The following is a 280102-nucleotide window of genomic DNA, read 5'->3' as shown; positions in this document are numbered from 1 at the left end:
TAAGCTGGCACAAAGTAGTTTTGCAGCTGTATGTAAATATTTTTGTAGCTCTGAAGAAGGATAAACCTGGAAGCTTAACAATATCTGCAGTCTCATTTATGTACCAACAAGAGACTCAACTACACAGTGAGTTGTTACTTTTATTCCTTCCATGGCACACATTCCACCAAGAACTTTCCATTAACATTTGTACTGAAACTACATGAGTATATTGGGTCGTTTTCTTGCCCATCATATTCCAAAATTATGAGAAAGAAAGAAAGAGTCAGATGGCAAAATGATTAAAGCTCTGGACTGTTATGTAAGGATTGCCATTCAGATGCCTGTCCACATCTTAAATTTAAGCATTCCACAGCTTGCTTAAATGCATTTGCTTGAATAGTGGGGGAGGGTTCATTGGAAAAGAACACAGCTAATTTTCTTACTTACAGTTGTCCCATCTGACATCATACCCATCTTTGGTAACAGCATTGTCAATGTTAAGTCCTGTCATTTTTCATTCCTTATAAAAATATTTCCTGACATTTGTGAATGAATTTCAGAAGATTCCTATTTTCTTGTAAGGAACAAAAAAATGAAGATTATGGTTTAACATTCCATCAAGGATGAGACATGCTTGCTTATCTTGTTTTGCTGCTTGTGGCATAATTATTCTAATTCAGCCTCAAAAACAGTGATTAACGTAATTTATTTTATTTTAAAATTTAATGTTATGTTGAGTGTTGAATTCTAAATGCCCTACATTTCTGGTTATTTGTTTTCTAGGAAGTGGCTGCATCCGTAGCTGTCAGTTTGAAGGGACATATAAGCTGTACCTAAAAATAGCTGTAAGCGTACAATATAACATTAGATTGGTCATGGGTATGCTTGTACAAACCACTGCAGCCAAGACAAAATTGTTAACACCATTGAATTTTATTTATGTAAATGTTCAGATATAATACATATGTGGTACATAAAGTGAGATTAAGCTGAAACAATTCTGCCACTACTATTAAAGTTCTACAACCACTGTAAAAGTTAAAGTCCACTAACTGAATCAAGAAAAAGTTCAGAAACAACAAAATACTTTCAGAGTCTGGACTACAAGTCAACTCTGAAAAATTTACAGGTGCTGAGAAAGCAAAATGTAAAATTATGTTCCATTTTAAATATACGACTGAATTACTGCACAAACCAATGTAGCTCCTTCGTCAATTGTAGTCCCAAAATGAAAGTCACACTCCAGCCTCTGGTCACATTTATATAGCTGTGAGATGGATCTCCCATAATGACAGTTGTTAGTCTTAAACTATACACCAGTAAAATTTTCCATATTCTGTATGCATATATCTAGAACAAAACAAATTACATATGCAGTTTCAAACATTTGAGCTGCTTAGAAAGAGTTGTTGCAGCAGATTATATGGTGAATAGTTTATAATTACCAAGAAACTAATCACTGTGGTCAGCCAGAGTGGCCGAGCAGTTCTAGGCGCTACAGTCTGGAACCGCACGACCGCGGTCGCAGATTCGAATCCTGCCTCGGACATGGATGTGTGTGATGTCCTTAGGTTAGTTATGTTTAAGTAGTTCTAAGTTCTAGGGGACAGATGACCACTGCAGTTAAGTCCCATAGTGCTCAGAGCCATTTGAACCATTTAAACACTATGATTGCATACTTTCATTAATTAATAATTTACTATAAAAGTGTCACATCATCCTTATGTAAAAGGAATTGCTCTTTCCACAAGTGCAGTGAGTTTTGCCCTAGCTTGGATACAGTTTGAGTTATTGTCAACTTTGATAATAAACAAATAGGCTGGAATGAAACTAATAAATGACATGCTACTCATTATGCTTCGGTTTCATAACCCACCTGCCTGCTGAGTCAGCAAGTTCAAACTAGTTTCAACTAGCTCTAAATAGTTCTGACAAGTTGAAATTTGCTCCAACAAGCAAAATCGATTAGTCAGCAAGTTGTGACTTGTCAGGACAAGTCCTGTTTTGACAAACATCTGCCTTGAAGGAATCATCATATTTCACTGAGCTGACTCATATGCACATGTACTCCCAACACTTACTCATTCAAGGAACAGGAGACATAATCATGAATGCAAGTATGGTCCTCAGAACAAGCACATTCAAGGAACTGGTGGTTCAATTTCAGATACAGAAGTCACCTTTTCATAAGCTACATAACAAATAAAAATGGTTACACTGACAGGCTTACATAGCAATAACTAAAATTTCATGGTGGAAATTAACTATTGGTGCCTGATGTGTGAGCGTGTCATAAGTCAAGCTACCTCAGGTGTTAATACAGCTAGCACTGTCCCAGAAGGTGCGATAAGATATATACTTGGCAAGGCTGACGGACACCAACTTATGTGTCCGTTCTCTTAACCTCCAACATTTTGTGTTGGTCAGCTTGTAGTATTGGCATTTCAAGTTCCTCTTCAGTTGATATTATTTCACTATCATGTTCATTATTGCCTGCTGCTTTTAAAGCTCGCAAGAAGACTAATCACTCTACCAATTCATTTGAATTATTCCAGTGAACAAAATCGATATGTGCTGATGGTTCAGCGGAGACTGTATTCCAAGAGTGAACATCAAGTGCATTTTCATTCTCTCCTATACCGATCCACCTCTTTTATTTAATGAAGACTTAATGTTATGGCTATATTTATAGCCTCTGTTGTAATTTGGTAGTTTACAGGGGACAGAGTTCTGTTTACAAAAATTGATAGGTTCAAGAACTTTACCATAATTTTGAAGATCTTGTGTTATAAAACTGTTTATTGGGTTTGGTTGTAAATAATAATTCATACAATCCTCTCATTCCTGGATATGTTACACTGTGAATTATTAAATCTTCTTCTTCTCCTTCTCCTCCTCCTCCTCCTCATCACCACCACCACCACCACCACCACCACCACCGCCACCATTCATAAATACATTTTTTCCTAGGCTTTATCTTCTTCATCTTGGTTGGTCTTCTTCTCCTTTCAAAATAGCTGCTCTTCTTGAATCAGTCCCTTTAGTATGAAGTGCATTGAAGTACCTTTTTCAGTACAGACTGAGCCTTAGATTGCCTTTTGTGCCGCAACGACACTTTTATGCAGATATTTAGTTGAGATTTCAGCACCTTACTTTTAAGACTTAATCTTTCAACCAAGGAACTGAGATGCATGTTGACAACAGAAGCTTAAGCTGAGAATCTGAGTCTGAACTGCTTACAAGCAAACATCTCAATTTATGACAATACAGAAACTGCTCACATGTATCAGACAATGTCAAATACAAATATCATTACCAAATTTAATAGGATATTCATTATTTAAATCATCATCTTTGCTTATAATTAGAAAACTGCATTTTCACCAATGTCCATTTAAATGTTTTGAGAAGTGCATTAACATTCATATCAGGATTAACATGATTGCTGATTACAAGCCTCAAAATATGTTCATCTTATTTGTAAAGAATAATTACATTAGTGTTGTCTCTAATTAACTGTTATGGAATTTTGCTGTATGTTTGACATAGATAAAAGCTGTCTTCACCATAATGCCAGCTCATAGAGTTTTCTATGTCAGCTGACGTAAATGCTGCCAGGTTGCCACGGAAGTATTTCTTAATATAACCTTGCTAATCACAAGCAATGTCATTGAAAAAAGAAAATTGAAAACAGTAGCACTTTATCAGGCGATATTACATCCTCTTTACTTGAAAATGTGAAATATCCAGTATCATTCAAGTTTTCAAATATCTGTCCTAGAAATTTATAGTTATATTGCTGAAGCTCTAACAATTTGACGACTAAGAGTGTGTGAAGTGTATGTGCAAACTTCCCACTTCTCTTATACGAGTCGACTTACTTGGTGTACACAGCCGATCTTCTTCTCTGAATAGCCAGCTTCTGGAATCTCTGTAAACTACTTTGAAGAATGATGCTAGTTACAGGAACTCTAAAGACTCTCTCTCTACTTGCGAAATAATTAGGTACTCGAAGAATACTTTTCAACAACTATCGGTGTATCTGAGCTTCATAATGAACAAAATTCACACTTCGCATTCAAACATTTGACTTCTTGTAAGTCACTCATATCATCTCACATTAGAAACAGATTTAAGTACATTTAGAAAAGAGTTGGCTTAACAACCACAACTCTATTACAAACAAATTGTAAAATACGTCTTGCCTCCAGCAGGTCCAAAATATGAGTTGCTTAAAAGTCTTCCTCAACTCACTGTTCTTTGTCACTAACGATAGTCACAATTACAAAACAGCACAGAATAACCCAGAAGTTCCATAGTTCTTCCTTGCTCTTTCATTACGACTTCCATGGATCGACCAACAAATACCGTTCGACCGCCATGTCTACAGTCTTCTCACAACAAACTTCAAAACCTGCCCACACAAACAAGTGATGCGCAGTAAGTAGGATTCTATCTTCCCTCTCTCACATCTAAAATATCATGTGTTCGAGATGGTGGAAGGCCGAGTGGTTCTAGAATTTACGCAGAAATTCTCGAAACACTACAAAGCGACACACACACACACACACACACACACACACTTAAATTTGGGATCATTTTCATGAAGGGAAAGATTAATAATCAGATCTGTATTTCCACAGTTATAAGAACCAGGTACAATACATCTAATTGTATGTGGAAACACATTGCCATGTTTTCAGTTCTGTTTTTTTTTTTTTAACATCTATTTCATCAAATCATTGATACATGATGGGGTTTATTTGTACGTTCTGCTTCTACAACTACATTTACATCTGTCCTCTGCAAACAACTGTGAAATGCATGGCAGAGGGTACATCCCATTGTACCACTTATTAGGCTTTCTTCCTATTCCATTTGCACGTGGAGGGCAGTAATCTCATCTTGTCTTTGACATCTGTGGGAGCAATAGGTAGTGGGCTGTAGGGTATTTTAGAGACAACATTTAAAGTCAGTTCATGAACCTTTGTAGGTAGGCTTTTTCAGAATCATTTATATACCTCTTCAGAATTCTGCTAGTACAGTTTATTCACCATCTCTGTGACCCTCTCTCCCATGGGTCACACACACCTGTGACCATTCGTGCTGCCTGTCACTGTATAAGTTTAATATCTTCTGTTAGTCCTATATGGTAAAGGTCCCACACACTTGAGCAGTATTGTAGAATTGGTGACACTAGTAATTTTTATGCAATCTCCTTTTGAGATTGATTGGATTTCCCCAGCATTCTACCAACAAACTGAAGTCTGCCACCTGCTTAACCCTTGACTGAGTCTGCGTGATCATTTCATATCCCTAGAAACTGGTACACCCAGGTGTTTGTATGAGTTTGCTGATTACAACAGTGACTCATTTGTAATATAGTCACAGGGTACCTAATGTTTTCTCATTCTGTGAGCACATTTCCACATTTCTGAACATTTAAAGGAAGTTACAAAACTTTATGTCACTTTGAAATCTTATCAAGATTTGACTGAATATTTATTCTTTCATGCTGTTTTTGATTATAGATAACTGCATCATTTGCAAAAAGTCTGATGTTCGTATTAAAATTGTCAAGGTAATTAATATATAACATGAATAGCAAATGCCCCAAGACGCTTCCCTGAGGTGCTCCTGAAGTTAGATCTGCATCTGACAATGACTCTCCATCCAAGATAACACACTTTGCCCACCCTACCAAAAAATCCTCAATCCTATCACAAATTTTGCTTATACTGCATACGATCATACTTTTGATAATAAGTGTAGAGGTTGTACTAAGTTAAATGCTTCTCAGAAGTTGAGAAATGGTTCATTACAGTAAAACTGATCCAATATCATAAATGATTTTAGGCATGTAATACAGTGTAGTTGTTGTTGTGGTCTTCAGTCCTGAGACTGGTTTGATGCAGCTCTCCATGCTACTCTATCCTGTGCAAGCTTTATCATCTCCCATTACCTACTGCAGCCTACATCCTACTGAATCTGCTTAGTGTATTCATCTCTTGGTTTCCCTCTATGATTTTTGCCCTCCACACTGCCCTCCAATACTAAATTGGTGATCCATTGATGCCTCAGAACATGTCCTACCAACCGATCCCTTCTTCTAGTCAAGTTGTGCCACAAACTTCTCTTCTCCCCAATCCTATTCAATACCTCCTGATTTTGTAGCACCACATTTTGAAAGCTTCTATTCTCTTTTTGTCCAAACTATTTATCGTCCATGTTTCACTTCCATACATGGCTACACTCCATACAAATACTTTCAGAAACGACTTCCTGACACTTAAATCTGTACTCGATGTTAACTGCACTGTTAACAGTGCAGTATAGCATTGTAATATAATACATTAAAATAACAGTACAATCTAAAATATAGTACAATACATAACAAAAGTAATTTTAGATGTATGAGGGCTATCTAGACAATAACAGATGTTTTGGTTTATTGCAGGGCTGGGCGGGGCTAAGCTGTCATCTTGGTACCATAACATTCCTACATGCAGTGCACATCCAGCGGTGGTAGTATGTGTTCTGTGTCTCTGCAGCTTTGGTTTCTGTGATGTTTTAAAATGTGTGCTGCAATAGAAAATCCTGCCACTTGTGAGGTGCATTCTGCAATTAGGGTTTTTCTTGGCAAAAAACTGCAAACCAACTGAAATTTATCACAACCTTTGTGATGTGTACGGAAAAGAAATAGTGAGTGAAAGCCGACTGAGGCAGTGGTGCATGGATTTTAAAAATGGCCATACCAGTGTTCAAGAAGGAGAAAACAGTGGTAGGCCTAGCCTTGTGACTGAAAAAATGGTGATGTAAATCAATGTCAAAATGCATGAAAATGTTCATTTCACAATTACGGGACCTTTGCAACGTTTTCCCCAAATTTCACTTAGTTTGATGGGTGAAATTGTGGCAGAGAAGATCTGTTACCACAAATTTTGTGCCTTGTAGGTGGGTTCCCAAAATCCTAATGGAAAACCACAAAAAGCAGATTCTGGCTGCAGCAGTGACTTTGGCGAAGATTACAACATACATGGTAACAAAGTTATCAATCGTGTCGTAACTGGCCATGAGACTCAGGTGAAGAATGTGAATTGTGAAACAAAAAAGCAGTCAATAAAATGGAGACACACACATTCTCCCAAGAAACGAGGGAAGTTAGAGCAAACATTGTTAGCAAGGAAGATCATGGCTACTGTGTCTTGGGGCTCTAAGGGAGTGATTCTCATTGATTTTCTTGAACATAACATAATAATTAACTCAGAGGGATACTGTCAGACACCAAGAAAGTTAAGGTGGGCGATACAAAACAAGTTTCGGGGAAAATGCACAAAAGTCATTTTTTCCTGACAAACACATGTATACACGGAGCCAGCCATACCTGAGAGCTCCTACGCAGTTTTGGAAGTGAGGTGTTTGATCATCTGCCATGTTGTTGTTCTGGTTTTCAGTACAGAGATTGGTTTGATGCAGCTCTCCATGCTACCCTATACTGTGCAAGCTTCTTCATCTTGATGTACCTACTGCAACCTACATCCTTCCGAATCTGCTTAGTACATTCATCTCTTAGTCTCCCTCTACGATTTTTAACCTCCTCGCTGCCCTCCAATACTAACTTCATGATCCTTGATGCCTCAGAACATGTCCTACCACCGGTCCCTTCTTCTTGTCAAGTTGTGCCACAAACTCCTCTTCTCCCCAATTCTATTCAATACTTCCTCATTAGTTATGTGATCTACCAATCTAATCTTCTGCATTCTTCTGTAGCAACAGATTTCGAAAGCTTCTATCCTCTTCTTGTCCAAACTACTTATCGTCCATATTTCACTTCCATACATGGCTACACTCCTACATGTCTACACTCCACACAACTACTTTAAGAAAAGACTTCCCGACACTTAAATCTATACTCGATGTTAACAAATTTCTCTTCTTCAGAAATGCTTTCCTCGCCATTGCCAATTTGCACTTATATCGTCTCTACTTTGACCATAATCAGTTATTTTGACCCCCAAATAGCAAAACTCATCTAATACTTCTAGTGTCTCATTTCCTAATCTGATTCCCTCAGCATCACCCAACTTAATTCGACTACATTCCATTATCCTCGTTTTGCTTTTGTTGATGTTCATCTTATATCCTCCATTCAAGACACTATCCATTCCGTTCAACTGCTCTTCCAAGTCCTTTGCTGTCTCTGACAGAATTACAATGTCATCAGCGAACCTCAAAGTTTTTATATCTTCTCCAGTGATTTTAATTCCTACTCCAAATTTTTCTTTTGTTTCCTTGACTGCTTGCTCAATATACAGATTGAATAACGTCGGGGCGGTAGGCTACAACCCTGTTTCACTCCCTTCCCAACCACTGCTTCCCATTCATGCCCCTCAACTTTGATAACTGCATATGGCTTCTGTGCAAATTGTAAATAGCCTTTTGTTCCCTGTATTTTACCCTTGCCACCTTCAGAATTTGAAAGAGAGTATTTCAGTCAACATTGTCAAAAGCTTTCTCTAAGTCTACAAATGCTAGAAATGTAGGTTTGCCTTTCCTTAATCTATATTCTAAGATACGTCATAGGGTCAGTATTGCCTCGCGTGTTCCAACATTTCTGTGGAATCCAAACTGATTTTCCCCAAGGTCAGCTTCTACCAGTTTTTTCATTTGTCTATAAAGAATCTGTGTTAGTATTTTGCAACTGTGACTTATTACACTGATAGTTTGGTAATTTTCACACATTTCAACACCTGCTTTCTTTGGGATTGGACTTATTATATTGTCCATGAAGTCTGAGGGTATTCCGCATGTCTCATACATCTTGCTCACCAGATGGTAGAGTTTTGTCAGGGCTGGCTCTCCAAAGGCTATCAGTAGTTCTAATGGAATGTTGAGTACTCCCGGGGCCTTATTTCAACTTAGATCTTCAGTGCTCTGTCAAACTCTTCACGCAGTATCGTATCTCCCATTTCCGAATCTATCTTACCCCCAGTGATATAAGCCTGTACATCCTTACATTTGTCCTCTTGCCATCTTTGCGTAGCCATTTGGCACTTCCTGCCGATCTCATTTTTGAGACGTTTGTATTCCTTTTTACCTGCTTCATTTACTGCATTTTTATATTTTCTCCTTTCATCAATTAAATTCAATATCTCTTGTGTTACCCAAGGATTTCTACTAGCCCTTGTCTTTTTACCTACTTGATCCTCTGCTGCCTTCACTATTTCATCTCTCACAGCTACCCATTCTTCTTCTGCCCTATTTCTTTCCCCCGTTTTTGTCAGTCATTCCCTAATGCTCTCTCTGAAACTCTGTACAACCTCTGGTACTTTCAGTTTATCCACACCTCATATCCAAAATTCCTATCTTTTTGCAGTTTCTTCAGTTTTAGTCTATAGTTCATAACCATTAAATTGTAGTCAAGAGTCCACATCTGCCCCTGGAAATGTCTTACAATTTAAAATCTGGTTCCTAAATCTCTGGCTGACCATTATATAATCTATCTGAAATCTTCCACTGTCTCCAGGCCTCTTCCATGTGTACAACCTTCCCAGTCCCCCATGACTATTAAATTTTCGTCTCTCCTCACTATCTGAATTATTTCTTTTATCTCATAATAGATTTCTTTAATCTCTTCGTCATCTGCAGAGCTAGTATTCATATAAACTTGTACTACTGTGGTAGACGTGTGCTTCGTGTCGATCTTGGCTACAATACTGCATTCACTATACTGTTCATAGTAGCTTACCCATGCTCCTATTTTTTTATTCATTATTAAATCTACTCCTGCATACCCCTATTTGATTTTGTATTTATAACCCTGTATTCGCCTGACCAAAAGTCTTGTTCCTTTTGCCACTGAACATCACTAATTCCCACTACATCTAACTTTAACCTATCCATTTCCTTTTTTAAATTTTCTAACCTATCTGCCCGATTAATGAATCTTGACATTCCATGCTCCAATCTGTAGAATGCCAATTTTGTTTCTCTGGATAACGACGTCCTCCTGAGTAGTCCCCATCCAGAGAACCAAATGGGGGACTATTTTACCTAAGAGGACACCATCTTCATTTAACCACACAGTAAAGCTGCAAGCCCTCAGGAAAAATTATGGCTGTAGTTTCCCCTTGCTTTCAGCCGTTCACAGTACCAGCACAGCAAGGCCGTTTTGGGTAATGTTACAAGGCCAGATCAGTCAATCATCCAGACTGTTGCCCTTGCAACTACTGAAAAGTCTGCTGCCCCTCTTCAGGAACATACGTTTGTCTGGCCTCCCAATAGATACCCCTTCCTTGTGGTTACACCTGTGGTATGGCTATCTATATCGCTGAGGCACGCAAGCCTCCCCACCAATGGGAAGGTCCTTGGTTCATGGGGGCATAGAGCACAGATTTGGCACCAAGCAACTTCCACCTCTTCCCAGCAATGAAGACATGTCTCGCTACACACTGCTTTGATATTGATGCTGAACTGCAGGCTGATATGAACCAGTGGTTGAAATCACAGGCAGCAGATCTCTTAGAAATAATAGCGAAAAACTTGTGCTATGGTATGATAAGTGCCTCAGTTTGGATGGCAATTGTGCAGAAAAATAACATACATAATAAAATTTGATTTTCCCTTATTGTTCATTTTTTATTTTGAAACATCTGTTACTTCCCGGATAACCCTCATACAACAGAAAGAGGGAAATAATTAAACAATGGAAAGGCCAGCTTGGGATGTCATCAATACCATGAAAAGGATAGATTGCTACTCTTCAGAGAAATGCGTGCACCTCACACACACACACACACACACACACACACACACACACACACACACAACACACTCTCTCTCTCTCTCTCTCTCTCTCTCTCTCTCTACCCCTACTGCTACCTCCTGCCAGACTGCAGTAGGGATTCGTTGAATGGGAACAACAATCTGGAGCAAGACGGGGAAAGGGGAAGGATAGCAGGGTACTGGTAGAGAAGAGGAATCAGTGTTGCCTGGTGGAGTATGTGGGCTCTAGATATACAGTACAGGGCTGCAACATCAGAAGGCTATGAGGGAGGGAGAGCAGGAGGAAAAAACAGGGAGTGGAAAGGAGAGGAGCAGAGAAGGAGAAAGGATCGGTGGATGCATTGGCAGAGAGCAGCTCACAATAAGGGAGAGGGGAGGTGAATTGTTAGAATGGGGTGGGGACAGTAGGTTACCATAGGTTGAAGCCAGGATGAGTTTGGGAGTGGAGAATGTGCTATAAGGATAACTCACATCTATGTAGTTCAGGAAAACTGGTTGTGAAGGGGAGGATCCAGATGGCCCAGTTTGTGAAGCAGCCATTGAAATCAAGTATGTTTCATACAGTTGCATGTTGTGCCAGAGGATGGTCCGCTTTGCTCTCGAACACAGTTTGGCAGTGGCCAGTCACCCTCATGGTTGATAGTCATACCAATATAAAAAGATGAACAATCATTGCAGCAGATCTGGGCCCTCTGGATTCTCCCCTCTACCACCAGCTTTTCTGAGCTACATAGATGGGAATTATCCTTACAGCACTTTTGAAATCATCCTGGCATTAACCTATGCTAACCTACTGTCCCCACACTCTCCACCCCACTGTCCCCACCCCTGTGTTCTGCCACCTCCTGACAATTCACTTCCCCTCACCCTTATTGCAGCGGTGTACCGTAGGTCTCTAGAAGAGCGTAGCGTTCCAAAGGATTGGAAAAGGGCACAGGTCATCCCCGTTTTCAAGAAAGGACGTCGAACACATGTGCAGAACTATAGACCTATATCTCTAACGTCGATCAGTTGTAGAATTTTGGAACACGTATTATGTTCGAGTATAATGGCTTTTCTGGAGACTAGAAAAGTACTCTGTAGGAATCAGCATGGGTCTCGAAAAAGATGGTTCTGTGAAACCCAGCACGCGCTATTCGTCCACGAGACTCAGAGGGCCATAGACATGGGTTCACAGGTAGATGCCATGTTTCTTGACTTCCGCAAGGCGTTCGATACAGTTCCCCACAGTCGTTTAATGAACAAAGTAAGAGCATATGGACGATCAGACCAATTGTGTGATTGGATTGAAGAGTTCCTAGATAACAGAACGCAGCACATCATTCTCAATGGAGAGAAGTCTTCCGAAGTAAGAGTGATTTCAGGTGTGCCACAGGGGAGTGGCATAGGACTGTTGCTATTCACAATATACATAAATGACCTTGTGGATGACATCGGAAGTTCACTGAGGCTTTTTGCGGATGATGCTGTGGTATATCGAGAGGTTGTAACAATGGAAAATTGTACTGAAATGCAGGAGGATCTGCAGCGAATTGATGGATGGTGCAGGGAATGGCAATTGAATCTCAATGTAGACAAATGTAATGTGCTGCAAAGACATAGAAAGATAGATCCTTTATCATTTAGCTACAAAATAGCAGGTCAGTAACCGGAAGCAGTTGATTCCACAAATTATCAGGGAGTACGCATTAGGAGTGATTTAAAATGGAATGATCATATAAAGTTGATCGTTGGTAAAGCAGATGCCAGACTGAGATTTATTGGAAGAATCCTAAGGAAATGCAATCTGAAAACAAAGGAAGTAGGTTACAGTACGCTTGTTCGCCCACTACTTGAATACTGCTCAGCAGTATGGGATCCGTACCAGATAGGATTGATTGAAGAGATAGAGAAGATCCAACGGAGAGCAGCGCGCTTTGTTACAGGATCATTTAGTAATCACGGAAGCGTTACAGAGATGATAGATAAACTCCAGTGGAAGACTCTGCAACGGAGACGCTCAGTAGCTCGGTACGGGCTTTTGTTGAAGTTTCGAGAACATACCTTCACCAAGGAGTCAAGCAGTATATTGCTCCCTCCTACGTATATCTCGCGAAGAGACCATGAGGATAAAATCAGAGAGATTAGAGCCCACACAGAAGCGTACCGACAATCCTTCTTTCCATGAACAATACGAGACTGGAATAGAAGGGAGAACCGATAGAGGTACTCAAGATACCCTCCGCCACACACCGTCAGGTGGCTAGTGGAGTATGGATGTAGATCTAGATGTAGATATTGTGTGCTGCTCTCTGCAGGCACATCCACAGTTTTTTTGTTCTTCTCTGCTCCTCTCTTCAACTCCGTTGTCCCCCCCCCACCCTTCCTCCACAGCCTCCTGATGAATGATACTGCACCACCAGCCCTGTGCTGCCGCATCTAGTCCCAGCATGCTCCACCAGGCAATGCTGATTCCTCTTCCACACCCGTACCCTGTTATCCATCCCCCTTCCCGCCCTGCCCTGGACTGTTGCTCCCATTCAACGCATTCCTGTTCTCAGAGGTAGTGGTTGTGTGTGTGTGAGATGCACACTCTTGTGTGAATGAGCGTGTGTCTCTCTTTTCTGAAGAAGGCTTTGACCAAAAGCTTATTTGCAAAAATCTGTACATCATGCCTGTCTGCGACTAAATGTGTCATGTTTACAATGAGCAGCCATCTGTCCTTTTAATAATAGAGGTAAATCATTTAAATTATGTTAAAAGTTATTCACTTACAGCGTAATACCATCTAGCTTATAAATCTGTTTTTAGAGCCACATTGAATTTTTGTGTTTCTGTTATTGTCTTGATGTGATGGTGAAGTTTACTCCAAAGATTTTTTCCAGTTTGCAGCGTTCCATTTTGTGTGTTTGTTTTCTAACTGTGAAAGTGCAATTTTTGCCTTGTGTCATATTTGTGGTCAGCTTGATTTGTACATCTTAAGTTGTTTTTAGTCTCTGAAATTTTCTTTATGTTGGTAACTACCTTAAGAATGTGTAGGAATGGTAATGGTAGCATCCGGAGTGCTTTAAAAATGGGTTTGCAAGACTTTCTGGTTTTTGTATTTTCAGTTGTCCGTACAATCCTCTTTTGTGCTGTGAAACACCTTTTGGTTATTGGCGAGTTGCGCCAAAAAATTATACCATATCACAGCAGTGATTCTCCTTGAACGTAATATACATTTTTTAATGTTTCTTCTGTTGTACATCTCGCTAGTAGTTTCACGCTATACCATATAGTGCTTAGCTTTTTGCTGACATAATTCATCTGCGTGCCCCACCTCATGTTTTCCTGAATACAAATTTACAATGTATAATTGTTCATTAAATAGACTTATAGTGGGGGTTAATGGATGGTTATTTTGTGTGGTATGAATGTGCATTGCGACAGTTTTCACTGTAACAGCAAGATTGTTAGTGGGCAAATATCCAGCAATGTGTGACATGTAATTTTGTATTTCATTTTGTAGTTCTGGAACAGTTTTGCCTTATATCAATACATTTGTGTCGTCCATAAATTATTGATATTTCTGGAAGTTTCTGGATGACTCTAGTCCATTGATGATAATTATCAATAATAAAACTGTGTCAAAAAAAGAGCCTTGGGGCACACTGTGTGTGTGTGTGTGTGTGTGTGTGTGTGTGTGAGAGAGAGAGAGAGAGAGAGAGAGAGAGAGAGAGAGAGAGAGAGAGGAAGAATACATGTTTTCATCCTTATGCATGGTTTCCATAACACTATGTGCTCCCTGCTCCTGCTTTTCAGGTATGTCATCACCCACTGGTGTGCCAGCCCCCTAATTTCTACACAGTCCAAGTTTTGAAACAGTAAGGTGTAGTCTGTGACATCAAAGGCTTGTGTGAGGTCCAGATATATTGCTGATGCTTGTTCCTTGTGGTCTACTGCATAAGGTTCATTAACAAAATCAAAGCTGGAAGTTTCTGTTGATTTATGTTTTCTGAATGCATGTCGGGAATTTCATACAAAATTATTTTTCTCTATGAAGATAATAAGTCTGCTGGGTAAAATACCGTCTCCAATATTTGGTCAGTAGTATTTTTCATTTGTCTTTCCTGCCTTCTTGAACACAGGTCTTACTACCTTCAACATTTTCAGTTTTTCTGGAAAAATAGCAATACACAATGGGGAGTTGCAAAGATGAGGTGGGAGCTTAGTCAATACTGTTGCCATGTTTACATAATCAGGGTCATTGTCTAAGCCTGAAGAGAATTTTTATTTCAATTCCTTTATAATATTTGCATTTCCTTTTCTCCTGGTTGATACAAAAGAATGTTATTTCATTTAAATATATTTTTTGCTCATTTCTGTTTTCAGAAGTTTTTTTTTTTTTTTTTTTTTTTTTTTTTTTTCTATCAGACTGCTTGCAGTTCCTTTTGAAACACACACGACACAATCAGCTACTCTGCATGATAAGAGTGAATTTGTCTCCATTTCCAAGCAGATTAATATTTTTCCTGTGTTTTGCCAATGTCTCTACTGACACCTCATTTTATTTGTGTCTTTTTTCATGTAGTTCTCACTTGTTGGTTTTTTTTCCTGATAATTTTATTTAAGATATGTTTGTATCTGTTAAAATAAGCATCAAATTCTGGAGTTGTTTTGGTTTGCTTGGCTATCTATCTATTTATTAGGTAAATCTATTTCCCTTTAGTGAAATTTATGTGCCCAGAGAGATCCAACTACTTTTTGTATTATTTTTCATGATTCTCGGTTTTGAGTGGGAAGTATAGTGCAAAATAATGCTGGAAGGTATGTAAGAATTTATCAAACATTTCATTCGTGTTGGTACAGCTGTGTATTTCCTCCTGTGTCTCTTTAGTTAAGTAATAAATAAATATATTTATGTTTTGTACACTGAAGTTCCTAGCAGGTGTAATACAATTTTGTCAGTAATAGGATTGATTGGAACTGAAGCACATGCTTCTTGAGTCACATCTTCAAACACACTAAGGTTCTGCCTTGCCACAACTAACGTATAATAGCATTCTCTAGATTCTAGTACATCACTTGTAAAAAGAAGTCTGTTTTTGGAGTGATTAGACTGTGGGTCATGCCATATTCAGTCTACCGGTGAGGTTGACTTGTATTTCACCTGAATGGACACGTGACAACTATGATTCACATGAGAGTGAAAGCATAACTGTAGTCACTTCCCCAACCTATCTCATTTGGTGAGACGAATTTCTTGTGTTCGTGCCTCAAATGTGACTAGCTAAAGAAATTTTAGAGTGGCATGGAACCTTACATCAAATGGACTAACCAAACTTGATGTGAAACGAGTAGATTCGTTGTAATTAAGCCAACAGGTAAGAAACTGAAGACAATTTTTCTCCACTTATGATCATAATTTCTTATGGGGTCAGACTCACAATCGTCGATGAAGAAACAATACGGCGTAACTGACAAATTGCCGATTTTTCGTTTTTCAGTCAGATGATGTCGTTGACCGTACGCGCATCTGCTCTTAACGTCATAATGCCGAATTTTTAATTATTTGCCATGGAAAAATTATCTAAAACAATACCGTGTATGTGACAGCAAATAAATAGTTCGCAATACCGTGGAACTGTAGAGAATTAAATACCGCGTATCTACAGTCTATGGATACTGTAAACAATACCGCGTAAATACAAAAGCGCGCGCAGCCACAGCACATTGTTACTGCCTTATTACGTATTTAACAGTGCTCGAAAGTGGTTCCATATTTGTAGCTTCATTCGTGATAATGGACAGGGATATAGATGACGATCTTTTTACTGAAGAAGAAATTGTTTCTCAGCTTATGAAAGCGGAGAATCTTTCCTAAGAGTGACTGGCAGCGGTAAGAAAATTGTTTTATTATTCACCTTTGAATGTTAGTAGCACCGCGAATGTCTTATTGTGATATAAATCAGAACGCCCCCCACTTCACTCGTTCTGTGCTTTATTCATTTCTGCCAAAGATTTCTAGACTGTCCACTTTCTTGTAGGATCTACCGTAAATGCAGAACAAACAACAGGCGAGAAAAGTCGTAACGCAGAAGTTACATTTACCTAAGAATCATTAATTTCGTATATGTGATTCTAATGACGCAGGTTAATTTTCTTGGGATTATTGTTATAGTATTACTGATGCCGTCGGTCTCATGAATACATGAATTTGAGCTTCATCTTTGTCTAAAAATATTTTTCCATCTAGAAACTTCAGTGGCTGTATCCAACAATGCTCAAAATGAAACCACAGTCACAGTTTCCACTAGAGACGACAGTACTCACACTCATTGCTATGCGATGGTGCTTATTGTTTGCCAAACACACTGGATAAATTATCGGAAGATCACGGGAGCAATAATGACGCTGACAGTGAAGGCCAAGAATTTTATGGTGACGTAAGCAGTGACAGGAAAAGGAAGTCAACCACGTCCCGAAGAATGGAAGAGCCTGGTGGTGGCCGAGCGGTTATGGGCGCTACAGTCTGGAACCGCGCGACCGCTACGGTCGCAGGCTCGAATCCTGCGTCGGGCATGGATGTGTGTGATGTCCTTAGGTTAGTTAGGTTTAAGTTGTTCTAAGTTCTAGGGGACTGATGACCTCAGAAGTTAAGTCCCATAGTGCTCAGAGCCATTTGAACCATTATTGAAGAATGGAAGAAAATTGCCAATAAAATTCTGAGAATGCGTGGACAGGCGTATATTGGATAAAAAAGAAGTCGAATTGGTAAAATCACTCATGATGCTCCAAGAGAGGCACAAACATTTGGTCTAATATGTACTTCAGAGATGTGCCAGAAATCCGTTCAAAGAAAGTGTCATCAGTTTTCTGCTGATGATAGGCAGGCAGTAGTTAACACATTTTGGGAAACGATGTCATGGGATCAGAGGAAGGTTTACGTTATCAACCTTGTGGACGTAATTCCAACCAAACGTCCAGGGAAGAAACTAGCGAATCCAAGAGAAAAGGGACGCTGATTTACCATTTGAAAAATGAGCTGGGGAAACATAAAGTATGTAAAAAGATACTCTTGGGATCTGTCCGATGTTGGCTGTATAATTCCACACATGGGGTGAGTCCTGATACAGAATCGTCACGACCTTGAATCAAACAGACGAAGAAGAAAGATGAGAGAACCTTCATGAAAGAATTTCTGGACTCTCTTCCGAAACTTCCGTCGCGTTACTGCAGGAAATCCTCTTCGAAGTTGTACCTTGAGCCTATTCTACAATCCAAACAACAGCTGTATAGACTCTTATGTGGAAAAATGTCATGTGGAGAAGGTTCCACCATTAAGCCGGGCTTCCTTTAACTTGATTTTAGAAGATGGTAATATTAGCCTATTTTACCCCAACAAAGACCAGTGCGACTTGTGTTGTAGTTACACGCTTGGTAACTTGAGTGCAGATGTGTGGAAGTAACACACAGAACGGAAAGAGGAGGCAAGGATCCAAAAAGATGCTGACAAGAAAGAAGCTCAGCAAAAGCTCTGCTCAGTGTACACCATGGAGTTACAGGCCATGAAAGTAGCTCCACTTTTAAGTGTAAGTGCAGTTTATTACAAAACGAAGTTGGCTGTTCATAACTTTACAATGTATAATTTAGAAAGTCGTGTTGCAGTATGTTATTGGTTCGATGAAACGCAAGGTTATTTGGTTGCATTATGTTTTGCCTCATGCATCGTGGACACCCTATCCAGAACGATTAAGGAAAATCCATTTCAAGTCATTCTGTATTCTGACGGCTGCACATATCAGAACAGAAATGTGATATTATCAAATGCTCTTTGAAGATTAGCAATTGATATTGGAGTATTGATTACACAAAAGTTTTACTAGAAAGGCCATACTCAGATGGAATATGACTCAGTTCACAGTCCATTGAGTGCAAGCTTAAAGGACGTAAAGTTACACTTCCTAGTCAATACGCTATGATATCTAAAGACGCGAGAAAAAAGCCACAGCCATACGAAGTCCATTACCTAGATTATTGCTTTTTCATCAACTACGCAGAGAAGAGTTTTTTGGCTGTACGACTCAATAAGGCCTGGAAGAGCTGTAAAAAATGAGCCTACAGATACCGATCTGAGGGCGCTACAGAACCGCCCAAATGGTATTATTTACTACAAGTGCTCCTTCAACGAGGTGTGGCAAGAATAACCGAGGCGTCCGAAGAAAATTCTTGGATATGTTTGCTTCTCGAAACTATACAAGGAAAGACTGAAAATCAAGAAATCCAAATGCGATCATTTACAACAACTTAAATCTGTTCTTCCTAAAGATTGTCATAGTTATTATGACAACATTCCTTATGAATGAAACTTACCGCGGAGGTAACATGTGACGAGTATCAGTGCAATGTAATTCTCTGTTGCTGCTTTGAGTGACGTTTAGGATTTTTCTTGAAGAAACGTGCACACATTATCGGAACTATGTAAACAGTATATTTGTTTAAAATGTTTCTATGAAATCTTTCAACAAAAAATGATTAATGCTCCAAAACGTGTTCTTACTGCCTTTTCCAGCACCAAATACCAATGTAAATGTGGCAAGTCGTGCCGGGAGACTGACAAACAAATATCGCGTAAGTAACAGATCATGGCATAAATAACAATTCCGCGTATGTGCCGTAATTACGCTTTCTAAAGCGCATTTTTTTGTTTCATATTTTTATTCGATCCAATATTTCCTTGCAGTGCTACGATGCAAATTTAGCGCCACTGTGAAATGTATTAGGCATTTTAGACAGTTTTTTGTTTCTCGTGTATAATTCTTATTTTGCTACTTACGCGGTAGTGTTTCGTCTTCGACGATATATAGATTTGAATCAATGAAGAAGATAGTGTAAAAAAAAAATGGATAAACAGTGATCTTTCATTACGAGACCAACTATCATTACAGAACTGGGTGGATATAGTTTTCCCATGAAATTCGATACTGTTTCCGAAGTTTCGCGTTATTGCATCCTTTATGGATTACTGGTGACATCAGCTACTGTTAACACGGTTGCAACCAGCGCAGCGAGTGGGCCAGGTCTGGCGGCCTCTGCCCTGTCCCAGCCAAGTCTCGTTCAACCAGCCTGCCCGCTTCGATCATTCGTATTCGGGAAACCTGTGCCCGAGCGCGGTGGGCCGGAGCTAGTATGATCAGGCAAACTGGCTAATTTGTAAACCCGGAAACCCCTGTGTAGGACCACATAAGGAAAAATGTCCTTGTCTCTAGTTGACGGAAAAAAAAGTTCTCTCTAAACAATCTATCAATGAGAGCACTTACTAATATTGACTTGGAGTATTAAGCTACAAAGCCAGAAGTACCACATTTTCAGGGTGTGTTTATTCCAGATATTTTACCCAAACATCCAAATGCAAAATGAACCTGGTTCACTTTGGTATCTTACAAGAGGGTTGTTGTTGTTGTTGTTGTGGTCTTCAGTCCTGAGACTGGTTTGATGCAGCTCTCCATGCTACCCTATCCTGTGCAAGCTTCTTCATCTCCCAGTACTTACTGCAACCCACATCCTTCTGAATCTGCTTAGTGTATTCATCTCTTGGTCCCCCTCTACGATTTTTACCCTCCACGCTGCCCTCCAATGCTAAATTTGTGATCCCTTGATGCCTCAGAATATGTCCTACTAACCGGTTCCTTCTTTTTGTCAAGTTGTGCCACATACTCCTCTTCTCCCCAATTCTATTCAATACTTCATCATTAGTTATGTGGTCTACCCATCTAATCTTCAGCATTCTTCTGTAGCACCACATTTCGAAAGCTTCTATTCTCTTCTTGTCCAAACTATTTATCGTCCATGTTTCACTTCCATACATGGCTACACTCCATACAAATACTTTCAGAAACGACTTCCTGACACTTAAATCTATACCCGATGTTAACAAATTTCTCTTCTTCAGAAACGCTTTCCTTGCCATTGCCAGTCTACATTTTATATCTTCTCTACTTCGACCATCATCAGTTGTTTTGCTCCCGAAATAGCAAAACTCCTTTACTACTTTAAGTGTCTCATTTCCTAATCTAATTCCCTCAGCATCACCCGACTTAATTCGACCACATTCCATTATCCTCGTTTTGCTTTTGTTGATGTTCATCTTATATCCTCCTTTTAAGACACTGGCCATTCCATCCAACTGCTCTTCCAAGTCCTTTGCTGTCTCTGATAGAATTACAATGTCATCGGCGAACCTCAAAGTTTTTATTTCTTGTCCATGGATTTTAATAGGTACTCTGAATTTTTCTTTTGTTTCCTTTACTGCTTGCTCAACATACAGATTGAATAACATCAGGGAGAGGCTACAACCCTGTCTCACTCCCTTCCCAATCACTGCTTCCCTTTCTTGTCCCTCGACTCTTATAACTGCCACCTAGTTTCTGTACTAGTTGTAAATAGCCTTTCGCTCCCTGTATTTTACCTCTGCCACCTTCAGAATTTGAAAAAGTGTTCCAGTCAACATTATCAAAAGCTTTCTCTAAATCTACAAATGCTAGAAACGTAGGTTTGCCTTTCTTCTAAGATAAGTCGTAGGGTCAGTATGAGAGGGTAATGTTGCGTATTACGAGGGTGGTTTGAAAGGTTCTCGGAATCACCACGAGAGGTCAGTGCTAGCGCAACGAGTTGTTCACGTGATATTCATTTTGATTGGACTACGTGCCACGTCAGGGCTCTTGGAAGAGAGCCGTGGCGGTGACTTGGCTCTGTTGTTGTTCCCTTGTAGTGATTTGCGAAGATATAAAAAATCAAGATTCTAGCAATAATTAAGTACTTCTTAAAGGAAGATATGAAAGCGAAGGACATTCATGCCTATTTCCAGAATACACTGGGGGACTCTGCTCCTTCATAGGAAACTGCAGTTAAGTGGACAAATGAATTTAAATTTGGTCGGGAGAGTTTAGAAGATGATCCGCGCAGTGATCGGCCAAGATTTGTCACTACTCCAGAAAGCATTGCAAAAGTGCACAAAATGGTCATGGAGTATCGCCAATTGCTAAGTGCGTGAAATTGTTCACGCTTGCCAGATGTCATCTGAAAGGGTATACCACATTTTAACTAAGAATTAGTAACGAAAAAAATTATCTGCAACATGGGTGCTGCGACTTGACGCTGGATCAAAAACATGTGCCGTCGCCATGGCAAAATTACTCGAATGTGAATCGTTGCCACACCCGCTTTATTCACCTAATATGGCTCCGCCAGACTTCCCTCTCCTCCCAGAACTGAAAATTTTTCTTGGTGGACGAAGATTCACTCCAAACGAAGAACTGATAGCCAGAGTTGACAACTATTTTGCAGGCCTGGAGGAAACTCATTTTCGAGATGGGATCAAGGCACTGGAACACCATTGGACCAAGTGCAGTAATCTACAATGAGACTATACTGAAAAATAAAAAAAATGTTTCAGAGATGTAAGTACTTTTTTCTATTCCGTTCTGGGAACTTTTCAAACCACCCTCGTACTTTGTTAGATTCGGCATCTTACCACATCCTCCAGAAATAGTCAGGCGTTTTAAAAACTATACAATGACGTACAACTACAACATATTTTCAAGTCGTCTAATTGTCCGAGGCGTGGTCACCTTTGTTTAGTTTTTGGGTAAAATATCTCTCATAATTGGTATTTCTGGATTTTTAGCGTAATATTCTAAGTCAATATTCGTAAGCGCTCGTGTGGGAAGGTTGTTTAGGGAGAACTTTTTTTTTTCTCCAAATACAGACCAAACCTGTTTTCCTTTTACGATCTTACATAGGGGGCTGCAAATTGGCCCGTTTGCCTACGAGACTGAATACTGTAACTCCCAAATTCTCCAAAAATAAACGAAAAATATATCTATTCAAAAAAGCAGATAAAAATTCACGTGACACCTTACTGAGAGAGAAGCCCCACCACTTCCAAATTAACAGTATAAGTTCGACCAGATGTGGCTTGAATTCAAAAAAATATCGACAGCCAAACAGGTCAGAACACTTGTAGAAACAACGAAAAATCCCTATGATTGACGATATTTTACAGAAGCTCAAAATTAAGCACGGACTTCAATGCGAGATGCTTGTAATAGTTTCCACAACAAAATGTTGTCTCGAAAACTGACAGAAAATCCAAAGAGATTCTGATCGTATGTAAAGCATGCAAGCGGCATGGGTGACCAATCGCTTTGTAGATCGTACGTATGTGGGTAAATTGCAGCAACCGATCGATGGCCGCATGGTAATCCCAGGCAGTCTGACGGATTGCTTTCAATACCGGGTATAATTGATATCAAGTGTGGTTGTGCAGTTTTGCTTCGTTTCATTTTGCCCACGTTGAGCAAGAAATTTACGTTAGAATTTATAGAGGGACCACGAACTACTCTGAGAAGTGAAGTTGAAGCTGCAGATACCATTGGTATTTAGAAGACGTATAAAATACACCCTCCGATTTTGCAGTGATTAGCATTTTGGAGCTCGTGCTGTAGTAGTAGAACTGATGAGATGTTCATATGGTCTGATTAAAATTATTTGATAGTTGACACTTCATGTGTTGTATGTGTCTTCTTCCAGTCAGAGCGCTCAATGTCACACTTGAAGGGCGTGGGTTCAAATATTGCCAGGTGTAAATATTTTTTTTTCTTTTTTAAATATTGAGCGAGATGACTATTATTATTTTCAGTGAATTGGTTTCTCTATAATTTTTATTTTTAATCTTTTGTTGCATCATTTTCATTATTGTGTTGACTTTTATTTGCTCTTATTTTTCTTCCTGTTATCCTTTTTGTAATTCTTATTACTATGTTATTCTAAATGAAACTTTAAGACTTTCTGATTTATTAACAGCTATCAACGTTTTTCTTAATTGTAATGTAGCTATGTAATTTTTATTTCAGATATCATGTATGGTCATTGTCTCTGTAAACGCTACTTGTGCTCTGATTGTCTTGCTATTAATATGTATTATGTAAATAGATGATACTGCTTCCTGCTTCATAGTGAAACATGGACGTTGAACACCTTTAATCATGAGAAACAAGTTGTCCTTAATGATTTTTCACACCTTGCAGAGAAAAGTCAGCTCTAACGTTTTTCGGGAAACGCTACCTAATAAATAGTACGTTTCACACATATTATGAGTATATGTGTAGCATAATTGGTTGCGTCGTAATATGATGATCATGTATGCTATGGGCGTCAGTTCAGATCTCCTTGTCATCTATATTTTTTCAGTTTGAATACCGAGATCATTTAAATATGAAATTCATCAAATATAGTTCATAAACTCATACTTAACCGTCATTTTTCAAGAAAAATTCACGTCTTCTAGTTTCTAATTACTTACTGCATGCACAATTCTGATTTCATTGCAAATATAAATTCTTAAGTATCGATATTCTGTAAGAGATTGTTAAAGATTGCTGAAGTTAAGAAAACATTACACAATCTCTTTGAGAAAAGTGAAATTATTTGATTTCGGAATGTTCAAATGTGTGTGAAATCTTAAGGGGCTTAACCGCGAAGGTCATCAGTCGCTAAGCTTACACACTACTTATCCTAAATTATCCCAAGGACAAACACACACACCCATGACCGAGGGAGGACTCGAACCCCGCCGGGACCAGCCAGACAGCCCATGACTGCAGTGCCTAGACCGCTCGGCTAATCCCGCACGGCAAATTATTTGAGTATGATCATTATTTTGTAGGACAGATGTGCTCTCACACGAGCCAGAGTGATAAGCGTGCTAGAAACATGGAGAACAATAATTATCATGTCATTGAGCACACTGTACAAATTGCTGCATTTTTACAGTAGTCGCCGAACCACTGCTATCTGAACCAAATAGAGTTGATCTAGGGCAGAGTTGAGGAATCTATCACAAGAAATAATAGGACATTTAAGCTGCCAAATGTGCTGGAAGTAATGCACAAAGCTTTATGACACATTACAGACGGATGATGGCGAAATGCAGAATAGCACGTCGTAAAAGAGGAGGAGGAAATGTGGATTTTTCGGTGGCTTGGGATTGTGTTTCTGATTGCCTCGTTATAAACGTGGCAGTATCAAAATGCATTCCTCAGAGTCCAATATGGAAGGACTTCAGGAGATTTCCAGATGGCTGACTGTAATACCAGCAGTGGCTTCAGTATTTAACTCCATGGGAAATCAGCAGTGCGCTTTTACGCCATACATATCTCATGAGGAAATAATTACTCTTGTTAACATCACAAATTTTCATCACTCATGTTTTTAATTACAATACCGTGTTAGCTAAAATCGAGGGCGTGTTATGTTTTCCGTCAGGTCACCTAAGAAGCGTATCGCCCGAGTTTTGCCATATATACTTTTTTTCGATTTAAAAATTAAATGACGTTCAAGACTGTATTGTTCTCTGCTCGCCTCATTTTACGCCTTTTCTGCAAATTATACATCACTGCAGACTCAAGACAGTTTGGCTTCTGCTCCACATGAAACTAAATTCAATGAGGTTCCAGCGAATGCGGAAGAATACATTGTGTAATGTTTACACGAGTTTTATTCTTATGATGAATGGGGTATAGTCGCATTACAGTGGACTGTATCTTATGATTTTGTGTTATTTATGAAATAGTTATACACATTATTAAAGTTTTTGACTTCTAAACAGAACGACATACGTACCTGCTGTAATGTTAAGAGGACATTTTAATTTAAATGTTCGGTGCAAATATGTTACCCAGTTGAACTAAAGTCCCTTGTCATTACATACACTGAAGAGCCAAAGAAACTTGTACACCTGCCTAATATCGTGTAGGGCCCCCGCGAGAACACAGATGAGCCGCAAGACGACCTGGCATGGACTCGACTAATGTCTGAAGTAGTGCTGGAGGGAACTGATACCACGAATCCAGCAGTGCTGTCCATAAATCCGTAAGAGTGTGAGGGGATGGAGATCTCTTCTGAACAGGCATCCCAGATATGCTCAATAATGTTCGTCTCGGGGAGTTTGGTGGCCAGTGGAAGCGTTTAAACTCAGAAGAGTGTCCTTGGAGCCACTCTGTAGAAATTCTGGATGAGTGGGGTGTCGCATTGTCCTGTTGGACTTTGAATGGATGCAGGTGGTCAGGCAGGATGCTTACGTACAAGTCACCTGTCAGAGTCGTATCTAGACATATCAGGGATCTTGTCTCACTCCATCTGCACACTCCCCTCTACATCAGGGCCTACAGAGACCCCAACAGCTTGAACAGTTCCCTGCTGACGTGCAGTGTCCATGGATTCATGAGGTTGTCTTCATACCCATACACCTCCACCCACTCGATTCCATTTGAAACGGTACTCGTTCAGCCAGGCAACATATTTACATTCACCAACAGTCCAGTGTTGGCGTTGACAGGTCCAGGCGATGCATAAAGCTTTGTGCCATGCAGTCATAAAGGGTACATTAATAGGCCTTTGGATCCGAAAGCTCATATAGATGATGTTTCGTTGAATGGTTCACACGCTGACACTTATTGATTACCCAGTATTGAAATCCGCAGCAATTTGCAGAAGGGTTGCACTTCTGTCACAGTGAACGATTCTCTTCAGACGTCATTCGTCCCATTCTTGCAGCATCTTTTTCTGGTCACAGTGATGTCAGAGATTTGATGTTTTACCGGATTCCTGATATTCATGGTACAATCAGGAATTCGGATGTGTGAAAATCCCCACTTCATCGCTACCTCAGAGATGCTGTCTCTCATCACTCGTGTGCTGACTATAACACCACGTTCAAACTCACTTAAATCTTGATAACCCGCCATTGTAGCAGCAGTAAACGATCTGAAAACTGTGCCAGACACTTGTTGTCTTACGTAGGTGCTGCCGACCGCAGCCTTTTTCTGTCTGTTTGCATATCTCTATATTTGAATGCGCATACCTATACCAGTTTATTTGACGCTTCAGAGTGTAATCTAATTCTCCCTCATACAATCTACAACAAGAGTTGTTGTAATTAGTAGTGCTGCTACTGACAACATCTCTTTAGAAACATTGAGTAAATTGCGTAGGTCTAAAGACTGCAATTAAACAATAAGCCTAATGAATAAAATAGGATCTGACGACTAATGTACATGAAACGAATTGTATTGGTTTACACAACCCATTTACCATCAGTGGAGATGTAATCATCATCATCATCTTGGACAGTTTCCAGCCACTGGCTGGGTCTGTCGGGAACACAAGCCTCTCCATCGTGTTCTGTCTTTCCACCATTCCCCCTCTTCCACCTTCGTCCAGTTCTCTCCTCTTCTCGTCACACATTCCTTCACTCCCTTCACCCATCTATCTCTTGGTCTTCCTCTGGGCCTCTTCCCCTCCAGTTGCAGATCAAACATCCTCTTAGGAATTCTTCCCTCATCCATTCTCTTCATGTGTCCATACCACTGCAGTCTTGATTTTTCTATCCTGTCCTGTACTGGTTCCTCCTTTAGTCTTTCCCTCACATACTCATTTCGCAATCTGTCTCGTCTTGTTACACCCAACCTGCTCCTCTGGAACTTCATTTCGCTAGCCTGTATTCTACTTTTGTCGCTTTTGTGCATTACCCATGTCTCACTTCCGTATGCCAATATGGGGACAAAGTAGGTTCGGTATATAATTCCCTTGGATTTCTGTGGCACCTCCTTGCTCCAAATAAGCCCCCTAATGCATTTGTAGAACTGCCCTGCTTTTCTGCACCTTTCATTTATTTCCATTGCGTTTCCCCCCTTACTTTCAATCACGCTTCCCAGGTACTTGAAGTTCTCTACCACTTGTAGTTTTTCCCCTCCACAAGTTATATCCACATTTGGCCTATTCGTCTTCCTTGTTGTGACAATTATTTTACTTTTCTTTGCAGAGAAATGCATTCCATATTGTGCTGCCGTTGCCTCCCATCCATCTAACTGCTCTTGCACCTCCTTCTCGCAATTTCCCCATAACATCAGGTCATCGGCAAAAAGCACTGCTTTCATTTTATGATCTCCAATTGCATCTGACACTTGCTGTAGGATTTCATCCATAACAATAATAAACAATAAAGGCGAAAGTGCACTTCCCTGTCGCAGCCCATTTTCCAGCTTGAACCATGCAGTACATTCCCTCCCCACTTTCACACAACTCTCACTTCCCTCATACATTTTTCTGACTTTTCGTGTTATCTCTTCATCTATCCCTTTTGCGTTCAGCACATCCCAGAGCTTGTCCCTACAGATACTGTCATACGCCTTCTCAATATCTAAAAAGGCCATGATTAAGTCCTTCCCGTACTCATAGACATTCTGCAAATTAACCTGCAGTTTCCAAGAAATTTTAATAACTTATAATTCTAGTCTATTGTAAAATTATGTTTTGCAAGTATTAGTAGGATACAGAAATCCACTGCAACAGCTGCTACAGATAACAGTTCATTTTCCATTTCAGAACTTCTGGACATAGAGACATGCATAATAATGTGATTCTTGAGTTTCTCCCGGCGTATGTGATAATCAAAATATCCACAGGTGTTCAAATCAAATGGCTCTGAGCACTATGGGACTTAACATCTATGGTCATCAGTCCCCTAGAACTTAGGACTACTTAAACCTAACTAACCTAAGGACAGCACACAACACCCACTCATCACGAGACAGAGAAAATCCCTGACCCCGCCGGGAATCGAACCCGGGAACCAGGGCGTGGGAAGCGAGAACACTACCGCACGACCACGAGCTGCGGACTATCTATGGGTGTACTGCCGGTCTACAGTGTCCAACGGGCACAATATTTCGGCGATCATACATGTCTCCATCATCAGGTGAACTGACGGACTGAGCTCCTGTGAACGTGCCGGCACGGAGGTCCGTACGCTGTGGCTGCTCTGGAGGAACTGGGTTCGGTCGCGGCGGCGGCCAATTTAAATACCCTCCGCTAATGCGCGCATCGGAAGACAACGCACACTGATCTGTATTTGCACGCAGAAAACTGCCACCACCCTTCACAGAGGAATGGGGTACTTAAAATTCTAGTACATAGGGCGCGCACTATCTCTGACACAGAGAGTCTACCCCAGGAATTGGAACATCTGAGAACTGTATTTCGAAAAAATGGGTACTCAGAGTGGCAGATTCAACGTGCTCTCCGCCCAACCACTACAGCACAACGTGTGGAGATGGATGAAATCACGATGGAGGAGGTAGGTACTGCGTTTATTACACATACAGGCGCACTCTCGGGGAAAATCGCCCGCATTTTGAAGAAACATCGGGTCGGAACTGTGTTTTGTCCTCCGAATAAAACTCGTGCACTGGTGGGGAGCGCCAAAGATGACCTCGGTTTGAGGAAGGCCCGCGGGTACCAGATTCCGTGTCAATGTGGCAAGTCGTATATTGGTCAGACGATGCGTACCGTCGAGGATCGATGCCGTGAACACCAGAGGCACACTCGACTGATGTATCCGAGCAAGTCGGCGGTCGCTGAACATTGTTTGTCGGAAAATCACGCTGTGGAGTATGAACGCACGAGGATTCTGGTACAGACGTCGAGATACTGGGACAGCGTTGTTAGAGAGGCCATCGAAATTCGCACCAATGACGACCTCATAAACCGTGACTGTGGCTATAATCTTAGCAAGGCTTGGGAACCAGCGATTGGGTTAATCAAGAGTAAATCGAGCAAACGTATAGTTGTGACGACCACGGCGGACAGAGCCATCATACTGACGTCACCTCAGACGCCGTCGCAATTTGTTCCATCGCGCGACCGTGGCGCGGGGCGCGGACGGCGGTGTGAGCGCGCCGCGGGCGGAGGGTATTTAAATCGGCCGCCGCCGCGACCGAACCCAGTTCCTCCTGAGCAGCCACAGCGTACGGACATCCGTGCCAGCACATTCACAGGAGCTCAGTCCGTCAGTTCACCTGATGATGGCGACATGTATGATCGCCGAAATATTGTGCCCGTTGGACACTGTAGACCGGCAGTACACCCGTGGATATTTTGATTATTCATAATAATGATTGCAAATTGGTTGTCAAATCTCGTGTGTGGGGTGATGTGGGGAGCGATCAATCACAAGCGATATCATATCGCATATCATTGTGAACCGTCACTCGTATGTGAGGCCATAAGATATAAGATAAACTGTCGCGAACTCCTTACGGAAAAAAGTGCAACCATTTCATAGTTAAAGCAGTGCTAGCGCTCCAAGTGGCAAGCCTGTAGTAACAGAAGAATGGCATAGTGCAAACGGAGAACTTGCTATCTTTAATGCTTTTACTTCCACATTTCCTAGTCACTAAACGTGGTGTTGAATTTTCCAGTACGAATACGAAAATGTAATTAAAATAATATGTCAATTTCTAATACGGTTTACAATAGCAGAGTCGTAAACGTATTGTTGAAAATCGCGTAAGACAAGACGTGAAATGTAGGCAGACATGTTTAAGTTCAAAAAGAATTAATTATGATTATATCCGTGTGCTTGGCGAGTACTTTCTGATGCTTTGCGCCAATTGTAGTTAGTTTCATTGTAATACATTAAAGCTACACACGTAGTTTACATTCTTGGAGATTAATTGCTACTTTTCTTTATAAATGCCCTTACCGCCTTGTCCTTGCCTTTATGCCTTCCACGTACCTGTCATGTCTATATTTCCTGTTTCCTAGGAATCAGAATGTATCTATCTCTTCAAGAATCTCTTTCCCAGATGTAACACCTAGTCCTGCAGCAAGTTCACCTGTGGGCCTTTTTTCTTATTTATGTGCATATCTTATGAAACTACAGCTAGCACATATTCCATTACATTTAGTACAAAACCCAATCTGTTCACTTTAGGCTACTTCTGCTGCTTCATGAATTAATTGTATTGTGCTAACTCTCTGTCCCTGATAAGCCATAATAGTCCTTTATCTACCCTCATTCCCTTTTACAAAGTCCAAAATAAAAATCAGTGGTGACAGTGAACATCCTTGTGTTAAACCTTTCCTGTATTGGTTATGACTTCTTATACTAATCTGTGAGTACATACTATTAAAAGTCACTTTGAAGAAAGAGTGTAACTTAGTTATCCATCTCTCTCTGTTATCGATACCACACTGCCTATAAATGGAAGAACAGTTTATTTCATTCTACACTGTAAAACACATTTCCATTGTCACGAAAATAACATATATCTACATGGTGGTAAAACTATATCTGGAGCGCCTCCCCCACCCCCTTCTGTCTGTCTCTAATAAAATTGAATTTTGGTACACATTCTATGTTATAATTGTCACCCTTGTAACTGAAAATCATTAAGAGCTCTCAATGTCAGGAGCAATGGTTTCGATGAAATCACCATGATCTTCTATTTTGTGGTCTCAAATAAAACATGATCATCATTCTGTCCTTAAAACTGTCTAGGCATATGTCTATAGAAACCAGACACACAACATACTCATAAATGCAGAGATCTATGTGAGATCTATGAATTTAAAGATTATTGTAGAGATGGGCAAACTCGTTCATCCTTTGAAACTAGTTCACTGGTGATCGTTCTTTTTTGGGAACCGTTCATTTTTACTCGTTCATCGTTCATTTGTGCATGGTATATAGTTCTTATGAAAAATTGAATATTACTGTCATAGGTGACTGAAAGATGGAAGGCGCGAAGAGGGGGCACTTGCCTCCCTCCTGGAGCACAGAGTTTTTATTCATTACAGATTTCTCACACTCTTGTAGAAGTTATTTCCGTGATTTTGCAAAACCTCTCGTTAAGCCAACTGTAGCGTTATGTGGCTGGTCGCAGTGAAACAATACAAGGTGGCGCACGAAAAACCGGCCCCGAGTAGAGTGCTCGCCAATTACGCACGATTTGTTGACTGCTACGAGCAGAATAGATAAACATCTAATAAATAGGCAGAAAAGAAATAACGAATAAGCTAATGCAAACAACTACTTCGAAACAATAGATGACAATTGGTGGGCGACAGTGAGCAGTCTAGTATTCGGGGCCGATTTTTCGGGCGCACCCTGTGCCACTGAAATAATGCTGTAGAAGTTATCATATTCTTTTAACAAAACATGCGGCTAGTCACTCGATTTTATGGACCGCGGGCTTCATTCGTTTGTAAGTCGGTCTGCTTTCCACTACAGTGAACATGCTGTTTTACCTTGGATAAAAAAAAGACAGGAAATTGCCACTCGTGTGTGACGTGCCGACTTCCTTTGCATGTATAATAACAAAAAGACATGCCTTTTTTTAAGTATGTCTTCTGCTGTTTATCGAAATAATGAAGTAAGCTGATATGCCCTTTTGTTACCTGAAAAGATGTATATATTACATACAACGTAATTTTTATGTAACTTATGTAATTATAAAATAAATTTTAATTACCGGTCGTGGACGGTGAATAGAATACGAAAAGAACCAGGTTTGAAACAGACCTAGAATGGGCATGTGCAGCGAACGAAACGAACAACAACGCGATACTGAACCAACTAGGAGCACTCGGCAGTGGAACTGTGACGAGTGGCCACGCGAGGAAGGACGAGACCCAGACAGAGACGGGAACGGGATCGAGGCTGCAACGAGACCGGCCGACTTGCCACTGCGGGAACGAGATCGACCCTTTCCCGTTCCCGGGAACTACAAATAGAAAGCCGCGATCGAAGTGAACAATGAAAGACCGTTCGTTAGAATTCATTCCTCGCTCCTTCCGTTCATCTTGGCGAACCGTTTCTTTATACCCGTTAGTTTGCGAACGACCCATCTCTAGATTATTGCAACCATCGTTAGTAACATTACCAGATGCCAAGTTCGTTTTGTTTGCCGATGGCATACAAACATTGCAATAAATAGCAAATCAAGCGTAGTCTTAGAAAGATCAGCTAATAAAATATTTGTGGACATTAGTCATTGGTTCCTAGCCAATTCTTTGTCACTAAACTTTGAAAAAACACACTACATGCAGTTCAGAACTTGTAAGGGGTGTCCCACGAGTATATGACTAACATACGATGACAAGAAGATAGAAGAAGTGGACAGTGTTAAATTCTTGGGATTACAGCTTGATAATAAATTCAACTGGGAGGAGCACACCACAGAACTACTGAAGCGTCTTAACAAATCTATGTGTGCAATGCGAATTTTGTCAGACATAGAGGATATAAAAATGAAAAAGCTGGCATAGTATGCTTACTTTCATTCCATAATTTCATTTGGGATTATTTTTTGGGGTAATTCATCAAGCCAAGCTAAAAGTTTTCCGGGCACAAAAACGTGCAGTAAGAGTTATATGTGGTGTGAACTCAAGAACATCCTGCAGAAGCCTGTTTAGGGAACTAGGGATACTAACTACTGCTTCCCAATATATTTATTCCTTAATGAAATTTGTCATTAAAATATATCACTTTTTCAAACCAACAGCTCAATTCATGGAATCGATACTAGAAATAAGAATTATGTTCACAAGGATTTAAAGTCACTTAGTCTTGTACAAAAAGGTGTGCATTATTCAGGAACACACATTTTCAATAACTTGCCAGCAGCCATAAAAAGCTTAACAACCAATTAAACTCAGTTTAAGAGAAGCCTAAAGGATTTATTGGTGGCCAACTCCTTCTACTCCATTGATGAATTTCTCAGTAAAACCAACTGATTTGTATATATATAAGTACAATATAACTTCTGTGCAATTTCAGTGCAGTAATGTGTTCATTGTTTTTTTTTTGTGTGTGTGTGTGTGTGTGTGTGTGTGTGTGTGTGTGTGTGTGTGTGTGTGTGTGTGTGTGTGTGTACAATCTAACTTCTGCACGATTTCAGTGCAGTAATGTGTTCATTGTAAATAAGTATTATAGTAGTTGTATTACATGTTTATTACCTTATAAATAAATAAAAATATTTTTATTTTAAATTCAGTGTATTAGTATTTGTAAAATGACTTTCATATAGTGTTCATTAAAAAATGACGATCATTCCACTTGGGACCTGTGGAATAGTGCATTAGCTTATTTGTTTTAGTTGTAAATATTTGTCATGTATTGTTGTTTTTTTGACATGTTCCACATCCTGGAGGACCTCCTCACTACGGATCAATTGGAATGAAAGTAAATCTAATCTAATAAATAGATTTTTTCGGCCACTGAGCTGTATTTGTCTTTGACAGAAGTTAAAAACTACTCAGATGCAATTAATAACAGACATTTTATGCAGTCATACCAGTGCTTCATATTTCAAGTAATTTATATGATATAAAATTGTTGTAATATGTGTAAATGATGTTCTTCAACTGATGTCATTCATTATATTTCAGAGAAATTTAATACAGACCACATGTCATCTACTACAGTATTTAAAACCTTAGCATCTATTTACATTCATTTTTACAAAATTTGCTTACTTCAGTCTTATAATCATTAGCACTAAAATGATAGGTAAAGGATATCTGGGTGCAAATAAATGACTACAGTAACTGGCGGAACAAACATATTTGATTTCTCTTCCAAATAATAATGGATGTCCTAAACGTGTGAACTGCAAGTATTTCATGTTCTTTCTCATGTTTTGTAATAGTTTGTCATTACTGAATTTGAGAATGAAACAGAGCCTTAATCTTACAAGGTACTTTACAATCAGAAACTCAGTTTTTTCACAACAGCCTTGAGGAGAACCTTCAACTTTCATTAACTTCTTACAGTCACAGTGCCACATTGATGATCATGAGCATACCTCTCAAAGTTGCTAGTCAGTGCAGTTTCACATTTTAGCAAGAGAATGAACAGCTCTTCACTGCAAATGGTTAAACTACCATAATTACTATCATCTTTGTAGTTTCTGAAATAGATGTATAATTTATTACAAATATCTAACACATTGTTACCATCAGTTATAAAGGCGGAACATGTTTCACGTTTATGAAACGACAATATTCTTCTCACAACATAGCCACAAACATGTCTCAAACTGTTTTCTTCTCCCAGGTCTACTACTTTGGCTACGAGAGACAGTACTGAGATGCTGGGTTTCACATAAATGTGGCACAAAGGAGATTTAATACTTTGGACAGTTTAACATCTGAAATTGCTTTCCTCCAATCTGCCCTTCACAACTGCTAATGGGCATGTCACCAACTTACCCGGTGCAGCAATACTAAACAAAACATGAATTGTTTTGGGAAAGGATTGCTGTAGAACCCTTCTTTATGTCTGATAGATGGAAAAAAGTTCTCCAACCCTTCTTGACTTACCTTCTTCATTAACAGATATTTATCACATCCTGCTATGAAGTAATCTACCATCAACTGCTGTGAAGAGACAGTCATTTGCAATTCTATTTTGGATTTGATTCTTCCAGCACAATCTTTACCACTGCTGTCTACAAATTTCCATGGTTAAATGCAAGATTTCATTCTCAATGAACTGTTAAACACTCATAATGACTTGTGATACCATTTTTCAGAGATACAGGTCTTCTGAAACTGTAGCTGTTAAAAGTACCAAACAGAGAATTAATTTTTTTGAAAAATCTGCAGTGCCATAAGCAGTTGCAGGCATAAGACTACAAGATACTGCGTTTACTATCACTCATACAGCAACACTTTCCAGGAAGCTGTACCAAAGCCACCACTTCCCATTTTATGTAAAATATTGTACATGAATAAATTATTTCCGACTCTATTGAAGAGGTGATGAGTGTCAAAAAGAAATAAATCTTTTTTTTTCCTCATACATCACAAATGATCTCTTCTCACATGAACACAAACATTTCCTCCACTCAATGAAATCTGACACTTTGTCAGTTACACAACTTTTAGCACTAGTACCAACCTCTCTCAACTATTGAAAAAAATATTTTATTGGATACATCAGCAGGCTCACAATCGTTTTAAAAAAATATGACAATGGCTGCCCAAATATTGAAAACAAACCATGTATCATTACTTCTGGAACAGTGGTGCCAATTTTTTGGCGTTCAAGTGTCACCAAAATTTTCAAACACAGTGACATCTGACGAAACATCATATGATAAATACCATGTTACCATTTGTCCATACACAGATTGATAAATTTTGTCTTCAGAACAGTGCTTCATGTACTCTTTTATCAAATGATTTTTTTTCATTAATGCCATATTTTAGTTTTATACTAGTTTCATCTTAGAAGGAAGATTAAGGAAAGGCAAACCTACGTTTCTAGCATTTGTAGACTTAGAGAAAGCTTTTGACAATGTTGATTGGAATACTTTCTTTCAAATTCTGAAGGTGGCAGGGGTAAAATACAGGGAGCGAAAGGCTATTTACAATTTCTACAGAAACCAGATGGCAGTTATAAGAGTTGAGGGGTATGAAAGAGAAGCAGTGGTTGGGAAGGGAGTGAGACATGGTTGTAGCCTCTCCCAGGTGTTATAAAATCTGTATATTGAGCATGCAGTAAAGGAAACAAAAGAAAAGTTCGGAGTAAGTATTAAAATCCATGGAGAAGAAATAAAAACTTTGAGGTTCGCCGATGACATTCTAATTGTGTCAGAGAAAGCAAAGGACTTGGAAGAGCAGTTGAACGGAATGGACAGTGTCTTGAAAGGAGGGTATAAAATGAACATCAACAAAAGCAAAACTAGGATAATGGAATGTAGTCGAATTAAGTCGGGTGGTGCTGAAGGAATTAGATTAGGAAATGAGACACTTAAAGTAGTAAAGGAGTTTTGCTATTTGGGGAGCAAAATAACTGATGATGGTCAAAGTAGAGACGATATAAACTGTAGAATGGCAATGGCAAGGAAAGCATTTCTGAAGAAGAAAAATTTGTTAACATTGAGTATAGATTTAAATGTCAGGAAGTCATTTCTGAAAGTATTTGTATGGAGTGTAGCCATGTATGGAAGTGAAACACAGACGATAAATAGTTTAGACAAGAAGAGAATAGAAGCTTTCGAAATGTGGTGCTGCAGACGAATGCTGAAGATTAGATGGGTAGATCACACAACTAATGAGGAGGTATTGAATAGAATTGGGGAGGAGTATGTGGCACAACTTGACTAGAAGAAGGGATCGCTTGGTAGGACATGTTCTGAGACATCGAGGGATCACCACTTTAGTATTGGAGGGCAGCGTGGAGGGTAAAAATCGTAGAGGGAGACATGAAGAAGCTTGCACAGGATAGAGTATCATGGAGAGCTGCATCAAACCAGTCTCAGGACTGAAGACCACAACAACAACAACAAACTAGTTTTTTAATAAATATACATATTGCTGTAAAGTTCTAATTGATGGACGTTGCAAATACTCTGATGAATATTTATATGCATGGGTACTGTGAATATAACATATATTCAAAGTAAACACATTTATTTTATCATCAAATCAAATGCCACATTTCCTCTTCATAGATATTCTAACTTGGCTCAAAACAGGATGTAAATCTTTCTTTGTAAAATACTGACACCGTTTGGTCTTAAGTACCTCCCTGTCTTTAGCCATATTTTCTGCATTCAGCTTTCTTCTTGTAATTCTTGGTGGTATGTGAACCTTTAAAACTGTCCTCACCTCTTATGCAAATGAACAATTCTGGCAGCTGTATATTTCAATTGCTTCTTCAGGTGATCAGTTGTTCCATTTAATTTAATTATCTCTTTCTTGCAGGACTCAAAGGCACCTGAATCAACTAGTGCAGCCTGTGTATTGGAGTCTGCATTGAGGGCACTTTCTGTTGCATTCAATTCAGCCCTATCAGTCACAACTACAGAGCACTTTTTTTGCCTTTTTTGTGGCTGGGGTTTATTTGGACAGTAAAACAGTGTTGGTACTGCATTTCACACTAATTTCTTCTGTCTGCCTTCATGAACTGGCATGCCTCATAATGGAGAGCACAAATCATAATATTCGTGTACAGGTACTGTATATGTTCTTTATAAGGTCGGCCGTTTTCATATTTATAAGCCATTTCTTACTCATCCTGGGCATTGAAAATGAATGGTTAATCTATGAAAACAGGCATGCATTTTGGATGGCAAAACATTTTTACACTATCCGTAAAATATTTTCTCTTCATTTATATCTTCATAAAGTAGCCTAATGCAGACCGGAACGTTTCCCTGCTTTCATGAGCTGCTTATGACATGCTAATGTTAACAATTTCTTGGCTGTTTATACACGACCATAGTAATTACTTGCAACTACGCATTTCATTACTCACTCTAGTAGGTAACCATAATAATATACTGGTATGTACACCGACGAGTTAAAGAAACTAGTACACCTGCCTAATATTGTGTAGGGCCCTCCCGAGCACGTAGAAATGCCGTAACACGGCATAGTATGGACTCCACTAAAGTCTGAAGCATTGCTGGAGGGAACTGACACCATGAATCCTGCAGGGCTATCCATAAGTCCGTAACAGGACGACGGAGTTGAGATCTCTTCTGAAGAGCGCGTTGCCAGGCATCCCAGATATGCTCAACACTGTTCATGTCTGACCAGCAGAAGTGTTGTACACAGAAGAATGTTCCTGCGGCCATTCTGCAGCAATTCTGGACGTGCAGGGAGTCACATTCTCCTGCTGGAATTGCCCAAGTCCGTCGGAATGCAGAATGGACAGGAATAGATGCAGGTAATCAGACAGGGTACTTTAATACGTGTCACCTGTTAGTGTCGTGTCTAGGCGTATCAGGAGTCCCATATCACTCAAACTGCACATGCCCCATACCACTACAGAGCCTCCACCAGCTTGAACAGTCCCTTGCTGACATGCAGGGTAGCCCGCATCTCGTGGTCGTGCGGTAGCGTTCTCGCTTCCCACGCCCGGGTTCCCGGGTTCGATTCCCGGCGGGGTCAGGGATTTTCTCTGCCTCGTGATGGCTGGGTGTTGTGTGGTGTCTTTAGGTTAGTTAGGTTTAAGTAGTTCTAAGTTCTAGGGGACTTATGACAACAGCAGTTGAGTCCCATAGTGCTCAGAGCCATTTGAACCATTTGAACATGCAGGGTACATGGATTCATGAGATTGTCTCCATACCCATACTCGCCCATTTGCTCAAAACCATTTCAAACAGGACTAGTCCGATCAGGCAACATGTTTCCAATCATTAGCAGTCCATTGTCGGTGTTGATGGGCCCAGGTGAGGTGTAAAGGTTTGTGTCGTGCAGTCATCAAGTGTGCACGGGTGGCTTTTGGCTCTGAAAGCCCATATTGATGACGTTTCGTTCCCATGCTGACACTTGTCGATGGCCCAGCATTGAAATCTGCAGCAATTTGCAGAGGGTTTACACTTTCGTCACGTTGAACAATTCTCTTCAGTCATCGTTGGGCCCATTCTTGCAGGATCTTTTTCTGGACCCAATAACGTCGGGGATTTGATGTTTTAATGGTCGTACGGGAAAATATCGACGTCATCATTACCTAGGAGACGCTGTGTCTCATTGCTTGTGCATTGACTATAACACCACATTCAAACTTATTTAAATCTTGATAACCTACCATTGTAACAGAGTAAACGATCTAACAACTGCGCAACGCATCGCAAATTTCACGGAACTTCATGCTCCGGTGCGTTCTAGTGTGGGCGAATGACGCCTTTCCTACTTCTCCCTTGGGATGTATTACGTGGTCTTCTCGTTTGGGATCTTCATCTTGGTTGCGTGGCTACTGTGAGGTCTTCTTTGCTCGTGTTGCGGCGTTCCGTTACTGGCCATCTTGTGGTCGGGCGCCAGCGGACCTGATGGCCCATGTCGCGGATGAGAGCGTTCTCCGACGTCCGCATAAAGACGTTGCGCGGCTTGCCGGAATCTATCTTTTAGCAGCGGGATTCCTGCTATTCTGTGGAGTTCTCCTGTGCCGAGATCTCGTGATAGGTGAAGCGCTAATCTAAGTGCCTTGTTTTGGACCGTCTGTAGTTTTATAATAGACGAGTCAGCCGAACAACTGCGCCAGACACTTGTTGTCTTATATAGGTACTGCCAACGCAGCGCCGTGTTCTGCCTGTTTTGTATTATCTGTATTTGAATATGCATGCGTATACAAGTTTGTTTGGCGCTTCAGTGTATATTTTTTTGTAACTAAAGTATGAAACTAAGGCCAGGTTCGCACACACATCTAAAATGTCGCCACAGATTGTGGCATACTGCAGTTCCATATGTGAACACCCAGTGTTTGCTGGTGCAGTTTAAGAGACACAACTATTGTCACGCCACATAAAGTTCAACTTGGTTATACTCTGTTGCGCCACTTTGCTACCACCACTGCTTCGTGGCAGCAGTACTGTCACAGTTATTGCGCAGTGGTTGCTGCTGTACACCATCCGATTTCAGCATGTTTTTATTTCATTTCTGAAAAAAGTGAAAGCAGTGGTCGGCAGGTACACTTTCACTGCTTCTAGAACTACAAAAACAGCAAGCAACCTATGTTTGATTTTTGCCAGCAGTGTGTGTGTGTGTGTGTGTGTGTGTGTGTGTGTGTGTGTGTGTAGTTGCGCATGCAATATTTGCAAACCAATGACATACTCCACGAAGGAATAAATAAATAAACTTAATATATGTTTATATATATAAACTTAATATACAGGGTGGTCCATTGATAATGACGGGGCCAAATATCTCACGAAATAAGCATCAAACGAAAAAACTACAAAGAACGAAACTCGTCTAGCTTGCAGGGGGAAACCATATAGCGCTATGGTTGGCCCGCTAGATGGCGCCGCCATAGGCCAAACGGATATCAACTACGTTTTTTTAAAATACGAACCCCCAATTTTTTATTACATATTCGTGTAGTACGTAAAGAAATATGAATGTTGTCGTTGGACCACTTTTTTCGCTTTGTGATAGATGGCGCTGCAATTGTCACAATCGTATAAGTACGTGGTATCAGGTAACATTCCGCCAGTGCGGACAGTATTTGCTTCGTGATACATTACCCGTGTTAAAATGGACCGTTTACCAATTGGGAAAAGGTCGAATCGTGTTGATGTATGGCTGTTGTCAGTTAAATGCCCAACGGTCGTGTGCTATGTATGCTGCTCGGCATCCTGGACGACATCATCTAAGTGTCCGGACCGTTCGCCTAATAGTTACGTTATTTAAGGAAACAGGAAGTGTTCAGCCACATGTGAAACGTCAGCCACGACCTGCAACAAATGATGATGCCCAAGTAGGTGTTTTAGCTGCTGTCGCGGCTAATCCGCTCATCAGTAGCAGACAAATTGCGCGCGAATCGGGAATCTCAAAAACGTCGGTGTTGAGAATGCTACATCAACATCGATTGCACCTGTATCATATTTCTATGCACCAAGAATTGAACGTCGTGTACAGTTCAGGCACTGGGCACAAGAGAAATTACGGGACAATCACAGATTTTTTGCACGCGTTCTATTTAGCGACGAAGCGTCATTCGCCAACAGCGGTTACGTAAACCGGCATAATATGCGCTATTGGGCAACGAAAAATCCACGATGGGTGCGGTAAGTGGAACATCAGCGACCTTGGCGGTTTGATGTATGGTGCAGCATTATGGGAGGAAGGATAATTGGCTTCCATTTTATCAATGGCAATCTAAATGGTGCAATGTATACTGATTTCCTACGTCATGTTCTACCAATGTTACTACAAGATGTTTCACTGCATGACAGAATGGCGATGTACTTCCAACATGATGGATGTCCGGCACATAGCTCGCGTGCGATTGAAGCGGTATTGAATAGCATATTTCATGACATGTGGATTGGTCGTCGAAGCACCATACCATGGCCGGCACGTTCACCGGATCTGACGTCCCCTATTTCTTTCTGTGGGGAAAGTTGAAGGATATTTGCTATCGCGATCCACCGACGACGCCTAACAACATGCATCAGCGCATTGTCAACGCATGTGAGATCATTGCGAACTACTCGCTGTTGAGAGGAATGTCACTACACGTATTGCCAAGTACATTGAGGTTGACGGACATAATTTTGAGCATTTATTGCATTAATGTGGTACTTACAGGTAATCACACTGTAACAGCATGCGTTCTCAGAAATGGTAAGTTCACAAAGGTACATGTATCACATTGAAACAACCGAAATAAAATGTTCAAACGTACCTATGTTCTGTATTTTAATTTAAAAAACCTACCTGTTACCAACTGTTCGTCTAAAATTGTGAGCCATATGTTTGTGACTATTACAGTGCCATCTATCACAAAGCGAGAAAAGTGGTCCAACTAAAACATCCATATTTCTTTACGTACTACACGAATATGTAATAAAAAATGGGGGTTCCGAATTTAAAAAACGTAGTTGATATCCGTTTGACCTATGGCAGCGCCATCTAGCGGGCCAACCATAGCGCCATCTGGTTTCCCCCTTCAAGCTAAACAACTTACGTTCTTCGTAGTTTTTTCGTTTGACGCTTATTTCGTGAGATATTTGGCCCGGTCACGATCAAAGGACCACCCTGTATAAGCAAGTCGTACAAACTTCGTAATTTTTGAGACCAAGCATTATATAAATTGTGATTATATGCAGGAAAAAGCTGTAGAGTATGATTTGTTGGTTGTTACACTAAATATTAGTTATTCGAAATGCTTACAACAACGAATACAAATAAGATTCTAAAATCTTGGAAGAGTGACATGTCTGCAGGTGATATTTACATGCCAGCTGTTGGTTAGTTTTCCTCTGCAGACAGCATTTTCGTCTCCGAGTGTTATTTATTTTATAAATGTGTTTGTTTCCCTTGATTTATCCCTGTGCGAACTCAGTTTTCAGATCCAGCATTTGGGTTTCTTCTTACTTGTATTTAACTCTTGTCACAGCTGTAAGGCCATAACCTGCACTGTAACATTCACACCCACCCTTATGATTTCAATTGACACCATATTGAAAGCTGTGCAACTATGTAGAATTTGTGGCGTCCTATGTGAATGGTTAGCTCACGATGCCACTACAGAAGCCACAAGCTATGGCGCCATATTAGATGTGTGTCTGTGAACCCACCTTAATTAGGCCCCATTGAAAAAGTTGTCGATTCCTCACCTGCAGTCGGGAAAACGCCCAGACGTTTTTATACAATAGTAACGTTATGAATTTGTGGTTAAGATTTTGTGATTCTCATTAAGATCCGAAATTTTGAATACACTACAAGTGAACGAACGAGGCTAATCCGGAAAGTAAGGTTACAAGAATTTTTTGAAGTACAAAAAATGCATTTATTTTAATAAAATTTACATGTCTCACAGTATAGGTCTTGCATTATTTTTCCACATAATCGCCATTTACCTCAATACATTTCGTCATTTGTGGGACGAGTTTTTTGATTCCTGTGTTATTGACATCTTCTGCCACCTTTGTCACCCAGTGCCTCACTTCTATTTTCAACTCGTCATCGTCGGAAGAGCTATTTCCACGAGGTGTTCCTTCAAATTAGTGAACAGATGATAGTCACTAGGTGCGAGATCGGGGCTGTTAGAGGGGTGTCTTAAAACATCCCAAAGAAACGAAGTCAACAACGCTTATGTTGCATAAGCAGTGTACGGACGCGCGTTGTCATGAAGGAGAGAGATTCCCATAGTGAGCGGGCATCTCACGACGTTTCTTTTGTGTGGCTTTGAAAAGTTTCATCGTAGTCTCAGAATATCTTGCAGCATTTATTGTTTCACCTCTTTCCAAAAAATCAACGAGCAGATCCCCTTTTCTGTACCGAAACACAGACACCCTAATTTTCCTTACTGTTTGTTGAGTTTTGAATTTTTTGACTGAAGGAGAATGCATATGGCGCCACTGCACTGATTGTTGTTTGCTCTCTGGAGTATGGTGTTAAGCTCCAATCTCATCTCCTGTCCTCGCTTTTAGTCTCAAAATGCTCATGAAATTCTCGAGCGGCACTGACTGTTCATTTTGTGTGCTTTGGTAAGCACCTTGGGCACCCATCGCACCTGCAGCTTCCGATAATTTAGTCGATCAGTTACGTTGTTACGAACAACATTTCGTGACATATTTGGATAAACTGCATGTTGGTCATCAATTGTCGAACGGCGATTAGAGAGAAGATGTTCTTCAGTTTTCTGCACCACGTCGTCAGTCACAACAGACGTCCTTCTGCTCCTGTTTTTCGTCGTGAATTTCCATCACTCCAAAATTGAAATTTCTTACCGGTAGGCATTTCGTCACATGCTGCCTTGACATTACGTCCCCTCCATAAACTGAAACAATGTCACGATGAATCGCAGTGACGTTCATGCCTTTAGCATTTAGGTAGCGAATTACAGCGCGAACTTCGGACTTGGAGGAAGCCGGAATGAGAACGCGCATTTCTAACAGTCACCACAACATTAATCGACGAGCAGTTAATTGTTAGGAATGCTCGTTCCTTCTGCTGGCTACCCACAACACGGCAATGGTACCAACTTCTCCCATGGACATTCTATGTTAAAGCCACATGCTTTGTAGTCGTAGATTCCAGATAACCCTCGTAAATCATAAACATTTTCTCGCATGCCCAAAAGTATAACTAGCTATCCTGAAGTGAGCCTTTGTCATTTGTAACATTGTTAACTTGTATCTCGTCAGCCTTTGGAAATCGAAAAAGGGATATTTCCAGATTATATTTTTGATCAGCGCTACAATTTATAGATCCTCAATAAGCTACAAAGTATGACTGCATTTTGAATTCTCTTGTCCCCTCCATACACTCATACACAATCGTTTCACAGTATACTATGTTTATATAGGCTAGCCGTTTCGCAGCGCTGTTGTAGCGAAGTTGCAGAAAATCTCTGGGATATTCGTCACTAATATGTTAAGCCGGGTTCACACATGCAACAAAACTTTCGCCACAGCTAGTGGCACAATGCAGTTGAATGTGTGAACTCCCAGTTTTTAGTGGCGCAACTCAAGTGACGCAACTTTTGTCACACCACAAAAAGTACAGCTTGGTTGTACTTTGGTGCGCCACATCCCTACCACCCCTACTCCCTGATGGCAGTATTTCGTAAAACGAACATTCTGTCGCACTTATTGCAGAGTAATTGCTGAAAAAAGTGAGAACAATGGTCGGCAGGTACACTTCCACAGCTTCTAGAACTACAAGAACAGTATTCTACATTTGATTCTTTGCAGAAATATGTGTGTGTGTGTGTGTGTGTGTGTGTGTGAGAGAGAGAGAGAGAGAGAGAGAGAGAGAGAGAGAGAGAGAATGCGATTGTGTGTGTGTTTGTGTGAGTGTGGAGGGGCAATAATTATAAATCAATGACAGTCTTAAAAGACAGTCTTAAAAAATTTTTGAATGAATAAATAAATAAACTTAATCTATGTAACCAAAAAAGCCATTCACACAAACCTCATAATTTGTCAGACCAAGCTTTGTATAAATTGTGGATTATGTGTGGGACATAGCTCCAGAGTGTGATTTGGCAGCTGTTAAACAAATCATTAGTTACCCAGGATGCCTATATCAACGAAAACAATAAGATTCTAAAACATAGGAAGAGTGGCATGTCTGCAGATGATACTGACATGCCAGCTGCTGGATAGTTTGCCGTTGCAGACAGTATTTTCATCCCTGAATGCTATTTCTTTTATAAACGAGTTTGTTTCCCCTCATTTATCCCTGTGTCAAATCTATTTTTAAATCCAACGCTTATGTTTCGTCTTCTTTGTATTTGACTCTTGTCACAGTTCACAGGCTATAACTTGCACTGTAACTTTCATACCAGCCCGTATTACTTCAATTGATGCCTTATTGAAAGTTGTGTATCCTGCGTGAACGGTAGCTCACGATGCCATTACAGCAAGCCACAAGCTGTAGCGCCATAGTAGATGCGTGTGTGGCGCTGTAGAAATATAAATTACTGTTGATGACAATGCTGGCAAAAAATCCAAAAATATTCTGGTCATATGTAAAGTACACTAACGGAAAGACATACTCAACACCTTCACTACATGATAACAATGGTGATGTTACTGATGACAGTGCCACTAAAGCAGAGTTACTAAATACACCCATAGAAGACGAAGTAAATATTCCAGAATTAGAATCAAGAACAGCTGCCAACATGAATAACTTAGAAGTAGATATCCTCTGAGTAGTGAAGTAACTTAAATTACTTAATAAAAGCAAGTCTTCTGGCTCAGAATATATACCAATAAAGTTCCTTTCAATGCATGCTGATGCAATAGCTACATCACATACAACCACTCACTTGACGAAAGATACATACCCAAAGACTGGAAAGTTGCACAGGTCCCACCAATATTCAAGAAAGACAATAGGAGTAATCCCCTAAATTTCAGGTCCATATCATTAACATCAGCATGCAGCAGTATTTTGGAACATATATATTGTTTGAGCATTATGAATTACCTTGAATAGAGTGGTCTATTGACACATAGTCAACATGGATTTAGAAAACATCGTCCTTGTGAAGCACAACCAGCTCTTTACCCACAAAAAAGTGGTGAGTCATATGGACAAGGGATTTCAAATTGATTCCATATTTATAGATTTCCAGAAGGTTTTTGACACGATATCTCACAAGTGGATTGTAATTGAAACGAGTCCTTATGGAATATCATCTTCGTTATGTGACTGGATTTGTGATTTCCTGTCAAAGAAGTCACAGTTCATAGTAACTGACAGAGAGTCATCGAGTAAAACAGAAGTGATTTCTGGTATTCCAAAAGTTAGTGCTACAGACCCTCTGCTGTTCCTTATCTATATAAACTATTTAGGAGACAATTTGAGCAGCCGCCTTAGGTTGTTTGCAGATGAAGCTGCTGTTTATAGTCTAGTAAAGTAATCAGAAGATCAAAACAAATTGCACAACAATTTAGAAAAGATATATGTCTGGTGCAAATATTGAAAATTTACTCTGAATAATGAAAAGTGTGAGGTCATCCGCATGAGTCCGTTAAATTTCGGTTACACGAAAAATCAGTCTAATCTAAAGGCTATAAATTCAATTAAATACCTAGAAATTATAATTAGTAATAACTTAAACTGGAAAGAGCACAGAGAAAATATTCTGGGGAAGGCGAACCAAAGACTGCATTATACTGGCAGGACACTTATATCTACTTAAGAGACTGCCTACCTTACGCTTGTCTGTCCCCTTCTGGAGTACTGCATGATGTGTGATCCTTACCAGACAGTGTTAACAGAGTACATCGAGAAAGTTCAAAGAATAGCAGCACATTTTTTTAAATCGAGAAATAGTGGAGACATGACACAGGATTTGGAGTTGGCATCGGTAAAAACAAAGGCGTTTCTCGTTGTGGCGGGATCTTTTCACGAAATTTCAATCACCAAATTTCTCCTCCAATTGTGAAAATATTTTGTTGACGCCGACCTACATAGGGTAGAAACGACCACGATAATAAACTAAGAGAAAGCAGAGTTTGTATGGAAAAATATAGGTGTTCATTTCTTCCTTGCTGTTCAAGGGTGGAATGACAGAGAATTATTGTAAGGGTGGTTCGATGAACGGTCTGCTAGGAATTTAGGTGTGATTTTCAGAGTATCCATGTAGACATAGATGTAGATGTAATGTTCCTGAACTCTAGATAAATTGGCAAGTCTTCTAAAACATACTGCGGTTATCCTAGTGGATGCCTTCGAACATAGTGTAACGTTTAGCCTCTCAACTAAAAACTTGGCTATACCTGCTGTATTTAACCACACATTAAATATGTCTCGCCATAAATAAGAAATTGCCTCACTCAGCTTATTTACCAAGAATTCCATACCGAATATTGCATCAAGAAACAATAACATCTGCTTCTATAATCAGATAGGCGATCAGGAAACTCTGGCCAGAGTTAATTTAAAACAAGGATGTGATGAACCCCATGACATTAATTTCACCTTGTTGAGGGAAACAGACATCAGCATCAAGAAAAACTACAAAGATGATGCAGAAGAAAACAAAAATTCAGTGTCAAACTGGACATTCGTTACAACAAAACTCCCAAACCATGTGAGATGATAAGTAATGTATGGGCTTTGTTGCGTTTAAGACAGAAAATAAAACAGGGTCAGGTATTGGTTTTGAGGGAGATGTAATTGAAAAAGAACCTTAAAGACAGGAGAATCTCCATTAGACAGTCAGAATGTAAAACAACCTATGCATTGACTGTAACGTTTCTGGAGGTTCATTTAATAATGCTGCTCCTGCACACAGATTACATCAATTCTGGCCTGCAGTTCCAACTGGATATAACATGGTGGAATCACTAAATTTGCCCATGTACATGCTGGTTGTGGTAAGATACGTTCCACAGTTAAGTATATCAAGTAGAGATCGAGATGGAAATCTTGTCATCATCGATGGTGAAGAAATAAGTGTGTGATTACACTTAAAGGAAAATAATGGACAGGCAGCATGCTATGTCCCAAAAGAAAGTAATGGAGACAAAGAAGAACAAGAAACTGAAAAAGAATATTCATTCTTCACAATAGGTATACACTGTCGTTATTAGGATACACAGTACCATAAATAATAACACAATTCTCTCTGAACTTTAACTCAACAGCAAAGAGGAGGAAGAAGAACATGTTGATGAATTACATACTAAGTGTATGAGAAAAATTTCGATGACGACTCTATTACTGGCTTCGAATATTATAAATGTAAACCATTGGTCAACCAGTTTTCACTCACAACGATTCTATACCATTGTGATATACAAAATGAAACCATTTACCTACTGACATTCGTTAGTTGTCTGTATATTGAAGGAAGACTTCTTGATGAATCAGGAGAGCAGGTAGCTAATGACACTGACATAAACAAAAATTGCGCGCATCTCATCTTTTTGGAAATTCAGTATCCATTGAATGATCAAACTATTAATCATGTGCACAATCCAGGAATGAAAGTATATAGGCACACTGTACATCTCTTAGGCCAAGTGATGTAATTGAATTGCAGAATATTAAAAAACTAAAAACCCGCCTCGATTGCGAAAAACGCACCTAGTGTTAAGTGTTAACCCAGGTTTCGGTGTAGATAACTACACTTTCTTCAGAACAACAATAAAACTCACAAGTGCCTAAGAAGACCTTTCTCAATGATTAAAAGAACACCATTTATAAACAAAAAAGAAAAGGAAAACACAAACAGCACATATGTACAAAGTCAGAACCACAACTTAAAAAAATGATTATCACAGCGTCGGCTAGAGGGCACAGTGGTCGGCGTTTTTCGCCTGCTCTTGTAGTGCCAATCTAGGAAAACGCACCTATGTTATGGCATCATAGCTACCGATACCACAATTTTAATACTTGTACAAAGTTACATTGGCATTTAGGGTAACTGTAGACCAGTCTTAAAAATCATAATACTTTTCCTACACCGAACTCTCTTGGTACATTTAGATCACTCCAGGAGGAAATCACGTGTTTATAAGAAGTAAAACCAACAGTGTTAAATCAGTATCGCTGATTTACTATGAAATATCAAGATATTTGTATAGCTGTGGCATTGTTCAACTAAAATCACTGTTGCTAGATGCTCTCTTCACAGCTAATGTACTTAAAGGGTAATCACAAGCATGAGAGATTATAAGAAAGTGGAAAGACAACTGAATGCTATTTAGAAACAATAGAGGCAATAAAACTGTTACTTTTTGGTACAAAATAATCCAAATAATGGAGCAGCAACCATTTGAAACAAAAGTAATAAGTTGTGCAAAGATACCCGGACTGGTAAAAACCTACCCTGATTGACTGTACCATTACATCCAGAAACATAGCCAAAAAGATGTGAATGAGCGCCATCAGTTCCCCAGTGGGTCTGCTGATTAGAATAAGAACTACACAATGATTCATGTTTCTATAACACTTGTGTCAACTGCGACATAGAAGAAGATGAAACATTACTTCCCTATACATGGGCATAATTTTCTATGTAATGATAAAGATGGAACTATAAAGAAGTTGGTGAACCATCATTACAGATCCTACATACTTGAGGAGTATGCTACAATGATCAAAAAGACATCAAGTAAATTCTCAGTGGAACTTGTTGACAATGTTGCTATATTAGCATTTAAAAATTGATGCCCTGTCCATTTTAAAAAGTCTTGCCTCTTTGAATCAAGTGTGGAAAAATTTCCTAAGGAACATAAAATTTCTTTTTCCCATTTTAAATTGATTGGTTTTGAGTATTATGCAACTTATACTGGGCAAGTGAAAACAGAGCAGTTCATTGATGGTGCTGCCACAGAAATATTTCTGCTCCTTTACAACTTCATAAAGGAACCTGATCTTCCCAATGAGTTACCATATTCTGGAAAATGGGTGCTCATCAATGCCAAAAATCTAAAAGATACTTTGAAAGTGAAAAGGTATATTCCTTCTCAGTATATGGAATTTTGTGAGTAGTTGCAAGAATGGCCAATAGCTCAGGGAACACACTCTGATAATGACGATGATTAAGAAGATTAACTTGTTTATTGTGTTTTGCTTTGGCATTGTTGTAGGAAGTGCAGGTGCAGTTACAGCTCAAAATGTGAATTAAAATGTAATAGTCTCCTTTGAGTTTGCAGTTCACCATTTTTACTAGTTTTGTAATAAAATCTACATGAGTTAGAAATATAGCTGTTATTTATTTTAACAATTAATTGTCCATTGGGAAAATGTCATGTGTCAGCTTTTTCTAAATTTGCTTCTATGCTAAACCATAAATTACACAAAACAAAAATACACACTGCTACATAATACGTGAAGACATTGAAATATTAGTAAATATACAAATGGTTTATGCTGTAGGAAGTTTTTGCCTTCTCCTGTAAAATTTTGCTATTGAGACTCATGACATTTTTGAAATTACCAATTAAATTTTAGGATAGGTTGGAAGGTGATACTTCTGGTAGTGAGTTGGCGAAGCCAATGAATGTGAATGCTAAATAGAGCTTTTGGTAACAGAGTGACCTGTAGCATTGTCTAACATTTATGTTCATGCTATAGACGGGTATTCTGTCAGTTAAACGAAGTTTTGGACAAAAACTAAAATTGCAACATACATTCACTAAATCTGTATCATATCATGGACATGTTTCAGGTGAGTATTTTGATGAATATCACATGAACTATGAAAAATGCAAGGGAGGGGGGATAACATGACTTTTTCCTTCAAGGAAATTTATTAAAGCGCATAAATGTACTGTAGATGGAAATATTTATGTATTTTGGAATTTATAATAAGGGGCAAGGTTTGAGAAGTTAGCTTTTAATTTCTTTGAGATCTATGTGTGAGCATCTGTAAATGAATTTCTGGCTGAAAATAATTCCGATTCATTTCTAATCCAAACTCCTCTATGATGTTTTGTGTGTGTACATGTACTTTAAGGGTGGATGTTATGGACTTTAGTCCAAAAAATGATTTCTCAAAAATATTATTTTCTTAATCTACCAAATTTATTCTATGTTGTGTATGAGTTTTATCGTGATAGCAGCTTTAGAAATGCCTTTAAATTGTTAAACTGATTAACTCTGCACTGGCGGCCACTCCTACCTTTTCCGACATTTTGAAACTGCTTGCTTCAGAGGAATTTTTGTCAGTGTGAAGGCTATTTTCTTTCGATATCTTTGGCTGACATCTATATCTCAGGCTGACATCTATATCTGTGCTTGAAAACTTTCTTGCTTGTGGTTTATTTATGTTTTGACAATACTAACACATAGTAGCAGGTGGAAGGTTGAATTCGCAAACCTTGTCGTGGAAGTCAAGATTTATCCATAATGGGTGGTGTAAAAACTGTGTTTAGGAAATGGAGGTTTCATAGAAATCGCTTTACCAACAAAAAAGAGGAAGCAGCTCGAAATGAAGAAAATCGTCTCTCAGCTTCAGCATCGAAACTTGGGACAGGGGAATTGTACAGGTGCTTGAATGATATTGCTATGGATTCCACTGGAATCAGACTTGTTGATTTAGAGCATCTCTGCCAGGCTATAAAGTTGTCATGTCCATGTGTTAGCTGTAAAAATAAGGAATGCATGATTGTTATTGAAGAAAGAAGAGTGAGAATAGCTTCTGATTTTAAATTAATTTGTAACTATGAATTTTCATTTTCCTCCTCTAAAAAAACTGACACTGGTACTTATGAAAGCAATTTTAGGTTACCATATGCTCGGAGATGCCTTGGACAGGGCGGGGAAGGAGGTAATGTGTGATTTTCTGAACATGGCTCCACCTTGTACAAGATTCTCAAAAATAAGTAAAGAAATGTCTCATGCTGTATGTGATACTGCCAAAGTTTCTATGAAGAAAGTAGTGGAGGAACTGGTAGAAGAAAACAAAAAGAATTAGTTCCTGGGGTAGATATTCATAACAAGGAATCTCCTACAAATGTTACTGACCTGTGAGTGTCTGAAGATGGGACCTGCATGAAAAGGGGTCACACATCTCTGTATGGAGTTGCATCTGCTATTGGTATTGACTCAGGTAAAATTCTAGATGTAGAAATTATGTCTAAATACAGCCACCAGTGTGCAACAAGGTAAATGTCTAATAATGAAGACAGTGAGAAACAGTAGCAAGAAAACCATGCAGTAGCATGCTCTAAAAATTATGGAGGCTGCTGCAGTTGTGAGGATGTTCTCCAGATCTGAGAACCAGTATGATGTTAGATATACCAAATACCTTAGTGATGAAAACTCCTCTTCGTTCAAAGCTGTAACATATAAAAATCCGTACAATACAACAACAGTAAAGTTGGAATATTTTGGCCACGTCCAAAAGAGGCTTGGTGGTAGGTTTCGTCGCTTGCTGAAAGAGAAGAAGGCTGAAGTACTTGAGGATGGAAAACCAGTAGGAGGAAAAGGCAGTCTTACTCTGAAAAGAATTGATTCTCTTCAGTTATTTTATGGGAGAGCTATCAGGAAAAACACACATAGTTTAGAGGCTATGAGGCATGCTGTGTGGGCAATTTTTTCCCACAAATCATCCACTGACCAAACACGAATGCACAAACCGTTTCCGAAAGACGATTGGTTAAGTTCAACAACGGAAATGAGATGTATTCATATAAACACTCATTGCCAGAACCTATTATGAACGTAATTAAGCCCACATTCGATTTCTTGCAAACCCTGATTTATTGAGGAAGTGTCTTCACAGAAAGACACAAAATGCAAATGAAAGCCTCAGTAATTTAATTTGGATTATACGCTCAAAAAGGACATTCTGTGGACTTGAAGTACTCAAAATAGGTGTCTATGATGCAGTTTTATGTTACAATAACGGAAATAATGGCAGAATTGAAGGGCTGAAGAGTGTTGATATAGATCCTGGTGTGTTGACAACAAAAACATATTACACAATCGACGAAGCAGGGTCAAGAAAGTTAGCAGATCAGTGTCTTACCAGCAAATACAGGCCAGGCAAATTCGAAGGGGACAGAAGAAAAACCTGGAGGATGAGAAGTATCAGTATGGAGGATTTTAAATTTGAGGTAAGCTTATTGCATATATAAGTAGAAGAAGAAAATCTTTGAACCTCATTTTCTCTGTTTTACATTTTTTACATTATTGGAAGTGTTTCTCGAAAAATATATGCGCTAATCCTATGAAATTTTCAGGAAGTGTTCGCAACGTGTTACTGTCTCCTTGGAACTAAAAAATACGATATCCTGCAATTAGATTCTGATTTTTAGATGATTGTATGTGGAAAAATAGTTAATTTTGGATGTGAAAAATTTAAGACTCTGTTAATGATGCAATCTGTACCATAAATTAATAACTGTAGTTCAGTGGTCTTAAAAACTTCTCAGGACACTACAATAATTTTTTCAGTGAATTGCATGATTACAATTTGAGTTCTGCCTTCTTATAAAAAAGACAATAAAATATTAAAAATTAAAATTTCTGGAAAAATATTAATCCTGAACATTTTATTATATTTTTCCGTTAAAACACGGCTCTTTTGTTTTACACATGCAAAGTTTTAGATTTTTACTTTAATAAATATGGCTGTAATGATTTTTTATATAAATGTTTACATTTTCCGTTACATGCCCCCTTAAAATCCGAGGTAACTGGTGGCAGTGTACTGTGAAAAAAAAGCACCTTGCAGACATTTATTTAAGAAACATGGAAGATTCACATTACCTTTGCAATACATATATTCACTTATGAAGTATTTTATTAATAACCCATACCAACTCAAAAATAATGGAGAAGTTCATAGCTACAACACTAGAAGAAAGGATATCTTCACTATTCTGGTGTAAATCTGACCTCGGCACAGAAATGGGTGAATTATTCTGCCATAAAAATCTGAAGTCATTTTCAAAATAGAGCTAAAAGTCTGACAGGTAGCCAGCCAACATTTAAAAATAAATTAAAATAATTTCTGAATGACCCCTCCTTCTATTCAATAGATGAATTTTTAGTTATGAAACAATAACTGAAAAAAATTATATTGTATATCGAAAACGTATGTAAAATGACACATTTCACATCATTATCAAATGCCACATTTCTAATCTATGGAACAAGTATTAATATAATGTAATGTAATGTGTTATATTCTGTAATGATGCCTTGCAGATGCAACTTGAACAATTGTGGCACTGTAATTTTCACAGGTTAGATGCTATCTGACACCACCATCATCAAAATAGCGGACTTAAATGATTTTTCGAATGCAAAATGAGTAACCATTACAATAATTATAGTTATTCTCAAGACAACACATTTGTTGACGTCATGAACATACTCTCAAACTATCACCTGTATGCGTATGACTTCGAGCTACTCCACAAATCTCTCTGCCAAAACCTATAATAAAAAAATAATAATGACTCAAAACTTATGTCTGTATTCTGTTTGCACACATACGCCACAAGCCACAGCTCAACTACATCAGAGCAAGTATATAAAACGCAAATACGCACATCAAAAAAAGTTTTGCATCAGCCCAGTTCACAGAACACCTGAAGATAGACGTTGACTGTGGATATTGTTTCACAGACACAGTCCCTTTGACTGTTCAGAGATGTCACTAAACCCACCCAAAGATGTAAGCAACGCTGCATGAGCAGCGCCTATTAGACAGAGGGTGTGCGACAGCTGATCAGTTACAATCATTCCACCAGGAAGGAGGTACACGGCTCATGTTGTCTGTAGTTCAACCATGACTAGACGGTTAATACCGCGTTTCGGTCGCGTCCACATTGTTACTTTGTGTCAGAAGGGCTCTCAACAAGGGAAGTGTCCAGGCGCCTTGGAGTGAACAAAAGCGATATAGTTAGGATATTGAGATACAGAGAGACAGGAACTGTCGATGACATGCATTGCTCAGGCCGCCCAAGACCTACTACTGCAGTGGATACCTACGGATTATGGCTCAGAGGAACCCTGACAGCAACGCCGCCATATTGAATAATGCTTTTCGTGCAGCCACAGGACGTCGTGTTACGACTCAAACTGTGCACAACAGGCCGCATGGTGCGCAACTTCACTCCCGACGTCCATGGCGACGTAAATCTTTGCAATCACGGCACCATGCAGTGTGGTACAGAGGGGTCCAACAACATGCTAAATGGACCGCTCGGCATTGTGGAGGACTTCTCATTGGGTTAGTGGCCGTTATTAAACATGAATAAAATATATTAATGTGACAGTGATGGCTAACTACCACCTACTACCGAATCAAAAGCTATATTGTAAATAACTTGTATTTATTGTAAATTATCTGACGATAGAAATTAGATCATATTGAACAAATCATTAATGAAAACAAATTAAACAAATTATACACTGTTCTTAGATATACTACACTGGTAAGATTGGCTCTCAGCTCTTAATGTTAAGTTGATGTTAAGTTAGATTTAATTATACCCCAGGAAAGCAAATGGTTAAATGATCTCACTGCATTCCTATAATCTCTTTTGCGTCTGAAATAATACGTGCTTCGGACACCACCACCAAGAAACAAACCAAACAACATGCAAAAAGACAAATAACCAATAACGAATCGTAAGTGAAACTGCACGGATGCTCAGTGGATAGCAAGAACACGAGCCAACAACTATTTCTGAACTTCACTGCCGCTGCTGCAAGTTTTACAATACCGTCTACCAGCATGCTGGCTCTGTCAATACTGCTGTGGCGACGACTGCAGCTGCGAAGTCGCTGAATTAAGATAAGTCTCTCAAATATCTTGAGCAGAATAAACTACTCAGAAACTACTATTACCACAAGCCCTATATTTCCTCTAAATGGTATACACTCTTTCAAGACTGGCTCAACCACCTTTAAGGTGCAGCCCAGTGTATCTTGTACTAACGTGCAATACCAGTATGATCGCTCTGTGCACTGGTTGACTACGTTCAATGGTGTCTGCCAGCCTATAAGGCGGAATCAACTGCAATTATACTAGTAGTCAATGCAATGCCTGTCGTGGACGCTGATGTCCTACTGTAGCTGCAGACTCTAGATCATACACAGCACAGTATTCAGAATCTAAATCCCTATCTCAGAGCAACCGAACTTTGTGACTGTCCGCTTTCACGGTACCAGATGCTCTCCTCTCTCAGCCTTGCTCTGTACGATCTCTTGCGACAATCTTGCCGCCAAACTTTAATCAGCCAATCCCGATGCTGCCAAGGCCTCCCACATCTCCCTCGAGGAGTGATACAATTTCCCCACCAATCCAAAAATTTCTCTGTTCGAACAGTGGGCGTTGACCCTCAGCGTTTCCCGCACTTTCTTATGAACTGCCGAATCAGAGCTCAGCCCATTTGCCCCTAAAACAGCGCGCGACCGGGCGGCGCCAGCGCGTACGTTGGACGCTCTGTGTCTGCTCGACATTTCCCCTCTCTCTCACACCTGGCACCCGGCGGTGTTCCTTTTTGATACTTGCCGGTCAGTGGCCCAATCCCCTGGGACCCCCGGCCCCTGCACAATGCTCTTCCGGCGCTCGCCAGCCTTCGCCTCCCCGATTGAGCCCGTCCACTACTCGCCTCCAATGGCAAATATACTTTGCTTACACCTACAGCATGCAACTAAATATTATCATTACCAAAGCCCATATTATTTCAGACATGTGTTTAATCATCACGTATCTCTCTTTCTAATCCACCTAATAAGACTAATTACCCATTATGTGGGTTTATTTACTTCAAACATGCAGAATAATCTGCGAAATGAATGTCACCAATGAAAGCCACCTTTCATAACACCTTCCTTCCTGGAAATTTTATACAAGCAGGATGATTCTCATAGTGTTATCATGCACAGTGTAAAATTCTCATTTACCCGAGCAAAGAAATATTAAGAACCCATCTCATTCCTAATCTCATTCATTCATCCATTCAATCATGAGTACTGCCTCAGATTTTAATATTTGCCATGAGAACATTTGCATTTAATGTCGCCTCTCTTTCTTTCACAATATCGACTTACGACTTGCCTCAAACACTGTCTCATGTCCTTACAAAAATGTTCAAGAAAAAGCAAGGAAACAATGTTTATGAAATTTAACTCCTTATGAAACAGCAGATCTTAGCATCAGACTTAAGGTCCTTTCCTACGTAAGTAAATTTTTTCTAGAGTGGCGACCTACATTTAATTATTTTAAACAAGTAATTACATTATCATTTGAGTTAACTTTAAGAAAACATGTTATTGTTTCTGGGCGTTTGTCTGTTCTCATGTTTTCGTTGAAATTCAAACATACAATACTTTTTAATATGTTCTGAACAGGCCCAGTACCTGTATCATGTGTAGACATGTGAAATACAAGATAAATAGCAATTTAATACTTCGTGGCCGCTCTACTATCATGAAACACACATATCGTTAAAACATATCATTGAATCACACAAAAATAAACATATAAAACATACATAGACACTGCATAATGAAACATTAAGACACAAAACATAATAGAAATGTACATCTATAATAATATGAAAGCAAAAGATAAAATACAAAATACAATAAGACATAAATATGTTATTTCATGGATAAATTATTGTCGTTTTTATGATGTCCTTTGCTGATTCTGAAGAAGTTTTAGAACACACATCAGTTGAATTTAGTTACAGAAAGATGTTGATATTCACCGACTTAACCATGTTGTTTTCACTGGCACTATCAGAATACTTTACACTTGTAGATTAATGCATTTGTGGCGTTGTTGAAAGGTGCTGATGGACCCCCAGACCCACGGCTCGATGGTGGCTCAGCAACAATGGTAATCATTCAGGAATCTCCTCTGACGTACAATAGGCGTCTTAAATTAGCTGCAGGACTGCCAGAACTATGGCTGGTACAAGAGGTGTAAGATGACGATTTAATTAGTAGTGCACAGATGTTGTGCTGTGTACTGACAGGGCTTTAGGAACCTATACTCTTCTTCAGTGACTAAGGACTTGTGTCACTGTTTCCTATTTCATTCTTCATGTTCTTCCAATCTCAGATGTGTACCTAGTCTTCTTTCTTCATGTTACGTTTCATCAGCTATTGTTTTTGGAAGGGGAAATTTTGTGACAGTTAGGATGGCTTTGGATGCATCCACACGAGCTGTGTTTACTGTTGCCTCTCAGTCAGTGTTCATCCACTACAACCTCGTTGTCTGCAGCGAGAGAATGGGCAGTCAACCTTGAGCCACCCTCCTCTCCACTGGGCCATTCATGCTTTGGACCCCCAACTATGACGGACAGCTGTTGTGTCGCTTCTCCTAGAAGTCTTTTTTCCAGCATTATGCTGCATACAACGAAAACGTTTATTATTCAACATCACAAATGTGGCAGATACTATTGTTTAAATTGTCAACAACAGTACAACTACAGACTTAGGTAGCTGTGTTATTAAGATTATGGATTACAGGATTATTATCACATTATTGTACAAACATCAAAAAAGTTTTGCATCATCTGGGTTCCAAGAGTTGCGGAACCTGCACAGAAAATTGGATTAGAGATCAACATAAACATCATTTCCACACTTTTTGTTGCTCATGGAAACCACACATGGCATGTTGTACCAGCATACAGCGACACTTTCAGAGGTGGTGATCCAGATTGCTGTGCACACCGGTGCTTCTAATATCCAGAAGCGCGTCTTCTTGCATTGATGCTTGCCTGTATTCGTCGTGGCATACTATCCACAAGTTCATCAATGCACTGTTGGTCCGGATTGTCCCACCCTTCTACGGCGATTTGGCGTAGATCCCTCAAAGTGGTTGGTGGGTCACATCGACCATAAACACATCGTTTCAATCTATCCCAGGCATGTTCGATAGGGTTCATGTCTGGAGAACATGCTGGCCACTCTGGTCGAGCGATGTCGTTATCCTGAAGGATTTCATTCACACGATGTGCATGATGGTGCTGCAAATGGTTGTCCATGAAGAAAAATGCCTCGGAAATATGCTGCCGATACGGTTGCACTATCGGTCGGAGGATGGCATTCTTGTATCGTACAGCTGTTATGGCTCCTCCATGACCACCAACAGTGTAAGTATTGGCCCCACATAATGCCACCCCAAAACGTGGGGAACCTCCACCTTGCTGCACTCGCTGAACCATGTGTCTAAGGCGTTCAGGCTGATTGGGTTGCCTCCAAACACGTCTCCGACTATTGTCTGGTTGAAGGCATATCCGACACTCATCAGTGAACAGAAAGTGATGCCAATTGAAAGGTGGCTTTCATTGGTGACGTTCATTTTGCAGATTATTCTGCATGTTTGAAGTAAATAAACCCACATAATGGTTAATTAGTCTTATTAGGTGGATTAGAAAGAGAGATATGTGATGATTAAACACATGTCTGAAATAATATGGGCTTTGGTAATGATAATATTAAGTTGCATGCTGTAGGTGTAAGCAAAGTAAATTTGTCATTGGAGGCGAGTAGTGGACGGGCTCAACCGGGGAGGCGAAGGCTGCCGAGCGCCGTAAGAGCATTGTGCAGGGCCAGGGGTCCCAGGGGATGGGGCCACTGACTGGCAAGTATCAAAAAGGAACACAGTCAGATCATTTACCATTTGCTTATCCAGGGGCATAATTAAATCTAACTTCGCATCAACTTAGCATTAAGAGCGAGAGCCAATCTTACCAGTGTAGTATATCTAAGAACAGTGTACAATTTGTTTAATTTGTTTTCATTAATTATTTGTTAAATGTGATCTAATTTCTATCGTGAGATAATTTACAATAAATACAAGTTATTTACAATATCGCTTTTGATTCAGTAGTAGGTGGTAGTTAGCCATCACTGTCACATTAATATATTTTATTCGTGTTTAATAACGGCCACTACCCCGAGTAGAAGACCTCCACATGGCTTTACCCTGCCAGGATCGATATTAAAACTGGTAATTAAGAAAAACAGAAAGAGAGGCAAACCAAATAACGAGAAGAAATGACTCAGTGGAAAATTTTCAGTAATTGTGATCCAACATTTGGTTGTTTCACGAGATTTGTATTTATATGTGCATTGTATTTTATTGTGTTGCTTATGTTTTATTTTCTTTTGTGGGGAGTGTTGTGTATAATTGTGCTGTAGTAAATAGGAGTGTATTTGTTTGCACGTGACTTTGAAGGCAGGTTCAGATTATCAGATTATAGGATACGTAGTTATGTCAGGTTGTACAGTAAACTTTGTGTGTGAATTAAAGTTAGTGTGATAGTTCATTGTATGTCAGAGAACAGATTTAGTCGTGTGTAGTACATCTATGTTATGTACAAAATCAGTGGGGTTGTAGTAAGGGTAATTTGATGCTTGCAAGGGCAAGAACACATAAAATGGCAGACGATGTGAGTTGGGAAAGAAATGAAATGATGACAGAGAATTGGGGCAACACTGATAGTTTACACGAATTACGTGAAATCAACGACGAAAGAGAGAGCAGTTTCGGCAGCGTGAGAGCCGGTGCAGTGGAATTTAGTGAAGCAACAACGTTCGATCAGTCAGCTCGTGGCCAATTAGCCAATCAGGAGATAAGGGAACAATACGTAGAGCCGGTTATTGGGTTATTGTAGTGCATGAGTACGGAGAAATTTCTCCTAGAGGGCGGAGGATACCGACAGAAAATTTCAGTGAGGTTCAAAGATATAGTTCAGGACATAATGGTCCGGTCCAACGCAAATGTATCGTGACGAATTTTGTGCAAGTCTAGAAAGAGTAAGACAAGACAGGAGACGAAGACCCGCGAGTTATGACGGAGGGCAACCCAGTAAGAAACAAGATCTAGGCGTAGGTGTGGCGAGCATTTTGGACTATCTAGAACGTTCATCACAGGATGTGAAGACAGTCCGTACAGAAACACAGGCGACGAGAGGACGCCTATCACAAGAAGTGAAGACAGTTCGTAAAGAAGTGCAGGCGATACGGAGAGAAACATCTGAAGTTAAGGACGAAGTCAGAGCCATGCGAATAAAACTACGACGTGAAATAGCGGAAGCAAAGTGGACGGCAAAAGAAGCAAAGATAATTGCGAAAGGCGCGAAAAGAATAGCTAAAGAGACGAAAGAAGGAACAGAAAGAACGACAAAAGTGGGGTAGGTAGTTATAACTAGATTACAAACGAGAGTGAAGAAAATTGAGGAAACTGTAACCAGTAAAAATACGGAATCGGAAAACGGATCGTTTTCGGCAGAATTCTCTGAATTTAAGAAAAATATCGAGAATGAGTTGAAATTACTAACAGCTGACGTTATGTCGAAAGCAAGATTGGGCAATGTAGACACTGAAACCGTTCAAAGAGTGCAAATGACGTCGACAGTAGGAACAAACGCCGGGGTCAGCCGTGCAGAAAGAATTTCTGAGGACCGAGTCGTACATACGATGGAAATCGACACGCGATCGCACAATGTAAAAAGAGAAGGGGGAAGTAATGGTCTAAGTTATCACGAAAATCAAACGATTAGTTCATCTCAGGACACGAACAGGATTATCAACTCGCAGTACAGTAACGGATCGTTCGGGACAAACAATTGTAGCCCGCTGCGACGTACTGCAACGGTGTTAACGGATTCAAGAAACGTACAAGAAATGAGAGGAAATGTCGAGTTCGAAAATACGCGCGAAGAAGCAATGAACAACAGTAACTATCTGGTGACGAGGCAAAATAGATACGGAGAAGGGTCATTTGAGTACAAGCACTTTCTTTCTGTAAGAAAATTTCAACATTTCAAAGACGACAGCTATGTCTTGCATCCAAAAACTTTCATTGGTGAATTCGACTTAACTTTACCACCACAATGGCCACTGATCTACAAGGTAGATTTTGTATGTCTGCACATCGAAGGTGCTTCTGCAGAAAGTATGCGGGGCATCGCGAGAGACTGTTCATCATATAAAGAATTTAGAGATGCTTTCATGAACCGATATTGGTCTCGTGAAACGCAGGACAGAATAAAGCAAGAAATCTTAATGACAAGGGACTTCGAAAATTCTGGCTTCAGAAGCGTTGTGAAATTTTTCGATAATATGTTAAAAAGGAACCAGTATGTCGATGACCCGTGTAGTCCGGGGGAGATCATCAGAGTTTGTTACATGAAGTTGCCGTTGTCTTACCAACAGACATTGCCAGGACGATGTGGGAATGACGTGGAGACTTTTAAAAGCATTGTACGGGAATTGGAATTTGCATTTAGAGAGCAGCAAGCTGGGGAGAAAAGAACAGCAAAGGAGGCACAAAAAGAGAGAAGAAATGAAAACATAAATAATAATCAAAGCCAAAATTGGCCAGCCAGTGCAGGAAATAGGCAAAACAACTTTGGAAGAAACAGAAACGGAGATAGTCAAAATCAGGACTGGAGGAATAATAATAGATGGAGAAATCAAGAGCCACAGAACTGTGGGTAGCAGCAACAAAAATAATTTCCCATCACAAAACTTCAACAGAGAGGATAGGCCGCAAGTCAAGCAGAATTGGAGATCACAGGCACACCAGAATGCATATGAACTGGAAGCAATCAAAAGTGGTAAAGCACTAGGTGTGCATCATGTCAGTCATCTCAAGCAGTTAGAGGGTAGTTTTGGATGACAAGACACTGGGACAAATGTACATATAGAGTAATTAAATGTAAGTAAAATAAGACGTTATGTGTACATTTCTTTAAAATAATATGGTATAGAATAATATTGCTGAGGGGAATTCTTAATAAACATTTTGAATTGAGTGATAATTTAACATAACATTTACTGGAATTGTAGCGTAACATATGTAAACCAGTTAAATTTCAGGTACTGTGTAATGTTTTCCAAGATTGTAACTCTTAGAGTATTGTTTGTCATGTGGTGAATCGAGGTAGTGGGGTGAGTGTTAATTGTGGTTGGTGTGCATTACGTCTCACCGTAGTTGTGGGTTTGATTTGTGTCTGTAGAGACAGTATTAGGAGGCCTGTCTTACCGCTGTGTAATGACGCACCAGTTTGAGAATGTTCGTTTGATTTATGTTACTGTCCTTAGAGACGTAGGTGGCCAGTTTCTAACAGGAGTGAAGAAACGCACCATTTTCGAGGGTATTTTGAGTGTGTTGTTGCGTCCACAGAGACGTGTGGTGATCTGTCTAGTACGGAATGTCTGGACGCACCGAATTCGAGGCTTTAATGTAGCGATGTGGGTTGTTGCGCACGGTGGTTTATTTGTATTTGTCTGGTATGTTCCATGTGTGCTCGTGTGAATGCCAACAAGGTTGAAAGAGTAGGTTATCGAGATAATCACAAGACAAACATTCTCAAGGATGCGCAAGGCTGGAGAACTTGTTTACAAACGTGTAACAACTGTAAACATGAATACTAAAAATTTAATGCAATTTTTCAGGAATCAGTGTTATTAAAATTTAATACTCTACAAAAAGCATAAATATGTACAAAAAATCTAAGGAATATTGGGTCTGAAGAAAATAAGCAAAGGAAAGGTATCAGGAAGAAAAACAGAGATGTCGGTAATTGATAACTATAACTAATCTGGGAAAGAATCTGTTTTTTATTTTAATCATAGGAAATGTGGGGTATCCAACGTTGATAGCAAGAACAGAACGAAAGATAACTTCCCTTCCTTTTTCCTTAGTCCTAGTTGGCCAACAATTCCCCAACACATCCTAGAAACCTTATATTATGACTGCATGATGAAGTATTGAAGTAGAAACTACAAGTCATTTATACAGTATCTATAGTAGAAAGTGAAACATTGTAGTAAGAATTGGTGGTGGTATATATTCTAACGAAATGTTTTCTTTCCCTACAGCAAAACGAAAAAAGGAGATTGATGTTATTTTGTTTAAATTGACAGATATTGATATTATTGACAAGTGTAAATGTATGTAAAATATGTAATTTATGTCTAGAGTAGAGAGAGTTAACTTTGCAAAGGATCCTATAAAATATAATGTTTTACTTTGTATAAAACTAAAAAGGATGGAAATTGTTGTAAACAGATGGATGTGGATGTTTGGTCTCAGAGGACTGGCACGCAGAAGAGGGAGAGTGTTTGCCGTAAGTGGAGTACCAGCTGCAGTGGGACGACAGTGAGGAGAAATCACTGTCACTTTCCGTGGCTGAAGTAGATAGCCAGCTGGCGGGCTGAGGGCACATGGAAGGCACCCCTTCCACTGGAGCACTCCAGCTGACCGTGAAATGTCTGGCGTGGCGAGAAGTAGGACCTTCTCCTTGTAAAAGACTCTTAACATTGCCACTTTAAGCGTCTATTGTGGGTTTCCTTGATTGAAGCACAACATTATGTATGCTTATTGGAGCTAATACTCAGTACCATATTGAAGACTTCAAGACACATTGAAAAGATATGAAACACTTCTGAATGTCCTTTGGTTCAGTATATGTCTCTACAGTCAAATTAAAGTTAGAAGAAATTTGAACGGCCCTTTGTAATCCTGAAAAATACTCAGCAAATGGACACACCACATCTATTCACACTGACCATTTTGTTTTTGATAGCCCATGGAGGGTTGATCTAATATTTTTTTATAATTTTCCACCATTGGAGAGTACAATGAAAAAATTGTATGTTTTCGAAGCATTTCCGAAAAAGTGACTACATCTGCACAACTCTACTCAGCATGGAAAGCTGCAAAGAGTTAAAGAATAAGTACTACAAGGAAAAATTTACATAGTATTTTCTTTTAATGTAAGCTTTTGAGTTATCTGCATATAGCACCTGTTGTCATAACCCTAGATACACCTCTCTAAAAGCTGTAAGCCATAATGTTTCATTTGACTGCAAATCATGTTATTGATCGAATGACTAGTCTGCTGCTCATAGTCAACAAAGTCAAGAACACCCTGTCTAGTTCTTTATTGACGTAGCACTTTGTAAAAACATTTTGCTCTATTTGGGCTTCATTGGGAGTTGCATATTCTGTAACAGAAAACTATTTGTTACATTTTACCTCTATTAAAATAAATAGTTTGGCGAAGAAAGTCTCTGCTATCCAATAAATTCGTTCTGAACACCATGTCATAGATAATGAGATATGCACTTGCTCCTGTGAATGGCCATTGCTCTTGTGAGTGGTATTGTCTCAATACACACAGGTGCTCTGGTACGAGTGGTGCAGTGGAGACACTGTGCGTATGGAGAGGACGGCTCTTCAGGATGACACAAATGTAAAAGAAGTAAATACCACCATGTGTCGAGGGATTCAGGCCTGAAACTAGTAATGTTATAATGAACTCATTTCAAGAAAACTTGTGGCTGGTTTCAGTATTTCCTATAGTGTAATGCACACTACGTGTGCTGCGGTACGAAAGCGATCGCTGTGTAGGGTGTGATAATTTACTGTTTTACATGTTTTCAAAGAGCTACTGCACTGAACGGTATTTGTTTAAATATACACGTTGTAATTAATTGCGCACTATCTCGGCATTCTGCGTCCCCAAAATGCAGTTTCAGGGTGGAAATGACGTCTATAGGCTGGGCGAATGCGAACACACACACACACACACACACACACACAGACACACACACGCATACAGGTGTGATCGTCCGGCCTAGTACGGCCTTCACAAGTTGATTTACATTTCTCTGAGGCACGTTTCTACCGTAATTTTTACAAGTCAAATATAAAGTTATTGTGTGTGTAAGGGGACCTGATAGGGTGGGAGATAAGATCGTTTAAGCAAAAATTAGATCTGGTGCATATTTTGTTGTTAAATAAAAATGATTAACTGAATGTCCGTGTAACTTGTTAGGTTACTAGGATATGGTGATTGTCTGATTCATATTTTTACGTGTGTCTTCCTGAAAAAAAGTAGTTAAACATTTAAAGCTATGCATTTTACGTGTGTTTCCTGAAAAACGATGAAATAGTAGCGAAATCCATATTTATGTATGTTGTCTTAAAAAATCATGAAACGAATATTTGCGAAAATTAAAAAGTGTTGGAAAATAGCAACGAGCCCGTATTTACGTGGATTTTCTTAAAAATGTGCAGGAGAAAAAGAAAATAGCAAAGCAATATCCGACTCCATAAAAAAATGGCGAAAATTAGCCACGAAACCGTAAATAGCGTTATACGTTGCAGAAAACAGCGTGGGTTCGCATGTGCCGAACATTTGCAAAAACTAAGCCAAAACCGTTGAGTGCTATAATGCGCCAGAAATTTGCATCAGCTGAGTCAAGTCCACGTTAAGAATGACAATGTTAGGGGCATTAGGGAGGGATGGGAGGGGGGTGGTGGTGGTGAGGAAATGACCAGTATCAGCACAGTGGGTGTCATTCTTTTGGGTCATAAATTACCATGATTAAAAAATGATATTTATCACTGTACACTAAAAGCATCGAAGACCTGAGTATACATGAGCCCACTAGGTCATCAAGTTGCCCATTAATTATGATCATCATCTAGACAGGTATTGACCATTAATTATGGATTAATATACGAAACATGTGCCCTAATGAAGGGCCATTAAATTAGGCTAGTGCAAATGGGCAGTTCGTTTAGTTAAGGAGGAGAATTGGTGCGCACATTTCTTCTACCATAATATATCTGGGAAAAGTCATCCAAGCGACCTTAAGAAAAGTGACCCCATAACACAAGCAGTAGGAAAAGCAGGTGCCAGACTGAAATTCATACAAAGAATCTTAAGAAATGTAGCTCATCAACCAATGAAATGGCTTATAAGGAGATTGTTTGGACGATCCTTGAGTATTGTTCATCGATATGTCATCCTTACCAGGTAGGACTGATAGAAGAGAGAGAGAGAGAGAGAGAAGATATAACAAAGACTGGCGCGTTTCGTCACGGTATTGTTTAGTCGGTGCAAGAGCGTTACTACCGAGATGTTCAACAAATTTCATTGGCAGACGTTACAGGAGAAGTGTTGTGCATCACAGAAAGGTTTACTGTCGAAATTTTGAGAGAGCACTTTTCAGGAAGAGTCGGACAACATTTTACTTTCCCTTCCCCCCCCCCCCCCTCCCCCCTCCTCCCTAGATGTGTTTTGAGTAATGACCACACAATAAAATTCCAGAAATTAGAGCCAGCAAATAGGCTTATCAATAATCATTCTTAGGCTAGTTAAGTAGCTTCTGCTGCACAGCACCCGATCCTTAGCAGGTATAACAACAATATTTGCTTTTCTGTGTAATCAGGTGTTTGGGTTAGCACACACTTCGTGTTATTGATGTTGATCGTCACCGTCACGTATTCTGTTTTGCATCATAACAAATATCGTTGTTGCATGATGTTTTATATTATATTGCTGATTACGAAGTCACACATAGCACAAAGGAACGATCGCTGGCGACAGGACTGTCTTTGCGTGTACCATACAAAGTGTCCATTTGGTTACGTGTATTTATCAAGTATTAATGAACATAATTTATATCAGACCTGCTGTTTATGTGAAGTCATCAACAGATAACGTAATCCCGTAATATTAAAGGTTTCATATGCCATCTGAACTTTATTCACTGCGTTTTTGTTTTGTCACCTGATGAATCTGTTGGTTGTAATTTATGTTCGTTGTTTGTTATTTGCACGTTGTTCGTCCTTGTGTTGTTTTCCTTTATACAAGAAATATCATGGTTGTAGGTGACATTTTATGGGCATTCTTTGTATTAACTGCGTAATGGCTTGACACTCTTTGTACAAAATTAAAAACAATATCACACCTCCACAAATCCTATTAAGTTGAGAGTGATGTGTAGCTTTTTTTTATTTGGAAGTGAACATTGTTTATGCATAAGATGTGTGCCCCACAGATCTAATGAGCAATAGATAGGCCATGTTACTATGATTCTCAGCCTTGTGTCCAAAAGCTTAGGGGTCATGCCAAGGAGCAAGGTAATACTTCGCAGCCAATGCTCTATGTAAAAGACTTCTGCTTAAGCGACAACTTGTTGTGGTCAGACTTCCCTGAAAGCCACAGAAGATAGATAGTTGCAGATCACAAATACAGTGCTTTTCTCTGAAAGCTGACTTGCAGCTGAGAAGGGAAACTCCCAATTGCACCTCCATCAGATTTAGTGGTAAGATGGCCTAGTGAATAGCCCATTAAAAACTCAACACAGATCAAGCATGAAAACAGCAAGAAGGTTTATGAACTGTGAAAAAAAGCAAAATAGAAACAGTGAACGGTCCAAGAACGAGAAGTGCAGCCTAAATCAGCAACGGCATCGTGGGTAGATGGTCATGATGTTGCACCTCCAAGGGTGCGAGCCATGTTCCAAACTTCGTCGTGCCATTAATTTTTTTCCGAACATTATGAACTGTCCCAGTCATTCAAATGCTTGTTCACATTCGGTAGCCTTGGAAGTTGTCATATTATACATTGGTTATAGAGCATGAGTCATGTAGTAAGAATATGTTACCATTGCAAGTAAATGTGATGAATAGTGAGAGGAGGCGAGATACCACAAAGACATCTCACAGAAATGAAAACAACAAATAAACGAGTATGAACCATGTTACAACAAAGGAATTCAAGAGTCCAGACTTCTAAAACTTAATGCAACTTCAAAAACGTTAAAAACATAGTTTTCGACAGATCACAGAGAAACTGTGTGACATGAAACTGTGTGTTCATTTGTTGCTGATTATGTGACATACTGTCATGTTTTCATCATTTCATTGGGAGTGATCACATTCACACTCACACGAACACCTACAATGGGCAAGGAGGCATATCTCACTCATGTACCAGGTGTTCAAATTATGTGCCTCAGTAAGAGATTCCTGTCATATGATTTATTTGCTGTCACTAATGCCGTGTATGACACACCAGATGTCTTTTTCGGTGGTGGTTTCGGTTGACTTGTCGCCTTGTCATTGAAACATTTGCAATTGCCATTCGAAAGCCAATTCTTTTCGGCTGCTAATAGAGTAGTTGTGCAGAAAGAACTGTCATTATAGGTCCATACCTTACACTTTGATGTTGCAAATGGACGTTATACCACGACACAGACACACATTTGAATAAAGTTAACATAAGAAAAAAGGGTATTAGTAAGGGTTCAACAGAGCTCCCCCACCTGACAGTAAAATACACTAACCACTTAACAACAACACCATTTCTCTTCCTGGTTGCTCTACATTGCACTTCATGTTCATGGACCGTTCACTGTTTCTATTTTGCTTTTCTTCCCAGTCCAGTCCACCTTCTTCCAGTTCTCATGCTTGATCTGTGTTCAGTGTTTAATGGGCTGTCAACTGGGCCCTCTTACCGCTAAATGTGAGGGAGGTGCGATGTGGAGTTTCCCTTTAAGGGACTCCACTGGGTTCTAAAGGACCTATGATGTTTGTGCAGAGCACTTATAGGTCTATCCACTAATAATACTACTAATAATAATAATTTTATTCTCATTCGGCCATTACAGCAATAGACAATGTCATATACATACTAAAATGCAATTAATAGTTTAAAAGAAACAACAGGTTTCTTGTTAACATTGTAGTATTATATTACAGTTGATAAATTCTCTTATATCATAGAATGGGTGGAGGACTAGCCATCACGAATTGTTTGTTTGAATAATTGTTCAGGTAATTCTTGAACAAATTGAGGAAGATTATTAAATAATTTGTACCCCATGATTTCATAGCTGTTGAGTCACTTTGACAATCTGTGGTAAAGAATATAGAGGCACATATTCCTTCTTGTATTGTGGCTGTGTACATTTTCTCTGGTTTTTGTTTCTGGTAATTTCTTCTTCGTATAAATTAGAACACAGTATACGTACAAGTTTTTAACAGTCATGATTTTTTGTTCATAGAACAATAGTTTACAGTGTGCCTTATATGTAGAGCCAGTAATTATCCTAATAGCTTTTTTTGCGGTATTAATATGTAAAGTACACAGCTAGAGTTCCCCCACAAAATAATTCCATATGTTATTATACTTTGAAGAAATGAAAAATAGGATATTCTAACATATTTTTCAGGAACACAATCCATTAGTCACCTTAACAGGTAAATAGCTCTTGACAACTTACCACTAATATATTGTACAATTTGACCCCAAGATAAATTATCATCTATGTATCCCCCCCAAAAATTTGACATAACTTGGGTCATCTGACAGGAGCTTATCTCTAAGACTAAAAACCGTCTGCTGTGTTTTGTTTTCATTCAGCAGGAATCCATTTGCCTTGAACCAATAGGATGCTTGGTCAATTGACTTTTCTGCACAAGTTTTAAGGTTATTGAAATCATCACTAGCATGAAGAAATTTTGTATCATCTGCATACAACACAGTGGTGGACTTGATAAATGATGGCAGATCATTTATCATTATTAGGAACAAAAAGGGCCTAGTACAGATCCCTGTGGAACACCTACCTTGACTTGTTCCATACTCGACATTTCTTTCCTGCACAAACAACTTGCTTTCGATTCTGAAGATATGATTTTATTAATTTAAGGCTGTTATGTCTAATGCCATAGAATTCCAGTTTTTCTAGGAGTGGCTTATGCTTTACACAATCGAAAGCTTTGCTTAGATCACAAAATGTGAGTTGAGCATAGCCCTTATCGTCAAACACTTGACGAAAGTAGTTGACTACAAAGTCTATAGCATCCACAGTAGACAACTTTTTCCTAAAACCATATTGGGATTCACTAATTATTCCTAATTTTTCAAAATAAACAGATAGCTGTTGGTAAATTACACATTCCAGTATTTTAGAAAAAGCTGGGACTATGGAGATTGTAACTGGAAGGTGAGTCTATATCTCCCTTTTTATATATTGGAACTACCCTAGCCACTTTGAGTTCTTTGGAAAAATGTCCATCAAATATACATTTATTTATACAGAATGTTAAGGGGTACACAATATAGTCTACTATTTTCTTTAGTATATTACAGGATATGTCATATATATCTACACTGTCTGAAGATTTCAACAGTTTTACAATGCTTAGGACAAGACGAGGTGAGACCTCGCAGAACATAAACGTGCCTGTGTCTGTTGGTGTTCTGCAAAAAATTTTAGAAAGTAACTCTGATGAACTGATATCAGGTTTGATTATAGTATTTCCTACATCTTCAACAGATTTAATAAAGAAATCATTGAATTTTTGGGGACTTATATTCATATTTTTGCTTCTTACATCTTTAGCAACACCATTTTAATTTCCATACAGCTTTGCACTTATTTGTGGAATTATCAATGGTATTGAAATTATGTGCTTTTTTGGCTTCCACAATGGCTTTGTTATACTCATTCCTGCATTTTATATAGGCAAATCTGGCATGTTCTGTTTTCTGATTGCTACATATATTGTGCAACACCATAACTTGGTTTTCCATATTTGATAATCGTTTAGTGTACCATGGATTTTGTCTGTTTGTAGCCCTGTTTGTAAGGCCTTTGTCAGTTAAATTGCATTTCTTTATGGGGAAGTTGTCATTAAATTATGTCAGAAATGTTTTAAAAGATCTCTCAAATAATAGTTTCCCTGACAAATCAGCACTAAGACTATAACTTTTGTCACCATGACATTGGTTGAACCAGTCTCTCTCAGCAAGGGACTTACAGAGCTGAACAATTATCTCATCTGTGACAGGTCTGGTGATTACAACTTTTGGGGCAGGCTTAGGAATATTACTCTTATCAATACAGAAACAATAGTTTAAAGATACAGAGTCTTAATCTGAAAATGGAAACTCTGTAACAAAACATGATTCTTCTGTAGTTTTAAAGTTGACAAAAATATTGTCAAGAGATGCTTTATCTCTTGTGGGCCTGTTATTGATTGAGTGCAAATTGCACTGTCTTTGAAGGTTTTTCAACTCAGTCACAGTACATTTATGTGTTGTTATATCAAAATCTGCATTCAGATCTCCACCATAATGCAGCCATCTGGTCCCTGTTAGTACATCTAACAGCATGTCCAATGTTTCTAGAAGTACATTGATGATACCCTTAGGTGACCTGTGAAGGGATACTATTACTAACTCATAGTTATCAAGTTTGACAAATACACTCTCAGTAACCCAATGTTCACTCAGACAGAAAATATCAAATTTGTTATCTAGTCCAAAACTGTTTACAATAAACACACCGGTGTGTCAGACCTACCATACTTGCTCCGGACACTGCGAGAGGGCTGTACAAGCAATGATCACACACACGGCACAGCGGACACACCAGGAACCGCGGTGTTGGCCGTCGAATGGCGCTATGCGCAGCATTTGTGCACCGCCGCCGTCAGTGTCAGCCAGTTTGCTGTGGCATACGGAGCTCCATCGCAGTCTTTAACACTGGTAGCATGCCGCGACAGCGTGGACGTGAACCGTATGTGCAGTTGACGGACTTTGAGCGAGGGCGTATAGTGGGCATGCGGGAGGCCGGGTGGACGTACCGCCGAATTGCTCAACACGTGGGGCGTGAGGTCTCCACAGTACATCGATGTTGTCGCCAGTGGTCGGTGGAAGGTGCACGTGCCCGTCGACCTGGGACCGGACTGCAGCGACGCACGGATGCACGCCAAGACAGTAGGATCCTACACAGTGCCGTAGGGGACCGCACCGCCACTTCCCAGCAAATTAGGGACACTGTTGCTCCTGGGGTATCGGCGAGGACCATTCGCAACCGTCTCCATGAAGCTGGGCTACGGTCCCGCACACCGTTAGGCCGTCTTCCGCTCACGCCCCAACATCGTGCAGCCCGCCTCCAGTGGTGTCGCGACAGGCGTGAATGGAGGGACGAATGGAGACGTGTCGTCTTCAGCGATGAGAGTCGCTTCTGCCTTGGTGCCAATGATGGTCGTATGCGTGTTTGGCGCCGTGCAGGTGAGCGCCACAATCAGGACTGCATACGACCGAGGCACACAGGGCCAACACCCGGCATCATGGTGTGGGGAGCGATCTCCTACACTGGCCGTACACCACTGGTGATCGTCGAGGGAACACTGAATAGTGCACGGTACATCCAAACCGTCATCGAACCCATCGTTCTACCATTCCTAGACCGACAAGGGAACTTGCTGTTCCAACAGGACAATGCACGTCCGCATGTATCCCGTGCCACCCAACGTGCTCTAGAAGGTGTAAGTCAACTACCCTGGCCAGCAAGATCTCCGGATCTGTCCCCCATTGAGCATGTTTGGGACTGGATGAAGCGTCGTCTCACACGGTCTGCACGTCCAGCACGAACACTGGTCCAACTGAGGCGCCAGGTGGAAATGGCATGGCAAGCCGTTCCACAGGACTACATCCAGCATCTCTACGATCGTCTCCATGGGAGAATAGCAGCCTGCATTGCTGCGAAAGGTGGATATACACTGTACTAGTGCCGACATTGTGCATGCTCTGTTGCCTGTGTCTATGTGCCTGTGGTTCTGTCAGTGTGATCATGTGATGTATCCGACCCCAGGAATGTGTCAATAAAGTTTCCCCTTCCTGGGACAATGAATTCACGGTGTTCTTATTTCAATTTCCAGGAGTGTATTTTAACACCTTTTATCACATTTTTTGCACATAGCATACAATTCACTGATGGTAATTTACCGATATTCTCGGGGAGATTTGCCACTACATCCATATGCGCCGCCATCTTCATCAAACCAATGGACCTGCTGTTAAGCTACAACCTTCTTGGCGACTCAAGAATGCAGAGAAACACCTGAATATGCTCATAGTTATTTCTCAGGTGAGTCCAGTGGAAGCCTACCGCTGACACCGAGGCTGGAAATGGCATGTAAACACCACCTGAATTCATTTGCAATGCGCTGGCCACCATCCAGGGACTTTCTGAAGTGAGATCGAAAAGGTTGGCACCCTGGACCAACACCTACGTGATGGAGTTACCCAATGTCGATCATACAATGTGTGACTTTGCAAACTGAGTCCATGAAAGGAAAGGCTATAAAGCGAGACATTCAGAACCCTGAAGTCCAAGATTGGGGAAGGAATAACAAAACTGCCGAACAGGTGCTTTCTGAGTCACTTAGAAGGCAGTCTAGCATCATAGCATTCAAGTTATGGCTTTCATGTTCATTCTGAGACTTGTCCTGGAGATCTTATGCGAGATTCTCGTGTGACGCCATGTTGGGCGATTCACATGCAGTTTCGCTGTTTTTGCCTTTGCATTCTGGATCTATGTGAGCCTCTTTTCTACGCAGATTTCAATCATCCGGAGGTCCATCGTCATTTTTGACACCCTCAGTTTCCATTTCATGTTGGAGGGTCTTTCTGTTGATCTGATATTTGTACAGCTATATAAACATTTAACTGGGTTCCCACTGTGTGATCCCTACCTTCTCATATAACTTGGACGCCAACTGTATAGCCTAATTACTGCAGGCACTAGACACTGCTTGTCCACTGGAAGCTGGAGAGTGCCTGCTCTGGCTAATACAATAAAGCTGCATTGACAATGTTCCTGGGTGCATTATGTGTTCCCACCTCTCACCATATGAAGGTATGTCCAGAATTGTCAAACATGATGTTTTGGTCATCCAGGTGTTATGATGTAGGGAGGCATAACGTTATATAGAGTTACTGACCTCCAAATCTTTGACACGGTACACTCACTGGTCAACATTATTTTGATACTGTACTCCTTCCTCAAGCTCATCTCTTCAGTTCTGCATTTGGCCCTGACTTCATTTTCATATATTACAATGCACGACCGCATCAAAAAGCACAGGTTGAGGACCTCTTGGAATGAGGGAATATTTGAAGAATGGCCTGCCTGTCCACCAACTTAAATCCCTTCAAACACAAGTGGGATGCATTGGAAACATATTTCAACCCACCCACATGCACCAACGACCATTCAGCAATTGTCAACCATGCTGGTAGAAGAATGGAACGCCCTACCACAAGAACTCTTTACCAATCGTGTGGCCAGCATGGGAACACGTTCTAGAGCATGTGTTGTCATCTGTGGTGATCACTCACCCTATTAAGGAACATGTCGTGCCTTTTGTAATGTCCAGGGGACCATCATGAAGCATGGTGACTTCAGAATAATTATTGTCTTTGAATAAAAGTTTTATTTCTGTTCGTATCATTACATATTTCTTTCACTTAGTGTATTGTAGTGTTACAGTTCTTTCTATGTATGGTCCAAGTTTCATTGTACGGTGTTACTAGGCAGTGACACATCATGTGTAAGCTATTTTTAATCTTAAGTTTTGCACACCAGTGTATTCATCATATTTAGTGTCCAGCATTTTACCACATCATTTCCAATTCCATTTTAGAGTAGGAAAAAGATGTGAGTGAATTACATACGAAAGCATGTGGTTCCACGCCTTGGAATTAATTGAAAGATTTATATCATCAGCGTGGGATTTGAGATTTCAGCACAAAGACATTTTTGAATGGAATAGATGGATTGTCCAGCAGCAAGATCTGTAATTCGATCTTAAACTCTGCCACATTACTCTTAAGAGATTAAATTTTTGATTGCATGTGTGTCCTTTTTATTCTGATATTAAGCCCATGAAGTCTTTATGGATATGGTTGTGCACTGATACTATATTCATGCTTTGCATTTTTTGAGCAAGAGAAATATTAATAATAATGACAGACCTTAAAAAAGATAATGTGTTCTGACAAATGTCACAATTTCAGTTTTTGCAGAAGTCTCTGTAGAATTTAAAACTAATGCCAGATAGAATCATTATAACACACTTCTACTTCCTAATGGCATCAAACATGTACACAGAGTTTTGCAAAAATTAATAAATAAACAGTAAACCTCTATTTTAAATTACCTGTAGGAGAACTCAAGCATAGTACAAATATAACTGAATGACGGATTCAGGTTTCACATGCATGGTTTTGATCTGCCAATTGTCCTAAAAACTTAACGCTTTCTGTTTCTTATATTTCACTGAAATGTGCATTTTTCACCTAAAACGTGGTTGTCGGCCGGCTGCCACAGTATGTAAATCTATGCCAATCGTGACATAGGATAAATGACATGACCACATTGCTAATACTCTTAAGTCCAGATATCTCCACAATCTGGCTACAATGTAGGCTGCAAAATTATTTTGGATGAAGTATTGTCTTCTGTTCGAGTTGTTATCCTACATCTACACCTGTGGGCTAGTGGTAAACAGTGCCTCATCTGAATTCAGTGTCTCACTCTCAAAACTGCCTATTGTGTAATTGTTTGTAGCGCCTTTCGTCTGAATGCTGAAGTCCTGAGTGTGATGGTAGCACACCTCCAACGCATTCCACATTTAGACACACAGGTAACAACAGTTCCGTCCAATAACATTTCTATGTCAGATTTCTTGGCAGACTGTTTCTCTTTGAACGCTGCACATGTCAAACTTCTCCAGGACAAGCCTGCAGGTACCCACAGTGGCTGTCACAAAAGAGCTGTGCGCCCTATCCCTGTTTCGAAACCGTCAGCTACTGCTCATTACTTTGGAGAGCACAAAATGTCTTACCGTTGTTGAGCGATGCTCTGCACGAAATGTCTATGATTTCCATTTCACGCGCGATGACAATTCAAGCAGACGACCGGTTTTTGTATGATGAGTCTGACATTACGCTGATATGCAAGACGTGAGTATGGCTCAAACTTAATTTTATTGTTTGTAAACCAATCAGAGTACCTCACCACATTGTTTACTGTTATTATTAGTGCTTTATATCTCGTTTATTTTCCTTTTAGAAGCGATTCTTCATGTAATTTTTTGTCAAGCTGCGTGAATACCTTGCACTGCATGCTCTGTAGCAACTCAGGCACACTGATCATTTTTAGGTCCATATATAGATTCATGGAGAACTTAATGCGGATCGAAAGTGATATTTAAGGCACTGAGTTAGATTTAAACCAACACAGTAGCCCAGTTTTGAAGCTACCAAGAGTGTAAATAAGTTACTAACGCCAGAGTCAGTAAATGTCTACATGGGTGCCTCAAGCTATTACACACTTAAGAACTATATTTGCTTAATAACTACTCCCCTGACAGATGGATCCTATGTGACAAACAAAACTCAACATCATGTCGTTGACGGTCGAGTCGAAGTTCTTCAGAGATGTTTGTATAATGAAGAAATTTAATATTCACAAGCAAAAATCTTTGACCATTAACACATCTTACTTGAGTCGACCCTGGGAGAAGAATTAATGTGGAAAAGTTTACTTCAGAATTTGTTAAAGAACTGCTAGCAATTTCTAGCTCCATTAAATAAAACGGAAAACTGGAACATAGAGTGCCCTGGTCTGCACTGCAATTAGAACCAAGAACTCCCTTCTCCCTTGCATCAGAAGACATGTGTGAAAGTAGTGAGCTACTGCTGGGAACTGGTCTCTCTTATCGTAATATTGGTCACGGAGCTTCAAACACAATGTAAACACAAGGATAGTTGAGTCTTACAAGAAGTATGGCATTCCTGGAAGTCAAACATTAAATTTTGTGGCTTAGTGTCTCATATTACATGAGGATTATGTGGCATGAGTCATCGAATTTATAAAGAAATGTCAGAGGCTACATATACTTAAGAAATTCAATTAAATTTATTGCAGAATTCCACGTTTTGGAAACTTTATGGCGTGGAAGGGTGCTGTTAATGCCAATGTTAGGTAATTTCACTGCAGGACTAGAAAAGCCACTGATATTACTTTCCACTAGAATCGTGCATGAGCAGATTTGGACATCCAGCACAGGAAAATGTCTCGCACTAGATTGGATGTCCAGAACCAATCATGCACGATTTCACCTTTGAAAATTCTGTCTTCTTGTGTTTGTAAAGTACATGAATAGAAAGTGTCATGGCGAAAAATGGGCTTTGACGTCAACAATGAAAATAAACAGTTTGTATATAGTTAAGATGTTTCTAAATCTCATGATAGGAAATTGATTCTAATATGTAGCAAATCCTTTCAATCACTGATTAGAAACATAGAATAATTTGTGGTAATGGTATATGTTCCTGAGGTACTGTAACTGATGTTATGGTCTTTATTAGGTTTACATTGCTACATAACTATCAACACTGTAGATGTATTATGATTTCTGTAGGATCATAATTATTTTTGTTTTAGTCATAGAGTGTACATATTACAGTGAAGTGGAAAGAGATATTTTATTTATGCCTCTAGAGATATGAAGCTGATCTGAAATAAAATATAATGTAAACATAATAGTGTTCTGGTAGACATAATGAGCGAATGGTGACTAGTTATGCCCAATAGCACAAAATGTAGTTTCAAAATTAAGGAATTAGAAAGCTGTACGTACTGTATGTTATCTACAAGAGCCCTGAGTCACAGAGTAAAGAATAAGAACAAAACAGAACTGTTGAAATAAGACCATTACTTCATGATATCCCTTTATAATATCATGAATGGCAGCCAGGATTTCAAATAAAAATTTAGGAATTGTGTTTTAGTATTGAAGTAAGCATACTGTAGTGATGATAGGAGTGTCTCGTAACTATCAAGGATGAACACAGCAGTCAGTCACATATTAGTCTGTGTTTTATAGCAGATCTTGGTAAATTTCAACAACAGTTCAGTCATCATCAGCACGTATAGTAGCAAGTCATATTGACCCAGAAAATTTGTATAAGCACATGCTGTTAAAACGGCCTTAGACTTTCTGTAGCTCAATCCACACTCAACTGAGCTATGGACAGTTGTATAAACAAATATTGTTAAAATAAACTTAAACTGTCTGTAGTTCGATTGAGTGTGAATTGAGCTTTTAAAATCGTTTTAAAAACATGTGATTAAACAAGTTTTCTGGGACTATACGACTCACTACTAAACATATTAATGATGGCTATACTTGAGCTGAAATCTAACTTGTCCTGCAAAAAAAACACAGATTGATACATAATTGATACCTGTGTTTATCCCTAGTCATAATCATTTCACACTCGCTGAACACAATAATTCCAAATGGAGTCCAATCTCTATAAGTGTGTCTTATGTTGCTAGATACCTTGGCGTTACTTGTAACTAACTATGAGGTGGTATGTCATCTCCCATACATTTACTATTGGTGTGTGAAGGCGATGGTGATCCACTAATATTTTTAGAAAAATATGAGATATTATTAAACTTTTTTCATAGTCCTCAGTGGAGAAAGTATAATATAGCGACTGTTGGCGACATAAATGCTGCATTTGATGTAACAAAAGATACACACAATGTATACGACTTTAGAGATGTTAAGACAATTTTATTTTAATTTCACTTGCTATAGACCTACAAGAGAGATTGCATGTCTTGTCAATATACTGACAAATGTAAACAGAGATTTAAAATGTTTTTATGTAGCTGTATTTGCTTTCTCAGGTCATGATTCAGTGTGGCTAGTAGGCCTACTATGAAATCTAAAGAGCTCAAAGATTCTAAAATGTATTGTTCATACTATTGACTCTTTGATTAAATAAGTTCTTAGTTCTTACGACAAGAAGAATGCTGCTCAGGCTACTTTTTGGGATCTTAGCAAGACTGTTGATCGTGTAGAGCATGATTCGTTTCTTAAGAAATTACTTTATTATGGAATCATTAAAACAAAGTCGGTAATATTTTTGAATCATTTCTTAATAACCATAAACAAAATTGTGTGTACTGAAAAGGAGAGATCGCAGACACCTGAAATTAAGTGTGGTGTGCCATATTGCTCAGGTTTGCGTCCTCTGTTTCTTATTCTAATGATAAATGTTTTGCAATTATATATATATATATATATATATATATATATATATATATATATATATATATATTCATTCCACTCTCCATGCTGATGATATCACTTTTTTCAATGTCAGCTAAGGCTGACAACCTTCAGACTATGATTAAAGACATCCTGTCACAAGTTTCAATTTTGTTTTGAGTTAAAGGATTTTTGATCAATGAGAGTAAACCTCAACAAACTATACTTAGTTTAAGAGATCTGCCATGTTATCGTATTGATAGTAAATTGTCTTGAGATCCACACATTAAATACGTTAATAGAGTATTGTATTTGTCAAGACATTTGAAAAATCGTGTACCCTTTATTTATGTAAGATCAGCCTGTTTTGGCTTTTTTTCGCAGTATTATATCATGTCAGCTTATTACAGACTCAGAAAAACTTGCCCACTGCATTGTTTATAGGCCTAAAATATTAACTATAATAAACTTGCACATTTTTACTGTTCTATTATATACAAATAACAACTTGTCAGAATATTGGTGTAGACAGGATTTATACTCTCAAGGTACTAAAAATAACAGGCATGTTGAGATACCTTACTATAGACGATCTAAATAATTGAACATCCATGAAGTGGTGGGTATAAAAGTGTTCAACAAACCTCCTCTAGAATGGGTGGAAGCTCCATTCGGCTTGTTTATGCACAGACTGTACAGTTGATTACCCATCAATCCTTTCTACTCCATCAATCCTTTCTACTCAGTGAATGAGTTTTCTGACTGTGAAAATACGACGGTCCAGTGGTGGTTCTTTGGGGGGGGGGTGTCCTGTAATGTATTTTGTGTCATTAATGTAACATATCTTGTTCAAATTACTTTTGCTTAAATATTATACTTTATTGACAATTTGTTGTAACTTATTACAATGTTAGCTCATAGAAACTAATCTTTGTTCTGTGTATACTGTATATTTATGTACATTTGTAACTTGACATTGTCTGTTGTTCTAATAGTTGACTGAAAATAAAATTTATTTATTATTTTACTTGTGGGAATGTATTTGCAAGTTTTCATTGCTTGTGGAAACCCAGCTTTAGTTCTCTTGTTGTAACATACGCTGTACAAGTGTACAAATTTGATGTAATGAGATATCCCTCAAAACACATCAATCAAAATAGCTTGATCAGTGTTTTTCACTTTTGCTGTTCAACATGCACAGAACATATCATATGGATAACAATAAGACCAACTTCAATAGTAGCAGAAGGGTCAACATCATTAGCAGCAACAGAACAATCAATAGCAACAGCAGGAGAACCTCAGTATCTGAAGCAGAACAAGTCTTCTGTTGCCTGACATGTTAAGTTGGCGACAATATGGCAGATGGCTAGTTCCTGAAATTATTTTGCTGTGTGTTTTGAAATTATTTTTAAAGTTTTTAATAGTTACCATTATCTGACTAGCATTGTAAACACAATTACATAATTATTGTGGTGCTTTTGTGGCTGTAAACAGAAATAATAAATGTCTTTTTGTATGGAACACTAAGGAAAAAGGCATTTAGCCCCATGACAAGATAAACCACAATATTTTTATATAGATATGGCCGGAAATTTGCAGATAAATTAAGAAGACGCATCATAAAAGCCACATGTTGGGTTACACCAGGTGCCTCAATGTGTGTAATACTAAGAGACTGTAAATATGTTATCCCAGAATTTGACAAAGAATGACCAGGAGGAACGTATGACATTAACCATTCTCATGAAGTGCAAGCGATAAACTCAACTAATGAAGTGCTAAAACTCTTAGCTAATACAGACATCAAGCTACTAGCCATCCCACCCAGGAATGACCTAGCTCCTGACTCCTGTGCAAACATAATGATACAGAAAACTAACCAGGAACTTGAAAGATTCATTATGTCTACACAAATATTTCTTTTCTAAGACTCCAAAACTTTGAAAGATTTATCTTTACAAATCACGGGATGCATCTAAATGATTTAGGAAAACAACATTTCTGTAATTTAATTGAAGAGTGCATAGTCATTTCCTGTTTTTGATAATGAATCTTCCATTTGATATTATAGGTTATCTGTCTTGAGCTGACTGCAATGTAATTAAAAGGAATTATACCAGACACATTTCACTTTTATTTAAAAATCATCTTCTGTGGTATTCTGTAAATTGGACACAAAGAATATCCAATATTTCCAAAAAAGGCATAAAATAGCACAACAAACTAACAACTGAATTCAGAAATACTTCCCAAAAACAATAGGAAAAACTGATCTGTCTCAGAAATGAGGAATATACCAACTGAAATGCAATAGATGTGATGGAAAATACATAGGTCAAACCAGGAGAACACTTGACACCAGATACAAAGCACATATAAGAGCATGGAAGTATAGGACAGATCATTCAACTTTTGCAGAACACTTACACCAGCACCAACATAAAATTACAACCAGAGACACAGACATGGAAATGATAAGGATAAACAAGAAAACTACCACATCCAAAAAACCATAACAGAAAAGAAACAACTCATAAATGATCAGATCAACTTGGCAAACCACACACTCTTTAACTCATTGACCACTTAATATAACATTAAAAGTACAAATATAACAACAAGCTCCATTTACCACTACCATTTTGCTCCCAGGCCCGTCCCATAAGCATTGTCCAGGCCATTCCTGTCGTTCCTCCCCCCGCTCCCCCATCCCTCGAAAAAAAAATCCACCACCCCTCTCAAGCCTCTACCTACATACAAAACAATTCCACTAACTCTCTCTCTTTCTCTCTCTCTCTCTCTCTCTCTCTCTCTCTCTCTCACACACACACACACACACACACACACACACACACACACACACACACACACAAATCGTTTCACAGGTTGGCAACCCTCGCAATGTGAAAGAAAACAAATGAATAGGCATAAACACGGTGGCAGTGATGAATGAAAAACAGTTAAGAAAGTCAATTATAAATAGTGCAGAGCAGGATATATCGCAAAATGCCAAAAACTGCAGATGTGAAATGAAGCCTGTCGACACTAACCACTGCTAGCAGGAGGGGAAGGTGCAGACTATGTAAAGAAACACTAAGTATCTTGCAGACCAACTTAATAAAGAAAACGCTATTTTTAACCTAAATGGATAAAAAATGTACAAATGTGTGTATCCAATTTACAGAATACCACAGAAGGTGTTTTGTAAATAAAAGAGAAATGCATCTGGTGTAATTATTTTTAATCACTGTGCAGTCACCTGATGACAGATAACCTATAATATCAAATGGAAGATTCATTACTAACAAAAAAGAAATGGTTCATGAATGTAACTCCTTCTTCACAAATTCTGTTGAAACCCTTACTAATCACTTAAAGAATAACCCTATGCTGACCTCTCTTTCGAGCAACCCTATTGATTCACTGTTCTTATCACCAACCTCAGAAGCAGAAATCGAAAATACAACTAAATAGGCCAGCTGGAGTGGCCGAGCGGTTCTAGGCGCAACAGTTTCGAACCGCGCGACCGCTACGGTCGCAGGTTCGATTCCTGCCTTGGGCATGGATGTGTGTGATGTCCTTAGGTTAGTTAGGTTTAAGTAGTTCTAAGTTCTCTAGGGGACTGATGACCACAGCAGTTAAGTCCCATAGTGCTCAGAGCCATTTGAACCATTTTTTTTACAACTAAATAGAGAAATCTAACTGGGAACTTGAAAGAGTTGCTAAACTCTACACAAATATCTCTTTTCTAAGACTCCACAACCTTGAAAGATTTATCTTTACAAATCACGGGATGGATCTAAATGATTTAGTTGTTTTCTGATGTTGAAATATAATAAATAAGCCTCTATCACATAACATTAATTCTTCATTTTTGGAAGGCATATTGCCTAAATTACTTACCATAAAAAAAATTATACCGATGCACAGAAAAGATTCTAACAAGTTCCCAATAATTATCGGCCAATAGCAGTGTTCTCTGTGTTTAGTAAAACATTTGAGTATGTAGTTACTGAAAGACTAAAATCATTTCTGAATATGTTCTCTATCCTTTCTCCAGCTCAATATGGATTCCAGGAGGGAAAACAACAATACATGTTGTTTATAAATTTCTAGATACAACTCTCACCCTGGTAGATAAGAAACAGCCAGCTGTATGGTTGTTCCTTGATCTTACAAAGTTCTTCGATACTCTAAACCACAGAATATTATTACAAAAACTATATAACTATGGTATACAGGGCACTTCCTACGATTGGTTTGCAAGCTACCTACTAAATAGAAAACAATATGTGCAGTTGTGTGAGGTCACTCCTTCAGGAAAACCCACATTTTCATGTTCTGATATGCAAACCGTAACACATGATGACCCTCAAGGATAAGTTTTAGGTCCAATTCTATTTCTCCTGTTCATTAATGATTTTCCTCTTCACCTACGACTTGCAATACCTTCCTTTTGGCCGATGGCACCAACATTCTGATATCTGACTCAGATGAGCATATCGAAGTTGCAGTCAATCAATGTACACCTTCACTGGATTCATGGCTTACAGCTAATAGGCTACTTCTTAATGCAAAAAAGACTGTAGGCCTAACATTTCATACAGTCCAGAACAGAAATCCCCCCATCCCAACTATACGAATAGGTGGAAATAGCACTGAACAGGAAAATGTAACTAAATCCGGTGGAATATTTAGCTCTGAAACTCTAAGCAGGAAAAGGCACACTGACAGCTCAGCTACCAAGCTAAGTAAAAAAGTTTTATGCTTCGATCCGTCAGGAAGTATAAAAATCCTAGCATCAGTGTACCATGCTCTTTTGCACTCAACCCTAACATATAGCCTCATATTCTGGGGCCACAGTCCTGAGTCCGCTAAAATATTTAAGCTCCAAAGAAAGCTGTCAGGATAATGTAATTTAAAAAGCAGAGAGAATTGTGTAAACAGCTATTTAGAAAAGTAGGCATTCTTCCACTACCATGCCAGTACAATATTGGAGATAATAAGTTTTACCAACCTACATATTGGCAGTCTGAAGCAGAATCTGGACTATCACCAGCATGACACTAGAGGGAAATACTTGCTGACACAATTTCCTCATTCCACCAAATTATTTGCTGATAGGGTAAAATGCATGGGGATTGCACTTTATAATCATCCACCACCAAACATAAAAAAGAACAATCTAGCACATTTTAAAAGAAGGCTAAAACCGACATTATTAAAAGACTCTTTTTGCAACTCCTCCTGAAATTATAATTATAATAAGGTCTAGTTGACCTTGATTTTTGAACAGCTTGTGAGTATACTAACACTAGATGTTGCAATATTTAACTATCATACATTTGTGTAAGTCTAGGTGTATTTAATTTGGAATTATGCATTTTTAAATGTTTAACTACTGTAATAAATTGTCCCATGTCATGTAGTACTCTCTGTATACAAATTATTCGATGGATCTATAGAGAATGACTGAATGAATGAATCAGGAGTAGCAGCAGCAGAATCAACATCTGCTACAGCAGGAGATCCAGTATCAGCAGCACCACAGCCAATAGCAGTATCATCATCAACTGCAGAAACAACACCAATAGCAGCAAGAGTATCTGCAGAAGAAATGGAGACAGCTACTGTGAAAAAAGCAGTGTGAAATATTGTAAGCAGAAGGAAAAAGTGTCATCTAAATGATGTTTAGTCGGAAACAGAACAAAGAAGAAGCTCAAAAGATAAACAGGGATAAGGCCTTGCCTGCGGTAAATGGTTCGTTAGAAGTAAGTAAATGTAGTGCCAACAGTGACAAAGTAGAACAATCTCCCCCCCCCCCATTTAAACTAATACACCAGAATGTTAAATTTCTGACCAGTAAATTACAATAATTAATGTCGGATTCTGATGTACATGACAGCACTGGTTAGGAAAACAGCATATAGATCATACAGATACAGTGAATGTTCCTGTTTTTCTCCAGCAAAGGTCGATCTACAGATCTCATTGTAAACATAAAAGGAAAACTACATTTGAAAAGTGTGTATCAAAAAATGGGCAAGTCAAAGACATCTTTATTTGAAAGGGGTGCAGTCGATTTCCATCCCCATCCTTCCCTAAATCGATGGGACCGATGATCTCGCTGTTTGGTCCTCTACCACGAAACCAACCAGCATTATATAGCTGAGAAAGGAAAAAAATTGAAATGACGGCTACTGGAACGGAACTTACTGATATGCACTTAGTTACTGCAACGTAATACAGACCCCCTGATGGTAATTCTGAAGAATTCGTGTTTAATCTGTTTCTTTCCATTGTTGTGTACACACAACATGAAGATCTCAGTAATTTATTTTTTTCACAAAGTGTTAGACTAATTGTCAAATATAACAAAACATTAACAGAGAACTTTTGAATACCTTTTGACACATGTGTGTTGAGTTTTGTATAAGTTCAATTGGACTGCGTGTTGTGAAGTTAAACTTCACGTTGTGTGTACGCCACTCTGGGACCAAATAGGTTAAATTTAAAAGGTGATTAAGTATTTTAGAATAAGAAAAACAAAAATAACATGTAGTGGATGTAACAGATTTTTCTGAAACCCTCAAACTGCAGAAATGAATTACTGTGCATGAAAAACAGGTTCAGTTTAATCCAGAGTAAATACACCAGCAAGGGTCTCTAGGGAAATAGTATTAAATCATTACACAAATGCTTTTATCAAATGCTCCCCTTAAAACAGTAGGCATAAAATGTGCGCTATAGTGATCAGGAGACTCTATTGTTAACGAGAGAACCATGTTCAGAAAATTTCATATCCCACTGATTTCACCCCTCCTTTCCACATGTACATTTCTAAATCATGTAAAGGTTGTTTAAGTCACACCATTGCCCAAAATGGGGGCTACAAACAACATTAAGAATAAGAGGCATTTGGCACAGATTCTAAAATATCTTTGGAAAGCTCTTTTATAACAGGCGTCAAGATTTTATGAATAAAAGCTGGTCATCAAATTATCAGAACGTCTTCAGTCAATAATGACCCACAACCACAGGTCTCTACAAGGAATCACTTGCTGTCCTAAGATCTGTAGATCGGGAGAAAACTGTTAGTGGCATATTTTTTGACCTTTCTAAAACAATTTACATCATAGATCATGTTACTCTACTGAATAAATTAGAAAGAAAGGGAATGTGGGGTATTTGAAATGAATGGATTACAAAAAACGTTATTTCCCACAAGACACAACCACTGGAAACATCGTAAGAACAGAGACAGACTTATCAGACAAAGCTTTATCTAATACGACGTGCCAAAAGAGTCTTAGCCCATCACGCCTTTCATGTGATGCTCAATGTCGGTTTTTCCCCCTTGTTTTTGAAAGAGGAATTTTATTTGCCCATTCGATAGAGTGGTCTCAAATTAGTCTGGTGCGATATTTGTTTTATCGATATTTATTAACAGGCACAAAAAATGAAGAGTGAGTACTAATACCGCAGCGACAGCACCGTCCTAGTCCATACTGACTGCTACCGCCAAGCAGTAGTGCTTGTCAGTCAATGCTGCAGAACCAGTTACTCTTCGTGTTTTACTGCCCCTGTTAATAGGAATTTATAAAATAAATATGGCACTGAACTAGTTTGACACTGCTCTTTAGACTGCGCACGTGAAATTCCGCTTCATAAATAATTTTCTTTGTAATCGGGAACAAACCAACGCTTTTCCTCGACACTGGACGTCGCATTAAAGACGTGATGAGCAATATGTGTAGGGTTGACTCCTGCTACCACAGCAAGAATATAATTGCAAATATCTACTGAAACATTAGAGAAAATGCACCTGACATATCTTACGGGGAACATCCGGTATATACAATTCATTACATGTACTGAACACAAGGTGTAACGGAAAAGCAGTACTGCAGGCATATCGTGCACGTTTTTGTCCTTGGGGAACACATCCATTATTCAAATTACATTCGTAACTCAAAATTCATCCGTCCAAATCAAATGTGAAGTAGGCAAAGTCGCATCATTCTGTTGTGCCCTGTGCTAGAAATCCCCACTATGCCAGAATATTCTTTCGTAGACAATGTTTATGAACAATACAGCTTTATGTGTTGTCATAGCACCAGTAGGCACTAACTATAACAACACTCTCATCTACCTATCCATAACTCCTGTTATTAAAAAAGAATCGTCTGCATTGGTACACATTTACAGCCATCTACAAAACAAACAGCCAAGTTCGTAAGGAAATTAAGCCTATTCAAAAATGAGCTGGAGCTATTTCTGATGGACCACTGTTTTTTCTCTATAAATAAATTCCTCTACAAAGGAGGGGGATTTCTGTAATGTAAAATCATTTCATACGTTCTCAAATATTGTATAAATTTTGTCATATAGACTTGTGTAAAGTAATCAGATCGTAAGTGCATTATTATTATTGCTCAGTACTTACGTAATTTTTAATTTTCTATTATATATTATCTTGCTCGTTACCTAAATAAATTGTTAAAGTAACAAAATTTTAAAAATGCTATTCAAATATCATCTAATAACTGATGAGACCTATGTGATTAAGGTTGTCAAGGAGCAATTTTTCTGCTCGTCGTGGTTATATTATGTTGTTCAAAGATTGGTAGTGTCTCGTTATAGAATCTTTGTATGGCTCATATATTCAAACTGGAAGTTGCGGTTTCAATGTTTGAGACTGCTAAAGTAATTAGTTTGGTGGCTGATTTGAAGAAGATTTTCAGCTTGGAATAACAGCGCATACAGAACTGTTTCTCACAAGAACGTACGTGATATATTTCTGCTGTGGAGTGCTGGAATTGAATAGTTCATATGGGAGGGGATTGAAGTTTCAGTTAAATTTCGGACTGTTTACTTAATACGCAGTTTTTGTTGTGGCGATTGAAGAGTTAAATTTTTTTGTTTCAGTGTCACATTTATTAAAGGGGACGGCATATGGTTGATCAGCAAAGGGCTTCATAAATGAAGAATTTTTTGTCTTATTTGTTTGTAAACAAACCTTTGAAGTTTGGTTTGTGCTCCATTACGCTATTGAAAATTTAATGTAGTGGATGTTTATTATTGAGCTGTAGAGTGCACCTCTTCCTATTCCTTAGATCGTAAACACAAATGCATCAGAATTTCGCTGTTTTCGCTTACGTACAAGTACAGTAGTATCTTACTAATTTGGTCAGGAAATAGAAGGCCTACTTCCTTTTTTCCCCTAAGTAGTGAAAGTTGTTGCTTCCCGTGGACATATAATAACGTAGTTAGTTGCAAAAGGGAGTCAGAAATGCCACCGTGTTTAAAAAGAGGTCGGAAGATAGTGGTGAAATGCAAGTGCCCATTGTAGGGAATTGGGGAACTGCTGTGATTAATAGTATATTAGGATAAATGTGGTCAGTTACGTTGTTTGTTGGATAATCTACTTGCGTTTCCATAATTTTGTTCCAGTTACCACCTCCTGTGAAGATGGTGCTGAATCGAAGATCATTGGAAAGATCCTTCTCTCCTATGAGTAAAGTGAAGAGGAAGTCAGTTCATACGCGAAAGTCTGTGCAGTATTCTCCGGGTTCAGCAAGAAAGTTAAAGGAGAACGCTAAACGCCAGTCAAATGTGAAAGTAGTTGTGAGAGTGCGCCCTACAAATGAAAAAGAGTCTGGAGAAAATTACAGGTTTGTTTCTCTTTTGTGACTATCGTACTTTACTAAGTAAATAGTACATGCAAGCATAAAATATTGTATTACATTCAGCAAATATAAAGTAAGAGGAATGGTTTATTTTATGAGTTCTTCACTCAGGAGGAGGATTGAAGACTGGAACCTTTGATCTAAATTGTACATATTTAAAAGGGAATAAGGGTTGTTGTTGTCATCGTTGTTGTGGTCTTCAGTCCTGAGACTGGTTTGATGCAGCTCTCCATGCTACTCTATCCTGTGCAAGCATCATCATCTCCCACCTACCTACTGCAACCTACGTCCTTCTGAATCTGCTTAGTGTATTCATCTCTTGGTCTCCCTCTACGATTTTTTACCCTCCACGCTGCCCTCCAGTACTAAATTGGTGGTCCCTTGATGCCTCAGAACATGCACTATCAACCGATCCCTGCTGTCAAGTTGTGCCACAAACTCCTCTTCTCCCCAATTTTATTCAATACTTCATCATTAGTTATGTGATCTACCCATCTAATATTCAGCATTCTTCTGTAGCACCACATTTTAAAATCTTCTATTCACTTTTTGTCCAAACTATTTATCATTCATGTTTCACTTCCTTACATGGCTACACTCCATGCAAATACTTTCAGAAACGACTTCCTGACACTTAAATCTATACTCGATGTTAACAAATTTCTCTTCTTCAGAAATGCTTTCCTTGCCATTGCCAATCTACATTTTATATCTTGTGTACTCACCTTCAGATTTGAAAGAGAGTGTTCCAGTCAACATTTTCAAAAGGTTTCTCTAAGTCTACAAATGCTAGGAATGTAGGTTTGCCTTTCCGTAATCTTTCTTCTAAGATAAGTTGTAGGGTTAATATTGCCTCACGTGTTCCAATATTTCTACGGAATCCAAACTGATCTTCCCCGAGGCCACCTTCTACCAGTTTTTCCATTTGTCTGTAAAGAATTCGTGTTAGTATTTTGCAGCTGTGACTTATTAACCTGATAGTTAGGTAATTTTCACATCTGTCAACACCTGCTTTCTTTGGGATTGGAATTATTATATTCTTCTTGAAGTCTGATGGTATTTCGCCTGTCTCGTACATCTTGCTCACCAGATGGTAGAGTTTCGTCAGTACTGGCTCTCCCTAGGCTGTCAGTAGTTCTAATGGAATGTTGTCTACTCCCGGGGCCTTGTTTCGACTCAGGTCTTTCAGTGCTCCATCAAACTCTTCACGCAGTATCGTATCTCCCATTTCATCTTCATGTACATCCTCTACCATTTCCAAAATTATAGTCCTCAAGTACATCGCCCTTCTACAGACCCTCTATATACTCCTTCCACCTTTCTGCTTTCCTTTCTTTGCTTGGAACTGTGTTTCCATCTGAGCTCTTGATATTCATACAAGTGGCTCTCTTTTCTCCAAAGGTCTCTTTAATTTTCCTGTAGGCAGTATCTATCTTACGCCTTGTGAGATAAGCCTCTACATCCTTACATTTGTCCTCTAGCCATCCCTGCTTAGCCATTTTGCACTTCCTGTTGATCTCATTTTTGAGACGTTTGTATTCCTTTTTGCCTGCTTCATTTACTGCATTTTTGTATTTTCTCCTTTCATCAATTAAATTCAGTATCTCTTCTGTTACCCAAGGATTTCTATTAGCCCTCATCTTTTTACCTACTTGATCCTCTGCTGCCTTCGCTACTTCATCCCTCAAAGCTACCCATTCTTCTTCTACTGTATTTCTTTCCCCCGTTCCTGTCAATTATTCCCTTTTACTCTTTCTGAAACTGTGTACAATAAGGGTAGCTCTGAGATAGTGTGCTGATATTGTGTTTGTAATTAAAGTAGCTGTGACAAGATTACTCATGGATTTGGCAAAACAGAATTGTGATAAATTCCTTCACTCCTTCTGCAATAATATTTGGTTAATGTTTTGACCGTGATGTACCATGTGTATCTGAATTATTTTAAAAATATTTAACAGTACTATAGCAGTCAACAATTGAAATATTGAAAATGCTAACGATTTCTGTACATGTTTCTCGTCAAACATTTTGAAGAATGAATTGGAGTGTAACTCCAAAACTGTTGAAGTTATTGAGTTGACTGTCATGAGCTGCCAATTTATGTAGTCTGTATCAACACTTTTGTAAGATTAACTAGCTGAGAAACCCGGCCTTGCCAGGCTCAGAATATGTGGCATGGGAGAAGCCGTGAGTAGCATTAGAGATAAGAGATGTATAAAGATGTAGACCTTATTAAGTATAATATGAATGCAGTTATCCTGTTAGCAATTTGGTTGCAGTGCATCGCAGTGGGTGAGTGTGATGGGCAAAAATCCATCAAATATAGGACAATAAGTAGGCCCTACTGTTAGGTAAGTCTAAATAATATATCACTTCTCAACTTTGCAGAATATGTGAAAATATTTGTATCTTTTTCGTTCATGATGCACGTTTCACCCATACTGTTGGGTGTGGAAGGAAGTGATTGTGCTTAGCAGATATATGGGTATAATGTACTAATTGGTACTCTGACTTTACTGTATTAGTGAATATATTCGATTAAGCATGCCTCGCACTGTTCCAGCCATACTGGCATTAACATTACATTATGCAGATGTATTTAACTCTGGGTAGCACCATGGTGCCAATGTTTGTTTAGTAATATTGTCTTAACAAAGTAGTGTTTAAATGATGCTAAATCATCCACAGTAACTAATAAGAGTATGATACGGTTTATACTTGCAAAGAATAATGCAAGAGAAGAAGTGAAGTGATTGACGAAAATGCAGTAAAGTATGTAAAGATTATACTTGGAAGAATAAGTGAAATATGTATCTGCAATCACTGTAGTGTACCGTTCAGTTATTGATTTGTTAGTTTTTATCCTTGACTATATCTGGTATTTTTTCTTGGCCTGTGTTGATTGCCAGTAAAATTTAATTGATGAAAACATGCCGAGAGATTAAAAACTGATCTATTTGCTATTATATGTTGTTATTAAAGTCTGAATGTCGAACCTAACCAAACTCCCTTACTAACAGCATGAGACCAAAGGCTATCTACCACCCCACCAACAAGTGGTTGATTGTGGGGTTGGGGTCATGGAGAAAAGTCTGTCAGTACGTACACATATTGGCCTATTATATTTTAGATCTAGATATAATCTTGCAAACGTTTTCCTCATACAAGGGCTTCTGCCTTGTTGTTTTAAGTAGTTCCTATTGTGAGAAGAAAAACTGCATCAATCTCGGCCAACCTCAGATGTTTATAATCATTCCCAGACTTAACTATCACACAGTGTAGGGCTCTGCCTGTACTTTGAACTGAGATAAACTATTTCACCAGGAAGGTCGGGACGCATGCTTTTTTTGTAGTGTCTGGTACACCAAAACTTTAAGTTAATAAATGGTGCTGGTAAGCAAAATTTAGTTGAAGTCATACTGAACAATTGATTTACCATCACTGGCATCTAATATAAATTATCTGCAATTCCTGTAACAGTATTGTGACACATGAATGAGCATACAGTGCCCAGGGATAAACGAGATGGAGGCATTATAGTAACAAATTAATTTTCTAAGTAATTGCTGTGGTGACCTGTAGAAAGTGCACTAAAGTAGATATGTGTACTCTAGGCAGTATGAGTAAGAACACTGATATCATTGATGAATATTGTGTTATGTTCTTTTAGCTTGAATACATGTGCCTTCATTGTGGATCAGCAGTATTATAGAACTACAGAACTACTTGGAAAGGGAGAAGGTCTCGTAAACTTTGGTTTTATTTTAAATTACTCATGTTTTGCTGGATACTGGTGGAATGATAATGTATGCAAACAATTCTCGACAATATAATTGCTTAGATTTGAGAATTATTGAATTAGGACATGGTGTGGTTGCCTTAATCAATAGTGCCAGTTCTGACTTCATCCTTGAAAAGGACAACTAGAGTAGCAAATGCAAAGCTTACATTCTTCCCTAGGGACTAGCTCCTTCATTGTTGTATCTTTATCCATACCTTGAAATCTTCTAACAAAAATGCAAATGTTCATAGAAATCATTCTCATTCAATTTCTGGTACGGGTAGCTTTTATTATTGAAGTGTCTACCAGGTTTTAGTGTATAGTGTTGACCTAATTCAATTAATAGTAAGCCTAATACCTCAACTTGTTTTTGAAGGAAAGTAATATTATGGTTTGCTGTTAAACCCCCGTAGCTCTTTCATAGTATGTCCTTCATTTTCTTAGGAATTCATCCTTTCTCAGTCTTGAAATGTAAACCACTGTTTGTGAACATAAATCAGAAATATGAAAGCATTTTTTGTTTTAGAAATGAAACAAAATGGATGTTTTGAAGTTTTATGATAATCTCAGTATAGCAAGCAATTATTATTTCTTAAAATTTGTACAACATATGATCTTGCATTGAAAGAGTATTTTTTTGTTTACTATATGGGTGCATATCATACAATGAAACAAATTTAAACAGAATAAGGTCCAAACATCATTCTGATCTGTTATGGACTGAACCTTCAGATACTTTCTGTCATCAACCATTTTATATAGATTCCTGGTTAAAGGCCTCCTCCAGCCAATAATGTTTATACTTGTACCTGTTTTCCGTTCACCTCTCCCCTACTTTCCATTGACATTGTCTCCCTTTGTACCTTTATTATTTTCTATTAGTACATATGTTGTAAATATTATGGTTTTGACTTTGAGTAACAGTCAGATTGTTTGGAATGATGTATGTGGTTGTAATTAAATGTTGCTGACTGGATAGTCTTGAGTGTCAGTGTTTGTACTCAAGTTGTCACTGTCATTTGTAATCCTGAATTGTGGGATATGGTAGTCATAAAATTAGATAATTCCTCAGATTTCAGTATTGAACTGTGTTGTTAATGACTTGTTCCTAGTGCCATATGCAGGAAGGTTTTTACAATTTGTAAATAAATTTAGTGCTATGGATAAAGGCTAAAACCATAAATATTTTGCCATGCTGATTCTACAGTACTTTTTTATTTATCTTCTATGGTTACTAATGTAACTTTTACAATTAAATGTAAAAATTTGGGAACTTAAATAACTTTCCTTCTTTGTTGTATACTTTTTTTTACGGCAAGTAAATGGCACTCTTTTAGTGCAGTGAAAGTAGGACATTTGTCTCTTGGTATACAGTCTTTGTTATTGTATTATTTCATTTGCAAAATCTTTCATCTTACAGATCCATCATCCAGATAGTCGATGACAAGATGCTTGTTTTTGACCCTAAAATTGACGAACCTTCATTCTTTTACCATGGTGTCAAACAAAACTGCAGGGATCTGTTAAAGAAACAAAATAAAGACACTACCTACATTTTTGATAAAGTCTTTGGTTTCACATCAACAAATACAGAAGTATTTGAAGGCAGCACGAAAGAAATGATAAAGACTTTGTTGAGTGGTTATAATTGCTCAGGTATGAATATGTGAAAGTTTCCACAGTTAAGGTAGCATTACTGCTCTTATCAACTTGTGGAATGTTTCTTGCAAAGCTTGAATATTGAAGAAGTATTTTTAGTAACCCACTCTTGAACGTATCTTAAAGGATTAGTTAAAATTGTATATTCATTGTAAAAATTTCATGAAACAATATCTTGGTCCTTTAGAAAGTGTTAAATGTAATACTAATCCATACGTGTATGTTGCAGTTTTGTTACATATACATTTTTAGTATTATAAGTTATGCCACAGATTAATTTGTATTTATTATGTTTCGACAGATGGTATGTAACTGCTGGAAAAGTCATAAATCCTCTGGTGAATATTGTTCTAATACACTCTCTTTAGTTACAAAGGAGCTTAAATTTTGTCTGTATCAGCTATTTGACATGCACTGCTGGATAATTATTTCATCTGGACTGTTCCATGCTTGTGTGGTCTTCAGCAATACACATACATGGCTGTCGTGCATTTTTTTTTTAATGTCATTTACCTTCCTCCATTGAATCATCACCACTGCCACTTTCTTTCAGAATCCAGCAGACACGGTACAGAGACCAGTAGTAAGCTTTTCATTCCACACTAATCAAATACGTAGCACCCTATTAGTCTACCACTTGCTCACATTGTTACTCATTTGCTGTGTTCTTTTGCTGCCTGTCCACTTATCTTGAATTGACCCAAATGCAGGAAATCGTAAACTGCTGATTTAACTTCATTATTAATTTGCACAATTTTTCAGTGTGCTGTTTATACATTATTTTAGTGTTACTAAAATTTTCAGGCCTGCTTGTAAACTTATTGTATCAACTTCTTCCTTTTGTTGTTAAACTTTATCTGTACCAGAGGCAAGCAATGAGTTCCTCCTACAGTGTTGTCAGGGAAATGAATGTGGTGCAAGGTATGTTCCATTATCACATTCTCCTTTGTTTTCCTTGTTTCCAGATCTGAGAATGCCCTCTCTGGTGGATAATAGTTTTGGTGATATCTTGACTCCATGTCTGGTTCCTCGTTCAGTCCCAGATTATGGACTTTTGGAAACAACTGTGCAATTTCTGTGTGTGTTACTTTTCATCCAGTTTTAGCAATTTTCACTGAAACACCGTCTGCACGAACCTGTGCTTTCTTCATATATTGAGTAACTTACACATTATCTACCATCATTGATATTGTATATGATTCATTTTTTGAACTGTACAAATATTCAAAGGAATCTTAGAGTTCTTGTACAATTTTCTGTGTTATTGTGCCGTCTGACACTGCAACTGATGAAATGTGACGTCTACCCAACATATGTGTTTTGTTTTTTGTGTGCTCATGTTACTTTTTCATTGTATCTTCTTACTCTCTTTCTAAGAAATATAGAATTAGACCTTAATTCAATGTATTGTATCATGTTCTTATTGTTTGCTTGAAATTCTTATCTTTTCATTAACAGTTGCTTAGTTCCAGTCTTTTCTTTGTTCCTGCTACATACACTCATGGCCATTAGAACTGCGACACTGGAAAGGATAGTAAATAATGAAAAATGTTGCTTACTGTTCATATGTACTATAGCAGGAAGGCTGCAAGATGAATTTGTAGATGATTTGGTGCAATAAGTTGTATGAAATGTAGTACAGAGCTAGCTCCTCTGGCGACAGCAACAATGGCTCAGCCTGGCTAGGCATAATCTAATTCATCTAGAATAACACATAGTTATGTCAATTCACACTGCATCAGCTCTTTGTCAGAGTCCAATCATAGTGGCTGCCAAACGGTCTTGCCAGCCTCTCAGCAGCGTGTGACTACATGTTTTAAATGAGTGAGAGGTTTGAAGAATGTAGTGGCTAGGGTTACTGTCAAACATCCGCACTGTTTTAGGTCAGGGGAGCATGGGCAGTGTGTGGTTGTGCATTATCTTGGTGAAATACACTGTCGTGGAGATCTTTGAAGATAGGGTGCAGCCAGTGGGCTTACTTAAATCATAAGAATTTAACGGCTGCTGCCCAAATTATGTTTTATGTAAACCAGGGGTGATTGTACTATGTACGCAATGTCTGCCCTTACAACATGTCATGGCGGTGGTGGCAATTGAAATCTGGAAAAGTTAATTATCCTTGGAACCACCACACATGGTTATGTCCATCTTGATGCTGAACACAGAATCAAGACTTGTCTGAAAAGACAATGTGGTACCACTTCTGTGTGTAGTGCTGTCATTGGTCACACCACTGCTACAACATGGGTCACTGTGCTGACTGCCCCTGATGCTTCGGACATAATCACACTGTCCATATGCATATTGTTATTGTTGAAAACAAGCAGATTTCCTGTTTTGATGTATTTGATATGGCTGTATGATCCTGCATGGTTGAGTGGAATACATTATCGGTACACTACGAGGGTTAGTCGTGCAGACACACTGAAATTCTAGATACTGTTGTGTATGGCTTCCTGAACTTGTTGATTCCATATTTGCGAGACTGTTATGGGATCCTGACCAATGTGAACAGCCATATTGCAGATTGATAAACTACAGTGTTGATATGCTGTGTTTGTGTTGCTGCCATCTCTGCTACCTGCTGTGTCAGGAACTTGAATGGACCCACAGTTATGCTTTGCCTGTCATAAGAGGTGACTAAAAGGAATCTTGTACCTAGTGAACCTTTTACATTGACGAGTTGATCATTATTAGGACACCCATCCCTCTTAACTCATTTTACAGTCTTTCCCTTAGTTTTTTCGCTTAACTACTTAGTCATCTTTTAGGTTTTGCTACCACTTCTCTAAATGTCACACAAGTGTGGGCCATTAGGGGAAGGTGCATAATCTATCCATCATACACTGTGATCTTCTGCACCAACTATTAGGGTGGATTTATGTTTTCACCTGAAATCTAGTGCGGTAACCAATCCTCCATTTTTGGATGGTTGGAGGGGGTGGCATTATTTACCCTTATGGTCGTAGCCCCCTGATGATGCAGGGATCACACTGGTGGTACTGAGCGTCCTCAAATGTGCCAAAGAGTAGGTGCCTGTACACTCTAGAGCCCCAGGATTCTGGGCGTTATCTACTATGCCAGATAGCCTTTGCTGTGATGGGATTTTGCCTTTGGTTTTACTGTGTATGTCTTCGTACACAATGGTGAGAGAGGTGGGCTACAGAGTGGTATGGCAACTGTTGTCATAAGAAAGCTGGATGGGAGCAGAAATGATTAGCAAAAGAGTTAACATAGTAAACAGAAGATTTACTTAACTTGTATTTCTCCAGGCATATGAAGACTCGTTACACATAATGCAACAAGAAATAGTACAGCTCTCAATGGCAACAAGGAAGTGTTCTCTGAAAGTGTTTCTCTGAACTAAAGGAATGGTGTCGGGACCATGACTAGACAACCATCTGCGTAACATGGCTTAACGAGGCGGTCGCAGGGGTGAGTCTGCTGCCACGAACCAGCCTCTATCGTGGCAGCAGAGGGCGCTTGTGGTATAGAGCTGCTGGCGTAATGGGTGCACACCATTGTATCTGCCAATTCCGCAAGACCGCTATGAGCATATCACGGAAATTTGAAATTTTGTTGCCAACTTTGATGCCTGTGGGGTGGTATTGATATACAATACCACAGGTTTATCTGCAGTCTGCCTTTTTTTTTAAGATACTATATTTTTTGCTTAATTTAAACCCATATACCTCCTTATTTATAGATCAGTTCTTGTAAATCACATTTCTAATATCCTGCCCAGAAGAGACTGTCTATTTCTATTTCTGTATCTGTTTTTGCTCTGCATTGCAGTCCTACAGCAAATTAAAATTTGAAAGTTTGTTAGAACCATTACATCCTATACAGTTTCTTTGTTGTTTGAAGAAATGTCTACCATTTTATTTTTGTGCTTTTTTTTCTCAGGCTACATTCTTTTTTTCCCCAGCATAAAGGATTTACAACAAAGTAATAGCTCTGCATGGCAATTTCCTCCAACATAGGAGCTCCCTTATTTTTGATATCGAACTGAAGAATCTTTACTTAATTTATGGTCTTCTGCTTCAGATTACACATTGTAATGTTGCTGTGTAGGATTTGTGATTATTAAATAGTGTCTGTACTTCTTCATAGAGATTTCCTACCTGCTGAACAGAATGTGAGCATATCGGTGCATATCCTGAACTGTTTCCCATGGAATACCTTTTATTTCTAAACCAGTGTTGTTTTTTGTCAGTTTCTAACAGTATGGGTGATATTGTTGCAATTTGATTTTAATTATCAATTATACTAACTTATAGTTCAATCCCAGGCTCTACAATCTGTCACTAGGTAAAAAGTAATTGATGCAGTTGAGGTCTGTGTTGTTCCCTGTTTCTTTAAATGTGATTGAGCAAGGTTCAGACACAGAAGTAGTTGGGAGCGCCCTGTGACCTGATGCCGTTGCCAGAATTCTGTCAATGCTTACTCCCAATGTTTTTTTCCCTGTGTTTGACTGCTGATGTTTGCAAACTCTCTCATAGCATTAAGGCATCAAACTAATCTGTCCTACCAAATCCTATAAAGTTTAGCAAGATACGTGAGTTGAGCTGAATCTCGCAAAAGTGAGCCAAACCTCAAATCTCTCAACTTATTCCAGTATCAAATAAGTTCAGTAAGTTGTTAAGTTTCCAATCCTGTCGTTCCCTAGTATTATCTGCGATTCTATAAACTTATTTGTTTCACTTTGACATTGTTTTCATTAGGATGTTATTTTACCATATTTATTGGTAGTAAGTACATACCACTTGAAGTGTTAGTTTACGTGCTCAACATGCCTTTAGTTTCTTTGCAGGGGCTAATCACTGCTTTCTCTTTCTGAATCCACAGTGTTTGTTTATGGTGCCACAGGAGCTGGGAAAACATATACAATGCTTGGAAGTGCAGACAGTCCAGGAATTACTTACCTTACTATGGTTGAGCTTTATTCTGAGATGGAGAACTTGAAGGATGAGAAAACTTTCGATCTGTGTGTTTCTTATTTGGAGGTAAGCATAATGTAAAGTGATAGTATTGTATGTAGAGAAAAAATGTTATGTCAAATGAAGTCATTGCAATTGGTAAAACCAACTAAAATTTTGTGCAACTGTTAAGAAATGAAAAGCAAAACTGCGCTGTCTTATCTTATGGAGTACTGTTAAGACCTTGTATCTCCCATTGTAATTAGTCTTCCTGCATTGATGATCTTTTTAAAAAAAAAATGTTGTCAGATGGTGTCAATTGAGCTTTATACACTGAGTGTAGGGACTAGAATTTCTACTGTAATTCTGAATTAGCATGTAATGTTTTATTCCCCTAAATGGAATTGGGGGTTATACAAGAGCGTTCTATGATCAAATTATACATCAAAAGTGCGTGACAAACCTCATGTAAAGTAAGATATGCAGTATGTACCAGAAAAAAATTATTTTTTTATTTCTGTCTTTTACAGCATAAGAGTACCACTTAGTAGTAAGCTTATCGTGGATAATAAGTGCTACAATATGTTTTTATCATCTTGATTGTGACTATATCATGTATTTTGAATTTGCAGCTTGTATGTTGGAAATTAGCCTTGGAGAAGTATAGTGTTCATAGTGATCTTGACATTTTCTTAATAAGTAAAAACATTAAAAGTAATTTAGCGTGTTGTCCTGTATAATGTCACTTTTGCTGTTAATTACAATGCTATGAAAAGAAAGATTGCTATTCATCATACAGACGAGGTGTTGAGTCACAGATAGGAACATGAAAAGACTGTTATACGTTTTAGCTTCTTGCCAGAAGGCTCTTTTCCTCCAGTAAAATAAACTCTGTTTCTGTCTGTCTGGCTACTGTTGCTGGATGGAGTCATGACTGTACCTGAGGGGAGCATCAATCCCGTGTTGATAGTGGGGATTGTGGGGAGGAGGGATGGCATTTGGGGTGGGGAAAGGTGTAATGCTACTTATGGGAGTGTTGAGGGACATGGTTGTGACTGGGTAGGGCTGCTAGGTGCAGTCTGGAGGTTTCAGGGAGGGGAACTTCTTTAGTTTCCCGCTCTCTTCCTCATCTCCCGTCACCCATCTCCCTGCCAGACTGCACCTAGCAGCCATATGCTGTGTGTTTGGAGTTGTGCCTGTGTGTTTTCTACTTCAGAAGAAGGCTTTTTGGCCGAAAGCTTAAATGAATAACCGTCTTTACATTGTGTCTGTCTGCAAATCAACATCTCCTCTATATGGTGAGTAGCAATGTATCATTTTCATAATATTGTTGTTGTTCCATCCTGGACTTTCCATTGTTTGTTATTAATTATCTTTGACAAATTTATTGCAGGTATACAATGAAAATGTTAGAGATCTCTTGCAGCCTTCTGGTCCCCTCCATGTGCGAGAAGACAGTAGAGCAGGAGTTTCTGTTGCAGGCCTCAGAATGGAGACAATTGACAGTGCAGACAAATTACTTGCAATGTTAGCACAAGGAAACAAAAACAGGACACAACATCCAACTGATGCAAATTCAGAGTCGTCGCGATCACATGCTGTATTTCAGGTAATGGAGTTTGCTAAAAAAAAGTGTTTTGAATTTTTTTTTTAAATCATGATACAGCTTTTTGCATATCTCCCTGTTTCTCTTTTTATCTAGCTTTGAGTGCAAAAATTTAAAATTGTGCACTTCACAAAATTAAAACTACAGTAACAAGAAATTAAGAGTTTTCAGTTTTAATGATTCTGCACTTGCCTTGATTGCCTTTTTTTTAAAGAGCTTCTCATGAGATGCATTTTGGGTTACCTCATCTGTGGTGTAAGAGTACATTGTCAGATCAAATAGAGAAATGTAAATTACAATGAAGCAGTGAAGCTGAGTAATATACCTTTAACATCGTTAAACAGTATCTTGTTACCTGTCATTTCATTACATCAGTGTCTATCTGGTTCAGGCAGCAAAACATGTTATAAGGTAAATAATCTTTGCCACTAGCCAGTGTTAGTGACAGCAAAATACATGTGACAACAGGCATATCTGTAACATGGCAACACTTATTACAAGCACATGCACTATTTAACTTAAATTATATACTTTCAAGTGTCACTTGGGGCTAAGTCTGGTGAATAGGGTGGATGAGGAACCAATTCAAAGCCCAATACTAAAGAAATGCAGTCAGTCTGCAAAGGAGATTGCTTACAAAACACACTTACAAACCACCTACAGTATTATTCAAGTGTATGGGATGCCAGCCAAATAGGACTAATGTGAGATGGTGGCATTGATGGTCACAGGTTTTTGACCTCTGAGAAAGTGCCAGAGATATGTTGAAGAAATGTAAATGGCAGACACTTGAAGATAGATGCAAATCATCCCGAGAAATCCTACTTTCAAATTTTCAAGATCTCGTTTCAAGTGATGAATATGTACTAAAGGGGCGTTTATATAAGTGTGGTAAAACAGCAAGATAAAATTTTGTAAACAACTCGTCATACTTCTCAAAAAAGTCTGCTTTGAGAGATATATGCTTGGTCCCACAATCCTCCATCTTTTCGTCCCATCAGAAAAATAGTTTCTGTCATTCTCTGGAGGGACAAAAAAAAAAAAAAAACTTGTTGACTGCAATTATCACTTCCTCATTCCTCATTTGATGAAAATTTCTTCGCAGCAAGCCAAAGTTTCAAGTGTCATTTGGGGCTAAGTTTGGTGAATAGGGTGGATGAGGAACCAATTCAAAGCCCAATTCCTGCACTTTTACCATTGTTGTTGCTTGTATAAGGGATTGTACACCATCTTTGTGAAAAAGAACTTTTTTGTATGCCAACCTTAAGTTTTTTCCAGCCAACGCAAGTTTCAAACTATCAAACAATGAAGCATAGTAGGACCCACTAATGGTTTTGTGTTTTTCCATGTAATCTAAAAGGATTATTCCTTGGGAATCCCAAAAAAGTGGCAGTCACTAGCTGACTAAATGGTCTACGCCTTCTTCGGTGCATTTCACAAGCCATTATCCATTTTTTTCGACTGCTGTTTTGACTCTGACGTGTAATGATGGACCCAGGTTTCATCAGCAGTTACAAATCGGCACATCAAGTTCTGCAGATTGAGATTAAACATTGGCAGACATTGTGCTGAAAGTTGTACCAGATGTGCTTTTGGTTGACTGAGCAGTTGGGGCATCCACCTCGCACAAAGCTTCTTCATAGCAATTCTCCTTGAGAGATATTATGTGCTCGCTCAGTGGAAGTGCCTGCAGTCTCATGAATTTTTATTCGGTGACCTTACACTACCATATCATGGATTTTGGCAATGGTGTCCTTTGTGTTGACTCAAGTGGATACGCAAAACACACTTAGTCTTCGGTGCTTCTCCAACCATGTTTAAATTCATTAATCCAAAAGTAAATGGTCTTCAGTGATTGTGCAGAGTCTGCATGAACTTCATCCAGCGCTGTTTCTTTGTGCGGCAATCCAGTTCTTCAAATGAAAATGTTTAATAACAACATGAAACTTTATTTCTCCATTTTCAATCTGTTGACCTACTGATGAATTCAGGTGACTGTCAGCAATGAACTGTACACTGTTTAAATTCTTTATACAATTCTTGGGATAACCAAGCTTACCAGCCATGGAGACACTAAAAAATGTTCCATTCTTTCACGGAAATTTGCAAACTTATCAAACCATCCTCGAACAGTCCCCAGTGAATCACATCTGTGGGGATTGTGAGAAAATTGGATAATTTACATTGTGCACAGAGGCAATGGAAAGAGTCATTCTCCCTGTGCTCCATACATGTGTGGAACAGGAAGCTGTAACTTGTAAAGTGCAAAGTACCCTCTACCATGCACTTCAGTGGTTTGCAGAGTATGGATGTAATGTCAATTCCTTCAAGGGACCTTTTGGTCCTCTGGGATAGTGATCTTAGACTCTGCTGTTTACCTCAGACAACTATGGTTACTTATTATTTTCTCAAGTAAATTTACCTTTTTTGTTTTTTGCAATTTCCGGTGTATGCTTTCCAAACGTTTATGGGAGTAAATTTGTTGCCAGTAGACACACACAAATTTTAATAGTGTAGAAATACAAAGTTAGACAAAGTGTTATGAACACCTGCTCAATGTGGGGTAGGACCACCTGAGGCTGTTACAAGGGAATCAATCCTCCCAAGGGTTGAAACATAAAGGCTAGACTGGGGTCACTGAGACTTTTATTCCTTATAAAAAAAAAGGTGAGGCTTTTATTCCTGATTAAAAAAAAGTGCATACTTCTTCAAAAATGCTGGAATATGGTGAATGGACCTTTATTATTTTTCCAGTACACTCCCCACTGCTTGGGTAGTTGCGTATGGAGTCCTGGAAAGACATACTATTTATACTTCACATTAATCAGAACATTCTTAGAAATTTGTATTTATGGAGGTGCAGATGTTATCATAGAAGATGCAGTATGAAGCACAAAGAACATGGCCTGTGCCTCTCCTCCGTATGAAAAGTCAGTTAAAATATTTTCATAGACCTTTCCCATTATCTTTCTTTTCAATGACAGAAGGGAACCACTGAAAACAAAGATAAGCCCACCAAAAGCGTTAACCGTTTTCTGCCTAGTGTGACATATGTCACATAACATTCTACCATTGTTTTCTCTTATTGGCAACAATGCATGCGTTTGAAATGCCTGTTGTTGTATGTCTCTCAGTTAAGGAAGCTCTATTGCTGATATTGAAGCAGGCTTCTGCCAGCAGAAAGCAGGAAGAGAAGAGTGTCTGGTTGGCATTTACTGAATTCTTTTTCTGAATAAGATTACGTCTCGGAATAAGAAGTGAGTTATATTTTCTGAAGCAATACACTGTACAATTTTTAAAACTTTTGCTTAATTGTAATGTTAAAGGTGCTGATATATATATATTATAGGTTAGCCGCAAAATGCAATTCATTATTATGGTTCCAAATCCAGTTTTTAATTGTGTGTTGCACATATATGCAGCACAGTCAATATAAAGTTTCTTTCTGTCTTGGAGGCCTGTCTGTGCATACAATACTGGTTATTCTAGAGAAGAAGAAGCAATGGATGTATTTATTGAGCCTCCTGAAGCTAATGTAGAGTTGAATGAAGATTCTGATGAAGAAAATGGTGTGGAAAGATCGATAATCTTTGACCGTGGCAACTTTATGCTGGTGCAGAAGCACTATTGACCAACAAAAACTGATTAGGTGGTAAACATCAGACTGACTGCTCTAATGATGATAAACCAGGAAATATCATTTCACATGAAACAGAAAAGCTACAGATTTCAAAAACTGTAATAAGAGATTGGAGAAGAGAGGATCAGCAAAGTGATAACACGTTATTTCCTGATAGTGATCATAGTAAATACAGAAGCTTATCTCCAGTTCAGTGCTTTGAACTGTTTTGGAATGATGAAATAATTAAATTTCTCAGTACTGCATCTACAAAATACACTTCTTTCAAGAATTGCTCAGATTCCAAAATAACATATGAAGAGAGAAAACATTTTCTAGAAATTCTAATTCTCTTGGACTATAATCCTATATCTGGTGGAAGACGTTACTGGGATTAGGGGTTAGACATGAGAAATGAAGTGGTGCGCAACATGATGAGAAGAGACAGATATGAAACAATTGAGATTCATTCACTCAGGTGGTAACACAAATCAGTGTAAACAATAAAATGTGGAAACTTCTTACATTAACAGAAATGTTAAGAAGTGTTTTCTCTCCACTTTAAACCTGAGCAATATTTGGATTATCATTGCATGATAATGTATTTTGGCAGGCATGGATGCAAACAATTTCTGAAAGGTAGAGCCAGTAGATTTGGCATATAATGCATAGTGCCTAAACACAAACATATGTTATCTAGTGGATTTTCAAATACAGCAAGGAACTGATCCACAGAGGAATGAAGTGTAAAAGAAACTGTTTGGAAATTATGCTGCATCTCTGGTTCAAATGGTTGATTCACTTACTGATAAAAGTAAAAATCGGGCCTACAGGTTTTATTTTGAGTCTGTTTACATTGCCAATACTGTTGGTTCACCTGAAAAAACGAGATTATGGTGCAACTGGCACTGTTAATGAGATTCGCCTGCCTAAAGAATGTCAACTTATAACCCTTAAGACAATGTCTAATAGGAATGAGGAAATATTGATTGCAAGAGCAGCAAGGAAAGTGGAATGATTATTAGCAGATGACGAGATAATTCTGCAGTAACAATTGCTTCAACCAGCTGTGGGATCAGTCCAGTGAGTTCTGTGAGCCAATATACAAGCCAAGACAAGAATGCTTGTACTGCGACCACGTGTTATTGGAGAATACAAGAAAAATAAGGGTGCAGGCAGAACTGACTGAATAGAAAAAAATATAGTGTTGTATAGCATCAGGGGAAAGAATTGATGGTGTCTGATTTGTATATGGCTACTAGATGTGTCTGTATATAATGTGTGGCTCATCTACAGAAAGACAGCTATGAATATGCCACAACTGTAATTTCGGTGCTACAATGGTGAAATGTTATTTGACTTTCAATGCAACAGTCCCTACAGGTCCTTGTTGACCTGCAGGTAATCCATATAAGATCCAGTGGAAAAAAAATAGTCTGGTAGCTACGGTACCGCACAAAAAGAGGCTGCACTTCAGAAAACTGTAAAGAAATTCTAAGAACAATGTGCTGCAAATGTGATGTTGGTTTGTGCAAAGTGTTTTGTACCACATCACAGAAAATTAATACTGGTGCCTAAACATAATGTAAATGGCATACATTGCTTTATTTTATTTACTGCCATGTATTTCACTTAAAATGTATGATCTACCTAGTGTGACATATGTTACACCTTCTTTTTCTTAAATTATTAATTGCTTTTTTTGTTTAGCTTGTTGCAGTACTTTTCAGTAATGACAATGACAAATAAATCTCTGATTTGTAAAATTCAGAAGTGAAAATTAATTCAGGCAGAAATGGGTTAAAATACCTCTTATCATTCTTCATAGGTGGAAGAAGGAATGCTGGATTACCTAATTTCTCTAATATTCTTGTTTTGTCCAGTCCTTGATAGTTTACTTTGGAACTGTGTAGTTAAAAGAATGTAGTGGAAGCATGTTAAGGATAAAGTAGCCATATTAAGGCTGCACATAGTCAAGTTAAATGGTGTTCACATCTACCATTTTCTATATGATTTACTACATTACTTGAACCATAGATTGGCTCCTCAAGTCTAAAATTTTGCATTGATAGCCATTTTCCCTAATACACTAGTCTGCAACAGAAAACTGTAGTTTCTTGGTATTAAAGGACACAGTTGCAGGACAGCTTTAAAGCCCAATCTACAAAATGTAGATGTTGATAATTGTTGTGTACCATTGATTAATGATAACGGTAAGCTTTCTATAAGGGAAAGCACAGAAAGCTTCCTGTGTCAGATACTCCATAACTGGTGTGCTATATAATGTTTCGGGATCGCTTGGTGGTGATCCGAAGAGCACTTTCTGAAAGCTTCTGTGTTAATCATAACCAAAGTGTGTGTCTAATAGCTTTTACTTCAAAGAAGAATAATACGTGTGTGTGTGTGTGTGTGTGTGTGTGTGTGTGTGTGTGTGGGGGGGGGGGGGGGGTGACACTGATTGTTGATCACTGAGAACAGTTGCCTGAGCTGACAGATATGGGGAGGGGTATTATGAAGCAGGTCTTTCGACAGATGACTAAGTGGCCCCACAACAAGACCAAAGGCTTCTTACGGGTAGAGCATACAAGAGATATATAAAGAAGGAAGAGGGGAAAATGTAGATAGAGGGGAGACAGGATTCTGAGATTTATACATCCACCTGCCTAGTTCAAAGAAACTTAGACTGGAAAGGAATATCCAAATGGCATGCATAGTGAAGCAGTTTCTGTCATTTGTGTTGTGGTGCATAGCATCTTCAACTGGATGGTCAAGCTGAAATTGGTCACAGTTTAGCAAATGTCATTCATGAGTGTTGACTGTTGGTTACCTGTCAGTCAAACAATTCATGTTGCACAGTAATTGAAGCATGGCTGATACATAACAAAGTTGCTCACATGTTGCTGTGCCTCTCTTAGGGCAGGAAACGAATGTGACTGGAATGGGGGGGGGGGGGGGTGAGTGTACAGATTTTGCACCTTGGTTCTCCACTAGGGAACAACTCGTGGGTTGCAGGATTGGAATAGGGAGGGACAAGGATATTTTGTGGGTTGTATGGGTGGCAGAACATTACTTTGGGTGATGTGGGTAGGGTGGGTGGGTGGGTAGATATCCTTCATCTCAGAGCACACCGAGAGGCAAAGTCCTGGTAAAGGGCATGGTTAAGCTTTTTGAGACGAGGGTAATACTTGGTGATTGGAGGAGTGCTGATCGGTGGCTAGTTAACAAGTGTTCTGTTTATGGATGAGTTGGATAGGCTACTGTGTCAGTAGAGGCTGTGGTAAGGCCATCGGTATATTTCAACTACTGCTCACCACAGCAGATGCTGTTTCTGTGGGTGGCAAGGCTTCCCTCACCATGAGTTAAGATAGTTAAAATGTAATCTCTGAATCTGAACAAGACAGTGTTTAAGGTATTAACTTGATATGAAGGATTCTTTTAGATGGCCCATAAATAAATTGGCATAGGATATCATGCAAGTACCCATGGCAATACCAGGGATTTTTTTGTAGATTACATCTTCAAAAGCAAAGTAATTGTGGATTAGACTGGTTGGCCAGGAGTGTTAAAAAAGACGTGATGGGCTTGGTGTCAGGACACTGGGAAGACCAAATACATGGGAGATGTCTGTGTAAAATAACGCATCTACAGTCTGACGACTAGGACTGTGGAAAAGTGGTGAAGGTTGTGAGGTGTCTTGAATGTATGATGGGAGGTTATGGTCAATAGTTTGGTCAACAAAGTTAGAGATTTGTTCTGTTGACCCATAGAGAGATGTGAGGTTGGTGTCAGTGGTAAGCTCTTTATTGGCTTGAAAGCAGTTCAAACAGTTGAAAGGCAAGTGTTTCCATAGTAGTGAGAATTCAGGAAGTTACGGTCACAGAGTACAAGGATTTTGTGATAGAAGCAGAGACTGTCAAGAAATGGTTTGCGCTAGGATAATGTGATTATGAAGGACCATATTGTTGAGGATGAGGGACTAATGGAATTGGGAAAGGTGAAGGTTTTTGCTGTTGGATGGGTGACAGCCCAAGGTGCCAGTTAAAGATAGGCTCTTTAGACGGAATACTGTGTGCCACACAAGATAAATACTTCCTTACTTTAAATATACAGCTAATCTTACCATCTGCAAGTAAAACTTCATGCTAAATTTCTTTGAACATTAAATACTTTAACCCATTAAGTAATAGTGTCCTATTTTGAGGACAGAGCACATATTACTTATAAATACACAATAAATTATTAATTTGCAATTATTACTGTTCTACATCATATGTTGATGCTTTTTATAACAAATGTATGCTTACAGGAAATTAAAAGCAGTAAATCCTACTATTAATTGATTATTGAATACTAAGGCACACTTTTCGTTATTACAGGTATTTACTTTATCGACAATTTAATAATATTTGAAATATGTGGCAAAGATCTTTTTGCGATTATTTATAGTCAACAATGTGTCTTTTAAACTACTTGCATTGTTAGCTCAATTGGAGCTATATTCAGTGTTTTCCATTGTTATAAAATTTGGTGTACTCTAAATAGGACACTGGGACTTGGTGTTATCATTTCAGTTATTTGTATTGCTGCATGTTTGAATATGAAACTCTGCTACTGCTGATGTATTTTCTTTTTAGAACATGGTAAATTTACCAGATTTTGTTGCTGTGGTAAGTAACGACCCTGAGGCAAGCCTATTAGATTTGGCTATAAGTTGTGGTCTCTTTGTGGAGCAAGTGGCTACTGTTTCAAATTTGATTTATACTGTAGAAAGGATCCAGAAGATACTGCAAGGGATGAACTACTATTGGGATCAAGAGTAGTCCTAAACATGATGGAATGCATTGAAAAACGTGAGAATCATTGTGTGTACTTTGACAATTTCTTCATTAGTAGAGATCTTCTGAATCGTCTGAGAAATTTGGGTTTTCGAGCAACTGGGACTGTCGGAGAGAATAGAGTTGGTGACTGTCCACTACTGAGAAGCAACGAACTGAAAGACAGTTCGAAGAAACTATGACTACCAGTTCGACAGGAATGGTGAAGTCTTATTTGTTCGATGGCACAACAACAGATGTGTTACAATTGGTACAAATTTTGACCAAGTTGAACCTTTGGGAGCAGCTACGCGGTATAGTAGACAAGCAAGTAAGAAGACACAAGTGCAACAACCTGCCGTTTTGAACTCGTATAACGCGTACATGGGAGGTGTTGACCACCATGACTGGTTAGTTGGAAAATATGCGACGGTAATTAGAGGGAAAAAATGGTACTGAGTCCTATTACACATTTGCTGGAAATGGCCCTCGTAAATGCCTGACTCTTCTACAGACTAGTACATGGGATAAATGCACAGGATTTACTGGATTTCAGACGTGCTGTTACAGTTACATACCTGAAATTGGACACTGGAAGACTGAATATTGGACGTCCAATGGAATACCCACCAAGTCAGTTGAGAGTGATACCAGACATCAGGTTTGATGGAATTGGTCATATGATTGAGTAAAGAAGCACGCAAAGAAGATGTATAAGAGTTAAATGCAACGGGGAAACCAAAAACATATATGTGTTAAATGCGGTGTAACACTGTGTGTGAAGTGTTTTGTACCATTTCACAAGAAATAAATAGTTAAGACTTGAAGACAGTTTAGTATAGTATATGGTACTGTTAGATCCCAGTGTCCTATTTAGAGGACGGCCATTATATCAGCATGTATAAATATTCTTTTGCTATTTTTGTACTTATTGTGGTTCATGCACTATGTACATTATAATCAAGGAATAAAAAATTCAATTTTAAAAAAAAATTAATTCTGGACTTAATGGGTTAAACAAAATATCGGTTTGCACAAAGGTTGTGACGGCACACTCCATCTATGACTTTAAACTAAAAAGTTTATGAATAAAGATACTCTTGTGTGTCTGTTTTCTTCTTAATCTGATGGAAAAGTGTGGAAGTAAAATTACTTGTGTATTAATTAAGGTGGACTGATAAATAATGTTTTCTTGTATTTGCAGGTTCACATTCGAATGACTCATAGACTTAGCAGTCAGATTAGTTTGGTGAAACTGTCAATGGTGGACTTAGCAGGCTCTGAAAGAGGTAGTGCGACTGGTTGCACTGGAGCACGCTTTACAGAAGGAGCTAATATTAACAAATCTCTCCTAGCTCTAGGTAATAATTATCAATTGTTTGTACAAAACTTTACAGTAGTTAATATTTCGGGTAGCTAGGTTGCTTTTCTTGTCGTTTCCTTGTTTACTATAACATAAAATGAAATATTGGTTTTGTTTATCTTGAACCAAAGGTGCCGATCAAATAAAAAAATCGCACATTGTGTAAAATGCTAACAGATATTTGAGAAAAGTTGTTTAATCAAAAAATTATGACCATCACCATATTTTGGAAGTTAGATCTATAACAGCAATAGTAAGTGGAAAAAATCATCTTTCTCCCGAAGGAAAGAAGGAAGCCATTTATTGATGAGATTGTGGACAAAGTCAAGATTATAACCTGACACTGAGGACTATGGTTGAGTGAGGCTTATTGGCTGTTTCTGTGCTATCAGTGTTATCTGTCGAAAGTGGCAATGACTGGGCAACAAGCACTGCACTTTCATGGATCATCCAAGAATTTGGAGCTTGTATGACTTGCATGATAGAAATCAAACAATGTAGGAAACTATAGATTTTTACTTTTTGTAAAGAAGACACTTCAAGTTGCAGACAGGAACAATTAAGACACTCACATATAGCCTTCAGCCACAGGCTCCATCAGTAAACATGCACACACGACCACCGCCACTTTCATCTCTGGCCCAATATGCTGGAGCTGCCAGTTTTGTGTGTGTGTGTGTGTGTGTGTGTGTGTGTGTGTGTGTGTGTGTGTGTGTGTGTGTCTCTCTCTCTCTCTCTCTCTCTCTCTCTCTCTCTCTCTACTGACAAAGACTGTGGCCGAAAGCTATATGTGTGTGTCCTTTAATCGTGCCTGTCTGCAACTTGACTTGTCTTGTTTATGGTAAGTAGCAATATATCTTTCCCTACATTGTTGCATGATAAAAAAGTTGACAATGTGTCAGAACTGATAACAGAAGAAAATAAGAGGAGAGCCAGAAATGATTAGAAAGAATGCTGTCATTAGATATTAATTCCAAAGGGGATTTTGCAGCAAATGTTATGTACTTTCTTGCTGTTTGGCATTGAGAAAGTCACTGATAAGATACTTCATTATGTTTGAGCTCAGAATATGTTCTAAGATTCTACAAGGATTTTAGACTGTAGTTTTGTGCATCACTTCTACTACCCTTCTTGTAAACGGGTGCAACCTGTGCTTTTTTCCAAGAACTGGGCATGGTGTTTTGTTTAAGGGATCTATAATAGATTATAGTTAGAAGAGGGACTAACTCTGCCACAAATTTGGTGTAGAATCTGATAGGGATTCCATCAGGCCCTGAAGTTTGTTCATTTTCAATGACTTCAGCTGTTTCTCAGCACCACTTACACCAATACTTACTTCATTCATCTTTCCAGTGGTATGAGGATTACATTGTGGCAATTCTTGTGGGGCTTTTTTTGTAAATGAGCATTTGAAAACAATTAAGCATTTCAGCTTTTTCTTTGCTGCCCTTTATTTCACTTCCCATCTTGTTCGCTAGGAGCTGGCACTAACTTGGTATCAGATCAGAATTTCTTTGGGTATTGTGAAATATTATTTGACATTATTCTGCTATGCTAGTCATTGAAGGCATCACACATTGCTCTCTTGACAGCCAACATGTTTCATTCAGTACCTCACTATGTATAGCATGCTTTGTTTTACACCTATTATGCAGTAATATCTGTTTCTTTAGAAGTTTCTTTTCAGTGACTGTATACTATGTAGGGTCCCTCCCGTTATGAACTGTCCTACTGGGTACATGTCTATCCAGTGCATGGTCAACTGTTCTTTTAAACTTGGGCTGTAGTTCCTCTACATGTCCTGTGCTGAAAGTTTCAAGTTGCTCATTGAGATATGACACTTATTTTTTTTTTATTTTATTTTATCGAGTTTATGTGTGTTGTATTTACAATTTCTCTCTGGCACTGCTTGTTTGTGGCATTGACTTCTTTTTGCCTATGGTATCCCCTTATTTAAGTGCAGATTACTTATCTGCAGACTGAACAGGGTTGGTGTGGAAATGTGTGGATGCTGAAAACAATAGAATATCACATGTCATTTGCTCTTTCTTTACTCTCTTCAAAGAAAACTGAGAGATTGTGAAGTGAAATTAGATTTTATGCCACACTCCTTTGTTCTGTAAAGTCACTGATGCACTTCATCAGTGTTAGGCTGTGAAAGATAATGCTACGCAAAAATTTGACTTGATTAGTGAACATATTTAGAATTTGTAGAAATTGAATTCTGTATTGTAATGAAATAGACAACAGGATGGGGAAAAACTTGCAGATATTAAAGCTGGCACTAGCTCACCAATATAAACAAATTTATTGTGATTATGCTGGGTGATATCAAATGTCATTTTAAGAAAACTGATACCTGTTGTTGGCTGCCCTATGCAGTTCTCTAACCTTACCTGTTTAAGTTGTTTCTTGCAATGAGAGCAAGAAGACAGTTATAAATATCAATGTAGAATAATACCTGGATGTTTGAAGAGCACCAGGACAACGAAGGAGGAGATTTGTAGGTTATGTAGCAAAGGACCTAAATTTTTTTTAAAAATTACTTTTAGTTAATGTAGGCAAATGTGACAAAATACTTTTAAGTTAGCAGCAGAGGACTGAAGTGTCGAGACAACATGTAATTCCACCTTTCATGCAACGACACATATTCGGCACAATAGGCTATAGGATAGACCAAAGTAACACATCAGGCAATCACCATCGACAGTTGCACCGAACATTGTATTTGATACCTTTAAACAAGAGAACTTGACAAATAAAACGGTCACGTATTAAAAACTACCACACCTCTAAAAATTACAACATGAAATTAATTAAAATATCGATCTACTATAATTGAAGGAATTCTAGTACCACCATCAATAGAATCCATTTCAGGCTATTAAACACACAGTAACAAAAGGTCTCTCAATAACTGGTAAGAATTTAGGAAACTACTGATTTCAAAAATTATACACACTATTAGTTCAAACAGAAATGTAACAGTAATGTTACAACAATTCAAAATTCAAGCTTTCGCAACCAACGGTTGCTTCATCAGGAAAGAGGGTATATATATAATTTTAGAGGGAAACATTCCACAGTATTTAACAAGAGCTAGCAAACTGCTTTCAATGGTGGTTAAACCTTGAGAGTAGGGATCTAAAATGGAATGTCTCAGCATTCCAGGCCCTTGCAAATGTTAATGATCACACTACATACACCTTAAAATATTACGTATTAAACCAATTAAAATCAACACATTGAAGGCCAGACTCAGTAGGAGTAGCGACGGCCGCCCAAGAAAATAGTCAACCGCGCAGAACCCTGTAGTGGATTCCAACCACAATTTACAGGACAAGCAAGGCCTAACCATCTCGCTTGTTCGACGAAGCCAGCCACTGCAGATCCCAATGCCTGGAGACTTGAAGTAAGCGGAAAAAACACCAACGGTTTCCCAGTAACGTCTCTTCCCATGGCGCCGTCATCCGGGTAATAGCCCCATTTAGACTTCAGCTGCTTCTTGGCTGACACCGGATGTTAGCTGTCCACCATAGTTCCCAAAATGCCATTATTGCTCAGTGCCCAAAAGCAAAATCACTCACTTTTTCTCAGCTTTTCCTCCTGCTCCAATTGGCCCGGTAGGTGGTGCCAGCACGTGCTATGCGTACACTGCCGGAAAGATAACCCCCTACCGGCGATGGAAATATCACTGATCAAGCCACACGGCTCAAGGACTAGCTTAGCATCTAATTGCAATAGTAATAATAATAAGAATAATAATATAGGTTTGAGAAAAATATGCATTATCTGATTGAACTATGTTATCAGAGACAATTTGAAATAGCCTTATTTTCTGCATTTAAACATCGAAAATATAACAAATTTTCGATTACTGATGTTGTACATAATCTGGCAAAGTCCAGTTTGGAAAGATAATGTGCATAAGAACGTGTTTTCAAAATAAAACATGCATAAATGCAATGATGTATCAAATATGCTCAGTGCTCTGGTATCAAACTAGGTAAGGCAATAGAATGGTACGTGTAAGATACATACCACATAATACAACGTAGGACTCGGCTGTGGAACCTAGCATCGTACAACAAAGCAACACACACATTTGCCAGCTAAAACCCAAAAGTCAGTATAAGGCAGACACTTTTAATGTGGCAGTTTTAGGTGGTGGATATTTTGAGCTGTTGTTGCATCAAATACTGGTGAAGGTCAGTCCTGCACTCTCGGCCTCAGAAAGCAATTGTGTGGTAACCATTACTGGACACTTTGTGTTCTGTGTTGCTCGTTGTTCTGTTATTTTGAAATGAGTAAAGGGATTAATCCTGGTCCATCATGTCATCATGTAGCTAGTTTATGACCCTCACAGCATCTGAACGGTTCAGGTATTCCAGTGACCGTCATTTTTTGCTTTCGCAGCACACATGTGCAGGCTGCTGCTCTTTGAGAGGGTCGTGGAACTTTTCTCTACACCCTTCCACTTCCCACTGGAGATATTAATTCTCATTTACAATTCTGGCTGATTGCTAGTTCATAGTGGCTGCACGCAGCACTGTGACAGGAAAACAAACATGTTAAAGTATCTTGACCATGCTGAAATTCTTCCACTAACATGTGAATGGTTATTTTTGGTTCTACTTATACACTAATTGCCCTGTTGGTTACATATGTAGTGTTGTCTTGTATGGATGACAGGGCTATGAATTCCCATGAAAAGGTGAAATTAATTTTCTGCAGGTTTTGTAATTATTGAATTTGCTAGCAAAAGAAAAATGTCGAGAAACACCTTAAAAATGGAGGAGCACTTTGTTCACTGGGGAGGTGGATGCTGTTACTTCTCAACAGAAACAGTCATTTGTTAAAAGCTTAAATACAACCAAAAGGAGAAAGCAAACAGACTATTTTGGAATAATGCTGTTCGTCCTTGCAAAAGGAAACAGTGCAGTAAAAAGCTCCCCAACTACCACTTAAGTCAATTTGAAAGTGCTAAGGCTTTGTCTTCAGCCACATTATGTGACAATCTTTTAAATTTGTACATCTACCCATTTACAAACAAAAACCATTTAATCTGAATTTTGCCAAAAATAGTTGTGAATTTTGCCAGTAGTTTATGCTCAGTTTTCATGTCCCTACTAATACCTATCCAAATTATGTCCACTAAAAGCATTAGAAACTGGAGCGCAAGGTATCTCGGCAAGCCAGTTTGTTTAGTAAGCATACTATTGAAATTTATTTCTAGCCTCAAGGGTTCTATAATTTACTAAGTGGCTGTTAACTGTATCCCTAGGAAAATATGCAGGGTGAAGCAAAATTAGCACACTCGGTCTTCGCAGCATGACTCCTCACATGCCAGCGATAAATCTCTCCCAACATTTCATCTGGTGAGTCCATCTGGCAGAAAAGGGACGTTAAAGAGTGGCAATCTGGCAACACTGTAACCACATGTATGGTGACCACCACTGTCAGCATGTATGGGTTGTACTGTGCAGTTGGTGCAGTGTATAAAGCTTTGGGTTAGCATGCAGGAGGTCGAGGGTTCGATCCTGCGTTGGAGCACATTTTTTTTTTTATTTGCTAATTTCATTCTGACATTTTATTCTGTAATATACTGCATTTCTTAGGTCACACGTATCCTAAATTTACAACATTTTGTAATGCTGAACGTAACAAATATGTGGTTAGACAAAAATAAAAAATATACAGTTGAAACAAATGACCTGTCATAGGACAGAATAACTACAAAAACCATATCAGTTTCGAAATACTAAAGATGACAGCACAGTACACTTGTCATTTATACTACATGTAATTTGAGCACTCAGATGTCCCACATTAGCATTCAGTGGCAATAATGTCCACATTAATGACCGCATGACCTTCACAACAGAATACGGTCCTCAGAACAACAGATGCTCAGTGACCTCCTTCCACGTCCAAACATTGCGCAACTCGCTGGATCATACAGCTCTGGTCCCTTCGCACCGAAGGTGCATCCACAGTAACAAGAACAATATGAACACTCTCTACCAATTGTTCCACATTTGTCGACGGAGTAGAGTAAATGTGCTCCTTCAGGTGTCCACACAGGAAGAAATCAAAGGGATTTAGGTCAGGTGAAAGCGGTGGCCATAAACTGGACCTCCGCGTCTGGGCCATTTCCCTGCAAATGTTCTGTCCAAATACTGTCACATATTAATTCCAGAGTGTGGAGGTGCACCAGCACGTTGGAACCATATCCTGTGCCAAAGATGTAGTGGAAAATCTTCCAGCGCATCACCAGATAGAGAGGAATGCATTATACCTTCGTGCAGTCAACCGGTCAGGCAACATGTAGGGCTCAACCACCTGTCACCCAATATTCCGGCCCAGACATTGATACCAAAGCGAACTCGATATTCACAGTCGTGGGTGATGTGTGGGTTAACCTCACACCAATGTGGGCATTGTGCATATTGAAGACACCCGCATGAGTGAATGCTGGTTCATCTGACCAAATTACGGTGTTCACAAAGTCATTGTTGGCTTCCTGTTGTTGTTGTTGGAACCATTCAGAGAATTGCATTCTTTGATGGTGATGTGCAGGATGCAGGTGTCGCGTGAAAGTGTAATGATAGTGGTGCAGCCCATGCTCATGCAGCATGTTAATGACCGTGCTTTGCAAGACATGCAGCTGCCTTGCTATGCTATGTGTACTCCGCTGAGGTTCTTGGAGTATGACCTCCAGAATAGCTTCCTCAGTAGCTGGGGTACAGAGAGTCCTTGGATGACCTCTGTCACACGATGGTGGAAGGAGACAACCTGACTCCTGAAGGCGCACTCCAGTCAACGAGGATATCTATCAGCGTATTTATGAGTGGCAACACCAGCCTGGTTATCAGATGCACCAAGCACCAGAAGCATATCCACATAGACATCGTTTTTCTTTGTCGTATGTGTGCCATACTGATTTAGAGATTTACGAGAAAATTCAATACGTGTATGCTTGTACATTGGAGTCTTGTCAAGGGCGCGTTACTTTGCTCGCAACTAGTCCCTGTCTGGTGGATAGTGCATACAGTATAAACACGTCACTCCTGGGCACTGTTCCACCTAATGCACATTACCCTTCTGACAGATTCATCCCGACACCACTAATTGTGAAAAGTTTGGTTTCAAATTACCGTTTCCCTAATGGTAATAGAAGTGATGTTCCACAATCATATCAGTATAATATAATAATAATAATAATAATAATAATAATAATAATAATAATAATAATAATAATAATAATAATAATAATAATAATAATAATACAGGATCAAACAATAAACACCAGATATTACAGGAAGCATATTATTAAAGATCCCAATACCACAACAGATAAATGCAGACTTTGCAAACAACAAATAGAAACAGTAGATCACATCACAAGCGGATGTACAATACTAGCAAATACAGAATACCCCAGAAGACATGACAATGTAGCAAAAATAATACATCAACAACTTGCCATAAAACATAAACTAATAAAACACGTTCCCACATACAACTACACACCACAAAATGTACTGGAGAATGATGAATACAAATTATACTGGAACAGAACGATTATAACAGATAAAACACCACCACATAACAAACCTGACATCATACTCACCAATAAAAAGAAGAAATTAACACAACTAATTGAAATATCCATACCCAACACAACAAATATACAGAAGAAAACAGGAGAAAAAATTGAAAAATACATCCAACTGGCTGAGGAAGTCAAGGACATGTGGCATCAGGATAAAGTCGACATTATCCCAATTATACTATCAACTACAGGAGTCATACCTCACAATATTCACCAGTACATCAATGCAATACAGCTACATCCAAACATATATATACAACTACAAAAATCTGTAATTATTGATACATGTTCAATTACCCGAAAGTTCCTAAATGCAATATAACATATACCATACAGTTACAAGGAAGTCGCGCTTGACCGAGGTCCGCGTCACGTTCCATTTTTAACCAGACTTAAGTCTGAGAAAAAAAAGTCAATAATAATAATAATAATAATAATAATAATGCATTGAGATACATACTAAGCAGCATGCAGTTACCAGACTCAGTGTTGTTGAAAGGCGTAATTAGTGGGACCATAGTGATCAACACATACAAACATACCAGAGTTTGGGCATTATTCGCAAAGCACGTTGCTAGTCCTACTAGTAATGTAAGGCCCTAACGAAATGTAATGGACCTGAACTAGGCAAGAATAATAGTTGGTACTAATTTATGGGACTATTGGAGGAAGGTACAAAGAAAACGGGTGTCGCATGTAGTAGATGAAGTGGCGTGAATAAATTCAGGCCCACGACGTGGAAAGGGTTTCTTCCAAAGCTGACTAGTCGTCCATTGCTACGATTGTAGTATGTAAGTGCAAATGTTTCCTAGAGGACCCACTGCAATCGCTGTTGAAAATTAAGATGCCAGCTACCGTACCACCTGGGCTACATTTACCAAATAAAAAAAACGTACGCCTGAACCCAGGATCAAACCCTCGACCTCCTGCATGCTAACCCAAAACTTTATGCGCTGCACCAATCGCACAGTACAATTGATATATGCTGACAGAGGTAGTCACCATACATGTGGTTACAGTGTTGCCAGATTGTCACTCTTTAACACCCTTTTTGTACTGGATATACTTGCCAGACAAAATATTGGGAAAGACATTTTTTTATCGCTGGGATGCGAGGTGTTGCGCTGCGAAGCCTGAGTGTTGTTGTACCTGGTACCTGAGATGCAGAGTGTGTGTTATTCAAATACACTGACTGAAAAATCACAAAACCAGAAAATAGTAGATGTAGAGTAATGAAATTGCGGGAATACATTTGCCGAGGTAACATATTTAAGTCATTAACAATGTATGACCACAAGTCAGTGTAAGTGTGAGATAAGCCATTGAAATATAAAATGTTGATACTTAATAACCGGTGTAACTGCCAGAATGTTGAATGCAAGCACGCAAATGTGCATGCATTGCATTGTATTGCATGGGTGCTGTGTTAGTTTGTGGGATGGAGTTCCGTGCCTGTTGCACTTGATTGGTCAGTAGAGAGCAAGTTAATGCTGTTTGTGGATGATGCTGGATTGTCCTCCGAAGATGTCCCATATGTGCTCGACTGGAGACATCTTGTGATTGAGCAGGTTACAACAGTGGTATGGGAGTGAGTGTTATCCTGTTGGAAAACACCCCCTGGAATGCTGTTCGTGAGTAGCAGTGCAATATGTTGAATCAACAGATTGACATACAAATTTGCAGTCGGGGTGCATGGGATAACCACGAGAGTGGTCCTTTTGGCATGGGAAGTCACACTGTAGACCGTAACTGTAGGTGCACTGGGTCTAGCACACAGACAGATAGGTTGGTTGCAGGCTCAAACTGACTTCCTTCTAATCAACACATGGCCATAACTGGTTGACACAACAGACCTCAACCCTGCCCTCCAATGAGCTCTTGCTTTGACACCACTGAAGTCGCAGATGGCGGTGGTTTGGGGTCAGTGGAATGAACACTATAGGGGGGTCTGGCTCTGAGCTGTCCTGGAAGTATCAGATTTGTAACAATTCATTTTGTAGCTGTGGTGTCAACTGCTGCTCAGATCACTGCTGCAGATATGGTATGATGTGCCAGTCATACGCTGAACACAGTGGACTTCTCAGTAGTGCCGTGTGGCCGTCTGGAGTCAAGTCTTATTGAAACCGTACATTCACATGACCTCTGCTGCCAGCAGTCATGCACAGTGGCTACATTCCTGCCAGGTCTTTCTGCAGTATAGCAGAAGGAACATTGAGCTTCTCGTAGCTCTATTACATGACCTCCTTCAAATGCAGTGAGGTGTTAACGGCCCTTAAAGAAATTCTCGACTAACGTCGACACACCACATCCAGTCTCAAAGGTAACTAAAACTCATGATCGTTACAGCGTGTATGTAAAGCAAATGTGATTTGCATCCTGACAGTGGCACTACTAGTGCTGCTCATATGCAACCTGCATGGGATTTGTGCCAGGGCACATGGGTACTGCAGGAAACGAAGAGGCAGATGTAGCAACCAAGAAGGTGTCTTGTGTTCCTCGATTAGTTCCATGTGCCATCCCCTTGCGTGCTATCATCTCACAATTGCGGTGCAGAGTCATTCGTCAATGGGATGATAAGAGGCTGGAAGTGACATCAGCAGCAAACTCTCTAATGGTGATTTTCCAGAAACATTTTCTTTACTTCCTCCGCACTGTCATCAGTACCGTATTTACTCGAATCTAAGCCGCACTTTTTTTCCGGTTTTTGTAATCCAAAAAACCGCCTGCGGCTTAGAATCGAGTGCAAAGTAAGCGGAAGTTCTGAAAAATGTTGGTAGGTGCCGCCACAACTAACTCCTGCCGTCGACTATATGTAGCGCAGGCAGAAAGATAAATACTAGAGCCAAAACCTCTGCGTCAGTAAATAAATTTAAAAAAAGGTGGAAGACGAGTTTTTTTTCTCCGCCCCGAGTTTCGACCATTGCATTTTCAGACATTATCCAACGAAGTAAATACAAATGCCGTATTGTTCATCTTCGAATGTGGCAGCATTTCAATGTACTACGAAAATCCGACTGGCAAAACTGTTTGGGATGTTTGTCAATATGGCCAACTCTACGTTCTGAATTTTTTTCCTACATGTGAAGAGATGGTCGCAAATAGGAACTTTTATGAATTGTTAATCACATGCAGTATTCTCTTCACCATAAGAATAATACGAATATAAACATTTTGCCATGTATTCTTTCATGTTTGCTGCTACCTCATTTAAATTCTGTCTGCCTAATAAACTACGAAACTAGAGTGAGACAACAGCAAACGTGGAAGAATATACATATATGTTTATATTCATATTATTCTTATGTCTCGTAGTGATACAGTCAGAAATGAAGCACGGCAATTGACTAGATTTTTAAATCTAAGACGACTCTAATTTCTGTGCAGAATGTAATGTACGAAAGAGGCGTCTGCAAAGATTTTCAAACGGAGAAAAATTTTCGCTAAACTCTCGTTCAGAACATCTTCTATCATAAGCAATCTATTATTTGGTTCTTGCTGATCATTATCAAAGAAAGCAGCAAAGAAAACAAAGAGCAGTCTCTTGCCATTGTTTCGCTGATGAGACGATTCCCTTTTTTTCTTTAAAAAAAAAAAGCGGCGGTAGCGCGCACAAAAGCAAGCCATGGCGCGAGCGGCGGCAGGTCATAGACACTCATTATCAGAATGCGACCAACAATGCATGACACAGTAAAATAATGCATTTTCAGCTTAGAGTGACGTAAACACCTATAACAAAGAGAACGGCACTTATCAGATCAAAGAAAAATAAGCAATCAATTCAAACCAGACGAAGCACATGAAAAAGGAAGGGTACCCGTATAAATACGGACGGAGCGCCTGACGCATAGCAATGGCTACCTGGTAAAGCTTAACTGCTAAGCTTACGACTCGAACCAAACTACTGAAGCTGTACCGTCATTCATTCAACCTAAATTGTGTCTCATATTACTATGGACCAACTTTGTTTCGATTTGGAGGTGCGGCCTAAAACTTTTCTCTCCCCTTGAATTTCGAGTCTCAAATTTCAGGTGCGGCTTAGAATCGGGAAAATTTTTTTTTCCTTGATTTCGAGTCTCATTTTTCGGGTGCGGCTTACATTCGAGTGCGGCTTAGATTCGAGTAAATACGGTAATTGATGTGCTAGGGCGTCCAGGGCAGTCGTTGTCTTGAGCGTCTTCTTGACCCTCTTTGAAATGTTTGTACCAGTTGTAAACACTTGTCTTATTCATAAGACTCGCCAAAAGCTGCAGTCAACATTTTCAATGTGATGCTGCACTTTATTCCACTTTACAAGCAAAATTAAATGCAGGTTCTTTGATCCATCTTTCAAAAGTAAAAAAATTAGCTGAGCACTCAAACACATGTAACGTTTTCAACTGTCAACAATAAATTGAGTATTCAAAACAGCTGGAAACTTAAACGTACATCAGGATCATAGGTACCAACAAGATTTTTAAAAAAAAAAAAAAAAAAAAAGAAAAAAGAAAAAGAAAAATGGAAATTGAATTTAGAAAGCTTGTGAAATAAAAAAATTCCCATTGCTTTTTGATCACACCTTGTATAAAATTAGAAATCCCACTGTCACCATAATCTGAATTGCAAGAGTTACTTTGTTTAAAAAATAATAATAAAGAGCTTAACATTTTGCATCACATTTATTATTCCTTCTAAATTAAATATAACTTCAGAGAAATAGAAAACAGTCCTTTGTAGTTAAGTGTTCGTTCTTTGATAAAAAAAAAAGTTGCTCTTGTATTAAGCATACTAGCAAATGTAATATATTTACTTTGTCTTTTCCCAGGCAACTGCATTACAAATCTGGCTGATGGCTTGAAGCATATTCCGTACCGTGATTCAAAGCTAACACGCCTGCTAAAAGATTCACTTGGAGGCAATTGTTACACTGTAATGATAGCGAATATATCACCATCAAGCAAATCGTATGAAGATACTCAGAATACTTTAAAATATGCTACAAGAGCCATGAAAATAAAGTCCACAGTGAGTAAATTAAAATCTCTCTCTCTCTCTCTCTCTCTCTCTCTCTCTCTCTCTCTCTCGCTCTTTTAAAATTGTGGATTACAGCATTGTGGAACTTCACACACTCATTTATGAGGCAGATTAGTTAGCTTGTTTATAGTGCTACTGTGAACTGTCAAGAAAAATTAGTCATTGGTTCTTGCCTGTGAACTTTGTAAGAAAAATTATAGTTAATACACTAAAACTTGCTCAAATTGGCACATGTATAATTTGGAAATCTGCCCAAACCATACAAGTATTTCAGTCCAGACGCATTCAGTGCAATTTTATATACTGATTTTTTTGTATGAAGTGGAACGTGCCTGATGCAGAAACAGAAAGTAAATCTTAGAACATACTTAACAAGTCATTGTACGAGGGTCACTCCAAAAGAAATGCACACTATTTTTGTAAAAATGCAGTTTTCATTCTACATATGTGAAAGTTTTACAGCGTGTAGATACATCCTTCCCACTTCTTTTCAAACTTAGTTCAACCTGTTCCTGTGAGTGGCGCTGTCACAGCATGTCTTCAAGATGGTTGCTACACTCGACGTTCATCAGAAGCAACGTGCTGTCATAGAATTCCTGTGCTGTGAAAATGAGACAGTGGGAAACATCCACAAGAGGTTGAAAAATGTGTATGGAGCTGCTGCTGTCGATCGCAGTACAGTTAGTCGGTGGGCAAGCAGGTTACGTGACGAAAGTGGGCTCCAACATGTTGGTCCAGAATTTTACCATGCGGGTATACAGGTGCTGGTTCCAAGATGACGTAAGGCAGTTGAGAGGGATGGAAATTATGTAGAGGAATGAAAATATTGTTCCTAAAGGATGTATCTACACACCGTAAAACTTTCAGACATGTAGAATAAAAGATGGATTTTAAAAAAAATAGTGTGCATTTCTTTTGGAATGACCCTCGTATAATGCGGAAAAGAGCCTATACACTACTACTCTATTACAGTTCATTAATTATTCACGACTCTACAAAGACATTACTTTTAACACCTCTGTTAAGCAGCACAAAACCCAGAAAAGAGGTCCATCGCAGTACGGCCCTGCTGTGTGGATCTAAAACCGCGCTGCTCTGTGCAACAACAATTAAGTTAGGCGCAGTGTCGGTACACTACATCAGAGAAAACGGTTTGTTCGTCAGCACTCTGTCGGCTTTCTAGTGTTCCTCATTATTGACACACGCCGGCTCATACAGGAACATTGTTGCGTGTTTACCAACACTGCTGCAACGTGCACAGTGAAAGAGGTGGGTATTGTTCCATTAAACAATGGTTCTACCCGGCAAGGTAATTATTTTCTGCCAGTTTTAGTTGACTAGTGGCACTTTAAGAGATACAACAACATGATGTCGAACAAACGGTATGTGTCGTTAACATTTAACAAGAAGATTAATGTAATAGAGGCGAGTGCGAAATTATGTTGCATTTCAAATGCGGTCACACACAGATTTGAGACTTTAAGAAACAAAGGTAATGTCCATTATAATTATCCGGGCTGTTATGCCGTGGTCGGTTGATGAATTCTGTGTCGATTCCCAATGTTTCGTCTCCGATGCGGGAGACATCTTCAAGGGGGTCCGTTGCTCAATGGAAGGTCCAACACACCCACTGGCTCGCTACTGACTGCCGCTAAATTCCGTGTCCGCGCGCTCCCATGCCGCGGCGTGACGTCACGTGTTTTGAAAACGTCAGTGCAATTGGCCGCTGTCCGTCGCCGTCGATCGCCGTTGCCATCACCCAGTAGTGGACGAGTGGTACACATCTTCTTCAACACCGGCATCCATATACCGTTTAATTTGACGCCCTCCTCCTTTCGGTTGAAATTATTTGGGTGTTTAGCGATTTCGATTGCCTCCCTGTAGAGCCTTTTGTAATATCCGCTTGTGGCCGCCAGTACTTGCGTCTCCTCGAAACGAATATTGTGGTTCCCTGGATAGAAAGCATGCTCCGCAACAGCTGATCGTTCCGTTTCTCCTTTTCTACAATTTCCCTTGTGCTCTTCCAAACGTTTAGAAACAGTTCTTTTAGTGGTACCCACATAAACATCACCACAGCTGCATGGGATCCTATACACTCCAGATTTTTCCAATGGTTTGCGAGCGTCCTTGGCAGGCTTAAGGTATTCCTGTATCTTCCTGGTGGGCTTGTAAATTACGGTAATATTCCGCTTCGTCAAGATCCTCCCTATTCTTTCCGTTACATTTTTAACAAACGGCAGGAAAACCTTAGATTTTGCAGTAGCCTGTACGTCAGTATGATTTCTGCGTGGCTGCCTCAACGCACGTTTTATTTCGGCAGACGAATATCCGTTCTGCATTAGTGCATTGTGGAGATATTCCATCTCAGCGTCGAGCAACTCGGGTTCACAAATATTTCTAGCTCTGTCCGCTAACGTCTTGATAACACCCCACTTCTGTTGTGGGTGGTGGTTCGAATCCCGGTGCAAATAACGCTCCGTGTGCGTGGGTTTGCGGTTATAATGAGTGGCCCAAACTACCATTTTCGTTTCTAAAAACAAGCACATCGAGGAAATGTAACTTGCCGTCTACCTCCTCCTCCATTGTAAACTGAATTCTCGAGTTTATACTGTTCAGATGTTTGTGGAACCGGCTTAGTTCCTCCCTACCATGTCTCCACAGCACAAACGTGTCATCCACGTACCGGAACCATACATTTGGTTTTTTGCTGGCAGTACCTAAGGCCTGTTCTTCGAATTTCTCCATAAAGAAGTTTGCAATCACGGGACTTAAACACTAAAACAGTTCTGAAATATTGGCAGGAAAAATTCGATCCAGCTGTTCCAATATGAATGGAACCGTTTTATGAGCAAACGGATGGCGTGGCGATGGGAAACCCCCTAAGTCCCGTAATTGCAAACTTCTTTATGGAGAAATTCGAAGAACAGGCCTTAGGTACTGCCAGCAAAAAACCAAATGTATGGTTCCGGTACGTGGATGACACGTTTGTGCTGTGGAGACATGGTAGGGAGGAACTAAGCCGGTTCCACGAACATCTGAGCAGTATAAACTCGAGAATTCAGTTTACAATGGAGGAGGAGGTAGACGGCAAGTTAAATTTCCTCGATGTGCTTGTTTTTAGAAACGAAAATGGTAGTTTGGGCCACTCAGTATACCGCAAATCCACGCACACGGAGCGTTATTTGCACCGGGATTCGAACCACCACCCACAACAGAAGCGGGGTGTTATCAAGACGTTAGTGGACAGAGCTAGAAATATTTGTGAACCTGAGTTGCTTGACACTGAGATGGAACATCTCCACAATGCACTAATGCAGAACGGATATTCGTCTGCCGAAATAAAACGTGCGTTGAGGCAGCCACGCAGAAATCATACTGACGTACAGGCTACTGCAAAATCTAAGGTTTTCCTGCCGTTTGTTAAAAATGTAACGGAAAGAATAGGGAGGATCTTGACGAAGCGGAATATTACCGTAATTTACAAGCCCACCAGGAAGATACAGGAATACCTTAGGCCTGCCAAGGACGCTCGCAAACCATTGGAAAAATCTGGAGTGTATAGGATCCCATGCAGCTGTGGTTATGTTTATGTGGGTACCACTAAAAGAACTGTTTCTAAACGTTTGGAAGAGCACAAGGGAAATTGTAGAAGAGGAGAAATGGAACGATCAGCTGTTGCGGAGCATGCTTTCCAGCCAGGGAACCACAATATTCGTTTCGAGGAGACGCAAGTACTAGCGGCCACAAGCGGATATTACGAAAGGCTCTACAGGGAGGCAATCGAAATCGCTGAACGCCCAGATAATTTCAACCGTAAAGAGGAGGGTGTGAAATTAAATGGCATATGGATGCCGGTGTTAAAGATGATGTGTACCACCTGCCCACTACTGGGTGATGGCAACGGCAATCGACGGCGACGGACAGCGGCCAATTGCACTGACGTTTTCAAAACACGTGACGTCACGCCGCGGCATGGGAGCGCGCGGACACGGAATTTAGTGACAGTCAGTAGCAAGCTGGTGGGTGTGTTGGACCTTCCATTGAGCTACGGACCCCCTTGAAGATGTCTCCCGCAGTCGAAGACGAAACGTTGGGAATCAACACAGAATTCATCAACCGACCACGGCATAACAGCCCGGATAATCATAATGGACATGATATTTCCGGCCGTGAAAGTCTACATTTTAGTAAACAAAGGTAAGATTCAGGACAAATGGATGAGAGTGAACGGGCAGATGAAAAGAGTCAAAGAAAACCAGAAATAAAGAAATTAACAAATAGTGTGGGAATGGTTTGTAAGTGTGTGGGCAAATAACTTACCTTTATCTGGGCCCATGTTGCAGACTGGGGCTCTGAAAATCGTTAAGAGCTTGGAATTACATAGTTTAAGGAATGCACAGGATGGCTGGATAGGCTTAACATTGTGTGGAATGAAGTGTGTGGGAAGCTAAGCATGTGTAAGAAAGTGTAACAACAGAATGGAAGACAATACTGTCCAACGTAATTGTGAATTATGTCCTGAAATAAGTGTTCAGTGCCAATGAAACGGGACTGTTTTATCGCATGCTTCCTCTAAAATCGCTAGCAATTAGAGGTGAAAAGTCCATTGGAGGAAAAGTGTCAAAGGAAAGACTCACTGCACTGCTGTGTGGAAAAATATTAAATGAAATGGAGAATCCACTGGTGATGGGAAAGATATAAGTAAATTAAATAAGCCAAGCAATCGAAGACAACAACAACAACAACAACAACAAAAAGCACAAATAGAACACGTAGTGACACATGTTAGATATAGAAGAAAAATTTCAGCTGACATATATAGAATACAAAGACACAAATACAGACGTTAGACCATTCTTGCATAAACCACCAAATAACCCACAAGTCGAAACAACAATAATAACTATCAACACAATCGTAAACAACGAAATAAATGAAAATACAACTATGGAAGAGTTACAACTACTGGTTTATATAGGAGCACTCACTACACTAAGTATACACACTAGGCAGAGATCAGAACAAACCAACACACGGAAGAAACCCACAAAACCAGCATGGCAACACAGGCTACAGATCAGAATAGAAAAACTGAGAAAAGACATCGGACAGCTAACACAATTTATAAGAAATGAAATATCAGACAAAAAACGAAAAAGGTTAGGTAAAATCTCACAACAAGAAGCGATAGAGCAATTACATGAAAAGAAGCAAAAATTACAAGCATTGGCCAAACGACTTAGAAGATACAAAAAAAGTGAAAATAGAAGGAAACAAAACCAAACATTCAACACAAACCAAAAGAGATTTTACCAGACAATAGATGAAGTGATAATGTTGCAACATGAAGTCACCCGAGCAATTAATTCTACTCACAATTGGAAAGCCCCTGGAAAAGATAAAATAGCAAATTTCTGGCTAAAGTAGTTCACCTCAACACATTCATATCTAACTAAATTATTTAACATATCTAAAAAGAAAGATGATGAGACTTACCAAACAAAAGCGCTGGCAGGTCGATAGACACACAAACATACACACAAAATTCTAGCTTTCGCAACCAACGCTTGCCTCGTCAGGAAACAGGGGCTTTCCAATTGTGAGTAGAATTAATTGCTCAGGTGACTTCTTGTTGCAAAATTACCACTTCAGGCATTTGTGGTATCATCTTGCATGTGTCTGTTTCTTTCCTGACGAGGCAACCGTTGGTTGCGAAAGCTAGAATATTGTGTGTGTTTGTGTTTGTTTGTGTGTCTATCGACCTGCCAGCGCTTTTGTTTGGTAAGTCTCATCATCTTTCTTTTTAGATATATTTTTCCCACGTGGAATGTTTCCCTCTATTATATTAAATTATTTAACAGTTACATTGCAGACCCATACACATTCCCTGATACACTTACACATGGAATAACCTATCTGAAATCTAAAGATCAAGCAGACACAACAAACCCAGCTAAATATCGTCCCATAACATGCCTACCAACAATATACAAGATATTAACTTCAGTCATTACACAGAAATTAATGACACATACAACACAGATCAAAATTGTAAATGAACAACAAAAACGCAGTTGCAAAGGAGCACGAGGATGCAAAGAGCAACTGATAATAGATGCAGAGGTGACATATCAAGCTAAAACTAAACAAAGGTCGCTACATTACGCATACATTGATTACCAAAAAGCATTTGATAGTTTACCCCACTCATGGTTACTACAAATATTGGAAATATACAAAGTAGATCCTAAATTGATACAGTTCCTAAAGATAGTAATGAAAAATTGGAAAACCACACTTAATATCCAAACAAATTCAGATAACATCACATCACAGCCAATACAGATTAAGCGTGGAATATACCAAGGAGACTCATTAAGCCCTTTCTGGTTCTGTCTTGCTCTGAACCCACTATCCAACATGCTAAATAATACAAATTATGGATACAATATTACTGGAACATACCAACACAAAATCACACATTTGCTATACATGGATGATCTAAAACTACTGGCAGCAACAAATCAACAACTCAACCAATTACTAAAGATAACAGAAGCATTCAGCAATGATATAAATGTGGCTTTTGGAACAGACAAATGTAAGAAAAATATCATAGTCAAGGGAAAACAGACTAAAGAAGATTACATATTGGATAACCACAGCAACTGCATAGAAACGATGGATAAAACAGATACCTATAAATATCTAGGATACAGACAAAAAATAGGAATAGATAATACAAACATTAAAGAAGAACTAAAAGAAAAATATAGACAAAGACTAACAAAAATACTGAAAACAGAATTGACAGCAAGAAACAAGACAAAAGCTATAAATACTTATGCTATACCAATATTGACCTACTCATTTGGAGTAGTGAAATGGAGTAACACAGACCTGAAAGCACTCAATACACTTACATGATCACAATGCCACAAATATAGAATACATCACATACATTCAGCAACTGAAAGATTCACATTAAGCAGAAAGGAAGGAGGAAGGGGATTTATAGACATAAAAAACCTACATTATGGACAGGTAGACAATTTAAGAAAATTCTTTATAGAACGAGCAGAAACTAGCAAAATACACAAAGCAATCACTCATATAAATACATGGGCTACACCACTGCAATTTCATAACCACTTCTACAACCCTTTAGATCACATAACATCAACAGATACAAAGATAGTAAATTGGAAAAAGGAAACACTACATGGCAAGCACCTGTATCATCTAACACAGCCACACATCGATCAAGACGCATCCAACACATCGCTAAGAAAAGGCAATATATACAGTGAGACGGAAGGATTCATGATTGCAATACAGGATCAAACAATAAACACCAGATATTACAGCAAGCATATTATTAAAGATCCCAATACCACAACAGATAAGTGCAGACTTTGCAAACAACAAATAGAAACAGTAGATTACATCACAAGCGGGTGTACAATACTAGCAAATACAGAATACCCCAGAAGACGTGACAATGTAGCAAAAATTATACATCAACAGCTTGCCTTACAACGTAAACTTGTAAAACAACTTGTTCCCACATAAAAGTATGCACCACAAAATGTACTGGAGAATGATGAATACAAGTTATACTGGAACAGAACCATTATAACAGATAAAACACCACCACATAACAAACTTGACATACTCACCAATAAAAAGAAGAAATTAACACAACTAATCGAAATATCCATACGCAATACAACAAATATACAAAAGAAAACAGGAGAAAAAATTGAAAAATACATCCAACTGGCTGAGGAAGTCAAGGACATGTGGCATCAGGATAAAGTTGACATTATACCAATTATACTATCAACTACAGGAGTCATACCTCACAATATCCACCAGTACATCAATGCAATACAGCTACATCCAAACATATATATATATATATATATATATATATATATATATATATATATATATATATATATATATATATATATATATATATATATATATATAGACACAACTACAAAAATCTGTAATTATTGATACATGTTCAATGACCCGAAAGTTCCTAAATGCAATATAACATATACCGTACAGTTAAAAGGAAGTCACGCTTGATCAAGGTCGGCGTCACTGTCCATTTTTAACCAGACATAATGTCTGAGACAGGAAAGAGAAATAATAATAATAATAGTAATAATAATGGCAATGATTCACTAATTAACAGCAGAGAGAATTGTAAAAGCATTCAGATTTCTCTAAATACAGGGTGTTTCATAAAGAATATACATATTTCGAATGCATATATTTAATAAACTTTAAGACATATGAATATGAAACTTTACACACACATTTACGAACCTCTCAAGTTCAGATTACATATGTTCAGTATGTCCTCCATCAGCGACAAGAACAATATCACATCGATACTCAAATTCTTCCCATACTAGGGCAAACATGTTCTTTGTTACTGATGTTAAGGCAGTACGGATCCGGATCTTCAACTCTTCCAGGTTCTGTGAGAGTGGTAAAAATGTTGTGCGACTAGGGCCTCCTGTCAGGTAGACCGTTTGCTGGGTGCAAGTCTTTAGATTTGACGCCACTTCGGCGGCTTGCGCTTTGATGGGGAAGAAATGATGATGATTAGGACAACGCAACACCCAGTCCCTGAACGGAAAAAATCTCCGACCCAGCCGGGAATTGAACCCGGGCCCTTAGGATTGACATTTTGCCGCACTGACCACTCAGCTACCGGGGGTGGACTGAGAGACTGGTGGTACATGAACATTGTCTTTAACGAAACCCTACAGAAAGAAGTCAGAGGGTGTGAAATCCGGTGACCGTGGAGCCCAGATGACACATGCTAAGTCACCAGCTCCTTGACAACCAATCCAACAGTTCAGTAGGGTTTCATTCAGATATTCACACACTTGGCGACTCCAGTTGTTGAAAAATGAAGTTGTCTTCATGAAACCTTGGAAACAAACAATTTTGCAACATAGTGAGATATTGCTGACTGCTAACTGTGTTTTAATCAAAGAAGAATGGGCCATAAACATATGATTGGGATATCACACAAAACATGTTGACTTTGGGCGAATCTCTTAAATATTCAGTGGCTGTGCGCTGTGCGAAAGTGTTACCATTGTCAGTAGCTTAAAAAATCTTATCACAAAATGCCTCGCGTTTGCGTTTGTCATCAGGATACAGAGCTTGTAACAGCTTTGACTTGCATCGCTTCATAACCAACCACCGTCTCAAAATTTACCAAATTGTTGCTGTAGGCATTTGTCACTCCCGACTGGCTTGACGAGCTGATTTTGAAGGACTGTGTTGGAAGACAATATTTTGTACATAACACATCTGTTATTGAATAAATAAAGCTGTGCACAAACCAAAGGATGATTTGAGCCACACAGTGCTTTATTAGGCATTGTGTTAGTTACAGGGAACCAACAGTCTGAGTATTTAGAATCATGGTGTAACTTGGCATTTTTCACATTAACAAATCTTTGCTGACGATTCAAAAAGCAATAAAGTCTGAGAAAAATTCTAGGACTGATAGGGGGACTGAACATGTACCTTTGGAACTCGAGAAATGTTACACAAATTTTAAAGTTGCAAGAAAGATTCATTAGCAACATGTGCTCTGCACAGCCAAGGGCATCATGTCGACCATTGTTTAAAGACCTAAAAATATTAACTGTCCCCTCTTTATACATCTTTGATGTGGTTCTTTTCCTACGCAGCAGAGCTGATCTATTAAAAAAATCATTTTGAACACTCAAATGACACAAGACATAAAGAGAACTTTATGCTCACCTCTCATCACTTAAAAATGTATGCTCGCACTCCTCAGGATATAGCCATGAAAATTCACAACACAATAAAGGATATGACATAATGAATATGAAGATAAATATTTTAAAAAACAAGTTACATGATTTTCTAATTGAACGATGCTACTATTCTGTGAAGATTTCATGAAGGACAAAGTGATACTTTGAGCTGGTTCCCTAAAATGGAATAAAAATTTATGATAGTTATAGTAGATGTAAATATTGTTAAGTTTGACAAATTGCAAGTAAGTAAACGCTCCACAAAGTATTATTGTAAGTGTGACGAAATTTTAAATAAGCAGATTGAAACCTTGACATGTCTCCTGTACATCAGACATATTTTCTGAAATAGTGTACATTATGAGATGAATAAAACACATTTCACATAACGACATAAATATACTAGACATTCTGTTAGCATTTGATGTATTCTCTTGAGTCCTGAGTTTGTTTTTGAGTGGTATCCGCGAGACAAAATCTTGTTGATCTTCAGTAAATGACAAGTCCTCTTTAAAATGTCACATAGAAAGTTTGTTCCTTGGTCACTCAATAATACTGACAGTATTCTGTAGTTGCAAATTACTCTCTGTACTGACTCGCTCTGCTGTATCAGCATCCTGTTGGGTTATAGGCTCTGTTGCAACAGATTTTGCAAGGGCATCCTGAAACTATGTCGATATCACAAGCGAATACTTGGTTAGGTATTTTGGTGAGCACTAACGGCATCTTCACCTTATTCTGTGTAATCTTGTTCTTGTCACACTTCTTGCATTTTTGAATGTAGTCTGTCCTTTTTCGTACCTCTCCATGATCCATACTTCAAATACAGTAATGTATGCAGATTACTCCTTTTTGTCCACCTGTTGGTGAATCATGAAATTGTTTCAGAATGCCTCATTTCTCATCTTTGCTAATTACTGGTTGCTGGTCTTCTTGTTCTACTGTGTTAACCACTTCCGCATTCCTAGTGGCTGCAGCTGGATCTTCTGCTGTGCATGACAATCCATCTGTTTCTGTTTTGTGATCACTTTTTTTATAGTGTCATACAGCTAATATAATATTGAATTTTGTTAATCTTGATGACGGATCACTTATATGCACTAACTATTTTAAGGGTAAAATGAATTTTCTTCCGTACAAATAAGTTTGGTTGTGCTTCTCTGCTCATGCTGTGGCTAAGAACTGTCACTCAGTCATACTATATTCTCTTTCAGTGCAGCTTAGTGTGGGATGCGAAGGCGCAGGTAAATCCTGGTGTAATTCACTTTGACTCAATAAGGTGGCGATAGACTGCTTGCTAGTGTTAGTTGTAATTATGAACTCTTCATAAAATAAGTGTAATGTAAGATTGGGGCTAATTATTTTCTCCTTAAATTCCTGCTGAGTTGGCCACTAGTAGTTTGCCTCTTTCTTCAGTAATTCATGCAATGGCTTCACTGTCCAACTGAAGTTCTCGATAAAGTGATACAATACCTAATAAGCTCTGTAACTGCTTTGTGGTTCTGGGTCTTGGATACTGTTTTATTGTACTTGCCTTCTGTGGGTCGGGTTTTAATCCGTCTAAGGTAATTATGCGACCTGAGTGAGTGACTGTCTGTTTACTGCACACACTCGCACTTCTCAGCCTGCAATTTTAAGTTCTGTAATCAGAGCCTCCCAAATGCTTTTCCAAATCTGGCATTATGCTATTCTAATGTAGTCCCAAGAATGCATGTCATCTAAATACACGAGCATTATGTGTTTCTGTAGTGCGATTAGTAATGTGTTCATCAGTCACTGAAAAGTGGCTCCACGATCTGTTATTCCCATCGGTAATCTTTTGTATTAGTAACATCTCTTCTGAAATAGAGAAGGTTGTTTCCTCTCCTTCATCCTCATTCAACAGTATGAAGGGATAACTCTTTGTACAGTGAAAAGTTATGAAGCAAATGGCTTTCCCTAAGCTATCTAAAATCTCAATAATATGGGGTAGTGGAAATATAGTGCTAATACAGCTGTCATTTAATCCCCCGCAAGTCCACAACTATTCTCCGCTTTTACATTCTGGATGTGTCCATCTTCTGTGGGATCATATTAAATGAAAATTTCACCAACCTGTGCTCAGCATAATGATACCTTCTCTTACTGTTGCATACATTTCATTTCAGAGGATTTCCTTTTGCACCTCTGATCTCATTCATCATCATCTTATATTAATCTATCTCTGTGCAAGTGAAATTAGTCGTGATATGCAATACACAATTCAATAATCAAAGTCCTTTCTTCTTTAAGTGGTCCACTCTAACAAATTCCTTTGATCTGCTAATCTATGACCTTGTCTCTTAGTCCACGGAAACTGTGTTGCAGTGTTCCTTGCCTTCACTGGGGGACATTCTAATATAACGTCCTCTTCCATGGCATTCTCAACACTCATAACGCATTTACCTCTGCATGTTCACCAATATTGCTGGCAAGTGTACTGCCATTTGCAACTGCTGCTTCCGTTATTCTGTCTGTCAGAGCTGTATTGTGCACTTCAATCCTTAAAACCTTTCCTTCTCTTGAGCCTATTCGTACAACATCAAGGGACTCTTTCTTTTCCAACTGCTGCTCATTTTTGTTCCTCATTTCCCTTAGATGCGGCATCCTATTGCTTTTTATCTCTTCTGGTTCCTTGCTTTGGTTGTCTTTTTCTCTCTCAACTCTGTCTGATCCTATCTGACATCCTACTAATGCATCTGGCGTTGCAATTGCCCTTGCCCATTTCTCTCAACTGTCCATTCTGTGGGACACTGCTGCTCTCGTCAGAGTTCTCTCTTGGTTCACAAGCTTAGACTGTTTGGCTCCTGTTCTGTCTGTAATCGTACTGGTCTGTTCTTGACCCACAGTGTCTTCGTTGCACAATCTATGATTACTTTTAAGATCTCGCATAAGTCCCTGCCCAAAGTTCCTTCATACGAGACATATGACTTGTCCTCTACTATATGAAACTTGTGTCCACAGGCTCATTATTATATATCCTCAGTGTTACCACAGTTCCATGTGGGTACGCTGCGCCGCCAGCGACAACGCCATGCACGTCGCAGAGGCATTGCTGTGGCACATTAACACAAGTGAACGTAGCAAGCCAACACCCAGCGAGACACCCAGAGCTATGCGTCCGCACTCCTCAACGTTCGCAGAGCGAATGACGCTCTGTGCTGCGGCACAGCTGGACCCCAGTAGCGCTTATCGCCACCAGAACTTCCGGTCGCCTCGCGCTCAGCGCCTTATCGGCCCGACCGGAAGTTAATTCTTCTGCAACACGGGCCTAGTAATTGCCACAGCAATGCCTCTGTGACATGCATGGCGTCATCGTTGGCGGTGCAGCGTACCTGTGTATCGCAGTTTGAAGGCAACTGATATTGACTTGGATGGGTAGTTTAATAAACAGCAATTGATTGTAGGTCCAAATGTTTTTCGTGGACTCCATCTGAACTTTACGTGTGATGTACAAGCAGTGTTCGGAGGTAGTACCTGGCTGACACTTGCTGTCGTATGGGGCAATCAAGCAGATTATGGTGGCCTTGAAGCATTTCCAGATGCGTGCGCGTGCGAGGCTCTTGCCTCACCTCACAAAATATCTCCAGGCCCTGATTAAATTCACAGTCAAATGATCCAGTACTTGAATGTTCCTCAAAGGCAACATCTCCTCAAGGTCTTTAACCATCTTTGGTTCCAAGATGCTTCTCCACGCACAGGCGCGCACATGTTTGTGTTATAATTACAAAATCATTTACTGGCCCTGTAGCTATAGCTATAGCTGTTGCTGTGGCTGGGTGGCACCCATGGGGGGAGACCCCGTTCATAGTAGTTGGTACCATGTCGGAAGATTTGCGTGTGAAGTGAAATAAGTTACCCAATACTTGGTCAGTACTTGGACTGATAGGAATGCTTTCATCGCAATGAAACAGTTATTTTTTGTCAAAAATATTTAAGACAAATTTGGGGAAGTTGAATCTGTTAGGTGCCTCCTAATTGACCGGCTTTCCACAGACCGTGACCAGTGCCTCCTCAATGATGGATCTCATGTCAACTTGAGTGCTGCCCATTGCCCATAGCACGTTTTCAGCTAGCTATTGATCTATCTGTCTCTTTTCCCCTGATGTAGTAGCTTTGCTACATTCATCACAATACGATGACATTTGCTGCAGTGACTGCTGTCCGGTGATCCTGTTTCATTGCCACTGCCAGACGGACTAACTATCACATTGGGTACTTCAGAGTCAACTGATTTATTCATGCCTCTGCTGCTAAGTTTTCCATCTCTGTAAGATCCTACTGATGAAGTTGTGCAAGAAATCTCTGGTTTGATCATCCATGCTGCTGGAACAGCTATTCCCCCTTCTGAAGTTCTCTGATACAGCATTGGTGTCATCTTTCTACTCGACTCCCTTTCTACTACAAAAGCGAAAAGTTGGAGGCCTTCCCTTATGTTTCATTACCCACAAAGCTGAGTCCTATAATGAATACTTCAGTTGGGAACTACTTCAGGCTCTTGCCTCACCTTACAAAACATCTCCAGGCCCTGGTTAAATTCACAGTCAAATGATCCAGTATTTGAATGTTCCTCAAAGGCAACATCTCCTCAAGGTCTTTAACCATCTTCGGTTCCAAGATGCTTCCCCACGCAATGACGAGGTAGCATGATTGTCCCAATATGTAAGCCAAGCAAGAACCTGATGTCACTCAGTGGTTATCAGCCTATTAGCCTGGCCAACAGACTCTGTAAGTTGCTTGAAAGAATGGTTGCCTGCAGATTATGCAGGATTCTTGAATCTCAGGGCCTTTTATGCCTTTATCAGCATTGTTTCCGAGATGGATGATCCACAGCTGACTACTTTCTTAGGTTGGAAACTGCAATTGACAGGCATTTTCTTGATACCAACACTTTGTTGTAGTCTTTTTTTCCGACCTGCATATGGCGTATGACACCATTTGGCGTCATCAGTCTGCTCTCCATCCATGATCTTTCGGGGCCACCTACTGATTTTTATCATCAGGTTTTATTCCACTGGGTGTTGCGGGTTAGTCGGCACTTCACTCGTCTCCCCATGGGTCCAAGAGAATGGCGTCCCACAGGGCTCTATGTTGTGTGTCATTCTTATTGCCATTTATGAGCTAGTGATCTCTGTTGGGCCACTGGTCTCTCCTGCATTGTATGTTGACAATTTATGCATTTGGTACAACTCCCACTCGGTCACCTTTGCAGAGTGCCAGCTCCAAGGTGCCATCCGGCAAGCCTCTGCATGGGATGTTTCCCATGGCTTCCAGTTAGCTCCTACAAAAATGCGGGTCATGCATTTCTGCTGTCATATCTCAATCCAACTTGACCTGGAGTTCTACTTAAGTACCCTGCATCTGATGATGTAGAACAGTCCTGTTTTTGCCAGTGGAGTTTGTTGAGCATCTTGTGCCAACTGAAAAATCTTTTGACGAAACGCACCGTTTTTCATTGGATCATCTTGTTGGTGACGGAGGATGATGTGTCTGTTTCTCTGCTTCACTAAAACTTAGCCGCATGGCATCTGTTTTCCTGACATCTCTTTCCATAATGCATTTCCTTTCATGATGGCCTTCTCTTTTATGTCTAAAACACTAGTCTCAGGTGACGGGATTCACGGAACTTTTCTTTACAACATGCGATAGACGCTGCTTCTGTTAATGTCAAATCCTCTGTTTGTGCCAACAATAAATACTCTCCTCTTGCTCTCAGGACTGTTGCAATCCTCTCATCTTGATTCCCAGTATGAATGCTGCTCGCACCAGCTTCCCAATTAGAGCATGGCTACCCATGATGTCTGTTTCCTTCGTCAACCCTGGACAGCTTCTCGAAATTGGGCTAGTCACATTGATATATTGTAGCACCAGTCAGCTGTACTGTGTACACTGTATGTATGCTATGGAATTATGAACACACACGACAATCCAGTTTCCATTTTGACTTGTAGTTCACATCTGCTCAATTTGCTGTCAAATTGCATACAAGTAGTTTACTTTGAGCTGCATACACAGTTCTAGTTTTAACAAATTTTAATAGCATACTGTAACTATGGCTTGGCATTAGTTCGAATGCTAAGTTGCAGTTATCTGAATTCTCCAAATTCACATTTATTTACATGAAAACCTCTTGAAATTAACTTAAAATATGTCAGACAATCCTATATGCTGAGTGGGGATCTCATTATCTTCCAGATTCATATTAGATGTTCTTTGTCATTTTTTGAAGTCGTAGACATTCTTTCCATACTATGTTGTGTTTCACTCATCACATTTGTCGGGTGGGAGTTGGTGGTGCCGTGTTGATGTCCCATGCAGGCATAATGTTGGAATTTTGATGCAGTTGCACAAGTGGGGCACTGATCACATGTCGCTGGCCCTGACCTCAACTGTCATAACTGCTGTGAAAGGCGTGATCTCTAGACTGCTTTAGCCTGCTCACTGCAGTCTCATAATTCCGCAACATGGGATGGTAATTTTACCTTTGTTTTTGCTTCTCTTGTGCTGTACACTAAAAAGGACTGCTCTGTCTGTGCACTGTACTTGATTGATCTACCTCGAAAGCTCAGACTGATTCATCCTAAGAGGGAGCTTGCTGGTTCTCCTAAGAGAAAATCCTACCGCGCTTACTCTAAGGCAACTTAGTAAAGGTACTCAGCCAAGAACTGGAACTTGAACCCCAACACATGGCACCAGCTTTATGTAGTAACCTGATGTGGGTCACGATATACATACTTGGTAGCTCACACTCAAACCAGATGTGATGTGGGATTTAAGGTCATTTGTTTCTTTGTACACAAGCAGCTGCATACAGGAGTGAAATGGCAATGGGTCAGGCTGAGATTTTTCAGGTATCTGTGGTTGGAGACAGAACAGAAATCCTTGGATGTTAGGCTGAGGAGGTAGATATGGAGATGATAGCGGAAATGAGACTCTAGGTTGGTTTACTGGTCTGCATTTTATTGCTTCCTCACTTGTTTGTAGTGAACATGCAAAAGAGCAGAAATACTAGTTCATGAAAACATACGGGAGGCTTACTAGATTCTCCATTAAATTAATGGAACAAAAAGGTACCGTGACATAAAACGTAACTAGGATTCAGGTATACACAGTAATGTCTGCTACTACTGAAAATGAACTATGGAAGTACCAGATTCCATTTCTCTAATAAAACCCTTTGGTTGAAGTGCTCATCACAATACAGTTGCCAATGCTTCTTCCAATCCTTGAAGCACTTCTCATAAGCACTTTTTGGTACATCCTCGAGTACTTCCAGTGATGTAGTTTTTATTTCCTCAATTATTGAAAATCTTCGCCCTTGCATAGGTCTCTTCAGTTTTGGGAACAGAAAAAAGTTGAATGGGGGCCAAATCCAGTGAATATGTTGGCTGAGGCGTGATTGCCGTGCCAAAAAGTCTCTCACAAGAAACAATGAATGAGCAGGTGCATCGTCATCATGCAAAAGCCATGAATTGTTTTTCCACAATTGCGGATATTTTTTGAGTATTGCTTCTCACAAATGGCACATATCATCAAGGTAATACTCCTTATTGACCGTACGACCTCGAGACAAAAATCCGTGATGCACTATGCCGCGATATTTGAAAAAAACAGTGAGCAAAACTTTGACATTTGATCGAACTTGGTGTGCTTCTTTCGGTCTATCTGGGATGCTTCCATTGGGACGATTGGGCTTCGGTTTCGATGTCATAACCATAAACCCATGTTTCATCATCAGTTACGACCCTTTTGACCACATCAGGATTATCACTGACATCATTCAAAAGCTCCTGACCGATGGTCATGCAACGATTCTTCTGATCAAAATTGAGAAGTTTATTCCAAAACTTCGCTGACACACGTCTGATGCCCAAAGCATCCGAAAAAATTGCCTTACACGAACTGACCGATATGCCAATATCCTCAGCAACTTCTCTTGTGGTAATTTGCCGATTTTACAAAACAATTTTCTTCACAGCTTCGATGTTATCATCTGTTGTTGATGTGCTGGGGCGCCCAGAGCAAGGTTCACCATTGGCGTCATCTCAGCCATCTTGGAAGAGCTTGTATCATTTATAAACATTTTTGTTACTTAGAGCAGACTCACCGTATGCCACAATAAACATTTCAGGTGTTTTAGAGCACTTGATTCCATTTCTCAAACAAAATTTGATGCAAATTCTTTGCTCCATATTTTATAATAATTGAAAATCGCAGTGCACACTAAGGTACATCTAACCTTTCTATCTGTCAAAAACAAATTATGTTTTGTACACTTGAATCTCTGAACATATGTTTGATCATGTGTACCATCATAACAAGAAAAAGATCGATAATTGAATGTACGTTGCCCGCGCAATTTGAAAAGTCACCTTACTTTCTGAACAGCCCTCATAAGTACACATAGACAAATGTGCAGTGGAATCCAATAATCCTAGACCAGAGATATATACAGGGGAAACTTTTTGCATGTGTTTCTTAGTGTACGAGATTAACTGCAGGTAATGCTTACTCACATGGGCTCCAATGTAGGCTTTCGATAATTAGAGGCTGGAACATCTGATTACTGGACTCTGGAACTCTTGAACTTTGCCTTGCGTGGCACTTGAGGGCCTCTGTCATTTGGGGCTGTTTGCTTGTGGTTGGAACTTGAATGTGTCATTTTTACCTTAAATGTGTCGCTTTTTATTTTCAGTTCAATCAGAGTGGGAAATGAGCAGTTTCCGAATGTGTATGACATCTTAATTGACTGAGGAAAGTAGCTTGCACTGTGCTCTTCTAACTAAGTTAAAAGGCTTGCAGTTAATATTCATACTTGGTTCTTTCCCTCCTAGCAGTCTTCCGTGTTTGGTCATTAGTTTGTAAGGGACGAACACCCATACAGTTGTATTACTCAGATTATTGGTATATTGTTTTACGAACATAACCTCCTCAAGAATTGAATTTATTTTTCATTACAAAATAAATTGACATATTCATTGACATCACTCATTTGATGTCCTCTGTATAGCATCACTGAAGTAGAATGTCATATTGTCTTAAAAACAGTTGCCATTTGATTGGCTTTGGAAAGGAAGAGTTTCTTTGTGTCAGTACTAGAAGAGTAAAAATCTTAAGATATCTTCCATTCTTCTTCAGAAACTGCAGGTACAGATGCTTTCTCTTTTCATGTTCTATATTGTGCTGTTCAAGCAGAAGATCACAAACACTTTTTAAAAAGTTCATTTTAGAAAAATGATGGCAAGTGGATCAAACTTGGGTGCTCGCCATTGATGAACACGGCTAAAGTGACCTCCAGTAACTGATTTTAAATAGTTCACACATTTGTTCATAGACCTAGCATAGCTTATTATTGACTGTGCAATGTCAGACCAAATATTATATTCCAGAATGAAATTTTCACTCTGCAGTGGAGTGTGCACTGATATTAAACTTCCTGGCAGATTAAAACTGTGTGCCGGTCCAAGACTCGAACTCAGGAAGTTTGCCTTTCGCGGGCAAGTGCTCTACCAACTGAGCTACCCAAGCATGACTCACGCCCCGTCTTCACAGCTTTACTTGTGCTAGTACCTTGTCTCTTACCTTCCAAACTTTACAGAAGTTCTCCTGCGAACCTTACAGAACTAGCACTCCTGAAAGAAAGGATATTGCGGAGACATCGCTTAGCCACATCCTGGGGGATGTTGCCAGAATGAGATTTTCACTCTACAGCGGAGTGTGCACTGATATGAAGCTAAGCCGTGTCTCCACAATATCCTTTCGTTCAGGAGTGCTACTTTTGCAAGGTTCGCAGGAGAGCTTCTGTAAAGTTTGGAAGGTAGGAGACGAGGTACTGGCAGAAGTAAAGATGTGAGGACAGGGCATGAGTTGTGCTTGGGTAGCGCAGTTGGTAAAGCACTTGCCCGCGAAAGGCAAAGGTCCCGAGTTAGTCTCAGACCGGCACACAGTTTTAATCTGCCAGGAAGTTTCAAATATTATATTCTCATAGGGCATACAATATTGCATGAGCACACTAAACAAAATTTGCTATTGTTCATTTCCTGCTTCAAAATGTCAAGTAGTGCAATAAAAACACTACTACATCTTTTGTTAGTGGTCTCATAGGGTAATATTAGTACATACACTACACTAATCAAAAGTATCCAGGCACCCCCAATGTAATCCAGAATTGAGCATTAGATTGAACGAGAGGTGGGCCACTGGTATAAAAGAAGGTGGGAGGATTGTTGTCAGTAGAGAAGCAGTAACAGCAGAATGAGTGGTTAGTAGAACTCAGTGGTTTTGAATGTGGATTAGTCATTGGGTGCCACCTGAGTTAACAAATGTGTTTGGGACATTTCAATCCTACTAAAGCTGCCCAGGTCAACTATTGGTGATGTGATTGTGAAGTGGAAACAGGAAGAAACAACTAAGCTAAACGAAGGCCAGGCAGACCTCTTTTACTGACAGCCACAGACTTTTGTCAACTGCAGTGGATGGTTGTAACAAACTGCATGTAATTAGTGGGAAGACTCATTCATGAGTTTCAAAGTGCTAGCACAATGACTGAGCAAAGGGAGTGAAAAAGAATGTGGTGCATTGGCTGAGACACATGTAATCCACACATTTCAGGAGTCACTGCTAAGTGATGCTTGCAGTGGTATAAGGACCTACACCACTGGACTGTAGATGACTGGAAACAAATTACTTGGAGTGATGAATCACCCTGTGCCCTGTGGCAGTCTGATGAAAGTATGTGTTACTGTGTGGTGGTGTTTTTCATGGTTAGGGCGTGGCCCACTTATTGCATTTAACAAGAAACTAAATCCAAAAGGGTATAAACAAATCTTACATCATCGTGTCCTGCATACAGTAGAGGTACGGTCTGCAAATGATGATTGTATCGGCCTGAGAATGCGCAGTGTGTTAAAGCAGTGTCTGTAAGGCAGCCGTTTGTGGACAATAACATTCCTGAAATGGATTTGCCTACCCAGACTCTTAACCTGAACCCAATGGAACGCCTTTGGGATGAGTTAGGGCCGGCCGCGGTGGTCTCGTGGTTCTAGGCGCTCAGTCCGGAACCGCGCGACTGCTAGGGTCGCAGGTTCGACTCTTGCTTCGGGCATGGATGTGTGTGATGTTAGGTTAGTTAGGTTTAAGTAGTTCTAAGTTCTAGGGGACTGATGACCACAGATGTTAAGTCACATAGTGCTCAGAGCCATTTGAACCATTTTTGATGAGTTAGAACATTGACTTAGCACCAGACACCAGTATCCATCATCACTGCCTTCTCTGGTTTCAGCTGAGGAAGAATGGGCTGCCATTCCTCCAGACCTTGACATCTCTTTGGAAGTGTCACCAGCAGAGTTCAAGCTGACATAAATGCGGAGGGTGGATACACCCCGCGTTAATTTTCACTAACAGATGCCCAGATACTTTGGGTCAGATAAGTACCTGGCAGTTAGGTGACCCATAACATTTTTGTTCAACTATTACTGTACTGAAAAACATCCTGTTTCACTCATTGCTTTCACACCTGAGATATTACCTGGATTCTAAAACAAAACAATCACCCTTATAGTTATATGATTAAGTAAATGTATTCAAACTGTTCCATGACTATAATAATAGTGCAAAATAAACTTTCATGCTATTTGCTGTTACCGAAACACACCAGATTCAGTGAATTCTTTCATAAACTGTAGAAAATATGTATTCTGGCTTGCAGCACAGATATACCTTCAAAAAATTATCAGCAATCCTTAGACTGATATTTGCTGTTACTTTTCTTCTTCTCAGCCACGTTATAGCTACTGCCAATTGAAGAATTCTGCACCATTGTTATATTAGAATGCTTCAGTCAGTGAGGATGTAGAAGGTACCGACAGGGATGTGGAGCCATGCCGACTCCAGTGTTGTGACTGTCGGCACCAAGTTTCTTGCTTGAGGATCAATGACGCATAAAGCCTGATCCAGGTTGTCCCACAGATTCTGGGAGTTTGGTGGCCAGGGAACTACCGTAAACTCATTGTGCTGCTCTTCAAACCACAAATACTGTGAACTGTGCGACATGTTGGATTGTACTGCCAGTAGATGTCTTCGTGCCAAGGAAAAACAAACTGCATGTATGGGAGGACACGGTCCCCAAGGCTAGATACATATTTCTTTTGATCCATTGTGTCTTCCAGAATTATGAGATCAGCCAGAGAATGCCAAAAAATATTCCCCAGACCATAATGCTACCTCCTCTAGCTTGGGCCTTAACGAAGATTGTTGCAGGATGTTTGTTTTCAGATGTTTTTGTCCGATGGAGCATAAAGGTGATACATCTGAAGAGGCCATCTTTCACCATTCAGTGGACATCCAGGTGTGGTATTAGGGTGAAAATTCCATCCTTTGTCACTGATGAACAGTACTCATCAATCCGTGTATGAACTAGGCATCTGTTGTGGAGGTTTATATGCAGCAACGTCCGCTGTATGGTCGTTGAGGAGACACTGTTGTTAGCCCCTTCATTCATCTGGGTAGTCGGTTGCTCAACAGATGCATGTTCACATCTCCACAGCCATCATTCAACCTGTCATTTATGGCCCGTGGTGCACCACAGTTGCTGAGGCACTGGTTTTGGATAGCACATTTTTACTATGCATAGTATACTTTTAACCAAAGCGGCATGCGAACATTATATGAAACTAAGCTGTTGCGGAGATGCTTCCACCCTCGGCCCAAAATCCAATCATGTCCTCTTGGATGTCAGATAAATCACTCCATTTCTGCATTAGGACAATGACTGCACTGTTTTCCGCATCCCCGACACGTTTTATATACCCTCCACTTCTAATGCTTCTACCTGCCATTGTCAGTGGTTATTGTATGTTGACATCGAACATAGATTCTGCTTGCATTAATGTGCATGGGCCTTGTATAAAGACATTCGAAAAATGAAGAAAATTGTTTTGGTAGATGATGTTTCAACAGAAACCTTTAAAAATGGATGCAAAGAACTACAAAATGCCAACACAGTAGGCATACTCCTGCAGGATAACACATTGGCACTCCAGTAAACAAATTCTTTTATTGGGTTTTTCCAGTCTTCTGGCTCACAAAATGTATCATACCTGGTTTTGACTTCTTAGAAAGTCACTATCAGATCTGTTGGAAAAGGAAGGAGAAAGAGAATAGTAAAATACTAAGAAACTAAATTATAATAAACTCAAACCAATTTCCCTATATAGCTACACACACATTAATAAGTTACTATGTAACTTGTCAACGAAATACTGTACACACACGTGAACTGTTTACATTGCTGTCAGTGAGGTGGCTTGCACACCGCAGCGATAGAGATAGCCAGTAGGAGCAATCACAATGTAGGGGTATTTGTTGAGAGGTCAGACAAAAGTGTGGTTCCTAAAGAGGGGCAACAGTCTTTTCAATAGTTGCAGGCTGATTACATCCTCGTAGGTAAAATATTCCACCCCCTCCCCTCCCCAGCGGATCCGGGGTAAGAGTAGGTCAGAGGTATTCCTGCCTGTCATAAGAAGTGACCAAAAGGAGTTTCACACATTTCGGCCTTTGAAATACTCCCCGTAGAGCTCCACTCTTCAAAATTTTCCTGAAGAGCAAGCCAATTTGGGAAGAGCACCTTACATGGTGCATTGTGTCCTTCGTGCATTGAGATCTTTAGCCCACTTTCTCGTTGTCACATTTCAGTCCCGCTCATCCTCCATCTCTTGGACGAAGACACCTTTCTGGGTGTGTTTTCCACCATGCACTATGCGGTGTCGCTTTCTGTGTTGACGATGATTATGGAATTCTTTGCACCTGATATCCAGCACGGTAGCCAGTCTGTTGTGGTGGGGCCGCCATGTACCCTGTTGGTTGTAATTCCCTGACCACACAGGGGTCGCTCTGCTGATGCCTGCACTGTTAACTCGCCAAGTATGCCAAGGGGTAGATAAGTCCCCCTGGGGCATCGGGACTCACGGTAATGGCCATCCTGCAAGCTGGCCTTTGCTGTGGCTGGGTGATGCCTGTGGGGAGGGCTCCTAGTCGAAGTGGGTGGCATCAGGGCAGATGACACACGATGAAGTGTAGTCCATCATCTCTTGCTGGTGGTGAAACACCAGCAGTATCTAAGTGTTCACAAGCTAAATTCAACGCACAGACGTATGACCCCAAATCGTTCCCTTCCCTGGCCACCCCATGAGAGGAACATCAGGCTAAGGATGGCAGCGGACGCCTCTGTACCTTGTATGTTCGTGAGCTGATGGGGAATCTTTCATGAAGATGAAACCTCAGTTTTTTGTTGAGCATTTAGAGGACAAGTTTGGGAAGGTGGAGGGATTGTCCAAAATGAGACCTGGGTCAGTCTTGATTAAAGCAGCATCCTCTGCCCAGTCACAGACATAACTCGCTTGTGACAAGCTGGGGGATGTTTCTGTAACCATCACACCCCATAAGAGCTTACATATGGTCCAGGGTATCATATTTCACAGGGACCTTATTTTGCAGCCTGACAATGAGCTGCGCGCGAATGTAGAGCGGCGAGGTGTTCATTTCGTCCAGTATGTCCACCAGGGTCTGAGGGATAATCAGGTTGCCACCAGTGCCTTCATCTTGGCCATCGAGGGTCATACATTCCCCGAGAAGGTCAAGGTGATGGTCTACTGCTGTGATGTAAAGCCCTATATCCCTCACTCAATGCGTTGCTTTAAGTGCTGGAAGTTCAGCCATATGTCTTCCCACTGTACTTCCAGCGTCACATGCCGAGATTGCGGACGCCCGTCACATCCCAATACTCAACGTGCCCTGCCTCCCATCTATGTTAACTGCGGAGAGCACCTTTCGCCTTGCTCGACAGACTGCAGGATTCTCCAGAACGAAAGGAAAATCATGGAGTAAAAGACCCTGGACCGACTGACCTGCACTGCCGCTACTACAGTTCTGGCACCATCAGCTCCGCCATCCCCAGTCACCTTTCAGAGCCAGAAGACTACACCTGCCCTCTTCATGGTGGTGGGGGGGGGCCATTTCCCTTCCTGTTGCTGCTGCACCACCTACTTCGGGAGCAACATCCCTCCCCCCACAACCATCGGGGACATCTGTCCCCATTTCTAAGCTCGAGAAGTGTAAGTCTTCTTCAGCATCTCCCACCAGGAAGGTGTCCCTTGGTTCACTCCCTTCCCAGGTTTCTGCTTGTGAGAAAGATGACACCCACCAGTGTCTGAAGAGATCAGAAGCAGCTGATTGTAGGGCTTGACACTCATCCTCAGTCTTGGAGACTGAGCCAGTGAAATCCTCCCAGCCAGGGAAACCCAAGGAGCAGAGAGAGAAATCCAAAAAGAAGGTCCTCAAGACCAAGGAAATAGCAGTGGATTCCACACCACTGCTACCTACAAGCTCTGTGTCTGAGGGTGGGGTGGAGAGTGTGGTGTCTACCTAGGACCTAGATCTCGCCAGACCCCCAGACACAATGGATATAGACTGCTCAGGCAGTAAGTTGGTGGCAGCAGGTGACTGAGGCATAAACTGCCTTCCCAGCCTCACAATGACATCATTCTCCAGTGGAATTGCGGCATTGTTTTCCACGTGCCTGGCTGAGCTATGGCAACTGTTAAGCTTTACACCTGCCATCTGCATTGCCCTCCAGAAAACCTGGCTCCCGGAAATGCGGACTCCTGCCCTCTGCAGCTATAAGGGGTATTACAGGAACCGTAGCGACTATAATCGAGTGTCAGGTGGAGTTTGTGTTTGTCCTGAACTTGGTCTGCAGTGACACTGTGCCCCTTCAAACCCCTCTTGAAGCTGTGGCTGTCAGAATAAGGATGACACAGGAAATACCTGTCTGCAATGTATATCTTCCTCCAGATGGTGCAGTATCCCTGAATGTATTAGCTGCACTGATTGATCGACTCCCTAAACCTTTCCAATTTTTAGGATATTTTAACACCCATAACCCCTTGTTGGGTGGCACCATGCTTACTGGCCGAGGCAAATATGCCAAAACTTTACTGTCTCAGTTTGACCTCTGCCTCTTAAATACTGCGGCCGCCACACATTTCAGTGTGGCTCATGGTAGTTACTTGGCCATTGATTTATCAATTTGCAGCTCAGGACTTCTCCCATCTATCCACTGGAGACCACATGATGATCTGTGTGGTAGTGACCATTTCCCCATCTTCCTGTCACTGCCCCAGCATGGCTTTAAACAAGGCGGACTGGGGAACTTTCACCTCTGCTGTCACTATTGAATCTCCCCCACATGGTAACATCGATGTGATGGTTGAGTGAGCAGGTGACTACCACAATTGTTTCCGCGGTAGAAAACGCGATCCCTCATTCTTTAGGGTGCCCCCAGCGTAAGGCAGTCCCTTGGTGGTCGCTGGAAGTTCCTGAAGCAATTAAGGAGCGTCGGCGAGCTCTACAGCAGTATAAGCGGCACCTTTCCCTGGAGCACCTCATAGCCTTTAGACATTTCTGTGCCTGCATTTGCCAACATATCAAACAATGGAAGCAGGAGTGTTGGGAGAGATAAGTCTCTACCATTGAGTGCCATACATCACATCAAACGTCTTTTTGGGTACCAGATCCCAACAGGTGTTCCCAGTGTTAGCATAAATGGCGTGTTATCTACCTACCCAAATGCGATTACCGAGCACTTTCCTCGAGCATCTGCATTGGAGAATTACCCCCCATCCTTTTGCACTCTCAAACGGTGGCTGGAAGGGAAAGTCCTCTTATTCAATACACGCCACAGCGAATCCTGTAATGCCCCATTTACAGAGTGCGAGCTTCTCAGTGCCCTTGCACATTGCCCCGACACAGTTCCTTGGCCTGATCAGATCCAAAGACAAATGATTAAACAGCTCTCATCTGACTACTGGCGACATACCCTCGTCATCTTCAGCCGGATCTGGTGCGATGGCATCTTTCCATCGCAATGGCGGGAGAGCACCAGCACTCCGGTGCTCAAACCCGGTAAAAACCCGCTTGATGTGGATAGCTAATGGCCCATCAACCTCACCCATGTTCTTTGTAAGCTGCTGGAACGTATTGTGTGTCGGCAGTTGGGTTGGGTCCTGGAGTCATGTGGTCTACTGGCTCCATGTCAGTGTGGCTTCCATCAGGGTTGCTATAGCACTGCTAATCTTGTGTCCTTAAAGTCTGCCATCCGAACAGCCTTTTCCAGATGCCAACACCTGTTGCCGTCTTTTTTGACTTACGTCAAGTATACGACAATACCTGGCGACATCATATCCTTGCAACATTGTATGAGAGGGGTCTCCGGGGCCCTCTCCAGATTTTTATCCGAAACTTCTGTCACTCTGTACTTCACGTGTCCAAGTTGGTACCTCCCATAGTTCCATCCATATGGAGTCCCGCAGGGCTATGTATTGAATATCTCTCTATTTTTAGTGGCCGTTAATGGTCTAGCAGCAGCTGTCGGGCCCTCCGTCTCACCTTCTCTGTATGCAGATGACTTCTGCATTTTGTACTGCTGCTCCAGTACTGGTGTTGCTGAGCAGTGACTACAGGGAGCCATCCACAAGGCACAGTCAGGGGCTCTAGCCCACGGCTTCCAGTTTTCAGCTGCAAGTCATATGTCATGCACTCCTGTTGGCGGCGTACCGTTCATCCGGACTTAGAACTTTACCTTCATGATGATCCACTTACTGTAGTGTAGCCATATCGATTCTTAGGACTGGTTTTTGATGCTTGATTGATGTGGCTTCCTCATCTTTGTCACCTTAAGCAAAAGTACTGGCAGCACCTCAATGCCCTCCATTGCCTCAGAAACACCAATTTGGTTGCAGATCGCATTACGCTGCTGCAGCTCTACAGAGCCCTTGTTTAATCCAGAATTGATTATGTGGTTTATGGTTCAGAAGCGCCCTCAGCATTACATTTACTTGACCCTGTGCACCACTGTGGTGTTCTACTAGCAACAGGAGCTTTTAGGACAAGCCCGGTGACCAACATAGTGGTGGGGGCTGGGATCCCTCCATTGTAGACCAGACATTCACTACTGCTTGCTGGTTACACTGCACACATTCGTAGTTCTCCTGAGCATCCGAATTACCACCTCCTTTTCCCACCCGCGGCAATCCATCTCCCGCATTAGCGGCTCAGGTCGGGACTAACTATTGCGGTTCGCGTACTGTCCCTTCTCTCCGAACTGGAGTCCTCCCCTTTACCACCTCTACTTGCGGACGTACACCACTAGGGTGGGCACTTATGACCTTAGATGTTTTGCACCCTAAAACCCCACAAAAAAAGCTTCCATGGGGTATGCCTCGGCCCCAGCTTCATCTGGATCTTTTCTATGGCCCTAAAGACTCCGTTTACTTTGCTGATCTCCGCTGTCACTTGCTCTCGATTCTTGACATGTTTCGGGGCTCTGACGTGGTTTACACCGACAGTTCGATGTGTGATGGTCACGTCGGCTTTGTGTATGTTCATGAAAAACATTTTGAACAGCACTCCTTGCCAGAAGGCTGCAGTGTTTTCACTGCAGAGCTGGCTGCCATATCTTGTGCTCTTGAGCACATTTGCTCATGCCCTGGCCTGCATTTCTCCTGTGTACTGACTCATTGAACAGCCTACTAGCTATCAACCAGTGCTAGCCTCGTCATCCTCTGGTAGCGTCCATCCAGGAGTCCATTTATCCTCTGGAATGGTCCCGTCATTCAGTGGTGTTTGTGTGGTCCCCAAGACATGTCGGAATCCCAGGCAACGAACTTGTCGGCAGGCTGGCCAAACAGGTGACGCAGAAACCGCTTCTGGACATGGGCATCTCGGAAGCTGACCTGCGTTCTGTCTTACGCCGCAGGATTTTCAGACCTTGAGGGACGGAATGGCATAACCGTACTCACAACAAGCTGCGTGTCATTAAGGAGTTGATGAATGTGTGGAAGTCTTCCATGCGGTCCTCTCGCAGGAAATCAGTTGTTATCTGCTGGCTTCGCATTGGCCACACATGGCGAACTCATGGTTACCTACTCTGTCATGAGGACCCATCTCTGCATCACTGTGGCTCCCAAATGACAGTCATCCACCTCTTGCTGGACTGCTCACTTTTAGCCGCTCTTCAGCGGACTTTTAACTTTCCCAGCTTCCTACCTTCAGTGTTGGGCAATGATGCCTTAGCGGCTTCTTTAGTTTCATGTTTTATCTGTGAGAGTGGGTTTTATACTTATAAGTAGGTTTCAGTGCATGTAATTTGTCCCTCTGTATACTCCACCCTAGTGCTTTTAGGGTAGAAGTTTTAATGTGTTGCAGAGTGGTTGGCTTTTCCTTTTTATTCTCGTGGTCGGCCAGCCACTGTAACCTGCATTCTTGTTTTATTCTCTTCTGTTTCTAGTGTGTTTTTGTTGTTTTCTTGTCTTCTTTTGATCCTTTTAGTGTTCATTGCTTTTCCTTCATTCTTGTGGTTTTTCCTTTCTGTCCGTTTTGTTATATGTCTCATCTGTTTTATTCTTACACTTGTGGCATTGTTTTATTAGGGACAAGGGACCGATGACCTCGTAATTTGGTCCCTTCCCCCCTCTTTTAAACCAAGCAAAATATTCTGGAGGTATTATAGTCTCCCATTCGAATCTCCAAGTGGGCACTACTCAAGACGACGTTGTCATAAGGGGAAACAAAGCTGGCATTCTACGGATCAGTGTGTGGAATGTTAGATACCTTAATTGGGTAGGTAGGTTTGAAAATTTAAAAAGGGAAATGGATGGAGGGGGGGGGGGCACTTGTGGAGAAGGCAGTACATAATGGTGGGGAGAAGAGTGGTGTGAACAGTGACAGAAGAGAGAGGGTGCAGTAAGGGTTGTGACAAACCTGTTAGTGGAGGTTTTAGGCTAGGGGGTTTGCAATACTGCAGAATATGCTGGGGAGACAATTCCCACCTCTGTATTTCAGAAAAACAAACTTCTGCTGAAAAGGAGTATCTAAATGGCACACATAGGGAAGCTGCTGAAGTTATTTTTGTTGTGGGGTGCAGTGTGCTCAGCAACTGAATGGTAGAGTTTGTAATTTGCCACAGTTTCGTGGTAGCCATTCATGTGAGTAGATAGTTGGTTACTTGGCATGGCCACAGAGAACGTTGTATAGTAATTGCAGTGAATCTCATACATAAGGAGCAGTCCAATGGAAACCAAATATCTGCCACAATGAGACCATCAAATGGTTCCATTCAAAAGAAAGCATATGTGTTAACATTTATCCTACTGAGAGACGGAATGATCAATTCCTGCCTTGTAGAACACGGTTGGCCTCTGATTGATCCACAACAGCACCAGCTCTTGCACCTCCTTGTCTGACTGTAACCAACATCCGTGCATGTCTGTATTCAGATCTCCAACGTTATGAAAATTGTGGTGAATGGTCATTGCTGTAAAGAGGATGTTGCAATGTTTCCCAACTGAATCAAAGAAGCTTAGCAGTCATCCAGTTGGTAGTGTGGGGAAAGTTATCATGCAACAGGATGATTGTCAGACGGCATTCCTGGGTATTTTGGCTTTATGGCATGTCACCCTCTCTGCAAAGTGTCTTCATAGTGCTGTGCATTGAATGTTCTTCCACTTTCAAGGAACTCGACAAGCGGAGGGCCCCCTGCAGTCGAAGTTGCATGATAATGCCCACCCCCACACTGGAGATTGGACGAAGGCTACGCATTAGCGATTTCGATTGGAAACACTGTAACATCCTCCGTACAGCCCAGATCGTTCACAAAGTGATTTTGGTTTGGCAGATAGGGAAGTGCAAGAGTGGGTGCAGTTTTGAATCATTCAGCGACCGACCATGTTCTCTGAAACGGGAATTGATCGTATAGTCTCCCAGTGGGAAAAATATCTTTAAGGATACAGGGTACTTTTCTGGCTCAATGTTATGTAAAAATCAATACCTGTATCTTTCAGGCACTGTTCATAAAGTATGTTTTACAGATTTTTTTTGTTGTTTTTAGGTAATGCAGCACACTTTCTAAACTAATTAAAAGTATTTTGAATATTTTTGAATCTACTTAGGGTTATTAAAAAAAATTACAACGAAATTGAGGCAATTTTTTGGTCCAAAATGCTTCCTCAAATTGAGGTACCATTTAATCCAATGTTATACATTTGAAGAAGACCAAATTTTTGCCAGATATGCATGACATGATGGCTGAGGTACTGGACCCATTGAATTCCACCTATTACAAGGATAAAAAATAACACATCTTACATTTTAATTTTTATAATTATTTTCCCAATAAAAATGTTACTTTTTCCATAATTTAGTTGATTCTGCAATAAAGCTTAGGCCTACTACATAAGTATGGACTATTGCAAGATACAGAAAAAAAAATTATAGCAATGATTTATAAACTTGAGAAAATATTTGTACCTGAATTCTGAAAAAAAAAAAAAAAAACAACTTGCAGGAAAGTGCGAATGAAGATATGAGTCCAATTAAGCTGTGCCTCAGTATATACATGAAGCACAGTCTTCATCCTGCAGCATTTCACCATCTTCAAGCTTCCTCTCTGTATTCCTTTTAGCACTCCTTGCTCCTTTGGTAACTTGAAGAGTGAATATTTCAGCTTCATGCACACATTGCCTGTTATACGCAAGCAATTGATCTTCCATATTAGAGCCACATTTTATCCCTCCAGCATTGATACATATCACTACATCTAGTACACAAACTTTTAATGTATTTAGTTGTACAAAAATATTCTTGGGTAATCTTTCCTACATGCAATGGTTGAAACTTTCATTTGTATTCTGAGTGCCCCCATGAAGACATTTACTTAGCAAAACAGGGTCACTCAGGTCTCTAAAAATTGGTTTTATTTCATTCATAACAGGCTCATAAAGAGAATGCTTATGATGGTATATTTGACCACTTTCTTTTGCCTTTTGGTAACTACACCAAGAATCTGCTCCTTTAGGGCAAAGTCCATGAACAGGGAGGTCATCTGTGGACAACTTAAGAAAGTAGGTGGCCCATACAGCTTTTCTCATTGCTGTAACATCATTCAGAGGTGCAGTTCGTCTAATGGCCAGTCCATAATAACTCTGGAGGAGGTCACTTTGTTTTTGTCAATCTGCCTCGACAAGACAGAGATTTTCCATCATATGGCAACTTTCCTTTCATTTATCTTCGTGGCTTCCTCAATCTAACACCCATCCTCTTTTGCACATGTCAGCAACACTCCCATTTTGTTACCAAGGTATCACCATAAACATTGAGCTCATTAATTTTATTGAAAGCTTTAGAGTTCCCATCACCTAGGTACTTCGTATATCTAATGCCATAAACAGGCACCGACCTCTGAAAATTTTTTGAGCTCCATCACACTCCATACATCCACTGTAACCATCATAATTCTTAGAAAACTGATGTTCAATATGTCCTTCAGTGTTACCATGGCAGTTGTGGCAGTACTTAGATAAGCACTCAACATCAACAACTTTTCTGTTCTCCAGAGAAGTAGCACTTACACCACCACTCAAGGAACGATGTCCTAGACATTGCCATGTCCCATCAGGTGCAACAGCAGTGTCCCTGGTTCCATTAATATTTACAGTTTCTTCTACTGCATATTTAATAGATGCTTTAGACACAACCGACCAAGCACCTAAAAGTATTTTTATGTACTTGCTGAACATACTGGAAGGAGAAGGGAGGTCCTTCAAGCCACAAAATGTTTGAGCAGCCTTTGTTCCTTTTCCTATTGCACGCACTGCATACGCTAACATCAAATTAACATCATATGAATTATGCACAATCTTCGAAGTCGGTTTTGAGGTAGATTTATTGCAGGATCTACTCAGAACAACTAATTTTGACGCTAAACCCTTCCTATTACTTTGTTGTTCATTTATTTCCAGTCAGCCTACACCATCACATTATTTACATTTCGCCACTTCCTTTATCAAAGAAGATAAGATGCCCACATCAACAACAAAAAATCCACTACAAACAGCGTCATTGTGAACACACAAATTTGAATCACAAGGAGGTGTGCCATGTGGGAGTTTCTTCCCTGAAGAACTGATACATAGGTTACTTTCAACAGTGTGGCTTGCTTTGTTTGTGAATCGGTTACCATGGAATTTCCTTTTATTGAATTTCTTGATGTGCAGCATAATTTGTATTTATTGCACACTGAAGGATATGTACTTCCACAAATATATGTAGCACTTGGGCAACAAACATTCAGTAACACGTGAACAAACTGCTTCAGTGAAACAAAAGTAAATACTAACACAGATAATCATTTACAGACACTAGAAACCTGCACTGTTACCAACATATACAATGTATCATACATATAATCGCTGGAAACAGAAAGTTCAGTTCTTTTTTAAATAAAACTGCTTTCTGTAACAGAAATAAAGGGGGCGTGGTGCCATACATGACCGTAACTCTAAAATTTGGAATATATAGGTCATTTTTAATTTGAAACCCTATAATGTATATATCAATGTAATCAGGAAATAATAGTCATAAAAAAAATTTCGATTTTTCCACCTTTTATAAGTACCCTGAATCTGTAAGATGTGTGGTGATTACTTTTGAATGGACCTATTCCATGGTCCCTTCGTGATGGGTATTTGGTTTTCATTTGAGTGCTCCTCATGTAAGCATAAGCATGTAGCATAAGAAATGTCTGTGAGTGGATGATGCTAGGTGGTGATGAGAGTGTGTATGGGATAGGTCTTGCACCTATGTTGACCATGAGGGGATGTGATCCATGGAGTGCAGGATAGGAATGAGGATAGACAAGGATATTGGGTGTTTTGTGGAACACTTATTTTGGTGAGGTGAATAGGATATCCCACATATCAGGGCATGAAGAGAAGTACTCAGTTGAAGGATGTGATCGAACTTTTTAAGACTGGCTGGTTGGTTGATCGTTAACAAATTTACTGTAGTCAGGTGAGGGGATGACATGGGAAACTTGTTTATGGGTGACCTGGATTGGTTATTGTTCGTCAATAAAGGCTCCAGTAAGGTTATCAGTATATTTTGACAACAGCTAGTTACTGGAGATGCAGTGTCCTGACAAAGCTGTAAGGAACACTCTTTTTGACATGGAATGGGTGACAGCTGTGATAGTGGAGATACTGTTGGTTGGTGCACTTGATATGAACAGATGTCCTTATGTGGCCATCTTAAAGGTAGAGAGGGACATCTGGGAATGTGGTTCATTGAGTTGAGAAGTAACAGATGAAGTGGATTTGGAAGTAGATGTAAAGGTTATTGAGTAAAAAGCAGAGGTTGTCCTTGCCACGAGTCTGGATTATGAAAATGTTGTCAATGAATTTGAAGCAGATGAGGTGCTTTAAGTGTTAACTGGATGATTCCTCCACATGGCCCATAAGGATGTTGTTGGAGGGTGATGCCATACAAGTGCCCACGGCAGTACCACAGAATTGTTTATAGATTCGGTCTTCAAAAGTGAAATAATTGAAGGCTAGGTTGTGGTTGACCAAAAGGATTAGGAAAGAGATGGTGGGTTTGGTATCAGGACATCGTTGGGAAAGATTGTGTTCCATGATCACAAGGCTGTGGGCATGGGGGATGTTGGGGCATAGTATGTTGCATCCACAGTGACTGATAAGGACTCTATTGGTAACGTTGCAGGAACTCTTGAAAGCCAGTGTCTTAAATGTAGGATGGGAGGTTATGGACAATAGTACGGAGGTGTTGGTCAACAAAGGCTGAGGTTTGTTCTGAGAGTGCCTTGTTCCTAGCCTCAGTGAGATGACCAGTGGGAAACGTGAGGGGGGCCCCTCTGTATATTTATCATGTGATTACTAACAGCTTCTTTTCAATGTTGGCAGCTATGTGGTTTTTGTTTTCTTTGGGAATGATGTTGGACTCACTGGGGAGGGATTTAGGAAAGGAAGATGGTGCCAGGTTGGAAACGAGGAATTCCTGAAAATTTACCAGGGGATAACTGGATGGAAAGGGAGGAGGATCGTGGTTGGAAGCCGATTGGAACTGTTTTAAACAAGGTTCTGCATGAAGTTTTGGTTGGCTTTTGTCAGTGGAGTGCGTGGCAAAAAAACATTTCCATTGGAGAGACCGAGCGAAGGGAAGAAATTCCTTTACAAGTCCAGCATGGTTGAAGTCTCTTCCATTTCGTACCCATTTTCCTTTGCTATCGTCTTTCTGTAGTTATTTAAAACTCGTGTGTCTTTTCTTTATTACTTCATACGTCTATATTTTCTTCTCCTCTTCAGTACCTGCTTCCAAATCGCACACTGGCCACCCTCTGTTGTACAGTTTGAACATCTGCTGTTTTGACAAAGCTAATAAGTGCTGTAGTAAAACTCTCTGCAGTTTTATTCTTTTTTAAAATGGCATGTACGTTATAGAGAAATAGTTCTTATCGTCAATTCAGTTGATATGAGCTGTAGCGTGTTGCGGTGATTTTGATGGGAAATTTGAAAATGTCTCGTATTATTCCCCTGTGTATGTGCGTTTCGCACTGCTTTATAAAGCTAGCTAGTTAGTTACTTTCATGTTGCATGGATCATTTTGTATGATAAATCATCATGATGTGGAACGAGTCATTTTACATAAATATTCCAAATTAATTTGTACTCTAAACATCACCATATAATAACCCCCCACCCCCCTCCCCAACATGTAAACAAGATACACAGATTGAGTTAACAATTCCTACTCACCACCTTTCACACATTACAAATGTAGAAATTCTTCAACGGTATCGAAGTTTTTCAATTTATTTTCAAATTTTACCTTGCTGTCTAACAGACGTTTGAAACCAATGGGTAAAAGGTCAAAAATTTTTGATGCAGCGTTGTGCACTCCTTTCTGTGCTAAAAACAGCCTTTAATGTTGAGTAATGAATGTCATTTTTTTCTTCTAGTATTGTAATTATGTACTTCATTGTTCCTTTTGAACTGCAGTGGATTTTTTACAACAAACTTCATGAGGAAGTAAATGTGCTGTGAAGCATTAGTCAGAATACCAAACTCCTTAAACAGATGTTTACAAAATGATCATGGGTGAGCACGACATATTATTATTGCAGGACGTTTTTGGGCAATGAAGACCTTCTTTCTTAAAGATGAGTTATCCTCGAACATTATTCCACATGACATTACTGAATGAAAACAAGCAGAATATGTCAACTTACTGATTTCTCTCTCCACAAAATTTTCTATGATTCTAACTGCAAATGTGACCGAACTAAGTTGTTTTAGGAGTTCCAAAATGTGTTTTTTCCAATTTAAATTCTCATCAATATGGACACCTAAGAATTTTTTGAAGTTTCCCCCTTACGTATTATTTCATCACCATGTGTTACACTTATCAGTGGTCCCAGCGGTGTCAGGGATTTTCATCTTCCTCCAGATGACTGAGTGTTTGTGTTGTCCTTCTCATTCCATCATCATTCATGAAAGTGGGAAGATTGGACTGAGCAAAGGTTGGACATTTGTACGGTCGCTGATGACCGTGCAGTTGAACGCCCCACAAACCATACATCATCATCACTTACCAATGGTGCAATACTCCTAGAGATGCAGAACTGAATATGATGTGTCTTTGTGAAATTCAGGGTGAGACCATTCACAAAATACCAGTCAATGATACTTTTGAGAACTTTGTTCACCATTTTTTCCATTTCTGTATGTGTATTGGGAGTAATTAAAATACTGATGTCATCTACAAAAAGAACTAATTCTGCTTGTTCTACATTAGACAGTATATCATTTACGTATTTGAGAAACAGTAATGGACCTAAGATTGAGCCTTGGGAACCCCATACATGATTTCCTTCCTGTCAGACTTACGTCCCTGGATTTTATTGGCTGAATATTTATGGTTTATTTAAAAGTAAATTGAGTAATGTCAGTATCCTAAATTTACTCTAATAGTTAAATGTGCAGGAAATTTATGTATCTGAAAATAAGATATCAGAATTAAATTAAAAATATGGTTTTGGTTTCAGGTAAAAAGCAATATTGTTAACTGTGAAATGCATGTGTCACAGTATGCAAGGCTTGTGGAAGAGTTAAACCGCAAACTGGCTGCACAGAACGACGAAATTAGTAAACTAAAAGAACAATTGAAATCAAATGTAGTAAATGAAAGAAGTTCTACAGAGAAAACTGAGAGTGATGAGATACATCACTGGAGGAGAAAATTAAGAGAAATGTATAAAATTAAAAAGAAGCTCAATAGTGAAATCCTGTTAGCAGAAATGAAGAGAAAAATACTTAAATGGAGAGCATACATTAAAGAACAAGCTGCTGCTCGTGTCGAAGTTCTTTGTTATGACAGTGAACAGCTTAAACAGGTGAGTTATCATAAGCTAGTATTTATTTGAGACATATTTTATTATGAATGTTTTCTCAGTAGATTTCTTCTGAGTTATATTTTTATACATACTTATACTATACGTTATCAGGAGAAAGAAAACTGGCGTTCTACGGATCGGAGCGTGGAATGTCAGATCCTTTAATCGGGCAGGTAGGTTAGAAAATTTAAAAAGGGAAATGGATAGGTTAAAGTTAGATATAGTGGGAATTAGTGAAGTTCGGTGGCAGGAGGAACAAGACTTTTGGTCAGGTGATTACAGGGTTATAAATACAAAATCAAATAGGGGTAATGCAGGAGTAGGTCTAATAATGAATAAAAAAATAGGAGTGTGGGTTAGGTACTACAAACAGCATAGTGAACGCATTATTGTGGCCAAGATAGACACAAAGCCCATGCCTACTACAGTAGTACAAGTTTATATGCCAACTGCCTCTGCAGATGATGAAGAAATAGATGAAATGTATGACGAGATAAAAGAAATTATTCAGGTAGTGAAGGGAGACGAAAATTTAATAGTCACGGGTGACTGGAATTCGTCAGTAGGAAAAGGGAGGGAAGGAAACATAGTAGGTGAATATGGATTGGGGGGAAGGAATGAAAGAGGAAGCTGCCTTGTAGAATTTTGCACAGAGCATAACTTAATCATAGCCAACACTTGGTTCAAGAATCATAAAAGAAGGTTGTATACCTGGAAGAATCCTGGAGATACTAAAAGGTATCAGATAGATTATATAATGGTAAGACAGAGATTTAGGAACCAGGTTTTAAATTGTAAGACATTTCCTGGGGCAGATGTGGATTCTGACCACAATCTATTGGTTATGAACTGCAGATTGAAACTGAAGAAACTGCAAAAAGGTGGGAATTTAAGGAGATGGGACCTGGATAAACTGAAAGAACCAGAGGTTGTAGAGAGTTTCAGGGAGAGCATAAGGGAACAATTGACAGGAATGGGGGAAAGAAATACAGTAGAAGAAGAATGGGTAGCTCTGAGGGATGAAGTAGTGAAGGCAGCAGAGGATCAAGTAGGTAAAAAGACGAGGGCTAATAGAAATCCTTGGGTAACAGAAGAAATATTGAATTTAATTGATGAAAGGAGAAAATATAAAAATGCAGTAAATGAAGCAGGCAAAAAGGAATACAAACGTCTCAAAAATGAGATCGACAGGAAGTGCAAAATGGCTAAGCAGGGATGGCTAGAGGACAAATGTAAGGATGTAGAGGCTTATCTCACTAGGGGTAAGATAGATACTGCCTACAGGAAAATTAAAGAGACCTTTGGAGAGAAGAGAACCACTTGTATGAATATCAAGAGCTCAGATGGCAACCCAGTTCTAAGCAAAGAAGCGAAGGCAGAAAGGTGGAAGGAGTATATAGAGGGTTTATACAAGGGCGATGTACTTGAGGACAATATTATGGAAATGGAAGAGGATGTAGATGAAGACGAAATGGGAGATACGATACTGCGTGAAGAGTTTGACAGAGCACTGAAAGACCTGAGTCGAAACAGGGCCCCGGGAGTAGACAACATTCCATTTGAACTACTGATGGCCTTGGGAGAACCAGTCATGACAAAACTCTACCATCGGGTGAGCAGGATGTATGAGACAGGCGAAATACCCTCAGACTTCAAGAAGAATATAATAATTCCAATCCCAAAGAAAGCAGGTGTTGACAGATGTGAAAATTACCGAACTATCAGTTTAATAAGTCACAGCTGCAAAATACTAACGCGAATTCTTTACAGACGAATGGAAAAACTGGTAGAAGCCGACGTCGGGGAAGATCAGTTTGGATTCTGTAGAAATATTGGAACACGTGAGGCAATACTGACCTTACGACTTATCTTAGAAGAAAGATTAAGAAAAGGCAAACCTACGTTTCTAGCATTTGTAGACTTAGAGAAAGCTTTTGACAATGTTAACTGGAATACTCTCTTTCAAATTCTGAAGGTGGCAGGGGTAAAATACAGGGAGCGAAAGGCTATTTACAGTTTGTACAGAAACCAGATGGCAGTTGTAAGAGTCGAGGGGCATGAAAGGGAAGCAGTAGTTGGGAAAGGAATAAGACAGGGTTGTAGCCTCTCCCCGATGTTATTCAATCTGTATATTGAGCAAGCAGTAAAGGAAACAAAGGAAAAATTCGGAGTAGGTATTAAAATTCACGGAGAAGAAGTAAAAACTTCGAGGTTCGCCGATGACATTGTAATTCTGTCAGAGACAGCAAAGGACTTGAAAGAGCAGTTGAACGGAATGGACACTGTCTTGAAAGGAGGATATAAGATGAACATCAACAAAAGCAAAACGAGGATAATGGAATGTAGTCAAATTAAGTCGGGTGATGCTGAGGGAATTAGATTAGGAAATGAGACACTTAAAGTAGTAAAGGAGTTTTGCTATTTAGGGAGTAAAATAACCGATGATGGTCGAAGTAGAGAGGATATAAAATGTATACTGGCAATGGCAAGGAAAGCGTTTCTGAAGAAGAGAAATTTGTTAACATCAAGTATAGATTTAAGTGTCAGGAAGTCGTTTCTGAAAGTATTTGTATGGAGTGTAGCCATGTATGGAAGTGAAGCATGGACGATAACTACTTTGGACAAGAAGAGAATAGAAGCTTTCGAAATGTGGTGCTACAGAAGAACGCTGAAGATAAGGTGGGTAGATCACGTAACTAATGAGGAGGTATTGAATAGGATTGGGGAGAAGAGAAGTTTGTGGCACAACTTGACTAGAGGAAGGGATCGGTTGGTAGGACATGTTCTGAGGCATCAAGGGATCACAAATTTAGCATTGGAGGGCAGTGTGGAGGGTAAAAATCGTAGAGGGAGACCAAGAGATGAATACAGTAAGCAGATTCAGAAGGATGTAGGTTGCAGTAGATACTGGGAGATGAAGAAGCTTGCACAGGATAGGGTAGCATGGAGAGCTGCATCAAACCAGTCTCGGGACTGAAGACCACAACAACAACATACTTATAAGATTTGACTTTTATGCTTTTTCCTGTTTGTATTAGAAATAACTGATGCAGATTTGTTGAACTGGAAACTAGACATTCATTTTTGTATTATAAATGTAAATATCTTCAATTTGTAATTAGAAAAAAATTTAATTAGAGCGTATTGATTTGTAATCTCCACAAAGGTAATCTGAGAAGATTTCAGTGTTTAAAACTGACTCTGCAGCCTTAGTCTACAGTCAGTAATTTCTTGGGAAATAACCATCTGTCTTGTTAGTACTACAGAACTCAGTGCGACTCTGTAAATATTGGAAGCCACGAGTGTACATCATTCGTGGGACAATGTAAACTGTCACATCCCACTACAAGTAGTCAGCATTATAAAAATTACTATTTCAAAGTTTATTAATTTATGAATAAAGAGGATCTGTTTCTGTAGCATTCCTAGTCTTCATTACAATATATTATCATAATTGCAAAATTGTCGTCCTAGATACTAGACTGTGATGTTACATACTTCAGAATTTTATCATCATGAAGCTGCAGTTTAATATTATTTTCTGTGTGGTGTATATTTTTGCTTCTGCTCATATATGACGTTTAAAAATGCACTGATAGGATTTGTTGACTATAGGGCTGTGGAAATACATTGCCATGCTCTGCTCTACAGATTTGTTCACTGTAAGGCTGTGCAAATTTGTTGCTGCACTCTGCTCTGCATCATTCACTCCTGGAAATGGAAAAAAGAACACATTGACACCGGTGTGTCAGACCCACCATACTTGCTCCGGACACTGCGAGAGGGCTGTACAAGCAATGATCACACGCACGGCACAGCGGACACACCAGGAACCGCGGTGTTGGCTGTCAAATGGCGCTAGCTGCGCAGCATTTGTGCACCGCCGCCGTCAGTGTCAGCCAGTTTGCCGTGGCATACGGAGCTCCATCGCAGTCTTTAACACTGGTAGCATGCAGCGACAGCGTGGACGTGAACCGTATGTGCAGTTGACGGACTTTGAGCGGGGCGTATAGTGGGCATGCGGGAGGCCGGGTGGACGTACCGCCGAATTGCTCAACACGTGGGGCGTGAGGTCTCCACAGTACATCGATGTTGTTCGCCAGTGGTCGGCGGAAGGTGCACGTGCCTGTCGACCTGGGACCGGACCGCAGCGACGCACGGATGCACGCTAAGACCGTAGGATCCTACGCAGTGCCGTAGGGGACCGCACCGCCACTTCCCAGCAAATTAGGGACACTGTTGCTCCTGGGGTATCGGCGAGGACCATTCGCAACCGTCTCCATGAAGCTGGGCTACGGTCCCGCACACCGTTAGGCCGTCTTCCGCTCACGCCCCAACATCGTGCAGCCCGCCTCCAGTGGTGTCGCGACAGGCGTGAATGGAGGGACGAATGGAGACGTGTCGTCTTCAGCGATGAGTCGCTTCTGCCTTGGTGCCAATGATGGTCGTATGCGTGTTTGGCGCAGTGCAGGTGAGCGCCACAATCAGGACTGCATACGACCGAGGCACACAGGGCCAACACCCGGCATCATCGTGTGGGGAGCGATCTCCTACACTGGCCGTACACCACTGGTGATCATCGAGGGGAAACTGAATAGTGCACGGTACATCCAAACCGTCATCGAACCCATCGTTCTACCATTCCTAGACCGGCAAGGGAACTTGCTGTTCCAACAGGACAATGCACGTCCGCATGTATCCCGTGCCACCCAACGTGCTCTACAAGGTGTAAGTCAACTACCCTGGCCAGCAAGATCTCCGGATCTGTCCCCCATTGAGCATGTTTGGGACTGGATGAAGCGTCGTCTCACGCGGTCTGCACGTCCAGCACGAACGCTGGTCCAACTGAGGCGCCAGGTGGAAATGGCATGGCAAGCCGTTCCACAGGACTACATCCAGCATCTCTACGATCGTCTCCATGGGAGAATAGCAGCCTGCATTGCTGCGAAAGGTGGATATACACTGTACTAGTGCCGACATTGTGCATGCTCTGTTGCCTGTGTCTATGTGCCTGTGGTTCTGTCAGTGTGATCATGTGATGTATCTGACCCCAGGAATGTGTCAATAAAGTTTCCCCTTCCTGGGACAATGAATTCACAGTGTTCTTATTTCAATTTCCAGGAGTGTATTTTGCTAAGTTTGCTGCACAAGTACTGTTGTGGAAAAGTTGAAAACAATAAAAAGTGGACAAATGATTTATTTTGCTTTGTTATTTACTGTCTGCAAATTTTCTGATGTTCTTTTCTGTGGGAAACAAACTTCAGGTCATTACTGTTAGCTCTGAAGCCAGGTGGGGTGTTTAGCTTAATGCACAAGTATGCTAGTGTCAAAATAACCCTTGCAAGATGTTGAGTCGCAATGGATGAGGGTAAGGCGGAGGCTGGAGTGGGGAGGGGGTTGAATAGTAGGGTAGAGGTGTGGGGACAGTAAATTGCATGCTGGGAGCATGCAGTCAGGAGGTTAGCGGGATGGTGGGTGAGAGGGGAGGGGGGTTGGCGGAAAAGGAGAGAAGTAAAAAGACTGGGTGCATTGGTGCAATATAGAACTGTGTACTGCTGGGATGAGGACATGGTTGGGCTAGGTGGGTGAGGACAATAACTAGCAAATGTTCAGGCCAGGAGGGTGACAGGAATGTAGGATATATTGCAGGGAGAGTTCCCTTGTGTGCATTGCAGAAAAGCTGGTGTTGTTGGGAAGAATCCAGATGGCACAGCCTGTGAAGCAGTCATTGAAACTAAGGACATTGTGTTGGGTGGCATGCTCCACAACAGGGTGATCCAGTTGTTGTTTCTCAGCCACAGTTTGTCAGTGGCCATTCATGCGGACAGACATCTTGTTGGTTGTCATGTCCACATAGAATGCAGCGCAGTAGTTGCAGCTTAGCCTGTAGACCACAGGACTGATTTCACATGTGCCCTGCCTTCGATGGCATAGGTGATAGTTGTGACTGGGCTGGAGTAGGTGGTGATGGGAGGATATGTGGGACAGGTCTTGCATCTAGGTCCTACCCACTATACTTCCCACTCCTCCCACAGTGGTATTCTGCCGCCTGCCGAACCTGCACAATATCCTTTTCCATCCCTACACCCCAGGGAATGAACTGGCTGACTGTTTAGCTAGAGAAGCAGATACTTACCCCCATTTTCTTTCCTGATTCCAGCTGTAGATATGTGTCAAATCTCTCTTTGCCCAAATGTGGAATGCCATCTGGAGCACTACTGCTCATAGTAGTAAACTCTGTACAATCGAGGATTCTACTGCAGTTTGGTGCTTTTCATTCCACTCCCCTCGGAAGGAGTCAACTGTGTTATGCCGTTTACACGTTAGTCATACCTGGCTCACCCATTGTTTCCTTGTACATAATGTCCCACCTCCAAATGTGGTTAGGGAACCAGACTGACGATATCTCACACTGGTGGAATGTCCCCTTCTTTTGGTCCTTTGTGTTGAGCATAATCTTCCTGATTCCTTAAATTTGGTATTAGCAGACGATCCACAGATGGTTGAACTGGCCCTCGGTTTCCTCTGTGAAAGTGGTTTTCATTTCCAGATACAAGGTTCTGCTTTAGTCTTGGAGCAGGGGCAGGTTGGTTGTGGTTTGGATTTCTTTTACAGTCTTCTCGGTCTGTAACACCATGACCTCCCCCCCCCCCCCCCCCCCCTTCCATTTTCTAGATTTGGTTTCACCTTTTATGCCTTTACTGTGTGTGTTTAATGATCATTATTTTATAATTTGACTTCCTTGACTGGATCAATCCACTTTTAACAGACCCTCTTTCTTCTGTGACTCAGTTTGTAATTGCAGGATTGACGACATTGCCGTTTGGTCCCATAACCCATCTCAATCAGTCAATCAATCATCCCTACACAACCCTTGCTCCCAACCCCCTTGCCTCATGGCTCATATCCCTGTAATAGACTTGCATGCAAGATCTGTTGCACCTCCACCATCACCTATGCCAGTCCATTCACAAACATCACCAATCCCATTAAAGGCAAGGCTGCCTGCAAAACCAGTCATGTGATATAAAAGCTGAGCTGCAACCAGTGTACTGCATTCTACGTGGACATGGCAACAAACAAGCTGTCAGCATGAATGGCCAGTGACAAGCTGTAGCCAAGAAACAACTAGTCCACTGTGTTGCAGAGCACGTCGTCTTTGATTTCAATGCCTGCTTCACAGGCTGTGCCACCTGGATCCTTCCCACCAAACCACCTTTTCTGAATTGTGCAGGTAGGAGCTCTCCCTGCAATAAGCCTATGTTCCCATAATCCTCCTGGCCGCAACCTTCGTTAGTCATTGTCCTCACCCATCTAGCCCCTTCCATGTTCCCAGTCCAGCACTACACAGCCTTTTTACTTCTCTCCCTTTCCTCTCTCCCTGGCTTTCTGTCTAATCTCCCAACTGCATCTAGCTGCCCCACTCCTCCACCTCATCTCTGCACACTCCTAGCAGAATTTTATTGTGCCCTTTCCTGCTCCTGCCCCAGGCTATTCCTTACCTCCACTCGATTGCCTCTTCTTCCATCATGTGCTACTGCTCGTGGTGTGTCATCAGCTGCCAGAGACTGCAGTCCAGTGTGTGTGTGTTTTTTTTTTGTTTGTTTGTTGTTTGTTTGTTTTTTGCCAAAGGCCTTGTTGGCCGAAAGCTAACTTTTCAATAGTCTCTTTGTTGTGCCTTTCTGCAGCTAAGCACCTCGACAATATGGTGAGTAGCAACTATCCTTTTCATTATATTCCATTCCATCCTGGATTTTCCATTGTTTGATCTAACCATTGTAATAACTATTTTGAACTGTCTGTTCCTTCCTGTATTCCAGGGTCAATCCAACCAAGTGGTCCAGCACTAGTTGCTTGACCATCTCAGAAAAATTTTATATTTGCTGGGTGAATTCCCCAATGTTTAGTAGTCACAAAAATATTTTTTAAAAAAATTGTTTATTATTTTGTAATGGCAGCCATATTTGTTCCAGGCCGCATGCGTTTTTTCGTATTTGCAAGAATCTACATTTTTTACAATTATTCAGTAGTGCATTGTCCTAAGCCTTTCAGATAAAATGCATTTAGTTCAGCACAATCTCGGCTACAAATTAACATCATTATCACTTAGCTGAATGTATTCTTTAATATATTTTTAATTGTTCAAAGTTATCAGACACAAATTTAAAAAAAACTCAATTTTTGAACAGTAGTTTTCCAAAGAAAGATTAATTTCTCAGCTTTAATATTTTTTCTGCTATTACACTGTATAGTATTGTTACTTTTTATGGAGTATCAATGGTGAGCAGCTTACACTTAAAAAAATACACTTTTTAAAAATGGTTTTTTATTTTTCCATTTTGTGGCCTGCAATATCTTTGGGGGACCAGATAAAAATCAAAATTTCACAGTTAATAGACCTTTATGATATCAAACTTCAGTATAAATTTCAACTTTGAGATTCAATTGGAAGTTACAGATAAAAGATTACAAATGCGAGTCAAAAATGTTTTTTAACATCTGCATCTACATACATACTCCGCAATCCGCCATGAGGTGCGTGGCGGAGGGTACCTCGTACCACAACTAGCATCTTCTCTCCCTGTTCCACTCCCAAACAGAACGAAGGAAAAATGACTGCCTATATGCCTCTGTACAAACCCTAATCTCTCTTATCTTATCTTAGTGGTCTTTCCGTGGAATGTAAGTTGGCAGCAGTAAAACTGTACTGCAGTCAGCCTCAAATGCTGGTTCTCTAAATTTTCCTCAGTAGCGATTAATGAAAAGAACACCTCCTTTCCTCTAGAGACTCCCACCCGAGTTCCTGAAGCTTTTCCGTAACACTCGTGTGATGATCAAACCTACCAGTAACAAATCTAGCAGCCCGCCTCTGAATTGCTTCTATGTCCTCCCTCAAACCCACCTGATAGGGATCACAAACGCTCGAGCAGTACTCAAGAATAGGTCGTATTAGTGTTTTATAAGCGATTTCCTTCACAGATGAACCACATTTTCCCAAAATTCTACCAATGAACCGAAGAAGACTATCCGCCTTCCCCACAACTGCCACTACATGCTTGTCCCTTTTCATATCGCTCTGTAATGTTACGCCCAAATATTTTTATTGATGTGACTGTGTCAAGCGATACACTACTAATAGAGTATTCAAACATTTTAAGATTCTTTTTCCTATTCATCTGCATTAATTTACATTTGTCTATATTTAGAGTTAGCTGCCATTCTTTACACCAATCACAAATCCTGTCCAAGTCATCTTGTATCCTTCTACAGTCACTCAACGACGACACCTTCCCGTACACCACAGCATCATCAGCAAACAGCCGCACATTACTATCCGCTCTATCAAAAAGATCATTTATATAGATAGAAAACAACAGTGGACCTACCACACTTCCCTGGGGCACTCCTGATGATACCCTCACCTCCGATGAACACTTACCATCGAGGACAACATACTGGGTTCTATTACTTAAGAAGTCTTCGAGCCACTCATGTACTTGGGAACCAATCCCATATGCTCGTACCTTAGTTAGGAGTCTGCAGTGGGGCACAGAGTCAAACGCTTTCTGGAAGTCAAGGAATATGGCATCCGTCTGATACCCTTCATCCATGGTTCGCGACATATCGTGAAAATAGGGCGAGTTGCGTTTCGCAGGAGCAATGCTTTCTAAAGCCGTGCTGATGCATGGCCAGCAACTTCTCTGTCTCAAGGAAATTCATTATATTCGAACTGACAATATGTTCGAGAATCCTGCAACAAACCGATGTTAAGGATACATCCTTCTACCCTTCTTATATACAGGTGTCACCTGCGCTTTTTCCAGTCACTCGGGACTTTACGTTGGGCAAGAGATTCGCGATAAATGCAAGCTAAGTAAGGGGCCAATGCAGCAGATTACTCTCTGTAAAACCGAATTGGAATCCCATCAGGACCTGGCGATTTATTTATTTTCAACCCATTAGCTGCTTCACAACCCCAGGGATGTCTATCACTATGTCCTCCATACGGGAATCTGTAAGAGACTCAAACGGCGGTATATTTGTATGATCCTCCTACGTGAAAGATTTCTCAAATGCTAAATTTAAAATTTCAGCTTTCGTTTTGCTGTCTTCCGTTGCCAGGCCAGACTGATCAGTGAGTGACTGGATGGAAGCCTTCGACCCGCTTACCGATTTTATGTAAGACCGGAATTTCCTTGGGTTTTCAGCAAGATCTTTTGCTAAGGTACGTCGGTGGTAGTGGTTCCATGCTTTGCGCATTGCTCTTTTTACAGCAGCACGAATCACTACTAACTTTTGCCTGTCCTCATTCTCCCGATCTTTCTTTTACCGCGAGTGCAACTGCCTTTGCTTCCTGAGCATTCTCCGAATTGCGCTGTTAAACTACGGTGGGTCTTTTCCATCCGTAACCCTCTTTTTCGGCACATAATTGTCTAATGCGTGATCTACTATGTGTTTAAAATTTGCCCATTATTCTTCCACGTCCATCATACTGGAAGTAAATGAAGTTGATTCATTTACTAAGTGGGATGCTAACAACTGCTTATCTGCTCTTTCTAGTAAGAATTCTCTCCTAGCCTTCTTGACCGACTTTTTAACTTTCATAACCATAGTCGTAATGACAACATCATGATCACTAATCCCTGTATCAACACTGACACAGTCGATGAGGTCTGGTCCGTTCGTGGATACCAGACTAAAATATTTCCATTATGCGTTGGCTGTCAATTTAGCTGCTCAAGACACTTTTCGGATAATGTGTTCAAAAGTAATTCACACAACGGCTTGTCTGTACCACCTGTACTGAACCCATAGACATCCCAGTCTATACTAGGTAGGTCGAAGTCGCCTCCGACTAATATAGCATGATCCGGGTACGTCTGTGATACAGAATGTAGACTCCCTTTGAATGATTCTAGAACTGTCACGGTGGAACCTGGTGGCTGGTAATAACACTCAACAATTAACTTTATTTCCCCTAGCCCTGTTAAATGTGTCCAGATAACTTCGCAATCACACTCTACTTCGACCTCAGTAGACACAATATTTTTGTCAACTGCAATGAAGACACCACCACCTACGGTGTCTAATCTGTCTTTCCGACACACGTTCCAACCCTCACTAAATATTTCAGGACCTCCTATCTCAGGGTTCAGCCAGGTCTCAGTCCTGAGAATAATTTGCGCGCCTCACGCTTCCTGGAGGGCAGTAAGTTCTGGAACTTTATTCAAGACACTCTGGAAATTTACTGCTAATATCTTGATAGCTGAAGTGTCTTTACATTGAGCGTGTCTACTGGTGAGTGTTCATCAGGACACCTTGCACTACTGCCTAGCCTAAAAAAACCCCATTTGCACGACACAAGTACTCTGCTACCCGAGTAGCCGCTTCCTTTGTGTAGTGCACACCTGACCTATCTATGGGCATCCTACAATTCCCCACCCAATAGCGCAAGTCTAGAAATCTGCAGCCAAGACAGTCACAGAGTTGACGAAGCCTCTGGTTGAGACCCTCCACTTGGCTCCAAAGCAAAGGACCCTGATCCACTCTGGGAACGATGCTGCAAATAGAGAGCTCTGCTTGCAACCCGCATGCGTGGCCAGCGGTCTTCACCAAATCCGCCAGCCACCTGTACGAAATGAGGATCGCCTCAGAACCCAAGTGACAGGCATCATTGGTGCCAACGTGAGCAGCTACTTGCTGACGATTGCACCCCGTACGCTCGATAGCTGCAGGCAAGACAGCCTCCACATCTTGGATGAGACCCCCCGGCAGTCAAACTGAGTGCACGTTGGAATTCTTTCCAGCCCTGTACGCTATTTCCCTAAGGGGCTCCATCACCCGCCTAACGTTGGAACTCCCAATAACCAGCAAGCCTTTGCCCCTGCATACCTGCTCGGGCCCTGCTGAAGAAGCGACCACCTGCCCACTGACAGGACGAACAGGCGAGGCCAGCCGGACAGCCTCCACATTGACCCTCCGCCTCGAGCGACGTGAACGCATTGCAGTCCGCCACTCACCCTGAGGTACACTAGAAGGTGCCTCGGCGGCTGAGTTAGCGGACACAGCAAGCGACACCTGGGGTGCCTCAACCGACACGCAAGACCCTCCGCCGTCACTGCACCTCGAGGCAGCAGCCTGAAGGCGGTTGACCGCGGCCAGTTCCTCCCGTGCCCACACACAGCACGCACACACCCTATCCAGCCTACTGCTAAATCTAATGACTCCACGAATTTATACTCTATGGCTATCAATAAGCAATATTACTCCTCTCAAATACGAGAATACGCAAGGATTTTATGTAATTAAATATGCAAGCGCACAAACACTCTGAAAGAAATACAGAATCAAACTACAAAACAAATATGAAAGCTAAATATGCAACTCGCTACTGCACTGATATTTCACCAGCGGCTGCTCAAGGCTGACTGCCCCAGGACAGGCCCCAGACAGCGTTGTCGTGATTCATCAATGGCTGACATTTCTGTGGAATCTGCACCTCCGGTCATGCCTCACTGTAGATCAGTGTCGTCCCTTCATGCCTACAGTGTTTTACCACTAACGACTGAGACACATACTTGCACAATCTGAAACATCATTTCACTATGTTGCAAGTTATGGGTATTTCATTGCAGCGATAATTGAGCTGCACCAGAAATACTCATTCTGCTCCAACCATTGGCCCCTGTGTCAGACTATTTCTCTGAATATCTGACTCGGACAGCTCAGTATGTCCAGAGCAAACATGCAGCAAGCTTAAAACAAAATATTCAAAACACCTCAGAGCTGTAAAAAGTAACAGCTCCCATAGCACATTAGGTAATTACTTAATAGCTTAAAAGTATCACCCAACTAAAATTGAAACAGATTTAAAAGTACTATTATAAATTTAAAATAGAAGAAAGCTTCCATATAGAGATGACATAAGCAGAAGGAAAACAGATTATAAATCATTACGTTACATTACACTATACTATACTATACTATGTAATGGCACACTATTTAACACACTAAAAAATCTGTCTGGAAAAGGTGCTCAGATGTGCCGCCCCACCACCCCCTTCCCCTTCACCTTCCCCTTCCCCTTCCCCTTCCCCTTCCCATGCACATGCATGCATCCCCACATGTGCCCCCACCCTGCCACACACACACACACACACACACACACACACACACACACGTGCGCACACCCCACAGCACAGCATGATGTTTTCTAAAGTGAAAGAGTTTTTGTTAGTGAAGTTCCGCTTGTGCATTTTCATACCAGAATGCAGATGAAAACAAACATTTCTTAACTAACTACAAGTAATTGCAAAATTTTTTTGCACAACAAAGTTGCATTTATAAAGTGATTTTTTTTATCTCGCCAACAATACTCGCAGTTAGCTGCAATTGACCAGCTGTCAATATATAATAATATAAAGTGGGTCTTTGCATAACTCAACAATGCAGAAAAAGTTTAGGACTGAAAACCGTTTGTTGTTGTTACCTAATGTTTTAGATTAATTATTACTTAAAACATGTTTCTCTTTTACTGAACTGAATAAAAGTATGCACTGATGATGACACAAAGGTGCTGAAGCCTTTTTAGTAGTAGTAGTAGTAGTAGTAGTAGTAGTAGTAGTAGTGTCTTGTTATGGGTTGAGCCTCTTCCACTTTTGTCTGTCTGTAGCCAGTCTTTTTATCTCTGAATATTTATCTTCTTTTATATTGTCCAGCATGTGATATCTTCTTTTTCCTTTTCCCCTTTTTCCCTCCACCATTACTTCTATTCTTCCTTCAGTAAACAGTCCCCCGTCAAACAATGTCCAATCCAGTTCCGTTTTCTCTTTCTGATTACTTTCAACATGTTTCTTTCTTCTCCAACTCTTCTTAATACTTCTTCATGCCTTATTCTGTCTTCCCATTTCGCTTTTTCCATTCTTCTCCATATCCACATCTCTAGTGCCTCCAGTCTTCTTTCATCCTCCTTCCTCAATGTACAGGTCTCTGCACCATATAGTGCAATGCTCCAGATGTAACATTTGGCAAATCTTTTCCTCAGATCTTTGTTTAGTGGTCCACAAAGTAATTTCTGTTTCCTCTTAAATCCTTCTTTTGCCATTGCAATTCTTTTCCTAATTTCTGTTGAGCAGTACATATCATCCATTATTACACTTCCCAAGTAATTGAAGTTATTCACTTGCTCTATTTTCTCCCCTTTCCTCCAATTACCATGCTTTTCGTTTTCTTCTTGTTAATCTTCATTCCATACTCTTCTAATTTTGTGTTTAGATAATCTAACATTTGTTTGATCTCTCTTGCACTCTCTGCCATCACAAGAAGCCTCTTTGGACCTCTATAAAAATATATGTTGCATAATAGATGTACTTGAAATTCAGCAACAAAAGAACTGTATAAAATTAGTCATAAAAGTAACTCATAATGATATGGAGTTGGCGATTAAAATTGAAATTCCAAGAGAAATAAAAAAATAATGAAATTTTATTTATTATGCATGCACAGTATAAGAGGAAGAAAACATGACTTGTAGGCAATTTGGGTGTGTACATCATATGAAATTTAGTACTTAGAGCTGGAATCTCTGGCATCACCAACTATGGGTTTAACCCAGCAGAGTTTAAAGTCAGACTGAGCTTGAATGACGTTATTCCATGCTGCAACTTTTGGCGGAATTAATGAATTGTGATTGCTGGTGATAAAATGGAAATGCCATGTGGCTAGGGCCTCCCGTCAGGTAGACCATTCGCCTGATGCAGGTCTTTTTGAGTTGACGCCACTTCAGCGACATGCGTGTCAATGGGGATGAAATGATGATGATGACAAGGACAACACAACACCCAGTCCCTGAGCGGAGAAAATCTCCTACCCAGCTGGGAATCGAATACGGACCATTAGGTATGACATTCCGTCGTGCTGACCACTCAGCTACCAGGGGCGGACATCGCTGGTGATTGACATCTATTCTACTAGCAACCTATGGCCAGATGTTTTCAGTGGTAGGGAGATCCTGGACAACACGATGGCAAAGGCATTACCACCTCCACCACCACCACCACCACCACCATTAACAGCAACAGCCCTGCAGTAAGGCAGTGTTGGGTATCTTTTGGAGCCTCTATACATGGAACTGTCCTCATGATGTACACACAACTATGACTAAAGGAAATCTACAACAATGGTCACACTGCTGACAGCCTATGGTGCTAGAGACATCATTGCACTGTCGGTGTGGACACTTTATTGCTCCAAGCAGTACAGTTTCCTGATTAAATATACAGGTATGCGATGTGGCTTTACAGTCCTGCATTGATGGACAAACTGTGTCTGTCCTTTGGGTGCTAGGCATGTGGTCCTGCTGAACTACATCACATTGTGTGTGGCCTTCATGGACCCATTGATTTCATATTGTCATGACAGTTGTGGGATCCTGACCAATACAAGCAGCAGTATTATGGAATGATAAAACTACAATCTCAATTCCACGGTACTGATACTGATGCTGTTGAATTTCAGCACACGGTGATAGACATTTCACTTTTTTTATATGACATGTTATCTGATCTTCTCATAACCAGTCAAAATTAAAAAATGATTTCTGAATAAGAAACCCGCTGTGTAATCTATCCTTACAAACAGAATATAGGTTGTTCATGCAGTGTAAGCTTTCACGGCCCGTATTGTCTTCACTTAAAACTTCCGGGCTGATAGGCCGTGGTCGAAGTATAAAACTCTCCCTGACGTTTTGTCTCCGACTGCGGGAGACATCCTCGGAGGTACAGTTGTGTTACTCATACCTACATTGTGCAGTTGCACTGAAAAGCTAATCATTTCCATATCCAAGCATTTAGTAACATAGTTCCCCCCCCCCCCCCCCCCCCCTCTCTCTCTCTCTCTCTCTCTCTCTCTCTCTCTCTCTCTCTCTCTCTCTCTCTCTCTCTCCCATGCCACTTTAATGTTGCAAAAAATAATGGCCAACAGTGTATAGTGACTAAGTGTGATAACCACTAACTGGATAAAGGTGGCTAATCTTAGCATAGAATGAACATACTGCGAAAGATTTGTATGAGGGTTTTCTTCCATGTGGGATGTATGGTGTGCACAAAGTCGTTGTTCCCTTTTAAACAGAAGACAAATGTCTACATGCTATAAACTAAATGTACATACGTTCTCTACTAACCACCATATGGTGCTTATTGGAGGATACAGTGCACCACTACTGGTCCTTTGCCTTCCTGTGCCACTTGCAAATGAAGAGAGGGAAAAACTGTCTATACACCTCCAACAAGCCCTAATTTATATGAACTTGTCTTGTGGTCCTTACATGAAATGTATCAGTCAGATGCAAATATCAGTTCCCCAAATTTTCTCAGTAGTCTTTTGCGGAGGGGGGAAAAATCTGTATTTTATTCACCAATTCCCATCTGTGTTCACAAAGCATCTCCATAAAACTCACATGTTGGTAAAATCTACTGGTAACAAATCTAGCAGCAAGTCTCTGAATTTTTTCAATGCCTTCCTTAAATCTGACCTGGTGGGCATCCCAAACACTCGAGCAGTACTCAAAAATGGGTCGCACTAGTGTTACGTATGTGGTCTTCTTTACAGGGGAGCTATGCTTTCGTATAATTCTCTGAAAAAACCAAAGTTGGCCTTTTTCTTTCCCTCCTTCCAGATTATCTTCTGAAACATGCAGCAGTTTTCCCCTGATCTCCATCGGAAGCTGAGCTCTGATGATTATCATCACAATGTGATCTATTGGTTAATACCAGTATCTTGCTTTATTCAAATATTTTTTGAATTATCTCCTCAAGTTTCCTTTTTGGTAAGAGAAGGTTCTGGGTTATGTACTTCTCTCTTCAATCTCTCCTGAATGCCTCTTGACCAATATCTATTGAGGAATGCCTTCTCAAATTCTTTGTAGGTGTGACACTTGTCTATTACATCAGTCACCACAGGCTACCATCGCCTTGGATGTAACCTGATAAATATTCGATTTTCTGTCGATCAGACCGAGCTTGTGGTAACAGTCCTCTGAATTGTTTGATAAATATGATGGGATTTAATGTCTTCTTTTCCGGAAAAAATATTTGGGATTGCCTATGCTTTAACATTTTCTCTTCCATGATAGATTTGGTATAATCACTAGTGGGTGACCTACTTCCATACATGTGTTATTTTGGGCTTGTATCTGGGTACTGCTCATCAACCTTATAATTATACATTGAACCCTGATTTCTACCTCAAGATCTCCACTCTGGGCTGGCGTCCTTTCTTCTGTAGCCACCACCCGCAGTTCTTCTATCCTTTGACTGCACATTTAAAAATTCTGTGTAACTTCTCCGTTCCATCTTTCGAACTCGGTTCCTATGTGCTTGTGAACTTCCTTTAACTTTTGATCTGTTTGGCAAGGTAAAGGTAGGCCTTCACTCACTATATTCTCTACCGCCTCCTTGATTCCTTTATTAACAGACAATATCACTTGCTGTTCCTTATCCCCACACAGTAGTCTAATCATTGATTAAACTGCTGGGTTTTTCTTGGAACTTTTGTTCCATTCACCCTTCACATCCAGATGCTTTCCTTCACTCTTAAGGCCAGGTTTTGTACCTCTACTCCTATCATTTGTTCTCTCCCCTGCATGGTTTAAATTTCACTTGTTTATTTTGATGAGAAATTGTTTGTGGGTTTGCTTCATGTTGTTTATTTTTTTTCCTGATTTCTGTCTCTTCATTTGTCAAAGTACTCAAGTCAGCTAATACTTTTACAGAATCTTCCCTTATGGGCAGTTCATTCACTTTATTGGTTATACCTTTTACTTTCTCAGTTAACTCTGCCTGTTCTGTATCTAAATTGCTCAGTGCTGGTCAGATTTGCTACTTTAGCCACTATATTTGCCTGTTGTGTAGCTATGGCTATTGCATTTGTAGAAGTACCCGCCTGCGCAGCTGATATATTCACTTGAGCAGCAGACATATTCGCTTGCTCAGCTAACAGTTTCTTCCGAGTAGCAGACATGTTGGACTGTTCCAAAGCTAAATTCTCATCTGTTGAAATATTCGCTTGCAAAGCAGACAGTCATTTGAATAGCTGACATGTGAGACTGTTCTGAAGCTGAACTAGCTACAGTATTCATCAAAAGTTTCATTTGATTTAAGAGCTCTGGGTTTTGTTAATCACCGCTGGGCTGCACATTCGCTTCCTGTTCCCTCTGTATTTTAAATTGTGATCTGGTTTTTATCATAAGAATTCAGTTGCTCAATATTCTTTTAATTACTTTACTCTGGACACAATTCAGTTTTACAAATCAACAAAAAAACACAAATCACTCTGCATATACTAAAACGTATAACAACTAAATCTACAAATATTCCTAACCCAGTCATTATCAACAAAGACCCGATTAATGTGTGCAATGAGTTAGCATGTCATTCTTGTGCTTGCCTTTACTGCAGAGTAGAACCTCATGAAGTTCATATGTGATGGACCTGTATTGTGATGGCTGTCTGATGTCAGATGTAGCTCACACAGAATGATTCCATCAGTTGTACTTGAAATTACATAAAGCACAATACATATACATAACATATACATAACATAAAATACACATTTATCACAACAAATTGCAGTATGTACAATAAATACATATAACTGAATGATCGTGTATTAATTTGGTTTTGGTCATGAAATACTAGACAGCGTTTATGTTTCACTCCTCCTAGGTCCTGTCATGTTTTAGCCATTTTTATAATATTGTGGCTCAAAAGAAGAAATTAATGCTTTTAAGCTGGTAATATTAAACTCGTTATTGAACTAGTGTGTGTAGTGTCTCTGTTTGTATATGAAGGACAATATCAATTTCCATAGTGGCGTTGACTACTCCCACAGCATACGTAATTTTATACATGTAGACAACTTACTCTCATGGTGTAGAAGCAGCAGCTGACTCTGACAGTTGCCTGTAAAATGCTTGAAATGTAAGAGAAAGAAAACTTCTGTAGGTTCTTCTTGAATTGGGATACTGCCGTTTGCATTTGGTCATTCGATTATTGTCTGCAAGTGAAATGAGTTTGTTTTAGCAGAGAAAACTTTGTCTATGTTTTTGACTGTGCTATTGAAGCAGGTTCTACAGCAAACATAGAGCACCAAATGTCCGAAGTCCTATACAAGCTTGTCGTGTATTACAGTTCATCACAGAATCTTTTGATCTAAAATAAATACTTGAAATTACCTTTTAAGTGCGCCAGACTGTATTATGGCTGTCACTAAACTCCACATTAACGTTACATAGCACTTGTTAATCTCAAAAAACACAAATTATACAATATGGCGGCAAACAATGACTGTTTCATTGCACTTCATACGCGTCTTCTCGTTATCCTGTCTCGCAACAAAGCCCAGTCAGATACCAATTTTCTTACATTACTTCGCATGCCATGGAGCAACGCTAAGTCAAGGAATAAATGTTTAACTCGGGCAGGTGGAACGAGCCGCCTTGCAATATACAGGGCGAGTCAGTAGGAAAGGTACATACTTTGAGCGGTGATAGTATTAGTGATTCTGGACAAAAAGCTTCATATGGATGTATGCCTTATTCCAAATGGTTTCAGAGATAGAACACATATAATATCACTTTTGTACATTTTTCTCGAATAACTCGAGAACCGTACCGTCCAGCGAAAATGTGTTACAGTACAAAAACAAGGCCGTATTCATTTTTTTCTCTAGATCTAATGGTTTGTGTGAAGAGAGCACAAGAATGTTGGAAAAACTCGCTCGACGTGCATGCGCTGTAACTTACGTGGTTTTTGTAGGTCAGTTTGAGGTAGCAGGTTGAGACGCACAATTTGATATGGGACACTTGTGGTCTATCAAGTCGGGGAAACTACCTCAGTTTGGCGTATTTTTGTGGTTTCTTCAAGGAACCAAGACTACAGTGCTCCTTGGCAGGCCAGAGGCCATGGTTGATGAGTTTCAGGAACTGCAACTGTCTCGCAGCAAGTACATTGTAGAGTTTGGCGTTTTGTAGACATTTTATTTATTCTAGTAAATTTTGGCACTTGGACCATAATTTATACATTAGAAAGTGCCAACGATAAGAAGATAACTGTGTGTCAGTCACTGGCGGCTTGTACACCATGTACTGATATGTCTGAAAAGAAAAATCCCACAAAAACTGTAAAAATAATAGATATAACACAGTGACTAATAACTGACAATAACAAACATAGTAGAACAACATTTTATTGGTGGTCGCATATAGTGTTGGTTTGCACAGCTCTTCCCTGCCTTATACACTTCTTTCAAGAGGCCTACTTTTTTCTGATGTTATTTCTGAAATCAGTGAAGGTGTTTTAAATCTGTTTTCAGACTCCAAGGAAACCCGTATTTTTGTCACAAATGCATTTAGTTTTATTGAAATAAAATGACAGTGGCCTTAATGGAACACACATACCGTTTCGCTTGCTTTCTCCATCTAAAAACAGTTAATTACAAAAGATGTTGAGGTTAGTACTTAATATTTTTGCTCACATGGGGGTGAAATCTACTATGTGACCCCAACCTTAGCAACGTCTTTTCCTTTCTGTGCTGCATGTCTATCCTCTTGCTATTCTTTTTCCCCTCCCTTGGGGAACATGTCTGGGGTGTTTTTTTAATGTTCCGCACTGTCTGTCGCTGACATAAGAACAGTCATACCTCTGTTTTTCATTCCTGTCTCCATTCACCTTCTCCTATCTTTCCTCCGCTTTGGTGTTTGAGGCTCCTCTTTTTCTTCTTCCTCCCTGTGTGCTCCTGAAGGCTGGTCCAAGCGTCTGACGTGTAAAAGGTGACTGGGTAATACGTAATTCCCAGCCACAAGTTGACAGGTAGGGTTCGCACATACCCCTAGGTACAGGCCAGGCTCAGGGAGGGGTGATTGCCTGAGCTGCTTCCTCTCCAAATTGCTGATTGGTTACTCCGTCAGGTGTTCAGGAGGTGTAACCTGAGGTGTTAACTGTGATACAAGGGGCCCCCAGTTGGAAGGAGTGCGCCATCAGAGATGCTGGCAATCATTGGAGATTTTCTCGTAATGAGCCAATCGTCTTCACAATCAGCTGTTTACAAAACGTAAACAGAATGAGGCTAATGATTCAAAGACCCTCCCAGCTGCATCACGGTTCCTCGTGGTTTCACGTACTGAAGACAGTCAGTCCTTTGAAATGGTAAATCTGTTTATTATTCAGAAAGGTGTTGATGCAGTTGTCGGCCCTGTGAAATCCTGCTCTTGTTTATGGAATGGCACCTTGCTTTTGGAATCTACTTCCGATTCTCAAGTACAGCAACTGCTTGCCACTTCACTTGTCTATAGCTATCCTGTTCGTGTCAAGACCCACAGAACTCTGAATTCTTCCCGTGGGAGCTGCTCGATGGTCTGACTGAGGCCGAAATCCAAACATACCTCTCTGATCAGGGTGTCATTGCCGTCCATTGGGTGATGAAAAAGGTAGGTGCCTTCATAGTGCCCACACACTCTCCTTTTCTCTCTTCTGATAGAGAGGTGCTTCCTTCCTAGATCAAAGCAGGCTGTGAGGTTCTCACCGTCCGACTGTACATTCTGAACGCGATGTGCTGCTACAAATTTCATCATTTAAACCACACTCAAATGTCTTGTCGACACCCGGCCAAATGTGTAACCTGTGGTAGGGGTATACTTGTCCGCCTCCTTCCCCCTGTACCAACTGTAATGGCAACCATGCCACCTCCTCTTGAGATTGTCCTGTGTATCTCGATGAGTGGGAAGTCCAGGTGATCCAGATAAAGGAAAAATTTCCTTACTCGCTTATTCACAAGGTATTGGCTAGTCGCAAACCCTGTATTCTACCATCTGGCACTTGTAGTACTGTTCTTGTTACATCTCGCTCCGTGATGGACAAGTCCACACAGACACGCGACCTCAAATTCAGCTCTAAGGTTGGGAAATTGCCCAGTGTTGTGGTAGCATCACAGTCACCACATCCAGCTGTGCAACAAGCCATCACTCTCTTGCCTCACGGGGCAAAGTCACTAGCTACACAACCGGTAGGCTGGAAAGGACTGAAGGAATAATCCCATGAAGACTTCCTACGTCCCTCCAGCCAACCAACACCGGAGTCATCCTCCACTAATCTGAAAGGCTCAAAGAAGTCTAACAAAGGCAAACAGTCTTCTCCTTCGCCGACTTGAAAATCCTATTTGACGGTGGCGCCACATGATACCTTCGCCTGGCCGGCCTTTGTGTTGCTGGTGCACACCACCAACCATTTTTCTGTATTGGACTATGCTGCCCTACAGCAGAAGGAGGCTGACACTTCTGTGGACCTCATGGAGCAGGATCCTCCTGTCTGTTGCCTGTAGCAGCGAGTCTTTGCAGACTGTCACTCGGCAGCTGCCGAGATGACAAACCTTCATTTTTTCCTCGTCATGAGTAGACCGCGGATTTTAGGTAAAAACCTGTTTTGTTCCTGAGTTCCTATTTGCATAAAAATTTGTACTTATGCATTTCATTACTATTTATACTTAATAGCGTTAATTCTATAGGACCTACAAAAGCCTATTTTGACGTAAGTGCCTATTTTTGCCTGTTTAGGATTTAATATCCTAAAAAGTGCCTATTTCATCATGTAAGAGAGTGGCTCCAAGTTTTGCCACACTATACGACAGATGGAAAAAAAATTTTCTGCCCAGCGTGCAGCAAGGTGGCTAGTTGATATGCGCTCAAGCTTCATATTTGCTAACACTTAGGTCTTTTTTTTATTTTTTTATGTCGCAATCCCTGTTAATACCAAATACTCTTTATAGGTGTTTTATTATTCATATGTAAAAAATAGATCACGGATCTTTAGGTTAAAACCTATTTTTTTCCTAAGCTCCACTCTGCATATAAGTTGGTACTTAAGCGTTTCATGACTAACTAAACTGAATACCGTTAGTTCTATAGGACCTAAAATTGCGTATTTCGACGTTGACACCTAATTTTTCCTATTTCGGCATAAAAATCCTAAAAAGTACCTATTTTGCTCATCTGACATAGTTCTTGCGTTTTCAAAGATTAGAAAAAGGAAGTAAACTTAAAGCTTTACGTCTCGTCGAAGGCGAAGGTCGTTAGACTATTTACAATTCCCTTTGCTTGCCTTACTACCAACAGCACTCGGCACAGTTGAATGGTCATCCATCCAAGTACCCACCGAGCGCGACAGTGCTTAACTTCGGTGACCGAATGGGAACCGGTCAGAGATTTGTGTTACACATTAGAATCGAACGTGGGAGTACTAAATGCTATATTTGAAAATATTTCGTTCGTATGATTCTGGCCAGCTGTCTTTTCGCAAAGAAACGGTTTCATAAGCCTTAAGCTGAGCACGGATTAAAAAATCACAATGTCAGTCGTAGACGCCCTCTATAGCTAAATTGCTGCCCTTCGCGCATTTTCTCGCTGTTGTCTACAGGCAGTCCTATCAAACTACTCTGTTTCGTGAAAGGCATTATACGTGAATTTTCCGGTTCGAAAAATAATTTGCCAGTAGTGAGATGTTTTCATCTGAAGCACTGGTAGATTACATTCGCTTGTTCACAAGGGGCGGCCATCTTTCTGGTGCCATATGTCCAGCAACGGGTACGGTACTTCCCCTACCGATCCCATGCACCGCAGTAAAGGGGGGGGGGGACAGGTCATCGTTCATTTTGTCCCAGCGAAAACAAATCAGTACATTGTGTAGCGACCGATGTGTTAAATGTTACTGACGTTCTAAGTGCAAAATAAATTCTAGTTTCGTTGTGAGAATACCACGCCATGCCGAAAACAGCTGGTTCAAAGTATACTGATGCAAGGCAGTGGCTACAAGATTTTCCACATTATACAACAGGTGGGAAAATTATTTTCTGCCAAGCATGCAACAAGGAGGTTAGTTGATGTTTTTCTTAGACTTATTATTTTCCTGTCACTTGGATTCTTTTTTATCGCTATCCTTTAGTAATACGAAATACTCTTTATATGCGATTCTAAACTGCATTTCCCTTTTCTTTCATATTAGGTTTAGAGTATTAAGAAATCTCACTTAACTCAGCTTGCAGATGGAATCGCACATGAAGCTAATGTTGAACGAAAGTCAAAATTGAAGCAAACTCTTTTAACCAATAAATCTGGTGAATCCTCCGGGGGGGAAAAAAAAATCTGCAGTAATTTGTGTCATGCACTTGTGGCAGCAAACATCCCCTTTCTAAAACTAGAAAAACCTATTTTCAGAGGTTTCCTTGAGAAGTACTGCCATCAGTCTATTCCTGCAGAGTCAACTTTACGTATGAATTATGTGGATTTAGCTTACAATGCTGCATTGCACAGAATCCGAGAAGATATTGGAGAATATTGTATATGGATTTCAGTGGATGAAACTACTGACAGTCTTGACCGTTACATTGCAAACCTGATTATTGGCAAGCTAGATCCAGATGCTCCATCCAGGGCTCATTTGATTTACTTAAAACAGCTTGCAAAAACTAACCAACAAACAATAGTACAGTTTGTAAACTATGGGCTTAAGGTGTTATACCCAAACGGAGTGGATGAGAATAAGGTGCTTCTGGCTGTCACTGATGCTGCTGCATATATGATAGCAGCGTTTCAACTATTAAAAGTATTCTACCCATTGATGCTGCACGTAACTTGTGTAGTGCATGGGATCAACCGCATAGCAGAGCAAGTAAGGCTAAAATTTCCTAAAGTAAATAAAGTAATATCTATGGTGAAGAAAATTTTTGTTAAGGCACCTTCAAGAATACAGGAATTCAAAGAACAGCTTCCAGATGTCCCATTGCCGCCAGAGCCTGTTGTCACCTGCTGGGGCACATGGCTGACAGCAGCAAAATGCTATAGTAAGCATCTCTCAGCTGTCCAGAAGGTGGTTGAAAATATACTGGAGGATGCTGCATCTGTAACTGCAGCAATGGAGTTACTCAAAGATTCTTCTTTAAAACAGGACTTATCTTACATTAGGGCGCACAATACATTTATGGCAAGAATAATTTCACAATTAGAAGGCTCATGGAGGCCTATCTACGACAATATTTCTTTGCTTGAAGAAGTCAAAACGAAAATGAATGAAGTGCCAGGTGAAGTAGGGGAAAAAGACGAGCAAAAATTCAAACGGTTTTGCAGAAGAACACTGGCCTGAATGAGTTGTGTGCAGCTGCCGACATACTTAGTAGAAAATCCAGCACTCCTGACTGTAGCATTCCTGTCCAACATGTGCCGAAAATGAAGTATGCCCCTGTCACATCTGTTGATGTATAACATTCTTTTTCAGCGTATAAATTGATTCTGACTGACAAGCGCCACAGTTTTTCACTAGAAAATCTAGAAAAGATTTTGGTTATTTATTGTGAAGCCAACTATGGTCAGAATATGTGAAACTACGAATGTATTAATTAAACCATTGCCCCATCTTTTTTACGGAGATCTTTATCTTACAGTAACTCAAAAATATTTGGAGTTATGTTCAACATTAATGTTGTAGATTGCTGTGCTCTGTAACTGTGTAAATATTCATTCTCTTTGTTTTAATGACTAATAAGATGTTCATACTGTCAGCACTGTGTATTTTAATTTATTTTTATTTTCTCTGCATCATTTTTATTAGAGCTTATTTTAGGTTTTATATAGCCTAAATGAACTACTGAAGGAGCCTATTTTAGGTGCCTAAAACACACTTTTTTACTACCTAAAAATCCGTGGTCTAGTCATGAGTCTCCTCCAACAGAACATTCGCGGCCTTCGATCCAACAAAGAGGATTTATGGCGTCTTTTAGAATTGCAGTGTCCACTTGTACTCAGCCTTCAGGAGACAAAATTGCATCCTTACTACCACTTTCAGCTTTTGCAATTCTTCCTTGTCCATTTTGTCCTTCCGCCCGAGATCGGCATTCCATCACATGGGGAGTCATGCTGCTCAAACGGGATGATGTAAATAGTCAACCCATCTCCCTGATACCTGTCTTCAAGCTGTTGCAGCTCGGCTTTTCCTTCCACATTTGACCTTTTTCCTTTGTACCATTTACATCCCTCCATTATTCGATGTCGCCAGGACTACCTTCCTCCAGCTTACTGGGCAGCTACCTCAACCATTTCTGCTGCTCGGTGACTTTAATGCTCATCATCCCATTTGGGGTTCTCCCAGAAACTGTTGGAGAGGTGCCCTTGTGGCTGACTTTTTTTAATCAACTTAACCTTTCCTGCCTTAACATAGGAGCACCCACATTCCTTTCAGACTCCTTGCACACCTATTCCCATTTGGACCTATCCTTATGCACTGCACATCTTGCCCATTGTCTTGCATGGTCCACCCTTCCTGACACTTACTCGAGCGACCATTTCCCATGTGCTATCCATTTGCTGACTTTACCCCACTTCCATGCACACCCAAATGGCAGCTTACTAAGGCTGAGTGGAGGCTTTACTTCTCCCTGGCGAACTTTGGTGAACATGATTTCCCCAGTTGTGATTGCCGGGTGGAATACCGTACAAAAGTTATCCTTACCGCTGCCGAACGTTCCATTCCTTGCCCTTCCTCTTTATCACGCCGTGTCCCTGTCCCTTGGTGGACTGAGGAGTGCACGATGCAATTCGTGCACAGAGAAGTGCTCTCTGCATTTTTAACTGTCATCCTACAATGGCAAAATGCATTCATTATAAACAGATGCGTGAACAGTGTAGTCGCGTTCTTCGGGGTTACAAAAACGGTAGCTGGATTTCATTCACTAGTTCTTTTAACAGTTCCTCCCCCTCCTCCTCTCCCAACGACTCTCTGGGACCAAGATCCATTCCCCAATTTCCCGCCTGATAGTAGCAGACAGCGTCATCGTTGACCCTATAGCTGTCTCCCAACACCTTGGGCTGCCATTTTGCAGAAATAATGAGATCCTTCCACTATCACCCTGCTTTCCTCCATTGCAAACGAGTGGAGGTGGCTCAGGCGATACCCTTCTCTTCTCAGAATCTGAGTGCTACATTGGTGCCTTCACTATGAGGGTGCTAGATCATGCTCTCACTTCATCCTGATCCTCCGTCCAGGGCCAGACACTGTTCGCATTCAGATGTTGCACTTTTCTCTTGTGGGCAAGCACTTTCTGCTTAATGTGTACCATCACATCTGGGCAGAGGGCACGTTTCCAGATGCTGGCATGAAGCCATTGTCATATCCTTTTCTAAGCCTGGGAGGGACAAACACCTTCCTTCTAGCAACCACCATATCTCTCTCATCAGCTGTGTTTGGAAGATGATGGAACGTACGACTCGTGCCCGACTGGTATGGTGGCTCAAATCTTGTAGTTCACTAACCACTTCACAGTGTAGATTTCGAGTGCGCTGTTTTGCAGTTGACCATCTTGTGACTTTGTCCACCCATGGCATGAATGGTTTTCTACGGAAATCCCAGACTGTGTCCGTGATTTTTGATTTGGAGGAAGCCTAAGACACCTGCTGAGGAACTGGTACCTTCCATACACTCTACCCATGGAGCTTCCGTGGATGCCTGCCCTGTTCCCTTTAGGAATTTTAAAGGTCAGAGTTTTCAAAGTATGTATGGGTTCTGCCTTGTTGGACACCTTTATCCAAGAAAACGTTGTGCCTCGCAGTTCCGTCCTGATAGTTGTCCTCTTGGATATCGCCATTAACCCTATAATGGCCTGTCTCCCATTGGGCATCTCCGGATCCCATTTCATTGATGATTTTGTCATTTATTGTAGTTCTTCACGGGCTTATTGCCTTGAGCAGCATCTTCAGTGTTGTCTCAAGCTTCTTTACTCATCGAACATTGATAATGGCTTTCGTTTTTCTAGTGACTAAACCAGCACAATTTGTTTCTCCCATCATTCATGCATCTTGGGTCTGTTGCTCTTCCATTCATTGAAACTACAAAATTCCTGGGGCTCCTGCTCAATAGGAAACTCTCTTGGTCCTCCCATATGTCTTACCTGGCAGCCCACTGTAAGCAGTCCCTCAATGTCCCCCATGTCCTCAATGGTACTTAATGGGGTGCAGACCGAACCACCCTCCTCTGTTTGTACTGGTCCCTTGTCCGTTTGAAAATAGACTATATGTGCTTTGTTTACACATCTGCATGTACATCCCTCTTAGCCATCTCTCTAGTATCCACCACCGTGGCGTACATTTGGCCACTGGTGTCATTTTACACTAGCCCAGTTGAGAGACTGTATGCAGAAGCTGCTGAACTACTGCTGTCATATCACCGTGACTTTCTCACCAGCAGGGATGTATGCCGTTTGTCTGCCATGTGTGGCCACCCATCCTATGCAGCCTCCTTTGATCACCGATATGGGGTGCATCCCTCTTCTCTCTGTTACCTCCTGGGGTTTGCTTCCAGCTCTTGCTCCAGCATATTAAATTCATGCTCCCTGTGACTTTCCCGGTGTTTGGGAACCCTTCACCACCTTGGCTTCATGTGGCGGCCCGTGTTCACCGTGGCCTTCATTTACTACCTAAGGACACTACACCAGCCTCGTTCTATCGCCTTCAGTTTCACGACCTTCGCATGGAATTTCGTGATAGTACCTTTGTGTACTCTGATGGCTCTTGGACTGACCTTGGTGTCAGGTGTGCCTTCTACGTTGGCTCCGACACTTTTCAGTTTTGGCTTCCAGTACTGCTCAGTATTTACAGCAGAGCTCTTCAAACTGTGTCAGGTGACAGAGTACACCCGGCGACACAGGCTTTTCCATTGTCATCTGCTCACTTTCTCTCTCTCTCAGCACCCTTCAAAGCCTCTGTGCGCTGTACACCGTCCATCACTTAGTGCAGCGGGTCCAGGAAAGCTTTCACTTACTCACCCTTGATGGAACCACTGTGATATTTATGTTGGTTCCTGGTCATGTCAGTCTGACAGGAAACAAGGCCACTGATGCTGCTGCCAAGGCTGCAGTCCTTGTACTTCAGCCCACTAGTTCTTGCATTCCCTCTGATGGTCTCTGTGTTGCCGTCTGTCAGGAAGTAGTGTCACTTTGGCATCACCACTGGTCCTCCCATCATGGGAATATGCTCTGGGTTATTAAGCTTCTCCCAGCAGCTTGGACAACCTCCTCTCGGCCCTCCCACTGTGAGGAGGTCATTTTAACTAGGTTGTGTATTAGGCACTGCCTTTTCAGCTATCACCATGTAAGTGGTGCTCCCCCATCACTTCGTGCACATTGCGCCCAACTGTTAACTGTCAACCATTTCCTGATGGAATGCCCCCCCCCCTTTTTTTACATCCCCATTTGGGTTTGCCGTCTGAGTTACTGGCCGCCCTAGTGAATAAACCTGGGCTGTTGACCATGTTTTATGTTTTATCAGTCGTAACAACGTGGTGAAGGCTATTTAATTTTTAGTTCTAGACCTCCATTTTTGTACTGCGTATTTTATAGACCTTTCTCCACATCCCTGTTTTTAGCTGTCTTCTCTTCCATCCTTGGGGATTGACTTGTAGTCATTTTTAATTCCTCTCTTTGTCTTCGTGTTTCACAGTTTTGACATGGGTGTGTATGACCCTAGTCGTTTTTCCGCTATAAAACAAAACGGGGATGAGATACAGAAGTTGTTACATTTTTTGTCAACTTATGTCTTCACTTAGCCTTGAGATATAAAAATTTGTAAGTGAAAAATGGTAAAACTTGTCTGGAATACCGGGAAATATCGGGGAATTTCACTGGGGGATAGTCGTGGTAACCCTGAAAATAATGTGTGTATGTTGCAGAAAAGGAATGTAAAATTTAAACTTTTTTCTCGCATTCTAATCAGGCAAAGGTGGATCATGAAGATTCTGTAAGGGAAACAAGAAAAAGTTAATGACAGCTTTATGTGAGCCCTAACCCTTAAGTTAGGGAAATAATAAAATTTAAATTTGTAGTAATAGAAATATCCGTGTAGCATGCCCAGAGTAAAAACAATTAAAGACCTGTCAAGTTCATCGTTGTTCCATGTATTGTTGTTTAGCCATTTGAAGCAACATTTGTTAGAGCTTTATTTTTAAAAAAAAGTATGAGATCTGTCTAGAAAGAAAAAACGCTCTTTAACATTTTTCTGTTGAAAAGTATGATAGTAGGCATTATGTTAAACAAGAATTAAGGTCACATCTTGGATATTTGGGAATCCAGCTGGATATTCGCGTCGTTCTTGCATGATATTTCAACGGCATGCCTCGCTGTCTTCTTCAGGTGCTAGAATTACAAAAATTAAGGTGATGAAACTTGTAATTTTGGTGGGAAAGAAATTCTAAAATATCCATAAAAGTATTCAGAAATGACTTGCACTATGATTTGTAAGCATAATTCCACTTTTTTTTTTAATATATTGTATCTAATCCCTTCAGCTCTTCAGTGACACAAAACTGAATAAAACTTATTCATAAATAAAAACGTTACTAAGGTTGCAAACTTATAAGTCACATTGTCTCTCAATGCCAGTTTCTGAAAATGACACAAATTTCTAAATTGACTCCTAACAGTAGTTTGAATCAAAACAGTCTGGAAGTGTTATTAACACTCTTTCATTATGTAATTTCTTATGCCAAATTTTCACAAACATCTTTGATGTGAGGGCAATGGCTACTGGATAAATTTCACTTAAAATAGACCATAAATGATGTACTACTTGCATTTTCTCTTTTCAATTTTTTTATGGTCAGCGGTTGCCTACAATATCAAAATTTGATGAGCATATTTAAAAGCGTAATTATACAAGAAGTCAGATCTGTGCATACCATAAAAATCTGTGGCCAACTCACACTCCCTTTATTTATTATCATTTCAAGGAATATGGCAACAGAATGCAAGTAGCAAAATTTTCCAGCAGTAATTTTAAGAGTGTAATAAGTTGATGTGCACTTCACCTTAAATTTATGCGTAGTGGGCATCCAAAGAAGCTTAAACATGGGATGCCTGTTAGTAGTGGTGCAGTGTTTATGATGATGTAGGCCATGATTAAATGGTACTCCACTAAATTTGTAGTTATTATCAAAGAAACATTTATGACAGTCTTGCGTTGAGTCACAAAATTTCATCCTTTTATACAAATAACTGTTCATAAGAATCCTGTCTTCCTCGATGGATGTTCCTGTCATGCAATTTGCTGTGTTCAAGGTTGGTGTCTGAAAAGTGTGGATTAGCTCCTATGCTCATTCTGTTCTGCTCCACAGTATTCCTTGAACATTATCAAGTATTCCTGGATTGTTTTAAGACAGAATCTTGTGCAAATTTCATCTTATACCATTGAAATGCCAACACAATAAAGGATACAAAATTCTTCTGGAAACAATTGTATTAGATCTGTGCACTCATTCTGTGTAAAATCACAAGTGTAAGATCACCTGAAGGTGCCGTAATACTATTTTAATCTCCATTCTTGTTTGATTTCAGTAGCTAATTATGAATTTATAGCATGTAGAACATTTGCAAAATTGAAATTCAAGAATGTTATCTTTAATTCTTGGTAATCCAGTTCACTGTGTGCCCCAACATTTGTACCTAAACAAAGCTGTATATTGTGAAAATAATTCAACAAAAAAATTGGGATTGATTGTTCTGTTGCTGTAAACATGCCATATAGTGTATTACAATTAAAATTACCATAAGGACATCTACTCTTCACTTACTATTATACATAACTAAATGTCATCTATATTAAATTGCAGGCTGTGAACCGGATTGAAATGTCTCAGAAGCAGTACAGAGCAAGAGAAGAAAGTTATGCGTCTGTTCTCCAAACTGTTCAAAATCAGGAAAAAAAACACAGGAGGAGAAATTGATTCAACAATGAAGTTAATAGAGGAAGCTGGTTTTTCTGAACTTTTAAAGGAGGAAATACTAGTAAATGACTTAATGGTAGGGAAACTGCAGTTTTCTACTAGCCATCTAACAAATTTATTTTTGGACATGTAGCAGTGTTAAATATTCTTTGAAACTGAACTAGTTTATTGATCATAGAAACATTCCACTGTAACAACATAGATATATGATGATGACAGTGCAGTAGTAAAATCCTAGGAAGTGTTCCCCCCCCCCTCCCCCGCCCCTTATAAAAAGCACATATACTTTTTTCGATCAGATGTGTTGGTGATTTTTACAATTGTATTGACCAACTAGGATCATGTTGACAACTTCAGTTCCTCTTCTTCCTTTGTTGTTGTTGTTGTTGTTGTTTCCTATTTTTCCAGTATTCCCTCATTTTTCTCCCCTGAAGTCTCTTCCTTTATTCTGTCCATGTTGTTACCGATTTATTTCTTCTGCTTTGAAGGCCTTCCAAATTTAGTATTTTATTTTTAAAGTGGTTTCTTTCTGCTATTTCTGATTATTTGAAGTTCTTTCTAGATCTTTCCTTACTTCTGTAATCCATGCCATTGTAGATTTCTTCTTCCAGAAATATAGGTGTATTTGTTTTGTTAGTCTATTTCCATCCGTTCGGTAGAGGTGTCCGAAAAAGGTTAATATTCGTTTGGCGATTACTTCAGATATTTTCTCCATATTTTTGTAGATCTTCTCATTACTTGTTATTTTCCAACCGTCTGCAGTTTTTATTGTACCCGTTATTTTTCTAAAGGAATTTAAGGAGATGGGACCTGGATAAACTGAAAGAACCAGAGGTTATACAGAGTTTCAGGGAGAGCGTAAGGGAACAAATGGCAGGAATGGGGGAAAGAAATACAGTAGAAGAAGAATGGGTAGCTTTGAGGGATGAAGTAGTGAAGGCTGCAGAGGATCAAGTAGGTAAAAAGACGAGGGCTAGTAGAAATCCTTGGGTAACAGAAGAAATATTGAATTTAATTGATGAAAGGAGAAAATATAAAAATGCAGTAAATGAAGCAGGCAAAAAGGAATACAAACGTCTCAAAAATGAGATCGACAGGAAGTGCAAAATGGCTAAGCAGGGATGACTAGAGGACAAATGTAAGGATGTAGAGGCTTATCTCACAAGGTGTAAGATAGATACTGCCTACAGGAAAATTAAAGAGACCTTCGGAGAAAAGAGAACAACTTGTATGAATATCAAGAGCTGAGATGGAAACCCAGTTCTAAGCAAAGAAGGGAAAGCAGAAAGATGGAAGGAGTATATAGAGGGTCTATACAAGGGCGATGTACTTGAGGACAATATTATGGAAATGGAAGAGGATGTAGATGAAGACGAAATGGGAGATACGATACTGCATGAAGAGTTTGACAGAGCGCTGAAAGACCTGAGTCGAAACAAGGCCCCGGGAGTAGACAACATTCCATAAGAACTACTGATGGCCTTGGGAGAGCCAGTCCTGACAAAACTCTATCATCTGGTGAGCAAGATGTATGAAACAGGCGAAATACCCTCAGACTTCAAGAAGAATATAATAGTTCCAATCCCAAAGAAAGCAGGTGTTGACAGATGTGAAAATTACCGAACAATCAGTTTAATAAGCCACAGCTGCAAAATACTAACACGAATTCTTTACAGACGAATGGAAAAACTGGTAGAAGCCGACCTCGGGGAAGATCAGTTTGGATTCCGTAGAAATGTTGGAACACGTGAGGCAATACTGACCTTACGACTTATCTTAGAAGAAAGATTAAGGAAAGGCAAACCTACGTTTCTAGCATTTGTAGACTTAGAGAAAGCTTTTGACAATGTTGACTGGAATACTCTCTTTCAAATTCTAAAGGTGGCAGGGGTAAAATACAGGGAGCGAAAGGCTATTTACAATTTGTACAGAAACCAGATGGCAGCTATAAGAGTCGAGGGACATGAAAGGGAAGCAGTGATTGGGAAGGGAGTGAGACAGGGTTGTAGCCTCTATCCGATGTCATTCGATCTGTGTATTGAGCAAGCAGTAACGGAAACAAGAGAAAAATTTGGAGTAGGTATTAAAATCCTTGGAGAAGAAAAGAAAAATTTGAGGTTCGCCGATGACATTGTAATTCTGTCAGAGACAGCAAAGGGCTTGGAAGAGCAGTTGAACGGAATGGGCAGTGTCTTGAAAGGAGGATATAAGATGAACATCAACAAAAGCAAAAGGAGGATAATGGAATGTAGTCGAATTAAATTGGGTGCATTGCTGAGGGAATTAGATTAGGAAATGAGACGCTTAACGTAGTAAAGGAGTTTTGCTATTTGGAGAGCAAAATAACTAATGATAGTTGGAGTAGAGAGGATATAAAATGTAGACTGGCAATGGCAAGGAAAGCATTTCTGAAGAAGAGAAATTTAACATCGAGTATAGATTTAAGTGTCAGGAAGTCGTTTCTGAAAGTATTTGTATGGACCTTAGCCATGTATGGAAGTGAAACATGGACGATAAGTAGTATAGACAAGAAGAGCATAGAAGCTTTTGAAATGTGGTGCTGCAGAAGAATGGGTAGATCACATAACTAATGAGGAGGTATTGAATAGAATTGGGGAGAAGAGGAGTTTGTGGCACAACTTGACAAAAAGAAAGGACCGGTTAGTAGGACATGTTCTGAGGCATCAAGGGATCACAAATTTAGCATTGGAGGGCAGCATGGAGGGCAAAAATCGTAGAGGGAGACCAAGAGATGAATACACTAAGCAGATTTAGAAGGATGTAGGTTGCAGTAAGTACTGGGAGATGAGGAAGCTTGCACAGGATAGGGTAGCATGGAGAGCTGCATCAAACCATTCTCAGGACTGAAGACGACGACAACAACAACAACATTTTTCTAAAATCCTTCTTTCCAGTATCTCTAGTTTGTCTATCATACAGTTCATTGTTAGGCATTCAGATCCATATAAACATTCTGGTCATACCACTGTGGTGTAGTGTTTTAGTTTAATTTTTCTAGATATACATTTCTTGTTGTAAATATTTTTGGTCAGACAATGTGCACTTTTCATTTTGTTAATTCTTACATTTAGTGCAGATTTTTCTAGTCCAATCTGTTGTATAGTTGGTGATAATTATTGCCTCAAGTTTTTCCTTCTGTCCGTTCCTCCTTCATTCATAAAAAAATAATAAAACCCAGTGAATCGGTTGATGTTTTTGTAGCATTAGTCTCTTCACCTTATTAACTCAAACCATTAATTTTCCTTGGTAAGAATGTTGGGAAGAGGTTATACTTACAAAGCAGGTAGATGAGCACTTAACCATGTTGGAAAGCTGTAATTACTAAATAACAAAGTGTTTGGTTGTTTTTCCTAATTACTCCTTTTTTTTCCCCCCCTCCAGATTGAGAGAGAGAATGCAGAGATAAAGTCACGGCATCTGAAGAAATTAATCACTCTGCAGCAGAATGAAATGGAAGGACATTACATAATGTTTAAGACTATCTGCTGCATGATGAAAGACTACTACCTCATGCTTAAAGGTTTTGGGAAAGAAACCAATGCAATGAAAGAAAGCTATCAGGTAGAGTAATAATTACCACTGTCTGTAGAAAATGTGTGTGTGTGTGTGTGTGTGTGTGTGTGTGTGTGTGTGTGTGTACACGTGGAGGGGGGTGAGGTGTATGGTGAAAATCCATAAACCACTAAACTGTAAAAGAATATTTCCATTAAATTAGATCTTGAGTTATCATAATTAAAGCCTGGATTTCTATTCACAATAAAATAGTAAAGTAAGCAAGCAAATCAGCAGAACAATGGTAAAAAAAGCCTTAAAATAAGCAAAAGTGAATACACGCAGTTATGAAAGTTTCATAGCCCTCTCACCTTTTTGAAGGCTGTTACAGTACACAAAGAAAGCCTCCAGAGATTTTCATGTGTAAAAACAAAACTCCTGCGTCTCAGTGAAGAACAGCTTGTGCAGTGAACACGTTCTTTAGATGTCGCATGGCATCTCAGGTGCATGTGGAAAGTGCCAGAGATCTTTTTTGGTGAATTCTTCTTCAGTATTTGCTTGGTCATCTGAAAGATATTAAAAAATTTGACACAGCTTCCCAAACAAGTTTTTCAACCCCACGAGTTTCTGACAATGTCAATAAAATTTTGTCTATTGGAGAAGATGAATGTTCCAGGGAATTAGTTAAAGCTTCCAGCTGCTGTAAAATATCGGGTATCTTGGAGAAAATTATTATGGATGTACTATCCTTGTATGCCCATTTTAGTAAAACGTTTGTGGACTGCGGCAATACTGACTGCCTCTTCTGCATTTAGGGTATTAAAAACATTTTTCACTGCACTGAAATGTTAGTCATACTATGATGTACCCTGTAACCACATTCCCCACCTAGTTAAAACTGACTGTGGAGATAAAGCCAAATTTGAACAGAGTTCACAGAATTAGTGAATTGTAATTGGTGGCTTGACAAACACTTTCTTCACACTAGAAACAAGATGATCCATGTTGTTATACTGAGTTCTGACAGTTTTAACGACACGATGTAACCCATGAACAAGGCAGATGAGGTGAACTAATTTAGAGTAAAGGCCTTTTAATCCAGTTGCTGCTTTAATGATATATGGAGCAGAATCACTGAGAAATAACTGTCATACCGTACCCCTTCTGGCCACAGGAAAGCTAACAAGTTACTGAAAAATTTGGTGAGAGTGGAGTGATTTACTCAACACAGTATTTGTATATACAGAAGAAATTATCTGCTCTCTGATTTCATTGGATCAGGTGCAGCATTACACAGGCACTGCCCTGATGCAGATATCTGTGTGTTTTCATGCTTCATTCTATTGCAAATACAGAGTTTACGTAAAGTCCGGAAACACTTTCAGTTATTTAAGAACCAAACATTGTACAGATATCGTATATGCCATTTTGAAGAGAAACCCTGAAAGTTAATTTTCATGTATACCGCCACAGCATAGTTTTACAGATGGCTCTAAGACCAATGACGGGGTCGGGTGTTCATTTATTGTCGGGGCACAAAGTTTCAAATACCGGCTCCATGGCCATTGTATGGTCTTCACAGCTGAGCTCTTTGCCCTCTACCAGGCTGTTCTTTACATCTGCCGCCACCGACATTCTGCTTATGTCATCTGCTCAGATTCCCTGAGCGCCATCCAGAGCCTCAGTGATCCGTACCCGGTTCACCCTTTCGTACACCGGATCCAACGCTCTCTTCAGCAGCTGGTGGACGTCGGTTCTCCGGTTAGCCTTATGTGGGTTCCTGGCCATGTCGGTATCCCTGGGAACGAAGCTGCAGATGCCGCGGCCAAGGCTGCGGTCCTCCAGCTTCGGACAGCTTCTTGTTGTGTCCCTTCGTCCGATTTTAGCAGGGTCATTTGTCGGCGCATCTTATCGCGATGACATGCCGATTGGGCTGCACTTACCGACAACAAGCTTCGGGCTTTAAAACCTCTTCCCGTGGCTTGGACGTCCTCCTCACGCCCTTCTCGGCGGGAGGAGGTCGTTTTAGCCCGGTTAAGAATTGGACACTGCCGGTTCAGCCATCGCCATCTGCTGACGGCTGCGCCGGCGCCGTTCTGCCCATGTGGGCACTTGCTGACGGTTAGACACATTTTAATGTCCTGTCCAGATCTTAACACACTGCGCCTCGATCTTAACCTGCCAAATACTTTCGATGCTATTTTAGCGGATGACCCACAAGCAGCTGCTCGTGTTCTTCGTTTTATCAATTTGACAAACCTCGCTAAGGACATTTGATGATGTTGTTTTTTAATCCTATGCCTGTCAGTCTGTCTTTTATCATGTTTTCCCTTTTAGTTGTTGTCAACTTGTGCCTCGCGGTGCATTCTTAGAGTAGTCAGGGCGCTAATGACCATTGAAGTTGTGCGCCCTAAAACCACAAAAAAAAAAAAAACAGCATAGTTTGGTAATTTGCCGATAGTCAGCGCTAGTTGCAAACATGGCGAGTTCAGGTGCGGAGCGAGCTTTCTGTGTGTTGGAGTTTGACTAAAGCAAGTGTGCTACAGCTGTTCAGTGGATGTTTAGAGGCAAGTACCGTAAGAAGCCACCAACAAGGAAGGCCATTTACCATTGACACAACAAATTCGTTAAGACGGGTTGCCTGTGCCTGTCAAAGAGAAGCGGATGTCAGTGTGAACGAAGTGAATGTGGAGTGCATATGACTGACATTCATAAGGAGTACAAAGAAATCAGTGCGTCATGCATCCCATGAACTCAAAATGGCTCCAATGACAGTGTGGAAAGTCCTGCAGTCGTGAAGTTCGTGGGTACCTGGACACAGAGCTGCGGCATCAGTGGATTGGCCGTGCTACAAAAGGGAACAGCTGTTTCATGAAATGGCCTAATGTCCTCCCCAATCACCAGATCTCACTCCGTATGACATTTTTCTGTGAGGACACATTTAAGGTCTGGTGTATGCACCCCCCTACCACATGATGTAGCAGAGCTCTGGGAGAGAATACAGCAAGCGACTGCCACAGTCAACGATGCCATGCGGGGACGGGTATGGCAAGAATTAGATTACCATATTGATGTCTGCCGGGTCACTCATGGTTCGCATATTGAATGTTTGTAAAAAAAAAAAAAAGTTCATGGTTTCTCTTCAAAATGCAATATGTATGACGTCTGTACAATGTTTATTTCTTGTGCAATAAATAATTGGAAGTGTTCCTGGAAGTTATGTACATCCTTTATTATAAATTACTTCTTGAAAAACTGTGCCATACAGTTTTTGCACAATGTAGAGTCTTCTGGTATCATTTTGTTTTGTTACTTTTCTGATAGTATATGAAGCTGCAAGTTATTCAATGTCCACAACAGAATGTTGGAACCCACTAATGTCAAGCACAGGCCTTTAAAAAAAATGTCACTACAACTCGATTGTTTGCCAACACTGGTTTTACTCAGTTGCTGGTGTAAATCTGATTTATTCTTAAACCTCTCATTATGCTGTGTGATGTTAAAGTGCTGCACATTGTCATATTTTTTCTTCGCAGAAACACACTTTTTCACACACCAAACAAAATAATCCACTGTCTTCACTGAAAATATTTCTTTCAAATTTGTTAACGCATTCATGGAAGAAAGGTGTTTGAGACCCTTTTGTGGGTAGTGTTCCTTAATTAGAACAGTGAGCAATCGTGCACACTTAAACTAATGGACGTTACACAACAAATTGCAGCCTGGAACATGGTAATTCACTGTCCATGTGTGGCTCACTCTGATGCAATAAGTAACTGATGAAGTGGTAGCTCATTTGCCCAATCGCAGCAAGTTTTTATCCTTGCAGTATTATTTCACGTCTTGACTGTACCTTTGCATTGCTTTCTGTTGCAGTTGTCTGAAGTTAATTTTTATAAGGCAACAAGAAAATCACTGATTGATAAATGATGGCTAAGAGTGAAATATGTACTTGTACTTTTAAAATCTCAATTGTCAATAAAATGCACTGTTTTAATTTTAAAATATTGGCAAAGTGTGAGCAAGACTGACAGACTGGGGGTTCCGCACAAACTCAATTATCTATATAGATAGTTCATCCATCCCAGAAATTGAGAATCTCAATGATTTTTGCTGATATCAATACTGGCAAGATATTGGTCCCAGTAATTCAAAGACCATATCAAAATCTCGCAGAAAAGGAGAGGAGTAAAGACTGTGGGTGCTTCGGTTTAATGATGGCTGTGTCGTGCTGGAGTGAGAAAGAGAAGGGGTGTTACTGGGTGAAGAACAGTGACTAATGAAGATTGAGGCCGTGGGGGGGGGGGTTACAAAAATGTAGGATGTATTGCAGGGAGAGTTCCCACCTGCACAATTAAGAAAGACTGATGTCTGTAGTGGGAAGGATCCAGATGCCACAGGCTGTGAAGCAGTCATTGGAGTGAAGAATGTTGTGTTGGGTCATGTGCTCAGCATCTGGGTGGTCCATCTGTTTCTTGGCTACAGTCTATTCACGCTGACACATAGCTTGTTGGTTGTCGTGCCCTCATAAAATACAGCCCACTGGTTGCAGCTTAGCTTGTAGACCACAACTGCTTTCAGAGGTAGCCCTGCCTTTACTGGCATAGGTGATGCTTGTGACAGGACTGGAGTATGTGGTGGTGGTGGTGGTGGTGGTGGTGGTGGTGGTGGTGGTGGTGGTGGGTGTATGGGACAGGTCTTGCATGTAGGTCTATTGAAGGGTTACGGGCTATGATGAGGCAAGGAGTTCGGAGCAGGGGTAGAGTAGGGATGGATGATGATATTGTGTAGATTTGGTGGGTGATGGAATACCACTGGGGGAAGGGTGGGAAGGAGACTCTTCATTTTAGGGCATGATGAGAGGTAGTCAAAACCCTGGTGGCGGATGTGATTCATTTGCTCCAGTTGTGAGTGGTACTGAGTCCCAAAGGAAATTCTCCTTTGTGGCTGGATGTTCAGTCTTTCAGAGGTGTTAGTGACTGTAGAAATAAGGCATGAGAGGTCTGTTTCTGTACAAAGTTGGGTCAGTGATTTCAATCTGTGAAGGCCTCAGTGAGACCCTTCATATATTTCGAGAGGGACTGCTTGTCACTACAGATGCGATGGCCACGAGTGGCTAGGCTGTATGGTGTTGAATGAGTGGCAGCTGTTGAAGTGGAGGTGTTGCTGGTAATTGGTAGGTTTGATATGGATGGGGATACTGATCTAGCCATCTTTGAGTTAGAGGTCATCAATGAAGAAGGTGGCTTGTCGGGTTCAGGAGGACCAGATGAAGTGAATGGGGGAGAATGTGTTGTCCTGGAGGAATGTGGGTAGGTGGTCCTCACCCTCGATCCAGGATATGAAGATGCCATCAGTGAATCTGAACCAGGTGAGGTGTTTGGGAACTTGGGTATTTAGGAAGGATTCCTCTAGATGGCCTGTGAATAGGTTGACATAAGATTGGGCCATCTGCATCTACATGGATACTCTGCAAATAACATTTAAGTGCCTGGTGGAGGGTTCATCGAATCACCTTCACAATAATTCTCTATTATTCCAATCTTGTACAACATGCAGAAAAAATTAACACCTGTATCTTTCCATGTGATCTCTAATTTCCCTTATTTTATGATGATGATCATTTTTCCTTATGTAGGTTGACATCAACAAAATACACTCCTGGAAATCGAAATAAGAACACCGTGAATTGATTGTCCCAGGAAGGGGAAACTTTATTGACACATTCCTGGTGTCAGATACATCACATGATCACACTGACAGAACCACAGGCACATAGACACAGGCAACAGAGCATGCACAATGTCGGCACTAGTACAGTGTATATCCACCTTTCGCAGCAATGCAGGCTGCTATTCTCCCATGGAGACGATCGTAGAGATGCTGGATGTAGTCCTGTGGAACGGCTTGCCATGCCATTTCCACCTGGCGCCTCAGTTGGACCAGCGTTCGTGCTGGACGTGCAGACCGCGTGAGACGACGCTTCATCCAGTCCCAAACATGCTCAATGGGGGACAGATCCGGAGATCTTGCTGGCCAGGGTAGTTGACTTACACCTTCTAGAGCACGTTGGGTGGCACGGGATACATGCGGACGTGCATTGTCCTGTTGGAACAGCAAGTTCCCTTGCCGGTCTAGGAATGGTAGAACGATGGGTTCGATGACGGTTTGGATGTACCGTGCACTATTCAGTTTCCCCTCGATGATCACCAGTGGTGTACGGCCAGTGTAGGAGATCGCTCCCCACACGATGATGCCGGGTGTTGGCCCTGTGTGCCTCGGTCGTATGCAGTCCTGATTGTGGCGCTCACCTGCACTGCGCCAAACACGCATACGACCATCATTGGCACCAAGGCAGAAGCGACTCTCATCGCTGAAGACGACACGTCTCCATTCGTCCCTCCATTCACGCCTGTCGCGACACCACTGGAGGTGGGCTGCACGATGTTGGGGCGTGAGCGGAAGACGGCCTAACGGTGTGCGGGACCGTAGCCCAGCTTCATGGAAACGGTTGCGAATGGTCCTCGCCGATACCCCAGGAGCAACAGTGTCCCTAATTTGCTGGGAAGTGGCGGTGCGGTCCCCTACGGCACTGCGTAGGATCCTACGGTCTTGGCGTGCATCCGTGCGTCGCTGCGGTCCGGTCCCAGGTCGACGGGCACGTGCACCTTCCGCCGACCACTGGCGACAACATCGATGTACTGTGGAGACCTCACGCCCCACGTGTTGAGCAATTCGGCGGTATGTCCACCCGGCCTCCCGCATGCCCACTATACGCCCTCGCTCAAAGTCCGTCAACTGCACATACGGTTCACGTCCACGCTGTCGCGGCATGCTACCAGTGTTAAAGACTGCGATGGAGCTCCGTATGCCATGGCAAACTGGCTGACACTGACGGCGGCGGTGCGCAAATGCTGCGTAGCTAGCGCCATTCGACGGCCAACACCGCGGTTCCTGGTGTGTCCGCTGTGCCGTGCGTGTGATCATTGCTTGTACAGCCCTCTCGCAGTGTCCGGAGCAAGTATGGTGGGTCTGACACACCGGTGTCAATGTGTTCTTTTTTCCATTTCCAGGAGTGTATTTTCCCATTCAGAGGAGAAAATTGGTGTTTGAAGTTTCGTGAGACATTTCTGCCGCAGAGAAAAAGCCTTTGTTCTATGTCCACCCCAAATCCTGTATCATTTCAGTGACACTTTCTATCCTATTTTGTAATAATACAAAACGTGCTGTCTTACTTTGAACTTCCTCTATGTGCCATGTGGGTGCCCATTGCCATGCCATGGATTGGTTTGTAGGTGATTCCTTCAAAGGTGAAGTAATTATGGGTGAGGATATAGTTGGTCATGGTGATCAGGAGGAGGTTGTAGTTTTGGAATCTCTCGGGGGTTGGGAAAGGTAAAACTGAACAGTAGCAATCCCATGAGCATCTAGATGAATTCTTCCTAATCACCTAGAATCCCAAATACTTCACCTGGTTCAGATTCATGGATGATATCTTTGTGATCTGGATTGAGAGTGAGGACACAATATCCACATTTCTCAAAGACCTCAACACATTCTCCCCCATTCGCTTCACCTGGTCGTCCTCAACCCAACAAGCCGCCTTCTTTGATGTTGACCTCCACTTCAAAAATGTCTACATCAGTACCTCTGTCCACATCAGAACTACCAATCACCAGCAATACATCCACTTCGACAGCTGCCGCACATTCCACATCATACAGACTAGCCACCTGCAGCCGTCACATCTTTAGTGAAGAGCAGTCCCTCTTGAAACATACGAAGGGTCTCGGAGGCCTTCACAGATTGAAATTACCCTCCCAACCATATACAGAAACAGATCTCTCTTGCCTTATTTCTACAATCACTAACACCTCTGAAAGACTGAACATCCAGCCACAAAGGAGAATTTCCTTTGTGACTCAGTACCACCCACAACTGGAGCAAATGAATCACATCCTTCGCCAGGATTTTGACTACCTCTTGCCATGCCGTGAAATGAGGAATGTCCTACCCACCATCCTTCTAACCCCTTCCACAGTAGTATTCCACTGCCCACCAAACCTATACATTATCATCTTCCATCCCTACTCTGTCCCTACTACGATCCACTTGCATCATCGCTTGTTTCCCTTCAATAGACCTAGATGCAAGACCTGCCCCATACACCCATTACCACTTCATACTTCAATCCAGTCACAAGCATCACGTATGCCATCAAAGGCAGCTGTGATCTAAAAGCTAAGCTGCAACCAGTGTGCGTGCTGTATTCTATGTGGGCATGACAACTAACAAGCTGTGTGTCGACATGAATGGCCAATGACAAACTGTAGCCAAGAAACAGCTGGACCATCCAGTTGCTGAGCACATGACCCAACAAAACATTTTTCATTTCATTGACTGCTTCACATCCTGTGGCGTCTGGATGATTCTTCCTACCGACACGTCTTTCTGAATTGCGCTGGTTGGAAATCTCCCTGCAATGTATCCTACATTCCTGTAACCCCCCCGCCCCCTGGGGCCTCAATCTTAGTCACTGTCCTTCAACTACTTTCCTGTTCCCGCTCTAGCATGACACAGCCTTCATTCTACCAACACATCTACAGTCGTTTTACTTCTCTCCTTTACCATGTGTGCGTGTGTGTCTTTCTTTCCTTCCTCCAAAATAAGGTCTTTTGGACAAAATTTTGCTTGCTTAGGAGTGTTTTTGTTTTGCCTGTCTAAGATTCAACATATTCACTGTATGGCAAATAGCAGTCTGTCCTTTCCATAACAATGTCTTTAGTCTATCCCCAGCTTTCCATTGTTCGATTTTGTCTCTACTGTAGTTCTTCAGGTTAGCCTGTACATGCAAAAAGAAACAAGCAGGGCAGTTTAGTGTATATATGTGCAGAGAGAGAAACTTTAATAAAATATCTTTTTATTTATTAACTAAAATTTAACTACAACTTAAGTTTTATATGTGTGCTTAGTAGTGTTAGTGTATTATGCTTTCTACGTATAGTGAATGTAGTGGTTTCAATAAATGAGTTTGCAAGTATCAAAATATAACATAAATGTCCATATCCTTAAGTGACTTTGAAGCTTAAAATTTTTACACCTTCAAGGGACCATGGGCCTTAATATGTGACATAAATTTGAATTCAATATGCCTACCTGTTCTTGAGAAAAAGGGTTAGACAGACAGGCAGACAACAAAGCAATCCTCTAAGAGTTCAGATTTTACAGATTGAGGCACGGAACCCTAATGATAAAATAAGTAAGCAAAAACATTTTCTTGCAAAATAAACATAAATAAGCACAGACAAGCGTAGTTAAAATTGCTTGTATAGGCGTCTCTTAGGAAATATAACCTTTCTGCTTATCCCTAAATGCATGAAAGAAATTACGCATTTTGCTTCAATATCATATTAAATGCAGTGAGAACTATTACGCTTTTGAAAACACATACTCAATAACATTGGGCATGGTACTGTTATGCTCATGGCGTAACATAATCATTAAAATTGAACTGTCATCCATTGAATAAAAACATTACTTGCAGTATGTTAAATCACATTACCATGGGTGGGAGGTGTGTGTGTGTGTGTGTGTGTGTGTGTGTGTGTGTGTTGTCGAAGTGATAAATGTTGTTGGTTCAACATCAGATTATTTTTATTTGTACGTGTCAGGCATGTTACTCTTTTTTACTGCTTGAGAGCTGGTGTTCCTGTTCCATACTATGGCAGCATATTTAAGATCTCAAGTATAACATCTGTAATGTCTTGGCAGTCATTATGTGTTTTTCTCTTTTTTTAAAAAAAGGAGAAAATACCCTTAGAGTACAAAAAGAAAGTTGCTCCTACTACAGATGTAAAATCCATATCATAAACTGAATTGGAGAAATGTGTCACTCTCTCTTAATTTTGGAGTTCTGCATTTTCGTTTCTGGGGGCAGATAAAAATGGAAACATTTTAAAATTCAATCAAGGAAGGAAAGAAAAAGGCAATAGACTTTAGAGACATTAAGTAAAAACGGAGTCAGTATATAAAATAGAGCTGGCATAAAAGAAAATATATTATTTGAATTTTATGTTGATCATGTTTGTGATGCAGGTTTATTTCCTCACTAAGCTTATGAGTGTATATTGACCACTTAGAACAGATCCGAGCTCCAATACTGCACATTTGTTGACTTAGTCTGGGGGTCTTTTGATTATTTATTCGCTTTGACTCTTTACTTCAGTTTCCTTGTTTTAAATTTTTGTGTCTACAGAAATCAAAGACTGAAATTTAAAATTTACAGTACAAGACTGAAGAGTGCTTATTTAAGTGTTACAAAGGCAAAATTCAGTGTGTGGTAGACTCATAAAGGGGAAAGATGGGCACACTTAAATTATCAGAATTTTCATGCCGCTTATTTTCTGATAGAACAGCCCAAAATGTTTTGGAAGCTGTTTCCTCAGTCTGTGTTTTAACTTCATTTCGTCTGTTTACAGAACTGTCCAAATACTCTTTCTCCCATTTAATTTTTTTCTAGAAAAGAATGGCGCATTGCATCTAAAAAAAACCTTTACTGTGGTAAAATTACAAGAAACACAAAAAATAAAATTAGTCAGTTCTGTGTACTAAAAGTATTTAATTTGGAAAATGAAATAAAAGTTAATAATTGTTTGATTTAAATTTACTTTTAACTAAGCATTACAGTATCTAACTTAGTCTTATGGGTTTTAATTTGAAGCTAGCATATTTGACTAGTTGGTGAGAATTTCATTTGCACTACTTCTTTAATGCCATCAGTTACAGTATACTTTAAACTCCAATGTAATACAGGCATCCTGTTTTCCTCTGCTAAGTTAAGTTTAGCTGTGGTGTATAAAAAAAGATTGCTACCCTCCATGTAGTGGAAAGGTTGAATTGCAGACAGGCACAACTAAAGGACTGCTAAACAAGTAAGGCTTCAGCCTTCTTCTGAATTGGACCACATATACACACATGCATTCACACAAATGGAAATCGCACACAGCACACCTGCCAAAGCCAGAGTGTGTGTGTGTGTGTGTGTGTGTGTGTGTGTGTGTGTGTGTGTGTGTGTGTGTGCGTGCGCACACAGCACACCTGCCAAAGCCAGAGTGTGTGTGTGTGTGTGTGTTTTGTATAATTCAGGAGGCAGCCAAAACCTTACTTTTTTAGCAGTCCTTTTGTTGTGCCTTTCTGTGACTCAACTTATGTTTTATCTCTGAATTAATAAAATGATTTGTGTGTTGCAGCAAGCTGTCCGCATGATGGTAGGAATTAAGGGTATAACATGGGAAGATTCACAAAATGATCACCTAATGGATTTAAAGGAAATTATGAGGCTTTCTGCAGCTTTGCAAGAAGGAGTTGCTTGTGTTAACCCACCTGTAGTCAGTGAAAGAAGTTTACTCCGGGATGTGAACAGGAAGGATTCATCTGGTTTAATTTCTGAAGACTCAGAACAACAGTCAGGAAGGTTTAATTTTTCATTAAATTGTAATGAAGTAAGTTCAGAAAGGCCAATGGAAGAAGGCTGTACCACAACTTCTCCTTTTAATGACGAAATTATTTCACTTAAAAATGGCTCACCAGAATGCTCTCTGTACTACACAGATGAGATGGGAATTACAGTAAGAACAAAATTTTCCAAAGACACAAGGAGAATTCTATGCTCTGATGACACAGAGGAAACTGGAACACATTCTTACGAAGCAGAAGAGGCAGTTTTGAAATGTGAAGCTGAAAAGATATGCTCTGCTTTACTAGAAACTGAATCAGAGTGCCATAGTCCCAAGGTTATCTCAGAAAAAGATCTTAATAATACATTCTCATGCAAGACAAGGACTACTAACGTAACTAATCCAGCACTCTGTAAAACTCAGGATGAAGAGCATCAGACACAAGAAAGGGAGATGAATTTGTTGACACCAGTTTTTAAATGTGATCCTGAGGAAATGAATGCCAAGAGCCACATCTTACAGGTTGCCTCAGAGCCAGATCTTAATGCAACATTTTCACGCAAAACAGAAACTAAGATTGACTGTGGTGATTCAGTAACTGGTGATGCTGCGTTCGCTTCACCACAGGACTCCGAAGGACAACAACCTGAGAGCCGCATATTGCAATGTCTCTCTGAATCAGATCTTAACAATACATTCTCATGTGAGATGAGAACTACTAAAATAACTAATTCAGCACTCTGTGAAACTCGGGATGAAGCACATCAGACACAAGAAAGGAAGATGAATTTGTTGACACCAGTTTTTAAATGTGATTCTGAGGAAGCGCATGCCGAGAGCCACATCTTACAGGTTGCCTCAGAGCCAGATCTTAATGCAACATTTTCACACAAAATAGAAACTAAGATTGACTGTGGTGATTCAGTAACTGGTGATGCTGCATTCACTTCACCACATGACTCTGAAGGACAACAACCTGAGGGCCACATATTGCAACGTGTCCCTGAATCGGATCTTAACAATACATTCTCATGTGAGACACGAAGTCAGGTTGCATCTAGTTATCCAGCCACCTGTGCTGGTCCTTTGTCGTCTAAGAAAGAAGAAAAAGAATTTTGTTTCTTGAGACCAGTTGGTGTTAAATGTGTTAGGAAAGTGCAACCTACAAGTCATATTTCAACTTTAGACTCTACCTTCCGCCTGCTCAGAGATGTTGACGCTTCGAGAAAACCATCTGTACAGAAATTATCTCCGGATTCATCTTTTGTAATAAAAAGAACTACAGGAAAGTGTAAAGATGTTATTAACAAAACTTTCTTACAACACAAGAAGGTTCTGTCACCTGCAACTCCAGGGAAAAGAAATATTCTCTCTAATCGAAACACCACAGATACATTACAAAAAGGTAAGTTATTTTCTGTTAAATAATAAAAGGTTAGTAACTGAAGTACCTCTATCTAATAGAAATGGGGAGGGGGATTGCCATAACTCAATGGGAAGTTTTGGTATTGCAGCTTTCCCATTTAAGTATGTTGGTGTTTAGATTCAGATTTGATGTTTTCGTGAACTTTTTAATAGCTACCCGTGTAATTTAAACTTTCTTCTCAAACTGTGCCAGAGCAGCTTTGCTGGGCATTGGTACTGCTGCAGTTGTGCCTATGCTGGAATGTGGTGAACTTCACCATTCTTTTAAATTTTTTTTAAGATGTACAATGTTATTCTTTTAATAAATGCTTGTATTGCGCCTCATTGCACAATCAGTTATTGTATTAAAACATTGCCCATACTTACAGTTTCAGATAGTTCTTCCAGTTAATGACATTTTGACATTTCTCTCTACCTCTTCTGTCCTGCCATGTTATCACTCAGTACTGTCGCAGTGCATGCATTTTCTCCATGTTGCACTGCACTACTCCAAACAAGGATGCCAACTCACAAAGGTTATACAAACCACATGCATGTACTGAAACTTCTGGTAATACTGCAGTTGCTGTCCTAACTTGAAGACGTGGTGTCCATCTGTTCAAGCTTTCTATACAACACAGATAACAAGAATTCACAGCTAGCTTTCCATTCTTAACTACTAGCCCATTACATGGCTTCGGTGACCTCGAGCATCATTTGTTGGCTAGGTAGGAGTAGGGTTACAAATCATTGTGTCGGTGTGGTTTGTTACACCATAGTATTAATGTTTGTTATTGTTACTGTCATAGTCATTACTAATAATGACCTAAAAGCATAGATGGTTGTGAGGAAAGGAGGACAGGTTGCAGATCCATATATCTGTGCTGATTCAAACAGAAAGTAGGACAAGCAAGTGAGTAATTTGAGATGATTGAATGTGAGAATTTACTTATTGCAGACAGTTTGTGTCATTAGATATTACAAAAGATTAATTAAGCTGTTGTGAAACTGACAGATACAAACATGCTTGTTGATGGCAACAGTCAGCGATAGTGTATCATTTTTGTTTTTGGCAAGGAAATGTCAAAATAGTAACGAGATTGGCGATTATTGTAGTAATAACAGTGACAGTGATGGTGGCTGATATGTATCCCTACATGTTCCCAAAAGCCCATATAATCATTTTTCTTTGCTTTTTATTGGAGATTGTAAGTTTTCTACTAGTTTGCAAATGACCTGGTTCAAGTTCAGTTTTGCACTAAATTGCCCCCAATGAACCATGGGCCTTGTTGAGTTGGGAGGCCTGCACGCCTCAGCGATATGGATAGTGCAACCACAATGGAGCGGTATCTGTGAAGATACCTATATATAGTGCCTGAAGAGGGGCAGCAGCCTTTCTGTCAGTTGCAGGGTCAATAGTTTGGATGATTGACTGCTCTGGCCTTGTAGCATAACCTTATGGTGCTAGTATTGTGAATGGCTGAAAACTACTGCCATTATTTTTCATGAGGAAATTCAGCTCCTTCTGTATGTTCAATATTAAGTTATGATGGCATCCTCTTGGGGAAAAATGTTCCAAAGAAAAAAAGAGTTCCTTATATGGATCACAAAGTGGGAACCACTAAGTGGGATGTAGTCATAATTAAAAACAAAATTGGCATTATTTGGGTTGGGTTTGAAATTTTAGATCCTTCAATTTGGTAGTTAGAGAATTTAAAAAGAGAAATGGGCAAGTTGAATTAGATGTAGTGGGAATTAGTGTAGTGAAGTGTAGCAACAGAAAGAAAAATAAATCTGGTCAGGACAGTACATGGTTATTAACACACAGTCAAATAGATGTGATGCAGCACTAGGTTGATAATGAATAAGAAGGTAAGAATGTGGGTAAGCTACTATGAACACCACAGCAAATGCGTTAGTGTAGCCAAGTTACTGACAAAACCTACACCCACAGTCACCACCTAGCTCTGCGTATGAAGAGGCTGAAAGAATGCATGATGAGATGAAAGAAATTATATAGATAAAGCAGAAGAAAATTTAATTGTGATTGGGACTGTAACTTGATAGTAGAAAAAAGAAGAGGAGGAAAAGCAGTCACAGAACATGGACTGAGTGAGAGAAAAGAATGAAAGAGGAAGCCAGCTGGTAGAATTCTGCACAGAGCGCAAGTTAATTATTGCTAACACTTGGTTTAAGGATTGTGCAAGATGGTTGTATACATGCAGGAGACAGGAAGGTTTCATGTTGCCGTTGTCGTCGGCATTGACTTCAGTCCAAAGACTGGTTTGATGCAGCTCTCGATGCTACTCTATCCTGTGCAAGCCTCTTCCTCTCCAAATAACTACTGCAGCCTACGTCCTTCTGAATCTGCTTAGTGATTAATCTCTTGGTCTCCCTCTACGATTTTTATCCTCCATGCTGCCCTCCAATACTAAAGTGGTGCTCCCTCGATGTCTCAGAATGTGTCCTACCAACCGATCCCTTCTTCTAGACAAGTTGTGCCACAAATTCCTCTTCTCCCAATTTTATTCAGTGCCTTCTCATTAGTTACGTGATCTACCCATCTAATCTTCAGCATTCTTCTGTAGCACCACATTTTGAAAGCTTCTAATCTCTTCTTGTCTAAACTTTTTCTCATCCATGTTTCACGTCCATTCATGGCTACAATCCATACAAATACTTTGAGAAAAGACTTCCTGGCACTTAAATCTATACTTGATGTTAACAAATTTCTCATTTTAGAAATGCTTTCCTTTTAGAAATGCTTTCCTAGACATTTCCAGTCTACATTTTATATCCTCTCCACTTCGACCATCATCAGTTATTTTGCTCCCAAAATAGCAAAACTCATCTGCTACTTTAATTGTCTCATTTCCAAATGTAATTCCCTCAGCATCACCATATTTAATTCGACTACATTCCATTATCCTCGTTTTGCTTTTGTCGATGTTCATCTTATAGTCTGCTCTTCCAGGTCCTTCACTGTCTCTGACAGAATTGCAATGTCATCGGCAAACCTCAAAGGTTTTATTTCTTCTCCACGGATTTTAATTCCTACTCCAAATTTTTCTTCAGTTTCCTTCACTGCTTGCTCAGTATACAGATTGAATAACATTGGGGATAGGCTGTCTCACTCCCTTCTCAACCACTGCTTCCCTTTCATGCCCCTCAACTGTTAAAACTGCCATCTGGTCTCTGTACAAATTGTAAAAAGTGTTTCACTCCCTGTATTTTATCCATACCACCTTCAGAATTTGAAAGAGAGTATTCCAGTCAACATTGTCAGAAGCTTTCTCTAAGTCTACAAATCCTAGAAAGACAGGTTTGCCTTTCCTTAACCAGTCTTCTAAGGTAAGTCATGGGGTCAGTATTGCTTCGCGTCTTAAGACATGTCTATGGAATCCAAACCGATCTTCCCCGAGGTCGGCTTCTACCAGTTTTCACATTCGTCTGTAAAGAATTTGTGTTAGTATTTTGCAACTGTGACTTTCTAAACTGGTAGTTCAGTAATTTTCACATCTGTTAACACCTGCTTTGTTTGGGATTGGAATTATTATAGTCCGAGGGTATTTCATCTGTCTCGTACATCTTGCTAACAAGATGGAAGAGTTTTGTGATGGCTTGCTCTCCCAAGGTTATCAGTAGTTCTAATGGAATGTTGTCTACTCCCGGGGCCTTGTTTCGACGTAGATCTTGCAGTGCTCTATCAAATTCTTCAAGCAGTATCATATCTTCCATTTCATCTTCATCTATGTCCTCTTCTACTTCCATAATATTGCCCTCAAGTACATCATGCTTGTGTAGATCCTCTATATACTCCTTCCAGCTTTCTGCTTTCCCTGCTTTGTTTAGGACTGGTTTTCCATCTGAGCTCTTGATATTCATACAGGTGGTTCTCTTTTCTCCAAAAATCTCTAATTTTCCTGTAGGCAGTATCTATCTTGTCCCCTAGTGATACATGCATCTACATCCTTAAGTTTGTCCTCGAGCCGCCCATTCTTAGCCATTTTGCACTTCCTGTTGACACATGTTTGAGACGTTTGTATTCCTTTTCGCCTGCTGTGTTTACTGCATTTTTATATTTTCTCCTTTCATCAGTTAAGTTCAATATATCTTCTGTTACCGATGGATTTCTACTAGGCCTCGTCTTTTCACCTACTTGATCCTCTGCTGCCTTCCCTATTTCATCTCTAAGCTACCCATTCTTCTTCTACTGTATCTTTCTACTATCTTCTACTGTATCTTCTTCTGTCTCTTACCCTTGTTTTTGTCTATTGTTCCCTAATGCTCTATCTGAAACTCTCAACAGCCTCTGGTTCTTTCAGTTCATCCAGGTCCCATCTCCTTAAATTCTTACCTTTTTGCAGTTTCTTCAGTTTTAGTCCACAGTTCATAACCAATAGATTGTGGTCAGTCCACATCTGCCCCTGGAAATGTTTTACAATAGAATACAAATGGTAGCTTTGAGAGATGAAGTAGGGAAGACAGAAGAGAATCACTTAGGTAAACATAAAATTCATAGTAGAAATCCCTACATAACAAAGGTGATATTGAATTTAATTGATGACAGGAGAAAATATAAAAATAAAGCAAATGAAAGGAATACAGATCTCTAAAAAATGAAATTGGCAGAAAGTAGAAAATGATAGCTAGGAAAGGCTATAGGACAAATACACAGGATTAGATACTTGCATAACTAGGGAAAGAAAATTAGAGATGTTTGGAGAGAGGAAAAAAATTGTATGAATGTTTAGAGCTCAGATGGAAAGCTGTTACTAAACAAAGAAGGAAAAGGTTGAAGGAACATGTAGAGTGTCTATATTAGGGAAACAAAGTTGAAGGTAATGTTATAGAAAGAGGGGATGAAGTACATAACGAAAAGAGGGAGATAAGGTATCGCAAGAAGAATTCGGCAGAGCACTGGGAGACCTAAGTGTAAACTAGGCTCCCATAGTATAGACATCAGTCCCTCTGAATTATGGAACCCTTAGGAGAGCCAGCCATTACAAAATTATTCCACATGGTGTGCAATTTATATCAAATAGGTGAAACACTCTTGGACTTAAAGAAGAATGTAATAATTCCCTTCCAAAGAAGGCAGTTAATGATGGGTGTGAATAATACTGAACCATAGTTTAAGAAGATGGGGTTGTAAAATGTTGACATGAATTTTTTACAGGAGAATGGAAAACCTGGTAGGTACTGATCTCGGGGAATATTGGTCTAGTCTTTGGAGAAATGCAAGAACACGGGTCAATACTGACCTATGACTTATCCCAGAAGATATGTTGAAGGAAGGCAAATGTAAATTCATAGTATTTGTAGATTCAGAGAAAGCTGCTAATAACGTAGAGTGGTCTATGCCAGACTGCACTTAAGAACTGAAAGCAGAAATTGAGACTGTTGTGAGGCAGTGTTGTAGCCTGTACTCAATCTGTACCTTGAGGAAACTATAAAGGAAATCAAGGGTAAATTTGGAAACAGAATTAAAATTTGTTGGAGAGGTAATAGAAATACAGGTTTGCCAATAACGTAATTTTATAAAGAGACAGTAAAGGATTAACAGTTGAGTAGAATGGATTGTGTCTTGAAAAGAGATAAGATGAACACCATCAAAAGTAAAAAAATGGTTATGAAGTGTAATTGAATTCAATCTCATGATACCCATAGAATTAGATTAGAAAATGACACTAAAAGTAGCAGATGGTTGTATCTCCTGTACCACTTCCATCATTGCCCTTAGTTTCTCAGAGGCACTGCTATTCATTTTGCGAACTTTGTTGACTTAGTCTGAGTGTTTATTTTGATTATTTATTCACTTTGACTCTTCACTACTTTTCCCTTTCATCAGTTCTGTCATCTTTGAGTTTTTATATTATTTCCAGTTTCTGCTGTATCATCAGCACAACACATTTTCGCTTTACAGACATTGTACAGTAACAGAAACCAAATGAATACAGTATCCACTGTTACAATACAGTCTAGCACTTGAGGTGTTTGAGCAGCACATTGTTTACCACAATCGTGTTGTAACCTTAAATTACGTTCAATGGTGACCACTCCCACATAAAAGAACAATTTTAGCAGCAAAAACAATAATAAATAATAATAAAATCGAGAGTTTACTGTAATATCGTTGTCATCATAACCATAACATACAGCTGTGTGCTGTTTACTGCGTAGCTCTGACACATTAGATATTTATTTGTGGAAATAGTTATTTTTATTTTATTTATACACATTTAAAACTGTTACGACATGAATTTGTTGTAGTAATAATCTGAAATAAAACACTTAGAAAATACTAACAGATAGTTTGAAATTTCTGAAAAATACTTTCACTACATTTTCTTTGTTTACAGACATTGTTGGTCACTCTGATGTCAAGCATTTGAACAATACGGGAAAAATGAAAAATTCACTTAAAGCACCATCAGTGCAAAACAGCACTTTAAATAAGGAAAACATTTATACACCCAATATCACAAAAAGGAAAATAAAAAGAAATGACAGTATGAAATTACCTGTGAAAAAGAATCAAGAAAGTATGTTTCCCTCCAGGAGAGTCTCACCACCTGTTACGTGTAGTGGTAAGTATACAAATAGTGTAATATTTTTATTGAAATCTTCTGCATAAAGATGATCAGCATTTTCAGGGTGAAGCAAAATTCACACTTACATATTTTTGATAGAAACTATATGTCTAAGGAAGACAATATGGCAACAAAGTAATCACATGTATGACATGTCCACATTCAATACAGTTCAACTATGGTGCCCAAATTAGTGCAATGGATAGAATTTTTCAGAACAACAATTGAGTTTGAGTGTTTGATTTGGGTCTAGATGCGTTTTCTTAATTTAGAACTACCCAGTAGTGCTGTAGATATACTTTCTTTAACAATTTACATCCTATAACTATAGTTTTCTTAAAGTTGAACATAACAGTTGTTGGTCAGACATGTCAAAAATATTCATGACGACTAATAATTGCCTGCCATAGGACAGAAATAACTACTAAAATTACCAATGTGGAGATTCAGCGCACTGTGTGTGACTGGACACCTTTCACAAAACATACATAGCCTTAGAGCAGATGCTCAAAGTTATCTCAATTGTTGCTCAATACTTCTAAGAGACTGAGGGAATGTAGTCATTACAATGTGATGATAATAAAAATAGTAATAGCATTTAATAACCTTTGAAACCATTTGCTACTTCTACTGGTGAAGTGATGGACATGCAGGTGGTTAGCATTTATAGCACTAACTTATATAACTAGTGGTAGGAGGATATATTGAAAACTGGTGACAATGTAGCTGATATTGTGTAAAGTAATATAATTGGTTGCAGAACTATGTTGGATAAAAGGAGTAGGGTAGACCAAGAAAGGAGGGGGGGGGGGGGGGAGAGTGAGTGAGTTTATTTTATGGCCAGGAGACACTGTGTCAAAATATTGTGGCAGTAATTTATTGGTATCTAGTATTTCACATGAAATTTCATGAACCAATCTGTATGTCAGGAAAATTATTTTCCTTCATCCATTTTGTCAGAATCTGGCTCGATTCCTTGTTTGTGACTGTGTATCCTAAAAACTTGATCTGATTATTTATTCTTCACGGATTACTTCTTCTCCAAATTGACAGTTACTGCCGTTTTCCGGAAGCTTGCAGGACTTTATTAATTATATCCGAGTCTATGACTCAAAACTGATTAATAAATCATCCATGTAGGTGATGATTTTCTTTAATAATTTGTCCCCTAAATGTGTTCAATCCATATGACATTAATTTAAACTGATAAATATTCAATTATACAAAAGGGTGTTTATTTCCTTCTTTCATCGTCTAGCCCCGCTTGCCAAAAACTGCTCATGACATCGAAGCTGGTACAGTTTTTGGCACCTTTAAAACATAACAATTCCTTTAAACTTTCTGTTTTCCCCCTTTGTGGTAGAATAATTTTCTTGACTGTACTTGCATCTGATACCAATCTGATAGATCTGTCGTGTTTATTAACCACTTGTGCTGCTGTCTTGACATTTCAGTAATATTCTATCATTGCACTCATTTAGTTTCAAAATCTACAGCAACATGCATTGCATATGATGCAGGATAACTTTTAGTGTGGAACACGTCATTTTCTTTTACTTTCAGTTTAACCCTTTCAGACCTGATTTTTTTTCTGGAGAAAGGAAAATGTTTCTTTGTGTGGTAATGCTCTTAGATGATTTTTTTTAATGATTTTAGATGCAAGATTTATACAAAAATATATACCCATTTTCAAAACTTATGTTGTACAATTGGATTCATTTTATGGTCTAATTACAAAATAATATTTATTGCAATAAACACTGAAATTAAGTTCAACAATTAACAAGCACACTAACAATATTCAGTTATACAATGGAATATAGTGAACCAACCACATCTGTTTATTCTGGTGGCCACGAGCTACTGCACACTGCTCCATTGACCTGCTGATATATTAATAATGATGACCAGCAGTTGGCCGGCTGGGGTGGCCGAGCGGTTCTAGGCGCTTCAGTCTGGAACCGCGTGACCGCTACGGTCGCAGGTTCGAATCCTGCCTCGGGCACGGATGTGTGTGATGTCCTTAGGTTAGTTAGGTTTAAGTAGTTCTAAGTTCTAGGGGACTGATGACCTTAGAAGTTAAGTCCCATAGTGCTCAGAGCCATTTGGACCATTTTGAACCAGCAGTTGACACCACTTGCACATGATGGAAAAGTTGAACATTCGCAAATGTGTACCTCAGGTTTCCATTGAGAAAAAATACTTCTGTATTCTGCTTAGACACAATAAAAGTTAATATACACAATTGTACCCAAAGGCTGTACCATAGGGTAACCTCCATTTAATTCTTCTGTCTGATATTCAGATAAATCAAATGCCTTTTGAATGTTCTTAAGAATTCAACAAAGTTTCTACATTTTCTTCATTCTGGGTGCATTCTTTCTCCCTAATATAATAAGTAACAATTATCTAAGCTGCAGCTCCCTCCTTATCCACATTGATAAATCATAAGTCATGCACACAATGCACATATCTCCCATATTAGCACATCTGTAAATGCAACTTCTGTTCCTCATTACTTTCCTCAATATATAACATTTCCACAGCAAAATGCACTTCACATTTATCCACTATGTCCCTAAAATACACCCAACAGAAAATGACTTAACTGCCAGGAAGCTTGGTTCATAATTTTTACCGTCAATGTAAAACTTCAGTAATATCTGGTTTTTAATCGGCTTGTTTGTATTTACCGCAGCACTGATAACATGCACACTGCTCACAGAAAAAATGGTATCTATGCAGTCGCACTTAACTGTAGATGAATTTTATTCAATAATGCACAAACCTGACTACTGCTGTCCAGAAGCCCATCAGTACCAATAATACAATAAGAAGTCATTAACTGGTGTAGCACATCTTCAGTAATTACTTCCCACACTTGCACCAAGTCACATCACATCATAATACGTATCGCATTGAATATTATTAATTACAAATGCTGAATCATTAAGTGCAGTTTTGGTTTTGGACCGAGTCCCATCCGAAACATCATTTAGTTTAACTGTGAAGATCAGGCTGGCATGTGTTCATCTTTCTTTCTTGATCCAGGATCTGTAATCCACTTCACACCAATTACAATCATCCCTGGGCTGTCTGTAATCTGTGTTTCTGTGGGGATCATCTCCTCTTCTATCAGAACAATTTGTGGTCCATAATTTCTCTGAAATTTATCTTCATGTGATGAAAAATGTGCCTTGCAATTTTTCCTGTCAAGATTCCCTCAATCATGTTGGCTCCTTTCTTGATAAATATTCTCCATGTGATCCAAATGACACACTCCAGAATGAAATTTTCACTCTTCAGTCAAGGTGTGCTGATATGAAACTTCCTGGTAGATTAAAACTGTACCCTGTACTGAGACTCGAACTCTGAGGACAGATTGAATCATGCTTGGGTACCTTATTCAATAGAGCACTTGCCAGTGAAAGACAGAGGTCCTGAGTCTCAGTCCAAAATGTAGTTTTAATCTCCCAGGATGTTTCATAACAGGTACTCCCTGAATTTTGTCTTGCTGTAGAATCTGTGGGAATGCTTTAGTGGAGGGTGGTGGAGAGTCAGGAACCGCCAGAAGGCTGTATAATCTTCTGTACAGATAGTAGCTCATAGTACATTTCAGGGCCACATCAGGCAGTGCTGGAAGTTAGTCCTCAACCCAAGGGCACCAGCAGCTTAGTGTGGCCAGGCTTGGTGTGACATTGTATAGTCAGTCCTGTGGCATACCAATGTCACGTCTGAGTGTGAGATGCTGAGCCCACAAGGACATCAAAAGTGAAATGTACTGACATCCAGGGAGTGAATGTGACACCGGCACCTGGCTAGCAGTAACTGCCGTTGACAAGACCCAGTGGCTTAATGGGTAGAAGGATTTCAGTGCGACCCTCTACCCATCAGGCAGTGACTGGATCCCCTTTCCAGGGAGCTGATCCTATCAGAGAAGGCAGAGTGCCTGTGGTTGTATGGCAGATGCCAACACTGTAACGATTGACTTCTTGAAACTTGTTGCTTCAACTAGTGCTCACACGGCCAGTATTTATTTGCTCTAAAATGAGTCTTGTGGTGTAGCGGCTACAGAAGTTATAAGTACCACATGTCGTCTCCCTGGTTATGGTAAGGTGGAGGGTGACGCATGGTGCACTCCATGGGTCATTACTGAGTCATTGTATTGCAGCATATGGCCTATTATGGCATCAAGCTTGTGTCATTACAGTGCAAAAAAACAATTATGCTTTCATAGTCCACAGACATTTTTGTCACCAGTATTTGTTCCCTAAAGCTGTTTGAAATTCATTAAGTTTTACATTTTTCCAATGCTTTATTGCCCCACACATGAGCTCCATCTTTTAAATGTTTTTCTGTTTTCTGATTTTCTGAACATATTTCAGGGAAAATCTTTCAAAACATTTTGATGTATGTCATTGGGTATATCCCATGAACTGGCTTTAATTCCTGAAGTCCTGTTTTAAACTGTGACACATGATGAATCCAGCTGTGATAACAAGTTCACTCTTTCATTCATTGATTACTGTATTAATCCCATTCTCCAAATATTGCAATTAAATTTTGCCATATTGTCAACACTATTGTGTGCCACTTTGCTTGCGTTAGTAATCGAACCAGACATTTCAGCTGCTTTTTTTTTTTTTTTTTTTTTTTTTTTTTTTTTTTTTTTTCCCCCCCCCCCGCTCAACCATTTGTTCTTTGAACTGTGTTTTAACACTGATGATTTAACCGTGAAATTATAGCATTTACCATGAAATTCTGCCTTGAGCACTTCATGCTATTGCAAAATTAAGTAAAGAGTTCATTTTTGTATGTTTTAATTCATCCCATACTTCATGTAGGAGGTTATACCCAGACCAGTGAAAAATGTCACTTGATAGCTAGCGTGTAGTTGGCTATACTGCGATTGCGGGGTTGCAATAGTTGCCACCGCATACGCCCGCAACTCTGAAGTACGTTTTGTAAATGTAAGCTACAATCAACATTTATACGTGAGTGCAACAAATTACATTTTTCTAACAGTGGAGAGGATGACAACATATACTAAGCGTTTGATAGTATATGAAACTGGGAAATAAAAACACCCAAAGTTAATGACAATATGTATGAAAATGCGTTCCAAATGGTTACTGTAATAGCTGCGTGTAAAAGTCTTATAATAATGTAAACCTAAGCATACCGAATAATATGCTACCCACACTCTTAGAAAGAAATAAAGCAAAACATGCATAGCCTACTCGATTGCAGGGAGAAAGAATTAATTCTGTATTCATTTACACTCACCAATTTGCGATGTCAATGGTGCAGCTCCAACAAGTTCTCTTTCACTATCATTGAAATCGGCGCCAAAACCATTATCATCATCATCATCATCATCATCATCATTGAGAGAAATCATTAATTGTTAGTTTTCATTTATAATGCCGTCTGTAGTCTCTGCTTCTCTTAAGAGTTTAGCAACATGTTCTACTTTCTTCCTGCATGAGATAGTGTCTACAGTAGAAAGCCTTTCACATAGCAGTCTTTCCAATTCAGTTATAGTAAAAGTCTTTTTGTTACTTCTAATGTATACCTTGACTTCACTCCAAACCAATTCAATTGGATTAAAATGGCAGTGTTAATGTGGTAGCCTAATTACCAAGTGACCCTGTTCGCTTGCAATTTAATCTGCAAGGTATTTAGGCATTACAGTCTTATTTTGTTTAATGAGCGAGTATAACAACAGCTTTGTCATGCTCATGTCCACAGCAATGTCTCTCGCCTCTAACCTCTGCACCATAGTTTCTTTAAGGTCGCTAGTGGCAGGAGTTTTATCTAAACTCATGGAATGTTACAGTGCATTGTCCATCACAAACACTGTCAGAACACTAAACTGGAACAACAGATTTTTAAATCACTGTAGAAATTTTGGGTGGTTCATATCCTCATGATAGTCAATGGTTTTTCTCAAACAAAAAATTAAGTTCTTCAGGCACAAAGCTGTTTGAAGATCCTGCATGGGCCACAATTAATCAGGATCCCCTTCCTGTTGGCTGATGACCACTGTTATCCAGAGTGTCATCTGTCCAGCATTTCTCAACTGATTCTCCAGTGTTGACCCAGGTTTTATCTAACCATTTGACTGAGTGAGTGTATGTCCTTTCCTACAATTTTGTTTAAGAAACTGGTACGAGCTGAAATGACTTGAGCTTTCTCAAGTAACAGTTTTCGTCCATCTAACTTCTTAAAACGGACTCCCATACTTTTTAATACCATCTTAAGTGGTGATTTTGTCCCTGAAAAAAGTTCACTTTCTTTTAAAGAAATTAGCAACTTCGCTGTTGTGGGGTATTCTTTCCGTATCCGTATATGTGCCGATGAATTGCATCAGATTGGAAAGAATCAATATCTGTAACAGGATGAGGCTACTTTCTTTCCTTTCCAGGAGTACTTAAACACACAGTTTTTTCCTCAAGGGAGTTTTCTTCCACGCTGTTTACTTCAGTGTCTTGTAAGTCTTGAAGTAGCACCCCTTCCCGTATAACTGTTCTTCGACAGAGTTCTAGAGTTTCCGAGGTACGCTCTAAAACTTTATCGGCAGGAGTCGGCACATGCCCATGAACAGAAACAAATTCTTTTTCTTGCTCGCAAAACTCGCGCGTCCTTCATAACAATTCCAAACCCTGACTATTTAATGGCAATCCACAGTGCAACGGATTGTCGCTTGGTGAACAACATAGTTTTAGAGACATTGTTTAATAAACAGAAACTGTAATTGAGGCGGTAACACAACAAAACACAAAAGCAGGTGTTCGCACAGTAACATACTATGTTTACACAGTAGCTGGCAATGTGGTAGTGTTGACACCGGAACCAACTTTTGTTCGGTGCTGTTATTGGTTCAGAAGATGCAACGCCTCACTTTCCTCACTTGTTTCAGTTATATAGCCAACTTTACAGCACTTTGGGAGTGTCCGTGAAGTGACATGTTTCAGCAGCCTGGATATATTTCCTGCATTGATATTCTTATTTAAACTTGGAAGCTGTTAGTGCCTGAATCTGTGCCTCTATTAATGACTTCACACATAATTATGGGTTGGATAACTGGCATTGATAATTATGGGTTGGATAACTGGCCAATATTGTGGCCAATTTCACTTTATTGTTTTCACTAATTTGACTACTTTCAAAATTTCCTGCACTTTCTTATGGCTCTGAATACAAATACAGTCATTGTTCTTTGTACTGTTAGCCATAGTTGATCCCATTCACTTAAGTCCAGCACAGATAAAAGTAGTTCATAACTATCCTCAGTAATATTTAAAACAACAATCAACGCTGCTGGGGTATTGCGCCATGCAATTCAGAACAAGAGAAGGGGGTATGCTGTCAAAGGGGGTGCATTTGCATCAGGATAACACTCGGCTGCACACCACTAAAGCCACCAATGAGCTCATTGCAAAATTTGGATGGGGTATTGTCAAACACCAACCTTACAGCCCGGACTTAGCCCCAAGCGACTACGATCTCTTCCCTGACATAAGAAACACCTGGGTTGAATGCATTTCAGGTGGGTTTTTTTTTTTTTTTTTTTTTTTTTTTTTTTTTTTTTTTTTTTTTTTTTTTTTTTTTTTTTAAATACTTGGTCGTTGGTTATGCAAAAATATATTAACCTCAGTGACGATGATGTAGAAAAAGTAGTTAAGGTATGAACTTTCCAAAAATGTATGCATTCATGAAATAAACATGTTTTACACTGCGGAAAAAAGGTACCTTATTTTATGGACACCCCTCATACCAACTTGTGGTAAGACAGAACAATCTTAGGACAATACTGAAAACATTGTTAACCAATTGCCTCAAACGAACAGTAAGACAGATCATTTCTCGAAAAATGTTTTAGACCCTCTGGCTACCATCAGGACATATCTTTTGGGTGCAGCAACATAGAGCAAGGTAATCGAGGTTTGTTCGACGCGAGTGTCATGGGACTGTTAAAAAGTTTGAATCGGCAGGAGCTTGAAGATAGATATAACATAAATTATCCCATGGAAACCTATTTTGAAGTTTCAAGAACCAGTATTACGTGAAGAGTGTAAAATTCTGTTTCAGCTCCGTGTGTATTACTCCTGCAGATATTGCAAGGGTGAGACTAGGCTAGTTACAGTGTGCACACATACAAAGAAGCATTCATTCTCCCCATGCTCCTTATGCAGTTAAGGCAGGAAGAAACTTTTTATCATGTGAGGCAATTCTAAGTATTATCTGCCATGTACTTAATTGGTTTGCAGAGTATGTATTTAGGTATAGACAGTATTTTATGAATGACATGTGTGGTAACAGTGTGACCTAAAGTTTAGCCCTACAGGGAAATGCAGTAAGGTAAGTTCTGGCAGAATGTAAATAATTTAGAAGTAAAGGACACCACTTAACTAATTGTATAAGTGTTTAGTCATAGACATGCATTTTGTGTTCAGCAGGCATACTGTGTGTGTGTGTGTGTGTGTGTGTGTGTGTGTGTGTGTTTGTTGATAGTATCAAACAAGCAGTGTTCCATGTTTCTTCACACCTTTAACAAGCTACGAGGGTAACCCCAAAAGTAAGGTCTCCTATTTTTTTTATTAGTACAGAACTCTGTTTGTGTGGCAGTTGGTCACACTATTATGAAGAGTGCTTCACGCGCTGTGTGTAAACATGCGCAAACTGCGCTGAGGCACTCAGTCTTGGCTTGGCAGCCATTGATAATGAAGCTCCCGTTGGATGTTACTGACAAGTGCGAATTGCACGCAGTTATTCGGTTTTTGAATGCAAAGGGCACTGTGCCGATTGAAATCCGTCGCCAATTGACAGAAGTGTATGGTGAGTCGTGCATGGATGTCAAAAATGTTCGTAAGTGGTGTAGAGAGTTCGCAGGTAGTCGGACCGAAAATTAACGATGAACAAAGGAGCGAGAGACCGTCAATTTCTGAGGAGACAGTGTTGAAGGTTGAGCAAACCATGTGTGAAGATCGGCGGATCACCCTGGATGATCTCTGCACATTGCTTCCTGAGGTTTCCCGAAGCACCACTCAGAGTTTTAGCGGAAACATTGAACTACCAGAAGGTGTGCGCAAGATGGGTGCCATGCATGCTGACTGAGGCCACATAAGGCAACGAGTTGATGCTTCCCGCACATTTCTTCACCGCCTTGCAGCTGAACAGGACAACTTTCTGGACTCCATTGTCATGGGTGACGAAACCTGGGCATACCACTTTACACCTAAGACCAAGCAACAATCACACCAGTGGCGGCATCCTTCTTCGCCAAAACCACGGAAATTCAAACAAACACAGTCTGGTGGTAAAGTCATGACAACTGTTTTTTGGGATCGGAAAGGGGTATTGTTGGCCAACTTTATGCCCACTGGGACCACAATTAACTGACAGGTACTGTGAGACTCTGAAAAAACTCACAGGCAATTCAGAACCGGAGAAGAGAAATGTTGAGCAAGGGCATACACATTCTCCATGACAACGCATGTCCATACATCGCTCGGCAAACCGTTGCTCTCCTGCAACAGTTTCAGTGGAACATAATCACCCACCCACCCTATAGTCCTGACTTGGCACCCAGTGACTATCACCTGTTCCCTAAGTTAAAAGAACATTTGGCTGGAAAGCAATTCAGCTCCGCCAACGAGATGAAAGAAGAGGTTCATAACTTTCTGAACATCATGGTAGCAAGCTGGTATGACATGGGGGTACAAAAACTGCCACAGCATCTACAAAAGTGCATTGACAGAAATGGTGATTATGTCGAAAAATAGCTAAATGTTCAAGCTGTAAACAGATGTAAACCGTTGTGGAAATAAACAGGTCTATGTACTTATAAAAAAAAAAATGGGAGAAGTTACGTTTGGGATTACTCTTGTATAATGTGCTCGATATACTTTCTAACAATTGAACCTTTACTGAGCCTGTTGTTCTTGTTTTCACAGTTTCTTGAACGAGTATTTTCATTTTGCTTAGCAGAAGATCATGACCAGTATCCAGTTCTGTCCCTCAATATGTCGTAATACATGGAAAACGAGATTTTCTTATTCACTTTTTACACTGCATAAATAAAAACTTATTCTGTATGGTTTGATGTGGTCTGCCACGATTTCCTCTTCTCTGCCAATCTCTTCACCCCAGAGTAGCACATGAATGCAACATGATCAATAATTTGTTGTATTTATTCCAGTCTGTCGTCCTCCTCCAAATTTTGTCTTTTACTGTTCCCTCTAGTATCAGTTCTTTCCCAATGTTATGACACATTTTCTGTCATCCTGTCCATTCATTTACTCATAGTTAATCTTTTCTATACACATCTTTTCATGCAAATCCTTTGGATGTCTTAATGACTTAGAAATTTCTGTCTCAACTTAATGCCTTTGTTCAGTATTTTTTGCGGCGAGGAATGATGTGTTCTCCAGTGCCATTCTAGTTCTCGTAAAACCTCTTCGCTTCATCCGTGATTTCTTATTTTACTTCCAAGGTAGCAGAATTCTTTCAGTTTGTGGGCCTCAGTTTTTATAAGATTTTTGCTAATCTCATTTCTGTTGCTCTTCAGTACTTCAGTCTTCCTGTGGTTTGCTTGGTTTGTACTTTATGCACAGTAGCTGTTCATTCCTTTAAACAGGTTCTCCAATTCTTCCACATTCAGAATGAATTTTATGTTGTTTCTGTATTGTATGATCACAAGTCTTTCAAAGTTCTGCCAAACTTTGCCTCTAATACTGGATCCACTATGTCTTCTAGTTCAGCATCCATTTCTTCTTTTGTCACGTTAGCCGACAGTTCTTACCCTTGGTGGAAGCATCTAATTTTCCACTTTACAGCTATTGGCTTTCTCCTATGTATTTAATAGTATGATTAGTTTCACAAACTTAATGTTCACACTTTTGCTCTGAAACTCACATAATTTATTTTGCCTACCTTTATGATGGACCTGTCTTTGCAAAGAACTCTCTCTGTGTCTTTTTGTGATTGAAACTGCTGTATTCATTTTTCTTTTCACTTGAACTTGTTTTATATTTCCTTCTAAAGTAAATGAAATGAAATATTTCTTGGTTACACCCAGTTTATTTGTAGTTACTCTTAAAGCCTTCAGTGTTGCACCTGAGTTACTTGTAGAATGCACTAGATAGACAAAGCTAGTTTTTTTTTTAATTCCATTTAGTAACTTGACGTATGGGGAATTAATAGATATAAAACTAGTCATTAGTGTACCTCGGTGCAACAATTTTCTGAAACCAAGTGATCATCGTGCAGTCTATTAAGGGAGAGCTAATAACGGAACGTCATCTTTGGCTTCTTATTTTTAGTCGTACCACCACCGCCACCACTGGAACCACAATTCTTACGTTTGCTTAAGTACAATGCTTGCATAACTCTGTTCACTGAATTTCAATTTCTTTAATTTTTGATTATCATATTATTTCATATCTTATTGCCAAAATCAATTAGTCGTGGTTACTGTTGATAAATTAATGCAGTAAGGTTATTCTGAAACTGATACTACTTTATTCTGGAAAGTAACAAAAACTGAATAATAAAAGAAAAATATTTGTGTTTTAGGCATTGCCAATCACCAGCAAGTGGTAAAACCTGCAGCTAGCAGACACAGAAATATCGTCAGTGCGCCACCAAACTGCATTTATGGGTAATTTTTGTTATGTATAGTAGTCACTTTAGCTCTTAGCCTGAATCCAGATTTTGTAAAACATGGTGTAAATACAAAGGTTGTGACGAAGAGTAAGAGGATCATCAGAAGTCCAATAAGACGTGGAGAATATGAATTTATACTTACAATGCAATGAGTAAACATGTGCTCTAATATCTGTTTTTAATGCCTTCATGATATGTAAACTTGCTCATTTGTGAGAGGCAGTGCACATTACATTGATTTTTATTTTGCTGTAGCACTTTTGTGTTGGGAAAGCCTTTTGGGATTGCTCTCACTTTCTTAACCCTATTAAATTACTTTGCTGTGGCCTCTAGTCATTATTCAGTAACGCCTTACTAAGATCTGCAGTATTTGGTCAAACTATATTTTCAGTTTCATTCAGGACATAATAATATAGTAATCCAGATTTATGATATGGGATAACCACTGATATGTAGACAGTAGCACAGTGTACTTTTAAACTATGTAAATCATGTCATACCCCTAATCACACCTTATTTTGTTGTTCAAATTTCTAAGAAGCAGAGTAAGAAAATTTCACAATTTATGTAGGTTTTTTTTGATTTGTAATGCTTCACAAGAATATCTCTCATCACTTACAGTTTATTGACTGGTGCATCATTCGTTTCTCTGTCACTTTTAGCACACATTTAGAAAACCCCAATTTCTGTTAAACAGAGTTCCTCTCTATTTGGAAGGTATACAGAAAATTGTAGGAGTGGGTGAGTGAGTGTAATCTTGTTAGCTTACGAACTGATTTTTAGTAGTGTGCCGCATCTGTAGAATATGTTCATAGTACATTGTTCAAAAGAATTAGGGGAACACGTGTACCAACATCCATTGTGTGAGATCTATTATCATCTGTTGGCTTTGTTATTCGTTAGTGTCAGGTGACCCCATAGAAGAAAGTGAGCACCGGTGTCCCAATGTTTCCCAGTGAGGTACTCAGGTGGCAGTCACCCTGTGAGGACGTTGTAGTCAACCGAGCAAATGCAGTGTGCCACCTTAATGCGGTGAAAGTTGCAAGGACAATCTGTTTTATCCAAAAAGGATGGACTTTTGGCTGTGTTGCTGCAGATGCCAATGCCTCTCAATGTCATCAATAGGTTGTGGAAACACTACATGGAGACAGGTCAAGATCACAGACACATTACAAACACCACGTGAAGACAGATATCTGACCATCTCTATGTTGCAACATCATACGGATACCGCCAGAGCACTTCAAAACAATCTAAGAAGGGCCACTGGAGCTGCCACGTCTGATCAGAATATAATGAACAGGTTAAGAGATGGACCATATCACCCAGACTCCTGTTAGCATACCCCCACTTGACGCATCATCTTGCAGCTCGCCATAGTTCTGCCATTCCCATGTCAACTTTAAAATTTGTCACTGACAAAATATGTTACTCACCAACAAGTCCAGATATCCTCTGATACAAGATGATAGCCATTTCCATGTGCGGAGACGGTCAAATGTTAGTTTTTTTTTATATTGTGGGGAGGCTTCAGTGTTTACATCTATACGGATCTTGTCACTCTCCACAGTCACATTACTACCAGGCAGTACACAGAACAGGTCCTGTTCGGCCATGTGCTGGCTGTTGCACACAATGATGGCCTCTAATTCTTTCTAATGCCACTGCCCATGTGACAGGTGTCAGCAAGGTTCACATGCAAAGCCTGGACATTTAAGTAATGGAATGGCTGACAGTGAGTCCCGATCTAAACCCCATTGTGCTGTGTGGGTCATGCTTGGCAGACTTGTTTCGTGGTCATCCTGTTCCACTACAGACTCGCAAAGAACTCCCATGGGCTCCCATTGAAGAATGAGAATGGATCCCGCAGTGTGGTCTCCATAGACTTACATGGAGCAGGCCACATAGTTGGCAGGCACTGCTTGTGGACGGCACACACATTATTCAAGCTCTCAGAATCCAATGAGCCGCATCCAGGATGATGAGGTGAATGATAGTTTCCACTTTGTTTTTGACATCGGTTAACATTTCAATTCTTCTTATGTAAATGGTCAAGGACGTAACAATGATTCATTGCATACTTAATCTGTGAGAGATAAAGGTATAATCAGTCCTCAGTTATTGCTCAGTGGAGTATGGCAGACATATAAACTCCTATTCCCCTATTTCTCTTGAGCAGTGTAAATGTGTTACTCAGAAGAAAAGGATGGGGGATATTTATAGGCACACTGAACACTCTTGTATAGAACATGAGAACTTCTACTAGAGAGACTAATCAGTGTTTTGTTTGCCAGCAAAGTAATTTTTGTACAAAAGTAGTATTGCGTAGTTATTGTTACTAATTCAAGAAAAACTCCAGTATTATTACTATGTTAGCGATACTTTGGAGTTGATTATATCTCAGACTAATTTTTTGAATCAGTGTGAGCTATGCGAGAAAGACACAGGAAAGGTAAATAGAAAAGTTTGGTTTGCTTGATGCAGTCTGAGAAAATGTATAGCGTCTGCAACTGCAGTATTTAGAACCCCCTCGTGACTTGTTCTGAAATACTCATCCATTGTTTTGGATCCCTATGAAGTCAACTTATGAGAGATACAAAAAATTAGGGACATCATTCTAATGAATAGCTTTACCAATATGAATGCCATAGCAGTGCATAGTGAATTTAATGACAGTCATGTGGAAACTTGTTTTACTAATGTTGGAATGCTTACATCACTTGACCTTTACCATATGGCATTCTTGCTGCTTTGACATGCAAATTCACTTTGCTTTTCTGATAAAATAGACATGTGAAGAGTAATGAGCAACAAGCTGTTCCAAAAATATTTGAAAATTCATGTTTCATGGTGCATAAATTCTATGACAGGATCAGTCACAGTGTGGAAAACTTCACATGTACACAATGTGCTGGCCGAACGTGGTTGGAGTCTCGGTATAAATCAGCTCTGCTTAGTTGATGTTAGTATAGTGCAACATTTCATTTACAAGTGTGGTGCAGCACTTTCTCCCAACATTTGGTGCGGCTGATTTTGTTCTTAACGACTTTCTTCTTGTTTCCATCAACTAAATCCCCTTTTACGCAGCTGGCTTTCTTGTCCCAGTAACCTACTTGAGACAAATGAGTCTACAGCAGCGCCCCTGCCGTTTCAATACTTTTGAGTGGTCATTTTCATTTACAAGTCAGTGCCAAAATTACCGGTGTTGAGGGCTGTCTGCTGGTGGTTTGACATCTGAAGAGTGAAAGTGAAGTTATTAGGAATTATCCTTTGTATGAAAAAATCAAAATATAGTAACAAAATGTACGAACAAACAATGACAATAGTGTTTATTAATGACCAATGCAGAATTCATAGTGGAAGCTCTTGTCAAAGGTCTTTTGGTAAATTCGTTACACTCCTGAGAACTGAAAGAATAGGAAAACTGTCCTCAAAACATTTCATATCAGATACATTTATCTGCTCTAGAAAATATACACCTGAAAATATGCCAAAGAATACCTAGAAATTAGTAAATAGCACTTTTTTGCTTTGTCCTATGTATCTTCTTGCTGAATGCCAAATAACATAGAAAATGATTTTTCTCATCAAATAATTCTTAATTTTTCACTGTTGAAATAATTTTAATTAAAACACAGCTGTCAATTTACTTTCTTATTTATGCATAGCATAGGCTTTTTCTCCGTAAAACGTAAATCCCTTTTCACTTTCAGATATTTCATGTCTTGTAGGAGACCAGTATAGGAAGAAACGCGAGACCTTGTGTAGCTTTTCATTGTGTCGTGAAAACAAAGCAAACAGCAGAATAAACATTAAGAAGACATGGAAGCATAAAATCCATTTCTATAATAGGAGCGAGCTCGGCCAGAATAAGTTAATTTCTGATGTTAGCGGACGCGTGTGCAGTGTGCAGCATACTTGCAGATTTACAAATCCACACTCGGTACAGTCCATTGATCAGTGACGTCATACACACACTAGTGTCTTGGTTGGTTGCTGATTTACATGCAGGCAGAAAAGGCACACACATTTAGAGTAGTTGATTTTGATCAGAAAGTCACTTGTGTAAAACAGGCTCAAATTCACTGAGCCTGATATAGAACAATGCTCAAATTATTTTTTGTTATGTCCTTTAAAAAGCATTTTGAAACAGTTGTGGTATCTCAGTCAAGAACTGAGTCAGTGTTTTAATTCAGAAATCTAGTTTCACCTAAAAAGCAGATATTTTCAATTATTGTTTATTACTAAAGACATTAACAAAATGCACTGTGAACTATTAAAATACTTTTCCTTGACAAAATCTGATTTCAGATTTGTATTCCCCTAATCAAATACAGTCATTTGAGCCAAATAACAAAATTCTGTTCAAATTCTATTTTGGCATTTTTATAGTACTTATTTTTTGTGTGCTTTTGGATCTCCTATTCCTTTGTCAACCTTGTTCAATCAAAATATTGTACTTGTTATTTGCAAGCTAACATAACCAGCAATCTGTGACTGACCCTGGTCCATATTGTGATCTGCTGAATCTAGTCTAAATTTTCCCTCTCACTTATCATAGTACAAAATTTCAATTGAAAAACATTCTGTGATACTGATACATAGTTTGGCTCAATGCCATAATATTTGCATTACGAGCCACCACTGCAAAGAAGTAACTTCAGCTGATAGAGGCAGAGAGTATATGTAGCAGTGTGCACTTGTGAGTGATCCAACAGCAAGATTGCACTGTATTTTTGTTTAGAGTACTGGTATGGTTGCTAAATTGATGCCAGTTTGGTAATGGAGGGAAGAGAGAGAGAGAGAGAGAGAGAGAGAGAGAGAGAGAGAGAGAGTGTGTGTGTGTGTGTGTGTGTGTGTGTGTGTGTGTGTGTGTGTGTGTGTCAGCAGGGCGGGGAAGATAAATGTTTTAGAGGCACTAAGGAATGAATACAGAAAGCAGATTCAAATTCATATAGGTTGTCACACTTAACGCACAAATGAAGAGGCTTGAACAAGATAGACTACCACGGAGGTGTTCAGAAAATGAGTCTTTGGACTAAAGACTACAACATAGAGATATGATGAAATACCAACACTACTCTTCAGGTGTGTGTGACATTAAGAGATGGCAGACATTCTTACTGCTTGGACTACTAGTGCTGTTCCAGCTGTTAAACATGTCAGGTAAAGGCTGAGGTGAGAATAGTGGTATATTGCTGTACATTGTCTGCATTCGAACAAATACATTTGCCTCGAATGCCAAGGCTGTATGGGAGGGAACGTTTGAAATGGAAAGGATAGCAACTGTCGAAATGTAACTACTGTTTGTTTGTTGGTGGGTTTAATGTTGACAGAAGTGTGTGGCTGGCCTTCAGTGAGGAAGAGATCAACATCAAGGAAAGTGGCACAGGATTCAGAAGAGGATCATGTGAAATTTAATTGGGAGAAGGTATTCAGAGATTCCAGGAGAAGTCAGCCTCACCTTGAGTCCATAAAGTAAAGATGTCATCAATGTATCTAAACCAAACCAGGGGTGAAGACTTATAGATCCCAGGAAAGCCCCCTCCTAGCAACCCATGGAAAGGTTGGTGTAGGAAGGAGCCATCCTCATTCTCAAGGCAGTACCCCTTATCTCTTTGTATGGCTGCTCCTTAATGATGAAGTAGTTGTTGGAGAGTATAATGTTGATTAAGGTGAATAGGAAGGATGTCATAGGTCTGGAATCATGTGGGTGCTGACTGAGGGAATATTCAGAAGCAGATCAACCATGTGCATGGGGGATGTTGGTGTAGAAGGTGGTGGCATCAATGATGACAAGCAAGGGCACAGATTTCGGACAATTTAGGAAATGGTTGGTAGCGTTGATATAGGAGGGAAGTGTTGATCAACTAAGGCAGATGTATGTTCAGTGGGTGCTTTGAAAATAGCAGCCATAGCACAGCCAGGCTGAATGGGTTTGTAAATCTTATGAAGAAGGTAAAAGATGATGGTGTGTGGTTTGGGTGGGGTGAGAAGTTGTATGGATTGAGGTGTTAGTCTTTGTGGAGGAGGTTTTACAGAGGGACTGCAGGTCAGTTCGAATCAAAGGGATTGGGATTTTGATGGCAGACACTATATGTAGAGGGGTCAGACAGCTGGCATAGACCTTCACTAACATACTCTTTTTGGCCAACTACCGTTGCGATAAATCGTTTGGCTGCTGGGAGGATAACGATGGAGTCATCAGCTTCTAGGGAACTTAGATCCTGGAGGACAGGTTAGGGTCATGTTGTAGGGAGTTGAGAAAGGGTTGTGAAGCAATAGTGTATGTGAGGAATTCTTTGAAGGCTTGTAAGGGGTGATTTTGAGGTTGTGATGGTGGATGGACCTTGCTGTTGGTGGGGAGGCTTGCGTGCCTCAGTGATACAGATGGCCGTACCGTTGATGCAACCACAACGGAGGGGTATCTGTTGAGGGGCCAGACAAACGTGTGGTTCCTGAAGAGGGGCAGCAGCCTTTTCAGTAGTTGCAGGGGCAACAGTCTGGATGATTGACTGATCTGGCCTTGTAACAATAACCAAAACAGCCTTGCTGTGCTGGTACTGCGAAGGGCTGAAAGCAAGGGGAAACTACAGCCGTAATTTTTCCCGAGGGCATGCAGCTTTACTGTATGATTAAATGATGATGGCGTCCTCTTGGGTAAAATATTCCGGAGGTAAAATAGTCCCCCATTCGGATCTCCGGGCGGGGACTACTCAAGAGGACGTTGTTATCAGGAGAAAGAAAACTGGCGTTCTACGGATTGGAGCGTGGAATGTCAGATCCCTTAATAGGGCAGGTAGGTTAGAAAATTTAAAAAGGGAAATGGATAGGTTAAAGTTAGATATAGTGGGAATTAGTGAAGTTCGGTGGCAGGAGGAACAAGACTTTTGGTCAGGTGAATACAGGGTTATAAATACAAAATCAAATAGGGGTAATGCAGGAGTAGGTTTAATAATGGATAGGAGTGTGGGTAAGATACTACAAACAGCATAGTGAACGCATTATTGTGGGCAAGATAGACACGAAGCCCACGCCTACTACAGTAGTACAAGTTTATATGCCAACTAGCTCTGCAGAGGATGAAGAAATTGATGAAATGTATGATGAGATAAAAGAAATTGTTCAGATAGTGAAGGGAGACAAAAATTTAATAGTCATGCGTGACTGGAATTCAAGTGTAGGAAAAGGGAGAGAAGGAAACATAGTAGGTGAATATGGATTGGGGGTAAGAAATGAAAGAGGAAGCCGTCTGGTAGAATTTTGCACAGAGCATAACTTAATCATAGCTAACACTTGGTTTAAGAATCATGATAGAAGGTTGTATACATGGAAGAACCCTGGAGATACTAAAAGGTATCAGATAGATTATATAATGGTAGGACAGAGATTCAGAAACCAGGTTTTAAATTGTAAGACATTTCCAGGGGCAGATGTGGACTCTGACCACAATCTAGTGGTTATGAACTGCAGATTAAAACTGAAGAAACTGCAAAAACGTGGGAATTTAAGGATATGGGACCTGGATAAACTGAAGGAACAGAGTTTCAGGGAGAGCATAAGGGAGCAATTGACAGCAGTGGGGGAAAGAAGTACAGTAGAAGAAGAATGGGTAACTCTGAGGGATGAAGTAGTGAAGGCAGCAGAGGATCAAGTAGGTAAAAAGACGAGGGCTAGTAGAAATCCTTGGGTAACAGAAGAAATATTGAATTTAATTGATGAAAGGAGAAAATACAAAAATGCAGTAAATGAAGCAGGCAAAAAGGAATACAAACGTCTCAAAAATGAGATCGACAGGAACTGCAAAATGGCTTAGCAGGCATGGCTAGAGGACAAATGTAAGGATGTAGAGGCTTATCTCACTAAGTGTAAGATAGATACTGCCTACAGGAAAATTAAAGAGACCTTTGGAGAAAAGGGAACCACTTGTATGAATATCAAGAGCTCGGATGGAAACCCAGTTCTAACCAAAGAAGGGAAAGCAGAAAGATGGAAGGAGTATATAGAGGGTCTATACAAGGGCGATGTACTTGAGGACAATATTATAGAAATGGAAGAGAACGTAGACGAAGAGGAAATGGGAGATACGATACTGCGTGAAGAGTTTGACAGAGCACTGAAAGACCCGAGTCGAAACAAGGCCCCGGGAGTAGACGACGTTCCATTAGAACTACTGACGGCCTCGGGAGAGCCAGTCCTGACAAAACTCTACCATCTGGTGAGCAAGATGTATGAGACAGGCGAAGTACCCTCAGACTTCAAGAAGAATATAATAATTCAAATCCCAAAGAAAGCAGGTGTTGACAGATGTGAAAATTACCGAACTATCAGTTTAATAAGTCACAGCTGCAAAATACTAACGCGAATTCTTTACAGACGAATGGAAAAACTGGTAGAAGCCGACATCGGGGAAGATCAGTTTGGATTCCGTAGAAATATTGGAACACGTGAGGCAATACTGACCTTACGACTTACCTTAGAAGAAAGATTAAGGAAAGGCAAACCTACGTTTCTAGCATTTGTAGACTTAGAGAAAGCTTTTGACAATGTTGACTGGAATACTCTCTTTCAAATTCTAAAGGTGGCAGGGGTAAAATACAGGGAGCGAAAGGCTATTTACAACTAGTACAGAAACCAGATGGCAGTTATAAGAGTCGAGGGGCATGAAAGGGAAGCAGTGGTTGGGAAGGGAGTGAGACAGGGTTGTAGCCTCTCCCCAATGTTATTCAATCTGTATATTGAGCAAGCAGTAAAGGAAACAAAAGAAAAAATACGGAGTAGGTATTAAAATCCATGGAGAAGAAATAAAAACTTAGAGGTTCGCCAATGACATTGTAACACTGTCAGAGACAGCAAAGGACTTGGAAGAGCAGTTGAACGGAATGGACACTGTCTTGAAAGGAGGATATAAGATGAATATAAACAAAAGCAAAACAGGGATAATGGAATGTAGTCGAATTAAGTCAGGTGATGCTGAGGGTATTAGATTAGGAAATGAGACACTTAAAGTAGTAAAGGAGTTCTGCTATTTGGGGAGCAAAATAACTGATGATGGTCGAAGTAGAGAAGATATAAAATGTAGACTTGCAATGGCAAGGAAAGCGTTTCTGAAGAAGAGAAATTTGTTAACATCGAGTATAGGTTTAAGTGTCAGGAAGTAGTTTCTGAAAGTATTTGTATGGAGTGTAGCCATGTATGGAAGTGAAACATGAACGATAAGTAGTTTGGACAGGAAGAGAATAGAAGCTTTCAAAGTGTGGTGCTACAGAAGAATGCTGAAGATTAGATGGGTAGACCACATAACTATTGAGGAGGTATTGAATAGAATTGGGGAGAAGAGGAGTCTGTGGCACAACTTGACGAGAAGAAGAGACCGGTTGGTAGGACATGTTCTGAGGCATCAAGGGATCACAAATTTAGCATTGGGGGGCAGTGTGGAAGGTAAAATTCGTAGAGGGAGACCAAGAGATGAATACGCTAAGCAGATTCAGAAGGATGTAGGTTGCAGTAGGTACTGGGAGATGAAGAAACTTGCACAGGATAGGGTAGCATGGAGAGCTGCATCAAACCAGTCTCGGGACTGAAGACCACAACAACAACAACAACAACAACAACAACACCACATGGTGGATCAAGTTGGGATCATGTTTGGAACTGTTCAGGGCAGGGTTTAATGTCAGGTTTGCTGTTGGAAAGATTTTGTGAATGGGTTGCAAAGTGATATTTCCAGTTGGCATTATGTGTGAAGGAAAGTAGGTCCCTGTAAGAGCAGGGGATTGCTGTATCTGAAACTGTAGAAGAGCGTGTGTAGAGTAGGATTACATTCGGAAACAGGGACTTTCACTGTTACATCTTTTGGAGTTTCAAGAAATAGAATGTGGGACCTTAGTTTTGGTAATGCAAAGGCATGCTCTCGGAAAGAACAGATGTAATAAGAGATGGGATTAATCATGATAAGAGAGGACAGTTTGGAGTGTTAGGAATTATGGGAGTGGCAAAAAAGGTAAGCAGAAAGAGGAAAGAAGATGAAAAAGGAAGAAAAACGAGAGGAAAAAATCAGAAAAATTCATATGGAAATCATGAGAACAGACAATGGTTAATAGGAGGTAATGAGTGAGTGATCTGTATGATAATAGAAAAAATGATTGGATGAAACGAAAAAAATCTGTTATGTGCAATGGACTTAGCTTTTCACTCTTAACTATTACACGATGTTTAAGCACTTATCTCTGTCTTGCATATTCTCCTGTCTTCCTTTAAGCTCTCAGGTTTTCAAATCTCGTCTGATGCAGTCCTCAACAATTGGTCTTTTCTTCTCATCTTGTTCGGAATGTTCTCCCTGACCTACAGTGCTGAGTGTTCCCAAAATCTAGCCCTCTTCCTAGACCTCTCCAGCCCTTTTCTTCCACCCCTTCCCCTTCAACCCTTGTGCCTTAAGATGGAGCCACTGGCTCTGAAAGCTTGCCTAATTATAATCTTTTATGTGCGTGTTCTGCCACAACAGTGTATGTTAGACTGTCGCTCATACACACACTGCCCAGCAGATAATGAGAATTCACCCTGCGGTCATGACTTCAGTGATTTCTTGGCTCCCAATGATTTAGCTGGATGCAGTCTCAGGCAGCAGAACTTTGTGCCAGGGAATTTGTCGACCGCTTAATAGCTGTTATAAAAGGATAAATCTAAATTGTGACTATGTAGTGAAGATACCTTTTAATAAATTCAGCTGTTGCGGTATTTTATTTATAGTCTAATGGAGATTATTTTTCGGATATATCTCATTAATGTAATAAGATTGCCGATATGACATTCCACAGAACTAAAATAACCAGTTTTGCACATTTTGTAAGAAAATGACAAAGTTTTCAAACCAGAAAATTTACCCTATTCCATTTTGAACTGTAGCTGTTTTTGTTTTGCTTTAATTCTAACTGTGTGAAGTTTGGCATGTAATTTCGTAGCTGGTTTGTACTGTGGTTGAAAGTAAGCAGGAGGCACTTCCCTGCATCATCGCCCATTAAGTCCATTATGCTGTAAACCTCTGTTAATCAGTTTAAGGTTTTCCGTAAGTAATAAGTGTTGATATTGCTCTCTGGTGTTGCTTTGAGTGGTGGCACTTACCTTCTGATGAGGTGGTGATGTGTTCATTACCTGAAGAAAATGTGTTTGCATCTGCCTCCCCCATTGTTACATAGTAGTTAAATCATCTTGCAGGTTCATTGTAGCAATATGAAGAATAAAGATGTATTCATTGTTACATATGTGGAACTTTTACTCTTCGATAACTCATTTTCAGAGGTTTTCTTTGAACCTTTGAGACACTTGTTCTGGTAAGTTGTGCTAATGAAATTAAATACCATAATTTGCTTCTATAAAGATTTAAGCATTTATTGCCACGGTATGAATTTAAATTCTCAATAAATCCATTAATGTCTTCATATACGATATGAAGTCCATCACAAGTAAATATTCTCATTATGATATTGCTTATTAACTTCACATATTCAGAGAGATCGGTGCATCTGTTATTGAGAAAGACTGATACAGAAGTAAACAACTTCAGTTTGACATGTGACATGATACTTAGTTTTTTATTATTCATTGTTTCTTACAGTTTAATTTTAATTAACTCCGTGGAGGCAGAGGTCTGCAATGCTGTGTGATCACTGGTCATGACATAAGTGTGGTGATTTCTAGTAAGACATATATACCTACTGTAATGAAGATGTTGCTTTTGGAATGTTGCTTCATGCGCTAGTCATAAAACAGAAATAAAAGACAGTTGATAATGTGTTTCACATAATATTGTGACACAAACTTGTTTAATAAATACACACAAAATCATTTTGAGATAGGTTCTTTAGGTCTTCTCACCTATAATCAGTTACATGGAAAGCAATGATGCCTTATCACATGGGAATGTGGTGGTGGTGTTGTTTTTTTTTTTTTTTTTTTTTTTTTTTTTTTTTTTTTTTTTTTTTTTTTTTTCAAATGTTTGTAGTTAATAGAAGAATAACTTTGTAAGAGACTGTCCCAAGTTTATTTTGAGAAATGGTTTGCCAACCATCAAGATGCCTACTTCGACTAAACTTCAATCTCTCTCTCACTTTTCCAGTATTATTTAAATCCATGCCTACATGTTCCTTTTAGCTTGTGTAGAAAAAATCAAAGGTTTTCTACATATCAATATATACGCAGAATGCCACAGCACAACACATGTGAGGTTATTGTGTACCAGTATTATCAATTTAGTCCTATTCAATTGCATTTATAGAGAGGGGAAAAAGACTTTCTGTATGCCTTGTTTTGTTGCAGTTACTTGTCTTATTTTCACAGTCTAAGAGGATGTAGATCATTTTATGCGAAGGAGACATCAGGATTGCTCGCAGCCTTCTTAAAATGCCACTTTATGAAATTCATGCAGCAGTGTTCTGTGAGATTAACGATCTGCCTTAAAATATTACCTGAAGTGTCCATTCTTCTTTTGCAAGGCAGTGCTGAATTATTAAAATTTTAGGTGAACATTTCTGAAGTTTGATGTCTGCTGTCATACCTACTTGATGAGGACTCAAATTCTGAAACAGTATTCTAGGGGTTGACATGTGTGATTTTTCTAGTGTTCTACCAACAAGTTTAAATATTCCATTCACTTCTTATTACATATTTTGTGTGTTTGTACTATTGCATGTCTGATCTCTATAGTTGAGAGTACTAAACATTAGATCGCAGAGGCAGTCAGTGTTCTATTGCCAGAAACAAATTGATTTGTCTGAAGTGGAGAGGTTGCAGTATTCTGAGTGCAACTGCAAGCCAGCTGTTGAAGTGGTGTCACATCAAAATACTTGCAACAGGCTGGGAGCACCACAGTCTTTGTTTAGAAGAATCACTAAATATTTAAATGAAGTCAGCTTCAGAAATTGGCCCCTAATTTTTAATTGGACATTATTGGGTTCCGCATTTTTGTTATGAGCGGTATCTTTCATTATACACATTCAGATTTGTCATTCAGTACACAAAGTGGAAATACTGTCTAAATCATTCTACATTTACTTATGGCCATTCATTGATGATGCTTTTCTGAAAACAATATCATTAATGAATGACCATACATGATAAATTATTTATGTATATTGAGGATATCAGCAATCCTGTAATACTTCTGTGACACACACACAACGTAACTTCAACTTCTAAAAAATCCAGTTTGCAGTATAGCTTACTGGGTGCTATAAGTCAAAAATTATTTGAATCAATCACATTTTCTTAAGATGCTCTGTATAATAGTGTCTTGGTTCAGTTGCACACTTAATGTAGTTTTATTTTTTATGTGTATATATTTATGCAGGTGTTTTCTCTTATTTGTGCAATATCAAATTACTAAGATATTTTCATTGTAAATTTAATGTTTCAGGTCAAAAACACTGCCTGAAACAATAACTCAGGCAAAGAGGACATGTCTACTTCGAAGTAGCTGATCTGAGGAAATTTGTATAACAAGTATACATTGTAATATATTACCTTTTGTATTTTTTATTTTGTATTTATCTTTTGTATTTTATTACTTCATATAGCAGTTATTATACCATGACGTAGTGAATCATGTTTATATAGATAATTTATGGACATTTATAATCACCGAACACTGTAAATAATTAGTACAGACCAATGAGGCAAAAATGAATTTTAAGCATAGCATTTTATTTTTTGATTTATAGGAAACTTCGAACTGTCGTGTGTGTTTTTTTTCCTGTATTTGCGTACTAAATTATGTATAAATGTAAATAAAGGTGTTATAAATATGCTGTTTATATTTTGTTTCTAGCTCCTCTTGCTCTGCTTCTGTAGAATTTTAGTGGTCCATTAATAGGCTTATATACTTAATTTTTGGAAATATCATTGTACGACCAGTTATCCAATAAGTAAAATACATTTGGAAGGTGACCTCAGGAAAGTTACTCTAACTAACAAGCAAGAAAGTGCTGAATATAACCCCTTCCTGCTATTGTATTCAGTTGTCTGTCCTGATTCGTAATAATCTGTTTTTTAGATTGTTGCAAAATACTGTCAAAACATTTTGGGTCAATTATTTTTAATTTTTTTCTTCCCCATCCTGTAATAATAGTACCAAGTACTTCCTCTGTGCAATTTTTGTTTTGGGGTTCCATTTCTTCATGGACTGATTTATATGTTAAGGTGTTTGAGAGAGAGAATAAAGTCACATTAATTTTGATGAGCTCCATGCTGAGATAATGTAAGTTTACAGAAAAGTCATTCAGTTTTTCTTCTTATTTCTTGGTCCATAAGCCTCACATATAAAGAGAGATTATTGTTCTGCTGAGGCTGTCTTATCTTGAATTTTTTATTTCTACCAATGAAAAATATCTACATCCATACTCCGCAAGCCACCTGATGGTGTGTGGCGGAGGGTACCCTGAGTACCTCTATCGGTTCTCCCTTCTATTCCAATCTCGTATTGTTCGTGGAAAGGAGGATTGTCGGTATGCTTCTGTGTGGGCTCTAATCTCTCTGATTTTATCCTCATGGTCTCTTCACGAGATATACGTAGGAGGGAGCAATATACTGCTTGACTCTTCGGTGAAGGTATGTTCTCAAAACTTTAACAAAAGCCTGTACCAAGCTACTGAGCGTCTCTCCTGCAGAGTCTTCCACTAGAGTTTATCTATCATCTCCGTAATGCTTTCACGATTACTAAATTATCCTGTAACGAAGCGCGCTGCTCTCTGTTGGATTTTCTCTCTCTTTTCTATCAACCCTATCTGGTATGGATCCCACACTGCTGAGCAGTATTCAAGCAATGGGTGAACAATCATACTGTAACCTACTTCCTTTGTTTTCAGATTGCGTTTCCTTAGGATTCTTCCAATGAATCTGTCTGGCATCTGCTTTACCGACGATCAACATTATATGATCATTCCATTTTAAATCGCTCCTAATGCGTACTCCCAGATAATTTATGGAAATAACTGCTTCCAGTTGCTGACCTGCTATTTTCTAGCTAAATGATAAGGAATCTATCTTTTTATGTATTCGCAGCACATTACACTTGTCTACATTGAGATTCAGTTGCCATTCCCTGCACCATGCATCAAATCGCTGCAGATTCTCCTGCATTTCAGTACAATTTTCCATTGTTACAACCTCTCGATACACCACAGCATCATCTGCATAAAGCCTCAGTGAACTTCTGATGTCATCCACAAGGTCATTTATGTATATTGTGAATAGCAACAGTCCTATGCCACTCCCCTGTGGCACACCTGAAATCACTCTTACGTCGGAAGACTTCTCTCCATTGAGAATGATGTGCTGCGTTCTGTTATCTAGGAACTCTTCAATCCAATCACACAATTGGTCTGATAGTCCATATGCTCTTACTTTGTTCATTAAACGACTGTGGGGAACTGTATCGAACGCCTTGCGGAAGTCAAGAAACACGGCATCTATCTGTGAACCCATGTCTATGGCCCTCTGAGTCTCGTGGACGAATAGCGCGAGCTGGGTTTCACACGACAGTCTTTTTCGAAACCCATGCTGATTCCTACAGAGTAGATTTCTAGTCTCCAGAAAAGTCATTATACTCGAACATAATATGTGTTCCAAAATTCTACAACTGATTGACGGTAGAGATAAAGGTCTATAGTTCTGCACGTCTGTTCGACGTCCCTTCTTGAAAACGGAGATGACCTGTGCCCTTTTCCAATCCTTTGGAACTCTACGCTCTTCTAGAGACCTACGGTACACCGCTGCAAGAAGGGGGGGGGGGGGGGGGGGGGGGCGGCGGCAAGTTCCTTCGCGTACTCTGTGTAAAATCGAACTGGTATCGCATCAGGTCCAGCGGCCTTTCCTCTTTTGAGCGATTTTAATTGTTTCTCTATCCCTCTGTCGTCTATTTCGATATCTACCATTTTGTCATCTGTACGACAATCTAGAGAAGGAACTACAGTGCAGTCTTCCTCTGTGAAACAGCTTTGGAAAAAGACATTTTAGTATTTCGGCCTTCAGTCTGTCATCCTCTGTTTCAGTACCATTTTGGTCACAGAGTGTCTGGACATTTTGTTTTGATCCACCTACTGCTTTGACATAAGACCAAAATTTCTTAGGATTTTCTGCCAAGTCAGTACATAGAACTTTACTTTCGAATTCATTGAACGCCTCTCGCATAGCCCTCCTCACACTACATTTTGCTTTGCGTAATTTTTGTTTGTCTGCAAGGCTTTGGCTATGTTTATGTTTGCTGTGAAGTTCCCTTTGCTTCCGCAGCAGTTTCCTAACTCTGTTGTTGTACCACGGTGGCTCTTTTCCATCTCTTACGATCTTGCTTGGCACATACTCATCTAACGCATATTGTACGATGGTTTTGAACTTTGTCCACTGATCCTCAACACTATCTGTACTAGAGACAAAGCTTTTGTGTTGAGCCGTCGGCTACTCTGTAATCTGCTTTTTGTCACTTTTGCTAAACAGAAAAATCTTCCTACCCTTTTTAATATTTCTATTTACGGCTGAAATCATCAATGCAGTAACCGATTTATGATCGCTGATTCCCTGTTCTTCGTTAACTGTTGCAAATAGTTCGGGTCTGTTTGTCACCAGAAGGTCTAATATGTTATCGCCATGAGTCGGTTCTCTGTTTAACTGCTCCAGGTAGTTTTCAGATAAAGCACTTAAAAATATTTCACTGGATTCTTTGTCCCTGCCACCCGTTATGAACGTTTGAGTCTCCCAGTCTATATCCGGCAAATTAAAATCTCCATCCACAACTATAACATGGTGGGGAAACCTACTCGAAATATTTTCCACATTATCCTTCAGGTGCTCAGCCACAACAGCTACTGAGCCAGGGGGCCTATAGAGACATCCAGTTACCATGTCTGAGCCTGCTTTAACCGTGACCTTCACCCAAATCATTTCACATTTCGGATCTCCGTCAATTTCCTTCGATACTATTGCACTTCTTATCGCTATAAACACCCCTTCACTGTCCAGCCTGTCTCTGTGGTATACATTCCAATCTGAGTTTAGGATTTCATTACTGTTTACGTCTGGTTTCAGCCAACTTTCTGCCCCTAGTACTATATGGGCGTTGTGACCGTTTATTAATGAGAGCAGTTCTGGGACCTTTCTATAGACGCTTCTGCAGTTTACTATTAGCACATTAACATTGTTATTCTCTGTTGCATTTTGCCTACTCCTACCTTGCCGTGTCTCAGGAGGTGTCTTGTCGGGCCTTGGGAGGGAATTCTCTAACCTAAAAAAAACCCCATGTGCACTCCACACGTACTCCGCTACCCTTGTAGCTGCTTCCGGTGCATAGTGCACGCCTGACCTATTCAGGGGGACCCTACATTTCTCCACCCTATAGCGGAGGTCGAGAAATTTTCACCCCAGATCTCCGCAGAATCGTCTGAGCCTCTAGTTTTAGCCTTCCACGCGGCTCCAAACCAGATGACTGCGATCGGTTGTGGGAACGATACTACAAATAGTTAGTTCTGATTCCACCCCGCGAGCGAGGCTTTCCGCCTTCACAATTCCGCCAACCGCCTGTTCGAACTGAGGATGACCTCTGAACCCAGATGGCAGGAGTCATTGCTGCCGACATGAGCAACGATTTGCAGTCGGATGCACCCATTGCTCTCTATCGCCGCCGGCAGGGCCTCCTCCACATCTCGGATGAGACCCCCGGCAAGCAGACAGTGAACACTGGCTTCTTCCCAGACCTTTCCTCTATTTCCCTAAGGGGCTCCATCACCCGCCTAACGTTGGAGCTCCCAATAACTAATAAACCCCTCCCCCCGTGTGCCTGCTCGGACCTTGCTGAAGAAGCATCCACATGTCCACTCACAGGCAGAGCGGGCGATGCCACACGGCTAGCCTCCACATTGACCCTCCGCCTCGTGCGCCGCTGAACGCGCCACTCCCCTTGGGGAGAGGGTGGCCCAACCACGCCCGGTACCTGCGAAGATGTCTCGGCAGCAGGGACAGTAACACCTGGGGTGTACCATGCGATGCACCAGACTCCCCACTGCCGCTACACTCTGAGGCAGCAGCCTGAAGACAGCTGACTGCGGCCATCAACACGTTCAGCTGTTCGCAAACAGTGGCCAGCTGCTCCTGCATCCGTACACAGCAGTCAGACATCCTATCCATCCTAAGAAATCAATTTACTGTAGAGAGTTAATCAACTTTTAACTAGACTGCTAATTCACTAAAGGTGGCTGATTGTTGACTAAACTGTGATTGCTAGTCACTTCTTGTAGAAAACAATGAAAGTAGTGCTACCTGTCTCTGGACTGTTGAAAACAAACACTAGCACTACTGGTACATGGTTGACTAAAGGGACGCTCTGACTGTATTCAAAACACACACGAAATCTATGAAACGCTTTTACTAGCACTCTACAATTAAAGCTTCCTAAAAGCAAAAACACATGGAAGAAGAAGTGACAAGTAAGAAAAATACAGTTAATACTTAATTTAAGGTAGCTCGCTGCACAGCAGACGGCAGTTACGACGACTACTGGATAAAGACGAAATTGTAATGTTAGGTGTTAACTTTGACCAGTGACACAGTGAACAAGCTTCATGGCTGCTTTGTCACATCCTAGTCCATAATATGAAACTAAATAAAATATTTACCTGTGACTACTAGAATTTAGTGCATATCTAGTGTTAAAACTACAAAACTCAGTCACAGATTTTTAAGAGAAACATTTACGGACAGAATACGGAGCACCGATTTCACAAAAAATAGATACTGTGACACTCTTATAAAACTATGGTGCAGAAAATTGAAGCTAGTATTGCAAAACAAATTTTGGATACATAGTTAGTTATTATCATTGCCATGAAGAAAAAAAGACTGATAAATCAACTATTATAATTCCCACCAAGACGGAAAATACTGTATTCTTTTTCTAATGTACAGCACAGAGTAAAACAGTTCTCTCGAAATCAATGAAATAATTATAACAAATAGCACTGTAAAGAAATTCAAATAAAATGCATACCATTCTTCCTCCTCTTAAATCATTTTAACACAGAGGTGAACGAACAAACCTTTCTGCAGTTACAACTGTAATAGTTACTTTTGCCAAGATATAATGTATAAACTACTACTACTACTACTACTACTACTACTACCACCACCACCACCACCACCACCACCACCACCACCGCCACCTAAAATGTGGGATTGCCGACATGGTGAATGGCAAGGGCTGCATTCAAAAGCTTTTGTCACTGTCTGCAGATGCTCTGGTATCTGCACTGTTCGTGGAGCTTCGTGCTCCATACTAGCTAGCTACCAATTTATTCAGATTTCTTCACCCATGTCAATATGATATTGAGAGACAGTTCATGACCGTGATGACCACTATTGAACTGTCATCAATAGACATGCTGCACTTCCATGTTTTGTAATGACTATGAAGACAGGTAACACGGTGCTGCATGTTCCAAAGCCACCTTGCAACTGATATACTGCTGCGACACAAGTTGTGAAGTGGCGCGCACACACATGCCATTCCCACCAACCCTCTACCATTCCCTTCACAAGTTACCTGCATACTACTTGAAATAAAACAACCCCTTGTCTTATGTTCCTTTTACAACACCCTAATGAAATACTGTCCAAAGAGGTAATTCATTGAAAGTTTTGTAATTCCAATTGTATCTAATAAGAGATTTCATATTATTATTATTATTATTATTATTATTATTATTATTATTATTATCATCCTTATCATTATTACTTGCTTTTACAGCCTCATTGGACCATTTCCTGGTCCTCTTCTTCAGTAAGTGCATGTTTCATTCTTTCTTAACTGCCCAGTATCTTTTCTTTTGTTCTGATCTTTCCTCATCTGTAAATACCCTTTTCGTTGTGTGTCCTTTACTTTTGGTTTAAACCTTCCCTCTGACAACCATGCCTCCATCCTTGCTACCCTCCCTATTTTCCTTTCCCTGTTGCTTCATAAAACCTGGGTTGAGTGTAACTGAATCTCCTTTCCCTTCTTCCCTTTCTTTCCCCTCTCTCCTCCCCAATGAAGGAACATTTGTTCCGAAAGCTAGGAACATAAATTTTCGGTTCTGTTTTATGTGTATCTATCGGCTGTACTGAGCTGAGGTAAGTACTGGCCAGTTTCTTTAGATTTTCTATCTTGTTTTGCAGATCATTCAAGGTTATATCTAGTACTCAGAGTTACACTGAATTAAGGTATGTATAAGCAGTGAATTAAACTTTATGTGTCTGCAGAACTAATTACTAAAGTGTAATGTCTGGAAACTGTTCTAGCAGTAAACATATGTATTTGTCTCAAAGTTATCTTTAAGTAGTGGAGGCCAGAGTGATCAATAACAGATATCACATTATCTCACATTCTTGATGTCATTGAAACCCAAGTATAACAACAAACTTTACAAATTCTCTGTTTAGTCGGGTCAGATGGCTTCACGCCACCTGTAATTACTGGATAAACAAACCCCCATGAGTTGTGATGCTCGTCCATATCATGCAAAGTGAAAAAATTAACAGCTACAAAATCCTTGTGGAAGAGCACATTAAATAAGTGACATAATAATTCTGTTAAAGCAGTGGTTCCCAAACTTACTTAGACCATTACTCCTGACTGCAATCAGGCATTAGCCAGTACCCCCTCCCCCCCCCCCCCCCCCCACTTTAGTGCCAACAGTGTGTGTGTGGGGGGGGGGGGGGGGGGAGAGGGGGGGGCAGGGTTGTTAGAATGAATGACAAAAGAATTCATGGTGCATTGCAAGTGCTACCCACAACTCCTCCTCAGATACGAAAGTAACTATCCACGATGATGGTACACACTTGTTATAGAACATACTTCCACTGCATTACTGCTCTTCAATGCAGCACTTGCTTGACCTGCTCACTGCAGCCCCAATCAACCAAGCTATACTTACTGTTTATAAATCACTAGATTGCTGCACTTCTTACTTCTGAACGAGCAGAAATTGGAAGACTTCAGGCTGTTAATCCTTTTGTGTCTGACCACAGCCTCTAATAGTAATAATAATAATAATAATAATCATAAAATCATAAACACTGTGCACATCACTATAGTAGCCCTAATGTAGTTACTGCTGTGTCTGCTGTCAATTAATTCATTTATCTGACTTGAAATGAGTAAAGAAGCAGTTCCTGGACTACTACTGGTACTATCTACAATTTTGAGAAGTCATTGTTTTAAGAGATTTAGTATTTGTTACGCGTATGTCTCACTTTCATCATCTGCGATATACGGGATAAAAAGCAACATATGTGTCTAGTGGGTCGACTGAGGAACCTGTAACCTCCACCGCATTAATGTTACTAATTGAGAAAAGATAATTATTGTTAACTTATATAACCAATATTAGAGTCTTACAAAATTGTGATGATAATCATCGTCATCTTTTGAAAATAATTTAGTTTCATGACTGAAACAAAATCAAATCTTTTAATTTTTACCCCACAGAAAATTTCATTTTACCCTTCAGAGGATAATTACCTCGAGGTTTGGAACCACTGTATTAAACAAAACACAGTCAAATTAGACATTACTGGTACACATGATTGCGCCAGGGGCGGGAGTATTAATGCTAATGTCAATAATTTTGTGACATTATACCCAAATTTATTGGCTTATGTATTTATTTTGTTTGACAGAACAAAATGAAGTATGCAAGTTCATAGGCTTCCACAGCAAGTTTCAATGTGAACAAAATACAGGCTAATTATAACTAAAGTTAAACTTTCAAAACGCTGTAGAAATAACATCAGTTGTCAGAATGATGTCAAATTGAAACAGAATATTATCAGAGAAGGGGGGAATCATATGGATGAAGAAAAATAAATAGTTACAAAATGTAGCAATAGATGGTGCTGTAAGCATCATAATTTAATAGTAGTCAACTACAAATGACAAATAAATCATTCAATAATGCCTAAGGTGTATGTTTGACGTTACACAAACTGTACTACTCAGTGTGCATGGGTGTACAGGTGTGATACTGTTGGTTACCTAAGCCCATCCACCACGGCAAGGTCATATCACATCAGATGGGAAAAAATAGGTTTTTAATTGTCCTGAGGCCAAAAACCGCATAAAGTGCATCAATCAAATCGGATGATTAATTTCTGTGTGACTGGTGCAAAATGTGTTCAATATGCTGCCAACATTTTCTGCAAGTTGAAATTGAGAAACAGCATGTTCCACAACTGATCGAAGTGTTTCCAGGGTCACATTCAGAATGTGTTGCACAATGCATGCCTTCAATGCAGCTAAGTTCGAACACAACATCTTTAAGATATCCCCACAGCCAGAAGTCACAGGGATTAAGATAAGGTGATCAGGGCAGCAAGGCTGCAGATAAATGGTTGATAATTCTAGCATTTCAGAAATGGGGTTCAGCAGCTGCTTAACTGGATTTGCAATGTGCAGAGGTGCACCATCTTGCATAAAAATGATCCCATCCACACTGTTGGAGAGCTGGAATGACGTGGTTGCGCAAAAGACACTCACAGTGCTTACCAGTGATGGTACAGGTAACAGGACCAGAAGCACCTGTCTCTTTGAAAAAATATAGCCCTATGATAAATGATGCTGTAAACCCGCACCATAGAGTGACCTTTTCAAGATGAAGTGGTACTGGTTGATTTGCGTGTGGATTTTCTGTGGCCCATATTCGACAGTTCTGTGTATTGACATATCCTGTCAGGTGGAAGCGGCTTCGTCTGTCCACAAAATCTTCCATGGACAATCATTGTCCACTTCCATGCCAGCAAGAAATTCTAAAGCAAACGTCTCTCTTGCCGGCAGGTCAACAGGAAGCAACTCGTGCATATGCGTAATTTTGAATGGATAGCAAAGAAGGATGTTTCGTATGGTTTTATTCACTGTGGTAATATGTATGTCCAATGTTTGGGCAATTCTCTATGCACTACAAATTTGCACACCACCACTTGTCTCCTCCTGCATTGCTGTGGCTACTGCTTCCACTGACTTAGAATCAATTCATTTCCTCCCTCTACCAGGTTTCTCACCAAAAGACCCAGTCTTTTCGAATTTCCGAATCATTTTCTCCAGACCCACGGCAGCCATCGGACCAATGCCTTTTTTTCAAACCCTTCATTGCCCGGAACTTCTGCAGAGCGACGTGTGCACAGTCATCATTCTTGTAATACAGCTTTACAAGCAGAGCGCAGTCCTGCATGGAGACAGTCATGGCGAACATCGCAGATGCAAAACGAGGAAAAGCTCGTACCCCGTGTGTTTATACCAATTTCAGTGGGTCATGCGCATGACAGGTGTTTTCATTTACATAATCTGACACATACTGCGCCAACTATTGATCAATTTTCGCACTTTTTTTTTCCCCCTTCCATATTTTTCCCCCTTCTCCAGTAATATTGCGTTGCAATTTGACACCATTCTGATCAGTGGTGTTATTTCTACAGTGTTTTGAAAGTTAATTATAATCACCCTGTACTTTTTTGGTGTTAGACTGTCATCATAAAAAGCAAAACAAGTATACAAGCACTGCCTCCTAGGTTAGCTGGAGGAGGTCATTGTACAACCAGTGTTTCTACTGTCTTTGCAGTAGCCTTCTTCAGCTCAACTAAATTGCAACAGTAGTTGTTATTGTTACTATGTCCCTGCTTCCCTGTCATTCTGCCTGTATCAGAACACTGTTGCCAGTTTTCAAATTCATATGTCAAAGTTGGTGAACTGTATGTCAAAATCCATGTATTTTTTTATTAAAATTGGTTCAGTTTTATTGTGGTTGCATACAGACATTGTAAATCTTTATTTACACACAACTTAAGAGAAACATGGATTTAAACACTTAATTATTGCATCACTTATCTAATCTTGTTCACTTTTTGTCTCATGTCAATGAGTAATGTTATTGGCTTCTTCACCCTATGATCAGCACTGAAGTAAGCAGGATGCCATTGCTGACTGCTCTCATCCAGCATAAATCATCTGATTATTATTTTCACTTCAGAATGGTTGATGATGACCAGGATGGAGCAGTTCATGTACTTTATGCAACTGCAGTTTTGAAGAATTAAATTAAGATAAAACATACTTCTATGCTTTTCTCATTTATCCATTTAGTCAAGCTTCAATCATTCACTGTTACTGACCTGTAGATTTGATCTGTTTTGAAGTAAGAGCTGAGAGAGTAAGACATTTATTGAGTGGTTTTTCCATGTATTGGAAAATACATGTTTTTTTTTGAGGGGGGGGGGGGGCGAGCTGCTATTATCATACTAGCATATCATGTGAGAATTATGTTGCCTGTGAGGACAATTGTATTTGGCTTATAATTATGCAGTCTAACAATTGAAATTGAGCAGCATTTAAGACATTGAAATACAAGGTGTTTCAAAAAACTTTTCAAACTTTGCAAACAGGTTCCTTACACAAAAACAAAGAAAAAGTGCATATTAAAATGTGTGTGGAAATCCATTTTTGAGTTATTAAAGCAAGTTTATAATTTAGGTGATTGGAGATCATCAACACATGAACTCAAGAAATGCTCAAAATGTTCTCCTCTCGATTCTAAACACACATGCATTCATCGAATTGTAGACAGTTGCACCCTTTCAAATACTCCCAATGCTTTCGCAGGCTTTCGTGACATGTCGATGAAGAGTTTCTGCATCCAGGTGATATGCTGCACAGACCAATTATTTAATGTGCCCTCGGAGATGACAGTTCAAAAGAATGTAGGCCGGGGAATGTGCAGGCCTGGGAATTAGTCCTACTCTTATCTATCCATCATGGTAGATAGCAGCCCTTGCCTCTTGAACACTGAAATGTGTTGGTGCATCATCATGCGGAAACCACATGTTCCTTCTTATTTGGAGGGACACATCTTCTATTAGGTCTTGGAGGGTGTTTTGAATAAAGTCCCTGTAGATGGCACCTATAAGACGTGCGGCAGTACATATGGCTCTACCAGTCAGTTATCTACAGTTCCAGCCCACACATTAATCTTAAACTGACGCTGATGTCTAGCCTGTACTGTAGGATGGGGAATGCGATCAGCCCATATGTGTTGATTGTGGAAATTTATTGTCCTCTTTCTTGTAAATGTTACCTCTGCAAACAAAACTAAAGATACAAACACAAATTGGCCATTTGTGCTGCAAACCATCGGCAGAATTCTTTCATGTCAGGTGACCAGTAGGTGAAAGGCCCTGCACATATTGAAAATGACACATATACTTGAGATGCTTGTGAAGTATCTTCCATTCTAAACTTGGAGATGTACCACATGCCAGGGCCGCCTGTCCTGCACTGATACCTGACTCTCATTTGACTGCCTGGATAACATACTCTTCGTGGTTGGGCCTATGAGCAGGCAGGAGTAGAAAGGTGACAGGACAACGTGGGAGCTTTGACGGCACCTGGAGAAGTTAGCAGACAGCTCAGCAGTGACTGACAATTTGTTGTTACACATTTAGCAGCAACAATTTCCAGCTCAGGTATGGGCAGAATTGGCGATATATAAGGAGAGATTACCCAACAGATTAGTGCAGGCTTCAGGTAGGGTCTGTGTAAAACTTAAGTCAACTGCAACAATTGTAATGATATCATTGGACCTTTCGAAAGAAATCGATCACTGTCAGCCAAATCCAACTCAAACTAGATCTCCAGACCGTGCAGCCATCAGGCTGCAATATCCATTGAGCGTTTCAGACAAGATCAAGAAGTTAAGAGACACAGTGGAGGTACTGACAATGAAATTCCACAAGAAGCATTAATTAAAATGCAATCACAATCGGTCTGTTCTTGTGTGTGCATGAGTCTAACTCAATCTTCTTGCTGCAGAAATGATGATGTTCTTAGGTTCTCCATGCTCTTGCAAGATCTCTATCTACTTTTGAAGTCAGGATGGACATAGTAATTTTAAGAAAGATTTTTGTTTTATCTTTTTCTGAAATTATTTTACAATTATGTATAAGACTGAGCGTGACATAATGCAGCTGAAACATGGAAGTATTGACAAATGCTCAGGAGAATTAGCAAATGTGTCACAAGAGCAAGGCCAGACAATGAAATCATACACAATACAGTGTGCTACATGACTCCAGAACAGCCCATATTCCTGCGTGTGCACAGAATCACACCGAAAATGCTGACAGAGACAAGGAAAATGTTTGAGGAAATGTCACAATCAAAAGATATTCACCAGTCGCACAAATTATAATCTTTGCCCTTACATCTAGTCTGCAAGAAAGATGGCTCGTGGAGACCATGTGCGAATTATCAGGCCTTAATTGTGAGAAAAATCCTGGACAGGTACCCAGTGCCCAACATACAGGACTTAAGAGTGTGCACTGGTGAGCACAAAGGCTTTTAGCATTCTCGACAGAAAAAAAAAAACACCCTATAATCAGATACCAGTAACAACTAGCGATGTTTATTTGAATTTTTATGCATACTTTTTGGCCTAAAGAACACCACCCAGACATGGCAACATTCGTTGATGAGGTACTCGAGGGACTTCCATTTTGTTTCACTCCCCTAGATGGTATTTGAATGTTCCTTCCTAACGCTCAAATGCATGAACATATGCGTCAAATACGCAAATGGTTGGTTGACCATGGGGTGGTGTTAAATGAAAACAAATACATCTTGGGCTATACTCAAGTCAACTTCTTTGTTCATACCATTTCTTCTGAAGGCATCCTCTCATTGGTAGATAAAAGTTACACCACAGTCTCTGCCAAAAACAATAAATTTCCAGCAATTGAGGCATTTCCTGGGAATGGTAAATTTTGACTGATGTCATCTTCCAGCAGCAGCAGAGGTGCACACACCACACATGGATATACTCGGGGGATATAACTCCACAGGATGCTGACCTGCTAAGTGGACACCAGAGATAAGCAAGGCACTGAGCTACCTCCAAGCCAGGCAGTGCTACTCGCTCATACGGTTCCCTACACCCAAGTGGCTACTGTTGTAGAAGCAAGGCAGTCGGCAATCAGTGCAACGCCCCACTAACAACTAGATAAACACTGGCAACCACTGTTTTCCTCTAACAAGCTATAACCAGCCCAACACAAGTGGAGCGCATTTGATAGTGAACATTTGGTGAGTTATGAGGCAGTCAGATACTTCCAACCCCACATAGAAACTCGACCGGTGACTATTTTTACAGCTCATAAGCCCATTGTTCTAGAATGTCAGCAACAAATGCTTAGCAAGACATTTCTCAGGCACTGAATTCTTAAACAGTTTATAATAGACATTCAACATGCAAAAGGGGCAGATAATTTAGTGGCTGATCATTTTTACAGTGTTAGAGATTATAGACAGTAGATAATTTCCTGTGGATCAAGCTAAGGACCCATATTTGCAACAACTGTTAAATGACTCGTTTACAGGATTAAAAGTCAAAGAAATTACAGTACCCAACTCTTAAGTTGAAGCTGTGGTGCAGTGTTCCTCGAGGCAACCATGACCATAAATTTCGAAGTTCCGAAAGACAGACTTTTACCATTTCCACAGTCTTTCTCATCCTGGAGCCAGTACTACAATCAAATTACTTACAGACCATATTGTATAGATTTCTGTGAAGGGAGGCGTATGCATATGGAGTCGTGCCAGCTTCCCGTGTCAACAAAGTAAAGAAGGCTATTGGATACATCTTGATATCAGCAACTTTCAAAGTGCATATGCTCATGTTCATGAAACAGATACTTATTCACAGCCATAGACAGGTGTGCAAATTGGGTGGAAGCAACACCGATATATTAGCTGAAACTGCAGCTAAAACGCTCATGTGTTGCATGCTTCGGCCATCCACTCTATCTTATGACTGATCAAAAATGCCATTTTGAATCCATGCTTTTTCTGGAGTTAGTCAGACTGTGTGGTTTCCAATGACACCACACAACCAGCTACCACCCTGCCAGTAATAGTAAGGTACAATGTTGCCACAGAACATTGATAGCATCAGTAATGGGTTACCAAGAGAAATGGACGCACGCACTATGGTTAATGCTGTAGGCCTTCAAACAGCATATAAACCCGACATTAGGGCACTCACAGCAGAAATGGTTTATGGAGAAAACTCTGTGGATCCCAGCTGAGTATTTAGTGCCAGTGTCGGTGCCAGAAACAGAGAAACTTGCATAGCTGATGCAGCAGTTAATGCACCGCTACACCAGTATACATTGGCTGCTTCCTTCTTGCCACAGCAACAATCAGGTGTTTGTACACAAAGACATGCAGAGCTGCTCACATGTGATGCTACATACAGACTCAATCAAGTTACCACTACAGCCACAACGCCCTTTTCAGTGTCAAGCAGAGACATTTGCACTGAACAGCCAGAATATTATGACCACTCACGTAATAGTTGGTATGTCCACCTTTGACACGGGTAACAGTGGTGACACTTCATCGCATGGAAGCAATGAGTCCTTGGTAGGTCGCTGGAGGAAGCTGGCACCACATCTGCACATACAAGTCATCTAATTCTCATGAATTCAGTGGATGTGGGTAATGAGCTCTGACGCCACATTCAGTCACATCCCAGATATGTTCGATCAGCTTCCGACCTGGGGAGTTGGGGGACCAGCACATCAGTTGGAACTCACCACTGTATTTCTCAAACCACTCCATCACACCCCTGGCCTTGTGACAGTGCATTATCTTGTTGAAAAATGCCACTGCCTTCAAGAAAAATGATCAATATGAAGGGGTGTACGTGGCCTGCAACCAGTGAACAGTACTCCTTGGTCATCATGGTGTCTTGCATGAGCTCCACTGCACCCATGGATGCCCTTGTGAATGTTCCCCAGATCATAAAGGAGCCTCTGACACCTTGTCTCTGTCTCGCAGTACAGGTGTCAAGGAGCTGTTCCCCTGAAAGATGACGAATTCACGCCTGCCTCCCCCTCCCCCCCTCAATCACACAATCAATGAAGAAGGTACTGGGATTCATCAGACCATGCAACACTGTGCCAACATCCAGAGCTGATGGCCATGTGCCCATTTCCAGTCGTCAGGATGTCGTGGTTTTAACATTGGCACATACATGGGTCATCAGCTGCAGAGACCCATCATTAGAAGTGTTCAGTGTACTGTGTTTTCACACACACTTAAATGCTGCCCAGCATTAAAGTCTGATGTTAGTTCTGCTACAATTCGCTACCTGTCCTGTTTTACCAGTCTGCCCAGCCTGTGGCATCCAACATCTGTAATGAGGGGTGGCTGCCCAGCCCCATAACTTCTGGACATGGTTTCATCTTGGTTTTGCCACATGTTGAAGACACTCACCACAACACTCCTCCAACACCCGAAAAGTCATGCAGTTTCCAAAATGGTCGTATCAAGCCTCTGGACCATCACAATCTGCCCTCAGTCAAACTCAGATAGATCACGTCCTTCCTCATTGTACACACGGACTGCACGCTCACTGATATTACGTGCACCGTGTGTGTGTTTGACAAGCAGTCATTCCTCACCTAGTGATGTTGCTATTGACTGGATGGGTTTATATTGATTGTAGGTCAGTGATCATAATGTTATGGCTGATCAACACAGCATGTACATAAAGTCTGGGAACACATTCAATTATTTATTGCACAAGAACTAAACATTGTATAGATGTCATACATATTGCATTTTGAAGGGAAACCCTGAAAGTTTTTTTTACAAATATTCAATATGCGAACCATGAGTGAACCGGCAGACATAAATACAGTAATCAAATTCTTGCCATACCTGCCCCAGGATGGTGTCGGCAACTGCGGCAGTCGCTTCCCTTATTCACTCCCAGAGCTCTGCCACATCACATGGTAGAGGCAGTACATACACCAGATCTTTAATGTGTCCCCACAGAAAAAAGTCACATGGAGTGAGATCTGATGATTGTGGAGGCCATTAGGCCATTTCATGAAACAGCTGTTCCCTTCTGTAGCATGGCCAATCCATCGATGTGGCAGCTCCATGTCCAGCTAGTGCTGACTATCGGCAAATTATCAAACTAGGCTGTGGCGGTATACACGAAGAAAAACTTTCAGGGTTTCTCTTCAAAATGACATGTGTGACATCTGTACAATGTTTAGTTCTTGTGCACTAAATAATTGAAAGTGTATACACCACAGACATTGAGAAAAGGCACACCATTGAAAGTATCAACTGAATGTATCAAACCAGTAAGGATATTACCCACAATAACCTCAGATGCCTTGCCAAAATGCCTGCCACAACCAGTCCAGAGCACACAAATTATGCTTCTCACATGCCAGCTGACCCATCTCCACAGCTAATGGACATACGAGCGCTGCATCTGACAATGTCACTGCACCTCGACATCTGACTTGTACAAGAGCTGGTCAGCAGATCAAGCTTAAATACCAAGATGTTGGGTCTGTGTGGCAGTGACACTTTTTCACGTACCTGTGCATTGTAAGAATAGCAGGTTAGGAAAATAATCTCTCTGACATGTTGTGATCTGTGCCACTTTACTATGATTTCTGTGTGTTGATCTCTAGTTTCCTTTATTCTCATTGATTTGTAACTTTCACAGTTGGTAATGAAAGTAACTCTGTGCTTTCTGGAATGACGTACTGTTATTAATGAGGCTAAAACACAAGGCCAAAGACTGTTCATTTTGCTCAACAAGTCCTGCAGTTCTTGACTTCCACCAAGAATAGGAATGTCATCAGGCAATCTTATCATTGATATCCTTTCAGCCTGAATTTTAATCCCACTCCTGCTCCTTTATTTTGTTTCCATTATTGCTGCTTCTGTTTATTTTGAACAGAAGTGGACAAAGACTGTATCCCTGTCTTACACTCTTTTCAATCCAACCTCTTTACTCTTTCTTCCATTCAAATTGTTTCCTCTTGTGTCATGTAGCCTTATTGGCTTTTCCTGTAGCTTACTCCTATTTTTTTTTTTTTAAGAATATAAGACATCTGACACCATTTTACAATCTCAAATGTTATTTCTAGGTCAACCATTTCTATGAAAGTGTTTTTGCTTCCATTATCAAGCACAAACTCAGAACTACCTCTCTGGTGCCTTCACATTTCCTAAAGCCAAACTAAACGTCATCTAGCACACCTTCAATTTTCTTTTCCATTCTTCCATATATTATTCTTGTCAGAAAATTGGCTGCATTAGATGATAAGTTGACTGCGTGATGCTTCTCACACTAATTACGTAAGCTTGCTTTTACATGTTTCTAGGTGTCAATCAGGTGCAGATAGGTCTCTGCCTTCTCTCATTTTTGTGTATTGTTTCACCACAGAATTTCATTTGTTGAAACATACCAGTGATTATGATAAAACATCAACTGTGGCAATGAAGAAGTGCTCATGTGAGTTTGGTAACATCTTAAGTTAGTATTTATTTAATCAATCATTCCACCATTTCAAAATTTCTTGTTCGGTTGAAATACACTCCTGGAAATGGAAAAAATAACACATTGACACCGGTGTGCCAGACCCACCATACTTGCTCCGGACACTGCGAGAGGGCTGTACAAGCAATGATCACACGCTCGGCACAGCGGACACACCAGGAACCGCGGTGTTGGCCGTCGAATGGCGCTAGCTGCGCAGCATTTGTGCACCGCCGCCGTCAGTGTCAGCCAGTTTGCCGTGGCATACGGAGCTCCATCGCAGTCTTTAACACTGGTAGCATGCCGTGACAGCGTGGACGTGAACCGTATGTGCAGTTGACGGACTTTGAGTGAGGGCGTATAGTGGGCATGCGGGAGGCCGGGTGGACGTACCGCAGAATTGCTCAACACGTGGGGCGTGAGGTCTCCACAGTACATCGATGTTGTCGCCAGTGGTCAGCGGAAGGTGCACGTGCCCGTCGACCTGGGACCGGACCGCAGCTACGCACGGATGCACGCCAAGACCGTAGGATCCTACGCAGTGCCGTAGGGGACCGCACCGCCACTTCCCGGCAAATTAGGGACACTGTTGCTCCTGGGGTATCGGCGAGGACCATTTGCAACCGTCTCCATGAAGCTGGGCTACGGTCCCGCACACCGTTAGGCCGTCTTCCGCTCATGCCCCAACATCGTGCAGCCCGCCTCCAGTGGTGTCGCGACAGGCGTGAATGGAGGGACGAATGGAGACGTGTCGTCTTCAGCGATGAGAGTCGCTTCTGCCTTGGTGCCAATGATGGTCGTATGCGTGTTTGGCGCCGTGCAGGTGAGCACCACAATCAGGACTGCATACGACCGAGGCACACAGGGCCAACACCCGGCATCATGGTGTGGGGAGCGATCTCCTACACTGGCCGTACACCACTGGTGATCGTCGAGGGGACACGGAATAGTGCACGGTACATCCAAACCGTCATCGAACCCATCGTTCTACCATTCCTACACCGGCAAGGGAACTTGCTGTTCCAACAGGACAATGCACGTCCGCATGTATCCCGTGCCACCCAACGTGCTCTAGAAGGTGTAAGTCAACTACCCTGGCCAGCAAGATCTCCGGATCTGTCCCCCATTGAGCATGTTTGGGACTGGATGAAGCGTCGTCTCACGCAGTCTGCACGTCCAGCACGAACGCTGGTCCAACTGAGGCGCCAGGTGGAAATGGCATGGCAAGCCGTTCCACAGGACTACATCCAGCATCTCTACGATCGTCTCCATGGGAGAATAGCAGCCTGCATTGCTGCGAAAGGTGGATATACACTGTACTAGTGCCGACATTGTGCATGCTCTGTTGCCTGTGTCTATGTGCCTGTGGTTCTGTCAGTGTGATCATGTGATGTATCTGACCCCCGGAATGTGTCAATAAAGTTTCCCCTTCCTGGGACAATGAATTCACGGTGTTCTTATTTCAATTTCCAGGAGTGTATATTAATGTTAATGTTATCCAAGAGAATAACTTTAGGTAGCAATCTGAAAAATTGTAGACATGGTTATACAAAAGTGGCATCTTAATTATCTACTCAGAAATAATGTATTGTCCACTTTGGATTTATGAAGACTGTTTGTGTATATATCATTATGATTCACTTCCTTCATTACATAATACATTACAAGCTTCTGGCATTTTCTGTGACTTCTCAAAAGAGTGACTGCATGGAATATAACATCTATTTAAGTGCACTCTAATATTGAGGTGCCATACACAGTGAATCATGTCTTTATAACAGGGAAAAAGTGTGTCAATATGAAGAACCCACAAACCAAACAATGGAAAATCCAGGCTGGAATGTAACAACAACAACAACAACAACAACACACACACACACACACACACACACACACACACACACGCACAACTCTTTGTTGTGCCTATCTGTGACTCAGCATCTCCACTATATGGTGAGTAGCAACTTTCCTTCTCCTGATATTGAACCCACAAATCAAGCCATCATTCATCATTTGATTTGGAGTAATTGTTCGTGGTCTCTCTCAAGGTTCCAGGATATGACCCTTCGTTAGTTACATTGACAGATGTGTAGTTTGTGTTTTTCTGGATTATAATTCTATAAATACCCAGTTTCAGAAATGGCTCTTAATTATATTTTCATAGATATTTATAATTAATTTGTCCCAACTCACTGTCATTAAACTTTGAAAAGACACATTTATATGCTACTGGTCAGGAATTTCCACCTGGCTTATTCATCCAATATGAAGGTAATGATTGACTGATCTGGCCTTGTAACATTAACCAAAACGGCCTTGCTGTGCTGGTACTGCGAATGGCTGAAAGCAAGGGGAAACTACAGCCGTAATTTTTCCCGAGGACATGCAGCTCTACTGTATGATTAAATGATGATGGCGTCCTCTTGGGTAAAATATTCCGGAGGTAAAATAGTCCCCCATTCGGATCTCCGGGCGGGGACTACTCAAGAGGACGTCGTTATCAGGAGAAAGAAAACTGGCGTTCTACGGATCGGAGCGTGGAATGTCAGATCACTTAATCGGGCAGGTAGGTTAGAAAATTTAAAAAGGGAGATGGATAGGTTAAAGTTAGATATAGTGGGAATTAGTGAAGTTCGGTGGCAGGAGGAACAAGACTTTTGGTCAGGAGATTACAGGGTTATAAATACAAAATCAAATAGGGGTAATGCAGGAGTAGGTTTAATAATGAATAAAAAAATAGGAGTGCGGGTTAGCTACTACAAACAGCATAGTGAACGCATTATTGTGGCCAAGATAGACACAAAGCCCATGCCTACTACAGTAGTACAAGTTTATATGCCAACTAGCTCTGCAGATGATGAAGAAATAGATGAAATGTATGACGAGATAAAAGAAATTATTCAGGTAGTGAAGGGAGACGAAAATTTAATAGTCATGGGTGACTGGAATTCGTCAGTAGGAAAAGGGAGAGAAGGAAACATGGTAGGTGAATATGGATTGGGGGGAAGGAATGAAAGAGGAAGCCGCCTTGTAGAATTTTGCACAGAGCATAACTTAATCATAGCTAACACTTGGTTCAAGAATCATGAAAGGAGGCTGTATACATGGAAGAAGCCTGGAGATACTGACAGGTTTCAGATAGATTATATAATGGTAAGACAGAGATTTAGGAACCAGGTCTTAAATTGTAAGACATTTCCTGGGGCAGATGTAGATTCTGACCACAATCTATTGGTTATGAACTGCAGATTGAAACTGAAGAAACTGCAAAAAAGTGGGAATTTAAAGAGATGGGACCTGGATAAAGTGAAAGATCCAGAGGTTGTAGAGAGTTTCAGGGAGAGCATTAGGGAACAATTGACAGGAATGGGGGAAAGAAATACAGTAGAAGAAGAATGGGTAGCTCTGAGGGATGAAGTAGTGAAGGCAGCAGAGGATCAAGTAGGTAAAAAGACGAGGGCTAATAGAAATCCTTGGGTAACAGAAGAAATATTGAATTTAATTGATGAAAGGAGAAAATATAAAAATGCAGTAAATGAAGCAGGCAAAAAGGAATACAAACGTCTCAAAAATGAAATCGACAGGAAGTGCAAAATGGCTAAGCAGGGATGGCTAGAGGACAAATGTAAGGATGTAGAGGCTTGTCTCACTAGGGGTAAGATAGATACTGCCTACAGGAAAATTAAAGAGACCTTTGGAGAGAAGAGAACCACTTGTATGAATATCAAGAGCTCAGATGGCAACCCAGTTCTAAGCAAAGAAGGGAAAGCAGAAAGGTGGAAGGAGTATATAGAGGGTTTATACAAGGGCGATGTACTTGAGGACAATATTATGGAAATGGAAGAGGATGTAGGTGAAGATGAAATGGGAGATAAGATACTGCGTGAAGAGTTTGACAGAGCACTGAAAGACCTGAGTCGAAACAAGGCCCCGGGAGTAGACAACATTCCATTAGAACTACTGATGGCCTCGGGAGAGCCAGTCCTGACAAAACTCTACCATCTGGTGAGCACGATGTATGAGACAGGCGAAATACCCTCAGACTTTAAGAAGAATATAATAATTCCAGTCCCAAAGAAAGCAGGTGTTGACAGATGTGAAAGTTACCGAACTATCAGTTTAATAAGTCACAGCTGCAAAATACTAACACGAATTCTTTACAGACGAATGGAAAAACTGGTAGAAGCCGACCTCGGGGAAGATCAGTTTGGATTCCGTAGAAATGTTGGAACACGTGAGGCAATACTGACCTTACGACTTATCTTGGAAGAAAGATTAAGAAAAGGCAAACCTACGTTTCTAGCATTTGTAGACTTAGAGAAAGCTTTTGACAATGTTGACTGGAATACTCTCTTTCAAATTCTGAAGGTGGCAGGGGTAAAATACAGGGAGCGAAAGGCTATTTACAATTTGTACAGAAACCAGATGGCAGTTATAAGAATCGAGGGGCATGAAAGGGAAGCAGTGGTTGGGAAAGGAGTGAGACAGGGTTGTAGCCTCTCCCCTATGTTATTCAATCTGTATATTGAGCAAGCAGTAAAGGAAACAAAAGAAAAATTCGGAGTGGGTATTAAAATTCATGGAGAAGAAGTAAAAACTTTGAGGTTCGCCGATGACATTGTAATTCTGTCAGAGACAGCAAAGGACTTGGAGGAGCAGTTGAACGGAATGGACAGTGTCTTGAAAGGAGGATATAAGATGAAAATCAACAAAAGCAAAACGAGGATAATGGAATGTAGTCGAATTAAGTCGGGTGATGCTGAGGGAATTAGATTAGGAAATGAGACAGTTAAAGTAGTAAAGGAGTTTTGCTATTTAGGGAGTAAAATAACCGATGATGGTCGAAGTAGAGAGGATATAAAATGTAGACTGGCAATGGCAAGGAAAGCGTTTCTGAAGAAGAGAAATTTGTTAACATCGAATATAGATTTAGGTGTCAGGAAGTCGTTTCTGAAAGTATTTGTATGGAGTGTAGCCATGTATGGAAGTGAGACATGGACGATAACTAGTTTGGACAAGAAGAGAATAGAAGCTTTCGATATGTGGTGCTACAGAAGAATGCTGAAGATAAGGTGGGTAGATCACGTAACTAATGAGGAAGTGTTGAATAGGATTGGGGAGAAGAGAAGTTTGTGGCACAACTTGACTAGAAGAAGGGATCAGTTGGTAGGACATGTTCTGAGGCATCGAGGGATCACAAATTTAGCATTGGAGGGCAGCGTGGAGGGTAAAAATCGTAGAGGGAGACCAAGAGATCAATACACTAAGCAGATTCAGAAGGATGTAGGTTGCAGTAGGTACTGGGAGATGAAGAAACTTGCACAGGATAGAGTAGCATGGAGAGCTGCATCAAACCAGTCTCAGGACTGAAGACCACAACAACAACAACAATGAAGGTAAATAAGTTGATGGCACTCTCTTTGGATTATAAACGTGGGTATATAAAAATGGTTAAGGGGAACATACCACATAACTGCTAAAATGCCTAAAAAAGTCATAATTTGCAAGACATAGATGACATGAAAATAAAGTAGCTGTCATATTTTACTTATTTTCATTACATTATGTTTAATGGAATTATAGTTTGGGGTAACTTTTCAAGTCATCCAACACTTTTATGGGTCCAAATGTACTGTATGCGATATGAATTATTTGTGCTGTGAACTCAATAACATCCTGCAGAAACCTGTTCAAAGAATTGGGCATACTAACATATACTTTTTAGGACATTTATTCTTCGGTGAAATTTGTTGTACTTAATAGATATCCTTTTCGACCCAAAACTATGTTCAGTAATTAAATGATATGAACTAGAAGAACTTGCATAAAGACTCAAAAGCACTTACATTGATCCAAAATGGGGTCCATTATTCAGGAACATACATTTTATAGAATTTGCCAGCAATGATAAAAAGTTTAGAAACTAATAAAGCATAGTTTAAGAAGAGCTGCTGGTATCATTGACAGTCAATTTCTTCTCTCCCAACAAGTTTATTAACAGAACTTACTGATGTGTATATTAATAATTGTATCACATGACGTGAATGTTATGTAATATTCAACTTCTGTCGATCTTAAGTTTAGTAATGTAACTACAGCAAATATAATTATTAAATCACATGACATGAGTGTTATATATTATTCAGCTTCTATGGCTTGTAAGTGCAGTAATATGATAATACAGCAAACCTTCATAATTTTGTCTTCATTTGATGATGTTTGGCTATAATACCATTTTATATAGTTTAGTATAAAATGTTTTCAGATGTTTCTGATAACTATTACATTATTTACAAATTAAAATATTTTAATTTTCTTGAATTATTCCATATCCTTGCGGGCCACTTTATTAAGAATAGATGCAAAAGACTCTTAATTCTAGACTTATTAATTCTCTTGTAAAATATGTACTCTGTGTAATTATTATTACTATTATTATTATTATTATCGTTCCTGATGTTCCAAACCCACGTCTTCTCCTATATAAAGTATGGGTTACATTAGAAGATGACAAAGCATAACATTCATTAATCAAACCAGGGGTAAGGGATAGGTAGCACCTGGGATTAGATTATATCTTGCAATGAAGAGTGAGCTCTACTCAACTCAGAGTACAGACTCTAATTGAGAGTTAAAAGATTACTGTTATAATAAAACCCTCCATTCTTTTATGAAAAAATTAAACACATGTAAAATGAGAAGAGAGCAAAACTTAATGAGAATACAGCAAAAACAATCAGAAACACTATCTAACAAGAAACAAATGAAGACTGTGGGGTAAATGTGGGTGAGTTTCCTTTGGCAGCAAAAAAGAAAAACTGAAATAGTTGACTATCAAATAGAATAGTTGCTTCCTTACAATGGCAGCAAATGCTACATCTACAAACAAAGAATTAAATACAGATATATTACATTTAGTCCAACAGTCACTGATGAACATTAACAGGGGTGCGACTTAAGGGGGGGGGGGGGGGGGTCATACTGGGGGTCTTGCTCAGGAAATTTTCTAAATTTTAGATGAAAAATAGTGAGTTTTTAAGTTTTTCATGCATTTTAGAGTCATATCATCAACATTAGAACCCCAAAAACTAGACTCTCAATAACTCGACGCTCCAAGAAACTCAACAAACCTGACACATTTTTTGGCTTTGAAAAAAGAAACAAAACATAAACACCCACAGTATTTTCGTAAAAAGCTAATTCAATTTTCAGTAATAATCATGCTTATACACTATCACAGAGCAATGAATATATATCTCTGAAAAAACTGTAATTATATTTAAATAAATCCTAAACTATCATTAAAGGAATAAAACATAAAATATTGCTGTCACACAGTAATAGCACTTTGATTAATAAGTGAAATAGCTAATTTTAGCTTACTCTGAATAAGCCTCAGGGTTCATTAAATAAAAACAATATCTCAAAGTTAATGCTTTAATACAGTTAATAAAGTTAATACAGTATGCCTAATACTTTCAGTCAAAAAGTGTGTAAATAGCGGATTTTAATTGGGTCTTACACCCTAAAAATATTTAAATAATTGAAAATAACTAATACAGTACTATAGTCATACAGTACTAAACTAGTACTAATATTTCAAAACTTAAAATTTAACATTATGTATGCATTTCATTCTCTATTTTATAAAGATTTTTAATATTGCTCTAAATGCCATCATTAGGGCTAGAGTGTCTTTAGAAAGTTGCAAATGTCGACCATCTGACTGGATTACTGAATATGAAGTCGTTGATGACTGGTCAGTTATCCAATTCATCCAAAACATCTCGGTGAATATGAAGAATGGCCAAGTTGTTCAATCACATCTGTCCCATTGTTGGTTTGGGGTAGGGCAGTTCTGCTGTTGCTGTCATGATTGGAACTACTTGTAGAAGCTTAATGCACTTCACTACTTCACACAACATTTCTCCAACTGCAGGCTCTTGTGTAATGTACTTTCTTACATCACGCATGTTTTTTAAGACCAGTTGTTTTTTATTAGCGATATCAGCTAACATATTCAAGGGTAAGTGCAGTCTCTCAGTGTCTATGTCATCTTTAAAAAACTCAGTTGATTTTTCCAAATTTGTTTCACCTCTGTTTACTAAAAGCAAGCACTTTTGTTCAACTGCAATGACCTGTGTGAGTTGAAGCAAACGGCTCAGTAATGCAAGATTGCACCATTTCACAAACTTCAATGTAAATAGCTTTGTCGTATTCCTTTGGGGTTTTGAAATGTGTGGTGAACTGGATTCGCTGTTTCCATACTTCTTTTGTATACTTCGATTCCGAGGAAGCGAAGGATCATTAACTTGTGAAAGGTTTTCTTTTAAACACAATTCCTGAAAGTGTTCAAAACTATCACACCTTACATTCAGTATACAAATCCAGCCCTCATATATTTTTTCCAGATCAGCAACACATAGAAGAGGGCATTGAATTTTTTAATTAACATACTCTACTGGATTCATTGCATGGCAATAAAGACATAAAAAGAAGTTAGTCTGGAATTGTAACATTGACTCAAGGTAGCCTGCATATTTGTAACCTGCTTCTATTTTGTCCTCTGCAGAAAATGTTTCAAAAACCTCTAGATGTTCTTCAAAGTTTTTCAGTATTCTCAAGATACTAGAAGCTCGCATAGTCCACCGAGTCGGGCAAAGGGATCGTAGACCAGCTTGGTCGTTGACGCTCTCACAGCGTACGCTTCTGTAAAGTCCCATCCTTTTGTTGGATTCCCTTACGGTGTTTATTAAGCCCTTGGCTAAAGCCATAGTATCCCTTATAGACGTAAGATGGCAGAGACTGTCTACAACTGCCAATTTTAATCTGTGAGGAGTGCAGTGCACGTAACGTGCTTTTGGTTGTATATCCAAAACTAACTTTTTTAGTCCTTTTGACTTACATCTCATATTCGACGCACCATCATAGCACTGTCCTCTTAAGTTATCCATTGACAAATTAAGACGAAAAAAGCATCGACAGTACGAATACTAAATGACTCCTGTTCGTGAATCGAAGACTCACTTGTTTCGTCAACCATAATAGAAAAATGTTCAGTCTTCTTGATTGAAGCCAATACCTTTCTCAACACAGACTTCCCTAGTAGATCAATGATCTCGTTTTGAATATCGGGGGACGTCCACTTATACCCTGAATGCCCTAACCAATCTTTAAACTCAAGTATGTCATTCTATCGGAGTTCCAACAACTGAAAAAAATTTGAGTTTACATCTTCGTGCCCTCTAATTGCTAGTCCTCGTTAGTATGGAAATTGCAAGGTAGTAAAAATTGTCTCAAGAGCCAAACCACCTTTCTTCATATCACTATCTAACTGTCCATTTAATTGGGAGGCCACACTTCATTTAGTGATAGAATTTAGTTTCAGAACACCTTCTTTATGCGTAAACATATTTCTATGAAGATGGAATTTTTCCAAAGCCTTTTTCCAGTTAGAAAACCCTATGGAAGTAAATGCATCTTCTCTTTTTGAAGAAAATTGTAATAGATTTTTAGCATCTGCCTCCTTGCAGGTTTTGCAAAAACCTTTTTTGGTAGATGCTTCATATTCTAGCCATGTATATTTGATCAACCAAGACTTCTGAAATGATCGTCCCTTACCAGATTCTCCAAGTTTCAGCTGTGAATGGTTCTCACCTGAAGACAACAAAGCAATTGACGATACAGTAACTGTTGGAGGTTGACCTGCAGTACCATCAACTTCCAAGCGCGCCTTTTTGCTGACAAATTTATCCATAGCAGATTTATTTCACAATACACTAAGAGACTAAAGTAAACAAATAAAATATAGTCATATAAAATAGTCCACTAGACACTAAAGTCGGAACACTAAACACATCTGCAGCCTGCACTGAACGAAACTATCCCCACTGAATGACTGCGAAAGCAGGGTGGTCTTTATACAATAATGTCTCGAAGAATGAAGATGAAGTGAGGCGGAGGGTTCCAGGCACTTCTGCTCCAGTCCTTTTGATGTCGCTGCGTCCGCAGCGCTGGCCCGCTGACAGCTAGACTTTACCTGAAGGTTTGCGCACTGAGACAAATTCTAAATGTGCCCACAGCACCGTAACACTATCACGATTCACATCACTCCTTTTCAGTTAACCTGCTTACTACCGTAATAATTATTTGTTTTGACTTATTACTGAAATTATTTTAAACGGTAACTACCGTCAAACAAGGAAAATAAAAAATTCCAAAATAATTTTGTGATTTTACAAAGCATAATATAATTTATCATTTTCTTAAAATATTGGGGGTGGGGGCAGCAGGGGGGCATGAAGTCTGCGCCTGTGAACATTAATTTCAAAGATACAATCTCTATTATTCTGTTTCTGGCAGAGAATTAAAATCTTGTGCTGAACTGACAGGTCCCTCTATTACTTATCTTCAGTAAAAGACTCAAGGTATGTTTCCTTACAGGATTATGTATGCAATACTACAACTTCATGAGTTTTTTTTTTAATCTTGAGACAATGAAATATCTCAAAAGCTATGCCAAAGATAAAAACAGGAAAATATTTGTTCAATATTTTTAAAAATGTGAATCCGATACAAACAGAAAAATATGTATTCAGTATTTTTAAGAATGCTATCTGGTGATACCAATGTTGATCCCCATCCCCAACGTCCAGGGGGTGGGAAGTGTGTTAGAGGGTGGGAGGGGGGGCAACTTTGGCATCTGAAATAGAAACATTCCACTTTTATTGTAGAATCAGGTTCTGTGAGAAAAAATACACAACTTTTGCATGTAACTCTTTAATCATTGAGTAACACATAGCACTGTATTTCACAATAACATAACTGTGTTCCAGAATGGTATTATCTTGAGAAAAATGTATTGGACCAAAAACAGATGTGTGGCAGACGACTCAACGTTTTGCAGTCTTCTCTGTGTAGCGATTTTGAAACAGTCATTAATTATTTGACATGATCTCATTTATGCACATCCCCTCATTTTTTAAATATGTTTCTTCATAACCTGCTTTACACATTTATTTAGAATGCAGGATATTATGGTAGGAGAGAAAATTGAAATGGTTTACATTTACAGAGAAAGTCACAGGAATGTTGATAACGCTGTAACCCTTTATACTCACCCTTTTTCCAGACAAAGTGCAATCATGTGCTTGTTTTCTGTCATGGTATTTGACATTTCTCCACTAAGAGAAATGTGTAACCACAGAAAAGGAACCGTTGAAGAACAGTTGTTTGAGAGAATAATAAAACTGCAATATCAGCCACACTAAATCATCACCCCCCACATTAGTACTTGGCAATTAAGTCATGAATCAGGAATTAGTCAGACTACTGTTTTCCGAATTTTGAAATTTAAAAAATATGATCTGTTTCATATTTCTCTCCATCAGGAACTTCGTGACAATGAATTTTGGGCACAAGTGCAAATAGAGAGAGAGACCCCAATTTCTTTGCTTGAGTATTGTTCTCTGAATCAACCTTCATGAACCGCAGCATGATTAATTGACACAGCATGCACTGCTGGGATACAGAAAACCCGCACTGGTTATGCCAAGTTGTGGAATGTGAATGTCTACTACCAAATAATTGGTGACAGACTCATTGGTCCATTCTTTATGAATGGCACCTTAAATGGTGAAATCAAAAGTTCTTGGAGGACAATCTTCCAGTATTGCTTGTGCACCTTCCCTTGGATTTGCAATTAAAAATGTAGTTTCAACATGATAACTGTCCACCATATTATTCTGTAGCAGCATGGAAAGTGTTAGACCATGTGAACAATCACCGGTGGATAGGAAGAGGTGGTCCATTGTCTTGGCATGCAAGATCACTGGATCTCACTTCGCCTGACTATTGTTTGTGGGATTACCTGAAGAGTGAAGTTTATAATGAAGTGCCAGCAACTGAAATGGTACTTTGATTGTGTGGTTGTGGTTATGCTCCATGTACAATCCATCTTCTTGGTGCATGTATGTATACTTAACCTCATAAATAATTTCTGGTCACTATTCTCAAAGTTAATTACTTTTGTGGTCCTGCTATGCAGTGCCATGGAGGCATGTCCTTGAACTTCTTCATCTTGTTGCAGTGTGTGGGTGCTGGAAGAGAGCTCCAGTCTGTCCAAGCTACTAACTGACATAAACAGTTTTGCATCAACTCTTCTGTATTTTACACACAATCTTTTTCTTGTACATATTCTGTTACAATAATCAGTCAACAGATACACCTTACTTCATAGCTCATGACAGATTACAACATATATGTGTATTGCTTTGACATCAGCAATCAAACCGAGCAAAGCCCTTATAATGGTTCTTCGGCTGTTGTGTTGCTTTCATTCTTCCAACATCCTTTCCTCTGAAACTGTAGCATCGCCAACAGAACTAACTGTGGTCCTTTGGTACAGATCTGAGTCGAGGGTCTGAATAGGAGGCTCCAGCAGTTCTGCAACTGTGTAGCCTGCAGACACCTCAACTTATGCCATCAGGTAGTGGGTTTCCATGTTCCACTTAAGAGATCAGGGGTCCACTACACACAGGAAGAGGCTACATGGATAATGGAGGCTGTGTGGAGGAGGCTGGGTGATTTTCTTTTATGTTAGAGTGTTCAGGAAACTATAGAAAAGCCATCAGTCTAAAATGGTGCAGGGAAAACAGAGGAAGGTAGACCTAGAAAAAATTGGTATGGTAATTGTAAATTGCTGTAGCTATGTTGGGAAAGAACCAGAGCTCCAAGCACTAATAGAAAGCACTGATAAATTGTTATAGGCACAGAAAGTTGGCAAAAACCAGAAATACATTGAGGTGACAAAACTCATGGGATAGCGATATGCACATACAGTTGGCTTTAGTATCATGTAAACAAGATATAAAGGGGCAGTGCATTTGGAGAGCTGTCATTTGTACTCAGATGATTCATGTGAAAAGGTTTCTGATGTGATTACTACCACACAACAAGAGTTAACAGACTTTTAATGCTGAATGGTAGATGAAGCTGGATGCATGGGACAGTCCATTTAAGAAATCATTAGAGAATTCAATATTCTACAATCCACAGTGTCAAGAGTGTGTCAAGAATACCAATTTCAGGTGTTACCTCTCACCAGAGACAATGCAGTGACCAACGGCCTTCACTTAACGACTGAGAGTAGTGGCGCTTACATAGAGCTGTCAGTGCTGACAGACAAGCAACACTGTATGAAATAAACACAAAAATCAGTGTGGGACATATGACAAACAGGACAGTGCTGTGAAATTTGGCACTACTGGGCTATGGCAGCAGATGAATGATGTGAGTGTCTTTGCTAATAGTGCAACATCGCCCACAGTGCCTCTGCTGGGCTAGTAACCATGTAAGTTGGATACTAGATGACTGGAAAGCCATGGCCTGGTCAGTTTAGTCCACATTTCAGTTGGTAAGAGGTGATGGTAGGATTTGAGTATGGCATAGACACCATGAAGCCAGGGACCCAGATTGTCAACAAGACACTGTGCAAGCTGGTGATGGCCCCATAAAGGTGTGGGCTGTGTTTACATGAAATGGATGTTCGGTTACTTGGAGACTATTTGCAACCATTCATGGACATCATGTTCCCAAACAAGGATGGAATTTTTATGGATGACAAGGTGTCATGTCACTGGGCCACAATTGTTTGTGATTGATTTGACGAACATTCTGGATGATTTGAATGAATGGTTTGGCCACCCAGATCACCCAGCTAGAATTTTATTGAACATATATGGGACATAATGAGGAGGTCAGTTCATCCATAAAATCATGCACTGGCAACACTTTCACAATTATGGATGATTATAGAGGCAGCACAGCTCAATTTTTCTGCAGGGGACTTCCAACAACTTGTTGAGTCAATGCCACATCAAACTGCTGCACTACGCTTGATAAAAGGTGGTCTGACACAATATTAGGATTGTATCCCACGACTTTTGTCACCTCAGTATCAGTTCAGCTGAAATTTTTATGAAGAACCTAACCGTGTTCAGAAAGAATAGATTAAATACAGTTGGTGCAGGAGTATTTGTTCCTGTCAGTAGTAGTTTACCTGATAGTGAAACTTAAGTAGATACTTCCTGTGAGTAGGTGTCTGTAGAGATTATACTTGACAACTGGAATAAATAAATAACTGGTTCATTTTACTGACCCCCTGACTCAGAAGATACGTTGCTGAGCATTTCAAAGAAAATTTGAGTCTTATTTCAAATAGATATCCCACTCATATGATTATAGTTGGTGGTGACTTTGATCTGCTCTCGATGTGTTGGCAAAAATACATGTTTAAAATCAGTGGCAAGTATAAAACGTCTTTCAAAATTGTCCTGAATGCTTTCTCAGAAAAGTATTTTGAACAATTAGTTCAGGAGCCCACTCAAAGTGTAAATGGCTGTGGAAACATACTTGACCTCTTAGTAACAAATAATCCTGAGGAAATAGGAAGCATCATGATGGATACATGGATTAGTGACCACAAGTCTGTTGTAGTGAGACTGAATACTGTAACATCCAATCCCACCAAAAATAAAGTACATCTATTTAAAAGAGGCGATAAAAACTCACTTGACTTCTTCCTAAGAGACAGTCTCCACTACTTCCGATCTCACTATGTAAGCATGGAGCACATGTGGTTTGATTTTAAAGAAATAGTATTGAAAGCAATTGAGAGATACACACCAAATAAATTAATAAGCAATGGTACTGATCCTCTGTGCTACACAAAATGGGTCAGAACACTATCACATAAACAAGTAAAGCACGCTAAATTTAAAAGAATGAAAAATCCTCAAGATTTGCTAAGTTTTACATAAGCTTTTAATAGTTTCCACAATGAAACTCTGTCTTGAAATCTCACAGAAAACACACAGAATTCCTTGTCATATGTAAAGTACATGTGTAGCAAGACGAAATCAATAGCTTTACTGCACAATAACAATGGTGATGTGTCACTGATGACAGTGCCATTAAAGTATGAAACTTCTTCACCACAGAAGATGAGGTGAATATTCTAGACTTCAAATCAAGAACAACTGCCAATGTGAGTAATTTAGAAGCAGATATCCTTGGTGTAGTGAAGCAGCTTCAATCACTTAGTGAAGATGAAGGCTCCAGTCCAGATTGTATACCAGTCAAGTACCATTCAGAGCATGCAGATACAGAAGTTCCATACTCAGCAATCATATACAACTGCTCACTACATGAAAGAGCCATACCTAAAGACTAGAAAGTTGCACAGGTCACACCAATACCCAAAAATGAAAAAGGAGTAATCTGCTGAATTACAGACCCATGTCACTAATGTCGATTTGCGGTATGATTTTGGAACATATATATGTTCAAACATTTTGAATTAGCTCGAAGAGAATAGTCTATTGACACACAGTCAGCACGGATTCAGAAAATATTGTTCTTGTGAAACACAACTCGCTCTATGTTCATATGAAGTAATAAGTGCTATTGACAGAGGATGTCAAATTGATTCCACATTTTTAGAATTCCAGAAGGCTTTTTGACAATCTTCTCCAAAAGAATCTTCTAATCAAATTGTATGCCTATGGAGTATCACCTCAGTTATGCGACTGGGTTAGTAAATTCCAGTCAGAAAGGTAACAGTTCATAGTAACTGATGGAAAATAATTGAGTAAAACAGAAGTAATATCTGGCATTCCCCAAGAAAGTGTTATAGGCCCTCTGCTCTTCCTGATCTACATAAACAACATAGGAGACAATCTGAGCAGTCTCACAGATTGTTTGCAGATGATGCTGTCATTGTAAAGTCATCAGATGCTCAAAACCAATTGCAAAATGATTTAGGCAAGATATTTGTATGGTGCAAAATCTGGCAACTGACTCTAAATGAAAAGTGTGAAGTCACCCTCATGAGTACTAAACGAAATCTGCTAAATTTTGGTTACATGATCAATCACACAAATCTAAAAGCTGTAAATTCAACTAAATACTTATGGTTTACAGTTATGAATAAATGTCAGTCATGTCAACACTGAGTTGAGTGGGCTGCTGCTGAGTGGTATGAAATCTCATATGCTACAACTGAGAGATGAGGATATACTGGACATGGCCTACACCTGAATATGAGAGGTAAAGATAAGTTGGCTGAGCTTTTTGCACATAATATATGGGGGCCACCATCATACATAGCAAGCTTCATGTGGTTACTGGAGACACAGAGGCACCTTTTTTTGGTTAGGATCATGATTCAGGAACCCCGTTCTGAAAGAAGTGGAAATAACAGAAGAGCCACAGAAAATGTCTAAGAATGCATACAAAAGTAAGGTTAGCTTACTTCATCAAAATATTAGAGAATTGAGTAATAAGGTAGAAGAGCTTATTGTCTGAAACTTCCCAGCAGATTAAAACTGTGTGCCGGACCAAGACTTGAACTCAGGGCCTTGGTTCGCAGAAGAGCTTCTGTGAAGTTTGGAACGTAGGAGACAAGGTACTGTCAGAATTGAAGCTGTGAGGGCGGGTAGTGGTTTGTGCTTGGGTAGCTCAGTTGGTAGAGCACTTGCCTGCGGAAAGCAAAGGTCCCAAGTTCGAGTCTTGGTCTGGCACACCGTTTTAATCTGCCAGCAAGTTTCATGTCAGTGCACACTTCGCTGTAGAGCAAAAATCTCATTCTGGAAGCTGCTTGTCTGTTTGGAAAATTTATAGAGCTCTGAAAAGAAATACATCCTTTGCCTGTCTGAGCACCATATAACCACAGCCTTAGATAAGTTACATCTAAAAGATTACACTATAGCAGCTTACCAGGTGTAAAAGTATGAAACCGGGATTTGGTAGCAATAATACACATCTGTTGTTTGAAACTAAGAAACAATATTTTATTTTTTATTTTTATTGCTATTATACACTTCTGCCACCTCTCCAGCAGACTAAGAATGCCACACAAAAAACATTTATTCTTTTGAAGCAAACCAGTCAAAGAGCAATTTTCCTACATTGTCATATGAATTGAAGAGATATTCAGCAACAACTTGTCCCAGTGATGCAAATAGATGATAATCGAACGGAGTCAACTCTGGAGAACAAAGCTGAAAGCTTCAACAAGCATTTGATGCAATTCTGTAGTAGTTTTCTTCAAATGATAACAGAAAACCAATGCTGTCCACAAATCGCAATTTGTAGGCATAAAACTTGACATGTTTACGGGTTTGAAACAGGTATCGATGTATGGAACTTGGGTTACTGTGTGTTGACATTCATATCAACCGTTACAGGAAGTAGATGCTGTAGACGCCATCTCACAGACCCTATACTGATGGCTAGCACCATCTATAGGGAAATTCCGGTTTCATACATCTACACCTGTTACTTATGCACAACTAATATGGGAAAAGGGGGAGTTGCCACATATATTAAGACAGAACACAAGTTCAAAAACTTTGAGACAAGTATATTTTGTAGTGATGCGCACGTAGAAGTGTGTGCTTGTTAATTAATGCTGAAAACTATCTCTCTTTCACAATTTTGGTAAACATTTTTGGAAAGCAGTGATCAATTAAATGTTATATTTTGACTAAAGTTCAGTCTTGATCACTCATGTATGTTTTAATGATATAGGTAACCGGTTTCAGTTCTTTCTACAGAACCATCATCAGACCCATGGCTCCCTTAGGATGGTAGGCGGAGCTCTCCTCGCTGCTACGCAGTCAACTGCGTAGCAGTGAGGAGAGCTCCGCCTACCATCCTAAGGGAGCCATGGGTCTGATGATGGTTCTGTAGAAAGAACCGAAACCGGTTACCTGTATCATTAAAACATACATGAGTGATCAAGACTGAACTTTAGTCAAAATCTCTCTTTCAATTGTAGCTATGGGATGAAATTTATAATGAACCAAATGCTAACATAAAATTTAATCTATTCCATGATAAATTCACGTCATTATACAAAAATAGCTTTCCACATAAGGTAATCAGAAATAACATTAAACAGTGGTGTAAAAAACCATGGATCACTAGAGGTATTAAAGCATCTCGTGAAAGGAAAAGGGAAATGTATTTTTCAGCAGGAACAAATAGCTGAACACTACAAAAACTGCTCAAAATTACTAATAAAGGCTATTTAAAAATTGAGGAACAGGATCATAATGTCATAAATCAATATTTCTGACAACAGACTCAAAGCTATATAGAATGTAGCAAAACAAGATCAGGACAACCAACCACAGAATAAAAAAACATCACTACTGAATTGGATGGAAGGGCTATAAATGATGAGTCACTGGTAGCAAATGTATTTAATAATCATTTCTTAAATATAGTAAAAAGCATAGGAACAAACAGATGAAAAGAAAATTCACAACAGGATGCTGAAAAATAACTCTCATAAAATTCCCGTTCTGAGCTTAAGACAGTCATACATTCTCTCAAAAACAAAAGTTCGCCTAGTTTTGATGGTGTTTCCAATAGAGTGCCAAAGATTTGTTTTCATGTAATAAGCCCAATCTTACCTAAAATATGTAAGGCATCACTAAGTCAAGGTGTTTTTCCAGAGAGCTCTGAATATGCCATCGTTAAACCCCTGTTTAAGGAAGATGATAAGAGACATGTCAGTAAGTACTGACCTGTTTCACTCCTGACATCATATTCCAAAATTTTTGAGAATGTGATGTATTCTACAACAGTATCACACTTTAGCAACAATAACATCCTCAGAAAATCACAGATTAGATCCCAGAAGTGTTGCTCTATTGTGAATGCCATTTACTTGTTCATTCACCAGTTTTCACAAGCATTAAATAATAAAATGGTATCAGCTGGTATTTTCTGTGCTCTTTCTAAGGTATTTGACTGAGTGAATTACAGTATTATCATAGATAAGTTGAAGTTGTATGATGTTGAAAGTATAGCTAACCAATGGATGTCATATCTATCTAAAAGAATTCAGAAATAATACTTAGTAACTCATGGCTTGCTTAATGTATAGATTGAATAACATCAGGGATAGGTTACAACCTTGTCTCACTGCATTCGGAAGTACTGCCTTCTTTTTGTGTCCTGCAGCCCAGTTTCCATACAAGTTGCAGACAACCTTTTGTTCTTAGTATTTTTATCCTTGTTGCCTTCATACGTTTGGAGAGTGGATTCCAGACAATGTTGTCCAAAGCTCTCTCTAAATCTACAAATGCTATAAAAATAGGGTGCCTTTCTTCGGGCTATCTTCTAAGGCATGACGTAGGGTTAGCATTGCCTTGGATGTTTCTGTATTTTTGTAGAACCCAAATTGATCTTTCCTGAGGTTGGCTTCTACCAGTTTTTCCATTCTTTTACAAATAGTTTGAGTCAGAATTTAGCAACCATGACTTATTGAAATGTAATATTCACACCTATCAGCACCTGCCTTATTTGGTAGGAAATACTTTGTTCTTTTCGAAGTCTGGGAGTTTTCATGTGTCCTGTATATCTTGCATGCCACATAAAATTATTTTGTCATGGCTGGCTCCCCCAAGGATCTCAGTAAACCTGAGAGGATGTCATCTACTCCAGGGGCCTCAGGTCTCTCTGTGCTCTGACGAATTCTTCTCACTAGAGATTTTTCATAACAATGTTAACCTACGATTTGTCTTTATATAGTAGTATAGATATGATTTGCTATGTATTGTATATATATTCATTATATGTATTGCATGATATCATTGTTGCAATATATAAAAAATGACAATGTCAAACGTCATAAAATTGTTCCATAACAACTTTATGATGGGTAGATTGAATAGCTAATACTGAGGTACTGAATTGAATTGGGAAGGAAAGAAATTTATGGAGCAACTTGACCAAAAGAAGGGATCAGTTGATACGACACATCCTGAAACATCAAGAAATGGTTAGCTTAGTAATGGAAGAATGTGAAGAAGATAAAAATTGTAGAGAGAGAACAAGGCTTGACTACTGCTAGTAGATTCAAATGACAATAAGTTGAAGTATTTATGCAGAGATGAAGAGGTTTCCACAGGAAAAACTGGAATGGAGAACTGCATAAAACCAGTCACTGAGTGAAGTCCAAAACAACAACAATAACATCATCCAGGAGCCAATGAATTGATAAATTTCTCTTTAGATTTTGAGAGCTTCCATAAACACAATGAAATGCAGTATGTTTCTATTGCTCTGTTGCATCTTGGATCTAATTCAAAAGTGGAGCAAATGTTCAGTATGATCAAGACCCCATAAATTATCATCAAGACGCATTGCCCATGTTACTGATGTCACCATGCCAGTATCATCTCATGGAACGCCTGAGCCAATGAGAGGGATACAATCATCCTTGACACTCTCAAGTTGCTGATCCAAGTCTCATCCAGAGTGTTACCATCTTTATGGTATAGTCAAATGGATTTAATATTTTCACCAGACAATGACTGAAAATGGAATCATTCAAGTTGCAAGTGGAAGGTGACACCAGTATGGTTGTCACAGCTTGTATTAACAGGTTAACACATTTGGCTGGTGCACCTAGCAATGGCATAGGCCACCACTGTAGGAAAGTTCAGTGGGCTGTCCGTTTGGCCCACTATGCACAATAAAACGTGTAATGCAGTAGCGCACAGTCAGTATCTCATTTATGAAGCTTTCAGCCTGCTGTGTTTCTAGATTTCTCTTGGTCTACAAACTTGGCTTCAGTTCCTGGCTGAATGTTGACTTTCAAAGTATCAGAATATTTACTTGCTCTTGACAACTTTGCCTGACCTGGAATTGTGATTGATCACAGTGCAGCTACCCTCTTTGGTTCATCTTACAATAAAACTCCATTGTGAAGTTCTCTGTGTGATACTAAATATTCAAGCAAGATTTTGAGACAAAATACCTATGCCTAAGCAGAACAAATCTCAGGTAACTACTTCAGCCATGTGCAAATGCCATCTTACCTCTGAAAGATACACTTATTGCAAAAACCACAGTTCTTTCACAGAACTGGGACACTAAAGATTCTGTCACTGATAAACAAAATCACAGAACCAACTGACCTAAAGAAAATAAATAAAATTATTTTCATAGGAATTAGTGAGACAAAGTGGATGAAAATGGAATTAGGAACTTTTGCCTTGACTACAGCCTACATTGTTCTGAAAATCATTCAGCATAAAAATGGAATGGGATTTAAGACACAGTGTTTGCAGTGATTTTTAGTTTGTCAGTGGCAGAATAATTAACCAGTAAATTGGAATGGGAACAAATATTGAGTGATACAAGTACACACTCCATAACAAGGATGCTCCAAAGAATGAAAACGAGAGTTTCTGAATGGCTTGGATGGACATGTGAAAATCTTATCATTACAAATGATT

General features: G+C 39.9%; 1 protein-coding gene across 1 annotated transcript; it reads left to right on the top strand.

Annotated features, from left to right (window-relative positions):
* The first annotated feature begins 88380 nt into the window (after window positions 1-88380).
* LOC126188554 (uncharacterized) lies at window positions 88381-241159 on the top strand. The gene is made up of 13 exons (XM_049930154.1): window positions 88381-88511; window positions 89180-89400; window positions 94617-94852; window positions 99704-99861; window positions 101168-101383; window positions 111018-111174; window positions 123593-123792; window positions 160591-160938; window positions 196149-196328; window positions 207509-209120; window positions 215482-215709; window positions 227293-227377; window positions 240794-241159. The coding sequence occupies exons 2-13, from the start codon at window positions 89198-89200 to the stop codon at window positions 240855-240857; spliced, it is 3687 nt and encodes a 1228-aa protein (XP_049786111.1). The 5' UTR covers window positions 88381-88511; window positions 89180-89197; the 3' UTR covers window positions 240858-241159.
* The last annotated feature ends 38943 nt before the right edge of the window (window positions 241160-280102 follow it).

The sequence above is a fragment of the Schistocerca cancellata genome, chromosome 5 (genome assembly GCF_023864275.1).
Source record: "Schistocerca cancellata isolate TAMUIC-IGC-003103 chromosome 5, iqSchCanc2.1, whole genome shotgun sequence".
NCBI classification, from domain to species: domain Eukaryota; kingdom Metazoa; phylum Arthropoda; class Insecta; order Orthoptera; family Acrididae; genus Schistocerca; species Schistocerca cancellata.
Note: the sequence above shows the minus strand (reverse complement) of the source record. Positions and strands in the feature narration are given on the sequence as shown.

Bases quoted from the DNA above. Each gene is read 5' to 3' on its own strand.
- LOC126188554 (XM_049930154.1), top strand. From the start codon at position 89,198: ATGGTGCTGAATCGAAGATCATTGGAAAGATCCTTCTCTCCTATGAGT. The intron at 89,401-94,616 runs GTTTGTTTCTCT...TTCATCTTACAG, and splicing joins GAGTCTGGAGAAAATTACAG to ATCCATCATCCAGATAGTCG. The intron at 160,939-196,148 runs GTGAGTTATCAT...CCCCCCCTCCAG, and splicing joins ACAGTGAACAGCTTAAACAG to ATTGAGAGAGAGAATGCAGA.